Genomic DNA, 250,242 nt, shown 5'->3' with positions numbered 1-250,242 from the left:
AACACCCCCAGCTCTCTCAGCCGTTCCTCATAAGGCCTGTTCTCCAGCCCCCTCACCAGCATCATTGCTCTTCTCTGGACTTGCTCCAGAGTCTGTGGACGATCACTCCAGATCCTCTAGACAAGCTTATGGTCTGGCACACCACAGCATGCAGGAGTAGCTGACTGCTTTCTGATGCCTTAGCTGGCCCATTGCAATCCATCTCTGCACACCAGCTTTACACTTCCCACGGAACTCTTTGTGCATGTGAAAGAACAATATTTTGCCAAAAGAGCCTGCTTCGTCTTTTCTCAGAAGAGGAGGCTGTAGGAAGTTCTGCACAGGTCTTTGCTGGCAACATTCAGCTATGCTCTTGTGAAATCAACAAATGCAACAGAGCGATACCTGAAGAAGTAAGTGCTGACGCTACCGAATGACCCACTCAGCAGTTAAGGTAGAGAAAGAAAAGGTCACTGTTTTCAGCACCATTCCTGCCGACTCTCATGGTGAATGACTTGCCAAGGTCAGCATCACGATCTGCAGCAGAAATGAGCTCTTCAACATGTTTCTGAGGGAAGAGAACACATAGTTTTCCTGCCTACCATACAGTGAGGAGAAACGGCTTAAACTTTGTAAGCTATTGTCTTGTTCAGATGAGAGGTGTGACGTGAGCACAGGATTGTTTCCGTTCCATGGGCGAGTGCTGGAGTTCCTCACCTCCTTGAACAGGCAAAACCCAGGCTTTCACACACAACACGTGAAGTCAAAAGGCTAAAAGCATCTCAGGAAAGAAAGAAGAGGGTAGATAAACAAACACGGAATATTTCAACAATAACAGTGTTTGAAAACTGTCACTGTTGTTGTATACTGTGACATTTGAAGCTTGAAATGGGAAAGCGTACAATAATATAAAAATAAACTTTATTTCTACCATGCAAGGACTTGGGTCCTGAAAGTAATGGCATTGGCCATCTTGGGTCTCCCCTTGCCTTCACCTCTATAGAGAGTAACCGATGCAGGAAGAGGCAGAGACAGATTTGTTTGTAGGCAACTTAACGTACACCACTCATCAATCTTATCTTTCAAACAGGCTTAACCTGACTGCATTCTTCGTTGCATTCAATGAAAGGGGAAATCTGAGCCACTACCCATACACCCCTTGAATAACAAACCTCTGCCGTGGTAGACTGTACAAGGCAAACTTGCACAGCAAAGCATTTGCAATATAAATTACTTGGGAGAGATTACATTTTAAGCTCCAGCTCTGTACACTCCTGTGCAGAGGCAGATTCTGCTGCCTGCATAACTCCACCAAAGTTCATAGCATTCCAGTCCATCTAGAGCAAACTGCAAGATGGGAGCTCTAGTTCACAGCATATCAAATAAGTATACAATAGATTTCTTTACTGCAAGCAATTGTCTATTTGACACAATCAGAGAATCATTCCAGGAAAAGGCTGATACTCTTTTTTTATTGTCCAAGATAGTGTATACATTAATTCCATAGCTGAATATTTTATTTTGTATGGAATACAAGAGAAAAAGCACTGCACTTTATACAAAGACATTTATTTTTTCTTGTGTTTGTTGCCATGGCAATACTGTCTCCGGTAGAAAGCTACATTTACATTTAAAGATGCATTTTTAAAAAAGTAAAGGCAGATGGCTCCTAAGAGTAATTTATCTTGCTAAGAAGATTATGGTTTATATCACAGCATGTTTTGAGACTTAATTCGGTGCAAGAAGTTGGGTGGTGTTTGCTGGCCCCCAGCAGACAGACAGTTGCCAAATGTACTTCCCTATATTCCAGCTCACACAGAATGATAATCCACACTCCTGCATGGCAGAAACACAGGGAGAGACATGGCAATTAAATCCCTACCTTGTACTTATTCAAACATGGGGTGTCTTACTCATATGCCTCTCTATTTTTATGTAAGGAAGAGACTTAGAGCTACCTCATTACAGGCTATTTCTAAAACCCCTACAAAAACCACTTAGTATAGTTAAAAGTTGCTTTAAATAGTTTTAACAGCATTTGGAAAAATCGCTTGTAAAGGCCAACCACCCTCAATTTTCTTTGAGCTTCTTTAGTATAATACACTGTATGCATGCAAACATTAATGTTTAACCTCCTTTAAAGGTCAGCAATTTTAGGAAAATGCTAGTTTCTCACAGGGCTTTTGATGCTGACTGTGGGACTCGGTCCCCAGGACTAGGGGCCCGAGCTCCCAAAAATGCATTTATATTAATCACAATGCTAGATTTTTTCTTAACTTCGCTGGTTTGCATGAATATAGTCCAAGTTAGCCTCAAATACAGAGCCACTTAAAAAAATTAAATCAGTTTTCAGTTACTGAATCATACCAGACATTTGCAATTTTGGAGTCAGGATACGGAACACGTAGCAGTTTATTTGTTGAAAGACCAGAAGACAGAATGGGTGAAGATTACTGTTTCATAGAATGCTCTGTAGTGCAATTCCCACACCTGACTGTTAATCAACATGGTTGAAATTCATGGTTTGTGCTGCCTTTGGATATTTAACTCTACATATCTTTCCAATGCCTGAAGTGACAGTAAGGGCAGACTCCAATCACCAGAACAGGCCAGTGGTTCTGAAACCCTAGTGGGATTTCATCCAAGGATGACTGTTGGGCAACACTGGGGACTTGTTAGTGAAATCAAAGCAGCTGAAGATTTTACACAGAATTCTGGTCACGTCAATTCTTGCCCTGTGTGTTTTCCAGCCTCTCAGTACAGCCTCTCTCTGGGGAGCATGGCAAAGCCAGTTGGTGTCTAGCACAGCTGTGTCCTAAGTGATTTTTACAATAGAGACAGTCAGTATATCCCAAGAGGCCATAAGTTTGGGGTTTTTTTCCAGAAATTTTTATGCAAAATTTATTAACATTCCAAATTAGGAACATGACATATCTAAGTTAATGGAAAAAGAAAAAGTTGAAAATAGGCATTTCTGATTCAATCTGTTAGGTTTAACCGCTGTTGTTCTCAGTTTCATTAGAGTCTGACATTCCTTTTAAGGCTCTGAATTCAATATTTTTGACTAATTTCTTCCCCTTTCATTAGCAGGGATATCTACAAAGGCAAAGCCTAAAAGTTCAAATAGCAACATGATGTTAATTGTTGGGGGGGGGGTTGTTCAAGCTAGTTTCCTAACTTTAGGAGCCCTAACAACTTCAACTGTTATTAATTTCAAGCAATACAGAATTTAGAACTAAAAAAGGCACCTAACTGGGGGTGCAGGATAACCAAACTGCATGGTAGAAGGAAACTGTTCCAAGTAGAGTTCACAAATGCAAGAACAGGGCCAGAGTTCCCCCTCAAGAGAGCAAGAGTGATGTCTAGCACTTTTAATTCAGTGAGGTATAGGTTAGGGAAAGCAGATAAGGCTAAGAGCACACTGCAAGAAATCCAGAACAGCCCTCTAGTCAATACAAATGGCCAAAGATTTTTTCATCACCCCAGCCTGTTTTGAGTACAACATAGTAGAATATAACCAGGCAATTTGTGTGGAATCAGATTAATCTGGTAACAAGGATGAATACTAAAGATGTACTCTGCTTACTTTTCTTAAGAAAATACCATGTTTTCTGAAAGGCTTATCATACAGCTGTTAATTCTAGCAGTTTTTCAAGTCTCAGTGCAGTGGGTTAAATGTCTCTGGTTACTTGGTTCTTAGCAGAAACCTAAGAGCACCCCTCAGGATTTTTTCCTTGAGGGAAATGTGATCTAAAGAGGAAGGGGAAAGTTCAAAACATCTCCATTTGAGACTTGGTCTCCTGGCAGCAGTCCTGCATCCATCCTCTCTTATTGCTTCCATTTGGAGTTGAAGGCATGAGATGCAGCCCCATACAGGCCAGCAGCAGCAACAGAGGAGCCGATTTCCAGATTATCAAGAGTACCTGAGAAACTCTCAAAGCAACAGTGCTGTACCTATTGCTACCCTTCTCTATACTGAGAAGCTATAGACAGAAAGGTTTTTGACATGTATCACACACTGACCTGCAAACATCACTCTGTAGATAAGTGTAACCACACAGCAGGGTTATACAGCAGGGCATCACAGTAGGGCAGTCCACAGCACAGATTTGTAGAGTTTATTTTTCCTCTGTTCCCAAGTAGAGTGGCATTAAAGCTGTTAACTTGTTCAAAAGCCATAGCTAACTGTTATAGTGAATTTATACCTCTCATGAGAGCAAACTCCTTTTAAATGATGGGCTATGTATACTCCGGTATCTGATGACCCACCCCCAACCCTGTTCTGAAATCTGTATGCAGAGATACAGACCAAAGCCATATTATTGCTCCCTGTCTGGGTAACACCATATCACTATATTCCATTACTACTTATGATGCATCACATTTAATAATTATAGCAACCTGTTAGAGTGTTCCCTTTCTTTCTAAATTCACTTTCTGCTTTTGATGTTTCTGATTGCTATGGAAAGCTTATGCTATTTTATAGTTGGCTGACTAAGCTCATATGCACACCAGCTGCATTTTATCAGGAAACAGTGTTTGCCTTTTGAACTAGCTGATAGATTTTACTTAAAATGAAGATGTACATTCTTTGGCAACACTTAGAACCTTGTTCAGCATAAAACCCATTTGCTGAAAGTCACAGCCTCCAGCTAAACAGGCCAGCCCATGGCCATCAGCCCAACAAAGGCAGGGAAAAAAATTTTTAGAACCAGGAAGGACCGCAAGTTTATCTGCTGCATAACAAAACCAGGATCAGCCCATGACACTTGGGCAGATATTTTGTCCTACCTGTCCCTGAATCCTTTCAGAAACATAGATTGCATGTCTTCTCTAGGTTATTTATTTACTAGTCCTCCATTACCCTGCTCAGAAGCTTTTCCTATTATAAAAATTAAGACCAGTCAAGGGATATTCAGGACTTTTTATTCTGTCTCCCCCAAGCACACTAGGAAAATTGTTAATTTCCTTCTGCAGGAACTTTAAAATAGGAAACCAGTACTTAAACTATTACATCTTCCCATGAAGAAGGAATCTCAATTATTCAACCATTTTACAGCCTGTTTTCTAGACCTTTAGATTCCCTTTATCACATCCAACTCTTCATTGAAATGCAGAGCCTACACCTACACACTCAGCTCCAGAGGGGCCTAATCAGTACTGAGAACTGAAAGGCTGCATCATACATTATCCAGCGAGTCAAAAGGCTGCCAGCAAAGGACACCAAGCTATCAGGTTTCCCTTTCCTTCTCTCCCACCCTTCCCTGACAGCACAGCACGATTAGCCAGAACAGCAACTCAGCTGAACCACTGCTATGAGCCAGGAGAGCAATTCCTACATACAACTACGAGTCAGTCTTCAACCAGTTGACTTCATTATGCCTTCCCTGTTCATCTTGAAACAGAGCTAGTCAAAACTGCTGACCACCAAATGCATTTAAGAAAGCTTTTTATAATATAACATTCGCTTTCTGTCCTTTTCTCTCAGGAATTGTCCTTCTCCCTGCATTCTTCCCTAAATTGGAGATCTCTTTTTATAGATTTTAAAACTGGAAGGGAGTATCAAGTAATTTCATCTACTTAAACCCAAGACAGAAATCATTCATTCATTATGTCAGATAACCTTTGTTTTCTAGAAGAGGTGCTGCCAACAAAGATTATTGATTTGAAGGCATCAGAACATTGATTTTTCTTTTTAATTTTCATCAGTAAATTGTTTTTCCCTGCATGAAGCTAGGCACATGCTTTTAAACTTTGAATTTGCCTTTAGTTTCCAGTCACTGGTTCTTGCTATGCTCTAAGTGATAGATTAAAGAGCTCTTTCGCACTCATTATCTCTCCACGAGGATTTATGCATGCTTAAGTCACCTTTCAATCTCTTGACAAATTGAACTGCGAGCTTCCTTAAATGACTTTTTCTAGTCCCTAAATGCCTCATGGTAGATTTCTAGCTCTATTCCCGATTTTTTTTCCCAGTACTTTCATATGCTGACGTTGTAACTGGATTGCTGGTAACTCTATATGACTTTCAATGGCATAAGATAATAAATTTGCCACCTATCTTTTGTTGTCATTAATAGAGGTAACAAAATATTACACATTCAGCAACTCTGTCATATTGGGTGCACGCACCCAGTTGTTTGTCCTCTTTGATCCAGGCATCTTTGTGTGCTGCTTCTCAATTCCCTGGCTAGCAGTCTGTAGGCTTTGTTGATGTACTTGTTTAATATAGCAAAATCTGATTTACTTTGAAGAGCTCAGGCTATTAAGCACTTACACAAGGATACTCTTCCCCCTCACTGGAAGTTAAGAGGGTTAGCATGAGGCTCCCCAGGGACTCTTCAGTCACCTAGGAAAGAGGGAGCTGGAATGGATCCCAAAGGCACAGCTGGAAGGGAGCACCCTTGTGTCCTCACTCCTGCAAAAGACACAAGCTTTCAGCAGCCCACACTGTATGGACTGACTGACGTCTCTTTCTCCCCACCACTGATAAAGCCTCTCAGGCTTATCCCAGTGCCTGAAATCAAAGCTTCAGGTTTCTATGATATGTAGCACAATCATACACTGTGTGCCAGTAGATTGACAGTAACAGGATCATCAGCCCTTATGTAATATTCACTTGCAGAGTTCACAGAGCTTCTAGAAACAACATTCATCTCCACCCTGCAGGAAACAAGTATTTACTTCTTCCTATACAGAGAGTGGTTGGGGTCAGCCCTGAAAGAAAGATTATATGGGAAATTCTATGGAAAAAGTTTATTTGTTATTTTATAGCTTTATTTGCTTGCTTGTTTAGCATTACTAAAACTAGCAGACACGCACAGCAAAATACATCTGTTGATCCACAGTCCCATCCTTTAAATCACAGAATCGTAGAATAGCCAGGTTGGAAGGGACCCACCGGATCATCGAGTCCAACCATTCCTATGGAATGGAATGCCATTGGCCTCAAAGATCTTTACCATCCTCTGTGGCAAGGAAGTTGCCCTTTAGTCCTTTTCCTCTGTTATTTTACAGGACCTTACCAGCAAACGGGGTACATTTCTATGTAGACTTGTACTCTTAGAATACAAGTGCAAGCTGTTTAAGACATTAGCAATAATTGTCAAAGGCTTGAAGCCTCTCTGGGGATCAGGGGGAAGATTGCACAGGAATTTTGTGCACAGCTGGAAATCCCTACCAGGCTGTCTTACTCTGTACTTGCTTCAGAAGGTGGCCTGAAGATGTGACACGTACTAGGAACTCTGCCACCTTCTCTTTCCAAGTAGCCTCATTGTTCTTAAGAGAGTTGACTCTGAAAAAAAAAAAAAAATGCAGCAGAGTCTTTCAGCCTGTCTAGACATTCTGTATGCTGAATGTTTAATATCCTGGTATAACATAGCTGGACTATAGCTGTGGAAAGTGATGCAGGCAGGAAAAACAAGAGGCAGAACTTCTGGTTTAACAGGCATAAATACAGTGCTGCCTTAGCTGCTCTGAGCTGGAAGTCTGCAGGATGCTAGAGAACAATTGTGTACATTGTGTCAAGCAAGCTCTGTCTAGACAAAACCTCTTTGCACAGAGGTTTACCCTTTTTTGCATGTCCCTTATATGCCAGAAGTTGCTAGAATGAACTGTTAGCCATCAAAAATCAACATAAAGCCACTGTCCAGCAAGATGGAAATTGGGAGTTGGTTTGTAATAGCCCCCCTTCCCATCATATTCCTGCATGAGGACAGTTCAACATGCTCTTTTTTCATCCTCTCTCCCAAGTTTGAAAGACAATTCACCAAAATATATGAAACCAGAGTTAATATACCAAACCAAAATGCAATGCAAAACTCAAGAACCTCAGCAGCTCATCCCTGAGGTTACTTGGGACCACCAACTTGACAAGTGAGGGATGTTCAATGTTTAAGTGCGTTGATCAGTTGTATTAAGAAACATGAAGTCACCTTTATGTTCTGAATGGCTACAAAGTTAACGTTTGACTCACTTGGTTCTCAGAAACAAGTCAAGTACCCAAGTTCTATCAGCCTTAGCATAGAAGGAGTCTTGGAGCTAATGAAAACACTGGAGGGAAGATATTAATACCTTTACTCCCTTTATTTCCCCGTGGATGAGTTGCATAACTGTAACCACCTCCAAATCTCTTAGAGTAAGGACTTCAGTATTCAACTGGTTCAGCAGTTAACACAAAACATGTGTTCTCAGCTTCATTTCTGTATAAAAAAAGATGTCCAAGCCAACATGAAAATAAGTTTTAAATTGATGGGACATAACTTAGTTGGAGGGTTCAAAGCAGACCAAGATTTAAGAAAACTTGTCACCACAAGGCTCTGAGGCAGTGTTCATTATTATAAACTATTTCCTTCAACTTTCATTTTGCTTTCTGTTGCCACTAACTTCTGATGAGAAAGACAGTGGATTTGCATCACGTTCAGGCACATGAGAGTCTCTATGAGTTTAATAACAGCATTCGAGGCCTCTTCCTGCAACGGGAACGTCACCCTCTAGTCCAAGAAATCAGCACAGCCAAACAGGCTGGCTCACCACCCACCCACCTTGGACCTTGACCTTTCTGAATCATCTCAAGTAGAGCTCTGTGCAGCCACCTAAAGTCTACTTCAGGTAAAAAATATCACCAGGATTGCAAAGCCAGCAGCAGTTACTTCCTGGCCTCTTCCACAGTCCAGGTTACACCTAGTGCTTTTAGATACAGAGAAGCTTGGGCTGGGGAAGTTTCTGCACACTGCAATCTCTCATTGCAGTTACAATTGTAACTTGATGTTTTATGATTTGGAGTCATCTTTCTTTAAGTCTCTTTGAATAATGAGTATTCCCATATAGTTACTGCTGCAATTCAGTAATGCCAGAGCAAAGTTTTCTGGCAACAGCATTTTCATTAAAAGGAAAAAGATGACAAGGAGAGGGACCGAGACACAAATATCTTCACTTACTATTCTTCCTTTTCCCACCCTTCATCTACTTCTAATATTAGAGCTAACAAGTATTACTCTTCAAGCATGACCACTACCTAAATATAGAAAGGGTAGCACAGTCCTCCCTCTGACACCCATTAGGTTCTTGGATTTAAGACCTGATAGTGAGACCAAGCCCATCTTCAGACCATTCTCTGAAAGGAGGTAGGTCTCTGCAGACCTGTGCACTCTGTATTTGGGTCCATGTCCTGCACACATCTCACAGCACATGCTGAAAAAAATTTAGTATTAAAAGCTTTTTTTGAATGTTATAAATCTGCACAACCTAAAGCAGATTTTTCCTTAGGATTCCTGCATATTGTCCGATAAGATGGTACGGAACAGGACCAGATAAGTCCCTGTATAGAAAGAAGTTTTAAAGAGACTAATTTCTTAGAATTAATAGAAATTTCAGATCCAGAAGTCACATGCAGCATGAAAATAATCACACAAAAGCATGATCAAGTGGCAGTTACACTAGGAATAACAGCAGTAATGCAGATCCCTGCAACCACTGGGGACATCTTTCTTCACCAATCCTTCTTTCCAAGAAAGTTTTTCCCAATTTGGTCCTGCTTACTGTCAGTCAATGCTTCAGCTACACAGTACGTGCTTTAACTTTTAGACCTTTATCTGTATTTAGGATTTACCTCAGGGAGAGAAAGGCAACTCCCTGGTTTGAATGCTAGATCAGCTAGTCTGCACTTGCATCCACAAAGCTAATTTGCTGAAGGCAAGAGAGCTACCTGCTGGCTGAACTTCAGCAAACTACTGTGAGAGGCAACTTCTGTTTCTACCTTTTCCAGTCTGAGGTCATGAGGACTTTGGGAGCACAGAAGCAACCAGAGCAGCAACAATGACGCACCTGTAATGAGCAGGTAGCGCTGCTGGGATGGGAACTCAGGGAAGTGAAACTGGACAGAGAAGCAGATGCCTTTAGCACTACAAAAATCAATAATGAATATATAATATTGAGTTGTTAATAATTGGGGTGTTATTAATACAAGTAAGAGTGGTTGCTAAGATCTTTAAAGATGGAATAAAGGAGACAGCCTCTCTCAGTGGTGTCCAGTGAAAGGGGCAAGAGGTAAAGAACACAAACAGAAATACAGAAAATCCTATGTAAACTTAAGAAAATACTTTTTCCACTGTCATATTGAACACTGGAACAGGTTGCCCAGAGAATCTGTGAAGTCTCCAGTTGTGGAGATATTCAAAACTTGACTGAACGTGGCCCTGATCAGCCTGCTGTGGGTGGCCCTGCACTGAGCAGGGCAGCAGACTAAATCTCCAGAGGTCCCTTCCAGCCTCAACTCTTCATTCAATTAAGTGACACAGCAACAACGAAACACAATCTTCCACTCTTCACTCCAAGAAGATTAGCATGTCCCTTCCTATCTCTCTGCCTATGTAGGTCTGTGCCTTTTAAGATCATCATTATAAGATCTGTTTCATTACAGTTTGTACAGTAGAGACAGACATAAATCAATTCCCTTTCCAGGACCAAATTCAAGTATAGCCTGAACAAGTGTGAGAGACAGACCCTGGAACACCCCTAATGAGGACAGTAAACTAGTCAAAGTTGTTACTGGCTCAATAGAAATTTGTGATAGTTTTAATTGGGATAACATGGCAGGAAAAATAAGAGAGTTATGTTACTTGTTCATCATGGAATTAACATAATCTGTTTACATGTTATGCTTCACTATTAAATGTTAAGACTATCCTTAGTTAGAAAAGGGGTAAATATTGTTAAATAATAGCTATTACTGAGTTGCAGGACAATTAATACTAATTTGTCAGCCTTTCCTGACACAGAAACTCAAGACAGACGGCTGGAACACAAGAAAGGGTTGTATTGGGTTTAACCCACTTGGAAGCCAGTTTGCAGGAAAACTAACATCACATAGGAGAACCATCAAAAAAGTTTAAGGGTGTGTATATTATGTAGCATTATGCTAAGCTATTTCCTTACCTATGTTAGTTCTGTCAGCACAAGTAATAACATCTGTGTTGTTTCAGTCTAAAGCTGCTCTTGGCAAGAGCCTCTGCTTCTGAAGGGTCCACAACTCCAAGAAAATTCATACAGAACCTGGAAATACAGTACCAGACAGTTACCTGGATGACACCACCAGTATAGCTCTTAACAGTGATTTGTTTTAACATGTTTAAGAAGCTTCAAGATAAATATTGAGAAAGCTACATACTAAGTACAAATCAGATTAGAAAACTTCTGACTCTTGAATTACAATTGCTAAAAGTACTTGCAGCACCCTACCTATGGTAGATAGAAGCACATGGAATACAGGGTTCCAGCCAGTAATGGTTGCCTATTTTCCCTTTCTCATTTTTACTACACAACACAGAAATGATCTCCAGAGAGAATAAAAATCCTAAAATATCTCCTTGTGAACTTAAAGAAGATCCATACATTTATTTTAGTGCTAAATATATCCTCTTCTATTCATCAATAAAGATTATTTACTCATAAAGGGATCTGCTTAAACAACTTTCATCCAACACAAGGAAGTTCTCATACAGATGGTTGAAGAATTGGGCACATTCTAAAGCCAAGATAAGAATCCCTTAGAAAAGTAATCTCTGCTTTCAGGAGATTGTTTATGCTTGCAGAGATATGTTTGCTTATCTCAGCCACCTACTAACTGTAAAAAAAAGATAGCAGTAACCAGACATTTAGTTAGATTAAAAAAAAAACCTCATACACTGGATAACCTATAAAGCAGATACTCGATGAATCAAAAAAAAAAAAAAAAAAAAAAAAAAATGCTTCTATACACCCAACTACACTACTATCTCATTCTTCAAGAGCAGAAGCAAACCAGTTGCTGGCCTTTATACAGCTTAGTTGCGAGTGGGAGGAAGCATTTCTACAGGTGAAGGGTCCTACCAAGGTGATTAATTAATTTTCAAGGATGAGTGGTTTCAGGTTTTATATATGAGCAATTGACAGGAAAAGGGAACATCTTTGCTGGGAGTAGCCTGGCGAAAGGCAGGCTTTTGCAGGACGAACAGCAGTGCTGCTGAGGCTGCTTAGGCTCTGAGTGTGCCCCATCCCTACCAGAGTTTTGTTCTCCAGGCAGATGCTTGTGGCTAACTAATAAATTGTTCTGAGTTCTGACACTTTCTTTCAGACATTACAGTGTATGTTGTTCCAGGAGACCTTTGATAGACCCCTTCTGCACTGTGCCTAAAGCTCAGTCTGATTCCTGAGAAGTAACAAAGCCTCGAGCTGGCATCTACAGCTCACTGAAAAGTAAGGAAGAAACTTGAATGGAGATCTAACATTATTAGGATGGCCACAAAACATCCACAAAAATTGTCACAGTGTGCAATGCGGCCTGTGCATCGTCCTTAACTCTCAATGCTTGCACTGCATTGACTGACCATTAGCTGAGGAGATGGTATCTTCCATGTCCAGCTTGAAGAAGCTGAGAACATTATCCCCCAAATAAATTCAAAGAGCTTGTTTTAGATGGGGACATTCCCTGATAAGGCCAAAGCAGGGCCTTGATGTTTCACCTGAGGAATTAAGCCTGTAGGTATTCAGGGAATGATGGAGACTGACAGCTTTGTTACCTCCGCCCTCTGCTTTTTACCTCTCTAGGGGGTAAACTCATCAGGAGTGAGAAGCCTATTTCTTACCAAGGTGTAGTGCTGGTCTAATGATGCTCTGCCCTCAGGTTGTGGGTAAATGCTGCAGGAAGTGGTGGCAGCTGTTAAAGCTGGTGCCACCAGCATGTGGAGAGAGGTGGCCAGCCCCAAGGCAGAGGATGGGGTAGCTGCAGCTCAGTAGCTCCAGGGCAGAATTCTCAAGGTTCAAGAGAACCTGTCCCTACAGCTTTATTGGGCTGAGCCGACTCTGTATTTAAAGCAGATGTGGGACGCTTATGAGGTCTGTTTTGCTGGTTTGAATAAGAGACAATGACAAGTATTTGAGGGTGGCAAGAAGGAAGAGGGGAATGTGGATGGGTTGATATCTTAAGCTGTCAGCAAGGTTGTGAGAGAGCAGATGTATTGAAGGTCATACTTGCTTAACTTAATCAAGCATCTTTTGGTGATGTTTCATTAACCAGAACAGAAAGAAATGTTGCAATTGGAGTATAAGGCGAGTATTCATCTGTTCTAGGTTACAAATTGACTGTGAAACATCATGTGGAGGCTTAGGAGTGCTCCTTACTGTTGTCAACATTGATTGGGTGGCACCCTGTGAACTACAGTGTTTTCTACTGAAGATATGACTAGAGTGATTCACAAATGCAGTAAACTTAAATCTTCCTCCTTTGTGTGCTGTGGCAACAGCCAGGATGGTATTGAGGAAGTCCTGGAGGCGATACCTGGGCACGGTGGGGTGCTGCATTCACCTCGAGTGTAAACATAACAGTAAATTTGCAGCCTTTTTACAAGTGAGAAAGCCGAAACACAGGAAAAGATTGGAAGCTGTCAGTCAGCAGCCCAAGATGGAGTTGTGTCTGTAGACAGTCAGGGGTGCAGGTAGCAGTATAGCAAATCACCATACAGGATGTTAATGGTAGAGATGGAGAGGTAAGCCCATGAACTGCAGCTCTCACTGTCATAAACCTTTCCATCTATGAACCTGAACTCTTACTGTCATGCACCTTTGCACCCCCAGGTGATTAATGCAGCCTTTGTACCTCCATTAAGTAGCTGTCTTTAATTAATGATATTTTCCCACTGATCCTGCATCCCATTCAGTGCTCAAGGACTGCCTCACCACTCAAATAGTTACGTTTCCAAGGAAGATGTTTTTGGTAGGTTGCATTAAGAAAAGCCTTGGACTTTATGTAGAAGGTAAGGTGAGACAGTGGGAAATCAGAAGTTAACTTTGTAGTAGAAATGACTGATGTTTGAGGAAAATCTGCTTTCCTCTTGGCTATGAATGTTCAAGTCCAGAAAATTCTAAACCAAACAACACAAGTTGCTGTTAAGTACAAATTCTTTATTTTCTAATGCTGAACCCTGGAAAACATTAAATGTGACTTTCAAAATTTCTGAGAAATCATGGATTCAGAGGAAACTCATGTTTGCCCTATCCCAAGGAAAGGTAAAATAGAACTGAAAGGATAAGCACAGGACTTGAGGAAAAGCTAATTCAACATTCATTCTGCTTAAGGGTTGTGAGTGACAAGTTGTTTTGCTTTCCTCTCTCAATTTTCCTTCTTGCAGAGTGGAAATAACCATTTCTAAATGTAGTATTTATCTGTATGCAGAAGGTGCAATTACTGCCAACACAGCCCATGCTGCACTTCAACATGAAAGTTAGAAATAGCTTCCCATAGACCCTAATTTTTCAGCTGGCCAATGCATATACTTTCAGGGAAGTGGGACTGAAAATATTTAGGGGAAAAAGTACTCTCTTTAACAATCTGTACAACTTAAAGCACGTTGTTAATATTCTATATGCATACAGACTTTTCAGGTGATTAAATGCCCAGCTAAAGTGGGGCATGTAGCTACAGAAGCCAAGATATCAACAGCACAATCAATATTTTTCCAGTTATGGCAGAAGATGGAAGGTGCTGTGATTTCAAAATCATGGAAATTGCTTTTCTTGTTTCTTGAAAGGATAGAAAACAGCCTTGTCTCCTCCAACTTCCCATTCCCATCCCTCTGCAGCAGGACCAAGCTGCCCCTTCAGGTGGGCTCAGGTGATTAAGATGGGTCTGGTGTGCGGTTTGGGTGGGAGAGGATCAATCCAGCACGTCATACCTAGTGTCAGTGTTTTTGCTTTGTTGGGATGGCTGGATGTTTTTCCTGTGCTGTAAATCTTCATAACCAAATTGATCAGTCACCATATTTACTGCCAAAGCTGCACTGGGGCTATGAAAGATAGCAATGGGGGGCTTTTCCCCTGCTGTAGTTTCCCAAGAAAAGCCTCTTTCCCTGGGGCTCAGCCTAGAGGTGTTTTGCTTTGTTTTTTCTGGACTTCTCCAGCCAAGAAGTCAGGGCTCTATTTTGTTGTTGCCCACAGGCATCTAGCTCTGAGCATTGCTTCTGAGCTCTGACCTCCTCAGCTAGGAGAAGAGGCTTAATTACACCATTGTCTTCGGAAGATGCATCAACTCATACCATCCCTAATTCTTTCAGTCCTGCTGCTTTGGGTGCTTGGAATCTTCAGTTCAAGTATTACATAATAATTACCAAGGAAGTGGAGGAGCTGTTGCTTTGGAAGGGGAATTAATGTGATGCTTTAACACCTGCAGAGGCTTCAGAGAAACAAAGTTCTACTGAAGTGTGATAGAGCACAGACTTTCTGAAAGTTAGTTTCTAGGCTGATCTACCTGAATGCAGTTGTTTTGACCTTCCTAAAGCAGGTATGGGTAACTAAAGCTGTTCAAAGATGGATAACTGCTTGCAAATGAGGTAACAGCGGAGATGCAGGGATACTGGGTAGTGAAGCTGCCCTAATAATACGCCAAGGCTCTCCCTTAAACTCTGTTCTCCCTGTCTGTGTGAAAAACTGTTCAAGACCAGCGCTGTGGTGGGGAGCTGGGCAAAAGTCCTGCCCTTCTCATTTGGCATCTGGAGCTGACAGCTCACCGCGGGAATTAACATCTAAATGTTGATGCTACTTGATTTTGGTCATATTTTCAGGTGATAATAATTATAAAATGACACAGCATTGAACAATAGTCTTTGGTGAACTGCAGTCTATACTAGAACATAATTCTGGTGTTGGCACTTTGAGAGACATATTTTTGGAACAAACTAAAAATACTTGGTTATTAATATTTTGGTATGGTATGATAAATTCCCAAGTTCAGTCTCTTAGAATCATGTAACTTGGCTTTTTTGACCTTTTTTATGGTTTGTTGCACACTAATGTAATCTCCTTAAGTACATAATTCAGTTATAATCTCAGTTTACTCTTTGGCTAAACAAAAGGGAATCTAATAAAACTATGAAGAGCTTTGATATGATTAATATTTATTTAGTTGTCCTTGTAACATCTTTTTATACCCCTTATTCATACCTGTTCTGTACTTACACTATTTTTCCTCATCCTGCGAGGCTGCAGAACTAGAGCTGTTTTGTCAGGTGTAGCATCACCTTAAAATGTGGTTGAAGAACTCCTTTTGCTCAAATGCACTGTGTTTTGTTCTCCAGGTGCTAAGGAACACATCTCCAGCCATCCCTAGTCTACTGCCAATGGGATACCAGGCACCTATAGGTTCTTATACAAATATTATGTCTCCTAAGTTGTTATCATACTGTGAACGAACTTGTCATGGTGAATGATGATTTTTATTTTTTTTTGTTTACTTTCTCTTAATTAACTTCTCTTGCACCAAAAGTTATTTGTTCCACTGAAATATACAGGAATGCGCTAAGTTGGCACTCTTGATTTATTGCTTTTGCCTCATGATCTATTTTTCAAAAATGCACTATTCAAATTTGCTCTCAGCTGCTAGATGAGAGATCATTAACCTGCTCTCTGGAGAGCAAGGATACCAGTAGAGGCAGAAGTTCACAACAGCTACACCTTTAGATAACATGAAGGAAAACCTCTTGGAAAGCAAACATGGCATTACTACAGCGTGACTACAGGCTTCAGATGATCCGAGGGCTGGAGCACCTTCGCTGTGAGGACAGGATGAGAGAGTTGGGGTTGTTCAGCCTGGAGAGGAGATTCCAGGGAGACCTAAAGCAGCCTTCCAGCACTTAATGGGGACCTTGGGCAGCCTGATCTAGTGGAGGTGTCCCTGCCCATGGCAGGGGAGTTGGAACTGGATGATCTTTAAGGTCCCTTCCAACCCAAACTATTCTATGATTCAATGATTGTACAGGAAAGCTGGGGAGGGGCTCTATAGAATCACTAGTTTGGGAAGGACCCGCTGGATCATCAAGTCCAAGCATTCCCATCACTAAACCATGTCTCTGAGCACCTCATCCACCTGTCCTTTAAACACCTCCTGGGAAGGTGACTCAACCACCTCCCTGGGCAGCCTCTGCCAGTGCCCAATGACCCTTTCCATAAAATATTTTTTCCTGATGTCAAGCCTGACCCTCCCCTGGCGGAGCTTGAGGCCATTCCCTCTCGTCCTGTCTTCTGTCACTCGGGAGAAGAGCCCAGCTCCCTCCTCTCCACAACCTCCTTTCAGGTAGTTGTAGAGAGCAATGAGGTCTCCCCTCAGCTCCTCTTCTCCAGGCTAAACACCCCCATCTCTCCCAGCTGCTCCTCCTAAGACTTGTTCTCCAGGGGGGTGGAACGGGAGGGGCTTTGAGGCCCCTTGCAGCCCAAACCATTCGACGATTCATGAAAAAAAACCAATAAAGCGACGGCAGCTGCTGCCGCAATGGCTGAATGGGGGGTTACAGCCCAAGCCCTGGGTCGAAGCGCGGGGGCGTCCCAGCTCCCTGAGGCCACGCTGCACGCCCCGCGTTCCCCGCAGGGCTGGATGCGGGGATGCAGGGACCCCCCTCCCCTTCCTTCCCGCCCCCTCCTCGCGGGGTCCCGGGGCCGCCGCTGCCGGACTCTTTGCCGCGCGGCGACCGCTCGCTCCCTATCCCGCCCCCCCCCCCCCGGCGGAGGGAGACGCGGCGCGGCCGGTCTCCATGGCAGTGCGCCGCGTGGGCGGAGCGGCCGGGGCCGCAGCGCGGCGGGGAGGGGAGGGAGCGCGCGCCGCCGGCCCCTCCCCTCTCCACCTCCCGCCCCCCCTCCCCCCCGCCCCTCGGTGTTTGTGTCAGGCGGCCCCGGCCGAGGGGCGCGCGCCCGGCGGCGGAGGGAGCCGCGCGCCATGGGCCGCCCGTAGCGAGCGGCGCGCGCGGCGGCGGCGGCGGCGGAGCCCGCGCGGCGGCCATGGCGGGGGAGGCGCGGCCGGAGCTGGTGGGGAAGCGGTTCCTGTGCGAGGCGCGGCCGGACAGCGGGCGCTGGCGGGCGGGGGTCATCCGCGCCGTGTCCCAGCGCGACTCCCGCAGCCGCGACCTGGCGGTAAGAGAACGGGGCTGCGGCGGGGCCTGCGGGCCCGGCTGGGGCGGGGGGGGGGGGCGGCTGCGGCTCCTCGCCCCGCGGCCGTTCGCAGGGGCCGCGGGAGGGGGGCGAGCGCCCGGCCCCGGGGCTCGGGGACGCGTCGGTGCCGGGGGGGGATGCGGGGAGGTGCGAGCGGCTCTGCGGGCGGAGAGTCGGCGTCGTTCAGGCTAGAGGAGAGGAGGCTCCGGGGAGACCTTGGAGCCGCTGCCGGCGCTGAAAGGGGCTGCGGGGGAGCTGGGGAGGGACTTTTTACCAGGGTACGGAGTGATAGCATGAGGGGGAACGGCTTTAAATCGGAAGGGGGATGGTGTAGATTAGCCATTAGGAAGGAATCCTCCCCGACGAGGGTGGTGAGGCGCTGGCACAGGTTGCCCGGGGAAGTTGGGGATGTCCCCTCCCTGGAGGTGCTCAGGGCCAGGTTGCATGGAGCCTTAAGCAGCCTGATCCAGGGGGAGGTGTCCCTGCCCGTGGCAGGGGGGCTGGAACTGGATGATCGCCAAGGTCCTTTCCAACCCGAACCGTTCTGTGTTTCTATGACTGTCGTCATTGAAGGGGCTGGAGAACGGGTCTTGTGAGGAGCGTCTGAGGGAACTGGGGTTGTGTAGCCTGGAGAAAAGGAGGCTGAGCAGAAACCTCCGCGCTGTCTACAACTACCTGAAAGGAGGTTGTAGCAAGGTGGGTGTTGGTCTCATCTCCCAAGTGACAGGCCATAGGATGAGAGGGAACGGCCTCAAGCTGTGCCAGGGAACGTTCAGGTTGGACATCAGGAAAAATTTCTTTACCAAAAGGGTTATCGGGCCCTGGAACAGCTGCCTGGGGAGGTGGTGGAGTCACCATCCCTGGAGGTATTTAAAAGACGACTGCATGAAGTGCTCAGGGATATGACTTAGTTGTGGACAGGGACAGTTGGACTCGGTGATCTCAATGGTCTTTTCCAGCCTAGCGATTCTGTGATTCTGTGTATTGCTGACTGGCTGGCTTTAGTGTGCTAGACGCGGTAGTGAACGTTGTTATTAAAAGAATGTCATTGTTTCCCTTCCTTTTATGTCCGCTGTCACTGTTTTCCTAAGGGGTGTAGGAATGTGCGTGGAGGTTAAGCGAAGGAGCTAGGATGTGTTCTGTTGTGCTCAGGCACACTCTCGCTGGGGGGGAACCCAACCAGGATTTCCTTGGGTTAGCGTTCTGAATACATAATCTGTAAAATGGAGTTTTCTTGTGCTGCCTGGACTTGGTCCTGATTTTATTTGTGAATTCTGCGGTCTAACGAGAGTTGCGTTCGTGCTGTGGTTGTCTCCTTCCGTTTTTTTATGTTATTTGGTGCTTCTGAAAGCACATTTAAAAATATCACAACTATGTCAATGGACATTGTGTAGGCTGGAAAAAGGAATCGCCAAACTGTGCTGGGCAGCCTGTATTGCTGCTGGTAAGGGGAAAGCGTTCACAGCTGAATGCTGTTGGGGTGGAATGTTGCCATTCCTACAGGCTCATCAAGCAAACAATTGCCTGGTTTTAGAGATTATCGATTGCTTGGTGTGAGAAGTGTGATTCACAAAATTAAGAATTCTTGGTTTCATACGTCCTGGGCTTTAAGCTTTGTTTTAGAAACAGAATGTACATGGCACTTAAAATGCTACTTTCTTTTGCTATGTTGTGGCTTTTTTCCCCTCATTCTGCAGCTATAAATCAAGTAGCAATGCTGTTCATGCCCTTCTGTACGAAATGGCCTGTGTTTTCAACCTTTGGGTTATATATGAGAATTGTCTAGAATGCTTTATTTTTAGAATCTATTTTGGGTGTTATTCTTGCGTGGTGGTATTCTCTACAATCCATAGACAGTTATGGAAATACTGAGTAGTGTTTAAGGAGAAATTTACTAACATTTATAAGTCAGAGCCATAATTTGTAAACTCTAGGGGCAGAGCTGACATCAAGAGAGAAGGGGTGTTAAAACAAGGCGTTTCAGGGGTTGTATCTGTTATGTCAAATAGATAACATATTGTAAAGTACTTGCTCCTTTTCCTGACTTTGGTATCCGAGTGTTTTTCTCTTCAGATACTCTTCTGTTACAGTTCTTGGTTAAGTTAAGAAAGAACTGTAATGTTATGACTGGTTTCTGAGGCAGGATGACTAAGGATATGCTTTTGCGTGGCAGTGGAGTGCTCCAGCCCACACTTTAGCCTGGATGCAGTGCTAACATGGCCATATTCCTTCTGGTATTTTCAAGCTAGCTCCCCAGCACTGCATTATGCTATGTAGATGTACTCCTAGGCATCTCTGGGTGCTGGAAGCCTGAGAGGTTTTGGAAATCCTATCTAGGTCTAATGAGTGCTTGACTAGTACTTAACTACAGGAGCAGCATTGCCCCCTCTAAGTGCAATATTTGGTTTTTGTGTTACCTATTCTCTGTCCTCAAAGCGCAAACAAGTATGAATCACAAAGGGAGCAGGCAGAGGAAGGAATGATAAGGTTTCTGTGGGTTTGGTTCTCCTTTTGCATTTGTAATTAACACACACCTCTTGTCAGCTGATATTTGTTAATAAGAGTAGCCTCTTCCCCTGCCCCCAGTGATGGACAAGGGCATTTTTCTGTTAGCCCTGGTTCCACGTGTGCTATCCTAGCTGGAATGAGTGCTGCTTTTATCCTTCCATAGCTTTCATTTTGAGGTGGCCATCCCTATGAATAGCTCCAGACCCTTCTGCTACTCATCCGTGGAGTGAAATGGTAATTCTTGTTGACAGTTTCATTGCTACCCAGGGGATGCAGCATAAAATGTTGAAATTGACTTTTTTGTCAATTTTGGGTATTCCTGGGCCTTGGGAAGGACCTGGCAGAAGTACAGAAGATGCCCTCAGCCACAGAGAGGGAGGAGGGCAGCAGTGGGCATTTTCAAGATGCTTTGCAAACAACCTGAAGTGAGTTACCTTTTAATCCTGGCTTTGGAAGGAATGTATAGTTTACATTGCCTTTGTTTCTTTTCTTCCTTAATAAATGTGAAATCCTCAGTCAGTTTCAACCAATTTAAGAGCAGGGAGAGGTCTGAGAGATTACCTTCCACCAGTCTGTGAAAACTGACATCTGAGGGGCCCGAGAGTCCTCCTCCCAAAAAAAACATTAAGGCAAAGAGGTCACTGTGTTTTACATGCTCCTCCTGGAAGCGAAAAAGTGATCTCCAGCTGGCCAACCAGAATGCACTGAGCTTCAAACTGACTACAGCACAGTGCTGCCTCTTGCTTAGCACCTACAGAGATAGGTAGATGATGGGGGATGGAGCTGATGGTCTGTGAAGGTAGGTTTAAGGGCACACGAAAGAGCTGAGCATTGACGAAAGCCTGAGACCAAGTGTCAGTATTTGGACATGGGAATACAAGGACAAATGAAGAGTTTTATGAGGTGAAGGATCTTGGGGAGACATGGTCAAGCTTAGAGGCAACTGACATAATTAATGTTAAGTGGCCACAGGGCTTGTAGGAGCAAATCAGCAGGAAACGGAGCTTCATTAGTTCTGCTGTAAACAGAACTACTCATTAAGTCAGGGGCTCCAGACCCGAAGGCTGGACTTAGCTGCTTTTTGCTGGTGAGAGGGCAAATGAAGACTCCAGATGTCATATGCTGCTAAGTTTGTTTCATGATTGTGTTTTCCTAACTAAATGAATGAATGTTTTAAGTAGTTGAAATTATTGTCCTGGTAAGAAAATGAGGACAAGAACTTGGTTATCCAGTGTGTTCTTCCTGATAGGTCTCTTCTACTACCCTATTAAAGTATGTTAAATGACTCTTCCCTTATATTTTTCATGATGATGGCACAGCTGATAGGTAGTGTCTCTTTTCTCTTAAAATGTTTTTTTTTTTTTTTTTAATATAAAGAAAGAAAGTGGTATCCAAGTGCCTTTTCTCCCACTATTTTATGGAAGTTTTGCCTTCTGCAGCTTTTCTATTAATTTACCACTAGCAAGGAGTATGGCAAGAAGAACTGATGCTGGTTGCAAGTCCTGTTCATGTTCTGGAAGGTGAATGCTCTTGCCATTGCGTGCAGATCCCTATTGCCTGGTTTTGGAACCCATGCCTCTTTCTTCATGCCTCTTAACCATTTGTAATGGTTACGAATGTTTAAACGTGCCTTCTATACAGGTACAGTGTATGCAATTTATTCCAGGAGTTCTCTTGATCGTTGTCATAGTATGAGGCATAACTTTGTAGTTAGGCCTCTTGATCTTTCATTCTTGAACATCCCTGTTGCATGAAGAACGTTTACTTAAAAACAAAAATATAAGCAAAAAAAGTTTCATAGACACGTGTGTGTGTGTCACTGTCATTGTGAGAATTTGTAACTTATTTATCCGCTTAATTAACAGCGGGTGTTATTAGAGGAAGCTGGATACTCTTATTTTTCCTTACTGCTGACTGCTTGGAGAAGCCTGTGTGCTGCTCTGATTGCAGTGATAACTCTGGGCAAATAAAGAAATGGCCAGGAGGGAGGAGGTGGATTCCATGCCATATGATCTCCTCGGTCTTTGCTGTCTCATAAGAACTGCTTTCCGGGCCACAGGCTCCAAAATGTCTATTTAATCACTACTGCCAAGATTTGACATGGTGATGGCAGAGGTGTTTTCCTATGTTGTGCTTTAAAAAATGATTATTTATAGGCATAACTTTTAAAAAATATAAATAAAATTTTTAAATTATTTTGCTTACTGGAAGTGCTTCAGAGTTCTGTGACTCTTCATGGTCTGCAGTTTTATATTGAATATAATTATATATTGAACTGTAATTTTCTCTGCATGAAAGAGAAACTGGAAATAAGCTTTTAAACATGTAATGCGCGACCCTTAATAAAAAGCATAGCTATAAGTTGCGGTGATTTGTAATTGCATATTTATTGATGTGTGAATTTTGCTGCCAATGAAGTCTGTGGATCGGAATACAATATCAAGAATTGAGTACTTCGGTAGCCTTACATGGCTTATGATAGGCAGATGTAGCATTTAGTAATTGTGCATAAGGAAATATGTTGTGGTAATAAATCCCCATGTTAGATATTCTTCATAAAAGCCTAAATATTAATGATGGAATGAAGCTATTCTTTTATTTTTATTTACATTAAATTAGTAAGATACAGCATGGAATATAATACATGAGTAGTTTTGGTAAATTGCTTTTTTTTAGTACCTCATTTTTGGTAATTTGCAAAGAATTGTTAAGAATTCACTGTGTCTGGTAAAACCATTTGCAGAGAACAGCATCGGACTGTGTGTCTGTTTTAACTGAATTTGCCTTTGCTTAACAGTAAAATGGAAGTTCACAGAATGTAATGGAAACTTATCAGTACTGTATTACAGATATCAGAGATTATTTCTAATTATTTTCATGTTAATTTGAAAATAAGATGTTTTAGTGAAGTACTCCATGTGCTGAGAGTTTCTCACTGAAGAATGAAGTTAAATTTGCCTTCAGTCTGCGTGGAACTGGTCTTACCCTGTCTTTTTATGACCTGTAATTAGTTTTAATCTTCCTCCTTCTGCATACCCAGACTTTCTGAATGCGGTATGGCTTTGTCATAGAGGCACAAAATGACACTTCTGAAGGTTATGTTTGCTTTCTGCCGTATATTGATTTTTAGTTCAGTGTTTTGCTTTGTCCTCTGTTTCCCTTTCACTAAGCTAGTATTTAAGGAGAAAGTGTACGTATTAATTTTTTGAAGGTGTTTGAGCTAATCTGTTTAAAAATGAAATAGAATTTTTAATTTCTTATTTTAGAAGTACATGCTCTCTAGCTTTCACTTGTTAACCTTGAAATAAACTGGAAGATGCAGAAATGTCGTTTGAAGTAGTTGTGCATAGCTTGTTGGTGGTTAATGGAATTTTGTGTTAATGGTATTTTGTGTTTCTGTACCAGCATCCGGGTTAAAGATGAAGAACAAGTTATTGGTGAGCAGCCTGTCACGTTATTTACTTCAGCTAGTGGAGATGATGCTAAAAACATGCCAGAGCTAAACATGTCACTGCTGCCTCTAGATCCAGACAAAGGGTGTTGTTGTAGGATGCATTCTGTGTATGTTTTGAACTGGGTTTGAAAGGATTGGGAGAAGCTCAAAATGTAACTGGGATTTAGATCATTTTCAGTTGTTTCTATTGTTCCGTGTCAGTATTGAAGCCAAGGAGTCTTGTATGTTTTGGTGCCTATCAGCTGGGCCATCTTTTCTTGGCTCAGCAGTAAAGAAAACTTCCTATTTCCTTTCTTACTAATAAGATTGAGCTCATCATCCTGTGCCTGTGAATGTCACCTCATCTGTCTTCCAGAGTTAGTTCAGTTAGTGTACAGGAAGGAGTATCTCCTTCATAGTAATTTGACAAAAAGGTCAAAACCAGGAGTGTTCCTGTGCAGCTGACTGCAAGTTTTCAATGGTTTATACTCTGCCTTTCCCTTCTCTGTACTTTTGTACTAATGCAAACCTGAATATGATGTAGATCAACATGTAAATGTGCTTACACTGATGGATTTTGAGGAAGGTTTATTTGAATGTCAAATTGCAAACAGAATTTAGCTAGGGATTAACGAGTTTATTAATTTGCTGCATTGTTGCAAAGTGTGCAGCAGTGAATGAAATACGGAAAAAGGAAGGTTTGATTATATACCTCCTCTTTCAGGAGGTTTTAGGAAAGGAGGTTTAGGTTTATCAGGCATTTTCCTAGTTAAAAAAAAACCATTCACTTTTGCCTTTATATGCCATGTGTATGAATAATGTATTATTCCAAATTCACATTATATGAAATTTTTCTCACTCCAGAACTTCGTGTGAATCTTTGGAGGTGTCTCAAGAAAAGAGCACATAGCCATCTTAAAGAATGAGTAGTCATTTTACAGGAAGCCATTCATTCTGTGCACATGCCAAGGTCTCAACCTGTTTGAGAACAGCAGAACCATTCTTTAATGTCAAACAGGGAATTTTAAAAGTGATACTTTGAAAATTTGGCCAAAAATAAGCTCAACCTTCTTCTATTCCTACTGTCATTACATTGTAGAAATGGTTAGTTCCATTGGTCGTCTTGAGTTTCTGCTGCAATCAGGCTTGGCCTTCCCTTTCAGTAGGGTTCAGTAAGCTGCTTCTGCTTTTGCTGGAAGAAATTGATAATCTGAAAAGTTTACTTGAAGTTGGCAACAAGGTAGTTGTTTTGTTCTTTGAAGCTGGTGGAGAATTCTAAGCTAAGCTAATGCTATATTGCTTCATTTTATCGACTCATCCAGAAGGTTACTATCATTAGTTGATGTTATTCCCGTGTACCACTACCCTCATGTAAGACGGAATGAAGGTAAGGGAGCCAGAAGGAACTGGGTTTTCTTGTGTTTTGCTTTCTAGTAAATTTCTTGAAAATATTTTCATTGATTGCTTAAATTATTTTACTTTGAACAGCTGTTACCAATTCTAAGAATTAAACGGAATGGAGCAACTTAATCTGCTCACATAGAAGTTGTCTCTGTGTACATATGGAAACTGGGTTTGAACTAATTAATGCGGAGCTTCATGGGCACAAAAGACGCCAAGTAAGTGTTAAGGCTTTTAGCTCAAGAACATCCCAGGGCAACAGTTTTAGAAGTTTTGGAGACTGTGGTTCCACAGACATTTCTCTTGGTGGCAGTGCTGGCTTAATTTTTTTAACCCTGAGCAGCTTCCTGATCCATTCACCTTATGGCACTTCAGGCAGTTGTGCTGAGGCTGAGAAGGTTGTATGAGATTGATCCGTGGCAAATGGCTGTGAGGGTAGGAGCAGCTTAAGCTAGCTCAGCTTCCAGCAGGAATGTCTCTGGACCATGGCCGGAATGAAGTAGTTGAAAACTAGCTTAAATATCCTTGTGGAAGTTGCAGTCACTGTAACTAGTAAATGTGTCCTAACCTGTTCAGTTGTTAATGCTGGGATTTTGTGCTGAATTCATGAAATTTACTCTCTGTGAAGAATTTATGCTTTCACTTGAATAAGGACATATATGTTTGAAATAACCCATAACACGATTATTTGATGTCTGTTGATGCTATACTTACTTGCAAAGGCAGGTTTTGGAGGAGTAGATGTGAAATGAAATGCTTTGAGGGAAACTTGAGCATCTATGAAGATGCATACACCTCTGATGCCTTAGTGAAATATTGAGTATAATATTTCTGCGTGAATATGGTGATCTTACTGAGTGTTCTGATCAGCGTTGTGATTAATGTGGATGTTGGAATGCTTGCAGTTAGGCTATGCTGCAAGTAACTTACTGCTATGTATGACAACTCATGTAGGCACTGCTGGCTTATTAGTTGGAGTGACTCACCAGGGGTTTATTTTTTTGCTAAGGGAATGGGGATCTTTAATAAAATAACTGTTTAAAATCTGGAGTATGATCACTGTGAAAGAGAGAGCACTTGCTGAGTCATTGCCAGGTGGCTCGAATCAAATCTCTTTAGTCCTGCATGTCTGGCGAGGAGGGTTGGGAAAGCTGTATTTTTGGAGGAGTGTTGGTAAAGATGGTTCATTTTGAGACAGTACTCTGGCTTATTTCCTTATTTTTTTGCTGTTCTTGGCCTCTCTTCTTTTCTGAAACACAGGATGTAAATTTACTACCTCTCAAAAATAAACAAAAATACCCAAAAGCTAATACCAAACAGAGAAAGAAACTTGTTGGGGTAGTCATAGGAAATAGGTGAATTAAACTGTTCACTTCATATAGAAAATCTTGGAGAAACAGTGACAGGAAGTCAGTGGTGAATTCTTAGACTGGACTTTGTCCTTAATCTGTAGTTTTTCTTGCATCCTAATTCTTCCTAAAGCAAAGCTCTGAGACTTCATAGTTTTGCAGCCTTGGTGGTGATCAAAGACAGGAGTGAGCAAGGCATGGTGTGAGCAGTTTTTAGGGGAAAGGCTAATGACTCATGGCCTATAGACCCACGGTGATCTTTAAATAATCAGGAGGTAACAGTGATCCAGTGCCAACATTTCAGTCAAAAATGCAGAAGCTGATGTAGTTGAAGACCAAATGTTAATGAGGTACTGTGGTCTTGTGAGCTGTTGTTGGGACACTTACCTATCGTACCACTAAAATTATGGCATGTAATTGTACTTCCTCAGTATTTCTTTCTGGTGATTTGGAGCTTAGGGACTTTATCCAACAGAGGTCTAGGGGTTTTGAGGCCCTTGCTGGATTTTTCCTAAATGAATTTGTAGGAAACCTTTTTGAATCCCTTTCAACACCCTGTGACAACTGCACGTTCTACTCGGGGTGGCTTGCTGTTGTTTCAGACATGCTTTGGTTCTTATGTTATGAACTACAAGTCAATTGTCACCCCTTCTTTTCCATTTGCATGCCACTCATGATTTTATTAGCTCTGCTGTACTACTTCATGCTCCTCTCTGTGAGCGCATAAATGTGGCAATTTTCCTTTACTATTTCTTAACCCAGGAGACCAGAGATATCTGCTCTGTCTGTCAGGCTCTACCAGCCCTGTCCAAATAAATGTCTGTTTGAACCAGGTTATTCTAAAGACTTTGCTGTTTGTTTGCGTATCTTAAATGGCTATCTACACCTAGATGAGATGGCTATCTTCACGTTCTTTCTTTTCTGCAGGTTGTTCTGAATAGATTTAATTTGTCACTGTCGAGTTTAATTTTTTTTTTTTTCAAGAAAGAAAGTAACATTTCATACGAGTTTTAAATTGTGATGATTTAATTATCCATTGGAGTGTATTGGTTTATTTATTTATTTTTTTTAAGTTATGGTAACCAAATCATCTGTTGCAAGTCCGTTTATGTTTAGTAGACCCAGATGCTGTTCAGACCTTGGTGGTTATCTATTTAATAACAGTTAAGCAGTGAGTAAAGCTTTAAAAAGCCCCCAGAAAGGCAAGTAGGTAGTAATGAAATACTTCTAGCTCGCTCACTACTAATCCAGGTGGGCTGTTATAAATATACCTGCTTCTTCTGTATGCTGTCATATTTTAACACTTGTATATAGGTCAGAACATGATGTGAATATTTTAGGCAGTGTTCTGACCAGTTCTTAGTTTGATGAGTAGCTTTTCTGCATAAGGGGGCATTCATTTCCTTCTGCTTGACCTTTTAAAGGAGAAGAGTAAATTTTGACTCATTTATAGAAATTTCAGTATCTTTGTATAAATAGAAAATGTTTTAAGCATTTTGTTACTATGTACCAATTTCTTCCTTTAAAAATTTATTTGACATCAAATGGGTTTTCTGTTATATAATTTTGATTATTTTTTTATAGCTTTCAGATAGCTTTGAACATGGCTCACGTTTCAGTAACATGGCAAAGTTGATTGCTGCTCACTGACTGATTTCAAATGTGATAAACAGAATACGAGTGTTAGGTTTGTCCATGTTACTTTTCTGCTAAAATAAAGAGCTAAGTAATGGCAGAACTTAATAGGGCTCTTCAGACTTAATAGGGCTCTACAGACTCACCTGTAATGTAGCAGATGTGCTGCTCTTGCATGGGACTGCGTGTACGGGGCAGAGAGCCTGAGCTCCAGCCTTACTTCATAGCAAGGTAGATGGGATAGATGAATACAGGCTGGCAATCTGAGTACTGTGGAGAACAACCCAGTAGAATAGTTCTGGGGGCTGGAAAGTTAGGTCTTACAAAGTGCTTCCCTCATAGATATTGTGTTGGAGGGCAATGTTTGCTGATACTGCAGTAGCTTTGGGCTGCCTGTGGAACACATAAAAGTGGTTCTGAGCATGTCTCTGCTAATGCACTCAAGTTGTCTCTAAATTTGTGCTGCTTGGTTGGCTGCCCTTTCAGCTGATTTTTAACTAAGGCCACTGTTGAATTCTGTTAGTTACAAGAGCTCAAACAGGCAGGTAGCCTTGATGGGGATTAGTTTATCAGATGTCTAGTAAACTGCAAACTCTGGCTGCAGCTTTATCCACCCTCAGGCTATTCACATTCTCTCTACAGTGTGATCTTATTGTCTGAACCAGTGAAGCTACAGAATTAACCTTTTCTTTCAGTGGAGAGAATGTGCATCGGGGTTTTTTTTCTCCTTTGGAGCTTAGAAGGTGATGATGTCTAATTTAAATATGTGAGTGTTGCCATGAAAGCTACTTTTAATTAGTATCAGGTGCCTTCTTCAGTGCATAACTGTTGGCCTCACCCACATCCCATACCATTCTTCATCGGGCCTATCAGCTGGGCAGGGGCAGCACTAGGTTTGGAACTTCAGGCTTGCCAATTAGGCAAGCAGCTGACTCACTGTCAGTGAAGTGTATGGATTTGCAAGGCACTTGTTTTGCAAACCACTCATAAGAAATTTGTACGTGGACATAAACTTCCAGATCCTATTGAATTTGTCAGTAGCTTAATACAGAAGTCTTGACTGGAAAACATGCTTGGAAAAAAAAAGTGTCTGGAAGCAATAGTAGAAAGTAATTAGTAAAAAGTAGTGTTATTCAAACAATGTCTACTAGTATTGACCTTTATGGTGATAAAAGCTAGAGATATTTCGTAAGGAAATGACTATATCCACTTTGCTAAAGAACTTGAAAATTGCTGCTGTAGTATTTGTGCTGTGGAGCGTGCAGTTCACCAACAAAACATAGCAGAGGTGGTGTTGGTTGGGAGGAGAGAGCTGGGGTTGTGGGTTCTGTGGTGTGCAGCACTTGTAGCAGCGGTGAGGGCTGTTATGGTAAGTGGTAATGATGGACTGGGGGCATATGCTGTTAAGCTGTGCTTTGAAGTTTTTTCTTATTACTCTATTGGTTGCTTCTGTATAGTTCTTTGAACTGTTTCCTGACACTTCATTAACATTGTTTGAAAAGGAAAATGCTTGCTCAAATACTCTAATGAAAGATTTTACTAGCAATCTTCAAGAAAGTAAAGTCCTGCTTTAGCAGAGCTATGCCAGATGGGTTGGCAGTTTGAAGGGTGGTTAGACTGTGACATTGGATCAAACTTGCAGTGGTTTATAAATTAAAGTATGTGTTCCTTATGGGAAGTGCACACCTGGGAAAAAAGATAAAACAAATTTTTTTTTCTACAGTTAGTAATGTATAAAAATAAATTACAACAAAATCTTTAAACATTTTCACAGAGCAGTTAACAGTATGGCCATTCCAACTAAAAGGCATTGTGGAGGTGCTTTAAAATGAGTGCTGTAAAATAACATCCCCGTGCACCTTACTGCATCCTGAGATTTTTCTTACCTTTTAGTGTTAGGAATATCAAACCAGCAAGGTAGCCAGCGTGAGAAAATTGGCAATTCGAACTGTTATGCAGGAGATGTCTTGCTGTCATGCAAGTATAAATAGGAGATTAGGCTGTGTTCTTTCTGGATACATGAGTCAAAATTATTGACGCTGCATTTAATCTTGTCTCGTTCTGTGCAAAACACTCCACCTGGTGTTTTCCTAGTCCTGTTCCCTATCTACCCCACTGATGAGCTTTATTTTAATTTCTCCTTGGATCACGTTTCTTTATTGCATCTTTCTGTGGTCAAAGTACTTCAGGCTTCTCATAAGTATCTTGTCCTGTCCTCACAGTTGGAAGACTTCCAATTAACCTCCCTTCTCTCAGACAATAAGATATTCTTAGGTAAGTAATAACTTCCATTTTTAACATGAAGCTCAAACCTACTGAAACTGTTGATCACTCATGTTAAAAAAGACGTCAAGGCTGTTTCTGTAAGCAGTAGGTAGTTACACAGGTTCAGTCCTTTGACTAATAAGTGGAGCACAGATTTAATAGTGGTGTGTTTTTGCCAAAGGTGATCTGAAAGATTGAGGAGGGGTTAACTTCAAAAATGGGTTTGTTTGTAAGCGATTTTGTTTGTCTGAAGGTAAGACTGAGATATTCCAGAGTAAACAGTCTGTGAATTGCATGATAAACTTCTGCCAAATCTTAGTGCTAGAATTGCTGAGATTACCCTTTCTGTGTCCATGCAACTCTGTTTACTTTGTAGGACACTCTGACCAAGACCTCACTGTGGTAGGCGCTGTGCAAACGCAGAGCTAAAGTTATCTGTCTCAGAGTTCATGAAATGTGGAAGAAGGAGCTGAAATGAGATTATAATGATGTGGTGTTCGTATATAGCAGCCTAACCTTTGGGAAATCTTGTGACAGAGGAGGAGTGAGAGAGTTTGAGGTGTATAACAAAGTAGTTCTACTGGTGTTTCCTGGTTATGTCTGTGAAACATGAAGGATAGCCAGAGGTAACACCCAAAGGTTGCAGGCTGAAATGGTTTTTCTCTTTTTTTTTTTTAAGCTGTCAATGACAGATTTTGATTAAGTGTGAATCAGAAGCAGGACTTTGCATTTTGTAGACAAGTCTGAAGAGTTTGAAGACTTCAAAACCAATAAAGAAAGAAGGCAAAATGATGTAGAGAATACTGACGCAATTGCCAAGTATTAGAGCAATTACTGCGTAGCAGCATTGTGAGAAGATGTGTGTGGAGCAGAGTTCTGTGAAGTTCAAAGGAAAAAAATGATGTGATAAGTGAGGTAGTAACATGGGTAAGACTTCTATATAGGTGTGAGGGTAAGGACCTTGGAAGAGTTGATAGAAACAGTATTGGCACGGACACTTAATCTTAGCAGTATTATGCTTGAGGGTGCAAACTGTGCAAGTTAGTGTTGCTGAGTGAGTTGAAATGGTTTTTGTGACCCTAACCATAGGATTGTGCTGAGTAGTCTGATTCAGTGTCTATTTTAAGTGCATTCTGGATTTTTCTTTTCCCACCAGCACAGTGAATGTATTCTTCATTTCCATCACACATCTTCTGTTTCTGCGGTGTGAACTCGGGAAATAATTTTTGAAATGGATCTCACCAGTGACTTTTGAACTGCGTGCAGACCACTTGTGGTCTAGGGAACTAAGTGATAAGGGCAACCAGCGTGACTGTGTAGTATTTCTAGTGAAAGTTTAAATGAATACTGATCTCGGAAAGTTTTAATGCTAACAATAGCTTTTTAGTCCTAAAGGCTTTGGAACTGACATCTTGATGACAAGGGTTGGTGGCAACTTAAGTTGCCAGCAGGCTTTTTCATGTATCACTTGTGATGTCAGTTATGTTTGTGTTATAAATGTGGCAAAGACCTCTTGGTTTTCACTTTATTGCAGAGGTTTGAATAATTGTGAGTGACAGAGGAGTTAAGTAATAATGAAATTAACCTGGATTGCCTAAACAGGTAATAGTTGAGATCCTTTTTCTGTGAGGAACTGACTAATTTGTCAACATGTCAAATTGGTCACAAGCCAAGCTAATCATTTCTGTGGGCTGCATCAAGAAAGACAGAAGAAATGCTCCATATGTTCTGATTTGTATTCATTCAGTTTTGCCTAACAAAATTTTAGGTGTTAAGTAGGGTTTGTGACACCTTCTTGTTTTAACATCTCCAACCTGTGAAAGCAGTAAAACATGATGAGATCTGAACCACACTATCATTAAATGCCCTCATGATTTAGTTCTTGTTTCTTCCACAGGAGGACAACCTTAGAGTTGGCAGGGGAGGCAAAAGCATCCGTGTGCTTGCAGTCCTCTGAGGTTTTATGCCTCTTGGATTGTGAGGGAATAATTATAAAATTTGATAGATTTGAAGCTACTATGAATATTTTACATTGACCAAGTTATTGGAACGCTTAGCTGTGTGAACATATTGGTTTAGTTTAACAGGGAAGAGGAGGTGGAGGTGTCTGGGGAAAATAGGCAGGAACAGAAAGGATTTTGTGCCTTGGCAGAGAATTTGAGTGCTGTAAAGCCAGTGACTCTGTCATCCCTCTCCCCTCTTCCCCCCAGTCCCTTTGCTTTTTTTTTTTTTTCTTCTGCTTTGTTTTTAATTAAGCTTACAGGACTGGTGTTATTCAGAACCACTAAAGCTGGAAATGTGAAAGAATTTTTTTTTCTTTCCCCCCCTGCGTTTTTCAACTCCCACTCATAAGAGTGGGTTGTAATAATCCAAGGATTCAGACTGAGTTGTTGGAGTCCTGAAAATGACTGTGCCTGAAAAAATCAAGATAGCCTTAAGTATCATAAGATGTTAAAATAGATATTCTGTACACTTATTTCTCCAGTCTTTCTTCTCCATGCTTAAACAGGAAATCAGTTTGGACACAAGTTCCTAAAAAGATCCTCTAAATTATTCAAGTCAGTGAATGAGGTGAACCCACTAGATAATGAAGGGTACTAAGTATTGTTATGGCAGGGTTCTGCCAAAGAGCATAGTCAGAGAAACTTTGTCTGGGTAGGTTCTGATGCAGCATCTGGGTCCTGAGAGGTGGATTTGCTGAACTATGAGTAGGAGTGAAAGCTACCTCTGTAACTAAACCCAAATTCTACTTTTCTTCAGTTTACTTCTCAGGGAATTGGTGACATTTTTCTGCCTTATCCTGCTATGATGGGAGAGAATCTGCCTTTGTAAGGCAGTGTCTTTATGAACTGGATTGATGGCAGCTTTTGTATTCTCTGTTTTTGGAGTTTTGTGTATGTAGTAGGCTGCCTATTAAAAGGGCAAAGAACAGAGATCATCTAGATTTGGCAAATGTAGAAAAAAAATAGGAGCTCTTGAAAGATGAACGTTATTGTGTGACTGTAGTAAAAGGGAGGCAAAGCCAAGTTTCAAAAGTAGAGAACCTGTTATTGTTTTTTGGTGTATGGGTAGGAGAAATGGGACAAGTTTTTTGGTACCCAAATCTTTGTCAAGCAATGGGGACCAGGGGCTGGGAAGAGGCGATGAAAGAAGTGCTAAAGTAGGTTTGTCTTCCAGGCAAATAAAAATAAAGTAGTTTGTTTAGAACATGAAACAGTGAACGGAGTGGAGTAAAATTAGTGAATTTATGACACTTTGTATCTACTGAGTTTGTGGGTTTTGGTGTTCAGTTGAGTTTGTTCTCAGGCTCCCTTTTTTTTTTTTTTTGTAATAAGCTTTGTAATTTTTCTTGTGGATCAAGGCAGAGAGCACAGGGCTGATTATTTTCTGAGTGATGTCCCACTCTGGCAGTTGGACATTTTTGCCCTTTGTAAATGTCTATTTAACAAGCTCTACGATTACAGTGAGTGCGTAGCTTCCGTTAGGCGCGTAGTGCATTGGATGAGGAATGTTACGTTCTGGAAAGTGCAGGTGCAGGATCCCAGGATTTTGATGTCTGTGTTGCAGAATGTGTTTACTGTGGTGGCATTAGATATGCTGGCAAGTCATTGTCTGGCGCTAATGTAGCTGCTAAGCGTTGGGATAGGTGCCAGCTTAGTATTTTGTGCAAAAGAGAACCCTCAAACAAAAACAAAAACGTAAACTGATTTATGATCTTTTGTGCTAAGTAGTAATCTGTTTATTCGCCATCAGTCCTGCTCACAATTTAACCAGTTGTCATGTGTTGACTGAGAATTTTTACAAACTGTAGATTGCAGTAATTTGTGGGTTTGAATGCTCAGGTGCTGCTCGTATTTATCTTCACAGATCACTCTGTCCAACTCCTTTCTAATGTTTTCTTAGCTGGTCTTTGCCTACCTTTCTTCCAGGATTGCTAATAAATCTGTTGCCAGTTAAGTACCAAAATCCCTGAGTTTACTTAGGGAAATGAACTACTGCACTGCAGATGCAAGACAGCTGCAGGTCGTGTGTAAATGGCACTTGCTGGTGTATTCTGTTCAGGTTTATTGATGAAACTAGTAATAAAAAGGGACGTCTAGGTTTTCTTATGTTAGAAATGTCCATTGACTTTTCAGTGCAGTATATAGTAAGGTGAAATCCTGAGCCATAGCGTTCAGCACTGTTAGCAATACAAGTATTCCATTTAGGTGATCTAGTAATAATGGTCTGTTGAGGCTGTGAAGCTTTACTGTAGGTTGTCTTGTTGGGTTTTCAAAATACATTTAGTGCAAGCATATTTTCCAGAAAAGGCATTTAGGCTTTATTTGAAGGTTCTGAGCAGTAAATCTTTCTTTGTTAGTGATTAATATTTTTTTTTCTTAAATAGCATTATATTTCCTATTGAGAAGCACAACAGGGTGAATTTCAAGTCCTGTGATCCTCTCTCACTGCTTTGCTGCATGCTACCAAGTCTCTATAATGTTGTTGTGAGTCTCGCTTTTAGTACTTGAGCAGAAGCCTTGCCATTTATAGATGGAAAAGCCTGGAGATCTTGGAATCCTCCAGTGCTGTTCAGAGGCATACTTTCAGTACAGGAGAGATGTAGCTGAATTTTAAAATTAATAACCTTTTCGAAAGGTACAGAGCTTTTTAAAAGGAGCAAAGCATCAATAACCATTGCTAGTGCTTGGCTTGGTTTTCAGTGTCAGCTGGGCTTAGTGCAGCTGAGAACTACGGAAACGGGTTTACAGCCTATTAGAAAGAAGCTCTGTTCCTCAGTTCATTTGGTGGTCTTCTCCAAACTGGAGCTCATACTGGGGCAAAACATCTTTGTGAAAATTGAGTATACGTGTTTGCTGTGAGACATCCTGTTGCCCAGAGTCTTTCTAATTGCTTGAAGATATCAATTTATTAACATTCTGCTAATGAAAAGCTGTCTGATGTAGCATTGGGGTTTTTTCGTGCAAAGATGGTTTATGGTAAGTCTCAGATCCTGGTGGCTCAGACAGCATTATCACTTGTCTTCTCATCAGATGACTTGTTTGGATCATGCAGATATACACTGCCTTCTTAAACAGCAACGGGAAGAATCACATACCAGTCAGCGGTGTGTGCTTGTGTGTGTATATGTAAAACTTGAGGACTACTGACTGTGTAGAAATTTTAATGCTGATAAGAAATAAAGCTCGCTCATGGTTTTAGGCAGACAATAAAGATGAGTTTTAAAAAGAGTTAAAAATGAAAAAAAAAAATTTGGAAGGAGGCCTCAGTCGTGACTTTGCCATAGTATCTTATTGCTGTCTGGTGTTTTTCTGTGGAATATTTCCTGGTAATATTTGCAAGTTAGAGTCACGTTTCTCTCTCCTTGTTAGTAATCTGAGCATATGGCACCAAATGGATTTTCTTGCCTGCTTTCAGTAACTTTTCGGCACTCTTCTGCATCCTCCTCCATTTCTAGCATGTGTTTAAAAATGTGGATGTTGGAGATGGATGCAGCACTTTATCTTCAGGCTCAAAACATGTGTTCAATAAAATAATTCTGGTTTTTTTCTGTTTCTGATGTTCCCCAAGGTTTCATTAATTCATCACTGCGTTACTTGCAGGAGTGCTGCCCTGCTGCAGTCAGCTGTGTAGCTCATGATCAGTGCTGTTCATGATAGTAAACCATTTATCCACTCCCAGCAAAACGTTTTTCCTGTTTGTCTTTTTCTGTAATGATCTCCTGTACTCTAAATATAACCTTTCTTGTGTTTGGATGCTTAACTGTGCTTCTCCATAATGGATATTTAAAAATTTTGACAGTCCCTGAATATGAGACCCAAACATCATATTTGATCCCCTTGAAGGGAGCCTGCAACTTCTGACACGGCAAATTCAGCAAACATTGGCTTGTAAGCTTCTTTTTGTGGAGCTGGTAAGTAAGGTGACTGCAGGGGAACAGAACCATACAACTCCAGCTCTGTGAAGCAAGTGCAGCAAGGATGTGGTGAGGAGAGCCGGGGGCACTGTGGCACAGGAACAGCTGCAGGTCACCTTGCCAAAGACAGCGTCCCCACTTTGCTTCAGCACCGTGTTCTCATCCTCCTTTACTCATCTCACACCTGGCATTGCCCATCGTGTATACTGACAATAGCATCAGTGTGATCCTGCACTTCTCCCTACAGACAGTTTCCCCTGTTTTCCTTTAGCCCTTTGTCCTCCTGTTAGGCAGCAGCTACTCTCTATTTCACCATGGGAAAGTGCACCTGAAAAGGCAGATCAATACGCTTTGAAATGTCTGTCCAGGGAATGGGAAGAAAGTGGGATCAGCTAAATAGACTTTTAGATATGACCCCCACCTAGGCCACTAGTGTACTGACCTGAAAACAAAAAAACTCCAAACAGAAAAGCCAAAACACCCCTCCCTGTTTGGCACCCAGCAAAATTCTCAATCACATCTTGCTTATTAGTACAGTATTAATGGCTTACCAATTGCCAGTTTTCTGAAGGGAGATGGAAAGTAGTTGGAACTGCTGCCCTGGCATGAGAGCCTGGCTTTTACAGCACTCTTTCCAGAGGAAACTTTATTCATCATTTCTTCCTGGTGAAGAAACTGTCAGTTATATATGACTTGCATTTCCTCTCCACCCCTCATGCTGCTGCAGACTGAATAAGATCTGAACTTATGCTTTATTGAATACTCTGTAAATTGTTTGGCATAAAACATCCTGTTTCAGAAGGACCTACTTTTAAAATAGGTGTTTAACTAGAAGAAATCTTTCTGAATTTTCAAACAGCTCTCATCATAATAAGTCTTGTATTGCTGGAAAGATGTGCTGTTTGGTCTTCATATAAATGTATGTATTTCTTACTGGAAGTGAGGTTTCAAGGTAAGGATTCTGCACGGTGAAGCCATTACTGATATACTGTGGTACAGTGGCCTCATACGCAGTTGTGATTTACTAAGCTGTACCAGATTTCAAGCTGTCTGCATTGCAGCCTTTTTGTTATTAATAGTTAATGATATTCTTCTCTGGCTGTAAGCAGATCCTTGCTTTCAACCTTCCTTTCCCCTCCCCCCTCTGCCGTTAGGACCCTATGTTTTGTCCTCTTAACTGTGGGTGGGGGAATAGGTACAAATGCTTTCAGAGCTATCGGAACAGTTTTGTGGATGATCTGAACAGTTTTTGCTTGAGAACAATACGAGCTGCCCTCTCTCAGGTCTGTTAAGCTTGCCTTGGCTGCAGCGCTGCCCTGTAGGCATGCTTATCATCCAAACACCGATCGCCTTGCATGGCAGTGCAGTGCGCTGGCTTTAGCCTGCTGATGACCCTGGATTATGTTCTTGTTCATGACATGTCTGCAACGAGTGCAAGGTTCCAATTATATTTGCCTTCAGGCGGTTCTCAAGAGATGATGGGGGGAGGATAGGGCAGGGAAGAATAGAAATCATTTGTGTAACTTAGAAAAGTCTTTGGAATGACTATTTTAGGGAAGAACTCTGAATTTCTAGCATAATCCTTATCTCAGACTTGTAAATCGCAAATACAAATAAATATTTGAGCAAAAAAAAAGCAACATTGAGAACTTGGTCTGATTTTGTTTTAAAAGACAACACAGGGAAAGACTACATCCCTGAAAAAAAAGACAATTTTAATGTCTGTACTTCAGAAACAAACAAACAAGACAACAGAACCCTGAAGAGGAGCAGTGGAAAATTGTTTTGCCACAGATTTTTCTTTTTTGCTGATTAAATAATGTCACCAAAACTGCTTGGCCAATACATTCTTTTCCTTTACCTCTGTTGTTGCCTGTTATCTCTTCAGTTTCATTTAACTTCTACTTTGCTACTGCTTTTACTGGTAAGCAATCTCTTTCAAGGCCTGGGAGCAGAGAAGGGATGAACTCTACATAGCAGTGAATGAGTGATATTGTCCTGCCAAATGCATGACAACATGAACTATAATTGAACCATCAATAAGACTTTGGAAATGACTATACATAGCTTATCCTGCAAAAGATATCAAAGAAAACGAGACATTATGTTTTCAGTTACAGCAAGGGTCCCACAAATTTAATTTGTGTTTTCAGATAGAAGGTTTTCATGCTAAAAAATGCTAAAACATGTGAAGAGAAGGACTTTACAAAACTTTGTTCGGAACCAGTTGGTCATAACTTTGATGTCAGTGTTCAGGTGACCAGTGTAGTTCCTTATTTGCATTCTGAGAAGTAATTCAAGTGGAAAGATGTTTGCTTTGATTTTTTTTTTTCCAAAATGTTTATTTTCTTATACCTAGAAGCAATGCAAAGTTTAGACTTCTCAAAAGTAAAGTTATTGTCTTGCTATTACTGAATTAGCTGTGCAGTTTGTCTAAGTCAAGAGTTGTTATTGGCAGACATCCTTTGCATGGGAGTTCTGGCAAATTTTCCCCAACAATACACATGAAGGATTGTATGTGGAGTCATCTTGTCACTGTGCTGTTCACAAGGGCATGAAGGGCATCTTAAACTATCAGTATGCCCTACAATGCTCAGGCAAAGAGTTGAAGTGAACTCCTTGTACCTTGTATCAGGAAGATTTGTTCCTGTAAACAGCGTGTCTACAGTGAGTGTTGTTTCTTCATGTAGTTTTATATGAACTACTAGAAAGAAATAGCTTTCTTGTCTGGCAGTGTGCTGTTCTAACATACTCTGTCTAGGAGAGATCTCTGCATCACTGGTGTTCTCCAAGAAAGCAGCAAGATGTCTGCAAAACTTCACTGCCTCTCTGTTTGAAAAATAGCTTAAATTTGATTAAGGTGTTCTGTGGAAGATATACTGAATGTTGTCAGTGGCCAAGTACATTTGGGAGCCACTTGAAATAGATAATGAACAATCAGGCATAGCCAGTTCCTTCAGTGAGATTTTAGAGACTGTTCCTCTTAACTGAGCATGACTCCATCTCTCTATTAGGGCACTCAGAGTTTAGAGGCGGGTTTCTAGGGAAACACATGCAGAAGAGAAGGAAGCCTAGTGTGCTAAGGTACCTCAAAGGGGAACAGAAATGAAAGGATTCAGAGAGTCATAGAAAGCCAGCATGTCCATTCCAGCTCGGTGGATCAGAGGGTTTCTCAGGAGCTTCAAGATATTCTGTAGAAGAGGTGCTGTGACTGGTGATTTGATGGCTTTAATCGAAGCCATTCATGATAGGGTTTTTTTGTAATGAATTATTCTGTTTGCTTTAAGGAGAGACAATTGATCTTCAATGTTATGAATTTTATCCCAAGGACAAAGGAAGAAAAGAACTATTAGTTACAAGTCACATCTTGCATTGTCGAAGATAAAGAAAACCTGATCCTCTCATGAGCGTCTGCAGTGCTTTGATGTTACAGACATCAGTACCACAGTCATTGTATATTTGGAATCACCAGCAAAAGAATGCTTACTACTTGTTTGCAGTGCATTAACTTGTGATGTGCCCTAATCTAAGCCAATTTCATTCAGCAATGCGATGTGCAGATGCTTTTTACTTTGAGCTGCTTTAATTGGTACCACAGTTCTCAGTACCCCATTTTTGACATGTAACAAAAAAGTAGTCTGCTTTTCTGGCTTTGACTCTACCTATAGCAGTACTTTTGTTAGCTTTCAGGCACTGCAGAGCGTGAGGCTAGTGGTATTTGTGTTCTTGAGAGTTTGTGACTTGGGGGAAATGTCTGGCAGTAGAAAGTCTGGGAAAATTAATTAGTGTCATTGGGAAAGATGAGACAGGAAAGAACCTTTGTATCTCTGCACTGAAAACACTACAAAAAAAAAAAAGGGAGGAAGAAGCCGCTAACTTTAAAGGGTGTAGTGCTGTGCCTTGGTGTAAGAACTGTGCGTGCAGGTCAATGGCTCAACTTGGAATATACCTTACTTGGGATCTTTCTTCTCCTTGATGCTCTTTCAGGAGAGGAGGATCTTTAAATGCCTCTCTTTTTTTAAAGATGTCAAACCAGATATCTGGCTGTAGCTACCAAAGCCACAGCTACGACTTTTTCATGGTTCCCTCAAGGTTGACTGGTAAACCAAGACTTCATTTATTTGTTCTTAGTTGTGGCTACAGTAAGGAGTGATATCAGTGAAGTAAAGTGAGTGGTTCACCAAAGTTCTTTCTTAGCCTTGTACTGACAGGTCTCAATATGCAGATGACCTCTATGCTAGGTAGGTAGCTTTAATCAGAGGGCTTTCAAGAGCTATTAAAGAGTCAAGAGTCTTTTAAATTCTTTTAGAAATGGTGCAATCCTTCCCATATCAGTAGGCATCAGCCCAAATGCCTTATTAGTACTTTCAATCAGCTGCTTAAAATAGAGTAGTTTTACCATGAAAGATGATATATTAAAGCTTGCCAAAGATCTGTGGGCCACATTATCTTCTGTTTCCACATCATCACACCATGCTAACCACATAAACTGGATACTTTCCAAGGGGTTTGAGTATTTTTACAGTGCTCTGCAGTTCTTTCTAGCAGTCATGGCAATTAGAAATCAAAACAACGATGCATAAAAGAAGTTTTATCTCATAAGCAGATGGATGTCAATAAGCTTCTTCTCTTGTCTTTTACTCCCTCTTATTTTCTAGACAGAACAGTTTATTACTAAGCTGTACCATCAAAATTCACTGGGGAAACAATCACAGATTCCTCTGTCAAACCAATAGGGAGCTTGATAGCAAACTTTGTGAGATTGTTCTGTGTAACAGTTAATTGCCAGAGCAATGCTTCAGTCTCTTGGTGTAGCAGATACTGCTATTATTGCAAAGATAGATTCCTGATGAGCAGTATTTTTATATTCCCCGAGAGATACTAGGTGATAATGCAATAACTCTATTTTGAACAAATTTTTATGTAGTGCAAAGCCAGGTAGAACTTCTGTATTGTTTAAAGACTCAAATACTTTACTCACTGTGGGTCTTTCTGATTAAGCAGCCCACAAAATTTTATGAGCTGTGTGTTGATGGCAAAGTCTGTAGGTATTGTTACCTATTGGCATGAAGATGCCTGAATCATCCCTCATCAGGAAACAGTCTAATTGTGATTTGTTCTCCCTAGACACCTGCAGATCAGTGTCAGAAGTTCAGATCTGGCTGTCCCAGTCTGTGTAATTTTTACAGTGGTCTAGAAGTTCCAGAGTGTGAAAGATTTCCATAAAGACACGTTTCAAATGCAAAGCTGTTTGTTGTTAAGGTTACAGGTCACCCACAACTGGCAATGAATAGATGTCATTGCATGCAAACAAACACTTACATATGTGGTACTGCTTACAAGGGTTGCATTGGTGCATCAGCCATTTTTTATAGAAGTAAATGTGAGTTTGTTTTTAACAATGAACAAAGTGAGAAAAATTATGTTGGAAATGTATTCACTCTTATTGCCTGCCAGTCATTTGATCAACAGTTATTAAATTTCACATGAGTTTTTGTAGAAACAAAACAACCTGTCTCAAATATGAAGATCCTTCCATGTGATTCTGTGTGGAAAATGGAGATGTTCTGAGGAACAGCTGAGTAGGTCAGTGTTAAATGAATGGGGAGGTAAATAATTTGTCCAAAGCAATCCGCGTGTGGGAGTGATTGGTTGTAAATCTGAAACATTTCATGGCTGTGGAGAGATTGACAAATTAGCTGACCTTCTTTGTGGTAGAAACTCTGGTTCATGAAATAGTCTCCAAGATGGTCTATTCTGACCTGGTAGCCATTAAATGAGTAATCCCTCAAGTAGAGCTGCTTCTACAGAGGTCTGCATTCTGATGGGAGAAAAGGTCTGGCGTTGGGTGTGGGTCCTGCCCCAACTGGTGTGTTACTTCTCTACCTGGGCCTTTAATATTCCCATAAATCTCACTAGTTCTGGAACAGCCTCGCTGGTTCTGTTTATCAGACCTTGTACAGCAAGATATCTATGACTGTAGTGTTATTTGTTGACAGAGTAACACACTTAATATTTCACAAATTGTCTGAGAACCTCTCTGTTTTCAGTCCAGACATGCCTGTCTTGCTTTTCTGACTGAAGCGAAGTGATCTAGTCTGGTTATTTGAAATGCTGTATTTGTGTTTAACATTTGCTTAGATGTAGAATTTGCTTAATGCCTAGATAGTTTTGTTTCTTTTGATAGCAAGAGTAGATTTTGGCACATGCTACTGAAGTGGATTACAGATTGAGGCATAACAACTAATGCTGTCAACAAGTGCTGTACAGTATATTGGAAGCTGTTCAGCTCAGTCTCGGACTGTCTTCATAGCTTATTTCAGTGAGGTCCCTGTGGTGAGGGGTTGGAGAGTGGCTACGTGGTCTGTGTGTATGCGCTAACCAAACAATGTGCTGATGGAAGCACTGAGAACAGATGCGGTGAGTTAACTCTCTGATCTTTCAGCTGAATTTCTAGCTTCCATCTCCTACACTACCAAGCTGCTGAGTGAGAGTCACATGCGTGGATACTTGAGCAAAAAGCTGTTACTTAATATATCTATTGTAGTTAGAAATGTTCTGTACTTGTCGATCCAGCAACTTGCCCTCTGCTCATGCTGCTCGGTTTTATTTGCACTGGGGCCATGTGGCAGCGTGGTTGCCTTGACCCTCATGTGCTTGAGACTGGGAGTGTGAGGGCAGGGAGGGCACCCGTGTGGCCCCTAATGGAGGCTGCTGAAGGGAATTTCCTGAACTTGTGTTGAATGTGTCCATTCATTATGAAAGGATCCATATCTATAAAAACAACCTGAATTGTAGTTACTACTGTTGCTTAACTTAGAGGTAACTATACTGTGGTGCAGAGATGAAGCAGATACAAATGTTTATTTCAGTGTTTCAATAGATTTACTGAAAATGCAGAATTGCTGTTATGCTTTTATGTGTTTTTTTTTTAAAGTATAATCCTAGAATGTAAATTTAGTACTAGTGTACCTGAAGAAGCCTCTTGCAATTGATATTCTTTACCCCAATAAAATAATTATTGTACTTACTTTAACTTAAGTTATTTAAGAAGTTCAAGCAAATATGATTTGGTCCCTGGACCAAATTTAGTTATTTAGCCAAGTTATTTAGCAGATGTGGTAGACCACTCTGTTTACGAGTTTATATTGCAAAAAATTCGCCAATTTCTATTTGTATGGAATTAAACCCCAAATGAACCTTAAACTACAGTTGTTTTCTTGCTATCCACTTCTAAATTCCTATTTTCCCACATTCTCAATGTTAGCAAGCATTTTCCAAAGTAAGTACACCCCATGTGTGTTTATGCTTGCTTACTCTGTCTTCTAGCCTGCACTTTGCAAACTATGTTTAAATCTTTCCACTTAAAAGAAGAATTCACAGATATTTTTCTATCATGTAGGCATGTTTTTCTTCCTGTTGGTCGCTAGCCTGTATTGATTCCTAGCTGCAGGAAAGTCAGACTATGGGGGACGCTCTTTGTAAGCTTTGCTTTCAGCTCTCAAGTAAGGTAGCTTGCAGACTAATGCAGTAGTGATCTAACTTTAAAATGCTTCACCTAGTAATAAATTACATTTCTTCATCATAAACCTATTGCTGTTACGGATATTTTTGTTCTCTGGGAGAACGTTGATCGGCAGTTTGTCTTGACCCATTTAATTGTTGGAAGAAATCTGATGCCTGGCCTTTGCTGTTTTGGCAGTCTCACAAAAGGGCTAAATTATTCTGCGAGTCCTGACTTGCCAGATGTATGAAAATATCTCTGCACAGATAAATCAATAAGCTACTGCAGTATTTTTGGATTTAGTACTGCTTGGCAAGTACAATATTCCAAGGTAAAGAACCCCAAGTGTTCTCAGAAGGAAACTTGCCAGGCTGCTACCAGACTTGCTCTTTTTCCTTCCCTCCTGAGTTTCTGGCTTTCTCAGGCAACGTCCTACCTAACCCATTTCAAATTGTTGTAGGCCGCTCTGCCTGAAGAATGTGGTGACTTGTTTTGTGTGTGTAAATGAGGTGATCTGGTAGCAGCTGGCTGTGTGATGTTTTTCACAAGAGGCTTTTTTCCTGAGAAAGTGTTTAATTCCTTACTTCCGTTGTGCCCTATTTATTTTTTTTCTTGGCAGTATGTCAGAACAACTGACTGTGATTACTTAAAAATGCCTGGATCACTGTCGCCACGTCAGTGATAGTGCAGCACACAGGGGATGTTGATTCCAGCTGACCCCCAGCTGCTGTCAACTCAAGATGCTGTCCTTGCCTTGACGTATCACTCACATGCTTTGCAGAATGCTGGTTGACAAGCTTTTTTTGCCTGCTTGAAAGGTCGGACTTGAATTTTATGGGTTAGAGAAGCTTGTGAGAGATTGGGGAAGATGCTCTAAGTGCTGCTTAAATATATGTGTTTGTATATGTTTTGATGTTTTAAAGTGGTTTGATTATGCTTCAAAGGAGACTGTTTGAAGTGAGTTTGTGCCTTCCCTGCCAAGTACAGTCAACCACCCAGGAGCTTCTGATTCTGTTTTTCCAGTGTATTTTCTTGTATTACTGCTGCTTAGGCATTCCTCTTAAAATGATTGATTACGTGAACCATATCCACACTCTTTGGGAGAAGAAAAGTTAGGGGCTTCTTTTCCCCTCCTTCACTTGGCAGAAACATAATTTTAAAGGTCTGTTCTCTACAAGTATTTGGGTGTCTGGCCAAGAGTTTGTCAAGAATGCAGAGAAATTCTGTTCTTTCTGGCTCTATAAATGTTAACATAGGTGGGAGGCAGTCACTAGGTAGTAGATACACTGTCCTGGAAAATGGTTATACAGTAAAAGAAAGGATTTAGAATTATTAGGCTGGGTTTCTTTTCTGTTTGTCATCTTTATCCATTTTTACAGGCATTTGAATTAGTAGCAGTAGGGTTTGAAGTAAAGACAGCATAGTAGATATTGGATGTCTAAAAATGCTTAGTTGGGTATTGCTACTTTAAGTCTAGTAATTTTCATAACAACCCCTCCATCTCTTCATGATTAAACTAGAAAATTGGGGAAGTTTCTAGACTGTGTTGGAAAGAAAAAGCTGTATGTACTTGAAGAACCTTGTTTGCTGTGCATATCTGTCCTCCTAGAAAAGAATTTCTTTTTCTCCGTTACATTTAGGCTCACTTTTTCTGCCCCTTCTCCTTCAGCTCTGCCAGCTCGTTCTGCTGGCAGTTTTAGAGAACTGTACAGGTGAGCATGTCTCTGCATGTCATTAAAGGGCAAAGCAGTTGTTTCATTATGTTTATTTCAAGATTGTGTTCTTTTTTTTCCCTTCCAGCTTGTTAGGACAGATGCAAAGAAAATTGGGATGGTGATAGGGAAGCTTAAGCATTTCTATGGTTTTGTCTTGTCTGTCTGTCCCCCTTCAATGAGATTTGAATGTCTTGACTGTTTTCAGTAAAAGATGTAGTGCATGAAGCTGTAACTAAAGACAACTTTTTTTTTTTTAGACAATTCAGTGAAAAGTAATGTTTGGATACGTGGACGGCAGTCCAAATTAACGCTTGGCATACAAAGGCACAGGGAGCTCAGCAGGTGATGATTTAATTTGGTCACAAGCCAGTTGTGCAGAGTCATGCATGTGCTTGAGCCACAGCGTGTGCTGTCATATCCCCAGCAGTCCAGGAGCATTGAGGAGGTAAGCGCACAGGGTGAGAGAGGAAAAAGCTTTGGGATGCAGTGAGATTGATTGGAGTGTGTTATGAGAGGGAGCTCACTTTTGCAGCTCCATAGAGAATTCAGAGTAATATGATGAGAGTGTATTTGGGAACATAAGAAACCATGCACTTGTCTTCTGCTTCTGGGAAAAAAAGTTAGTTCTTTTTAAAAAAACCCAAACAAAAACCACAACCACCTAAAAAACCAACCTTTGTAAGAAAGCAGTGTGGTGTGGAAGGTGTGTCCTATGTAAGCCACTGTTATTTGGTGTAAACAGTGAAGCAAGGTCTAATCTCTAAAGCAGTTTATGTATGTGATACGGAAAATGTAACTGTTTTTTAAATACCTGCACCCAGGTAACATGGTTCAGAATTGCACTGCTACAAGTTTCCTCTGTACTAGCTTAAAAAAAACTTAGGTTTTACTGTTGAAATATTTTGAGAGGCTTAAGGATATATAATAGCACTTCAGAATTGCAGATTTTGTGAAATCTGTTCATCCTTCATAAAGTCTCAGCTGTCAGGTGATGATTAAATCACCTTTCAAATTAAAGCAGCATAAACTGAAATCAGAGACCAAACAATTATTAAATGTGCGCAGTCCTCCTATCTAGAGTATTGATTTTGTTAGTTCTTTAATGGTTCCTCTTGCAATTGGAAGGAAAATGTAAATATTTCATTTGATTTCTGGAAGAATTAATGACTTGGACTATGTCCATACTGCTTGCTGGGCAGCATTCTTTGTTGTCTGTGGTATACCTTTGTATTTCCATCTATGCCGTTATTTAAGTGCAGAACTGAAAATTTGAAGGTAGACACTGAAACTTGAGTGTAAAGCTTTCTGGAAAAAAAGCTTGAAGTAGTAACTTCTGGGACTTGTACCTTCGTTCCTTTGTTTTCCTGCAGACATGCAGATTTAGCTGGCTGTATGATACTATTTTGTCTCAGCTCATTTACTCTGTGAAGTTGTACTGGCAGACCAGCTGATAAATCAATTGACTAAGAAAAGTTGATGATTATAGTTTGTAGGTTTATGCAATGCTACTCTGAGAAATAATTGAATGCTCTATGAGTATTTAATGTAATATGGAAAGGTGCTGATTCTGGGAGGTAAAAATAAAGTGAGCGTTCTTGTCAGATTTGGTAATTACAATGCTCTTGTCTGTCGAGCAATCCTGAATATGCTTGTGTTTCTAGAATAAGGGAATTGTCACAGCACTAAAAGTGACAAGGTATTTCACAGGTACAAGATGAACAGAAGTGAATTGAGAACTTTTTCATATTAAGGAAAAAAAAAAGCAGAATACTTTGGGACTCTGAGTATTTTCCCTCCGTTTTCTGGGGCTGAAGTACTTTGAGTGGAAGATCTGTGTGGTTGTAGAAGTGGCACTTGCCATCTGTTTTATTAATCTGGGAGAATCTGGGTTTGGTGCTATTCAGTCCCTTCAGCTGCTGGGTTGCAAGGGACAGATCTCTCATTCTTAGAGCTGATCACTAATAATTTGAGTATAACTGGGTATAATAGTGATCGTACTCAGTCAAGAAATGTCTGGAAGATATTAATGTTCTTCAGTTTCACTGTAGCCATTGCTAGAGTGTATGTCAGCTGTGTTTAACCTCATAGATGCTGGTAGCTTGTCACCTGCATGAGGTATTCTGGTTTGTCCCTGCAGGATCTGTGAATTATTGGTAAGATGGTGATGCCAGAGCAGTGATGAGATCTGGCATTTGCAAGTGTGGCCTCGTTAAAATATTTTCCTTGCTTTTTGTGCGTTTATTCATTTGTGCATAAGAAAATATTCTCTGTACTGTATGAACTGTACAAAGTCATAATTTACTTTCCTGATCTGCGTAAGCACAAGATGTTGCATCAATCCGATTCAATCTGCAGTGAAAAAAGAGGCACGAGATGTATGACGGTGGGTTTGGCTCTACCTGTTGGTGTTAGCAGTGTAAACAAGTTTTCTGCTTCCTGGATTCTGCCCTGCTCTTGGACTTGCTGTGTGGGCTTCCTCGTAATTTTCATAGTAGTTTGGAGACTTTGGTGTAAGGTTTTTTCCTTCTTTCCTATTCTGCTTTTTTATCTTTTCAAGAAGTAAATTGATGTAATTGTTGCGTTATACGGCATGTTTAACTTTACAAACTGCTTTCTTTGCTGACAGTTTAGCTAGAAGTCTATTTGTATGCTCATGGATTACAGTGTAATTATGCTTCCTGAATTGGTATATTTTTAATACTTTAGTTAAATTTTCTTCTAACCAAGTGTCATGTCCTCGCAAGTGAGGTGAGGAGGGAATGTTGCAAGTGCTACATGCAAGAATCTTTAATGAAACAAACTCCATCAAGTTAGCTGGCTGTCTAGCATGCTTCTCAAAATGTTCAAAAAGCGATGCAACTGAAGTGCAAAAAACTGCAGTTATCTCTGAGATAAAAAACATCTTGGCAGCTCTAGTTAAGAAAATCATTTATGTCATTTCAGACTGTCTTGTAGTCTTTGTTTTTTTTCTAGTGCAAAATGTAATTAAAGATAAAGGGTGTGAACTGAGCAACCCTCTCTGCCACACTTTATAGTTTTAACGCATTGCAGCAAAAACCTGAAGGACTGCTAAGTTAGGGTAGAGAATTTGATCGGTGATTTAGGGTGGGAGACGAATGTAAACATCACCGAAACAGCTGAAGTAGTAAAACCATAAGCTTCAGAGTAGTATTTATAACAGACTATTGCACAGCAAATTTTAACAGGAAATTTCAAGGAAGATTGAATTGGCTGTGTCTGTGCTTAAAGCCTGCATTTACCTGACTTTGCTGTTAATTACAGTGAGCACAATTAATAACATATTTCAAACTTCTAAAGGTTGTTTTGTGTGTCTGCGATACCCACCCCCTAGTCTTCCCCAAGTAAAATGCTTCTTTGGGTCTAAATTAGTGACTTGTCTCAGCCTTTGTGTGGTTATCTTCCGACACTTTCTTTGGCTTGACCCGTCTTTCACACTCCATGTAGGCAGTGTTCTTACACAGCTCATTCAAAAGAAAATCCCAGAAGAGTGAATCTGTGTTAAATAAAGTATACTTTTAGCACCCCAGAGGGTCAGGTTGACTGGCATGTGATAGCTGCTTTGTGCATTCTGGAGCTACAAAGCAACTGGAGAATGCAGAGCCCGTTTAGACAGATTTACAGCTGCTGTGCCTCACTGACTCAGGGCAACAGGACCCATGGTTTATTTTCATTCTTGATGTTTTTGTGAACTCCTGAATTTTCTCATTTCCTTTTTTTCATGCTTCAATTACGTATCTGTTTCCTCCTTCTGTGTATCCGTCTTGTTGGCTAATTCAGATGCAGCAGGTTTGAGGATGTTTAGGACTGAGATTAATATTTAGGGAAAGGATCCTAAAAGCGTGTTTCCCTCCATTGTGCCTGCAACTTCTCATTTTTCAGTCTGATTGAAGCCACAACTGCCTGAACAAAGATGGCCACTACTTGCCTTCTGTTTTCAGTACTGGGAATGAAGCCAATTGCCCCCAGGGGAGAAAGTGGCTTCCTATCTGCAGGGATATAGATGATGACTTTGAGAAAGGATGAAAGCGAGGTAACAGTTATTCTTTGCTGAGAGGCAGCCTATGGCATCTGTCTTTCTGAGAGCATAAGTAAATGGCAGCTGTTGTGGAAAAAGGGCAATTGTTTTGAGAGGTTCTCTGGAGAACATTATTCTTCATTCTCTGAAAAGCCATGAGAGAAAATTGCTGCTAAATCTAAATTTCTTCTTATAGCCCCTCCATTGCACTACTTCAGCTGTGAGATTAGTCTTAAATGTACATGCATGGAGATGATTTGGGGAGCGATTCTGGTAGCACATATTTAAAGGTTTTACATCTTTTGAACTAGTGAAATGTTGAGAATTGTTTAAGAAAAAAACTCTTTCTGTACGGAATGGAAAGTGCTGTAATTATATATAGGGTGGCTATAGTTATGCATGACTAGGAGCTTTATGTTTTAGGTTCAAATACCGAACTTCTTCCCATCTATTTTAAGCCAGGATGGTGTCTGTCTATTGGTGACTGGCTTGGGCTTTCCTTGGGCAAGTCATTCTCTATGCAGCTCTTTTGGAAGCACTATTAGGCAGCTTTTTTTCCTTTCTTCTCTGCTTAATGAGTAAATTTGTGACTTCTCTAATACAGTTCTCTGTGGTACAAGGTGACATTGCAACTTGGATGTGTTACTGAGGGTTGTTACTGACAACTTCAACGATTTGCTTCTCAGTGGACTCTCTAAAAGCAGTGTGAGCGACCCATGTTAGAGCGTAAAGTGAAGCAAGATGACAAGTCTCTGAATGTGCCGTGCAGAGCAGATGTACTTGAGCTGGGTTTAAGCTGTTGGAGCCACAGTAACATGGAGCTCAAAGTAAATGCTTTGGTAGTTGGCCTGCACTTATAAAACTGATCTTTGCAGATGTTCTAGCTCGCTTCCTTGTTTGTTGGCTAATATCCAAGCTGTACACTAAATCAATAAAGGTGGTGTAGGTGCACTCTGCGTGTGCAGTTTACGTTTATGAGGTATTACAGGCACTTGCTTTCTTAAATTACTGCTCTATGGGGTTAATAATATGTCATGAAAAAAACCTCTGGAAACTGGCATTAATGACTTAGATCCACCTATGCTTTAGAGGTTTTATGTGTACTGGAAAGCTGGAGTAATGAGCCCTGTTTGGTATCTTTTCCAAAAGTAAATTCTGTTCACTGTGGTAATGCTGTTCTATTTCAGTACTGAGAGGGAGAGTGGAATGTGCCTTTGTCTTCCCTTCTGTAAAAAACTGAAAGTCAAAGGAGTGCCAGGCATACTCTCCCACACGCGTGCGTGGAGATGTGAACTCGTTTAAGTAATTTGGGCTCATATATGTCCTATATTCCCATCTGGCCAGGCTGCTTCTTGAGTATGATACTTGTTTAAATAAAAACTTTACTCAAATATGTTAATGCAATTGGTAATGTTTGCATATAAAAGCACCCAAACTCTGCAAGCCGTCACAGTTACAGGATATTGATCTATGATCCTTAGACTGAATTACTGTTGAAGCATATGTTGTTACGCTTCTTCCCTTATGGGCGATATGTTCTTTCCAAACATACATTGGAGAAACTCCTTTGTAATGGCAAGTTGTACAGACCTGCTGGAAGAAACATAAAGCGTGGTAGGAACTTCAGTTGATTATTGTACTCTTCCCTGAAGCATCTCATACAGATGTTTGCTCATTTTCTTGGCTTCTGTTGGATGGAGAGATGGTCAAAGGGCTGAAAGTCAGGAGACAGCTGGATATCGATGGGCCTCCCGGGGGCTGCCTTCTGTTGTTTTTAGGTGTGAATAAACCTGCATACTCCGAAGTGCACTGCAAAACTGGGATTAGCCAAAACACTGACAGCTAGATAAGGCAAGAAACAATGAAAAAAAGTTGGGCAAAGGAGCTGAAAGGATTTTTCAAGGATTGAGTGGAACTAATATGGAGAAATAACAGTCTCCTCAAAATATTCTGCAGTCATATCGCTATTCAGCCTTAATAAAATAATAATAAAAAATATTGTATTTAAGAGACATATTTCAGTTAAATGTTAGTAACTTCATTTTTGTCTGAGATGATTGCAAGATTTTTCATGCTTGGGAGGCACTTGGGAGGTATTTGTAGAAACAGCCTGTGTTTTTGTTGTTTTGCTGTTGCTGTCACAAAATACTACTTTGCAAGTGAGCATGATCTTGCTGGGGGCGTGCTGATCCCTTCTCCCATGCCCCTTTGCATAAGACTGCTGTGTAGTCCTTGCCTTTCACGTGGGATAATACCTCCTCTGCCCCACGGGTAGTACTGATTCCTGGGGTGGTGGATCTGCATGGATTTACCCAGGCAGTGTGCTTCACCTTGCACTGGAAAGGCCATTTGGTAGCTGTTTCCCAGCTGTGTTGAGGAGGACTGGGGATTGGGAGCCAAGCACTGCAGGGCTAGGACTGGCTTAAGCACCAGCCTGTTGACTGTGTGGCAACAGAATTACCTAATAAAACTGTTTTTTTTTTTTAGTTGGAGATTGCCTTCATTTCTGAAGGCCCTGTGACCACACCATTGCTGTATCAGCTATTGAGTTAGAAGGAATGAACTTTTCTACTGAATTTATTGGAATATCTACTGACTTCTGCTTCCCTTCTCTTAACCTTGTTGGCTCTGAAGTTAAAATGGATTTTGTTTAACAACAACAACAAATTGCAGTTTGAAGATCACTTAGTGACACACAATTAAGAAAGGAAATTCCGTGAATTCCGTCAGATTGGTTTGTTATTGGCCCTTCTCTCCTGTGCACTGAAGGCTTTTCTTGTAAATCAATACCAGATTATCCACATAGAAAATAATGTTTTATCTGTAAAAATGGAACAAGATTAGTTTTTCGGCAGCATTGTAATCGATCATTTGTTTCTTTTGTGTAGACTCTTGCTAGAGCACTGGTTTTATGACATGTCATAAGCTGTTGAAATATAGAGCATGTTGTTTTTAACAGGAGCCAACAATTCCCTAATCTGTTAGGATAATGGGATTATATTTCTGAGGTTGCTTAGTAAGGATTTTAGGGCAGAATTTTATTATATTAGGCTGGTTTTTAACTCTTAAGATCTGTTTTTTTAGAACTCAGTAGGGGTGGGGTGTTTTTTGAAGTTACTGAGTTGAAACAAAGGCAGAAAATGTGTGAATATTCAGTTTTCTGATATTTTGTTTTTTATGATGATTAACATTTAAATAACCCCTTCTTTTGTTTAAATAAATATATGGGGTTTTTTTTCCTCTGTAATGTTTCTCTGTCTGTGGTATCAGCTCTGCGCCAACAATGCAGAAAAATGGGTTAGCATTAAGTAACTGTGTTTCTGCTATAAAAAGCAAAACTAGAATAAATCTGAACAGCCAGTGCCAGGTAGACAACTACTGTGTGGTGATGGGAGCAAAGACTTTGCTGGTGGTGTTTTGGGAGGTTTCAGGCTGAGTTTCTTTGCTTATGTAAAACAGTGGTCTTTGTTTGGCACTTCCCATGGTGCTGGGGGTGTTGTGTAGCTTCATTGATTGGTTCCATGCAGTGGAAATCTGACCTTTAGCAGATGTTTGAGAAATTGCCAGCATTCAATGTGATCAGCAGACTAGACAGTTTTTTCCTTGTTATGTCGATGAGAACTTCCATGAGATTAGTAACGTGCGTGACAATGTTAAGCTTCTAAATTATTAGTAAACTTTCTGAAACAAGGCAGATTTTCCTGCAGTGTAGAGCTGCATCAACTAATTTATTGTCTTACACACGTAGTTTCGCTAGTTGGTTAGCTAATACAAATAGTTTAGTAATTAAAGTGGTGTAGTTTGTTTTTATTTGTAGTAAAGACATTTAGATTTTAAGTAACTTGATTTGTCTGTATTTTTTATAAAAGGCTGGTTTTAGCATGCTCTTACAGCATAATTTTGGGATAAATGCTTTCAAAGAAAGAACAAGCTTCAGTGGTCTGAGGAGGGGGCGGCAGCAGTGAAACAGATCCCATCTGGAGCATTTGGCTTGGAACAGGATGTTGCATGACTCCACGTGAAGTCTGCTCTCACGAACAGTATCCTAAGTAATGTGGGAGATTCAGCTGCTTAGTGGTGGGAGTTTAGTATGAAACGAGGTCTGTTTTCTCAAACTCCAACGGTTAGAACTACAGGAAAGAGGTGGGACTTAATAAGAGATTTATGTGATGAATAACTCAACAACACCAGCAGTTGCCAGATTAAACCCTTTCCTGCAGGTGCTGCCTTTCCTTAGAGCTCTACAATTGTTTTTCAGTGTGTTGCATGTGGGAAGAAAAATTACTTAGATTAGAGGTTTAATATGAAAAAAATATGACTAAGCTGCCTATTTCTGGTTTTAAATTTGAAAATGAAATTATTGCAAAAGGGTTGGTCTTGTTTTGCACTAGATATCTTGCATATTGGTGTGCTTTTGGGGAAGGGTGGGTGGTTTGTTTTGCTTTTTTTTTATTAACATCTTGGGTGAAGAAAACACGTTAAGAGTGCTAAGAAAGGAGGCTGTACTGAAAGCAAGTGGTAGTCTTAACTTCCAACCAGTCCTGCCATTGTGGGCTCTTGGACAAGGTGTATCCTGTGGATGTATGGGCTTTTTTTTAGATCAAAGTTAGAAAGGAAGGGATGTGATTGTAAGAGAAGCCACACACATTAGAAAGCCTGGAAATCTTTGCCCTTTGCTCTCTCTGCTCAAGAACACTTAATTTTTCCAGTGCTGTGGAACTTGTCAGGTATGTTTCTTTATTTTTATGATTCCCATGAATTTATGCCAAAATTCTTTGGCAGCTCGTCTTGGTATGTAGCAATCTATGCACCAAATCACACTAAGGTTGGGGTTTTGGTTTTGGTTGTTTTTTTTTTTTCTTTTGGATATATGCAGTATTCAGATCCCTTCTTGCTAGCAAAACCAGAAAATCTCTCCTTGCCTGTGTAGTGCATTTAATGTTATTTCTGAATCTTGTTTGTTCAGCCTTTATCTCCTGATCTAAACATGATGAATTGAGAGAGGAGCAACTCTTACTGATTCCCTGAGTGTGTTAGATGTTTGTTTCTGCCTGGTTCATCAGGGATCTCTTCTTTCCCATCCTAAGTGAGGGAGTTATGAATGGGTTTTATCTGTGGCATTCCCTCCTCTGTCTTTTTTTTTCCCATGCTGTGACTAGGGAATTAAAGCATCTTTGCTTTACTGGTTTTGTGGGAAGTGAAGTGCATAGGAGAAAAATGTGTTGGCTTTCTTCTTCCCCCATACGCTTAGATTTCATACATACACTGAATAAAAATGCTAGTATATGTATTTGCTTGCAACGTTTAGAATGTTATTTATTTCAAGTATATTGTAGTTGCATGATTGCAGGCCTCGATGGTGCTTAATACTCTTGATAGATTACAATATGCAAGGTGTTTCTATGACAGTTAAATAAATGTATCAAAGCTGTGAGGAATGAAAGTTAAAAGAATACGCAATAAATACTTTTGAAAGTAATTTATTGCAGTGTTAATATGTCTGTTGACAGTAGAAGGCAGACATCTCTCTTGCATTTTTGTCTGGAATGCTAAAGGACTCTTCAGATGAGTAAGAATTGTTCCTTTCTCATTCGCAGTAGGTTTACTGCAGCACTACGTATACTATACATACATTTTACAAGGAAATGAGACTGATTGTTAGAAATAACATTTGCATTTTAAGTAGTCCATGCAGTGAAGCAGAAGGCGTTCAGTAAAGCAAGGTAGAAACCTTAGTTGTCATTCCTTGATATGTTTTAAAACCAAATTCACTTTAGAGTCAGCACAGTAGGTACATCTATCGTACGTATCATTTCTAATTTCTAGCAGTAAAAGTTGCTGTGGACATAGGACATAGAGCAAACCCTTTTTTTTTTTTTTGTTCCAGAAACTTGCACAGATGGTGAGCAAATTACATACAGTTCTGAATGAATGTTTTTATTTTCTTCTCCACAGCGTGCATTTTGAATTGCAGGGACAATTTTTTTTTTATATCCAAGGCATAGCCCTTATAGTTGCAGCTCATAAAATCTTTGTGCATAAACTGACTTCCTTTTAATTTATCATCATGATCTTTAAAATGCCATTTAATAAAAAATATTGGATCTACTGATGTTACAGGGGATGTCTGTTTGAGTTTTTCACTACTAAATTACCCAGAGATAGCTAATGCAGTAATTAAGGTTATTAATTTGGTTCATTAGGCAGCTTTTTACTCATTGCCAGTGTTTTGTTCTTATGTCTTTACTTCTGAGCATAAGCATTAAGGGTTTGTTAGTGTTATCTGTTGCATCTATTGTTCTGTTGGTGTTACCAATGTATCTATTGTTCTTGGTTAGAAAGATCTTTGCAAGAAATTACTAGGAGAGCAGAAAATGCATAGCATTGAGTCATTTTCACTTTTTTTGTTTGAGTTGTATACTGGAGATTTCTAGGACCATTTCTAGTTAAAAAAAAGATAGGTATGCTGTAAGCTCTTTGAAAGAAAGGTTTATTGCTGTTAAGGTAAAAAATCCTAAACATTCCTCTCTAATTTGGATAATTGTGGTACTGAAATAAATTAGTTAATACTTATGATATAAAAGCTTGAATGACCTTCCTCACCTACTTGAGAAATGTTGTTGCAGAACAAAAAATACTGTTAGAAAATAATGTTAAATGAGAAAAAAACAGTTTATATTTAGAAAAACGCCATTGGACAAACATGGAGAGTTTTCATGTACGTATCAGGAATGATTTCTGTAACCTTAAGTGCTTTCTGCCCCTACATCCATGAAGTTTTTTATGCATCAATAATTCTGTTTATTTAAAGCAGTCTTTCCTGTGCTGTAGCCAGAGCAGCAGCAGAAACAAAGCGGGCACTTGTTCAGCGGAGCCGGTCATCTTTGTGTTTCTGAGAATCCGTGTAGTTTGTATTGTAACACCTCAGCTGCACCTGGAATCACACTGACGTGAGCTCTCCATTGTGTTTTGTATCATGTAAAGAGATAATCAAAGTCTCCAAGGAATTTGTGCTCAAAATGGACAACACTGGCTTGAGGTGGTTATATTCCTGTTCTAGAGCACAGGTACTATGGAGCAGAGATTGCAACTTGCCTACTGTCACTATCAATGTCTAAAGTTTGTTGTGGCTTGTTTGGGTTTTTTTTGTTTTTTTCTTTTTTTTTTTAAACACAAAAAATTATTGGAAGACTTTTGGAATTCATTGACAGAAGACGAGTATTTGGTTAAGTGAAATGGAAAAATGATTGCCTAAATTACTTACAGTGCTGCTGTATTTCTTTATAATTTACATATTATTTATAGAGTTGTTGGTTTTTTGGTCAGAAATTTCTGATACCTATGACCCAGGAGTGACTGTTAAGGCAAAGAGGAGGTTGATGACGTGTATTAAGATGGTCACAAAACCCAGGAAGCCATGGTTATGTCCCTCATTCTGCTCCCAAAATGCTGTTTAATTTTAGCAGAATGTTTCCTATGTCTTGTTTGCTCACATGTGCCACCACCTCTGGTCTTAATCTTCTCTGGCTTGTTTATACTTGGAGATATCTCAATTCAGAGTTAGAATGAACCTTGATCCCAGTTTAGAATGAACCTTGATCCTAGTTTGTGGGCATTTGTGCACTGGTGTACAATGAACTGCAGTGACCCAGTTCTTCTCTGTGCAGTCTAGCCTTGCAATTTGATATCTAACAGAAAAATAAAGGAAGATCATATATACCCAAGAACATCTAATCCTTTGAAGTTTCAGCCTGTGAGTACAGATTTTATTTTTTTTCTCTAATGCTGCTGTTAATCCAGACTTCTGTAAATTCTTTGTTTAGGAATCTTTTGTTAGCAGTTACCTTCAAGCTACCTACATGAGAAAGATTATGAGAATTTTTTTTGAATGAATGATAACTCTCCAGTGTGAAGGACTAGATGAAGATCAACAATTTGAAGGAAGGAGCAATGTAGTTTTGAAAGGTGACTTGCAGTGGAGATTGAAACCCAAAGGCTGGAGTGGGAACAGTAAACCATCTCTGACTAAAACAACAGAAGAGTAGTTTAGCTTGCTAAGTGGCCCAGAATGCAATCACAACACTGGAGGAGATGATTTTAAGAATTAACATTTCCAAAAACAAAACCAGAACAGAACATGGAAAGTGAAACACTTCTGCATCTTAGCTAGGAAGAGCTTAGACGCTGTTTGTCTCTGTTGTACTGTTAAGAGGTGATTGAGGCAGGATAAGAAAAATAGTTTGTAGACTGTGATTATAGATGGCATGTTAAGTGGAGGAAAGAGGGCAACAAAATGTTCTTCTCTGTTAAGAGATAAAGATTTGAAGTAATTGATATGATACACTCATTTCCCTACTCAAATATTCTCATCCTCTATGAAGGAAAAAAGATCTAGAAAATGGATTCCAACATTTAGTGGGTAATCAATGAAGTACATAAATATTTCACTAAATTTCTTTTACTTTTCAAGGTTCTTGTCTTGATGCTTGTGAAGATTTTTTTTTAAAAGAATAATTATTACTGTTTTCTCATGTACTTCATGAGATTTTGGTTGACTTGTTGCTTAAGGTTGTTAAACATTGTTGTAACAGCAAATACTATGTTGTTGTCAGAACCCAGAAAATTTCCACTTTTTAGTTGATAATGATTTATAACAAGTATAATATACTGTCTGGTTTTGGTAGATGAACTTTTCTCTTGATGTCCTGATGGCTCCTTTAGTATTTCTCTGTAGTTCTCTTAATTCCTGTAAGCTGACCAAGGAACAGCAGCGAGTTGGGTGAGGTTGTCTGGTTGTGTCCCTGCTGTTTGTACGAGCTAGTCCTTGAGAAGAGTCTTTGGTACAACCAAAATCTGTGGACCAGCATGCTCTGGTTTTGTCTGTCGCTGTTCCTAAAGCTTTGCTGGTGCCTTTTTGGTATCGCTGGCTTTATCTGACAAAAAGGGAATTGTGGGCCCGCCTCTGGTTCGTTTGTTCTGCTGCCTGGGGAACAATGTGGACACCCAGACAGCTGAGAGGCACATTTTCTTTTTTCCTAGTCTGCATTTCAAGGTACAGGTATCAAAAGTTCAACTCAAACCTTTGCTTTTCTTTTATGGTCTCTTTTTTGTTTTACCTCAAAGAAAGATTTGCTGTTGAGAAGTACAGTGTTTTTTCAGGCTCTGCACTGTGGTTTTGGGAGGACGTCACTCTTCATACCAACAAACAAGACAGATTGAGCCTAGATCTGGATAGATCGTGATAAGTGCTTCTAGGCCCAGGTCTAATCTGGGGGCTTGTCCTTTGAACTTTGGAATAGTTGGCTGTTTTGGCTCCTCACCTATTGAAGATAGCCAATTGGATTGTCGTGATAGAAATAGGGAAAGCCCTGTCCTTCTAGTACTTGCGTTGATTCCCTCTAGCAATGGTTCAGATTTGGGATGTCCAGCTGGAGTGATACATCCCTGAAAACTCATGTAATTACTGTGGTTCTGTACCTTATCCTGGCATGTGTATTTGTGTGTGTGTTCAGATCGTCCCAGCAAGACTGCAGTGTTGTTCTGTTTCCCTGTCAGTGGCTTTACAGCCGCACTTTGTTAGCTGGGGCTGCAGCCAGGTGAGTCAGTGAAGTTTCCTGCCTCAAGAGAGATAGATTTCTGTTTGTAGTTAACTTGGATGTGGGAGTTGAGGAAAAATAGCAAATCATGTATTCTAACTAGGAAGTAACCTTTTCCTTTTACCATGCATGTTAATTCTTCCTCCTGTAGTGCTTTATATCCACTGACAACCTGCTAGACAAACTTTATCTTCGTTAACAAGCCATTGCACTGTAACAATTGACTGAAAGCCATTAACATTTAACCATTTGTAATTAGTATGTTAAGTAGTCTTATCTCTGTTCTGTTACTTTTTAGTCAGATCTTCAAGTACGAGATTTATGAAGTTTAAAAACAGCATAATCTCTTTTTGAATTGAGACTTAGCGATAATGATTACTTGTTAAGTGACAGGTGTTGGTCTTTTTAGTCTGACACTAAAAATGGGCATTTATGTGCGTATGAATTGCTTGTAACTAGCCATTTGAATAGCTAAATAGTTAAGGTGAACAAAAATCCCAATTAAAATTATCTAAAATCACAAATGCCTGATCCCTCTGTTTTTAAATTGAATATGTAGGCTTTCTAGGGTTTTAGAAATGAGAGATGATAGTAAACAAAGTTTCCTATGTTATGTGATCGTAAGGAGAATTTAAAAGATTTTTTTCCAAGCATGAAGGACCAGGAGGGTTTTGTGTGATGTGTATATTTTAGATGTTGCTGTGCAACTAGTCGTTGCTGTGATTTAATAGTTTATGCTCTCTTAAGTCACTTCTGTTTCTCATTTTGGATGAGTAATTTGGTGTATTTTTGGCATCAAAAGCATTTTTAGAATGGAGCTTCTTGATTTTGGTTTCCTTGTAAGTCCAGTACAGCCATTGTTTAATTTCTGGTTTGCATTTCACTTCACTCTGCTGTTAAGATCTGAATTTGGAAAATTATTTGCAAAATAGGTGTGTCAGATATTTTAAATACCTGACTGATTCAAATAGCTTTTAAAATAAAATTTGGCCGCCTTGTGGATTACCAGGGACAAGTCTGTTTTGAGAAACTAGTTTCAAACTCTAAATGGTATATAGGAAAGTGTGGGGTTTTTTTCCTTACAGTTCGGTGTAGTTCATACTTCTTCCCTTCAACTTTCTGTTTAGAATATGCATTTTAAGTTGAGGAATGAAAGACACGTGCATGTCTTAAGTGTTTTTCTTTATTTTTCAAAGATGCTACTGGGGCATCCAAGCAGGATGCGTTTTTATTCTGTTGTCTTCACTGCAATCTTACTTTGCACTCTACGTGATGTGCTGGTTGCTTAGCAATCCAAGCTACAGACTGCAGCAGGCTGTTGAAATAGTGCTGGTATTTTTCTTCAGTTTTGCAGCCATTTTTTCCTGCATTTTTTTCTGCAAAAGCTATTTTATTATCAGTGTTCAATTATGCATTTCAGGGAATGCAGAATTAGGGTTTCAGAATTAAGCATAAGCTGTACATGTTGATCATATTTGTGTTTATTCTCCATAATGTGTCTTGAGACTGCTGTCTGCTTGAAATAAAGAATAGGAATTTTTTGAAGATGCCTCCGTGTTTGTAGGATTTCTGTGTTTTAAAGTTTTACATAAGGAAGCTACCTTGAAGGTTCATGTTTATTGAAGCATATATTTGCTACATCTGGTCCTGTTCCCTCCAGTACACTGCATGTATTTTGGGATGTCTTCCAATAAGCATGTATCTCTGCTTTATTCAGAAGCCTGTTGAGAGCAAGCAGGGTTGTCTTCCTTATTCTTCCATGTATGAAATGTATGAGCCATGTTGGCAGTTAAAAGTATGGCCTCAGCTTGGGTGTGCCTGTCACTGTGTGTCTCAAGCAAGGATATAGGCTCCTCTGTATCATAGTTTTATACATTTTGAGCAGATGATCCTGAGGCTGCAGACTGCATTTTTTCCTCAGTAATGAGAGCAGAGGTTTTGGAGGGCTTATCTGTCTGTATTTCAGAGGAGTTGTAGCTGGATATTGTTTTGCAGGGTCTTCCAGTGGCTCACAGGCAGTAAGTGTTGGTCCATTCCTGCTGGACAGACCCAGAAACATCGTGCTGTAAAAAAAGGAGATTTCCAGGCAGTTCAGAAACAACAGAGACTTAATGCGCTGCATATCATGAATGAGCCTCTTTTGTGTGCTTCCACTTCCTGGGTTATAAGCGGGGACTGCTTTTGGGATAATACCCCTATTCCATTTTCCTTTGAATGAGTGGAGAATTTAAGTCCTCATAATAATGAATGTGATGTTTTATGATAGTAGGATGTGTCAGAAGGGATTTAATCTTAAAGGAGTTGTCCTTTTGCTTTCCACAGCTCATTTAGAAGTAGCAGGACTTTTCTCTTTCCATTTAAGAGAAAATTAAATTTTCAACCATTAATTTCTTGTTACTACTTGCAAGCTTCAAAAATAATCGAAACAGATGTGCAGACGTGAATGTTTGTCCGAACAGTTTTATGTTTTTAAGTGCTGAAATAGTGTGAAATAACCACCCCTATTAATATGTCCCATCTTCTAAGGAGTTTGCAATCTTCTTTCCTGTAAAACGTGTATCTGCTTCAACAGCTTTTTTGGCCTGCTGCTCAGGAGTTTGATGCAGAGCTCTTACATTTTTGAGACAAATTTGAGTTCCTTATGTGTTGGGAGAATTGTAGAAGTCTGATTAACAAACGCAGACCAGTTTTGTCGAGAACATTTTCGGGTCTCCTAAGGATTTACTGTGCTATGGTGGGTGTCTGCTCACCCCTGATATAAAGGTACACAGTACATGTAGTACTTCTTTGTTGAGAGTAAGTACTTTCTTGTCTACAAATGTACAGGAAATTTTTGTACTTGGGGATATGTCTGTTTGTAGTAAAAATGTTGGCTATTTTTAAGGCTACATGGAGGCAATAAACCCAGTCTTTTAATCCTGAAGAATTTGATAGTTTTAAGACCAAACTATTGCCATTATTTCCACTGTTACAAGTGGTTTTGGGCTGTATGGACTGGTGTCAACGTGTTTTCAAAAATATGTGTTTTTCTGTGCTGTTCTGCTTGAAGAGTTTGTAAATGGAAATGTATAGCATTCCAATTTATAAAGGAAATCATAGGATGATTCTTCTGTGAGTTTTTTAAATGTAGACTGACTATGAAATGCTAATGGGTAGGACGGGGAAATTTGGTAACATAGAACGTTGCAAGCCCCTTATTAAACAAAAAAAACCCCTTACTGCTGTCTTTGGTTGCTATTTCACCACTTTTCCAGGCGGAAATGGGTAGCACTTGTATAACACAGTAATAATTTTACTGTGTTAAGCTGTTTTGCTTTATAGCAAATTATGCTTTGATTGCATTTGATTAGTTAAAGATATATTTAGAAAGACTTGACTGCTGGGTAATGCCATTTCCATCAAAGAAAAAAAACTGTAAAAACCTGAGGAGGCAAGGATATTTGGAACAGGATGGGAAGATTAAGTTTTATAAAAACACTCTTATTGGCTCTGTTCCCTGTGTACTTGCAACTTGTGTTAGTTTATACCAGTTAGATATTTGGCAGTCACATCCATCTCAATAAGTAGATGGAGAAGTTTTTTTGGAGCCTAGTGTACTTTGTTTTATTTTTTTACTACATACAATGTTACAAAAGCCCACGGGAGCCAAGCAAGCAGGAGGAGTTGTGTGGGGTTCAGACCTCCGGAAACCTTCCTACCAACTTCAAACCCACATTGCTGGTCGTGCTGATTTCATTTGGGACACCCAGGCTTGGTGCCTCCCAACTGTCTCCAGGGGCAGAGAGGAGGGAGGCACTGACTGCTCACTTGACTCCTTGGATTTTCTTTTCTGAAGGTAGATTTTTCTCTCAAACCCAGGAAACTCCCAGCACCCTCTTTACTGGGCCGAGAATAAGCCATTCTTAAACATCCTATAAAATGTTTGTGCCTCAGAATAAGCATTTAGATAGTGCAGTTAACACCGAAGAATATGGAGAGGGGAGAAAGATCTTGGACTTGCATTTTACTTGCCAATTTGGGAATTTTGGCCTGACATCTTGTAGTGTAGTTTCTGATTCTCCTAGTTACTCTGTGTAAGTTGGGGGCATCAAACAGGAAAATTTCTTTCCCTCTGGTACTATGGGTTTTAAAGACAAAACAAGCCTCCACAAAACTTGTGGATGGTTTTATTTATTGCAATTGAAACCTGGTTTTTTAATACTTTCTCATTTTCAAGTACATTTCTGTTAAATTGCTTAAGAGGATTTACATCCTCGTATTTAACAGATGGTACATCACAAGACTGGAAAATTGACAATGGTTTTTTCACACTTGATTACACACTCAGAGTTTTAGGCATATTTTTTTAAATTGTGTAACTGAGACTTTTGAATTCTAAAAAAAATGTTTTGCACCTGAGTTTTGAGGTAAATGGCATCTAAAGTATCTGTGCGTTCTAATACACATGGTGTAACAGTCTGTCTCTTAATTTAATGTTCTGAAACGCCATCAGATGTGCCCTGGCCCTGGCCTTCAAGTCAGTAGCCAAATTTATGTTGGTGAAAGACTATACTATGTGCTGCAAAAGTAGAATTGCTTTTCTTTGCTTTATTAAAAACACCTTCAGAAAGATTGCTTGTGTTTCTTTTCCCCCCAAGAAATAAATATTTTGCTAACACCTTTTAGGTGCTGACGAGGACACTGTGCGCTCCTCTCTTAGGAGAGAAAACAGAACTTGCTATTAATATGAATCATATGTACGGATCACTTTAGCACAACAGATTAGGAACATCATAACTCTATATATATATATATATATATTTGCTATATGGTACTCAGTTTCCTTCTTACAGAGGTCACTTTGCCTTGAAATTATACAAGTTCTTAATGGTTCTTGTAGCTATACTGCCTGGAGCTTTTGCCAGGTCAAGCCTAACCTGAAATCAGCCTTTGAATTATCAATGCTGCAGGTGTCTTCAACAGGGACCAGCCCATGAGCAGCTCTTCTGATGCTGTGGGTGGGGGAGTTAGAAACAGCATCCACCCGCTCAAGTGGTTTTGACAAAGCAGGTGGTGTGTGGACAATGCCTTTTTAGCTTTATTAGCCATATTTGCAAATTTCGTGACAGTTTAAAGGATTTCAGCATTTGAAGCAGAATTGTCTGGAAAATTGGATCACAGCACTGAATGTGGAGAACTTTGCCATGATTGTTGTGGTTTGGCTTAGAAACAGCAATATTTTGTTGCAATTGTTTGGCTGACTTTGTTGGAAATTAATTTGTTGCCTTGCTTTACTTGGAAAAGCATGCTAAAAGCTTGTGCTGCTTCCTGTTGGAAAATAGTAGTGAGTTACAAAATTAGCACATTAGTGCCAATTATAAATGTAATATCATCCCAGCGGGAATTTCTCCTTTTTACACAAGTGAATGCATACATGGTGAGAAGACTTAAGCCACTCTGGGAACACAAACCTCTGTAGAGCTGACGAGGCAAGGAAGCAAAATTTGGCTGAAAAATCTCAAAATCAACATTTACCCTTATAGGGAGGCAAACGTAGAGTTTCTTGCTGTACAGAGTTTCATCAGTGAAGCAAGAAAGATTAAATATTTTCAGCCTTTGTGTTCCTTAGGGGGTCTGACTTTGGCTCTGCATTTCATTTTGTTGGCGTACATTGCTGGATTGCTTCCTTTCCTCCTCCTCTCCCCTTTTTACTCCCTTTCATAAACTGTGCTGCTTGGGATACCACTCTTCTCTGTGCGGTAGGTCAGTGTGCAGAGAAAGCAGCGGCCTGTGTTCTTCAGAGGCTTTACTGTTGCATTAGAGAAATTCATAATGGATTTTCCTGATCTTAGTCTTTCTTAGCAAAAAAGGGAATTGTGAAGGATTGGGCTCTGTTTCATCTGTGTTGGTTTTGCCTTTCAAAACTGAACTTTGAGAAGCCAGCAGATAGTTAATAGTCTTGGCATGGAAGCCTGATTGTGGTGGAAGCTGGCAGAAGTAATTCCCAAGTAAGGTTGTGTGTGTATCGTACTGGGGGAGGAATATGGTGCCCTGGGCTATAGCAGCCTGGCTCTGCGCCACGCTCCATTCTCCACTTTTCTTGGAACTGCTCCTTTGAAGATCTAATTACACAGTGCCAGGAGACTCTGCAGATAGCTCAGCAATAGCTCCCACTGCCATTGAACCGGATTTCAGTTTATTTGGGGTACAAAACTTGCACACAAACACTAGATCGTGTCATAGTTATCCACAAGCTTTGGCTACTGTCCAGAAGATACAGTATGTTTCAGTGTGGTTGTTTCTAAACTGCCAACTCTGGCTTTGAAAAACACAGATAAGTATAAAACACATATTCACTTGATTCTCCTGGCCTCCTGTTTTTTTAATTCACTGCTGTGTGAGGTCTGGTCCTTAACCTCTGTTATAGACTCCCCAAATGAAATGTCTTTGCAGCTATTAAAACAAAACTATTTGACCAGTCCAGAATATTTGAGTGGAATTTGCTGGAGGAGGAGCCAGGAGAAGGGTGACTTCAGAGAATCATTTTTGACTGTACTGTCACTGAAGTTTGTCTTTAAATTTTGACATTTGATCAAGTGGAGAATTAAATTTCTCTTTAGAAGCGTTCAAAGTAGCTGCAAATACAAGATACTGCTAAGATGATTTGAGATACGATATGCTTCCTTGCCAATGCTTTAAAGCACTAATTGAGAAATTATTGTTCTAAAACTTTTAAGTATTTTAAAATTGATATATGGAAATAAAGTTATTAAAAAGTGCGTTTTAGTGAAAGATGTCAACTTACAATTTTTGGTTTTGAGGTTTTGCTTCTCTTTTCTACTTGCTTTGTTAGAATAATAGGCAATAGCTGTGATAATGAACAATTGAGGTGAGAGGATGGTTTTGTATAAAAACTTCTCCTGTAGGGCCAATTCTCATGCCACCGCAAAGACTGGCAGTAGTTTACTGATAGTTTCAGTGAGTGAAATGATCAAAGAGAAAAGGTAGGTGGGTAGTTGTGTTGATGAACAAGGCAGAGATTGAGGATGATGTGACCAGTCAGGGTAATGATGTGTGGGAGGAGTGGCAGCAGGTGAGCAGTGGAAATTCCAGATGTCGAGGTGGTGAATCCAGAGGGAAGGCTTGTCCTGGGGTAATAAAGAAGGAACAGTATGTAATGCAGTCAACTGCCTCGTGCACATACTACCTGGTTAAGATCAGGCAAGGAAGAAAATGAGCGGTACAATGAGACGTGACATAAGAGGCAGAAAGACCAGTTGGATGTGAATATTAAATTGGTGACAGTGATCGTGTGCACACTGACAGGGAGGACAGCCAGGTGTCAGTGTGTGGTTGAGGTGGATGAGGGAGTTCTGTGAGCAGTGAGTGATAGCTGCGGTTAGTTGGAGTCGTGAGCCGTTCATGGAGGTTGTGGGGAGGGGGAACAGTGAAATAAATGGATAGACTGAGCATAGCTTGACAGGAGAATCAGATATTTCTGCCTTTTTATTTGGACAGATTATAAGTGGAAATGGAATAATGGACTGTCATAGAGGAAAGTAACTGCAGAGAGTTATCTGCTTAATCTGATGCTTTAAAGAGGGAAGGGGGAAAGGTGGTGTGCAGAAACAGAATGCGAGTAATATGGGTTAAGAAAGGAGTATCTGGGGAGAAAATTGGGATGATGAATTTTGATACAGGAGTGAGAAGGGGCTTGGTGCAAATTGAAGTTCTGTACACAGAAGAGAGGAGGACAAGATGGGAAGGAGCCCTGTAGTACACATTTGGAAAGTGTGAGACAGAAAGTCTAGACAAGGAAGTATGTTGCAGGCCTAAAATTAACCAAAATTAAAAAGACAAGAATATTTCTGTGACAGTGATTTAAGTTCTCGGAAGCAGATAGAGGAAGAAATGCTGGTTTCAGAAGTTGCTGTGGGTGTGGCTGAGAGTTGAAATTCAGGAGGGTAGCAAAGCATCTTTCTTCTCCAGTTTGTGTGACAAGCAGTGACTTTTTAATAAAGCCAGCTGTTTTTTTCTTAAGAATTTTCCTATAATTTGGAAAAGAAAATAATTTATTATGTTGATTTTCTTTAAAAAAAAATTTAAATAAATGTAATGGTTTTAGAAGAGTTTGCGTTTACTAATGCAGGTAGTTTTTGGATAGCTTTTTGGCTCCAAGTTCCCTCTTCTCTTAACAGGACAAGACAAAAGGTTTGGCATATTCAGCTGAGGGAAAGGATGTTTTTTCTCTTCAGAATACGTTGGAGAACTGTATAACCTACAGAACACGGATGGCACAAGATCACATAGTTGCAGATTTGCTCCAAATTAATTTAGCTGTAAACAAAAAGCGTGGGATTGTTCCCCTCCTCCCCCAAGGAGTAAGATTCCAGAAGGATAGAAATGGAGAGAAACAGAGCTGCCTCTGTTAGGTGCTGTGTGTTGTGCTTGCTTGTATTACCAGGGTCTGATGGCTCCTGGTATCCTTTCTAATTCTGTTCCAAATGGCTTTTTTTTTTTCCTTGAAACAGTGTTTCTTTGGTTGGTTTGTAGTATATGACAAGTATTTGAGCTGAGAATGAGAATTATTCTTATATTTGCTGTTACGTAAAGAGCTGTATGAAGTTCTTGAACAATGCTAGTTAATGGCTAGTGTTATACTTCTCTTTTGGGAGATAAGGTACCCAGTGTTTAATGATAATGTTTTAGCAAAGGTAACCCTGCTCTCTTAGGCACAAATGCACTGCTGAGGAGAATTTCTCCTGTGGTGTAGGAACTGATTGTATAATTTTAATACCATAACAGTAAAATGGCTGATATTAAGCTCTTGCATTAAATTTTAAAGCAAATGCTTTCAGAAGTGCATTTAGGCGCACACATACTGCGTATATGTAATAATGTATGTCCTTTCCTCTTCTTAAATGTCTGCAGGTATATGTGGAATTTGATGACCTCGAATGGGAAAAGCGAGAATGGGTTAAAGTTTATGAAGATTTTGCAACCTTCTTGGTGGAGTACCAGCTGGTCTGGGCGAAAAGAAAGGACCCAAGCCAGACTCAGGGATCAAAGATCAAACAAGTTCAATGGCCTGCATTGGTGAGATACTTCAGCAATTGCATTTACAAAACTATTTTAATCTCTTTAATTCTGTCCTTCTTAGGAAACCGTCTAGGTTATTTGAGTGGTGGTGGAAAGTGGTGAGCATGAGTGGGAGGAAAGTAAGAAAAGGATAAGAAAATAGTAATAAAACATGCTCGTGTTGGAAGGATGGGAGTGATGTGATAAGTCACTCATCTTAATTTTTTAATCAGTTTAGAAGACTACAGACCGAGTCTCTGAGTAAAAGATGGGACTAATAGCACTTTACTTAGTCAAAATATATTACAAATATAAACTTAGCAGCAGCACATCTTGCTGCTCTGTGGAAGATTGAAACTATGGTGAAAAATAACCCCTTAAGCTTGTGATATCTTCTTTGTGTGAACTGAGTGTTTCTAGAATTCAGGTCAGAGTTCAGAAAGATGAAAAAAGTGAGCACAGATCAATAAAGTAAATAGTGATTGCTTGCCTGGCTTTTGAGATGATACTTGTGACTCTCATTCTGTCTGCACTGATGCCCAAACATTAAGGCTGCTGGGAGAACTGCTAGGAGGTTGTGTCCATTTTTGACATACTTTTAGATAAACTTGATGAATACTGAGGATCTGATGATATTATCTAATAAGCAATAAACACGAATTTGTTTTTTTCTCCAAAGAAACTAGTCGTGCTGTCAGTCTTCAGAAGAGCCAAATAGATGTGAGGTTCCAGGAACCTAGTCTATCAGATGTGTTTGTTTTGTAGAGAGTTGGGGAAGATTTCTCACAGACTGGCAAGAGGAAAGGAACTCAAGCAAACTTGTCAAAATGGTGAAGACGGGAAATCTTAGATATATTTGTTATTAAGTTCAGTGTCTGTAACTTCAGTCTTGGGGTTTTAGAAAATTTTATTTGTCATAAGTTGAGATGATGCTATTTTATTTCCTCTGGACTTCAGCTGTATCTATGTTTCATTGAAATGTTCCCTACGTGCTCTCATCTACTTGATGACTCATCTCACTTGATGAACTCTCTAAAATGCTGTTGCATGATTATTTTTCTGGAGCTGTGATTGGAACTGTTGTGCTGAAGGTCATGAAGCAGGCTGTTCAGGGAAGCTTAGCGGTGGCAAAGATGCATGGACAGTTCAGGATGGACTCCCCTCCTCTTCAGTTAATATTTCCACTTGACTCTCCTTGTATGTTTGTGCTAATGTGCTTCAGTAAAACAAACTTTCTGGGTATACAGGCTGTTTTGTATATTTGCTGGTGCAGGCAAATTTTCTGTTTCGTGTTAGTAGTATATCCTTGAGGAAGAATTTTTAGTTGTAGGGAGTCATGTCATTTGCTCTTTGAAGCCACCCATCTCATAGTTTGAGATAGGCATTTTAAAACCTGTTGGCCACTTAGAGTACTTGAATACCGAGTTCTGTTATTTTACATGCTTTTAATCTCACCCTCTAGAATAGAGGTCCTTCTTGGCTTTGCAAGAGGTGTATTTCAGCAGAGTATTCTAGTCCAGCTGTTGATCCTGCTCCCAAGTTAAGTGTCTTTGCTAATGTGAGATGTTTTAGTTGTACCTTTTTCTCGGTGTAGATGCTTTCAAACTTAAGCTGGTCCAGCAGAAGGCAGAGACATTTTCTCTTCAATCTTATCAATTTTTTAATTCTTGTTTTAATATTTAGGTTTTTGAAGTAGCCAATAGGCATGAGAAAGAAGGTTTGTAAAAGATATACCTCCTGCTTTTGCAATTAAAAAATTGAAATCATACGGTCCAAAGTGGGCTTGGATAGTTTGTTGAGTAATAGTTTCCTGGTGTTAAAGATGACAAGTTTTTAGAATTTGTACTTGGCCTGCCTACAGATGTTCTAGCAGTTGTCTTGAGTCAAACCCTCTGGTCACCCATTCCAGAAAGCCCAGCTTTGAGGGGCAGAGCAGTTATAGTTTATTAAATCTAGCTTGACCAGATTCCTTCCATAGAAACTTCCCAAAGTTCTGGTGTGTATCAATAGCTGAGCTTCACTTTGTATGTTGTAGGTTGTAGAGGTTGTGGAGAGAAGGGTGCTGGCCTCTTCTCCCAAGTGACAGGGGACAGGACAAGAGGGAATGGCCTCAAGCTCCACCAGGGGAGATTCAGGCTGTACATTAGGAAAAAATTTTTCACAGAAAGGATCATTGGGCACTGGAACAGGCTGCCCAGGGAGGTGGTTGATTCATCTTCCCTGGAGGTGTTTAAGGCACAGGTGGGCGAGGTGCTAAGGGGCATGGTTTAGTGTTTGATAGGAATGGTTGGACTCGATGATCCGGTGGGTCTCTTCCAACCTGGTTATTCTATGATTCTATGTTAATGTATACACAGCAAAGCGATATTTAAGTATGTTTTGTGTAGTAGTTCTACAGGGTCTTTGTCTTTTTTGTGTGTTGAATGGAAAGTGCTTGTTTATTTAGATGATCATCAGCTTCTGCTCTTCTGTTATTTGATCAACCTGCCCGATCTACTGTATGGTGTTCAAACCTGATCAGAAGACAAGGTCTGTAGTGGTGTGTGAGTGTACTGCACAACTACCGATTTCTTTTATTACTCAATTGTGTGATACAATGTAATTTCCACAGGTGAAATTGCTAGAATGCAGCTTGGTCACAAATGTTTTCTGTTTTTAATTATCTGAGGCGCAGCTGTTATTGAGGTCTGTTGACCTCACGTAACTGTCTTTTATGATGTTAGGTTCTTAGACCAGGTTCTTGAAAAGGGAGGAGATGAGAAGTACCGCCTCTTTCTTTTTGTTTAGAAACCAGCTAACAGAGGAGGGACAGTTTATCCCCTGAATAGTTTCTCTCATGATAAGATTGCAATTTCTTTTACTAGGGCTCCTGTCTCATTCGCTCCAGAGGTGAAAAGTTGACTGTAAAGAGCATGGAGTCCTTCCGGCAGCAAGATGCTTAATGGTGTTAGGGTCACTGTAATGACGTTGACCAGATACCTGTTAGTGGGTCACTTTGCGAGTATGTGAAAGAGCAGAAGTGCGGTGCCTTAGGTTGTTCATGTTGTCATCAAAGTGCTTTTCCTTCTTGTCAAATGATTTTCTGGAAAGAGTCAAGAATTTCTTGGCTGCCAGGCTGACTCATGTAATTGGAAGTTGTCTGACATGGAGGGTATTTACAGCATAGAAGAAAAGACTATCATGGAACAGTGAGAAATGGCAGTTGTGATAAATCATGTCAATATAAATGTATTTCAGATATTAGGGAAGAGAGTGTTTTTGGTAACACTTGTTGTTTACCTCAAGTATTGGAGATGTTTTACAGATGGCAATGCATCTTGGCCAAAGGGGTAGCCCACAAAAAAAATAAAAGCGTGGATTTTGGTACAGAGGTGGAAGTACATGGTGAGTCCACATTAAGGCATTAAGAAAAGTAGCATAGGTAAGATATTGAAATTGAAGGCATCTGCTTAGTTTGGTAAACAGTGGGGGTGTGCCACCAAGATAGAAAAAGAGGGATTGAAGGGCTAGGAGAATTAGCAGTGCTTCAAAAATGAGGCAAAATTGAGGAAACAACTTTAAGGCAATTGAGATGGTGGATACAAATATTTGATATTTGGGTGGATAAGAATAGTTGCATTATAGGGGAGTAAATCCATCTCCCTGATGTACAAATAGTTTGGGTACTAGGATCTTAGAGATCAGTGATAAAATCATGCCTGTAACACAGCTCAGCCTGAAGTCTTAGGAGTATGATGGTATCACCTCAGCAGCCAACAAGGGAGATGGGAGTAAGTGTGCAGGCAAGGTGTCAGATTGGAGACAAGGTTTGAAAGGGGACAGGGCAGAGCTGTGAGCTGTCAGTTTGGATTTAATTACTGTCTCTCTAATTGCATATTTAAATATCTAGAAATAATTTGTAGAGGGAGATAAAGGGGACTGAGGAGAGGTGCTAGAGACATTTTGGAGAACAATTTAATAACATGGAAGACAAGTTTAAAGTGAAACTAACTTTAAGAGGAGAACATGATAGGAAGCAATTCATGTTTTTTAGCATCAACTTTAGATGTTTAAGGCATAGGAAGGTGTGGACTCAGTGTCTTAATAATTTTGTTGGGAAGAGGGTTTTGGAAACTTCAGTAGTGTGAACTGAAGATTTATCACTGAAGGTCTGTACATAGGAATGACAGACAGACGTTTAAGACAGGCATTATAAGGGTTGTGCTCTGTCATCCTGCAAAGACAATAAGGGAAGAAGGGTAATTGAAAATGCAATTAAGATAAAAGGAGTTTAAGATTATGGGAAGTTCATACTTTTAGGAAAAGGAGCTAGGAGTATACAAGAGTTTGGAAGGAAAAGGACTGGAATTGGAGATAAGGAAAAGTGACTGCATTGAATGGGAGCGCACATGAGAAACTTCTGCACTTGCAACAAGAAAGGAAGAGAATACTGTAGAGGAGGGAAGAGTGTTGTGTTTTGACCTTTTCTTTTTTAAAAGAAACTGGCAGTTTGGTGGAGGGTAGATGTCAAGGAGGAAACAGTTTGAGTCAATCTAATATGATGAGAAATGGACCTGAGGTTCATTTAGCTGGCAGGGCAAAACTAGGTGCCTGGGTAGGTTGCATAGAGGCACAGGGCATGGATTAGGGGTTTCCTGTGTTATACTGGGTATAGTTTGTTCTGTAAAATATGTATTGCCTCTTATACCTATAATTAAAACAGTGCTGCTTGTGAATTCAGTATGAATTCGTATATAATAAATCAGAAGAATCTGTACTTCCCTGGCTTTACAGTATTGACCTTGTCAAACTAACAGATTTGCACCATGATCTCAGCTAATATAAGGTCCTACAATAACCGTACCACTCCCAGTTTCGGTACTAGCATGCAGCAAGAATGATTTCTCCTCCAGTTATATATTTCTGAAGAGCGTATATTTGTAAAAACTAAAACATGTTTCATGCAGAGATCCTGAATATGCTTATCTTCTAAGTAGGGTGTCTGCAGGGGCAACTTGACCTCCTCCCCTGCCCCTACCACAGTAAAAAAAAAAAAAAGTCCGTCTGTTTGCTTGTCTCTCTTTCTTGGAACAAGTGAAGTCATTGCTAAAGAGTGGCTTGAGAACAGTGTTTCCTGGGACTCTGTCCAGGACTCTGCAAGAATATAGAGCTTTAGCCAGGCTTATAACAAAACCAGGGACAAAGAGTGGATCTTCGTTGGCAATGACTAACTCTTCCACTGTGAGAATCTGGAGCAGATTTATGGTGGGCAGTGCCAGTGGCACCTGTGGGACTGTGGGCCTTCAGTCTGCCCATCATGCTAATGAGGAGGTTGTCTTGCAGAAGAATGAGAGGAGGTTTGTTCTGGGTGGTAGTGGATGTGTGTGTTCTGGTCAGATGTGAATGAGCGCATATGCTCATGTGCTGGCTGTTAGGGAACTTGGTGGTAAGAAGGGTTCATGGACACGTGGAGGACAAACTCATCCTCTGACCTTATGTAGCCTTTTCCTCCTCCCTCCCTGCCCCTGTGTCCCAGCTGTCAATTGTGGAGTCCTTTTACTTGACTGCGTTCTGCTTCGGCTGGATTGATTTTGTTGGATTATAAAGCAAATACTTATAAAGTGCCAGTTTATCGGCATTTGTGTCTCGATTAAAGAAGAAAGTGTACAGATTGAACAACAAGCTTCTACGGAGCTTCCAGAGATTCACAAGACAAATCAAATTATTTTTGGGATAACGATGGAAAGTAGAACAGGTCCCTGGTTCATTCCTGTTTATACTGTGATGCACTACCACTTTTTCACTCTTTCAGGGATTTGTTTTCTTCCTTGTCTTGATGGTGTAATTTTAGCATTTCTGAGTAAGTTTCTCTTTCACATGTTGGTCCCATGGATCAGATTGATCCTCTTCAAAGTCAGGAGTTTCTGTAGATACTGCTAACGTTCCCCCTGCACATTCAGTTACTTCACTGCAGCCTGTTCTTCTCCCTCTGCACAATGAAAAATAGAGGAATACGCTGCCAGGTACTGCGGTTAAACCCTCAGCAGACACTCAAAATGCTTCAGCAGTAAGATGTAAGTTCACAAAGGATTACTGTGTATATGGAAAGCAAAGCAGAGAGAAGACTTGGTCTCCTACATCCTAAAAATAAGTGAAAACTTAAAGGATGTTTCAAATTTGAGGAGAGGAAGTACTGTAGCTTCCAGAGAAAACAATCAAAACATGATAGTGGATTTTTTTCAGCTTCTCCATTCCCTGTATCAGAATTCTAGTGTTTGTATACCTGCTAACCTGGCGAAAAGATGAGATATATACAACAGAGGAGAAAATGCTTGGCAACTGTCAGCTTCTTGGAAAAAAATTAAGACACCTTAGAGCTTGAGGAAGAGGAAATGTAAGTAACTGACTCAGCAGAGCATAGATGACCTGATTTTTGTTGCATTGTGAAAGACAGTAACATGCAGAAACAGCACTTGGAGATGGTTCAAAGATTACTTTGCCGGAGAGTACATTACTGTAATATTCCCACAGAGCATAAACGTCTCGAGGAGTACCACATCCCGCCTGTGTACTTTGGCCCTTGCTTTTTTTAAATTACTGCTTACTAGGAGCCACTGCTCTTCATACAGGCTTCGAAGCAGAGGCCATTACCCTCCCAGAACGTGCTCCAGATGAACAGCAATAAACTGGAATCTGTCTCCCCAGATGCTTTGTTGTGAAATACGGGTGTTGTCCTGCAGCTGCCTGCTCTGGAACTGAGTGACGGGAGAGGAAAGCCTCACTGCAGTGCTGACTTGTATGTGGCTCTAATACTTTTTGTGCACTTCACACTATTGCATTGTTCGTTCCAAAGTTTTTTGTCTCAGGCTGTTGCCTAATGGCAAATTTGTACTTTATTTTTTTGGTTCTTTACTTTCTTCTTGTTCAACTTGCACTTCTACTTGTGACAGGAGTGACTTAGGGTACTCCAGAGGTTGATACAGGGCCCCACACTGTTTAATGTCTTCATAACTGAGCTGGATGGTGGGTCAGGGGCACTTGATAAAGTTTGCTGATATCAGAGTTTACTGAGAGGGGAAGTGGACACTTCAGAAGGGATAGCCACCCTGCTGGAAGACCTGGATAGGCTGGAAGACTGGGCTAATAAGAAGTGTATGAAGTTCAACAAGGACAAGTTCAAGGTCTTAGATCTGGGAAAACGTAATCCAGGGGTGCAGCAGGGGCTGGGATCTACCTGGCTGGGGGGAGCTCTGTGTAAAGGGATCTGAGGGTCTATCCTGGTGGACAACAAGCTCCATACAAGTGAACAGTGTGCTGCTATGGTGGAAAAAAAGCCAACGGGATGTTGGGCTGCATCAACAACGGCATCAGCAGGGGAGATCAAGAGGTCATTACCCTGTTCTACTCAGCACTTGTCAGGCCATCCCTGGAATACTGTATTCAATTTTGGTCCCTGCCAAACAAAAACTATGTAGACAGGCTGAAGAGGAGAGTGCAGGGAAGGGCCACAAAGATGATCAAAGGGCTGGGAAGCTTGCCTTATGAGGAAAGGCTGAGAGAACTGGATTTGTTTAGCCTTGAGAAAAGAAGGCTTAGGGGAAACCTCATCACCATGTTTCAGTATTTAAAGGGTGGCCACAAAGAGATGGAGACTCCCTTTTTACAGGGCGGCACATGGAAAAGATGAGGGGTAATAGGTACGAGTTAGTCCCAGGGAGATTCCATTTGGACACAAGAGTTAAATTTTTCACAAGAACAATTGGCCATTGGAAAACATCTCCCCAGGGAAGCGGTGGATTCCCCAGCACTGGATGCTTTAAGATTCAGCTGGACAGGGTTCTAGGCCATCTTGTCTAGACTGTGCTTTTGCCAAGAACAGCTGGACCAGATGATCATTGATGTTCCTTCCAACCTGGCATTCTATGATTTTAAGCAATGGAGATCCTTTTTATTTGAAAGGATTTAGTTTTGTAAAAGCATGCTTCCATATATAAAATACATAAACTGTTTTTTGTTGTTAAGGAGCACGCTAAGAGTTGGTTTTGATGTCACATTCATTCCAAACAAAATCAGAGTATTTTCTAGACTTCAGCCTCAAAGTAACAGTAAGCACAAGTCGTTTTGATCATATGGGCCTGGGAGTTGCCATTTTGGTGGCTCCTCTAGAGAAAGTTGGTTTGGTATGTCACAGTATCCTGGAGGTCTCTGTACTTGAGGTTCTTTTCTGCTGGTAAAGCACTTCTTGTTCTCCAAGGATCATGCAAATGAAGTAACTGGATATTGTTCAGCATCCTTCAGCGGCAGCATTAAATGGCGCTCCCAGCTGAGTGTGCCTCCGCTATTTGCACCTGTTCAAATGGCAAATAGCAATGAAATGCTAGTAATTGTGCATGTTTCTGTAAGACAGACATAAAGTTCCTCAAGGTTCCATGTTCAAGCTAGACAGTTGAAGAAGAATGGCCACAGTTTCAGGGAGCTCACTGCGGGATAACAGCTTGCATATCGATTTTGTAACTGTCGCTGAAACTATATTGCAGTGGTTATCAACTCCTGTTGATAGCCCTGTCAGCTAGCTCACAGTTTAGGTGTATCCGACCTGGGCTCACACTTCCAGCTTGAGTGTTGTTCTGCTCCACAGCTTTGTCAAGTGTAGAAGCTGAGAGCTATGCTGGGTCTTCTGGAACTGACTTGGGGGGGTCCCAAGTCTTTGATTTTGATTCATAGCAGTTATGAGAACAAAATTTCCATTTGTGCTGAAGAAAACAAGTTGCTTTGTAGCTCTTGAGATTATCTGAACTTCTTCAATGAACTAGAAGGATCAGCTCAACTTTGGAGCTGCAGTGGTGAGCAAAATATAGGTATGTCAATACAGTGGTTGTTTCAACACAGTATTTCAGAATTTCAACTTCCAGAGCCTGGGTTTTGGAAGAATGACTGAATGCCTGGAGTTTATTTGTTACTGTTTACTTAAATTATGACTTACACATTATAAATACATACGTTTTATATATGTGTGTGGGTATGTGTTTATAGATGTGTGTGTATAGAGATATGCACACATATGTAATATTTTTCTCTACATATAGAAACATTATTAAAAACATTTTAAAAACCCCTCCTTCTTTATGCCTGTTGAGAGGCTGTACTGTGAGGGAAGGATGTCAGTGTGGTGCTTGTCCTCCATCCAAATGGTGGCTCTCCAGAATGAGGAAAGCTATACCGGAAGACTTCCATCCCCAGGCAACTGCTTGGTGTTTTTCTTGTGATGGCAGAGAGGAGCAGCTGGGCTTTACACCTGTCAAATCCACTTGGCAGGTAATTTCGAAAGCCACCCACTGTTAAAATCTCCACTGCTGCTTCTGTGCATTAATGACTTGTCAGCTGTGCGATACTGGAGCACGGCTCTCGTCATGCTGACTTGAGTAAGATGAGTTATGAAAAGTATAATTAGAGTTTTATGAGTTCCTTTTTCTTCTTTCTCAGAATTCCAGCAGTTTCTTCTGGGTTTCATCATGAATCCTGTGATGCACTGTAGGAAGTCTCAATATCTATGTTAAATATATAGCAGCATGGAGAGCCCACCCAATGCACTTTCTGACAAAATGTTTTAGTAGCTTACATGTTACTCTTTGGACACATACGGTGTTGTGTGAATGGAGCCTGTTCTCCTGCACCTGAGGCAGGAGCTTCAGGTGAATGTCTGGACAAATTCAAAATGTTGCTGTCACGCCCCAGTGCTGGATTTTGATAGGTTAGGGTGAAAGTTCTGCGTTTTGTAAACTAATGAGAATCTAAGGGAAATTTTTTTGATTGTACTAAGAGAGCATATACTTCTGTTCCACCTGAAGTTTGGCTGTTGGCATGTAAACAAGGCAACTGCTTCTTCTAAGGTCTCTCTCTCTCTGGAGTGACTCAACAGACTATTTTTGTTAGGTCATGATCACATCACTTTATTTTACCTTCTCCACAGCCTACTGCAGCCTCAGAACAGACTCTCAGGAAACAATGTTCCCTTGATTTCTGGGAATTTCTTGTAGCACTTCTTTCAACAGCAGTAGCAGCAGGTATTGTCACTGGGTATGATCTTCCACACTTTTGAATAACTAGAATAAGTCATGATGGGCAATGTTGCATAGCTGTATTAAAAAGGGTAATTGACAATGTGGACTGGGGAGAAGACACACAGGAAGGATTTTTAGTCCTTAGAGCCCCTGTGGTTTGAAAAAGATGTTCGTATTTGGGATAATAAGGACGCTGAGTTCTTCACCTCTAGAGTGAATGTGATAGTCATGTTATTGGTTAGGCTGCTGGGAGGAAAAGGCTGTCTCCATTATATGATTTTGAGAGAGCCTGGGAAAAAAAACATGTTCTCTCTGCAGGCCAGAGCGGGAGCTCAATAGTGCTATGGTAGCGATTTTTAGAGTGCTTCAGCTTTACAAATAGATTCAAAACAATGCAAGACAAAAACATAACTGCCTTTCAGCTCCATTTGTTATGGATGTGGTTACAGTGGATTTAACTAGTCTCTCACTGATGCTGAAAGGGACAGTGCTACCACCTCGTCTGTTTTGGTATTTGGCTTAAAACCCTTAATTTTCAGTTAGATCTGCAAGCTCTTTCCCATAGGGTGTGTATACATGCTCATGCACACACACAGAGGAAAGCATTCTACACTGTTGGTTCCACTAAACTTTTGTGCAGTAAGCAGTGGTGTATGTGAGAATGAAGCGCCATTTCTTACTATTAATTTGTACTTGAATAGTATTGATCACTTCTGTTTTATTTTATATTTCATTCTACCATTCTGTGCTCTTAGGGCTCTGCATTCGAAAAAAAAATTTTTTTTAAATGGGGTGTTGGTCGTTAACTACCATTAACAGAAACTGCTTTTGCTGGCAGATATTGCAGACCTACAGTCACAGAAAAACAGACAAAATTGAGCACTTGCAGCAAAACGTTGTCTTTTTTAGTTTTCTTTGTCATAGGTGCTTAAGCATTATACTTTGGTTCTACGTGATACGTTTATCATGAACAGTCTGAGTTTTTGTAGATAACAGTTTTTTCTTAGACCACAAACAGTCAGACTTCCACAGCAACCTCATATACTGCTTACGTTGCTGTAGCCATGATTTGATGTTGCCAAGTTTACATTTTAAATTTATCCTGACCTTTAGGGAGAGAACTGAACATAGGAAAGGAGTTCAGGAACCAGCCTGTTAGCTTCAGGTGTTTCACCTTCATGAGGAAGCTAGGGTAGAATATGTATTTATATCTTTAGTGTACTAACATTCTGAACTCCATTTGTTTGGACAAAGTGACTATCATTGTTATTTTCTGGAAAACAAACTCTTAAGTAGTGAAACTACTGGTCTGTAGTAGTGAAACTAGTGCTTTTCTGTTCGTGGCTTCACTGGGATAACAGCAGGCTCCTGACATACTTGCCAGTTCCTTTCTGGTGGGTGTTTGTTTGGGAACACATGTTACTTTCTGGACTTCATGTTGCAACGCGGGGAGGATGTCTTCAGTGTTTGTGAAGCCCTTCTCAGATTGGTGGCTCTGCGTCTGTCCTGGCTGGGCAGGAGGGATGGAGATGTTGAGTATCTGCAGGTGGTGTCACTGGTGGGGAAGAGGACTACTGTGTGATTAAGCAGTAAGCGCTGGCTAATTGGAATTGTGAGGGAGTGCTCACGGAGAGAGAAGGACAGAGAAAGAGGTGGCTTGAAGGCACAGGTTTGTTTCTTCTACTGAGCAGTTTTCTTTTTCCTTTTGTTTTCTATTTAAAAGAAAAAAGTAGAGTTTTTATTTTACGTTCTGCATCCAATTGCCTGCAGTGGGTTGCAAATCCTTTCTCTCTGTGAGCAGGCAGAGGCCGCGGCTGGGAGCATATTGTTTTACCACTTCCTTTCTCGTACCCTCGGATTAACATCCTTCCAGCTGCCGGCCGAATCAGGAAGCTGAGTCAAGGGCCACAAATGGCAAATACACTCTCAGTGACTTCTTAAAAGAAAAACCAAGAACTTAAACTGAAGACGTTTGTTTCTCTTCTCAGTGTGTGTCCTGCTAGGATGATGTCAGTCGTAAATGGGTGGTGAACACACTGCAACCATTTGATTTTCTGAAATTCATCAGGGATTGAGAAACAACTGCTTTGTCATATCTGTAGTGTTACAACAGCGCTGCTCTTCACCCCTCTGCTGCACAGAATATTCGCGTAAATGGTAGAAGGACAAACTGGGAAGCTTGGGTTTACATTTGGATTTTTTTTTTCCCTATCTTATCTGCTCTTCTTTCAGTAAAGCTTGGGGTTACTTCAACAATAGTTAGTGGTAATTCTTTTAAGATATTTTATTTTCTTTTATTTAGCTTGCATTGCACATTTAAAGCGTTATTACATAGAATATCTTTCATACTGGAAAGCGAATCAGTGTGAAGAACTAAAAATTTAAGGCTGTATAAATTCTTTAGGGACCAAAACAATTTCAGAAAAATATTCATTAGACTGACTTTGTAAGCGATCGTAACAGTCTGCTAGTGATTCAGGAATAGGTCTGTCTTTGAAAATAATATTCTTTAGCAGTAATTAATATTTTACTAAAGAAACAGGGCTGACCTAATCTCACCCTGAGTAAGTCTGACTTCTTATTTACAGATAGGTGATTTATTAACACAATTAATGATATAATGTTTATTTTTTGTCTACCAACTGTCATAGGGTCCACACCAGTCATGGGTCGAAAAAAGTATTTTATTAAGCTTTTTGGTCTTCTGTTCGCTGCTTTTGTGTTCTGTTTTGATTGCTTTATGAGAAAGACTTGGTCCGTTAATTAAGAAATTGTTAGAAATTTGCGTGAAACCTGTCAATATTCAGTTTTTGAAGAGAATAGTTATTTTTTTTTTATTAAATAGTTCATACATGTAATGCATCGTTCTGAAAATCTCTTGACAGAGAACTTTAATTTGAAATTTCTCATCAATTTTGAGACTAAGACTTTAGGTAAGTACCTAATTTCTCTTAATAAGCGGTGCAGAATTTTATTTCCGTTCGTGCCTTTAGTTTTGGATGTCTTTAAAAAACGCTTACATATTTCACTTGTGGACTTTGCTGGGATTTTAAGAGCACATACTGAATTGTTACAAACAATATTAATACTGTCACAGTAGGACTAAAATACTGATTTGTGGGGTGACTGAGTGGATGCCTTTGGAACCACTGAAAGATTTAGCCGAGCCCTGAAATGAGTGGGATAGTGCTACTTATTGTTGGCTGATGAATTTAGGTATTTTGAAAGTATGGTAGTAAAGCTGTATATTAAACTGATTCTTGTTGTATTCGTATTATGTGCTTTATAGAAACTCTTTTACATTAAATTTGCATTTAAGAGTATAACTAACTTCTTAGAGAACAACGCTCCTATGTATTTTGGTCTGTTTGTCTGGAACAGGTGGTATATGTTGTAACCAGTATTCTAAGGAAGGCTCTGTTACCAAGCTAAAGCCTGTTCGTTTTGGTTCCAGTATTTCTATTTGTCCAGTTATGGTTTAACTGATAATACCTTTACTACTCTAAATGACAATGCTTTTAGTACTCTTGGTACTTCAATTATTTTAAGAGATTCGTAAAACTGCTTTATTGCTTTTGATTTTAAAGCCAGCTTCTCTTTCATATCATGGCTATTGAAAGTACTACAGAAATGCCGGGATATATATTTGTAGCTTACAGAAAGGATAGTTTGAAGATGCACCAGAACACTTTCCCTTTCAGGAATCTTATTAGTAGTGGATTGGGTACACAAAGAGGTCTTTTATACCTCTGTAAACTGCCAGGATCAGCTCTGTACTGAAGTGTGAGGCAAGGTGCTAATCATTTTAATCCTGAAGACTGGACAGCACCTCCAGCTTTCAGAGTGTCTCCTGTAGATTACTTAGGACAGACCTAATCAATACTGTTTTACTTTTTGGGCAAGAAGCATTTACAAGGTAATTTGAGAGGTGCTAAAGAATTGGCTATTGATCCTTAATTGGCAAGTTGAGTGATAGGTGTTCGTGCACAGTCATCTTATCTTCTAAGTGCAATTAATTTGTGTGAAGAGAATGAGAACTATTTAGGACAGTCTGTTGATGGTTGTGGGGGAATTAAGTCAGAGAAGCCATTTGGAACTTTGTCATGCTGGAAATAACAAGAATCAAAAACTGAATCGCTGTGTGAATTTATTTAAGTACATAGGCTTTATGGATGTTTTCCTACTTCCCAATAAGATACTAGCTTCTGTCCTGCGAGGGGCAGAAAGCAATTATGGGTTTGAGATGGCATCACAACTCATTTGTAGCAAACTGTGACTTCTGTCAGGCATCACCTAGGCATAGAGAGTTGTGTGAACCTCGACTGAGCACCATCCAGTTTGCTGGTGAAGGTGGCTGCAAACAGCAGCAGTATTTGATTAGTCAGTACTGGTGCAGTCCTGGCAGAATAATGTTTGACTTGATTTGCAGGCAAAGAGTTGGCAGATGATTTTTATAAGCCTGACCAGTATAGGCATCACATTGAGAACCTGCTGTGACTCCACTTCTTTTGCTCCCTCTCCAAAGCATGGTCAGGTAGAAATGCAGCTCTGCTGTCTGTCTGGACGTGTGGGGATTTGAGTTTCCTTTAGATGTGTGTGGTTTCGGATGAGCTCTTCTTAGGGAAGAATTTATGCACTTTCCATATGCTCTCTTATTAACAGTTTTGATCTTCTGTCCTTTATAACCTATATCTTGGCAGTTAATTGCCTATGTAAGCACTGTGGTATTCATTATACTATAAGGTTATGCTTATGAGGGGTTTGATGGTGTTCTTAATTAATCATATGTTTTTCTACAACAAGCTATTTTCCTGTGTTACTATCAAACTACCCATTGAATCGTGATTAATTGTATTTTGGCGTGTGGCTCTGAAATTGCTGCCACTGCCGTAGAATGTTGATTTCAACATCTTTGGCTGCTGCAATTGCACAATCTTTTAACGACAGTCGTACTTGGAGTTCCTTCAATTCGAATGACATTACTGGCATACGTGACATTGTATACTCAATTATTTATTAGAATAACTGCTGTACCTTTTATTTGGCCTTCTAAGCCCTCCTCTGAATATCTAACCCAAACTTCCTTTCAAAGTGGCAGGATGGCCAACGTCATCTCCTTAAATGTTACAAATGCACGTACAAAGTACAAATGGAAGCAGGAAGGGCAACGCTTCCAGACATCCAGGCAGGGGGGACATTAACGCTCTTGGATGTCATTTAACTTTCCTATATCTGCCTGCTTCTTGGTAATACAGCATATGACATCTTAGCTACTGAAAGAATTAGAAAACTGTAAGTTGTCCTGTGCCTGCCTGCCCCAGGTCTTTCTGTTTGTGTTATTTTAAGAAAATTTTGGATGGTAGGGGAGGCAGACTGCCCTTTTCCATGGTTTTACAGGATTCTGAACACTTCTTTTTGTATATTAATGGTATTTCAACATATGCTTTACTATATGTGTTTACACTGTGGCACTGTTTTTTGCTTCTTTTTTTTTTTAATTAAGTAATGGTGTAAAGAAAGTAGAGGTCTTTTACTTGGCTGTGGATGTTTTGGCACAGTGAGACTGAGAAAGGTAGTTAATAGCTAGTTACTTTTTGTTGGGGAAATGTTTTCCTTTAACGTATGTGGACCTCTTTCACTGGTTTTAACCACAGTCTTAGCATGTGCATTGGGAATTTAAAGCATTAGCTGGAGTTTGCTTTCTCAGTACAGTTTCAGTATAGTTCTTTTAACTAATGTAATCCAGATTTTTGCTATCTGCCTTTAGAGTTTGTCTTTGAAATGAACTAAACGATCTGTTTATTTTCATAAATGAGTGATGAAGATGGGAGATAATGGAGAAGTCGTTGCAAGATTTATAAAACACAGTAAATTCTGAATACTGTTGTTCTGTTGGCCAGCAATAACATTTTGACTATAAAAACAAAATGGAGAAAACTCAGTAACTGTTATTTTCCACAAGAAATTTGATATAAAGCCATTAGGCCAAAACAGATACTTGCTTCTCTTGAAATTCTGTTTTCAACTGTGATCCAAAACTGTGAGAAGTCAAAGCATGTTGGTAACTATGTATGCGGGTAAACCCAGTAATTTTAGTTTATCAAAAACTGAGACTTGTTTTCCATAACTAAAGCAGATCAGTGTTCTTTTTTTTCTCCCCTATCAGAATACAGGAAAAAATTTAAAAAATTCCACATGTAAAATGATTTCCAGTCCTGGATGTTTTCAGCTGTTGTAATTCTTGACCAGTGTCTTTATTGTGCTCTTCAAGCCGTTTATTCTGCATAGTTTTTTTTTTTTTTTCTGCAGTGTTTTGGGTGTCCTGTGTCAGACTGTAGCTTGGAACCTCCACTGAATCTCCTCCGCCCTCCCCCTTCCTCCGTGGCTTTAATCAGCTCACCAGGCCGTATTTCTGTCTCTTCTGCCATGGAGACAAAACCTGTGCTCTCTTTGTTCTTTATTTTATTGCTGATTGAAGTGTCTTGCAGGTTAATCACCTTCAGAGGGATGAGCTTGCAAATGAGAGCGGTTGTAAGAGTGGTGAAAATAGTGTAGTTCCTGACCACAACTGAGTGATGAAATTCCAGAGCAAAAATTTCCTCTCTATCCTGTACGTGGAGAAAGGCCAGAGTTTCCACCACGTGGACATGGACTCTGAAGTGCTCTGCTTTGAGATTATCAGGGCAGTTTACAGATCCAAGCTGTTTATCCAGACCCATGCAAGCAATGATTTGTAGCCTGTCAATAGCTTTAGGCTCAGCTTGCAACCATGAAGGCAGGAAATAAAATTTTATTACTGACAAGTCATTCTCTTGAGTACTCTTGTGGCAAGAGGTGAGTTCAGTTGTGCTTTCTTATGATCCCTAGGCACAGAAATAGTAAAGATTTCATCCCCTTCCCCCTTGCTCCTTTTGTCTGATTTCCAATTTTGATAGATCTGAGCAGTCATCCAAAAATTCGGTTAGACATTACTCTATAATTTCTTTTTTTGTCTGCTGGGATTGCTGCTGAGGTTGTGGCTCACTGTTGGAAAAGTGATACTCTCAGTAATGAGATAGGTGTGAAAGCAGTGGAGCTGTCTACTTGAACTGCTTGTATTTGGTTCTAAGCTATGACTGGTGCCTGATTTAATTTTCTGCTGCTGTTTGATAACAGTGCCAGCAATATTCCTGCTTCTAGAGCTGTCTGAGGGGTTTGTGTTGGGATGGAGCCTGCTGGCAGGGGGAAAAAAAGGGATTTCTCCCATTTCAGCATCAGCTTTTGTTTGTCTAGATGGAATTTGATAGCACGCAAGACTGAAGTCTCTGACAGTTGCTGCTTTACACGTTTCCTATGTGTAGCCAGAATGAGGTGTACACTAAAACGTAGTGTTTTTTCAGGCAAGTGGCTGACAGAATACAAGGTGATCATCTTCCAAATCCAGAGAACTGCTGCAGGAGCTCAGTGGTGTCAAAAGGGGGAGTCTTTGTTCTCCCTGTTGTCTTCTCTGCAAGAAGAGACTGAAGGCAATTGAAACAATCTGCTCTGTCGCCAGAGCACCTATATGGATCCTACCTGCTGAGCTGAAGAAGTTGTAGGATAACTGGTTGTAGCTATTGTCTCTATTATACTTTTGAAAGGAGGGTTACTGCTGCCACAGAAGATTGCAATCGGAATACAATGGAGTTCAGTGGGTTTTTCCTTTTGCTCCTTTGTGTTGGTATTTTCCTGCTGTCATTTATGCCATTCTTGGACAAAAGGATAGGAGAAGAGTTCCTTGCCTGGATTCCAAGTGGAGTGTTGAATAGAAGAGTGGCTACTGAAGGGAGTATGTTTGTTTGTGTAGAGTCCCATACTAGCAGTCATGTACAGCTCTCATCAGAGCTCTGGGAAGAAAAACTGAAAGCAGGAAACACCCCCTGATACTTCCGCAGAACAAAGGCTGAGGAACTGGGGTGATGGTCACAGGCAGAGCAATGCTATCCTTTCACAAATTCTTCACGGTATAATCTAGGTTTTGAGGTGTCACTGATCCTTTTCCTATGATGCCTACAAATTCCTCACTTCAGGCACATGATGCTGATGGGGTACACTGTTCATCTCCATTCTCCTTTTCATCCCCAGTTAGCTTCCTCATTTTGACAGGTCTTGTGCAAGAGTCTGTTTCACAAGACTTATGACTGTGTAGGGAGGTCATATCAGTCAGATTGGAGATGTTCTCCCTGGAATATAGAGAAAGCTTTTCATTCACAGATTTCCCAACCCTAGGAACTGCACAGCCTCTTCTTAAGTGGTTTTAGAAGAGGCTAACCAGATTTATGAGGAAATTCACAGTCATATGCGACAATCTTGTGATAGAGTTTCTTCCTGTGACCGTAACAGACAAAAGGTCAGCAACACTTTTGGGTTCTGTGCACATAGCGCGGTTTGCCAGGGGAATGTTCTTTAAGGTCAGGTTACATGGCTTACAGTGCAGACACCTCATCCTCTGCCACCTCCTGGTTGCTGGAGCTTTGTTTTAAAAACAGTGCTTCTTACAAGTTCTTCTCCCTAAAGGCCCCCCCACTAGCTTCAAATCTCTCTTCTCGACGTGCTTCCCTTGTAGGAACTCTGGTTCCACAACCTGCTGAATCTGCTGAGGATCCAGCTTCAGTAACCTTAATTTTGTAAAGCAGCTTGAGACCAGAATAGTCTGGACAAAAATAAAAAAGGCAGATGTTACAGATGTAGACAAAAAATATCAACGTACCATTTGTTCCTTCTCTCATCCACTTTATAGTTCCTGAGAGCCATTTGGCATTCATTCAGTGTCCTGGATCTCTGTTCCCTCTTGTGCTGTTCAGATGTGTTTTCATGATGCTGGTACCTGCCATGTGCGTGGGGTGCATGCTCCTCTTGTAGCTGCATTCCACATGAATCAGTCCAAGGACAGTGGAACCAGAGCTTTGCATTTTCTGTGGAGTACAGGATTGTTAACAGTGCATCTCTCCTTTAAGAAATCTTCTTTCTCCACAGAGGACATGATGTTTCCATTGTTCAGTGGCTCTCCACAGCTCCCTTTTCAAAGCCGAGAACCCTGCTCCAGTGCTGCCTGTATGTGGTTGGTCACAGCAGTTCACAGGACACACAGTGCACAGCTGCCTCCAGAAAATGCTCCACTAAAGCGATTTACATGAGACAACTTGTGTTCAGTCACCTGACAAGGGTGCAATCTCCATGGCCTTTGCAGCTTTGCTGTCTAGCTAGTAACAAAGCTGCTGGAAGGCATTCAGTGAAGGGAAGTGGGTTGTGGCTGCTTGAACAACTCTTCTATCTATAGCCCTGTCCCTGTGTGGCTGGAGAGGCTGGCAGAGACTCTCACTTGCTGTGAGTCATGGGCTGGCTGTTCCATGATCCTCTCAAGTATCCCAGGATGGGAGCTGACTCCTCACAAAATCCCCTTTGGGGGTTGGTGGTGCAATCCCCAGCATGCTGTGCTCTGACACGTCAGAGGAATTAATTACATCTCTGGTGGGAGCGTTTGCTGGAACTTCTAAGCACTTGAATATTACCACAAAGCCCATCATGCTTCTGTGATGCTGAACATGATGCGTAAGCCTCTTGTTCATCTTCATTTTAACAGAAGGAGGAGCATTTGCATGGGAGGGGAATCAATTACTTAGTGAGTGTAAGCCACTCTCAGCAATATGTTGCAAAGATTAGTAGGTTTTTGGGTGGTGTTTGTCCTATATATTAACAGTTTTTTCTGTGTGTTTTTAGTGGCAAACCTGTTGTACATTGGTATTTATTGCAGTGTGCAGGCTGTCTTAATTTGACAAAGTTCTTATTCATTGTAAGAACAGAAAGAGGCAAGAAAAGACTCAGCTAAACACCAAACCAGCATGGTGACTTACCATGTCTTGAATTGATGGAGGGCACGTTGGGGAAAGGGATTGAAAAAAATAGAGGTATACAGATAGATCTGTAATTATATGGATAGTTCTCTTTACCAGGGCATGGAGCTCTAAAGACCTGTATGTACAGGTCATGTAGTTGACATTGTCCTCTGATGTTAGCATTTTTTTTGGTGGGGAAATGAGTTCTAAATTTATATTCACGGGCTGTGGTACAGATCTCAAGTATTGCTGCAGAAAATTGTTGTAGCCATGTAAAATATATACACAATTATTGGCTGAGCTCCATATTAATACCAGTCTCAAAACATATTCTTTTTCCCCAGTTGTTTATTGCTTTACCGGAAAAAAACCTCCGCAACTTAGATCACTGAAACAGCAAGTTGAACTCCTTGCTAGTGAAACCCTTAAATTCTAGGCAGCACGATGGATTCTTGTTGTTTGAGTGGCACATTGTACCATAAGAAGGAATTAATTCATTGTATATAAAAATATCAGCAGATAAAAAGACTTCATTTAACTTAAGAGTTTGTTCTTTCTTTAAGAGAGAAAATACTACAGTTAGGGAATTGTGCTTTCTCTGGACAACAGTATTCTCTTGAAAAATACTGAAAGTGATAGGTAAGCACGTAGCAGCTATTTTGAGGGTGGTAATGAGCAGTGGAAATTAATACATTTTTCATGACTTGTTTCCAGGACTGTAGGTTAATGGAGTCGATAGTGTCTCTTTATTGTAGAACCACATCCTGTCTGGTTGAAAAGGATGGGATTATTAGCCAAGTCTGTCTGTCTCTGACTTTCTTGTCAAGGCAGGAACTGCTTCGTGCCAGGCCGTCTGACAGCGTTGCTCAAAAGCTCTTCTGTCACATGTTCTCCTTTCTACCAAAGGCACAAGCTCCCTTTCTGAGGGGTCAAAATGAATGTTAGAGTCTGTGAAATCGGAAGGTGTTTTTTGGACGTGGTTTTGATGACTTTTGATGTCAGTGCTTTCACCACAGTCTGCTAGGAACAAGCAGTTGATGCAAAACACTGGCATCTATTTACCTTCCTTTGTGTCAGGCATCTCTGATGTCTTTTTTTGGGTGCTTACATGGTCAAAGCGGATGTGTGTTCGCTGAAGGTGGTAAATTTGTAACATCCTTGCTGAGGTTGAAAGGCAAGTTGCTATACGCAGAATTATACTAGAGGTTATTTGCATGTAATATTCAAAGAAGAACAGGCTTAGAATTTACTGTCTGCTAATGTTGATCTGTTCTTTTGATTTTGGCAATGTGCTGCGTGTGAATCATATTTAATGGCACAGAGAAGGCACTGCGCTCTGTGAGGCAATGAGGCCGTGCATATTGCATCTGTTTGAGTCAGCAGCCAGCGTGTTCTGCTGCAGCTCTCGTCGGAACAGTCTGGAGGTTATTTGAGGGTACGGTGAGTCACAGTGGTGCCTTCTTCACTGATCATTAGCTTACAGGGTGACATGCGCCTGTAGCACAAACCTCTGTTCCTTTGGGTGTAAGAAAATTATATCAAATAAAAGGAGAAAGTGTGATTGCTTGAAAAGAAAAAGATTTCTGGTTTTGAAGGCGGGGAAAACCCCCTATAGTACAAGTACATCATATTTCTTGTTAGTGAGGGACTCATTTGCAGGTGGGAAGATTTCCTTAATGTGCCCAAGGTCAAGTCATTTCATTTCTGTAGGACTTGCACCTTCTTTAGAAACAAATGTAGCTGATGCATCCCTAATACTGTATGTGAGCTACCTGCTTGAGCTGAGGACAAATTTCTTAAAATGTAAGGCCAGAATATTGTAGGAAGCGTAAGGCTGATATTAATTATTTATTAACTCGGGTTGTGGCCACCTCTCCTGCACAATTCTGTGAAGAACAGTGAGAGTGTCAGTTCATCCCAGTTTCATACAACCATTAGGGGAAAACCTATGATCAGCTGAAGTGAGAAGTGCTGTCACTTCTCTTGCTGAAGTGGTAAGCGCAGTGAAAGCAGAGAGGCCAGCTGGGATTTACCGTAAGAAAAAACCAACTTCCTTTCAGAACAAAAAATAAAACCTGTGAATCCTGAGTACCAACGCTTGTCTACCAAATAATTATGATGCTCATCTACATAGTCTTTCATCTCCTCCTAGGGACTGGTCTGAACAGTCTTCTGCTAAAAACTGTTCCAGCTTCTGTGGTTGCCTTGCAGCACAGGTTTTTAGGCTCCTTAGCTCAAAAGGCATCCGAGGAGGTAGTTTGGTTTTGAGCAAGGTCTTCTCAGTTTGTGTTCCATGGCAGCCTGCCCGAGTTTCTGGTTTGTCAGTTAGCAGGAGGCTTGGCTTCTGAGCAGCAGCACACTTGATATTTGGCTTTGGAAGCTCAAGAAGATCCTCATCTCAGGCTATCATTTTGTTTTAGAAGAGGGATATTTTGGAGTAAGAGAATACACATGGCTCCAGACAGGAGCCCCCGAGCCTGCTGTTCTTCATTCACTTCATTTGGTTAGTATGTGAAATCATAGAAGTTCAGCATAGGCTTATGATCTCTGTGGGGTCAGTGTACTTGCCACATGATAGAGTTAATGTAATATCGGTTTCCATTCTGAGTTTAGGAGATCACAGACCAAACAACTCGTGCTTTTTAAGCCATTATTTAGATTGCAAACGCGGCCATTGAAAAATTCGAGAACATTTTGTTTTCCTGTGTGGTTGAGGCTGGAGGATTAAATCACCTATGCAGATTTTAAATCCTCTGTTCCTGAACTCTAGATTTTTATTTTTTTACTTTTAAATGAATAAAATTGTAATTAAAGTTGCACGTGTAATGGAAAGATGCCTAATATTCTTTCTCGGTCATCTCTCAAAATGTTGACATAAAAACTGGTGTAAGATGGTCCTTATCTGGAGCCCAGTGATACATTGTGCATTTTCCATCATTCTCGAAATCTTGAGTGTTTTAAAATTTTAAGTGATGCAAGTGATACATCTTTATTCTCTTTTCTGCCCATTGTCCTATGCTGAGTGCTGGGAATTATCCAGAACGTGCTTATTCCTAAAAACTGGGAAGTTAACTAAGGTAGGCAAAAGGTAGATGAAAAAGACACTTTCTGTGGAGTTGTACACAATACTGTGGTGGAATATAGCAGAGAGCACAGTAAGAGATGTAATTTAATAACTGTAGCTAAGATGTAGTTGATGAAATTCTATGTTATGTGAAATAGTCTGGAGTGTCTTTTAGTTACTCTGTATAAAAGTTCTTTAAATACAGAGAGCAGATTTTTACTGTATTTTTGTTGCACTTGGAAAAAAGAAGCTAAGCAGGTAGTATCATGGTACGTGGTACATTAGATGTTAATCAGGAATTGAGTTCTTCCTTTCTATCACTGGTGCTGTAAAAATAGAAATGATCAGATATTAATATTAGCATCACTTTTAAAAGTATTTACTTTAGGCCAAGAGTTACATAAGGCTTATTCCTAGTACTCCTCAAACATAATTTCTGCTCCACTTTTAATGCCCAAAATAGTTATCCGGTTAAAAAGCATTAATGATGAGGACAGCTATACCTTTATTTTCCAGCTTTATAAAAATTCCGATCAATAATGCTGTGTGTTCAGATGAAATTGCAGTTGGGTCAGTTGATTGTTTTACACCAGGACAGCACAGGATTCCAGTGTGCTTTTAAACTCTGAAAGAAAAAGAAAAATTACTTATACTAAAAGCCATTGTTGGAGAATAATGTCCCCCTTTCTGTCCAAAAGAGATTACTTGATAGATGCTTGATGGGATGTTGTTGCCATTCAGAATGCACTCTTACAATCTAGAACCTTATAAATGTTGTCTCTAAATGTTCAGGAAACATGAAGCAATTTTTTTCTTGTCTGAAGTGTGTAGGGGTCTTTTGTATGATCTTGAAAATAATATCAGTGTGTTTTTCTGCTCCTCAGTCTGCATTTTTATAAGCTGCTTTGTTGGCAAACATCCTTTTTGAACAGCCTCAGGAAGTATTTTCATGTGAAGTTCACCTAAGGCAATCAGTGATTCAAAATGCTGTTCTGGTGTTTGTGCAGGACACCAAGGTGAGATTTATCAACACACAAAGACTTTGTAAAAATGAAACTGGATAAAGTATGGCTTCTCTCTGGTAAGAGGTATGGATTTCTGATGGTCTAAAGATACTGCATGCTTGCAGATTTCCTCATTGCAAGCCAGTAATTGGTCTGCTGTCTTTTTATAATCATATCATTTGATACTCTCTCTCCCTATAAGCCTTGCCTTGCTAAGGTTTTCTTCTAATATTTTGTCTGCAAGACCTTGAAGATTTTACAGTAAATTTAAATAAAGCTTTTGTATGGCAAAAATTATCTCAAGGTTTTTAGAATGTGTAAAATAGATGCATCAAAATATTCATCTCAGCCATCTTTTTAACTACTGACAGTAACAAGGGAATCAAAACCTTTACTACAGCGTTTTTTCTCAAACAATACAGATCTTTGCAAATGCAAGCTTGTTTCAGGACCCTAGAGTAATACTGTCAACTTAAAATGTTTTGGTTTTTGGCTTGTACCCATCTCCCAAGCAAGGTGCACATTGATTTCATAGAAGTGTTGACAGTGTCAAGTACTAATGGAAACACAATGCTTTGGCAGATAGGCTGTTAATTTAAAATAACATTATTTCTAATCTCAAATGTTTATGAACTTGGAATTTGATAAAATGAAGAAATTAATTGGCCAAACTCTCCTCTGTGAAGTGCTGTCATCCAGAAAAGCATTGATGCCATTCTTAAAAATTTACTTTTGGTGCTGGAATATTACTGGCCCTCTGGAATAATTAAGTCTAAATGCGCACTTGATGTTTACCAAGCATTTTAGCATGATTTTAAAGAGCAGGTAGTGGTCCTGTGCCCTTAATTGACCTTAGCTGTGGCCTGCTGTTTCTGTCTTGGCTTTAGCCCTGAAGATCAGCTGCATAGCAGCAAGCAGTAGAAAAAGAGTGAGAATAAAGACAAAAGCAAACCAAATTCTGTCACTGTGGAAATGAACTGAACACGTCTACCTGGCACAGTGAATGCAGTCTGCTTACCTCAAGGATTGTATAGTAAAAGTAAAGTCAGTCAAAAGAAAATATTGAGAAAGCAGCAACTTCCCCTCAGGAGGCTCAAATGGGCTTGTGTTCTCCAGCTTGGAAGAGGGCTGACGGTAGGGGCAGAGTTTTGTGTGGCTCTGAATGCCACTGAGGTAGCACATCAAAAATTATGGCCTTGAGTACCAGTGGATGCCCAGCGAAACGCAGGAACAGCAGGTTAACAACAAGCCAAAGGAAGTACTTTATCCACAAAGGGAATAATGAAGTTATTGCCTCGTTCCCCTTGCCACTGTATGCTGTACTGTGGTGGTAAAAATTGGACGTGGATACAGCAAGCGGTTATGCTGACTCAGGGAGAGGACAATGAAATAGGATGCTGACTCCGGCTCAGGAGGTCAGTCTGTAAACTGCTGTTTGCCAGTAGCTGCTGGATCATTCTGTGGCCCCCTTACTGTTTGTGAGGAGGGGGGAGTGTGTGTGTGTGTGTCTGAACTGCTGAAACCAGGTAGTGATTCACTCTGACCTAGTGTCACTGCTCACATTCTTGTGAATGAAGAGATGGGAATAACAATAGTTAGCAGCTCCTTCTGCTGTTATACACTACTTAGACAAGATTTTGCCAGCGCCTTCTTTAGGAAATATTCTTCTGAATTAGTGTAGGGAGCTATGTATGTGGTCAGAGTGGGGATGATGCTGTTTTATTTCAGCATGTCTTCCTGGAAGTTTTTTTTATGCCACCTTGTGCCCCTGCATTAAGGTGAACAGCTTCTTCTGTAGTCATTTTGTCTTCCTCAATGAAGACAGGATAGATCATGTTAACAGCACACCGTAAAGTCGAATTTCAGTGCCTTCCCTAGTTTCTTTCCTTGTCTTTACTGGCACCAGAAGTTGAGCATTGCTTCAGAAGCCACATTGGTCATAAACTCCCATTGCCCTCTTCACTGTCCTCGTGACCATCCCAGCTTTAATTCTATAGCATTAGCTGCTATGCATGGCTGTGGGTATTTGTCAGCCTAAAGCGTTTCTTACCTAAGACTTCAAAGCGTCTCATGTATTGCAGTGGCTTTATTAAAGTTTCATCTGTGTCTTTGTGACCGGTTAGAAGTATATTTTACCAAGAAAAAAACCCAAATCTATACAGCAAGACCAAAATAATCAATAATTTTCAGCTTGTGATTTTCATGGTTTTGGCAGGAAATCTGTGTAATCCCTTCATTTGGACATGATTTATTTGGAGTTTTGGAAATGCAGGGTATCTTTTCTAGCCTGAATTAGTTTATGCAAGAACAAAACCCAGGCCCAAACAATAAAGCTGTTTCTGAGGTTTAGCTCCAAAGTCATTGTATGTCAGCCTGTGTTGAGGGTTGCCACTTGAATCTCTGTGAAGCATAGAGATAAGACCAGTATTTCATCAGTTCCCGGGTGGCCTTGTACACACAAAACCTCATCAGCCTTGGGCACTTTGTATGAAAGAATCCTCAGTTTGAATGTACAATTATTCAGAGCTGCTCTGTGCACCTTGAAGAGAAAAATAGAGCTACTTGTAGACAACTTTCAGCCATCAGTCCCTGTTTAATAGACGTGTGCAATCAGCTGCTTTGCAACCATCAGAAAAAGCAAAAGAATTAGTGAGTATGGCAGATAAAGAAGGTACTGGCTAACCTGATCGCCACATTAGCTGCAACAAAGCCCTGCCAAAAAGAGGCCTTGAAGTCTCAGGTACTGAGAGAATTGTGATTCAAGGAAGCAATTTTTACTTCTGTAAAAAAACCCAGAAGTTTGCTCTACTACAATAATCATTGCCACAAAGTTTCCTGAATCAAGTCTTTTATAAGCTGTTTCCAAGGAATGATAGTGTGTGATCTTCCTGTATGCACTTGTTGGCTGTTGTCTTCAGCCTTCACCTGCCCTCCTGAATGTTCTCAATTAACAGGAATGTGCATTTAGCTTTTATGTACAAGGTGCAAATCCAGAGACCTTTTGGTGGAGCTGTTCAGGTGAGCCCCGGGCTATCTCCTGTGCCAGAAGCCGGGCTGTGCAATTCTGCTGAGCATCTTCAGGCTGCTGCAGCGTGTGCGCTGAGGGCATCAGCACTGCATAAACTGTACCAGGCACTTAAAATTTCACAGGTACTATAAGTAAACATGCTTCCTGGCATGCTTTGTGTTTTCTGATAGTAGTGTGAATGTTTTGATAGCAACTCTGCATGTTGAGACCTGTGATTAAAAGCTGCTTTTTTCAGCCCCACCTTGGGTTGCTTTTGTCAGTCAGTGTTTCTCGTGTTTGAGGTTTCTCAGGTGGGGTGATGATCTCTGTGGGGCTGGAAGAGGTTTCTCCAAACATAGAGAAGCATGAAGGGGTGATGCAGATAGTGGTTTGGTCTGCTGCATCACATCTGCAGTTTTGAGGAACGCAGAATCCTTTTTTCTTTCCTTTAATAATTCTGAAAAAACCCCTCATATTTGGTAATGAAGTCCTGAAATGTGGTGTGAATGTAACAAATGCAGGGACATCTGCTTGCTTCTTGAGAGAAACAGAAGCAGTAGATTGGGAAGTTAGAAGAGGAACTATAGACTGCAATAAAAGAGTAAAGGCCAAAACACATGACTTCTCAGGGAGCCGTGCCAGCATCAGTCCAATAGAAGACTTCTTGTTGGGAAGAAGTGTGCAGTTGCTTACCACCCTAGCCCAGGACTTCCTGGCTTTTGCGATAAGATTAAGATTTCCTCACATCAAAAGCATGCTAGTAAAAAGGATGTGAATTTTTACTACTTGAAAACAGAGGAGGGCTGCTGATGTGTTTAACATAAGGGCCCTGTGATGCTATCAGCTTCTGTAGGACAGAAGGAAGCACTTACTAAGGCAGTTTTAGGGACATAGAGCAGCTTGTGACCCTGCAAGCAGCAGCATCAGAGCTTGGCTGTAACGCAGGCTGTGTCTGCTGGAGCAAATTATGTAGGGCAGCTGAGAAGATGGGCAAGAGTAGTGCTCTTGCCGCGCATGCTCTGAGCATTTTCTCTGGACCGTTCTCATCTCATCTTCCAGGTATGAGCTCCTAGTGGTGGTCAGAGCTCCTCAGGAGCACGCCTGGCATGCAATTTGCGTTCCCAGTGCCGCACGGGACTGAGTGTGAGGTTTTGTTCCACACCATGGTCTCACATAAAGCTAGTAGGGTCATGCAGGCACGAGTGCGGCTCCTGCACTCTAGTCTAAGGATGCGTGAATACTTTGGCTACATCAGCCAGCTGTTGCTGTTACTTTTGCAGTATGAATGACTCTAGTGGAAAAAGCTGAGTTTCATTGACAGACCCTTGCCAATGTAGCATAGTGGTTTTAAATCACTTCTGTTAAGAGTAGGAAGGTAGATAATCTACAGTTAAGGAAAATAATCTGAGGCAGAAGTTAGTTTCTTTTTAGTTGCATATTGTACAAATGGATTTCCAGGGTAAGCTAATTTATACAGTACATGGAAAAAAAATTAATCTGGTTATTTCATCCTAGACCTGTGCTAGTTCAGTTCTTAGTATAGGAACACATCTTTTTCCAGGCATGCTTTTCTGAGAAGCAGCTAATCATGCTTAATGCTCTTCAGTATAACCTGTCTTCTTTTTCTTAATCTGTTTTGAGGAAAAAGAGTCACTCATTCACAGATGTGAGTTTTAGCTGGCTAAATTGATGCTTAGCACAGTAGACCATTTATTTTAATAAGTGTAAGGCTCTTCTGCATAATTTTTTCTTACTTTAACCATGAAAAAGTTAACATTTACTCTAACTTGGTGGTGCCTACAAGAAAATACATGATGGGATCATTTTATTTGTAAAAACAAACCTAATGTTTAGTTTAGTAAGTTTTCATTGGTCCCATTTCACCCTTATTCTTTATAAATATGAGAACTGGACCATTTTAATTAACAAACGTAAATGTTTCTGAAACTGACGGTCATATGGGCTCCACTTTTAGTGTGGGAAAAACTGTAGTTACTTCAGATGTCCCAATGCGGTAACTGTTGTCAAAACAGACTGCCCATGGGAAATTGTTTTGCAAAACTTGGTACAAAATCTCTCCCCTCTGGATTAAATGCTGACCCTCACTGCAGACTGTACAAACTTCAGAGCTGGTGGCTGATACCCTCTAAAATTCAGTATTTGGTGCTGCGGAGAATAACACTCATTGTTCTAATGCACGTTTTTTTCCCCCAAATCAGCTGTAATAATATGGCTGAGGTAGAAATAGTTTAATTTCCAGCTGAGAAGTCTGTCTGTGTTGGTCTAATGCAGTTCAGTTTACTGTCGGCCATTGTTGGATATTCAGGTAGTCACAGAAGTGCGCTTCTTAGCAAAATAAACTCTTCCTAAAACACGGAGAAGTCTCACGGAAACCTTCCTGGAGAGGTTGCTTGGTCAATCAGTTCCTTTCCCCAGCAGAGTGTGGTTTTGCTGCAGACACAGGAGGTGGGAGACGGGTTCAGGTTCCGGGCTCAGGTTCCTGGTTCAGAGCGAGACATAATGAAAGCTGCTCTGAAACAGCAGGAAGAGGATCCTGAAACGGGGCTTCTCTTTTTAAACGTCAACACCGCTCCTCGCTTGCGCAACAGGCAGAGAAACTAACAAGTGATTTAGTAAACATTAGAGTGGCAGAAGTTGTCAGGGAACAGGACTGATTATCAGACAGAAACTGTGTAGTGTGTTAGCAGGTGTCTTCTGCTAATATGTAAAACCTGAAGGAACACAAACCCTGTAAGTGTTTGAGAATACACCACCCCCACTGGCATGGAGGGAAGCTCGTAATGCAGAATCTGGTTTGAGATTCAGTGTGTTGGATTCCCCTGTTGGCAAGCTAAAATTCAGTTCTTGCCCGTGCTTTTTCATTCATAAAGTGATAAGCAAAATACATTGAAGTATATTTATCCTTCCCATGGGATGCATTCATAGACATCAGTCTTTTGTATGGAGTGCCCTTCTTCTGATTGAGAGTTTAATTTAGAAAATGAATGGAGTAGAATAAAGTGAATTCCATGCATTTTCAGCACTGCGATGCATGCGGGCTGAGCACCCATGGCCTGCTCTGGTACGGAGCACGATGAACAAGGTGCTGGCACACCATGGTTTCTGCGGGCTGGCTGCCTTCTGCTTTCCAGCCGCATGGCTACAAAGCACTGTGTGGGGGAGCAGCTGTGCCTCTGCCCTCTGGTTCCTGCTCTGCTGCTAAAAATCAGGTTATGGTTTACCTTGTGCAGCACAACACCTCCCCAGTGAGGTCTGCGTGAATAGATATGTTAGGCTTATTTTTTTCTCTTTCCCATCCTTTTCAAGCTGTTTTGGTCCCTAAAATGTAATTTTTAGCCCAATGTTAAGAGTTCTCTGTTCAGAAAAGCTAGACTGTGCAGCAGAATGCCAGTGTCAATCAACTACGTGGTTTATATTATTGGAACTATTATAACCTAGTGTTCAGTGGGATGTGTCTGCATTACAGAGAAAGCATTTCTGTAAGAGATCTTAGTTTTTAGATGTGAGAAGTAGAGCTACAAGGTATTACCAGATGGGAGAACAAAAAGGATGAGCTTCGCCTTTTCTCTAAAATAATCGTGTCTGAAATAATGTGACTGAAGGTGGAGTTGGCAGGATGGCTTAGTGGGAAGGCAGACAAGTATTGCAGTAACCTGCCAATGTTCTGCTAAATGTTTAAACACCTCCTCATGGCTAGGTGGCCAAATGTTAAGATAACACGCATGGTATTGGGAATTACATTTTTCCAGCCTAATTAATTGTGATGTTCCAGTCTTGTGGCTAATTCAATATGTTAATCCTCTTTCTCTCTCCTGCTGCGTACGTATGAACCAAACTAGAATCTGAAGTGAAGTCCATCACGCGCTGCACAGCACAGCTCTTTGGGTACCACAGCTCTGCTCAGCAGGTTGCTTTTTTTCCTACTTATTTGTCTTAGAGGTTGTCTGGTTAAAATTGAAATGAAAAGTTGGATGTGTTAGGAATGGTACATCTGGAGTTGCTGGATGTTTTAGATACTAAATAAATGAGTTAGGGTCACCTTGACTATTTTTAATAAATGCGGACTGGGAACATTTCTGTGACAAAGAAAATGAGATCAAATGAAGGCAAAAATGAACTAAGAGAAATTTTCATTTATAGCATCTACTTTAAAATACCGTGTTTCACTTAGAGAGGGTCAGCGTTCTAAAGTCTGTGTCAGTGACCAAAAGTGAAGGAGTGGCTGAAGTGTAGTGGAAGAAAAATCCTCGATATTTTTGTGAAATAACAGGTGGAGTAATGCTTGTGGGAGAGCTCATGTGTTTTACTGGATTGACAGATAGAGAAGGAATTAAACTGCTAAGCTTTAATAATGCAAATTCTTCTCCAGTTCTGAAATAGAAGTGTCAGTCTTCATCCTTAGACCTTAATAACTCCAACACTACTACTATAACAGATATCTGGTGTCATTATAATGTTTTAATTTCATTTCTGTTTGATAGATCATAAATAAAAATGTGATAATGGAATGAATAGCTTTCTCCTTTTAATTTCTTCAAAGATCAAGAACTTAACTAGTTAAACTTCACTTTCCAATTTCATATGCCTCCCATCTACAAGATTAGTTTTAATTTTGATGTTATAATTAAATTCAACACTCATAGTCATTACATATAAATTTCTTTCACTTCACACTCTTTTCCACCCATACTCACATTCAGGAGCTTTGGTACCAACTTCGTATGAGTTCTTTTGCCCTTCAGCTGAAAGCACATTACTATCCTCAGAAGAAACGTGGTGCTTCTAAAAATAGAAACCTAATTTAGGTTCTGCTGTGACAACGAGTGGTCCATTTCTTTTTCATTACACTGATGGGGTATTTATTTCTGAAGTCCATTGTTACTTAAGTCATCTTTTAGCTTGAAGGCAGAGAAAAAGTTGCCAGTAGGGGGGAAAGTGCAATTCTCGTAAACATAACTTGATTTTGAGAGATTTTTCCATAGCCAGAATATCGCTGTTCCATCTCCCTAAACTGGAGATTGTATTCTATTATTGAAACCATTATTATAGCCACCTAATACAAAGTGTCTTTACTTCTGCTAAAATAAACTCAAAACTGTGGATGTATTTTTCTTTATGCCTTTTTTTTTTCAGGATTAGCAGATTTATGGAAAAACTGGTAGGTAAATTTTCAGAGGCTCAGTGTGACTGGGAGAGATAAGTGAAACATTTCTAGGCAGATAAGCTAGAGTGATTTTTTTTTTTTCCCCATAAGGGAAGGTAGAAGTAGCTCTCCTTCTTTCTCAAGAAGTTCTTAGTTTTTATATTGATAGCAAAACAGCCCCAGTTCTTTTTTGTACCAGAACAGGTTCTAGGGGGGAAAAAAGGCTGTATTTTATTTTTATAGGCCAAATGGCTCTGTGATTCACAGCTTCATTCATTTTATAGATTCTCCTGGAGCAATTCAATGTACGATGCTATAGCACTAAGAAATGGGAGAGGGAGTGTCCCAAAGATTTAGTGCTTGCCCTGTTGTCTGGCTCCATTTGTAGGTCTTGGTCTGAAAGAGCTCTCAGAGAAAAGTAAAAACCTGTCAGTGAGAATTACTCTTTTGTTCCCTCAACACCTTTCTAATGTAAAGTTTTTTCTTGTTGTTTTGGGGATGGGGAAGGGAGTTCAATTCTTCAAATCATTTTACAGAGATCAGACTCTAAAAACCAAAGGGAGGCTTTGTTTTAAACTTCCATGTGCTGCTTGTTTTATATCTTGAATTAGCACAGCTTGAGGATATCTTAAATAGGAGTCAAAAAACCCCCAAACTTTTGAATAGTCCTAGATTTGATGTCTGGTTTATTGATAGTTTTCTATCAGTTACACCTGGCTTGTTGGGACAAAAAAGAATAATTTAATTTCAAAAGTCAAATGAAATACTGTTACGAGAAATTGAACATGATTGGGAAAATTAAAAAAAAAAAAAAATTAAAGGAGCTGTACGAAGTTGGAAGGCCAAAAATACAGTGTTCTTCATCCTCACATAAGCGTGCTGCATCCTGCAAGTGGTACAAGTGCCCAGAAGTGACACGGGCCAGGGAAGAGAGGAAGGTGTCAAACAGTACAGCGTGTGGGGAAAATGCAGAGCGCACAGGGGGTTTCTGTTTTGATGCTGCTGAGAACAGGCAATACTTTTATAAATGAAGTACCACTCCTTCCAGTCATTTTGGGGAACAGGGGGTCCCCAAAGAAGATCTGTTTTCAGTGAGAGAGAGAAGGCAGGAAGGTAGAGAGAAATTTAACTCCTTAGTTTATTGTTTAGTACTTAAGCATTGTACAGAGTGAAACCGTTTTTATCACAACAGTTTGCAAGTTGGTTTGGTGGCCCAGGTAAAAAAAAAAAAGCATAAGTGGTCTTGGTAGAAAACAGAGATGTGTTCTCTGGTTTCTAGGTGTGTTTCCAGCTTCCAAGGGGGCTGTATGGTGGGAGAACACAGAGCTTTGCATTCCTTTTAATCCATTGCCAGCTGTTGTGCCTGTTCACTCTTCCTTGGTCTTCTGGTGGTTCTTCTCCTTCCCCCTGTGCCGCAGTTTACATCTTTCTTTTTCATTAGTGCTGGGTGCCAGCAGTGTGGGGGACACTTTATGTTCTAATCTTTGAGGCTATGGCCCTCGCTAGTGAAAAATGGTCATTGCCAGAAAAGGAAACAAACACTTGCTTGCAAGCATTTCTCAGTTCAACATCTGTGAATCTGGTTTTTGTTGTTTTTTTTTTTTTTTTGAGGCCTCTAGCAGTGCCAGATTTGGATAGACTTCCACAGGAGCAGCCAAAGTAGACATCTTTGACACGTCCAGTCTGTCATAAAGCATCGAGCTTTTAGCCGGCAAAGGACCCTTTCAGCAGGGGTTGGGAAGCAAACCTTGTTTCTTGAGGATCAGTGTTTGTTTTGAATGTAATTATGGACAGCATCTGAACTTGAGTGCGAGGCCAGTGCCTGTGGGTGACCACAGCTGAGCTAAATGAAGAGCCAAAGCTCCTTTAGACAGAAGATTTCAAAAGTCAAGGAGCTGATAAGTAGTTGCTGTGAACTGGTGAGTATATCAAGGGAGTTTACTGTGCGTCCTTTTTAAGGCAAGGACTTGAAAGAGATGAGAGTTAATGATCAAGGGACCAGTGGAGGGAACCTGGAAAATGGAAGATTTAATAAAGATGACTAAATATAGTATGCATGAAATCGCTAATACGTTTCAGAAGTGGAAGGGGGCTGGGGGAAGGAAAGGGGGCAGGCTCAAGATGCAGCTGGCAATGAGGCTGGAACTTAAACCAGATCTAAGAATGAAGAGAAGGCTCTGTTGGCTGAGGAATTGCAGACTTCTTGGTGGGACTTCCGATGTTGCTGAATGGGAAGATAAGGAAGAATGTGAAAGCTGAGAAAGATCCTGAAGGGATTTGAGTGGGAGTGGGAAGGAAAGACTCCCTCATTAGCCTTCACAACAGGATAGAGGACACCACATAGTGTACCATGGTGGATTACAGATGTGCATACCGGAGAGACAGAAAATAGATTGTCTGATAATCTGAACTGGAATTATGTTCCCTAGAAGAGACAGCCTTGAGGAGATCAGTCTTACAGCCAGGTGCTGCCCCCAAGGACCTAGAAAAATTGCCTTTAGAGAAGAAGGGTGGTGCAAGCTGGGAACTGCAGTGTAAGGAAACAAGTTTTGACCGACCTCTGCAACTTGCATTCAGGCTTTAGCTCTCAGCAGGCAGCTGTCGGGGAAAGCTTTGTCTCTGTCTCAGAGTATGGAGAAGTGCCAGAGTAGAAGACTGCTAAGGGAGAAGGAAAAGAGCTCCGAGATTAAGGAAAATGATAGTCAGGCATTGCAGTTAGGGAAGGGTTTTCACTGGATAATGGGATGTGGTTACTAAGAAACAACTGCAATGTTGTGTATACATATTGAGGGGCCGGACAACAAAATGGAGAAATCGGAGCTTCTGAGACAAGTTGGGATATAAAACGTCTGAGTATCAGAAGCATGGTAGCATGCTTTTAATAAATGGACTGGATGTATTTAAATTTCAGATATAACTGAACAAAAGCAAAAGTTGTGCAGTAGTAATTATATGGTAAGCTAGAAAAAATACCTTGGTGTACAAAGGACAATCTGAAATCAGTTTGGCTCAAAATCACCTTGGAGAAAGATGACAGGAGGAGTAAAGAATTTGTTGTTAGCCCCAGGGTTTGACTTGAATAGGGATAGGGATCTTTGTAGTGTTGGATAAATACTGCTTGCTATGAGATGGTTTACTTTCCCAGGTAGAGATGAGAGAAGAAATGATAGAGGCAGGGTATTCCTGGATGTAATTGCTGGCAAGTTTCTTCCTTAAACTAGTCACTGCACCACCAGGAAACCAGCATTGCTTCAGACTGCGTTTTGAAAAGTAGTGAGCCTATTCTAGAAAATAATTTTGCACTGAGGATTGTGTTTCATTTTATGCTTAATCAGCTGCAGAAAGAGCTGGCTTCACTCTTTCTGCCCCTGTCTAGCTGATCCTAGCAGTCATGCAGCCAAGGCATGAGTTACATCAGCAAGGTGACTTTAGAGAAAATGAGTCAGTCTGGGTGGGAGGTGACCTGCTGGATCAGCTGCCGGAGGGGGGAGAGCAAGTGCCTGGAGCTGGTGAGAGTCCAGTGGCAGTTTACAGTTAGTCAAGTTAAATGAAACTTAAAATTGCACCCTTTGTAATCACGAGTTGATTCAGTTTTAAATGCATGAAAAAATACAGGAAAGTTGGTTTGGAATTTAGGTTTTGAATCTTAGTGGCAAATTTAAATAAGCAAAACTGATCACGAGTGTAAGGAGCCTGCGATCTCATTTGTTTGAACTCACAGACACGTAAAATTTGTCTGGAAACTGAGTTCCAAGTAAGAATGAGTTCTCCTGGTCTGCAGACCAAAATGTAGGAACAGCCAGCCTAAAGAAATGCAGTAAGACTCATGCAAGAATCCTGTGAGCAGTGAGGAGGAAAGAGACTTAATTCAGATTTCTTCATTTTGAAAACTTGAATTTGGTCCTGCAAGTGATGCAAAAACAAATAAAAAGAATCTTTTGTATGGTGAGAAGGGTAGAGGATAACAATAGTATACAACTAAAACATTAAGTGTGTTTTACTTTATTTTCAGTAAGGATGATGATAACTATAGAGGAGGAAAAGGCGAGATGTATACTGAGAATAAGAGAATGGAAATTACTACAACTAGAAGGAGCTTAAGGATTGTAAAATGCTCAGACCGAGAGAAATTTCCATCTCAAAATTAGGAAAGAATTAGTGCTGATCGTAACTATTTTAGCTAATCTTTGCTTCGGGGAGGTACCAGTGATTGGAGAAAGTAGTGCCAACAAAAAGTGGGGGAAAGGAAGAACGATGTGAACATTTAAAACACCGTCAGTTTGCCCTCACAATGTGTAAAGCTTTGGAAGGCAATTTTGAGGGAGAGAAAAAAATAAAAGAAGAATCAAGGACATGAGAGATTAAAGGAAATGAAGTAAAATACAATGTACCTCCTTCAAAGAATGAGTTTTAGTGACCCAGTGCCTTTTTTTCAGAAGAATTAATTTGTAGACAAGAAAGGCCAGCGTGCGGCCTTCAGGTCAGGCATGATCTGCCAGAACCCTTCTCGGGGTCTGCAGGTAAATCTTCCTGTTCAGCCCCGTTGGTGGGAATACACAGACTGGGATTAGTGCGGGTGGGGGAGGCTGGTACCTCACAGCGGTGCCACAATATTGCTGCCGGGGAGCAAGAGACTCTTCCTTTTCCTTTGTGGCCCTAAAGGACCAGCCGTTTGCAGCTGTTGAAAGAAGCTAGGAAGGAGGCGATGTTGGTCAGAGAAGCTGTGTGGAGGTGCAGATGGCATAATAAAAGCAGACTTAAATATAGCATTATTTTGGGCATGTGTTTCTAAATGCTGTTTTATTTGGTAGAGGTAAATGACCCTGCAGATACTCTAGAATCATAAGACTGAAAAAGACCTTGAGATCATCTAATCTAAATTAAGGCCATTCAAAGTTGTTGTGTCTGCTGTAGAGATTAAGAAATTATTCCTTGCAGCATCCTGTTTTCAGAGCTGGAGGCACACCCAGCTCTATTTTCCCCTCCCAGTCTCTTCAGTCTGAATTAATCCATGGTGTTTTCCAAAACTGTGCTCATTGTATTGCTCTCTTTTGAGCACGTACCTGTCTTGAACAATATCCTAAACTCTGCTCACTTGGTAGTACTAAGTGAGGCTTTATGAATGCTGAACAGAGGCTGTACTAACATTTACATATCCCAGTATTGTGTTTGCATTTTTACAGCATGATACTGTTAACTCATAGCAGTACATAAGTGCAATCTAACTTCTCCCTTTTTCAGTAGATTTTCTCCTTAACCAGGTATTTGCCATTCACTCTTGCGGCTGTTGATGACTTCTGCCTACCTGCAGTGTTCCGAGGTCCATCTTTTTTTTCAGACCACTTGTGCAGTTTGTCTTTTTGCCCTCCAGTATAATTTGTAGTCCCACCAAGCTGGTTGTTTCTCAATTTAGCATTGGTCTCTTTTCTGTTGTCTGGGTCACTAGTGAAAAAGGCGAGAAAGAGCAGATCCAGTGTAGGTCACTTTGGGAACTGCATTCCATGTATGTATTTTGACATTCAGCTAGCTATGATTTCTGAATGTTTTGGGATTTTTTTGTTTGGTTTATTCCTTCTTTTTTTTTTTTTAAATACATCCACGTTAGTTTCATTACAGTCTAATCTGTTTAGCTTGTGTATGTGAGTATCATAAAAAGCAGCATCAAAAACCTTAAGCAGGGTATAGATCTGCTTCTCAAGTCTACTCTTCTGTTTGTAAAGGAAGCTTGCTTTGACATAATGTATTGGGTTTTAATTCATGCTGGCTTTTACTCATCACTTTGTTTTCTTTTAAGTGTTTACAAATAGACTGGTTATATCTGCTGTGTTTCCTTCCCTTCCCCTTAATTACGGGCTGCTCTTGTCATCAGCGCCTTGAAAAGCTGCATCATGGACCTGCTTGAACAAAAAGGTTGATCATCGTTGTTCTGAGGCAAGAAAATGCAATTAATATAATTCATCTGGACTTGTAATGCATTCCACAGTACATCAAGTGACGGACAAGCAGAGGAAGACAGGGATTAGCAGCGTGAACAGCAAATTAGATAGGGATTGGCTTATAAAATGTTAGCTATGTGGTGTTGAAATAGGTGGGGAGGCGTAGTGGTAAAATAGGTCTCCCTACTGATAGTTGTTCACACATTTTGGGAATGACTCGCTTAGTGTTTTCACTAAAATGTTTGGAAGAATTGATTAAATTTGATTAAATCTCTAGATGGTACAGAACAGGAAGAGCCCTTAACACAGAGGACGAGGGGGCTTTATGCAACTAAAACTGAATGTCCTTGAGAAACAGAGTAAGAGGAATGGAACACAATGTAGCTACATAAAACACAAAGTGGTGGATTTAGAAGCAGATGGCAAATGTAAAAGAGAGCTTATCCAGCAGAAGCACTGGCATGGGGAAGCTCTGGGCCTTCTGGCCAATCAGAGGACAACTGTGAACCTGCTGTGCGATGTTGAGGTGGTTGCAGGCGACTCTGAGACGCACGAGACACATCTTCCTTAAACAGAGGAATGCTAGCGTCCCCCCATAGCTGCCCCCAAGAGCGATTTTAAACTAACACACGTAATTCTGGTCAGCCATGCTGGAGAAAGATAAATTCAAACTAGAGAGGGTTCAGACTAGGTTGATGAGGATAACCAGGGTGCAGAAGTACGGTTTAACATGAGAGCCTAAGTGGGTGTAGATAATGTAGACTAGGAACATTGTCATGTATGCTGGTATGGGAGAAATGAAGGAATGTAATTAGTGCTATAAATAGATCTTGGAGGTAAATACTGTCTGATCTCTGATACAAACGGATCCAGGAGATCCTAAATTCACAATACAGGCCTGAGACATTAATTTGAAAAAAAGCACAAGGGTACCTCACCACTTTCTCACACAGCGCAGAGTTTGAACTTGGAAAATAAATGCATTTCGCATTTAGTGGGAAACTTACAAGTGAGACATATTTGTATGACCTTTCAGGGACCCTAGAGAAAGGAGATGAACAAGATCTGGATCATTTCGATTTTATCTTTAAACTCACAGCTGTCACAGTTTGAAGATGAGTGAATTTATAAAAAGCAGAAAACTTGTTATCTCAGAGAGAAATACTTTAAACACCATCTGTCCTGTGTTTTCCTGAAAGGAGAAAAAAAAGTGTTTGTCCGTCAAGGTTGCTGCTGGACAAGCATGTAGGAAGGCAGATGGGAGAATCTAAAAATAACACAAAGGGGGCAGAATCCATTATGATATCTAGGTTATTTTCTAATTTATTTACTAGATAGACTAATGGTGTCTTAACATTATTTCAGTATTATCCTGATGCTGGGATATATCGACTAAAACCTCGTCTGTTCCATCAGACTTTTTATTATCAAGCATAAACTTTTAACCTCAACTTCTTGGTGGTTTATGCCTATAAGGCTTTCTGTCTTTGAGAAGTTCTCCAAACCCTATTATTCTATAGAGTCAGGAATCAAACCAGCATATCAGCAAGGGGATCTCAGTGTAGGAATTCTGACAAAGGCACAATATGATTATAAAACAATCGTAGCTGGAAAAATACTGCCCAAGAAGGTTAAAAGATGTTTCTGTATATAGTCTGAAACTAGATTGTATCTCTCTGTCACACAGAGGTGAGGTGCAGAGCATCTTTGTTTTCAGTTGAGTATATACTAGCTGGTTGCCTCAGTAAGGTGGAGGCTTTTATGAAGATAATTAAAGCACAATGAATCAATGTTGCTTAATATTTAAGTCAGTGTTTGGAAATATGAAAATATTACTTTTAAGATAAGATACTCTTAGGCTTAAAGTGTACGTGTTTAGGATATAAAAAGGCTGTATTGCAAAACACAGAGAAATGTCCAAGTACGACCTTACTCCCAACAGGCTGGGACTAAGAACACAGAGGCACTGAATCCGAAAAAAGAGTCATCTCCTTGTGCCCCAAATGGCCTTTACCTGTTAGGGAATCCAGAGATGGCCACATAGAAGGCCTCCGCGACTTGCACATGGAGTTCCTGATCTTTTAGAGAGAGCGGAGTAGAGAAGGAGGAAGGAGGAACAGTTGTAGCCTTCTAACTATTCACCAAAAAAACCCCACACCCATTCCAGATGTATTGCTAATTGAAAGCACTTCTTGCACAGCTCTGATTCCACCTGACAAACGGTGAAACACACTGCTGTCGGTAAAGGGAGTAAATGTAAAGACTGGAGGGATGGTGTTGAGCAGTCTTTTGCTTCTCAGAAAGTGAATCCAAATTTATCTATAGCAGCTTCATTCCTATGATAATCTGAAGCAGGCATTTCCCTCTTTTAGCTTCTACAGGACATTTTCTTCTAAAATACTGCTCTCTATTCTTGATATTTTTTGCCAAGATTTTTGTACTTCACCTTTTGTGTATTCTTGAGGCTTTTGTTATTCCAGATAGCTAAAAAAAAGGGGGCTCCTAGTTAACATACCATTTTTTCATGATTCCAGCTCTGTTTCAGGAGCCAATTCCACTCCCTTTAGAGACTTTCTACTTAGCTGAGCTGTTACAGCCTATTCAAGTGACCATTTTATAGCATAATGTCAAGAGTATGTTGCATGTGAAGGGTGTGGCGTCAGGCATATGGGGAACATTTGATATTACACGAGTTGCTTGGATACTGTCATAGGGCTGTGGGAATGGAAAATACTGGCATGGGTGCATTCTCACCGCTGCCGTAACGGAGGAAGTGATGCCTGAAGTGAGGCTCCCTCACAACCGCGCCCTGTTTCGCTTCCAGTGGAGCCAGTGACTTGTTTCCAGGAGGCAGCCCTGGACCGCACTGTCTGCTGGCAGCCAGAGCAGGCAGGGAGCCTGAACTGCAGTGGGAAGCTGAGCCTTCTGTGGCGAGGATGCTCCTGAGTTGTTTTGGGGAAGAGCAAACAGAAAAAAATGCAAAATAAAATACAGTCCATTTAAGAGATAGGAAACTGACTAAGCTGGTGAATAAGATGCCTTAAGAGAAAGAAAGAGAGAGGGTGTGGCAGGGCAGAAGATATTAAAAAAATAGCAGAATCGGGGGAAGAGTAGAGCTCTGGGAATCAAGGATGCACGGGGTGAGAGGGGAAAAGGTGAGACGGGTATTTAAGCTCTGGGGAATAAAACCAGAAAGGGGCCTTATGTAAACAAAATCTGGGTGACTCTCAGGAAGTGAGATGTGCTCCAGAGAGGCAACTGGGAATGTAGTATGAGAGGGGCAGGAAATAGTGGGAGGGTGAAAGGTGGAATCCTGTGCTGTAATGGACTTCAGTTAGTGCGAAGTATGAGAGGGAGGCAGTGCCAGATGCTGAATCAGAAGAGCAGCAGTTGAGTGGATGTAAGTAGCCTGAAGCTGATGTTCTCGATCAGGTTGTTTTTCTGGAGATAAGGCTGGAAGGAGGCCGGATAAATGAGTGTTACATCCAGTAAGTTCACAGGGGAAGGGATGCAAGAATATTTTGAATGTTGGCGATAGGGCTTGAAGAAGAGCAGAAAGTGAAGAAACGGGGGGAGTTTGGCATCATTGTGAGGGAAGCAAGAAGGCTGAAGAAGTGTGAATACTGAAAAACATGGATGGCACCCAAGTTAAAAAGGGTATGATGAATATTGCAGGAGGAGTGTGGGTAAGAACATTATGATCTTGAAGCTGTTGTGCTTGCTTTGTGGAAGACGGAGTCCAGTTCCAAGGTTAATGACTTTTGTGGCACATTACCATGGCACTTGGAGATTCGTATGAAATTCCGGGATTTCACTGTGCAATGAGTTGTAGAACAAACATGGAATGAAAAGGGTTCCTTTCTCCACAGAATTAAAATTTGATAGTCAAGGGCAAATGACACACTGAGATGGGCAGATGGGAAACAGGAGGCATTGATTGTGGGGGAAGATGAGTCTTCCATAAGGCAGTGGCCAAGCTGATGTCGAAGTTTCAGAGGTCAGTACAGCAAAGCAGAGTTCTAAGGAGAAAACTGAAAGATATCGGTGAATCAGCTTTGCAGGTGTTGCCAGTAAGCTGTTCCTGAAACTGATAAATGAGCAAGAGTAGGATCGGGAGATGTTTCTGAAAGTGCAGTTTGATGTAATGGGGCTGCTGGGGGAAGGAGCGCAAAGAATGGACGTTGTGAGCTGGAGGTGTTTGTGACTGCATTGCGAGTGGCTCTGAATGTGTATACATTTATTAAGGCCAGAGCAAAGGAGGCTTCAGGAACCAATTGCAGGATGAGCATAGGCTGGGCTCTGCGCTGTGGGAATGGGTATAAACATGTATGTTTTATAAGCTTTATAAGAAAGATGTGCAAGGGTTTCATGTAGCCTGGACCCAGAAGTGAGAGCGAGCAGGTCACACATAAAGATGACAGTGATGTTACTGGATTTGAACAAGTGGCAGGGTCACAGCATTGTTGCTTAGTGAACGAAGGGAGAGGGTATGGGAAAATAAGTCTGTTAGAGCAATGCTGGGCTTGAGATGACAGGCATCCATGGGGGGATGCCCAAGAGATTGCTCAGTATTTTGACTTTGGACATATATCTGGAGTTAGAGCACTGTTCCGTGGGTTCTGGGCATAACAACTTCTGTGTAACTGGCACACTGCAGAGATCAGGTGGAGAGAAAAGTGTCAGTGTCGGCCTGCTAAGGGAAACGGAATTAGGGGCAGGTGTAGGATGGGCTCGGAAGAAATGAAACAAAGGACAGCAGTTGTAAGAAATACTATTTAGGTAGTTTAGACCTGAAAGAAAGAGTTGAATTTATACACAGGATTGGGGTTTTGTAATGGGAAAAAGGGGAGCAACTTAGTCTGAAATAATTTGTCAACATTCAAAACTTGTAGTTTCAGAGGTTTGCAGGTCATGTAAATGCTGGCAGCGAACTCCAGCAACTAAGAACACTTATGCAACACTGTTGCCTATGATGATGTTTACGGTTTTTTATTTAAATGCCAGGCTTCTGTTTTTTCTTTACCAAGAGAAGAATTGGTGTCCCTGTTGCAGCAGGGTCATGGATTCAGCTACAAAAATAGTGCAAATACCAGAGTTGTGATGATTGTGGGATGAAGTAATGGGGAAAATTGCACAGTCATGTTGATGCATGCAGCATTAAACCCCATGGTGCTTGCCCAGGGAAAGACAAAACTGATTTTAAAAGCTGATTGAAAATATTTCGGAGATACAAACCAAATTTTAGATTGGATTAACTTGACATACCCTGTGAAATCAGTTAGCACTGATACACAACTGAGTGTACTGTGCTGTTGCTCACATTCCTCCATGCGTCCTGTTGCCCTCAGCTTCTTAGTTTTGAAAAATGACTACTGGTGGCCTGGTGAAGTTTTTGCATGACTGTTTGTCTCCAAGTGAGATTTGCCCACCTCCAAACCCTAAAAGGAGGGTTTAAATGAAGAATTTGCAAAACGAACTAGCGCTTAAAAGCCATTTACTCTTTTACGTGTTGCAGATTGTTTCACGCACATTAATTCCTCTTTTGGACTTTGGTCCCTGCACTCAAGCCCGCTGTTTGAACTCAGTCGGTTTGCACATTGCACAAATACGTAATCAGAAAGGTAATTTCTCCACTGACGTGAGGCTGTGTTATTTCTTCAGGTGTAGAACACGAAACAGTTCTGCTTGCTAAGCAAATGTAGGGCAGCACCAGAGGAAGAAGATAAGCAGAAAAACGCTATTTTAAATGATGAAGACTGATTTAAATAGCTTTCATTTGTTTTATAGCTTAAATATTTGCAAGATTTAGGTGTGATCTTCCCTCAGCAGCAGCCCCGCACAGCTGCGTGGCTCGGGTGCAGTGCGGGGAAGGAGCGGGGTTTACAGCTGCAGGGTCTTGCTGCCTTCGGGAAATGAAAGGAGGAGGTTACGGCAGAATCCCTGACCTGTCTGTGCTGTAGCTCCCGGTGTCCTTGCGGTGTTCTGGCAGCACCGTGCCAGCAGCCTCCCAGCAGGGCAGTGACTCACGGCCCGGGCGCTGGCGGGTGGCCAGACTGCACAGACCGGGGTGGCAGCTGGCCTGGTCGCAGCCCCCGTCCGCACCGCCAGCCTTGCCCACGCACCAGCCGCCCGGTGATCCACGCTGTGCCGGGGCGCCCGAGTGAACACCCGGCCAGTGTTCCAAAGGGGAAAAAAGAAAAAGAAAATAAGAGCTGCTCTTGCAAAATCGTGCCAGGACAACCCGGCGTGCCTTCGCCTCAAAGCAAACAAAAACCAAATAAAAATCCTCCAGCAGAGGAAGGCAAAGCCATTTGCCACCTGGAATTTTTCGTGTGGTCCCTGCAAATACAAACCCTGCAGTGTTGCCACCCTGGCATGCATGGCCTGAGCCTGGGTGTGCTGCTGTGGCACGCTGGAGGAACGCACTATCGTAATCGAAGTTGCGACTGCGATTTTAGGAAGGGAATGTTTGCATTTTTCCATCGATTTTCATGATTATCTGTAGTTCTAGCGATTATCTGCAAAATAGGGCGCAGTGTGTTACCAGTCATACATGCATCCTGTGGCAGCGAGCCAAGACAGTAATTGAAGGTCAGGGATTGTTTGCCGAGTGCAGTTCAGTGTGCTGCCTGATTCCATAGGGGACTGGCAGTGCCAAAGAACAAAGGCAGCCCTGTTCTGCAAGCTTATAGAATGGCTTGTTTGACGGAGTTCAGGCCCAATTGTGAGACGAAGCAAACAGTAGTTGGAAGCAGCACTGAAATAATGCGACTATTAAATAAGCCATTCTAAAGTGTAGTATTTTGCAAATGCCATAACCACGCATGGATACAGTATTTTCCATAGGCTTTAGGACTCTTAAGACTCTGATTTTATAAAATTGTTATTTAAAAATTGTGTTTGTTCTTTTATGTGGCAAATCTGTGTTTTGTTAAGAATATAGGCATATATGTTGTGGTAAATTTAGTAAGCTGTAATGATGGAAAGGTTGACGTACTTGACATTAGGAATTGTACCAGCAGCAACTTCACTTTTTTTTGTACTGGTCTTTAAGTGAAACCCTTAGAAACAGAGTCGCTGGGTTAGTATTCCCCCCATAGCTGGTGCCCCTGGAGAGTTTTTAGCAAAGTCCCTCCATGGTAATGAATAGGTGCTGCTGCCTGGGTATTAATATTCTTTGTTACTAAGTTGCCATCTATTAATAAAGCTTTGTCCAAACCGGCAAACTTGCCTGTCCTCCAGACAGTCTTGTGATTTGTATTTTAACAGCGTCTGTCTTGGATGTTAAGGGTTGCCTGCTTTGACAGTTGCTGCATACCGCACAGCGATCACAGCCCCGCTGCCCGGCAGAACCAGGGGTGATGGGGAGCTCTGTGATAGGCGTGAGGCATTTGGTTGCCCTTCCTGAAATAACTCTTGGTGGTGTTGGGACTCTTCCTTGAGAGAAATGGTGAAACAACACCCTGAAACCTTATTAGATACGCAAACTTGGTGGTAGTAGTAAGCGTGGCTTTGGGATGTTCAGTATGTCTCGAAGGTGATCTTAAACGTGCTTTTAAAAGTTGATTTGAAGAACACACAAGTACAGAATTAAGTTTAGAAAAAATATTTCTTGGCTACTCGCCAAAGTCTGAGCTCAGGGTATTTTGTTGTGTCAGCTGTTACCGATAGGTTGAGTTTTACTTTCTAGAGGTGATGAGGCCTCTGAAGAACTGGGTCTGTGTGAGATTGCCCCGCTCGCTTGACAGGCAGAGGATGGGTGCCCTTCTGCACCAAAGGGGTAAAGGGCACGCAGGCTGCGGCCCCGAACATGGACTCGGGGGGCACTTTAGTCCCTGCTGCCGCATGGCCTGTCTCAGTACCAGCAAAACCAGCCAAGGCATAATTGAGGTGGGGCGGCAAAGAAAGAACTGGAAAGAAATCGGGTCAAAATGGTGTCACAAAGATGAAGAGGCGTGCAGCCCCGTGCTCTGCTGGCAGTACAGGCGAGTGGATCTGGTGAGGGGCGAGCTGGGCTGTGGGGTGAGCCTGGCTGGGGTGCCGCAGGCCAGGGGAGCAGCTGCCCGCTGCTCAGAAACAGATGGAGGCTGCTGAGGGCCTCCCCGCAGCCTCGCTGCCATATAAGGCTGCTCAGCCACCCAGGCTGCAAGGCCGCTTAAAAGGGAAAACCAACCCCCTGAGGTGCCTCTGCTCGTGTCCCTCCAAACCCAGGTCCAGCTGGGCCGCTGCGTGGTTCGCGCGTGGGCTGGGCAGCGTACGGAGCCCTCGTGCCGGTGTCCTGGCTCCTGGCCCGCTCGCCCGTGTGGTGTCGGGAGCGGCTGGGAGCAAATCCAGCTGCTGGAGAGAAGTTCATAGTGGGTAGAGAAACTTCCAGTTCGCCTTGAGTTTTTAACAGTACTTGAGTATTTTATTATTTCAGAGCTCAGTATTTTATAGCGTTCCAGCACACCGTGAGGCTTACATCATTCGGAGTCATCCAAGCTGAGAACAGAGGCAGGCAGGCATTGATTTCCCATTATTCCCATACTTTCCTGGCAAACTGTACGCTTAATATTTTTTCTATGTAGTAAAAAATGTACAGCTGTTTGTGTTTAAAGGGGTCGGAGGAAATAAATGCCCCTATAGCAACCTCCCCTGTGATTTTTTTCTCTTTTTTCCCCCCTTTTTTTTCGCTTTTGTCCACGCCGGTGCCTACGTGAGCCGGGCCGGGAGCGCCGCAGGCCCCGCGGCGGCTCGGAGGCCATTTTCTCCGTAGCCGCCGCTCCGGCTCCCCTCGGGCCGTCCCGGCGGGCGATGTTTTCTCGCCGGCTGCGGCCGGGCGAGCGCTTTTAGGTGGGAAAACACCTTTTCGGGCGTTTCGCCCTCGAGGCGAGGGGGGCCCCGGGCCGCGCTCCCGGGGCCGGCGCCGCCCTCGGGCCGCGCCGCACGTGGCCGCGGCCCCGCCCCGCGCGCCCCGACCCGGAAGCGGCGCGGCGAGAACCATTTTCCTGGCGGGTTCAAAGGCGGCGGCGCGGCCGCGGGGCGCCCGGCCAGGTGCGTACCGGGGGGGAGAGGGGGGAAAGGGGCTCCCGCCGGGCCCATCGCTGCGCCGGGAGGGGCGGGCGGCGCGGACGCCGGCGGCACAAAGCTCGCCCCCCGCCTCCCGCGGCCTTGGGAGCCTCGCGGTTCGCGGGGAACGGGAGGCGGCCCTGCCCGCGGGGGGAACGGGTCCGGCTGCAGGTCCTTCCAGCCCGAACCGTTCGGCCGTTCCGCGGTTCTGATCCTGCCTTGGGCGCTGGGGAAGCTCTGCGGCTCTTCGAGAGTTAAGGATTAAGGGTTTAAGCGCTGGCGGGGGCTGCCCGGGGCGCTGGGGGAGTCCACGGCCCGGGGGTGCTCAGAGGCGGGGAGGCGCGGGGCTCAGGGACGGGGGTTGGCGGCGGACGGGGACGGCTGGGAGCGGACGGGGAGCGGCCTTCTCCAACCTAGTGGTTCTAGGATAATGAAAAGCTGCCGGCGTTTGCGCTGTCGCAGGCCGAACAGCGAGGCTGAAGAACGGTCCGTGGAAAAGTTTGCCGAACGGCACGTTATAAATTAAGTTTACGTGATCTTTTCAACTCTCGCGGTTTAAAGAGGAAAGCGTTCAAACCGTCTCAGGTTTAGCTTAAGAACAGCTTTATTTGGATACATTTCTAGCTTCTTAAAAGGCCGTTCTCCTTACGGCAAAGATTCCTCTAGGTGGGTTTAAAGGAGCCGACCGCAGGCCGCTGCGGTCCATGTGCTCGGCGGGGGGAGGAGCGGGGCGGCCGGGCCGGCGGCCGGAGGAGCCCCGGGGGCTGCTGCTCACATGGCGCTGCGGGCCCGCTCCGCGCTGCCGCCTCGGGAAGCCGGCCCCGTGCTTGCCAGGGGGCTTTGGAAGCATAACTGAAGAGCTGCCTTGTGTTACTGGGCGGCAGAGACCTCTTCATGAGTAATCAGGCCGCTGGATTTGCAAGCAAACGAAGTCCAAAACTTTATTTCGATTTTGGGAGACCTAGAATAATTTAGGTTGGAAAAGGCTTTTAAGATTATCGAGTCCAACCGTGAACCTTCTAACCCAACTCTGCTCCTCAGTCTCGGAGCTGTGCCAGATCCTTTCTGTAGGTGTTTTTTCGGGGGTAAAATCAAGGGGCGGTGGGGGAGTTGTTGGGTGGGGGGGAAGGCGGAGTAAGAAATGTTTTATTCAGTATCAGGGAACTTGGCAGCAAAGCAGCCCAAGTGTCTGTGTGTGCTCATAGAGCTCCTTTTGGCCAAGCAGGGAAATTTGGTGGAAAAAAGTGGGATTTTTTTTTTTTTTCAAGCAGCTGCTTAGAAGAGCGCTGAAGTCAGATGTCACTTAAAGTTTAGCGTTTGAGTCTGTTGCTTAATTGTGGTTTTCAGAGAGTTGGATTAATGTAGATGGTAGGTCTAAGCAAGTTTGAAAGGGAGATTTTTGCTTGGAGGGGTTTGGTTTTTCCTTTTTCAGCCAGTATGCCTGATTTTTCCTGGAGTTGTCCTCCACTTTGGGAATGGAAAGAGGGAGCGTCTTTCTCTGAAAATCTGCAAGGAACTCGTTGGGCCTTCTTGCATTTATTTTCATGTTGTTACATGTCTCACATGCTTGCCTATAGTAGCTGACTCTTGACTGCTGTGTTTCTGGTCTTACTCTGTTTTCCTTTGTGCATATGCAATGCATGGTGTGAAGTTTGGTCATGTCTTCCGTCTTAAGGTTTTCAAAATCCCTAACACATCCTGGTTTGGAGACCTCCTTGGTTGCCTGCCTGTCTCCTGGAGCTGATGGAGTCTGGACTTTGCTTTCCCGAGAGGGCCTGCTCCTTCTGAAAGGGTGGGGGTTTGTTGATCTTTGATAGTGGAAACATTTTCCAATAGTGTCTGAAAATTGTCAAGTTTTCTGTGCCTGAACAGCCGTCCACGTATGAGGAGATATGTGTCATGGCGTAGTTTTGCTTTATTTATTTACATATTTTTCTTTTGTGCTTGTGGGACAGCCTGCATCCTCCACATGTGTATTTTGGGGGCGTTGGCCTGTCTAGAGGCTTAGATCTGTGAAAGCAAATGAGAAGGCATTACGTTTCTCTTTTCAGACTAATCACGCTCACAGATCTATATTTGGAACTGCTTCTTTTAATACCAGCAGTAAGATAAACCAGTGGTTCACACGTACCTTAATCTGTAGGGTTGTCTGAATCCTGAATGATAACTGCAAGCCTCGTTTGTTAATGATGTGGTATGTCCTGTTGTTTGTAGTCGAAGTGCATTTCTTGACCTAAATAATAGCGCAAAGTTAGGAAGAATCCAGTGTGGAAAAAGTAGAACGGTGGATGAGAAGACACAGGGGCCGAATTAAGAACTGAAAGACGACAACCTTGGCTCTTTTAAAGAAAAGTTTATCCACTTCTGAGTTCATACACTCAACACTTTGCAATTTTGCAATGTGAACTCCACCCTCTCTTAACTTGAACCATTAGCAATACGAGGTCCATTATGGAAAAGTGATGCAAGAGCAAAGGCCCTTTCTTAGCTATTAGAGATTAAATAATTATTTACTATTCAGATCTGTAGTTAGCATATTATCATATTTTCCTGCCCCTCCAGCCCTTTTGTCTAGTGACCCTGTCGTTAGATGGCTGTTGGGCTGATAGGGATTCCTTTTTTTCCTTGCTTGCATAAGAACGGGTAACAGCTGAAGTGAAACCTTAAACAAAATGGAAACAGGAATGCAGTGCATTAAATCTGAGCATTTGAAGGGTTGGATATATTCATGAGAAAGTGTTACGTTTCTCCAATGAGGCATTCTCTCATTTGTTTAGTAAGTGCCAAAGCTGAAGCTCCGGAGAGGCTTGAGTTATATTTAGCCTAATCGCCAGGCAACACCTCTGTAAAGTAGGTAATGAAGTCTGATAAAACCTCGAGTGCATCTCTTCCGAGCTGCCTGCAGACTGGCTGAGGGCAGGTCACTGACTGTGCTGCCCTGCTTAGGTGACTTCTGTCAAGTCAGGGGATCGCTTCGTGCCTCAGTTTCCCCATCAGGCAGCAGGCGCGGCGGTTCTGTCCCCCGTGTAAGTACTCGGGGCTGTTGCTGCGGGCGGTGCGTGTGCCAGTGGCATCCGAGCAGGTGCTGGGGTAGCACTTGCACAGGGCTTCCTGCGGTTTGGCCCTCGTTTCTCCTCTTTGTCTTCTCCTCCTGCACAGTAAATTTAGAATCGGTCTCAGAGGGCTTTCTTCTTTTCCTGTTTTCCCTCATTACTTTTTTTTTTTTTGTCCTGTAGGATAACTTTCCTCTCTATTTTTTTTCTGTCCCTGTACGTTGTTTTCCTTTGTATCCTGCATGTCCTTTCTGGTGGTCGTTTCTTTTGTTCCCCCGTGCCTTCCTCTCGCCGTTCCCGTCTGCATTCAGAGCAGCATCTTCTCTCCCCTCCATCCGCTGGGATTTCCTTTCCACCTGACTCATCCCCGCTCGGTCCCGCTCTCCTTGCGCTGCTGTTCCAGGAGAGCAGCCGGCGGGGCAGGGGCCGCGACGAGCTCCGGTTCCTCCGTGCCCGCTGTCCGCGGCGGGGCCGGGGGGTTCCAGCCGGGGCCCCTCGCCCTCTCGCAGCCCGAGGGAGGGAGGGAGGGAGAGCTGCCGCCCCCGGAGCCGGAGCAGCCGGTTGCTGCAGGGAGGAGCGACTGCGGGGGCGGCCGCGGAGCCGGAGCAGATGCAGAGCCGGGCAGGGAAATGAGATGGTTGACTTGAGGCAAGGTGAACGATTTCAGAACAGGAAGGGGGGGGAGCGTTTGCAGTCTGCAGTCCGTTTCCACTTCAGTGTCCTTAGTGTAATTACCACTGCGCTAGCTAGTCCTGCAGGCGGAGAGAGGATCTGCGTGCTAAGCTGCATGTTCGAGATATAATCGTGCTCCTGTACTTTGAGCTTCTGTGGTAAACACTCTTGCTCAAGCACGGTGAGGGAAAGGAAGAATGTGTGCTGTAGTTCCCTTTTCTAGCTGGTTTCCACCAACGGCACAAAGGAAAAATGGCAAAACACAAAATCCTTCTTTCTTGTATAATTAGTAATTGTTATTCTGTTTTAACTTGTTTTCATGGAAGAATTGCGTCGATGTTTATATGATGTGCTGAGCTTTTTTTGATTGGTTAGTTTTCTTTTCTTTTTTTTTTTTTCCAATAGACATTCAAGCCCCTGGTTGGAAAAAGTGTGTACAATTCAATTACTGCAGTAGAATTCCTTGTGGACAAACAGCTGGATTTTATAACTGAAGATAGTGCCTTTCAGCCCTATCAGGTAAGAAATGTGGTTAGTGTATAAGTACTGTCCGTTTAGCTTTGCTAAAATCCATGAATTTCTTATTTTTAACTGCATTTGACTGCGAGGTTCTGTGTTACAGGAACAGTTTCCTATTGATTATTGTCATAGATTGTTACTCATTTTGTGAACGATTATATCGGCTGCCGTACCTGATTTTAGCGAATCTGGTCATGTCAAGGAGTACAGTGCAACCAAATGTTATTGAACCACCTTTAAATAAAATACCTGACCCCTTTAAAGGTTAATCAGTACCATTAATTGTGGAGCAGGTAAAGCATAGTACCCATCCTTATGAAGATGGGCTTTCATTTCTAGGTCTTGGCACTACTACAATGATTACTGACTTACTGGATCTTTTTGGGAATAAATAGCAGAAAATTTTATTTTTTAAAAATGAAAAAACACTTTGTCTTGGTGTTGCTCATAAGCCTGCTAAAATTTCCAGTATCTTTGATTTTAATGCTGCCTCCATTAATTAGAAATATATGACTGTGTGGGTATATAAAGAACAAGAGAAACAGTGATTCCTGCCCCACTTTCAGTACGATCTAAAAATCTCTGTGACAAATAGAAAAATCATTTGATATTTCAGCTTCTGCTGAACTGATTGTGATTAGAATAGCCATAAATTCTTTTTTACAGCTGGGATGGTACATTGCAGTGATACAGAAATAGTACTTTGAGACTTGGAATAACAGATGGCCCTGAATAAATGCTATGTAATTTTGTCCTGACACCCCTTCTTCCCTCCTCCTTCACCAAGATGTTGTGGGTTTTTTTCCTCAATACCAAATATAGAGCTAGAAAAAGAGAAGCGACTGAGAGAGAATCCTGGGGAAAGGAGAGGGAGGTTCAGTTCGTGGAAGGGCTGATGCTTTTGTGCCTGTGTGGTGGGGAAGCCAAACGAATTAACACTGCTTGTCAGGCTGAGGTTACGTGTTATGACTCGAGCTGCTCGAACAGCTTGGCTTTGCTGCAGAGGACAATTCCCACCATCAGACCCCACACTGGTGCCTTCAGCCTTCTACAACTGCACAACCTTGATTTTCAAAACCGGGGACGGGGGCGAAGTCTGTGGTGTTAGTGAGCTGAGCCGGATTAGCCCAGTGTGCAGCGAGCGCTCTGGCTTCCTCTAGGGAGAGGGTCAGGATGACGCAACACAGAGTGGGATATCCTCCTTTGGCAGCAGCGACCTCTTAAATCAGCTGAGCTGTGAAGTGTAAATTCACCCTCAGAGTCCAGCCGCAATCTTCCAGATTCATTTTACAAAGCAAATACTTGTGCTAGCGTCTGTCCTTTGCCTGAGCTCTATCAAGATCACGTCTCTGATAATGTTCATTCCAGTAACAGTAATCAATCTCTTTTTGGCAATGAATCATTTCTTACAAGATGAGCTGAGCAAAACAAATTGAACATAGGAGGAGGACTGCCTTTTGTAAAGCAATCCTATTGCTAGGCTTGGCTGGCAGTGACATAGCAATGCTGTATGCATTTCATGTCCTTCACTTCAAGGAACATTTACTGATAGAGTATTGGACGCAGAAGCACCTTAGGTTGGGAAGGTGCATACAAGTCAAAGATGTTATTTCTTAACGTGTCATATGAACAGCAGCTTTTATAATATCTTGGTAGATAACACTGTAATTGGCGACTTCAGTTTTAAAAGAGGTGTTGACCAAAAACTTGTACAAAGCAGTGTGGCTTGTGAAAAATAGTTCCAGGTATCAGCTTGGTCTCCCTAATGCTTGTTTGTTTTAACATTTTAAGAAGATTGCTGATGGAGATTCCCATCCCCTTTAAAGTACTAAGGCATGCAGATTTTGCATCTTAACTGGGTATTGCTTAGGTTTTGAATGTAGCTGCATAAAATAACATTGAGCTTTGATGAAATAAAGATTTCTTTATTTGAACAATTCTAAGAATTTTTAGAAATTATTTTCATAAACATCTCTCTGCAGGGCTAGCAGTTTCTCATTGCTACATTTTAGGAGTTAATTTACAGATAAGAACTGTAGTGAGTGATAATATCTTAAAAATAACAGAAACTTCTTTAAAATAAGCTAACTGAATTCTGTACTAGCAGCGTGCGAGACAGAAGTATTGACATGATCATTATGAGACTATTTTCTCCTGAAAGATAACCTGAAGTGGGAGATTGTCTTTTAATTTGTTTTGCTTGCTGTTTTTTGTTAATGTTGGAGATTGCATTCCCAGCCTTAAGTCACTGAATAGGAGGTAGGTTTTACTTGTACCTTATTTTCTGGCCCTCCCTTTGTAAACTTAACGTGAAAGTCTGGTTTGCTAAAAGGAAGAAATCGCATTTTTGCTCCCTTGTTTGGGCTGGAATACTATTAACCTGCTTTTGAGCAGAAAACAAACCTAAGGCGTCTTTCTAAATGTATTTTTGATTTAAGGTCTCGTGACTGTACATTTTCAGTATGAAGTCCTTGGAGACCATGGTGATCTAAACACTTTTTATTTTATTTTGCTGTTAGTTTCTAAAATTCCAGTACCTTACTGCCAAGACAAACACAGTTTGAATCTGTGTGGGAAGAATCCATTTCACTTCAGATACAATTCCTAACTACTGAGTAACTTTTCCCGTGGTTTGTATACTGGTGGTACTGGTAATGGGCAGCAGAGGAGCATTTGGTATGAGTTCAGCTCAGCTGAGTTCTGAGAAACCGGTGCTGTTTAGCATAACTATGGGGCTGAAGGGCTTCATGAATACGGTGGTGTTGTCCAGTTTAAAGGTGACAACTGCCCAAGGCAAAGAAAACAGCACACTTGGCATCTTTATAGTCTTGGCAGGCAAAACAAAAGTTTGGGTAGGCAAAGAACTCAATTACTGTCGTTACCAGAAGTGGTTCTTCCAGAACAAGAGTAAAGAGACTTTGGCAGGACTGGCTGGGGGGAGTGATAAACCGTAGATTCCCATGCCATGTCTGCTCTTTGTATAAACAAGCATGCTTCAGTTGTTAAGAGATTCAGCAGCCTTGTAAGAGCTAGATGAAAACCATTATTAAAAGCAGGGTGTGCAGCTGTGCTATACAAGCCTTCTTCCATTTTTTGCATATCTTCACAGGGTTTTCTATAGGGGTTTTCTATAGCAAGTGTTACACTTGTGAGGGAATTTGGTGTTTACAGCTAAATGTGCTATGTGATTTTTCTTCTCCCTTAACGTTTTTAGTGCTTTGAATCCTACCCTTCTCCATAAAAAGCCCCTTGGATTCTGTACGTGCGGTGCCCTAAACACCAACCTACAACCTGTTTCCGGCTGCTTTTATCTCTCTTGCTTCATAGAGGATACAAACAGTATTATTGTCTACGTGAAACTTGTGTGGCTGAGAATGACTCATTCATTAATCTGGGATGGTCAGACCATTTAGTCATGTAGTTCTTTTTATTGCGGTGACAAGGGGATCTTGAGGAGAAAGCAGATATGAACGTTTGCCACGGTCCTCTGCTTAGCAGTGAAATGAAAATCATGTTCCTTTGCAGGAAGTGACAAGACATAAAATTTACAACATGCATTTTCTCTGTCAAACTAGAATCTGTAGGAAATGTAGTCTTGAAATGCAATGAGTAAGTAGAGTCTTTAATAGTATTTTTCTACTTTATGTTCACACAATACATAGTGTGTATTTTGTGAATAGGTAAAAACTGGCAAATGTATGTTTTAGAGCGGCTCGTGCTATAGATTGAAAATGAACACACTTTCAAATGTGTTAGTTATTAAACTATTTTAAGCAAAACAACAGTAAGCCTACACTGCTACAAGTGTGACCTAAATCAAATAATTAGAACTGAGATGGCTTTCTGTAATAATGAGTTCCTTGTACTCTTCTGTGACAGCTGTGTGTCTGTTCGTTATGATACATGCAGTAAGTTAAGCAGCAGCAAAGCTGATCATGCCTTAATTTGTTCAAGCATTGTACTTTACTTGAAGGACTATAGATGGGGATGTGAAGCATTAAAGCTCAGCATATGGTATGTGTGACCTCATCAGAGTGGTGTTTTTGTCTGGTGGTGTTTGGCAGTACCCGTCACGGGCACTACTGGGCTGAAGTGTGCGATTCTGCTGTTACTGGCTGAAGCAGCTGGAGTCAACTGCATTATACTTTAGACAAGCAAATAAAGAATAACAAAAAGTGGCTTATATTGTGCTTTTCTGTAATGAAATACACTTATGTAAAGACCTCAAAGGACTCGGCTTTGCCCAAGCAGCCAGTGCATTTCAGCTGTGTGTCTGGGTCAGGAAGAGCAGGATGCATGACAGGTTATGTATTTCCAGACATACACACATGTTTTGTGTGGAATATGTTTCCAAAGGACTTGTGAGCACACAGCACTGGAACAAATGTGCACAGCTGGGAGAGGGCAAAGAATTCAGATCAAGTTTCTTTGCAGTCATTAAACTTCCTGCAAAGAGGGTATTTCACCACTCAAGGAAGGAAGTGGAAGGGTGTGCGTGGTCTTCAAAAAGTCCTCCTGCATATCGGATTTTAAAAAAAAAGGGGGAAGAAAAAGCCCTGCTAAGAATGAATTAAGAGCACACTTCGCTTCTCTGTGGTGACATCTCTCTTCCCACCACACGGCTTACACCCTCCTTCAGAACAACTTCTCCTTTTTTAAGACAAGACTGGTTGCCTTAGTGTTTCAGACAGGTGAGATCTGCCTGTAGCTCTGTGCGGAAGGCTGCAGGTGTGGAGGTAGGGCACTGAGAAATCCACTGTGGGAGGCGTTAAACGTGCACAGAGCTAAGGGTGTGTACTTCGCTCTTTTTCTGAATGCGCACTGCACATCTGAGAGCTGTCAGGTCAAATGGAAGACACCTGAAAGATTGCTGAAGCAATGATAATCAACTTCCTCACTAATCATGAAAAAGCTACCTCAGATTTGGGATCTGTACTAATCTTAATTGAGTATATTAGAAGTTTAGGTTCTGTATGCTGTGAAGTAAGGCCTGAGGAAAGGACAACATGCAATTCTTGATGCTCGCCCTGTCTGTTTATCATGGGCAGAGACTAGGTATTTCAGGCCTGGATACTTTTGGGTTTTGTGACTTGCTTGCTCATAAGAGCAAGCCAGTCATGTAGGAAGGCTTGTGTAGTAATGACGTGCACGTAAAAAAATTCCTGAAACATCTTCAAACAGGGATAAAATAATATTTTTCTGTCTGTATTTTAAGCACCCCGTAATCATACGTGCACTCATCATTCAGACTTCTCTTACTCTAAACTTCAGGCTTAAAAATAGCTACTGCAGCTGAAAATTGTTTTTCCCATAAACTTGTGCCTCCACTGCTTCTGGGTTGGTTCAGGAGCTTTTTGGTTGGACCCACCCTTTGAGGTTGGCAGAAACAGCTTGGGAGCTCCTGGTGCCGGCCAGCTGGCAGCCGTCGCTGTCATGTGCTTGCCTCCTGCTTTCGTTTCCTCCACAGGCAACAGAGACACACACAACTTTCTGCATCTTTAACTCTTCTCAGCATCACCTTTAAGAACCATCTCTATTCCATCCCGTGTCTCTGATGTCTGGACCACCCAAAAGCAGTCCAGCTGGCTTTGTCTGGCAATGTTGTAAAGAGCAGTGGTCTAAACAGCTTGTTACTGACACAGCTATGTTTAAATGTGTGCTTCCAGCACGAGGGGAAGCAAGAGTCTGCTGCCTGCATCCAGCTAGAAGTGGGTCAGATGACTCATAGCAGCCCTCACTCCCAGTTGCACGTGTTGGACAGAAGATTTTCATCCAACCACTCGCAAAGAGGGGGTAATGAGGGAGGAGGATTCGGAACCTTCCATTTATATAGAGTCCAAGAGAGATGCATGCATCACCTCTAGGCCAGTATTTTTGCTTCTCTGAAAAAAACCCGCTTCCCTGAGGACTTCATCTATCTTTGTTCTCAAAATAGGTGGAACCAAAATTCTACCTTTTTGTTTTACTTCGATTTCTCAAGAAATAAGGATTTTAGTCACATTTTTTGTCTGTCTTAGCGAGGTTTGATGCAGATGGGACAAACCTTAGAGACCTGAGCAGCATGGAGGGGAGGCCATTAGTCAGGAGGCAGTGACGCTGTGCCTGCCACAAGTAGTGTGGCTCCTCAAGGTAGTAGGAGGGTCTTTACGTTGGAACTACTGAAGGCAGTGGGAAGGCATGCAAGGAGGAAGGAGAAAGAGCTGTGAGGTCTCTGGGGCAGGCTGAGGTTGCTACATTGCAAATAGGTCTCAAGTCCATGGGAAAACAGGTTTCCTTCCACTGTTGTAGAGAAACTTGTTTTACTATTCCTACAATTTTTTGGAAATCATGGTTAAATGGTTTTACTTTGGTCATCCTATTCCAGGAGACAGCATTGAAATCATTAGTTTAAAAGTTAGGAATTGAAAACAGAAAAGAAAAACAGCAAAACTTGCTTCCTACTTGAAGGTGAAGATCAAGTCCTTCCACTGAAGCGTCTTAGTACTTCTTAAATGCAGTCTTGGGATTGTGGAATTCACAAATCCGTTCTATATTTGATCACAGGTGTTTACTTTTTTCACTAGCAAAAGCCATGGGAAATACGGCTCATTAGTAAGAGATGGGCTCTTTACCCTCAGTTCCACGTCCTTCAGATTTCTAATCTTCACACTTCGTTAGATAAAAATGAAAATTTAAAATATTTCTCTTCGGTGATGTTCTTGACCAGCACTGTTTTCGTAGTCCAGATGCAAAGTAAGCTCCTAGAGAAGTCTCTTTCGCTGGATAACCAGATAGTGCTTTGCCAGTGTGTTGCTTTCTCCAGTAGTTGCTGTGTGTTGGGATTGGGGATCCTTAGTGCTTTGGAGAACTATGAAGCACGAATGAGGGTAAAATCCTGCAGTCATTGCATGCGAGAGCTTACCCAGGGAGGGAAAAGAGTAGGCCTTCCTGTATTTCAGGTAGGGAGGAAACCGAGTTTCATCGAAATGTGTTCTTACTAGAGTTAAGCTTTATCTTGAGGTGATAAACACAATAGCTCATTTGATTAAATGTTCATGGTTTTGTTTGCTCGTGTTCCTTCCTGTGACACAGCATTGCTTTGTTCAGGGCTGCCACTCTGTAAGGTTTCTTAGAAAATGTATTTTTGAAATTATAACCAATAGAAGTACTGATCTATAGCGAAGGGTTTAGTGCTTCACGAAAACTGTTGCACGGCCTTCAGCAAGCGGGGGCTGACAGCTATAGCAGAGCCGGGTATGTGCATGGAATTCCTTTTCCAGGCCAGACATCTGGGGAGAAACTCAAGTAATTTTATACAAACCTGAATATTTTTAAATGAAAACCAAGTATGAATCTTACTGTTTTCAAAGAGGTTGGAATAATTTTACTAATAAAACAAAAAGTGCAGTATTTGTTTTCACGTAGGGCACGTTCCCTGATCAAACTTCATTTTCCCTTAACAAAATACCATGTAATTAAGTAGATTTCTAAATTAATTTTTTTTTACTACCCGTGTTTGTAAATACTGGTCTGCCTGCTCTTTAATCTGGCAAACATTTCCCGTCTATTGAATGGAATTAAAATTAACTATTCCTGTTTTTTTCCCTGCATGCCTTGCTTCTTGTGTGTGTGTCTGCCAGCATTACTGGGAGTAGCATTTTAGTGTGCTTTTGCTGAGCAAGTGGGTTTGAAGCGCAGTAATTGCGCATCTCAAATCATTCTGCATTTTATGATTTTAGTAGTGAATTTTAAGCATAAGGTTTAGAAATTGTACGTCAACTACAGAGGCTGGATTTTAGGCAGACTGAATATTTTCTTCCCATTTGGTATCTTCTTTTCACTGCTCCATGCCACTTGGGCATAAAACAGATCAAATCAGGTTAAAGCAGATTTCAGGATGCATAAGACTTGGTGGCTGAAGAATGATACTTGACAGGCTTCCCTCCTCAGTGGGGTAGTTCAGTCTTGAATTACGTTTTTAACAGGAATTGTTGGGTTCTGTGTGCTAGTAGATCTATGGACAGAAAAATATAGTGAAATACACGAGCATTGTATCAATTTTAAACACTGAGTGACTTTTCCTCAGTCCTACCCCAAGGAGCTGATTGCAGCCCTAAATTGAAACATCCCTGTTTTCTGATGAGCGATTTAATCTTGGCTCTTAGCAAGACCATTATTCACCAGTTCTATAAAAGGCACGGGCGCTGCTTTCTTCAGAGTTGCAGAGAGCTGTAGTGTTAATCCAAACATGATATACATCCCAGCTGGTCAGAGCTCTGTTATTTATAGGGGAAATTCCTAAAATGGCTCCAGCAGGTCAGAATGGCGCTCTTAAGAGAAGAAAAAGTACACGTTGATGGCTGTGCTGCTTCTGATACTGTATTGGAAGAGCGGCAGTGTTTCCACATTTGCATAGCAATGGGTTTGCTGCTGTGTGCCCAGATGGATAGCTGGGGATTTTCTGCACCATATCCCTGAGACCAGAGAAGTTGCTGTTCTGGATGAAAAACTGCAAAATGATGTGCTGTTGTTTTCCCAGCCCAGGTGCATCGTTTCTGGGCAGTGCTGCTTTAAATCCTGTTAGAAATAAACTTTGAAGAGCTCTCCATAAAGACAGTGATACTTGTTTAAAATCTGAGAAATGTGTTTTATCCTGAACTACATTCATGTTACCAGCACATTAGCTACGAGTGTATCACTGTTCCTAGAAACATGTTTTTCAAACAAACACCAGAAAAAAACACTCGAAAGTAAAACATGGATAGTAATTGAGTGGACCAAACTCCCCTGAAGCTGGTTTTCAAGAACATTTTGAAGATGCTTGTGTAATATTGTCAAGCTTGGTGCCATGACTGTTTCTGTGGGGAGCTGTTCCAGTGCTCCACCACTTTCCCCAGGGGAAGAACCTTTACCTAATATCCAACCTAACCCTCCCTGGTATATCTTCCTGCCATTCCCTTGGGTCCTAGTCATTGATTGCCAGACAGTAGAGATCAGTGCCTGCTCCTCCTCATTCCCTTGTGAGGAAGAGTAACCTGCCATGTCTCCCCTCAGTCTCCTCTTTTCCAGGCTGAACAGACCAAGTGATTTGAGCTGCTCCTCATGTGGCTTCCCCTCTAAACTGTTCACCAACTTTGGGGCCTCCTCTGGCCACTCTCCAGTTGCTTGATAGCCTTTTTATACTGCGAGAGACTGGGTAGCCCTGTGACTGCTGGTAATCTAAGCTGGTGTTTGTCCAAGTTACAGAGCAGAGTGTCCTTCACAAGAGAGAGATCCTCTGATGCACAGTTCCAGGACGTGGTGGTGGTCTAGGAACTGCCCTCAGTCTGCCACGTATTGGATAGTGTTTTACAGTTTTCGTCTGTGGTTTTGAACTGAGAGACCTTTGCTCTTCAATACACTAAGCTCTTAGTTATCAGTAGTCTCGTCAAATAATACTGTGTTGCTGACTAATGCAACTGATAAAAGATTTGGCAGAGGTAACTACCACAAGATAAGAGGTGGACTGTCTGGCTTGCCATTATCTGTGGTGGCGGTATACAGCTTTCCAGCTCTGCTACTTCAGGCTGTTGCGAGTAACTTCTGCTGTCCCTGATACAAGGAAGATGTGTTTTCTGTAAAATGGTCACTCTCTGAGCTTATTGTTCTGATCTCGGGGGGCATCGGGCTGCCTTTCTAACAGCACGCTAGTTCAGGCAACTGGTGATCAACAGAATGCAATGTCTGTTTCGCTTAAATACATCTCCATCCATACAGCTTGTCTTTCAGCTGATAGGGTTTGGGGAGTTGTTAGATACCTTCTGAAAGCTGTTCACAATTAACAGGGTGTCTGGGGCTCAGTTTAGATTCTATTATCAACATACAAAAGATTTTTCTCTCGTTTGCTCACTTAGCTGCTCTCCTTGTTAGCATCAGCCTCACTCTGCTAATTGATTGCTTCAAGACTTTGAGGGTTTTTTTCTTAGAGTGGCATTGAGTCACTTGGTGAGCGACTGGAGGACTTGTCCCAGTATCACCACATGGCTTGGGACTTACTGGCTGGGTGGGGTAGGACCAGTACTCTCTCCCTGGTTTTCTTAGGAGCAGATTAGACAAAATGCAAAATTAGGGCAAAGTTGCATATTGCTGCAAGGATGGTGATGTATGTGTGGAGCCTGCAGTGAGGGAGGGGAAAGATGTGATTGGAAGGAAAACAAAAGAAAAGCAAATTATGGCTGTGTTGTCAAAATGTGGGAGAAGGTGGACATGGAGCAGCGCTATTCACCTAGTTGTTCGTTGGTTTCCATGTGGAGAGGAACGTAAGTAGCACGAATGACCACCGCAGCACTCCAGGTGGAAGCTGACAGCCCACCAGGCTTGTGGGTTGCAGCCGCTTTTTGGGAAGGTCTTAGATCAGATGCTAAAAGATCCGTCTGTCACTCCAGAAATTTTGCTTTTCTGACCCAGATTGTCCCAGCTGCTCAAAGAGAGGATGACACAACCCATGAACATAAGGGTCATTTTTCAATCTCTATTTTCAAATGCAAAACTATTGTAGAAGTCACTGGAGCTGCTTTGGGGTGGTTTTTGTGACAATATCTGCTTCGCCCAGATTTAGTTTTACCTATCCATTGGTGGATGCTTGCTTGCCTCCTGCATTCTCATTCCATATGCTGCTCTCGTTTCTGTTCTGCCTCTCCTTACTAGATTCCCATTTACACATACAGGAATAACGAGCTGACTTGTAAAAAGCAAGTTTTCCAGCCTGCCTATTTCACCTGTGACAGTGGTAGCCTTAAGGGAAGGGAAGCCTCTCTTTTTTATTTTTGTGTTAAAATCAGGGAAAATATTTGACTGAGTCAGATTTTCCCCCCCCCGCCCCTATTTATTTATATTCCTGATGTTTAATGTATTTTCCATAGGATAATGGTTTATATTTTTCCTAGAAATTTTCTGGTATTCTTAGGGGTGCGAGTTATTCTTCCAGACCTGAACTAATTGGTGCAATGATGCCTCTTCAAGCCTGAAATCATCACTTGGAGAAGCGTACGAAGCCCTGCTCTTATAATTCTCAAACCTGATAATTAAAATTTTGAAATTGGTGTCAACTCTTTAATTGTTAAATTGTAAATTGTTAACAGGTTAAATGAGGAAGGAAGTAGGAGTGTGTGAGGAGAAGTATTGGGCATAAGGAAGAGTGGGGAGCGAAAGAAAAATTGTTGGTAGCTTTTGCTTAGAGATGTGAAGTTTACTGATAGTCAGAAAATTACTGAATTTTTAGTCCTCATCTTTTTTCCCCCTGTGGTTTTAACTTCCTACTTACAGAAACATGGTTGTTGCTGTTAAACACTGAAAATAACCCCTAATCTTAAATGTTTGTGGTCTGAAATATCTGTAAACATTTGTCCTTTTCTGAACAAGGCATTCAGGGTCCCTTGTTGGGGAGGGATTAGTTATCCCTGTTCTCTGCCTGGCCTCTGCTCACAAGGAGAGTGTTGGTGCCCCCCACGCGGCGTGTCTCCACGCACGTGTACCCAGGGCTGACCTCAGCTCGACTTTGTTTCTGGTTTAGGGGTCAGGGTTGTGCCTTCAAGCTTGACTTAACTGGTTCAGATGTAGCCCAGCAGCTGCCGGGTTTGAATGAGGTAAATTGTGACCATGCACTCAGAACAGCAGAAAATAGGTCAAGTGTGGGTTGGGTTTACATAGAAAGCGCTAGCGTTGCCTGGTAAGCCTAAGCCTCTTCTCTCTGCTCAGACAAAGCTGTTTAAGGTAAACTGGGAAGTTATCATTTCCCCAAAAAACTTTCCAGCCTTCTGCAGCCTTGGTGTTTCTGGCTGGCGTTGCCCTTTGTGAGATGCCTGGCGTGGGAGGGAGGGAGGTTGCCCTAGTTGCAGGGGCATGTGGTGGGTCGGGTCGATGTGTTCCCCCTGGAGCGGTGCCCTCTGGAAAGACATTTCTTTGCTGGCTCGCGTGGAGCTGCACAGCCCGGCAGCCGCCAGCGCTCTCTGACCTCCAGCACACCAGCTGCAGCGGCGTGGCAGCTGGGGTAGCCTTTCACTTGCCAGAAAGGAATAAGGAATATACTGTTTACCAGTGGTTTATGTATGCCGATGTGTCTGGAAGGATGGATGAAGCAACAGAAGAACGGTATGTTTTAATCCCAGTTGAATTTTATCATTTCCCTGTAGGGTTTTGGTGTGGTCCCTGTGGCCTCAGCAGTGCCTGTACCTGCCCAGTGGTGCCCCCGGGGCTGGCAGTTGCTGCCAGTTCCTCTGTGTTAGAGTTAGATCCTCATCTTTTGCCTTTGCAAAAAAGGCTTGTGCCATGTCAGAGGGATACTGCCAGTTAATAGGTGACGTTCTTGGTAAGAGCTTTGCTATTCTGCCAATCCAGATTTTATGTCACTGTTTTGTGAGGTTTTTCCCCTGCTTACTCTGATGTCAGGCAGGAGAATGCCAAGATTGAAGGTTTGTTAAAAAGTTATAATCAGTGAAAGAGATTACAGGTGGTGATATACTCGTATTGTCAGGTGACGGAATCGGTGAAAGGTAAAAGAGGAAGGAAAAGGAAGACTGGTAAGCAATGAAAATAAGGAGAGAGGTTTTTTTATTGGAGAAGATCATCTTCCAAAAGATACAGTATTAGACAACGAGTATAAATTCTCAGCAATCTAGACCTAAAGCTCAGTACTTTTTGCTGCCACTGCTCTATGAAGGCTGTTGTGGCAATCAGTAGGCAGGTGTTGACTTATTTTGTTCCTTGATTTTCGGGCTGCAATCTCCAAATGTGCAGCTGAAGTTCCATGCAGTTATAAAAATGATTTGGTGCAAAGAGGAAAACAGAAACACAAAATCTGTGTTGGGAGCTCATGTTATAGAAACTCATGAAACAAGAAGAAAACTGAAGGTTCAAGCTATTGACACCTTGACCTCTGAATTTTTCATTTAAATTAAATGTGGTCCCTCTGCCACTAAGGTACCAACAGCATACTTAGTCCTGTGTGCAGTGCATACTGTGTAAACATTGTAAACAGGACTCTCAAGTTGGATGTGTACTAGTTCTCATTTAATTTGTGTCCTAAATTATCAGAAAACCTCTAAGCAGCCAGAGGAAGTTACAGTTAATTAAGCCACAGATGGTGAGGACTAATGTGGTGTTGACCTTTGCGAGGACTGCAAAATCTACTTAGTCTTTCTCTGTAAAACACTGGCTGAAATGAGTTTCTACTGATATTAAAAAGATGTTCTTGATGCATTGAAGCCAAATGCAGACATCGTGGCTGAGGAAGGTGCTTTCCCAAATAAATGTTTGCAGGTTTTAATGCATGGCATGTGTTGAGAGTTGATCTTCAGGGCTCTGGTTTAAGCCTTTTGAGTGCCAAAATCTGCTGTTTTTCCAGGACTGGTTTTCTTGGAATGCGTGTTGTCAGTTCTCCTTCACTGGAAATGGAGAGTTGACAGCTGACTGGGGTTCCTATACCTTCCTGTAAGCAGCATGCAAGCTGTGTGATTGGGGGTACGAGCAGCTACTTGAATCTGCCTTTTAGTTGTTTTGTGCTCCAGGGTTTCATCTCTTGATATAATGAACTCTCTCCTGCCCCTCAAGTTTGCGAAGAATGACTTGGAGTAGTATTCTAAAATGTCAAGGAAATGTCTTGATTCAGTAGTGCAAGTTTTATTGGGAAGGTGGAGAGTATGGAAATGTGCTGACATTCCCACCACAGGCTGCCCAAAATGGAAAAGGAGCTTGTGGTCATTTGAGCCTTTCAGAAGGTGCTTTGTATGGTCTTTGGGCAACGGGCAGGCTTGGCTCACCCAGGGATGCCTCTCAGTGTCTTGGACAGCATTCTGTTTGTGGGTGGGGCTTGAGTAGAATTCTGTATGTATTTGGATTTTGACTTCGTTTTCTGTGGGTACTGTCTTTGAAATTCCTGTTTGATCATGACTTTAAGGAATTTCAAAGCTTTGTAAGTGATCTGGACTTGTTCACCTGTGGCTTTGAATGATAAATTATGTTTGTCTGAATAAGCTCTCTGAAAATGCTTCTATGAACAAAAATTTCTACTTGCCAGTTAGAGTAATGTGGTATCTTAACCTGATGGTATGATGTATAGTTTCCAACTTGTTCCGTCATTTTCCACCAGAAGAAAGCACAGGTATACTCCCAAAAGCACTTCATCACTCTAGGAAAACGTTATTCTTTATTCTTCTTGGGGCTTCCTAGGAGTTGAGGACATCCTCAGCAGCTGAGAATTCTCACCTAGAGAGACGTGCAGCCAACTCAAGTATTCTTTGGATAATTAAGCAGAGAGTCTGCTCCACCAGAAGTGAATTCCTCTTTTAGTCTGGAAAGAAGAATAGCAAGGCTATAAAAAAACCTGACATAGATTGGCAAGCCTGTCATAGTCACATTGCTTCACGTGACTGTCTTCCAGAAGGGCAGGAAGGATTATCTCGACCATACCTTTCTAGCTTATGCGCCCTTTGTCTTCTTCCCAATGTTGCATATAGTCGTTTGTAGAGCAAGGGGCACTGCTGTATGAAGTACATAAAGAGCTTCCTACAGCAGATTTAAAGAAGAAACTGCTGGTCCTATCTATTTGATTTGCATTCTCATTTGCATTTCATAAGGATTTCTAACCAGAATTAACATCCTCCTGGAGGAGGTATTCCAGGACTTGTGGAAAAACTGGTCTTGGAGAGGGTACTGTACTTATTTTTGTGAGTGAAACCACTTTCAACTGAGGAAAAGTCTGGTGGAAAATCCTACAGGGCATTTAATTCTTTGGTGGGTTAGTCTGCCAAGCTTGCTACTTCAACCAAGGAGGAGAAAACCAAGTCATGACTGCCAAGGTTCAGATTTGTAGGCAGAGTTGTAGTTTCTTGAGCAATGTAAATACAGGGTAAGGGAAAAGACTGAGCGCTGCAAAGTCATCTGCTTATCTGTCGTGCTAAGACAGGGGAGAGACTGCAAGTCATCAGCCTTGCTTGTTAGCCTACCGACCTCCCTAGCTTTCCCCAAGTTTGTGATGTGCGCTAGAACAGTGTGCCTAAGGCTATCACCTTATAGTTTAACACATTGAGTAATTAATTTCCTGGTTTTTAGATGTTCACACTTAAGATTAACTTTGGAAAAAGGTCAATCATAGCACACACATTTTCATAGATATATGTTATGTATGTACAAAAGAACAGAGTTTTTGAGATTTCAGGAACTTCTGGGTTTAGTATCTTGACACTGAGCTTCTGTTGTCAGTTACAGCTTTGCTTTTCTGTACCAATTTCTGCTAATGCCAATGTCTAGAAGCAAAACACTTTTTGATGATTGATGCATTAAATGTGTATTTTGTGTGTGCACACTTAGAAACCCTGGTTTCTCATTGATGTCCTCTACATAATCCCAGTCAGACCTGTGTGCAGTTTGTGTGGTGGAGCTTTGACCTCACTTGTGCCTTTTGTTGTTCATCTTTGAGATGAGCTCATCTTTCTCCAAGAGTGAGGAAAGAAGTAAAAAGTAGACTTTGCTGTCTCCTTTTCTAAGTGTTCACGCCAAGCACTTTCAGTCAAAGGTACTGAGATGTCATGGTTCTGAATAGGAGATAAACAAAAAAAGGGTCAAGTAAGTGTCCAGTCTGCAGGATCACCAAGGTCTTCGGTGTCAAGTTCAAAGAAGGCAAAGATGCTTAGGAAGGATGTGAAATCTAAAAAAAGAAAAGCAGCAGTGTGTGTTGCCTTTAGAAACAAATGAGAAGTGGCTCAGGACTATATAGACACTCAAAAGCTTTGCATGAAGAGCTCATCAAAGTAGAATAACATTAAGAGTAACAGGTGTGACTTAATGGTACCTAATCAGTGTGTACAGTCTTGAAACAGATATTTCCATAGATGGGGCTGAAGGAATTATTCAAAATGTACAAGATCTGCATTTTTAAGTCAGTCAGACTTCAGTATTGCAGTGCCTCAGCCCACTGCTTAGGGCTAAAGCTTGTGGATCTGAGAGGGGAAGTCTTCGATACAGGAATCTCTTGCAGCTGCTATGGAAGAGGGCATGGGAAGGAGGACAGATAAGTGGTCGTCACACAGCTCCAGTGTCTGTTGGCTTCTCCTGTCAAATCTTTCCCTCTTTCCAGTGGTGATGTTGCTTCCGTATGTTGGATCAGTGCGAAAATGGGTTTGAACAGGAAAGTATAACAGCTTGATACCCTTTTTAGGTTGCCTCGGGAGAGGAAACGTTTCGCTAGTCTCCCATCCTTGAATACATTTTAGTGTTGGACCTCTTGCGCCTCTGGCAATACTAGCAATGTACTTCCCTGGTTGGTGGTTTTAACTTGGTGGTGGAGGCCTTGTTGATCTTCCACTTCACTTTTACTTTGTTCCACTTTACTTGTATTGAAACAATCATCTTGACCGTTCGTTTTCGATCTGAGGCTGTATCCTTTTCAAAATCACAAGGAGAGAGAGTAATTTTCACTAAGACCTAAAGCGTTACTGCCTTCTCCATAATGGAGCATAGCAAATCTTCAAGTGTCAGGAAGCAAGTTTTGAATTTGCAGTAGACATCCTGGGATCAGTGGGACAGCAGGAATAATCGCATCCAGATGAACAGAGAGAAATTGCTCGTGTCACTTGAGGGCCTGGCAGCAATGTGTGGTTCCCCGAGTGCTGCTTGTTTCTCTGTATTCTATGGCTGGAACTCTTCATAATGAATTGTGAAACATCAAGGAACTTGTTGGAGATCAAGCAAAGAAATTACTTGATCTCCACTGCAGCACTGATAAAACATTTTGCGTTTTTTGTGTGGAGAATCGCTCTGATTATTTTAGCCGTCTGAAGTTCTCTTGGCACAAATGAATGTTCCTGCAGCTGACGGATTTTGAAGGCAGCCTTCTGCATGAGGAGTCACCAGGCTGCAGTGTGGCTTTATTTCCCTGCCACAGCCTCAAAGACAGAAATAGCAAGTTTGCTCTGAAATAAAGAAATAGGTATTCTACAAGTCTAGAGATGGATGATGATTTAAGGGTACAAACCAGATTTTGTGCCTAGTTTTTCCTTGTTAGGACAGTGCTGCCAAATATGTCTTGATTCCCAGGTGATGTCCTACTCAGATGGTGAGAAAAAAAATCTTTTCCAGGAGAATCAAATATAATAAAAATTCAAGCATGTCTTACTGGAAATTACCTAATTGACAAAGGCCTATGTGTTTAAAAATCGGAAATGGCGTTTCTTTCAGAATGTTGGTTTCTCTAAAATACAGCTCTCTTATGCGTTATCTTTGTGGGTTTTTATGTGTGTTCATGCTTATTGTGTCCATATTAAATTTTACAGATATGGAAATGACCTTTTCTTTTAAATTAATCATTATTGAAATGATTCTTACTGCATACCTGTAAACACTGGAGTCTTTAGAGGGCAATTTTAGCTTGTAGTAAGACAGTATTTATGAAAATGTGATCCTATTAATAGCTTACAAGTCTGGCCACATGTGAGCTCTGACATACCACATTCCTGTGAAATAACTTCTAGCACTATGTTGCGCTTTTAAGATTTTTCTAAAAATAACACAGGGATTTGTAGGCAATCAGTAAAAGTAGCATCAAACTATTTAATATTGTACTCTAAAATACATCTAGGAAAATAAACAGAAATGCTGCAAGTAAACATAACATATGGTTCTTTTTTTAATCTCTACTTTAGGACGACGTAGACAGTCTAAACCCAGTTCTCAGGGATAACCCGCAGTTACATGAGGAGGTAAAAGCCTGGGTAAAGGAACAAAAGGTTCAGGAGATTTTTATGCAAGGTAATTATGTGGAAAATTGTGTTATTTTTTTTCTGTGTTAGCTAGTTTAAGGCCATTAGTTGCGTGGGGCTCGTCCCATGGCATTTGTGATATCATGGAGAATATATTTCTAATGTGGAAGTTATTTTTGGGAAGTATTTTTTAATTCCAGAAAACAAGACCATGTAAGAAGCTATGCATGACCTTCAGACTGTTCTTAACTTTGTTTGAAGTCTTAGTTGATTGCAGCAAAAGCTGAATGTCATTAACCTGAACATAGATATTTTGTAAAGTTTGTTGTGAAAATAAGTGTGTATGAATGGCAACCACACTGGTTTCAGCATGTTTAAAAATGTTCTGTGCTCTGTTAGTGTTACTATTATGTGTGATGCCTTCTCAGATATCTGTCTGTGCTTGTAGTTCTTCACAGCTCTGTCACGGATGTAGAATACGTTCAGATCCCCACCCCCTCACCCCTGATTGAGAAGAGCCTTTCGTATCAGTTACAAGTTTGTAACTTGATTCTAATGTTGAAAGGTTGCAGCAAATGCATACATCATTTTTAAACCGTAGATACAAGTTACATGAAAACTAGGGTGAAATAGAATAAATTATTTTGGCTCAATATTGCTGATGAAAAAAAAAAATCATATATTTCAAGTATGTTCTTAAACTTTCTGCAGAACTGAGGCAGCTCTACAGAGGCATTTCTAGCAAAGCGAGGCAGGAGCCAACCTCTGTTAGTCTGGGTTAAAATCCCCAGGCAATCAGGAAAGCAATTTCAGGACAAAAATGCTTAAGCAGTCATTTTGTAAATGAAGACTGGGAGGGGACCAGTAAATAACCTGGTATTTTAAGCATGGTGCTGAGGTTTGCTTGCTGTCTGGTTTCTCTGCTAAAACTAGGATTAGAAGACCAAAGGAATATGGTAAGTATAATATTGAGGTTACAGTAAGAAACTTTTGTCTTTCCTTCTCTGGAGTTGCTCATTTGTCTAGATATGATTATTCCTAAGGATCACAGAGAAAGGATGCTGGACAAAACTATGCGGAATTGTGTAGGTAGTAAGTTGGTGTGTCTCTGTTAGTCACTTTAGATTTTATCTTCATACCCTCTGATAAAACATGAGTTAATAGTCTGTTGATGAAATTTGCAGCCCAAACTGGATTGAGAGGTGATATGAAATCAAATTAGTTCTGTATGAAAAGGAAACTAAATTTGAGCTTGCTTATTATATTTCATTAGAGTAACAATAATAAGACAATTATAAAAGCCTCTGTGAACACTGGTGCAGAATCAGTACTTGAGCAAAGCCTCAGCAACGTTGAAATACCTTTAAGGAAACTATCAGCTCTTCATCCACACAACTCATTTGCATCCCATCATTCCAGGAACTGGATTTCTGTCTTATTTATAAATATGTAATTTTAAGTAATTTCTCAGACAGGTGTTTAGATGCTTAAAATGCCTAGATGAGCAGTGTTTTAGATGATGAGGTAAATCTAATCCAAAAGCCCTTGCAGACTGGCTCTCCTCGTTGAAGGAGAAGCTGCAGTTCAAATCTACTTGCTCACCTGATGTGAGAGACGCTTTCTTGGGTAGTGATGTGCCATCCACCACAAGGGCCTTTGCGATGCCACCACCTCTGCCCCGTGGGGTGGGGGTCAGCCAGCAGGGACTCCTGGGAGTCCTAGAATCTGCTACTGGTCACAGAGACTTTGCATTTGGCCCAGACCTTTCCGTGGCTTAAGGGCAGCCCTCCGGCTGTGGTAGCTGCTCTAATCTAGTCATGTTATCCTTCCTTTCTCCTCTCTGACCTTTTCTGGTTTTCTTCACCTTCTCCGTTATTACCGTTTTCCTGTTCCCTGCAATTTAAGCAACATTTTCTGTTCTACCTTGTGTAGACACATCTACTAAAGTTGTTACCATATTCTCTCACTTCATCCTATGCGGCATTGTTAGGATCCAGCCTTTTCCTTGTTCTTTATGATGCTGAAGCTGTCATCTCATATCTCAGTATTTCTGCTTTGACTTATCACCATTAAAATGTTGTTTATCTGAAGAAAGAGGAGAGTCGAGGAAAAAGCCTATTAAAATCGGGTTCCAAATGTTTAAAAAGAAACATGCCAATTCTAGGAGGGGGAATTTTAGTCAAAAGCAGGCTTATTATTTACAAGAATGAGAACAAAGAAAAAAAATTGGCCATTGTGACTTTTTCTTTGGGCTGCAGTCACAGCGTGCTTTTTGATTGTAGGTTTGGCAGGAAAGCAGTTTATTCCTTGTTTTAAAAAAAAACAAAACACCACAAACCCCTCCCACACTTGGCCAAGTTGAATGCTTTGGGGACAAATAAAACCAGTTCAAGGAACATAGTGAAGTGTCTTTTGATTTTTAACAATTAAAATATTTGGATTTTTGTCTTCCTATTAGATTTATTATCACTACAATCTTTGAGGCTGCGTGTGTAATAATGCTCTTGAAACACTAAGTGTGCTTCAGCCCTGAAGATATTTCCTGATAGTGGTGTGCACAGGCTGTTTGAACAATGTGTAGCTGAGCGCGATTCAGCCAGGGACTGAAGACAAAGCCAGGCTTTTCCTGTAATGGCTGCTTGTGGCTGGGCTGGAGCTCAGCTGGCCTGTGTTGCATGACCAGAGTTTAATCCTTCTCCTTCCTGACATCCCAGCAGCGTGTAAGAAAAAAATCCCAATGTTTTCAAAGGTAGATGAAGTTTCTCTTAAAAATAGGTAGGGTAACAGCTGGGGTGAAGAGCAGACAGATTAGAACAAGGAGTAAGAGGAAAGAAATTGGCACTGGGTCAGTGCAGAATAGTGTAAGAAAAGCTGGAAGCTGGTGGAGAAGGGATGATGGAGCTTGTAAGCTGAGAAGACTGGGAAAGGACTTGGAAACCAGTGACCTGTAATCGTAAATGCTAAAATGAGGCAAGAAGCAGGGCTGTGGAGGGGGGAGACTGGTACTGGTTATGCAAACGACTGAAAGTCATTGTGCAGAGAGGAGGAGCTGGGATAGGAAAGTAGGAATGATGAAATTTGCAGAGACAGACAAAATTGTACTGAGACTGTCTGAAGAAGGCCGAGGTTTGGGACAGCCGTGAAAAGTATGAGACATGTTGGGTTGGGTCAGTCAGCCAGAAGTGTGGGAGCTGAGCTGGAGGCGTTTAGCGGGGCATATGGAGTAAGGGTTGGAGAGAAGCCATCAGGAAATGTGTCCCCACGGGAACCCCGTCTGGTCCGAGACCAGGAATGTGAGACATAAGCTTCTAGATCCTTCCTCTTTTTCTGCCCGTATGTATCAGTGATCAGCACTGCCCATGCTCGTGCCCTTCTGACCCTTGTCCAGTGCAGCTGGAAATGTGCTCTGTGAGTCTCACAGATACAGTTGTGCAGTGAGTGATATGGCTATGAGTAAAAAAAAGGTACCATTGCATGCTGGTTTTGTTTCCCGGCTATTTTAAAGCCTAGATAATCACATGCAAAAGGTATTTCAAAAGGCCCGGCTCAGGTTCCAGAGCACTAAGACCCTAAGACCACTTGGAAATGTCTAAATTATTATTGCTTTTGCACTTCCCTTGGTCTCTTAAATGTTGACATTAGAAACAGTCATTATCACACACTTTCTCATGTAGTGAGCATAATGGACCCCGTTGTGTGAATACGAGTATTTTAGGAGGGAAAGCTGTGACCTCCAAAGTCCCTGGCCTTTTTTTCTGCAGATGTTTAAGCTTACTCAGTGTACTGTGCAGGGACTGGAAAAAAAGAAAGAGGGGAATTCTGGCCTTGCCTGTGTGGTTGAGCAACTAGGTGCCCTTCAGTCATTTAGGTTAGGCTGTTACTCACTGGTTTTACTTCCGTTCCTGTCTGCTCGACCAGGGGTTTGGTTGCGGAAGTAGTGAAACCCACACAATTGGAACTGAAATCAATGGCAGGGTTGCTTGGTCACACAAAATGCAATGTAAACACTAAGTGTGATGAGACTTAGGGTCCTGATGATAAAATGAAATGCTGAACTGTTCAATCTGAATTTCTAAGTCTGGAAATGAACTATAAAGTAAGTACTGTATCGTACTGTATCATACTCTGTCCACATCTCCATGGGCTCTTGGAGGTGAATTAAAGTGATCTTTGCAAAGGCACAACACGAAGGGTTTCTTTGCAGTTGAAAAATATAAAACCAGGAGCTCACATCTTCATAGCACATGTGGTTTTGAGTGTTCTGTGTGGCCATAGCAGGGGCGGGATCCCTCAGCTGCCTTTCCAATTGCTGTAATGGAGAGGAACTCTGTGGTCACTTATGGGAAAGACTTGGCAGATGCAGAGCCTAACTGCCAACATGTAAATCTTTTCACCAGCAAAGCATCTGGGCATGTGACTAGCCTGTTAAATAGCTTCGGTATAACCTGCTTCTGCCACTTTCTAGCCTTTCAGATTGCTTTTCTGTGGTTGCTGTTTGTAGGCAGGAATTTTCCCAGCGTTTGTCATCGTGATTGCAGATGTAGTTAGATAAGGAAATTGTATGTTGAAAACGTTAGCAGAATTAACCTTAAAGATTGCTTAAATGTACCATTTGCATTTCAAAATGTCTTCCTTAATAAAAGCAAAATCCAAAGGCGGTGTTGTGCCAGAATTGCCCATAGTGTGCTCTTTGTGCCATGTGGACTCTCTTTGCTGTGAAGCTTAAAAAACATGGAAAGCCTAGTTGTACTTTTTTTTCTTAATTTCTCAATGGCTTTTTCATTTCTTCCCCTTCCAAAGGTCCGTACTCCTTAAATGGTTATAGGGTGAGAGTGTACAGACAGGATTCTGCCACCCAGTGGTTTACTGGTATCATTACTCATCATGATCTCTTCACCCGCACTATGGTTGTTATGAATGACCAGGTGAGTTTGCTGTGCTGTACTCGGAAAACAAGCTTCAAGTAAACTACACGTTGGGAATCTTTACAGTCGTTTTGTAGCGCTCTGCAATAGATGGAGTTGTTCAGATCCAGTGAGGCGAGTCTGTTACTGTGCTGAAACCACAGCCTGACTTCGCCTTGGACTAGCAGTCAAAACCATCTTGAAGCTGAACGTTTGTCTAATATGATTAATACCAGTCCTACGGTTTTGCTTTTCTTCTGCTGTCGCTATTTGACTAGTGAAGTCTTTGAAGTGAAGCAATCCGGTTTTAGGAACTGGTCTTCCCTGTCAGCTCTTGAGAATTTCTTTTTTCAACGCTGAGATCTTTTAGCACTGCAGCAGCAATTACTACTTCCAAGAATTTGAAATACCCACTTTCCACAATTTATTGAATTAAGCATTTACTGCAGTCCTAATTCACGTTTGCTGTGGTGGGTTTCACTTGTATTTCTGAAGTTGATGTTACAAAAAGAATTAATACTGGTATTTTTAGTGGCAGTAATGAATTCTGTTTCAGGAGACCAGAGTGATGTACTCAACATTAATATAGTGAGTGACCCATCTGCCTTGAAATGTCTGACAAAGTCATGTGTGGCAGTAAAACTTTAAGACTAGTCTAATGCTTAAATACATTTTTTCCCTTGATTTGCTCTAATTAATACTCCTGAGTGCTATTTTTTTTCACTTTGTGACATGCTGATTAAAGATCTGCTTAGCTCACTGGCAATGCTCCATCAGTTTTAGAGTTGTTTTCTCCAATCGTTTTGGTTCCTTTCTTTTAGCAGTTTTGCTTCTGTTGAAAGCAATTCTGTGTTGTACTCATGCAGAATGTTTTATATTAAATAAATCTTATTAAATACTTGTATCTCGTAATCGCAACTCGAGGGTTACTCTGTGAAGAGCTCCATGTCTTTTAATTTCAAATTTGCAAGTCAGCAACAAGGGAGAAGGAAGTGGTGGTGAGCTACTTTTTCTTTTTAAAAAAGAAGTTATTCTGACAGTGATAATGTAAAGACACGTCTGCTTTGGGTTTACTCTATTCACAGCCTTTGTTCAGAGTCTCACGTCAGTTCTGCTTGTCAGGATTAAGTAGGCTTTTCTGTGATTAGTCTTCAGCTCACAAAATAGACTGTTGAGCACTGATACAGAAAATACAGATTGAGCAGTGTCTGCACATTTGCTGATTAATTATTATTTTTTCTGTTTTTAATAAACTAGGTGTTAGAACCTCAGAATGTTGATCCTTCTATGGTTCAGATGACCTTTCTAGATGATGTTGTTCACTCTTTGTTGAAAGGTGAAAATATTGGCATCACTTCACGCCGACGGTCTCGTTCCAACCAGAACAGCAACACAGTCCACGTAGATACATTTATCTTTTTACCTAAGTATTTTTGTATATTGTGGATGTTAAAAATACTTGTTTAAAGTTGCTAATTAAAATTACATTCAAGTCCATTAATTGCAAAATTATTTTTTTTAGGGTCATTATACGCGTGCGCAAGCAAATAGTCCCAGACCAGCAATGAATTCCCAAACTGCAGCACCGAAGCAGAATTCTCACCAACACCAGCAGCAGCGGAATACTCGGCCAAATAAGAGGAAGGGCTCTGATAGCAGCATGCCTGATGAAGAGAAGATGAAAGAAGAAAGATACGATTATATAGGTCGAGGAGGTAAAACAAGTTATTGGAAAGGGAAGGAGAGCCGCTTAAAACGTTGTTAGACTGCAAATGTGATAGATGTGTTTTTGTGTTTTACAGAAAACCCCAAAACCAAAAATAAACACTTCCTTAGTAAAAGAAGAAAACCTGAAGAGGATGAAAAAAAATTAAATATGAAGAGACTGCGGACAGACAATATCTCGGACTACTCTGAGAGCAGTGACTCTGAAATTTCAAATAAAAGGTTAACAGATTCGTCTTCGGAGCAAAATTCAGAAAACGAGTTAAAAAGCAAGAACACTTCAAAGGTAAATGGAGAAGAAGGAAAATCCCAAACTGTTGAGGGAGTAGAACAGACACTAACAGATAGGCCATCTCCATGGGATGAAATACAGGAGGATAAGAAACACGAAGAGACAGAAAGACTGAAATCGTCTGTCTTAGATCAGCAGGAAAAATCTTCTCTTCACGCAGCAGAGCAGCCAACACCTTATGAGCAGAACGCCAAGGATCCGCATGTTCAAGAGTGCAATGCAGAAAAACATACTGCGGAGTTAAAAAATGAGCAGTTTGTACCCAGACCACCTACTCCGAAATGTGTTGTTGACATCACTAATGAAAACAGCTCTGAAAAGGAGAGCCAGGATAACGCTGCAAGTACCTTTGGTTTGCAAACGGTTCAGAAAACAGAGTCTCACAGCAGTGATTTAAAACAGCAGTTTGCAAATGCAAATTTCCTTGAAGCAAGAAAACAAGAAGCTGATCAAAGTTGGGGTAGCAGTGTTGTTAACAAAACAGATTTGATACAACCTGGGGTTGTAAAAGCATTATCAGTAAATGAACATTTAAATCCTGAAAAGGAAAAAGTGCAGTATGGCTCGTTTATGTCTTCATTAAATGTAGCTTCTCTAGCAGAAGAGAGTAAACTGCATAAACAAAGTCCAGCCCCTGATTCTGTGAAGTCAAAACCTAGTGCTTCAGTTGATCATCCTAAAACAAAGTCACCTGATGTTAAGCCTAAATTCACCCAATCTTCTGATACTGTGAAGTCTAAGGTTAGTTCCCAAAACAGCCATGCTACTGGATTAACAAGGTCAGCCAATAAAACTGATCATGATTTGCCTAGGTCTAGTTTTCATCCAGTTCCAGCTAGAGTTAGTGCTCTAGAAGCTACTAAAAGTCCTCTTATCATTGACAAGAATGAACATTTCACGGTGTACAGGGATCCCACACTGATTGGACAAGAAACAGGAACTAATCACATTTCACCTTATTTGCATCAGCATAATTATCCTCTGCATTCCTCATCCCACCGAACCTGTTTAAATCCAAACGCTCATCATCCTGCATTAACTGGTTCATCCCATCTGCTCTCTGGGTCTTCAGCTCAGGCCCCTTTGTCTGCTATTAACACTCACCCCCTTAGTACCGCCCCTCACCACTCTGTTCATCACCCCCATCTACTTCCTGCAGTGTTACCCGGAGTGCCTGCTGCCTCCTTGCTGGGTGGCCACCCACGACTAGAGACTGCTCATGCTAGCAGCTTAAGCCATTTGGCATTAGCACACCAGCAGCAGCAACAGATGTTACAACACCAGTCTCCACATCTTCTTGGACAAGCTCATCCTTCTGCTTCCTATAATCAGCTAGGGCTTTATCCAATTATTTGGCAGTATCCAAATGGAACACATGCTTACTCAGGACTTGGTCTGCCCTCCTCCAAGTGGGTCCACCCAGAAACTCCTGTTAACGCAGAGGCTTCCTTGAGAAGGGTAAGTTATGCTTGTTTCTTAATGACATGTTTAGCTGGGGCTGGTGTCTCCCACTGGTAGTTTTCTAGGTATGGACTCGCTAGTTTGTGTTTCACCAAGTGTGCGGGGAGGGTGAGTTTTTTGAATAGACATAGAACTAACTAGGAGTGGAAATCCAGTAGGAACCGCTGTAGGGAGCTCTTCCAGACTTGGATTTTCTTTGTATTTTGAAGTAAGACAAAACGTTTGGTTTTAGTTCATGACCAGGTGAGGTTAACCAGCTGGTTTGGGACCTTGAGTCCACTGGCTGAATGGTTGTTACCTCAAACTATGGAAACCATTAGGTAAGTTAAATACTAGAGGAGGTAGGACAGTTGTCTTCATAACAGAATTTAAGATATGCTAGCTAAGTAATGAAAAAGGCTGAGACAGGAGGAGTGGGAAGTTTTGAAGAGAAATGATCTAGCATTCATAAGTCTTTCTTGCACTGTACACCCTTTTCTCTTGTCTTTACACCTATCTGTGTACCCTCTCTTGGCATATCTATCTTTTTCCTTCTGTTCCTGTTGACACACATCCCTGCCTTCCCATCTGGTTCCTCCTCCTCACTATTCAAGTCAGGGTGATTCCTCTGTCTCTGCTGTATGTAACCACTGAAGCTTCAGAAGAAATGGTTTGTATTTTTCAGCCTAGCGCCCGGTGCGGCGATGGCGTTTGGCAGGCAGACACGGCAATTATAGGAAAAGTTTTCTTAGTTCCTGTGTGCTTGGGATACAGCGTGCTCAGTGCAGGCACCTTAGAGGAACAGTGTAAGATGAAGCATGTGTAGTGCAGACAGATGCTTTGGGGAGCTTCGCTGCCAGCTTCAATCAGACCTCCACTGAGCATGTGCAGAGGGATTTTTTTTTAGAGGCTTACAACTTGGCCTAATTTGGGCAGACTTTCACAGGGACGACACGAGGCCTGACGCTGACAGTGGTCCCTCCGTCGAATCGTAAGCCTTTGCGTCAAAGCTTGGGCTTTCTGAATGATTATAGAGACTTTTTTTTTTTCATTATGGGGAAAGCTATTCTTCCTCAGCCTCATTCTTGAGGGAAGCCAAACCATTGTGGCTAAGTCTTTCCCAAACAGTCGGTTTGAGTTGGCCTTGTAACGTGCATCAGTTTGATCTAAAATGTGATAAAGTCAAAGGCAGCAGAGAAAAAAAAGCCTCAGAGAAAACCATAGGTGGATTTATCTGTTCATGTTGCTGCCTGCTGTGCCCCATGCTGAAGTCCATGGTGAAGAACTTACGATAGACTCTGTTTTCACTTTGGCTGCCTGAAATATGCAGCCCTGCATACCGAGGCACGTAGCTTTTTAATTATGTTGATATGTGGCAGTTGTCTTGTGGTGACTTGTCTTCTGGCTTTTGCACTGGAGGCCTTTTTAAAATGCGTATTAGAAACCCAGAATGGGCGTTTCCACACTCAGTTTGCGTGGATGCCACAATCTCAGAAATGGATCTGTGTTTCAGCTGTAACAGCAGCTGCAGCCGCCCTCGGCTCAGGGCTGAGCTGCGTCTGGGAGCTGGAGGAAGCACGTCCCTAAGCCCATCTTTTCATGCCCACATTTTCCTGCCTTCCACCAGTGGCTGTAGCAGCTCCCATCCTTGGGCTGGGCTGGAGATGTTTGCAGGTGGAATCACCAAGCTGTTTGGGCAGCGCTTGGTGCTCAAGCAGATGTTCCCCAGCTCTTCTAGGGAGAAGGTGACGGGCCTTTTTTGCATAATACTTTAATGCAGCTTATAAGCTCGTCGTGGGAACTTGCCACAGCGTGGGAACTCCCGGCCTGGGAAACGTGTGTGCTACAGCTCTTAGCGCAGACCCAAGCGGTTGCTTTAAATATTCAAAAGTATAGAAATCAGAACTTCAAAGTTGTAGTACCTGCACATCTATTCTGTGCTGCGTGTGTCTGTGTCATGAGAGCTCTTGGCTCCCCTTCTGCTGCAGCAGTTCTCGACTGGAAATCGCTACGGGGAGAAGGCAAAGGGTGGATTGTTGAGGAGCGGAGGAGGGGAAGAAGTTCTGGGCAGTGCGAGGAGTTAGGAGTGGAGCAGCATTGAGAGGCTTTGGGGTGTGCATGAGAGCTCACTCTTGTCCCAGTCCCTTCTCGGCTTGTCCCTGGCACTTGGGCGGCGCTTCAGCAGGGTGCTCTACCTTTCCACTCCTGCGCCCGTTTCTTGTAAGCAGGGCTCAGGAGGAGAGAGGGAAAGGGGAGAAAGACAAAGAGCTGCTCTTGGTCTTTTCTGCAGAGTTGTTACACGAGTTTCAGAGAGGATATTGAAATAGAAACTTACCCAAGTAGTCAATTGAAGAACAGATTCATAAATTAAGATTATCGTGGTGTGTTTAAGCAAGGAGGTTGCTATTGCCCACCTTAGGAGTATTTAGGTATTCAGCACAGTTTTGTGCGTACTGTGCATTTGCCATGCTGCACACTATGGCAGGCGTGTACATTTATGATTTTGTTAGTACGGTGCTGCTGACGTTATGCCAAATAAAAATGCCTGGCAAAACAAAGCAGATAAATTAGAATTGCCATACTTGATCATTTGGTTGGTAGGAGGAGAAGAACCAGCCAGGAAAGAGATACTTATATCCCTAATGTTGAGATTTGTTATAAAGCTAAGGAAGGATTTCTCTTCCAGAAATACTAAACTGTATTTATCTTTTGAAAGCAAAACTTACAATTCCTTGAAGAGCTAATGATCTGTTTACTAGGAACTGAAGTTAAGTGCTCTCAGACTACATTGGTTTGCTGATTTTGATGAGCTTGAGATGCCGTTCTAGAATTAAATATTCATGCTCAATACTTGAAAATTGAACAGTTCTACAAATGCCTCTGAAATGTGTGAACTATTTTGTGTGCCACAAGTCCTGGGGAAATACAATCAGATTTTCCAGTTGATCAAAAAGTGACTTAAATTGTTAAAATTCATTTACCGTGTGTGATTTGAAGCTGAAATGCATTACTTCGCTCTGATCATTGGGAAGACTTGATACAGTAACTTTTACGGTCTCATGATTAGTTTGGTATTTGATTTTATTTCTTTGTTTTGGTTGGCGTTAACAGAATACTCCCAGCCCGTGGCTGCACCAGCCCACCCCGGTGACCTCAGCTGACAGCCTTGGTTTACTGAGTCACATTCCTGTACGCCCGTCCAGTGCAGATCCCCTTCGGCCTCTCAAACTGACAACGCATTCCAGCCCACCATTGTCCAAAAGTATCGTAGACCATCACAAAGAGTAAGTTTGTTGCTCAGCTCTGTGTGAGAGGGTGCATTTTGGCAGCTGATATTGTCTTCTAGCTTCCTCTTAGTTTATTTGTAAACGCGGGTTGCTGTGATAGGGAAAAGCTTGTCAGCACGCTGCAAAACGGACTGTGCCCTGTTGAATTGGGATGGTGCTTGAGTTCTTGAGTCTTCTGAAGGCTTTTGAAAGTTGTACCCAGTATAAAGAAAAGTTTATTTTGCGTTAATAGATAACTTAGGTCACAGCACAGGAAGGGAAGGCTTTTGTTTAGCACATTGCGCTACATTCAGACTAACTTGTGTCTGCTTAACCTTTTCAAACAGAGAACTGGAGAGGAAAGCGTTTATTGAACCCTTACGTTCTGTTACAACTGCACCAGTAAAGACGGAGCTAGAGCAAAGCAGAACGCAGGCAGCAAAGGAGAGCCATATGCACAGACATTTTGCAGATCCAATGTTGAACCAGCTGCCAAGGCCACCACAGGAGGCTGGGGAGCGACTGAGCAAATACAAAGAAGAACACAGACGGATACTCCAAGAAAGTATTGAAGTTGCTCCTTTTACAGCTAAAATAAAGGCACTGGAAGGAGAGAGAGAGAACTATTCCAGGGTAGCGTCGTTATCTTCAAGTCCCAAAAGCCATTCAGTAAAATACGACAAAGATTCTGAACGCTCTGCGTCTGAACTGTATAAAATGAAACATTCGGTTCCACAGAGTTTGCCACAGAGTAACTATTTCACCACCTTGTCTAACAGTGTAGTGAATGAACCGCCAAGATCGTACCCATCAAAGGAAGCTTCAAGTGCATATGTTGATAAGCAACCTAATTGTCCTTCAACAGCAGCTAGTCCCCATTACATTTCTTCTCTTTCAAAACCTCCACCTTTAATTAAGCACCAACCAGACAGTGAAGGCTCTGTGAGCAAAATACCCGAGCAGCTTCCCCCGTCAGTGCAGTCTCACTCTGTAAATTCTTTTAGAAGTGACAGCAGGAGCCCTACTCAGTTGTCAGTCTCCTCTTCAAATACACTCCGGAGTATGCCTGCCTTGCATAGAGCCCCTGTGTTTCACCCTCCTGTGCACCAGAACCTGGAGAAGAAGGAAAGCAGCTATAGCAGCCTTTCACCTCCAACTCTAACCCCAGTTCAACCTGTTAATTCTGGTGGTGGCAAAATACAGGAGTTGCAGAAACCACCGACTTTAGTACCTGAGCCTAAGGAAGCTCAGACTGTTTACAAGGGCACTTCCGAACAGAATTTATCAGAAATGTGGAAGTCAAGTAATGCCCCACATAACGAAAAAGTGAATTGGCACGTTGAAAGAACAAGTGGAAAGTCACAGTCTGCTACAGCATCTGTTATTGTGCGTCCTCCTTCTAGCACGAAATACGATAGCGTCCCAGTAATGCAGTCTGCTTCCAAAGATCGAGTTAGCGAGAGATCTTCAGCTGTGACAAATCAAGCAGATTGCCTGAAAACAGCGGAAGCCAGGGAGACTGGAAGAATCATTCTGCCAAATATGAACTCAGACAGTGCTCACACACAGTATGAAAAGAAATTTCCAGCTGTCTCGCAAGGCAGCATTTCTCGTGCTGTCACCCCCACCACAACTATGATCTGCAGCACCAAAATGGATGTCACCGCATCAGCAGCCACGACGACCAGCGTGTCAAGCTGGGGCAGTTCAGAAGTGACTTACTCCTTATCGAACACGGTCTTGGCCTGCGCGCCGCTGGAGTGCAGCGCCTCGAGAGCGGCGAGTCAGACAGTGGCGCAGACCCAGGAATGCAAGGTCAGCGCTCCAGCTCTGGTTACACCCGCCGCTGGCAAGGCCGCCAGCGCTGCTCAGCCCAGCTCGGGATTCTCCACCTCCACCGACTTTGTCCATTTGAAAAAGCACAAGGCAGCGTTGGCTGCAGCTCAGTTTAAAAGTAGTAACACCAGTGAGACCGAGTCCAACTCTGTGAAAAATCAGACATTTTCAACCTCTCTCTCACTAGACAGTGCTATCGTCTCTAATACAATAAACAAAGCGAACTCTGTAGGCACTGGGCAAGTTTCCCAGACGAGTCAGCCAAACTACCACACTAAACTGAAAAAGGCTTGGCTAACAAGGCATTCGGAGGAAGATAAAAACACTAATAAAAAAGAAAATTCAGGGAACAGTGTTTCAGAAATTATTAAGCCATGTACTGTCAATTTAATAGCTTCTACATCAAATGATTTGCAAAATAACCTAGATAGTAAAATCTTGGCAGAAAAGTTTGCGAAGGAAGATAAGCACCCTAGGAGAAAAGCAAAACGAACTTACGAATCTGGTTCTGAAAGCGGAGAGTCTGATGAAAGCGAGAGCAAGTCAGAGCAAAGGACTAAACGGCAGCCCAAGCCAACTTACAAAAAGAAACAAAATGATTTGCAGAAAAAAAAGGGTGATGCAGAGGAAGAAGTAAAACCGAATGGTGTTCTTAGCAGGAGTGCCAAAGAAAAAAGCAAGCTGAAGTTACAGAGCGGCAGCAACAGCAGTGAGTATATTAATCTGTTCTGGAAGAGAGAGACTAATGTGAAGTCTTAAGTGTTAATCCTGAAGGGTTTGTCATGCGCAGTAGCTGGGAAAAGAGTTAAGATGGCATGCTAGTGTAAATGAGTAGGTCCAGGTTTATCTGTCTTTAGGCCATTTGAAACATCCTGATTTAAGAAATGGAGCATTTTGTATAGATGTGTTAACAAGCTGGTTCTTGGCCTAAAAATAAGCAGTAAACAAACTGGTTTGTGCTGTCCATCAGAACAGAACAGACTGGTGCACGTATATAGTTGTGCCACTCATATTGATATTTGGTTTTGCTATAAAGGAAGACCTAGTGCATTTATTTTTAGAGCATTACTGGAAAGAGAGACTCTCTATTGTTGAACTTCTAATTCATCCTTTGATCAGGAAGCCAGAGGCAGTTCCTTGAGAGCCTGATGCCACTGTTTTAATTTGGTTAATTTAATGAAAGGTTTGAGGGAAGAGTCATTTCACACTCCTAAGTAACATGTGCATTACGTGGTGCTTAAGGAATAAAGAACTTAAGGGAAATAAAAATTTCAATTTAAACGTAATGCTGTTGCACGTAGCAGATCGTAACTAGATTTATCTGAACAGAGAAGCTGGTCTGCCCACAGGGATTTTATTTAAGAACTTACCTTGGTTTTCACCCCAATTTATTCTTCTCTCAGGACCATTCTTTTGTCTTTGTTCTGGTTAAGGATGAGGAAGTCTACCATTAAATTACTTTTCACAAGAATTTTTAAGTACAGGTAGTCAGAAAATGAGTACTGCTCCCTGTAATTACATTCTCTGGCTTTTCACTGCCTGGTGTATGAAGTTACTTCTCTGTATGTGAGAGTGGTTGGTGTCTGGGTTGTACAGGGTGTTGGAAGTGTTAGAGTCTGTCTGAAGTGTTCTGGCTTGGGTCCAGCAATAGCAGCATTACCTCCTCCCCAACTAAGAGGAAGATCAAAGAGAATGTGCCTGTGAAAACTTTCTCAGTTTCGCTTCTTAAAGTGAACTGTAAATACATACGTGTAACATGTTGGGTCTTCACGACCTTCGTGGTGTTGTAAAAGATTGACTTTTTGTGGGTTTGTTGCAGCAGGATCGCTCACCTGAGTTAAGGGAAGGCAACAGTTCTTGTTTGGGCTGGTGGTACCTGAGTATAAAAGTGAAATACAATCATACATCGTGGAAGTGTTTTTTGGAACTTTGGTTGGGAAATGGGTAGGAGTTGGTACTGTTTTTCTGTTGCAAGTTGCACAGCCTGCGTCCTGCATGTTAATGGGTTAGGCCTATCTTGTGGCAGCAGCTTCTTGTGCTTGAAGTCCTAATAGACATGGGTCTTTCTACCAGTTTCTCTTGGCAAATTAAATAGATAAGTGTTTCTGATACTACTGTCAGTTTATCTTGGGGGAGCTTTGTTATCGTTTTTGAGCGTGCTGGTCAGAGATTTTCTTATGAAAGGACCTTTCCACAAAGACTTGTATTAAAACATGGGCAACCTCAAGGAGCTTTCAGGCAAGAACAGGCCCTTGTGGAGCAGCTGCCTTGGCTCCCCTAGGTTGCTGAAGATAACTGTGCTTCAGGAACTGAGGCTCAGTGCTAGTTTCACAACGTGGGTGGTATCTGGATGCTGCCAGGGTTGAGAACTGCTTTGTCCTGATGCCGTTTTGGAAAGCCCCAGGAGCCTGCGAGCTAGCCAGTGCGCTTAGAGCTCCAGGCTGCGTGGCTCCCTCCTGCAAAGCAAGGCATTTTACAGCCCTGCAAGCGTTGGGGGTCTTCCAAGTTCCTGCCCACAGAGCTTGAAGTCTAGCAGCTCCCAGATGACGCCCAGGATCTCTGGTTCCAAGGCAGAATACATTGTTTTGGACTGGCAGAGCTGTATTTTAGCCCTCTCTAGTCTCAAGTTTTAATCCAGTTACCCTCATGCTCCTTGAATGAGTTGGGAGTGCATTTTGTAGGCTGCGAACTGAGGCATAGGCAGTGTATGACTTGCAACGTTTGCACAAGTAGTCTCTGGCGAAACAGAGATCTGAACCCAGGTACCAAGTCCAAAGTTAGCGCCCTGACCTCTCTGTCATCCTCCCTTTTCAGAGGCCGTGAACTTTCAAGAGTAGTGGTAGATGAAACAGCAGATACCTCTGTCTGTCGGCAGATAAAACCGGTGCCACTTCTAGAAGTCATTAAAAGGAAAGCCTGGTTAAATAACAACAGGGTTCAGTTTCAAAATGTGTATGTGAAAATTGCAGATATTACTCAATAGATTTGCTCCTCGTGTTACTCAGTGTCAGATCTGCTGACTTTCCTGTTGGAAATAGAATTGTACTGCTTAGCCAACAAGCTTGACAGAGAATAAATGGATTCTGCTCTTCCTTCTGCCGGATATTTTACATTAAGTTCAGATGAGTTACATGTGAGTAGAGCTGTTCTTCTGTAATCTTATCCGTAACCCTCAGCAAAAATTTTTAAGGAGGAGGACGTTTTCTTTAAGCTGTGCTTTCATTCATTAAATTGTTGCCTTTTATGCATACATCTTTACTTGAAATAGAATTCAGACCTTCCTTTCCTGGGATGTTGTAATTCTTTGCCTCTTTTCTAAGAATGAAGATGTTTTTGGTGGAATATTTGGTGAACAATACACGTAGTATCAGAGAAAATGTAGTGTCCTAGGTCTTCCTGGTAGCTCAGCAGGCAGTTAATCGTGCTCCCGCTTGTAGAATCTAATTGGTGGTTACACATTTTAAACTTCAGTGCTAGCAAGTGGACAAATGGATGTAACATTGAAATATGTTCTGCCAGGTACAAATGTGCTTTTAGAAACGTTGAGCACTGCCTGATCTGACTAGGATCTGCGAATAAGGGCTGCCTCACTTGAAACGCTCCTTACTTTTGCAGCTGGAATACCTCGCTCGGTGTTAAAGGATTGGCGCAAAGTTAAGAAGCTGAAGCAAACAGGAGAGTCATTTTTGCAGGATGATTCTTGCTCTGAAATAGGACCAAATTTGCAAAAATGCCGAGAATGTAGGTTAATAAGAAGTAAGAAAGGAGAAGAACCGTCTCACTCACCAGTATTTTGTAGATTTTACTACTTTCGGCGGTAAGTACGGCTGTTTTCCTGATTATGTCAAGTTTTAAAAATAACACTAACAAAGGACTTGGTTCTTGAAAGCTTATCTGATTTTCTGGCTTGGTCAGTCTGCCTGATAAAAGACACCATCTAATTTAACAGTATTTACATTTGTATTTCTTCTTTCTTTTGTACACTGACTTCATTGCTGTTTAAAGCTTTATAACAAAGACATCAGAACAGCTGCCCCAGTGTACCTTAGGCAAGCAGAAAATAGAGCACATCACCATCACACAGGTGTCTGCCATTTGAAGTGGGATTTTCAAAAGACAGGCTTCGGTTATCCCAAACAAGTTATGCAACCACAGAGTTGCCCTTACCCGTCACTGTTCTGATGCCAGTGTGCGGTGGGAAAGCTGCTCAAGGTTTTCCAGGAGTTTTCTGAGGACAGAGCAGTTGTGTCCTCCTTTTTCACAATTTCTGGCCAATCAAGGCAAACACACCAGTCGAGAGGGAAGTTTCCCAGGATGCAGTGTAGCATGTGTTGCAGGCAGCAGAGTTATCGAAACGGAACAAAATATCTTGAATTTGTGCATGGGCTGTGTTGTCAGTGTCTATCCAGCTTCTGTGGGGCAAGAAATTGGGCTTAATTTTTTGTAATGAAGCTTTAGTTACAAGACTTCGTACTCCTACAGGAATCATTTCGAAGTTGAACTTGCAATAGCTTCTGTATAAGAATATTTGCTTCCTAGTGTGGCATTGTTGGAGTTTGGGATTTTTTTCTCCCCTGTACAAGGGAGAGAACATCAGTGCTAAAACCACTGTGTTTTAAAGATAGTTTTGGAATTTTAAAAATTGAATAGTTTTAATATATTGTGGTAGGTATTATAGCAGGTTAATTGTTTTCATTGTGTTTAGAGAGTAGGGCTGCAATTGTAAACAAAGTTTGCACTATCGGAAGCTTTTCCTGTAACTGAAAATTCATCATTTCTTGTTCATTGTATACATACTTAAATATGTATCATTTTTGTATTTAGTTCTGAATTCAGTATGGTTTTACTGGAGTTGCAGTAAAATTGAACTATTCACTAATCACATGTAGAATGAATTATCCGGCCTGTATTATGCAAGATGGAATACTTAATTGTTATTGCTAAAAAATAGGCTAAATACAGGCAGAGCAGATGGAATGGAATTGGGTAGGATAACAGGAGAGCCTTTATTTTTTTCAAGGGTCAGAAATTAGCAGATAGAGACACATTATCTTGTATTAGTGGTTTGTTCTGCCTAAAAAAGAACTTAAGTATAGTGTTCAAACTCCTGCATTCTGAGTATGAGAGTAGCAGAATAGAAAGATCTATAAAATATGGATCAGACTGAGTGATTGCTGTCATAGGTGCTCCAGAAATTAAATGTGAGGAATAGGTGGAACCAAACTTTGGTTACAAAAAAAAAGAAAAAGAAAAATAAGGTACTTTTCCTGCCTGCAATTTTAAGGCAGTAATAAATGTTACAGAAAGAGGATGATGAGTAAACTGAATGCTGAAAGTGCCTAGAAGGTTCGCTTTATTTTTCGTGCTTCCTTTCTGTTTGTTTTAAAACCGTTTTCAGCAGTGGGGTTTATTTTTGAATTAAAAAATACGGCAGGAGGCTAAAGAAGTTAAAGAAAACTTCCTTGTAAGACATAAGCAGCAAAGTAAACTAGCAAGTAGGCCATAAGTCACAGAACATAGTAATATATGCAGTTAAAGAATCTGTTTTCTTTTTTTTTAGGTTGTCTTTTAGTAAGAATGGAGTGGTTAGGATAGATGGTTTCTCCTCTCCTGATCAATATGATGATGAAGCACTGAGTTTATGGACACATGAAAACTATGAAGATGATGAACTGGACCTAGAAACTTCAAAATACATTCTAGATATCATAGGTGATAAGTTTTGTCAGTTAGTAACATCTGAGAAAATAGCCATGTCCTGGGTGAAAAAAGACGGTAAGGAAATCTCAGATGCTTTTAAGTGTCTTTTAAGTGTGTTGCAATTCTGCTGGAGTGTTTGCGTTCATCATGACCCATTGCTTCCTTTCGAGTGGCTCACGTCACTGGGCCGTCATGTTGGATTTTCCTAGGCTGTTTTGTAGGAGAGTGTATGTCAGGAAGGAGCAGGGACCTTCCCCAGTGGGTCCGGCCCGTTGCACTGGTGGCTGCACCAGGCCAAGGCTGGGGCCAGGGCCAAGTTGCTGTTGAGACTGGAGCAGCCTCACTTCCCACCTTGTCTCCAGCTCTCCAGCCAGAGTGGCCAGCTCTAAGCCAAGGCCCACAGTGAGCCAGGTACCGACTCCTGCCAACAGACGTGTTTCTGACGCATCTCCTTCCCAAGACAGAGGGGAATAATGTGACAGCGTGGGCCTTGCAGAATATGTGCTAACATTGTCAGCTCCTCCCCCCAGAGCCACAGAGAGTCCACCCTTCTGGCTCAAGGCAGATGGGCACAGACTGGAAACAGGCTGGTGGCTTCACTAGTTCAGGCTGTCCGAGGAGGAGCTGGGGCAGAAAGCAGAAGAGCTGGCCAGGTCACCAGGACAGGGCCTCCTGCTGACTTGACCGTCCAGCTCACCAGTTTGGCTGCCCTTGAGATCTAGCATGTGCCATGGTGGTGGAAAACCCAGCTCTCTTCATTGCATGGCATGGAAAGCACATGTGAAAGGTTTTTCACACTTGCAACCCACTCATTTTAAGCAGGAATGTTCTTCCTGTGTTGCTTTAGTCTGTGTTTTCTGGGTGCTTTAATTTTTGATGATGTATCGACTGGCTTGGATGGGGTGCTGCATCACGCAGCTGAGGGGTCGATGGTCTGGTTACGAAGGGTCGCTTTCCTCCCCCACACCCAGTTGCATCTGAGGGAGAAATTACAAATGCTTCTCTATAAAGACTGTTCATTCTCTGCTTTAAATTTAAACTTCAGTCCTTTTAATCTGCTTATTTTGTATTTCAGCCAAAATTGCATGGAAGAGAGCAGTGAGAGGAGTCCGTGAGATGTGTGATGCATGTGAAGCCACATTATTTAACATCCATTGGGTCTGCCAAAAATGTGGATTTGTGGTCTGCCTGGATTGTTACAAGGCAAAGGAAAGAAAAAGTTCTAGAGGTCAGTTCTTTATGAACTAGGGTATTGTATGGGCTGTTTATTCTCATTTGTTGTAGAACTGCTGATCTACCAGTGTAGCTGCCATTCTGTAAAGTGTTAAATTACTGTTTGTGTGTTGTGGTTTCTCTTAGACCTTTTTTGCCTCCTTTTAAGTCAGTAGATATAGAATCGATCATCCAGAAAGCCACCACTGTGGGGGCTGTTTTAGGTCTTTGTCCGCTTTTCAGTGTTTTCGTGTGGATTGTCTTGGGCTACTTGTGCCTTGCCCCTCAAGGTTAAATCTTGTTCTTCAGCTGTGAGCCTGCCACTCCGATACACCTCCCTGCGTTGTGGTAATTCAGTGCTGTGAAGACTTGCTTTGATTCGACTGCTTTCTGGAGTCCTCCCCTCAGAAGTACATGGTTTGGCATATTGACTGAGCCTGCTTTTTTAATTATAAAAGAGAAAGAGATGGAGAAAAATACTTCACGCAGTATTTAAAATGAGTATTTAATGGAGGTTTTGCAATCCAGCAGCCTTCACGCGTACTGGGTTTAATCTAATTCCTGTGCTTAAATGGAAATGTATACTTTAATCTGTAGTGAAGTGTAACAGGACTGACTTACAAACCTGTAATTTCTGAGTGACCCTGCCCTGTTGCAATTGAAAGAAGGAATGGCTTGGAAGATTGATCTGGTCGTTCAGCCCTCAGCTGTGACATTTGTGCTCAGGCTGCTTGTTGGAAAGGACTCTCTTCCCCTGGGTGGCAGGCATTGTGCCCTGGCACAGTCTTGCAGTCAAACACTGCGCCAGGAACTGATTCAGGACTAATGCTGTTTTGAAAACCATTTCCATGTTTGCTATAGCAGTGTAGTGTCACAGATGTGAAATGTTAGTAAAAATAAGGTTTAACTTTGTTTAGCAAAGATTTGCAGTCCGAGAGATTCATCCTCTTTGGCTTTGGCTTGCAGTGGGATATTTCCTGCGCTGCGGTTATAGGATATTCCCAAAGACTTCCAGCAAAACCTGAAGTCTGCAGGGAACTAATGTGGGTGTTTTCCAACACCAAGAACAGTCGTTAATGCTTTAACGCTGGAGGCTGCTTCAGCAGCTCGTAGCTGGCTTAAGCCTGTGTGTGCGCATGTGTGTGCCTCCGTTTGACGTGGCTGGGGATACACACTGAACGTTATTTACCCTAGTGGGGACATGCAGTCAGAGGCTTTTTATAGTCTGCCTGTTAACCAGCCAGGAAAAAGTCAGTAAAATGTCTTCAAAGCTTAAAAAAGCAGTGTACAGAAGCAGGCTTCTTTTCAGTCTTCTAACAGGGAAGGCTTTCTGCTTACTTCTCATCACAACGGTACGTGCAAAAGCAAAAGTACGATAACTTCCCTCTCTACAGCTTTATTTCTAGTGGTGCTGCAGGATTCATGTGAACTGTCTCTCTCCCTTGGCACTCTCTTACACAGTTCAGAGCCACCCACCCATCTCTATAAAATAGCACTTTATGTTACACCATTTTTCCTGGAACCGGTAGTTGTTTTTACAGTTGCTAAGTGTAACAGAGAATAGACTGGTTTCCCCCTGCTTCAGCAGGAATGTTAAAGGCTTAAATATTCTGTATACAGATATTTATCAATGACTTCTGTCATTACTTTACTACATGAATGAATGACTGTGCATCCTTTGTTCCCTTTCAGACAGTTCATGGCACCATCAAGTGGAATGCCATGTTATGGCATTTCAGTGATAAAGTACATGAAGTAGATATGTGCTGTTTTATTTGATTTATGTTTGTGACCAGTTAATATATTTCAATGTTTTAGGAGCTGGAAAAACTACAAACTGACTAACAAATCTGATATTTATCTGAAAGAAACATTTGCTGTGTTGAGTATCTATTACAGTGTAAGAAAATAATGCTTTAACTTTGCTGAATGTGGACTCCTCAGTTTACATTACTAGAGCTAGTTGAAAAAATTTCTTGATGAGTTGTAGAACTAGCAGTTCTGTGAATAGGGTACAAGACTAGGGGTTGAGAGAGAAACTGCATTCCTATTTCTGCCCCAAAATCACAGAGCAGGTTGGTGACCACTTGCATGGCCAGGTGTTCTTTGCTATTGTTCTTCTGCCTTGTCCTCACACGGTACGTTTTTCTGACAGTGACAGCCATCAGAGAATTGATTCTTCTACAAGTTCATCTTTTTGGCTTGTTTGGCGCTCTCTGGTTGAGGACAGCCACCTTCAGCTGGAGCGTGGATTGTGTCAAAATAAATTAACCGTGCAGTCACAGCATAGTTGAGTCTTTCCTGCTTAGAATTCATTAATAGCCTCAGTAGCAACTGTAAAGGATTTCAGCTTATATTAAACTGGCAACGCACTAAATGTAACAAAGGGAATGTACTTCAAAACTTTGAGGTTATTGGCAAGGATCTGTGTTACAGATATGCCTGTTTCAGATTTCTGTTTAGTTAAAACTCTTCATCCTTTTCCTTTTTGTGGAAAGTAGCTGTTTTGTGCAAGTCTTTGTCAGGCAGCATACCAGGACAGAAGAGTTAAGTTATGTGTAGAAAACTGTTTCTAACTAAAACAAATCTGAAAAATGTTAGGTAGCTTTGTGTTTGTGCCTCTGTAAGTAACATAAACCACTTGGCAATGTTATTTTGCAGATAAGGAGTTGTATGCCTGGATGAAGTGTGTGAAGGGACAGCCTCACGATCACAAACACCTGATGCCAACACAGATTATTCCAGGCTCTGGTAAGACCACCTGTGAACAAGCAGGGTGTGTTTTTGCCAAGTCTTTCTGTGAAGAGAGGCCAGAGTTGTGTCTTGAAACTTCTCATTTTCAATTTAAAAACCTGTGAATTGTGTCAAATCATCGCAGGAAGGCGAGTGGTTCTGGGCAGTTGACAGCAAGGGGCAAAGATGATGAAGAGAGCAAAGGGGAGTGCTAGCAGATGTCTGAGAGGCTTTGCGGGGCAGGCAGTGAAGAAATTCAAGGTGTTTGTTGTGGTCATTTTGTACCTTTTCAGAGCAGAATAAACCAGCCAGAATGTGCTTAATAAACCTGACCTTAGCTGTGAAAAGAAAATTTTACAGTAGAGCTGCAGAGGAACATTATGTAGCAACAGGACTAGGGGGGGGACTTTCGTTCACTGTTTTCTGTCCCACTCACACCTCCAAAAACCCAGAAAATATTAATTTGTGGTTTTGGTTGGATTGGGCATCCTAAAGCAAAGTGCATTGAAGGAGCCAGTGATAAATGAAAAACTAGGCAGTAATCCTAAGGCAGCTACATTTGGAATTTTTCTTACAGCCAAGTAAGTTTTATGAAGGAGTGCGCTCAGGTGTGGTGATGGTTGTTAGTGCAGATCACCTGTGATCTCTGGCAGCATTGATGCAGAGCAGAAAACTCAAATGTGCCCTTAAATTTGTAAAGTAAATTCCCAAGTTATTTTAAGCTGTGGAAATACAGCCCCAGTTCTTGTGTTACGGGTTGTTGCGTGTTAGCTCAGGTAGAAATGAAGGTTGGTTAGCTTCCATAATAAATTCAAATTGTGACATTCCCCAGAACAGGTTCCAGGCTGAAACTGGTTTTAATTTTAAATTGTGAAGTGAACCACTCATCTGGAAACAGCTCGGTGAAGGCTGCCTACGTAACCTCAGTTTTGTTCTGCTGTGCGTACCTGTTACCAAACAGCTTTAAATTACATGATCACATACTAATTTTTTTGTCAAGACGTGGCTCACTTCAGTCTGTAGTTTGACAGTTTTATTAAATGAAGCAATGATGCACTTGTTGAACGATGAGAAGTAATGAATGACTGGCTTGCTCGGTGTGCGCTGTGCGGTGGGAATGCAGAGTGAGGGTTAGATTATTCAGAGGAGTAGCATGCAATAATCTAAATAAGACCTTGTTGCTTTCTGCACGAGTTTTAAGGTAAACTGGACAGACTTTTAATAGTATTTTTGACTGTTCACTGTAGCATTCTTAGTAGTTTTAAATTTTAGAAATATTTGGAGATAGCATTTTAGCATCACGGGGTGTGTGTTGGAAAGAGGGTCACAAGATGAGTAAGAGCTGCTGATGGTTTTCTTAATTGTCTTCTAGTTCTGACGGATCTCCTAGATGCTATGCACACCATCAGAGAAAAATTTGAGATTAAGTCCCATTGCCAGTGCAGCAGCAAGCAGAGCACACAAGCTGGCAAGCTCCCTGCGATGAATGGTGTGTCTCAGGTGAGTCTGGAATGTGTATGCGCTTCGCAGTTTGTTCAGCTGTTCCAATTCCTGTGGATATTTCTATTTGAATAGTGCCAGTTATATTTTAATTTGTATATATGGTGGTTAAATGTTAGATTCATCTCTGGAATACCTTAAAGCAAAGTTAAATGCTTAAAAATATATTTGTTCTTTACAGGTTTTGCAGAATGTCCTTAACCACAGTAATAAAATTTCTCTGTGCATGCCTGAGTCTCAGCAGCAGAACACGCCTCCGAAGTCCGAGACAAACGGTAATACAAGTCCAAGGAGTGATGTAAGCACAGACAGCAAGTTAACACCACCTGAATCCCAGTCACCCCTGCACTGGTTGGCGGATCTGGCAGAGCAGAAAGCCAGAGAAGAAAAGAAAGGTACATGTTTGAAGTTGTAATATCACGTCCATGACTTCGGGGGCACCAATGGTGCATAATAGAATTAATTAGGAAAAATTCACAGAGTTTTCTGTTCAACAAAAAGAAATGATGTAGTTCTTTTCCCCCTGTATTTTAATCTTTGTACTGCAATGCCTTCTGGTGGCATCAGAACCTGTTACTAGAAATGCCACTGGTGGAACACGTGTGTAATGGGACAGTGCTTCCAGCTACAGCGTCTCTCATTTGTGCTGGGTACTCACTCAGCTGCATCTCTGCAATGCTGGGGAAGGCCTTTTCATGGGCATACTGACTGCATTTTGAGGGATCTAGTTCACCCTCTGATGTGTTTTCAGGTGAATAAAGCACTAGTGCCACAGTATGTTACCACCACTATAAAATGCAGGATGCAGGTGCTGTTCCGATATCTGCATCGTGAAATAACAGTGCATGTTTCCAATGATTATTTTTGTTTCAGAGAACAAAGAATGTCCTGGAAAACATGCAAAGGAAGAGAAAGACCAGGATAATTTGGAGTCCCCAAACTGTAAAAGCTCTCCTCCTGCCTCCCAGAACGAGCAGGGCTCAACCCTACGAGATTTATTAACTACAACAGCAGGCAAACTGCGTCTGGGTTCTACAGATGCTGGCATTGCTTTTGCTCCAGTTTACTCTACAGGAACAGCAGTAAGTGCTTACCAGATAAGTGTTTTTATATCGAGATCTGAAAATCTCTTATCTGTTTCATTACACAGTAGTTACAGCAGTCTGATAACTTCAAATACTCATTTATAATTAAAAATTTGTATGCATGCACACACTCACACTTGCATTAACGTGTTATTTTTATGCATGTATATAGTGATAATGGATACCCACCATGGTGAAAAAAGTCCATAAAGTTAGAGAAAGCCTTAATCTGACAAAGGGAATGAAGATTCCAATTCCAAATAACTGTTTATTTCTAACTTTTTCCTTATCAGAATGTAGACATTTTCTCCAAAGGAAGTAGATAACTGCAGGTTTCTAATTGGTAATGCAGTATTGCCATTATACTGCAAAAGGAATTGCATTCACTTTTGTTTGCTTTTACATTCTTTAAGCATGCATTTGTTTGTTTTCCAATAGAGTGGCAAGAGTGGAAGGACTATGCCAAACATTCTCGATGACATAATTGCTTCAGTAGTAGAAAACAAGATTCCACCAAACAGAGCACCAAAGATAAATATAAAATCAGAAATAAAAGATGAACCAAAGGATGATAAGAAGTGTGTTCAGGATGACGGCAGTAAACTGTACAGCGATATTCAGTATTCTTGGATCTGTGATAAGCATGTTTTGTGGCTCAGAGACCATAAAAACAGCAACAACTGGAAGCTTTTTAAAGAGTGCTGGAAACAAGGGAGGGTAGGTATTGAGCAGTTCCGTCTGTAACGTGGCCTCAGTGAACTCTGGGGGGTTGTGTTAAAGGACAGATTTGGCTAACGCCGTGTTTGAAAATGTATTGTGAGCAGAGAGCAAAAGTTTGTCAGGTTTCACCTACCTATGATCCTTGCTTAGTTTAAATGTCAGTTACCTGCTAATAATAAACAAGAAAATGCTGTTATAAAGATTCGAATCCCAGTAGGATGTGTGTGTGACAGCTTGGGTATGGCTGCTGTTGGAGGAGGTGTTAACAGCTCAGTAGGACCAAGTTCTTCAGCATTGTGTTTGGAAGCAATTGTGCTCCAGTTCTTGTGAAGAAGGTCTTTACTTCCAAAAGGATAAGTACTATTTTTAATTTTATTTTATTTTTTACAGCCTGTTTTAGTGTCTGGAATGCATAAGAAAATGAACTTCAGCCTGTGGAAAGCAGAGTCGATCAGTCTAGATTTTGGAAACCAGCAAGCTGATATCTTGAATTGCAAAGACAGCATTATTTCAAACACCAACGTCAAAGAGTTCTGGGATGGTTTTGAAGATGTTTCAAGTATGTTACTTAAAATGTATTATTCCATTGATTCTGAACATGGTTGATGTTAGAAATGGCAGTTAAAAATACTCTTTATGGATCGCGAGGCTTTGAAGAAATTTAATTTAAAAAGAAAGCCCTAGGGACTCTGTTTCCAAAGAATGTGATGGAAACTTGCATTTTGACCTTTTGCAGAATTAAAGGTACACTACATAGGTCTAAAAAACCAAATGTCATTCATTGGTCCTCAACTAGCTGAGTTTGGTTTGTATTCTTCTTGAGTCTTCAAATCCATTATCTCCTGTTTTATAGATGAAATATAGACAGGTTAAGAGTTCAGTTCTGTGTTCCAGTTGAATGAAGTAAAACGCATAGTGTATTAGTTTTTAGTAATTTTTATGTTAATTGCAGAACGGCAGAAAGTAAAAAATGGGGAAACTGCTTTGTTGAAACTGAAAGACTGGCCTTCTGGTGAAGATTTCAAGGCTATGATGCCAGCGAGGTATTTGTCTTTATTGTTGTATATTCTGAAGTCAGTCTCCCATATTGTTTTTTTCTATCTGTGCAATGAAACAAATTTAATTACATACTTCTTCCTTTTCCCTTCCAGATATGAGGACTTATTAAAAAGTTTACCCTTGCCTGAATATTGTAGTCCAGAAGGAAAACTGAACTTGGCTTCCCATCTGCCAGGATTTTTTGTCCGTCCAGATTTGGGACCCAGACTGTGCAGTGCGTATGGTGAGTGTGCCCTGGGACTCCTGCCCTTTAGAGTGTAGAATATCACATGCTGTAATGCTTGATGGAAAGCTGAGTGTGCTTGGAGGAGAATTGTTCAATCAGTGTAGGAAAAATACTTCACACTGACTTGCATATTAACAGGGCACGCACCTCAGGCATAAGAGTTTATTTGCTTCTGCATTTCTAGCTTTTCTTGAGCCGTTACAGTCTTTGGAAGCATATGAAGAGTTGGCTACTTGGGCAAGAAAGGAGTACTAATTTGTGGCACGATGGTTTTGTTTTAAGAAGTTCTCTAAATGTCTTTTCAAATAAACAGAACTATAGTGATCAAGGCATGGGCTGAAACTGCTGACTCATTAATGGCACTTCTGTGCAACAGCGCTGCAAGGTGGAGTGCTCTGCAATGTCCTTTTGACTTAAGCCTGTATATTTTCACCTCTTAAAATCAAATTTCCTCTCTGATCGGGGATTTCTTCAGGGTGAGAGCTCTGCTTCCAGCCAAGGACAGAAGTGACACATTTGATTTGATAACTCTGTGAGTTCTTTGTAATTAATACTCTGCCCTGAACAACCTGAGAAGTTGAAAGGTTGGAAAGGAAATGTAGTGATCAGGAAATGTCTTTGATTATTCTGCTAAAGTATATTTTGGTCTGATTCAGTTACCTGGGCTAAGAGATGTCTCAGGGTTTTTGTTAAAATGTAACTTCCTGTTGCTTAGCAGGTGCATCAAAAGGGGGGTTTATAGTTTGTGTATCTCAGTATTTTCACATTAAAGCCTGTGTGTACATAAAATGCTTCTCTGCTGTTACGCATTTCTGTTGGAAGGTGAATATGCAGTACAAGAAATCTTAATTTTATCTTGTAACGTAGGTGTGGCTGCTACTAAAGACCATGATATAGGAACCACAAATCTCCATATAGAAGTTTCTGATGTCGTGAACATCCTTGTTTATGTTGGCATAGCAAAAGGAAACGGAGTACTTTCCAAATCAGGTAAAGGGAATCTCGCTCTGGAAGGTGTACGTAGATGGGCTGAGAGATTTGCCACTTTTCAAACTGACACTGTTCTTTTGAAGTGGATGAAAGATGTTCATAAGTACTTGTTTAAACCTGGGAGAGTCTTTTTTTCAAGAATTTGCTCATACGTTGATTCTGCATGAGATACACTATAGTTCATGAATTATGAAATGGTATTTCAAACTCTTTTCACTTTTGGTCATTTCCTGTAACTGATGCACAATCCCTGTGCTGGGGCTGGCGGAGCCCATGCAAGCGCAGGATGAAGAGTTTTCTCTGGAAGCCGTAGTATTTCTAACAATTAAGTCAGGATGATGTATTTGCTGGACCTTCTGTTAATTTCTGCTCCCTCTGGATACACCGTGTTTGCTTTCTTGAATTTGGACCACAATGTAATTTTTCAGTACAGAGAGCTTAAATTGGTGTCTGTTAGTCCTCTGTGTGAGGTTTATTGCTCACGTGAAACAGTCTTTAAATGACTTAAATGGGTTTGTTTCTTCCCCTTGTTCTTTTGTCCTCTCATTCCTTATTCAGCAAATGTATATTTTGGGTGTGAGCAACAGAGCTGCAGTAAGGTTTGCTCTCTGTTTGCTTAGTTTTCATTTGCGTATGCACAGAGGCAATAGCAGCAAAACTTGAGCGCGCTGGGAGAGCTCTCCCTGCTTGACTTGCTGCTGCAGGACAGCACGCAGAACACAGCTTTTGCTGCCGGTAGGAAAACACCTTTTTCATCTTTTAATTTTTGATGCCAGCCCTGTTTGTTTATTTCTGATAGGAGAACATACTCTGTCAAATTGAGGAGGTTAAAAAATTTAAAAATCAAACATTATTTTTCAGGTATTTATGGTGTTCAGGGGTTCACGTGGCGGGGCTTCTGTTGTGTTCAGCAAACTTCTACCTGTTCAGTCACACCAAAAGTTTGAAAAGATGATGTTCGGTTTCAATTTTTTCTCTCACATAAAAAAAATAATTTTGTTGAATCTTAGGAGTTTTGAAGAAGTTTGAAGAGGAGGATTTGGATGACCTTTTAAGGAAGCGGTTGAAGGATTCAAGTGAATTACCTGGTGCTTTATGGCACATTTATGCTGGGAAGGACGCTGACAAGATAAGGGAGTTTCTGCAAAAGGTTAGATCATAGTTATAAAGTATTTATTATAAATATAAGTAACTGGTAAATTTGAGGGAGCTGTCAGAAACCACAAACTCCACCTCTGTGGGAAGGAGGGGAAGCAAAAGTACTTCCTTTATAGCCCATAAAATAAATTATAATTGACCTGATGCATCGAGCAACAAATAAAATATGGTATGTTCTTGCCTCTTCAGAGCTGCAGGTAGCCTGCAAACTCTGAACACTTAGGTGGGCATGTCCTTCTCTAATACAAAGGATAATTTTACTTTTGTAGTATTAGCATTTGTAGGACAGTGTTTTTCTGTCACTGATCTGTTCCTGCATTAGTAGATGCTGAAATTTCTGTGAACTGTCCCATGCAAAAACCCCCAACTTTGCAACCCAGCAGCCACTGATCTTCATAAGGACTCTTGTCACGTCAGTTAGCTCAAAGAACTTGCCTTGGATTTTAGCGATGATTAAAGGTGTAGGGGATAATGACACACCCAAGGGCAGCAAACTTCTTCAGCATTAGCTACAGCGCAGGTCTTCCTTCAGCAGTGTGTGATGGACAAGTTGAGAACTTTTCAGGTCGTTAATTACCACATAGGGTGGACATCAACCACTGGCCATTGATAGCTGTTAGTGGCTTTAAATTTAGAGACGCCAGCTTGCAAGAAATTTTCTGTGCCCTGTCTTTAGCGCGTTCTAGTGTTCTAGAAGGCGGTCTTGACGGATGACATAGAAATACCAGAATATCACTGAAGAGGTTGCTTGAGGAAGGGAAGTCTTCACTGTCTTCTTCTGTGGGGAGAAAAATCAGATGAGTGTTAAGTGGCCAAACCAAAGGGGTACGTCAGCAGGCTGGGGGCCAGGCTCTGCTGTAAGCAGGAAGAGCACAACAATTTTAGCTGTAGAGATTGTCTGGGACAGTAAGGCAGTGTTCCACTTCCCGGGCAGCTGTCCTCTGGGGACTCAAACATTTGCTTCTTGGCAAGTTGAACAGCAGAGAAGAACGAGCAATAGTAAACAAAATACAGCAAATTCCAGGAGGTTCTGAATTATACAGCTACGCTTTTCTGTCCATTCGAAAAGCAGATGCTCACAAAGTACATGGTGACTCTAGAGTTGGGAAAAAGGAATTGTGAACAAAGTCACGAATGCAAGAGAATAGGTGGACAATGGGTGCAATGGATTAAGGGAAATATTCATTCCCCTGTGGTTAACTTGATGAGAAATGATTGTTGCAGGTATAACTACTGCTGTTAGGTAGTTTTGGGGCAGGGGGTGGGGGTGGATTATGTCCTTCATTTTTTTGCTGAATTCCTTGATTTGGATGGTAAGAAAATAACTTCTTGTCACAGAGTGGTTGCGATTGGGAGGAGGCACCTCTTGAGGTCCTTTTATCCAGCCCCTGTGCTCAAGAGGCTTGCCCAGTGCAGGCCGCTCAGTACTGTAGGCCCCTCAGTTTCATCTGCTGCATTTTTTCTGAGCTGAGGTTGTGCTGTTGTGTGCCTGTGTCTAAGCTGGAGGGTGTAAGCTTGAGGAACTGGCAATGTAGACAAACTCCTGAGGTCAGATTTTTTCTTGATGAAAGAAGTCAAATAGAGAGACTGCTGCTTATCAATAGATTATTGTGCCAAGTTCTTTAAAGCTCCATATTTTGAGGAGGAACTTGTGCAGAGGTCTTTGGATCAGTGGGACTCCCCAGTTCCTTTGAGGCCCTTTTGAATCTCCAATTAAAATTCTCGTTTGGATATTGGGAACGCTGTGCTGCTGCTTTGTGAGTCAGGTATGCTTACAGCTTCCCAGACCAAGGTTCAGCTTCTTGCGAAGTCACTTGGGATCTTTTTGTACTTACAGATAGCGAAAGAGCAAGGCTTGGAAGTTTTACCAGAGCATGATCCAATACGTGATCAGAGTTGGTATGTGAACAAAAAGCTTCGCCAAAGACTGCTTGAAGAATACGGAGTAAAAACTTGCACGGTTATTCAGTTTCTTGGTGATGCTATCATTCTACCAGCAGGAGCACTTCATCAGGTAACGTACGTCTGTTTAAAGATGCACAGGATCAAAGAACATAAATATCATAAAATAGCTTGCAAAAATGTAGCTCTGTCTGTACTCACATCAGATTTGATCTTACTGGTAGCTATTAGTGCACAGGAATTTAGCATAAGGTGCATCTGCTTGTCTTGCCAGCTGTCAAGCACCACTAATTAGGTGGCTGAGTATCAAGGAACGAGGAGCATCCCCACCCTGCTCTAGAGGTTGTAAACCATCTTGCTGTTAAAAGATTTACCAGTCATCTCCACAGGGGTTCAAGTGAGGCCAGACCTTTCCGAAGAAGATGCTGTTTGGTTTCTGATCTGCAGATCAGCTTCCACCCACCGCCTCTCCTGGACAGAGATGAGAGGAAGCGGTGGCCTAACGTGTCACCAGGGCAGTGGGGTTATCTCTGTGAGAAAATTGGCTGGTTTGTAGCGGTTACAAGTGTTTTGACCCTTATCTGTCAGCTGGCTGTGTCATTGCTGGGACATTAAAAGCAGGAGGCATCATACCCAGACTGGGCTCCTTTGTCATTCCAGTGAGTCTTCCAATGGGTTTGGCACGGTGGTTTCTTAACCTGGATGATCTGTGTGGGTTTGTTTTCTGGCAAAAGAAAGGAAGGGAAAAAAAAAAAGAGACAAAACCCCAAACCAGACTCAGGTGACCAAATCTTGGATTGTTGTGAGTTTTCTTTCCCTGTACCATGTCTCCAGGGTTTGTTCTTGCTTCATGAGGGTGAAGGAACATCTAGCCTTGATGTTATTCGTAGCTCCTCTTAGGCTAAAGCAGTTGGGACTCTGAGAGTTGATACAGTTTGTATTGCATTGTCCAGTAACCTTCCTCTGATCTCTAGAAACAAGGGAGATGTCCCAGATACAAGAGTTAAAAGGGAACGGAAAATACCAGACATACTGGGGAATCAGTTTCCTGTAGCATGTGGCATTTTATATAGGCATGCATGTATAACTGTGAAATATATATGAAATGTGAAGTAGGAGGACTGTTCCAAGCTTCCCTGCAGTTCACAGGACTGAAAATAAGACCACTCTTATCTTCAGCTCCTTGGCTTTAAATTCTGGTTTTCTTTTGAAGTGGTAATGTTCTAGCTTCTGGCACCATGGGGTTAATAACATGATGTTTTTAAATCTTAGTGGGTGAAGCCAAGAACCTTTTTATCTTCAGTAAGAAGTTCCTGTGAATCTGCCACGTAGGAGGAAATGAAAGTGCAGTGATCTTCCCTGTGCGGGTCGAGTGCTCGCTGCGTGGAGGTGCCTGAACGCCGACCCTGGGGGTCAGCACCAGCCTCCATACGTACGCAGCACATTCAGCCTCTTGAGTCTGAACAGGAGGGCACACTGGGTTAAGTTTACATGTAAAATGTTCCAGATTTACGTGCACGTCATGAATCTTTGGTACTTAAAACTGGATAAGTGTTGATACTAAATTTAGTGGTAAATTATCATTTTTATTTGCTAATCGGTGATGTTGTAGAGCAGAGGAAATCAGGCTGAGGGATGGAGTTGGGGAGCCCAGCTGCCAGTGCTCTCTGCATAGTGTAGCTTAGACACTTCCATCCTGATGGGAACCAGTTAGGGCTGTTGTCACACTGCTACTTGTGATGTGCTGGTCTAGAATCTCCCTGCTCTGACATGGGGGAGGTTCTATATATTCTTTTTTTCTCGGCTTCTGTGTATCTAGGTCTGGCATTTAAAGTAACGAGTTCTTAATATTTTATGGTAGCATGAAGCTTTCCTCTTGCCTCCCAGGTTTCCCTCTTCTCCCTGTGTACTTGCAGACAGCATTCACACCCCCTGGTGAGCATTTCAGTAGGCAGAGTCAAACTCGCTGTGGTGGGGTGGGAGGGAGCACTCCTCCTGCGAGCTGTGACGGTTGGAGTAGCCTTGTCAGTGCCTCTTGTGAAGGGAATTGGTCTCCTGGGGGAAACCAGAAATAGAGCATTGGACTGATCTTCTCAGCAGATGTTTTCCTGGATGTTCCAGGAGCGATGCAATGTAGGATTAGATCTCTTTTCTTCTTGGCTGTACAAGTAGGATTGATCAGAAGCATCCCCTGCTTTGCTAACGCCTGGACCCTCTTCTCTCTCTGGCTCCTGCAACAACAATCCTTGGAAACTTCCCCAGCTGAAAAAGGGGCTTTTGCTGTTGTTTTGAATGATTCGCTCTTTCTGCTGCTCTGGAACGTCCTGTATCACAGTCATCGTGTACGGACGCTCTGCCTGCTTTTAATTTGGTGACTCGAAATTATTAAAATACTTCAACAATAAATTAAAAGCTACAAATACTCGAGTCAGTGGTTGAGGTATGTTGTTCAGGCTACAGGCAAAACCTGCACGTGGTAGAACTCATAGCGCATTGGCTTTTGTAGAGGCATTATCTTGATTTAACAGCAGGATTATATATTGTAAAATAACATGCTGGAGGTAACGCAACATCCTGGCGATGTTACGATAAGGATGTAGGATAAAGGTCTGGGAGTTGCATATTCAGGGCCGCTGGGCTGAGCGCTGGCCCTCAGGCTGAGCCGCGCAGGAAGTGACTCGGGGTAAGGACAAGGACAGGAGGGAGTTGCTGTGTGCGACGAGCTCAGCCGTGGGGGTGGACGGCCCTTTCCTCCCTCCCCAACTCACCTTTCCCCATCCCGGCCCAGGTCGGAAGCTTTTCCGGTGCTCCACCCATCTCGCAGGCCCTGCTGGAGCTCCCTGCTCTGCGTGGGCTGGGGGCGAAGCTCTTGTCTCGGTTCAGCTGCAGCTGCCACAGTCGCGGCTGCGCTGCTGTCCGCGAGCCTCGCGGGGAGCCGGAGCCGTTGCTGAGCGTGTTTACATGTGCACCTCGTTGTGTCAGCTTGTGTTAGAAATATTATGAGCAGAGGCTGCTGGGGGCTGTCAGCAGGGCGTTCCCACACCAAGTACAGGCCAGCCAGGTACGATCTGTCTTCCCCACGGGGACTCGCACAGCGATAAGACAGGCCCTGGAAGGGAAGGAGGTTTAAGGCACAGCAGAGTGAAAGGTCTGAGAGCAGCAAACACTGCCTGTTCTGCAACAGAGCGGTGAGGGAGTCAGTAAAACCTTGTGTCGCTGAGGAAAAAGTGAGTGCGGTGCGGGATGGAAAGGAAAACAAGGACAGGTAGAGACTTGAAACAGGTGAGAAGCCTGCAAGAAACAGCTGGAGGCAGCAGCCGCACAGCACAGAGGCAGCCAGCCAGAGCTCTAGGAAATTCCCCGAGCGCCGGTAGGAGCCTCGCGGTGGCACTTCTGCAGCTGTTCCCTTGCTCCTGGCTTGTGTGGCATCGACAAACCCTGTTTGTCTCTGGAAGGGTTTCTCTTGGGATTAATCTGTGGGAGGGAACGGCACCGCTTTGTCCTTGAGACTGCGGAAACCCCCCCGTACTGTGCTGGTGTTGAGCGAGGGTCTCCTGCTGGGATCTCACCTGTGAAGGGCCGGCTGACCACCTAACACTGGCTGGGGCTCAGAAGAAAAAATGAATTTTTAAATGAAATGCTATGTTCTCAGCTGTGCAGGCCCCAAAGGTTTTTTGAATGTCAGGTATCGCAATGGACGTTTTGAAGTATGCATTAAAAAACTGGATTTTGCTAGGCTTGAGCTTAAAATGTTCATCAGGACGGAGCAGGGTGGGACTGTGCTTGTGGGACGGCAAAGGGGCTGCTTCCCCACCCCCCCAGGCTCTGTACGTTTGTAGAACCGATGTTGCACGACAGTGTGAGCAGCTGTGGGAATCTGGGGAAATGAGGGGGTTGACGGGGTAAAGAAGCTGTGATTTGTCTGGTTAAGGGTGCGAGCCTGCTGCTTTGTGTTACTGGAGAGGACAAACAGGAGCCGGTAATCAGGTCGCCACCAGGTGTTTTTTCCTTTCCCCTGCCCTCCAGATACAGCCTGGGTGGCCAGAGATGGTGTCTGCTGTTATCTCTTATCAAGAAGTGTTCCGAACAAAAAGAGGGGTTTTTTCTTTCCTTCTGAACCTGTCTCTTTGTTCATGGTTTTTTTTTCTCCTTTTGAATATTTCCACTGGCAGTTTCAGGGAACGTGGGACATTGTGCCTGGCAGGGCACAAGCTTCCAGCGCATCTGTGGAGCCGGAGGAGCCGGGTCCTGCAGAGCAAGGCTGCTGCGGAGCGGCTCTGCAGCTTCAGTGCCCGCATGGTGCTGGCAGCGGGGTAGGATAGTGCAGCAGAGGGAGCTGAACAGTCAGAGCGACTCCAGGAGGCAGATGAGCTCTGTTCAAAGTACCAGAAGTGAACTTACCCAAGTCGAGTGCGCTAAATTGCTCTCTACTTATAAAGACGCCCTTTGGTCTGATAAGCCTGTGGCTGTAAAGCCCACTCTTTTCTCAGGTATCTCTGCCAAGGAGTAACCCCACACCACTAATTATCAGTCTCTTCTTGTTATTTTGGATAGGTGCAAAATTTTCACAGCTGCGTTCAAGTAACTGAAGACTTTGTGTCCCCAGAACACCTTGTACAGTCATTTCACTTAACGCAGGAGCTGAGGCTGTCAAAGGAAGAAATCAATTACGATGATAAACTGCAGGTAGGAAATGAATTCTGCTCTGGAAGCTGTTGAGAAGGCAGGGTGAGCTCAGGCTCATTGAAATGCGGAGCGATGCATGGAACTACTTCCTCGCTGCTGTTCACACAGAATGACAATGAGGCGCAGCGTGATGGCCAGGCTGTAGATGACTCCCCGGAGTGGCTGGTTTTATTTATTTCACATTAAGGTTTAAAATGTGTGAAAAGGTGTTTCCTTCTGTGCTGACTCGATGTAGCTTTCTTTTTTTGCATCCACTAGGGCTCAGTCTTAAAGACGGTTGATTTGAAGAGTTCCTTGGTCGTAGGCCTTACTAAAATGTGTCTGATGTTCTTGCAGGTTAAAAATATCCTGTACCACGCGGTTAAAGAAATGGTGAGAGCTTTGAAGATTCACGAAGGTGAAATGGAAGATATGGATGAAAACTAAGCGTGCTCTGCTTTCTGGGTTAACATCAGGTGGAGGTTATTTTTTCTAATACATGAACAGAATGCACACACTAATTTAAGCTTCACAAGCCATCCGTGCCAAGACAAAAGTAGTCATCGTATGTCCCTGTTACTGACACTGCGACAGTAGAGCTTCATGTCACAGCCACTGTGATTCCACGTTAGACTTGCAAACAATGAAGCAGCGTCTGCTGCCCTGTATTATAGTGTACATGAAGTTTGTGAAATGTCAAAAGATTTAAGATGATGTATTTATTTTTGGAAGAAAACCACAAAAAATTCTATGCTATATTGTTGATCAAATGTAAATGTGACCTGTACAGTTTGCTAAGATAATTCAGATATTTTTCACTACATTGAGACAGTTACTGTGAGAGTAGGACACAAACACCAGCTATGCCTGCATTTGGGATCTTGCTGAGTCCGCACAGCAGTCATGTCATAATCTGAAAATTACTGCCAAATACTTGTAAACTTTGTAAAATAGAAAGTATATAAAGTAGATATGAAATACAGACACTTCAGTATTTTATTGAAGCTATTCAGTGTATAATTAAACGTTTTCAAAAGGTGTAATTTATTTAAAAATTGTCTCATTTTGGTAAAATTTGTGAACTTTTAAAGCTAAATATTAAACTTAATATGCTATGTAAATATATACATATATACATTCAATGATGTATTTTTTTAAAACATTGGCTTGCTTTAATTTGTTAAAAGTGCAAGTGTTACACATGCTTTGTACATTGAAGTTGAAAGGGGTTTTACATTTTCCATTAAAATGACTTTATCAAATGTTGTCTTGTCACGTTGCTGACCAAGTGTGAGGGGTTCGCTGGCAGCAGCGGCGTCTCTGCCGTGTTCTGCGCCGCTCTGCCCTCTCTGGGTGTGAGACAAAACTGCTGGGGAAGAGCTGGAGCACAGCTCAGCCTGCGGAGCCAGAAAGAGCCGCTCCTTAAGAATAAAGCAATTTAAACATTGCCTATGTTCTGTCTCTAATAATCCAACGCTTACTTTGGGTGGAGGAGGAAAGGAATTTCTGTAAAGCATTTTTGGTAGCATCTTGGCTCTTCACAGTTGAAGCAATTCCACAAAATAACGGGTGTAAAAAATGCAATGTGTGTGTCTGGTTTTATTTAAGGATGGTAAATGTTAGGCAGTTGAGCAGAATTCCAGCTCCTGGAGTTAGATTGAAGAGTTGAAGTACACACGGGTTTAAATCATTAAAACCATTCCAGTGTTTAGGATTGGTGTCAGCTGCTGCGTGCAGCTCCCTGCAGGCTCATGGTGCATCCGAAGGGCTGGTACCTGCCTGGTTACTGCTCCCAGCCTGAGTGGATTTGGGGTCACCAAAAAAAACCCCAAACGAACCTAGTTATCCTAAGAAATAGTCACAAAAGCAATTTCTGATTCCAAAGGTACAGTTTTTCATTTACCTGCTTTGAATACTTTGAATTCATATGGAGATGCAAAGAAATATTTTGGGGTTAATGTTGCTGTGCCTGGCAGTTGGTTCTCGGCTTCGTACCAGGTCACGAGTGGTGCCTCCTTCATGCTGCGTGCAGCACGGAGCGAGAGCAGCGCCTGGAGATGCTGGTGTGTGTTTGCTTAGTGGGAAGTGGATTCAGTCGCACATCCTCCCTTTATTTTTTTTCAAGTTCAGGCTAGGAAATGAGTGAATTTTAATCAAGTCTGAGTATTCCCCCCACCCCACCCATTTGTATTTCCAAGTGTGAGTATTAAGATGCTTCCTTTCTGACCTTTTTCCTGGCACCTTTGTTGCTAAATCCTTAAGTGTGTGAGTTGTTAACCTGCAAAGGTGTGTGGTGAAACAGTTGGCAGAGCAGCAAGAACCTCCTCAAAGAAATGCCCGAGAGTGACAGGGTTTGAAGACAAGAGACTCGCTTTGGAGAGGCCCAGCTGACGGCCGGAGCTGCTGTGTTGCCCGAAGTGCTGTGCAGTCGCAGGGGTGAGTAGAGCTTCACTGCTTACACAGCAAAGACAAATTTACGAATCAGTTTGAACCGCATGGACAGGAGTTTGCCGTAGTCAGTGTGGAGTTAAACCAGCCGCATGGGCTGGGTAGGAGAGTTCGTTCCTGGTGGGTTGATGTGGCAGCTACCCCAGATGTGCAGTTCTAAAATCTGGTGGCCGAGGGTCTGTCTGATGGGTTTGCAAAGCGTAAAAACATCACCTGATGCATTTTGCAAATCGCTGTGGGTGGGACGGGCTCGACTGCCCCCACCCGTGTCTGTGTTTCCCAGTGATGGAGGGGAGGGGGGGAAGCCAAAAGCAAAGGAACAAGGAGAATGTGGCACAAGCTGAGCGCGATGGGGAGCACGGAACAGCTTTTGTTGCCGTTGAGCTGAAAAGACTGCGAGGCACAGCCTGGGTGCTCTGACAGACCATGGGAGATTGGTAAAGGTGACGGCTACTGCAGATGCCGCTAACAATGCCATCTTTTAGAAATGGTCTCCTATGTTCAGGTCATTCGGTTAAGATTTCTGGCTCTGTCACAATGAAGTAGAGCTCCCTGCTCCCGTACAGGAAATTGGAGTGGGAAGTTGGGCTGGCGTGTTCACTCTCAGTATGGCCTGAGGTTTTCATCACTAATGTCCAAGACTTAAAGAGTTTGTGGGAAGGTGTTTTATTAGCAGCTTCTTGACCATTTACATGTTCTGCAAGGCGTTACTGGGCACGTTTTTCCCATCTTCCTTTCTTAGAGGCTCTAGGAGGTTTTCTGGTCTACAATCTCAAGGACTGTAACAGCTAAAAGTGTTGGAGGACATCAGCCGAAGCTGAGTGCAGGAACAGGCAACTCCTAGAACAAGAGCATGAAGCACTGTGCCACCTTTGGCCACCTTCCTGTTGAGACCAAGTTCTCTCCGTGTGAAACAACCACGTCTCCTTTTTTCTTGTCATTTGAAAGCTCCCATCTCAGCCATCAAAACCACAAGCCTCGCTCTGTGCACACCCTCCCTCCCTCACCCCTTTCCAGCTTCATATCCTCGTCTCCATCCGCTGCACTGCCGTGCAGTAACCGACTACAGCAATTTTTTTCCTATTATAACTGCAGAGGTAACTAATGAAGAGTAAGTAATTATGAAGAGGGGCTGCTATGACCTGAAGTATTCCAGCATGTTTGGGTGGCTGTGCCCATGGTTTAGCTGAAACAAGAAGTTACCGGAGGGCTGGAATTGTGGCAGTGAAGCCGCGGTTCCCGTTAGGCAGGTCAGATGTCGGGGGTCACAACAAGCTGATTTTAAAATCTGTTTGTTCTGCTCTTTCAGCCCCGCGGAAGTTGCTCCAATCTGTATGTGCAGACCACCCCCGTCTGACCAGCGCCCCGTTCTCATGCTCTCTGACCCTGTCGGCAGGGGGTAGGTTTGTCCGTACCCTCTCCCGTGACATCCTTCAAGCCCTCTCCGGCTCTGGCAGCTGATGCCTTCCCTGCCCTGCACCTGGAACTGGGAATTTTCCTCCCTCCTTCTACAGACATATCGCTCATTCCCCACATCTCTGCTGGATGAGCTGCCTCTCCCTGTTGAAGCTCCCAGATGAAGGCTTTGCTGGGCTTTCCTGTCCTCTGCCCTCTTTGGTCTCATAGGTTCCGGAAGAGAAGTTACAGTCTAGTCACAGCTGGTAGGAAAATCTTGCCTCCCAGCAAACTGAAGACCTGCTTTACCTGTCACGTTCTATGCAAACGGTTGCGTTATAACCATGGGCTACTCTGAAGGGAAGTGTTGGGCTGAAAGATTTTTACTGTTGGGTTTCAAAGTGAGAATTTCTGGTACCTTCCAACCACACTGATACAATACGTTCTTCACACAGATGCCTGTTTCCTTTTCCAGTCCCTGGGCGTGTGGTTTTATCGTAGCTCTGTGCTTCCTTAGTGAAATTAAAGAGCAGAGTTAAGTAGCTTTGAGGCAGGAAATCCTGTATTTTCACAGCTCTGAGGATTTCACGTTGTTTGATATCAGTAACACCCCAGCTCCTGCAGCAAACGAGCCTGAGGGAGCACTTCAACTGATTACAAGACAAAAAGCCTGGGTAAGTTTAGATTACTTCTGGTAACAGAAAATTGGGAGAGAAAGGAGGTGGGTGAATAGATGGCTGTGGAGCAGAGTCTTTAGGGAAGCAATGAACTTCTTTTTACACAGTTGAACTCCCCAGGACACATAGTCAGGTGGAAAGGTCTGGCAAACAGCGTCCAGCCTGTAAGTGATTGGTGGCAGCCACACTGCCGCTCCGATTACTTCTGAACTGTTTGACAGATCTATTTTGTTTTCTACTGTATTTTCAGTCCAGTTCAGTGAGGGATTTTACCAGCTGCCGTGGCTGTACATGCTTTTCTCCATCTGTTTTGCTAGCGAGCCTGCAGCCCACGTTGGAAGGGACCTCGAAAGATCATCTGGCTCAGCCTTTTGTGGGAAAGGGGGCCCAGATGATGTGTAGCCCTCACTGCTGAAAGCAAGGCAACAGGAATTGCAGATGGCTAAAGAGCTGCTGCTGACAGGAGAGCAGGAAGGAGTTCAAAGCCAGAGTTCCTGAAAATTGAGACACTCTCTGAGGAAGAGGTCACAAGAGCCTCTTCTCCCTTTGTGTAAAACCAAACTACAAACCCCAACACATCTATGTTTTGGTTTTAGGTGTCGCTTTAAGTAGCAACTAGTGGTGTGGGCTGCAGAATTTATTCTTGGGAGACTCCACATTGCTCCCCAGCTGCCTGTCTTTGGTTCCTCCTCCTGAGGCGATACAGCCAGAGACTGAGTAATTACAGATTCTTTTTGCAGAGCACAGGGTGGCCGCAGGCAGCAGGGACAAAGCTTCTGTGTTCTGAGACAAGCGTGGTTTCTGCAGCAAAGTGAACTCTAAGATAGGAGTCAGTGTCTGGACACGTTTAAAACTGATTCTTGGGGAGCCACATTGGAACAAAGGCCCACAGACGTTTTACATTTTGAGTTCTGTCTGGCGTAAAACAAAACGGATCTTGCTTGCCACCCGTGAGGATCTCTCCACGCGGGAGAGATTTCTGTCTCTACAAACCCGTCCTCTAGCGGTGAGTGCTCGCTGCGCATCCCCTGCGTGCTCCACACGGGCTGTGCAACTGCTGACCTCCGGGTTCAGACTGAGGAGTTCCTCACTTGGGAAAATTAAAACATTTCATATACTTAGCTTCTTCCCTGGAATGTAAAGAATTTCTCAAGGAAAAGTCATTTATTCGATGGCTTCTTAGCTGTAGGATGTTTTATAAATGTTGTGTGCTGCAGGCCAAAGGGGTGACCGTCTACAGAAAGTAGAGCTTACAATTCCCCTGTCCCCTATGAATAATTCTGACTCTTCAGCAGAGGTAGCCAGGCTAAAAATTGCTTCCTTCTTCTCTAGCTGCTGTTCACCAAGGGTGCCAAAACACCTGCCTGTAGCTCGCAGCCCTGGGCTCCCACCCTGGCAATGACATGAGAAAGGTGCTTAAAGAATTTTACTTCCTTCTTGTGAGCATGTACCGTTTTCCTTGCTTTACTGACATGGATACAAATGCTCCGCTCCATCACCCATAACAGCCAGCCAGGCAGGTGACTGTAGAAAGAATAACTTGCCCTCACATGAGAGTGATGAGCTGGGGCTGGCCTGGAACAGGTAACTTTTTGTTTTCCTCCAGCAAGATCAGTTTCCTGCCACAATTCAGCACGAGGGACCTACTCTAATGAACTTCTCTTACCTTTGTTTCCATAGGCTTTTTCTAGCCTCCAGTCTCTACTCTCCTTCAAGCAACACAGGAGACACCAGGTAAATATAGGCAAGAGGAGAATTTGCACAGCAGTGAAGTGTTCTTGCTGCACTTCGGAGCCTATTCTGGAAGAAAGATGTACCCTCAGAAAGCAAACTTGCCTCGTAACACAAGAATAACTTTAAATGGGGTAGCTTGCAACACTTAATGCTTTTCATTAATCAGTAACAGCTAAAGTTAACCAATGTCTCCACTAACTGCACATTGCAGCACCTCAGTTCAGGCAGGAATCCAGCTCTGGAGCGGGCACAACACATGCTGAAAGGCGCCGAGTGTGACCAGGGCTGCACCACCCTCCTCAGAAACCAAAACCCTGAGGGGGTGTGTGCAGCTCTTGTGGCACAGTTCGTTCAGCTCCAGGTAACCCATCCCCAAGAACAAACACAGTGCTCCTTCCTCTGACACTCAGTGCTCTGGAGGTGTTAGAGACCAGTTATTGCCAAGTCACTTCACCTGTAGGCACAGCCCTATTCATTTATCCCGGCTTTCCTGCATCTGCGGGATGATGAATGCAGTTCAGCTGTACATGTGTACTAACACTGTTCGTATAAATCTTGATTTGTTCTTTATACTCTGCACCGTTTGTAGAGATTTAGCACACATTCAGTGTCAAAACACCTTAGTTTTTATTTTCATATCCTTTTTGAATCAGGTTAAGCTGTAAACAATTTCTTTTTCAATCAAATACTGCCAGCTAGAATTACTTCCATTCATGCACCACTGAAAACAAAAAGGGTATTTTTCCTTAAGTATAGATTTTTCTTTTTTAAACAATGTCACTTTATACAGAAACCAATAGCTAGAGTCGATGCACCCTGATTAGTTATGTAAACAGATAACCCAAAAAAACCTCGTCAACAGAACTAATAAATTGGTTCCTTCATAGAATGGAAATTAAAACCTGACCTGACTTGAGGTTAACATGGTCAGGAGCATAGAGCGTGGCACATAAATCCATCTAGGAGGTTTATAAATTGCACTGTATCTGAATTAACAAAGTTATGCATAATGAAATGCACAGTTTAAATTCATGCTAGAAAGCATTTTTCAATATGAAGTGGCAGCCAACTGGCAACCATAACAGTTAGGTTCTGCACCATCATTTATGGCATTATAGATAACTATTACATATAGCATACTTTAAAACCCTGAAGGATTGTGTTACTTGAAACATTCTCCAGGCAGTCATTTGGTTTGAACCATTAGGAGAAAGACTAAAGAGCTTGCAATCTTATACCGATTATGGTACCTTTAACTTTCATGAAGTAGATCAGATATGATGTGTTTTTCACAGTAGCAAAGTTGCTTTAATGCCTTTTCTCCAACAGTAGGATTGTGTTAGATGTTTCTGCCCTCAGATCACCATTGTCCTGGTGGCTTTCCCTTTTATTAAGTTTGGGTAACTACCTTGAGCACTTTTCCTGTTTTTTAACTGTTCATCAGTCCTTTCAGTATATCTTCAGAGAGTTCCATCAGAGGGAGTTCAGGGGACGGGATGTCCAGAGGGGGAAGGTTGGGTATCGGAATGTCCTTTGCCTTCCCAGCAGTTGTTGCAAACTTCTGCCAACTTGCAGCTGAAGAAGTAGATTCTGCATGTTGCTGCAGACCCCACAACTCTGACTTCTCGACAAAGTCAGCATCTACATCCAGCTCCTTGTCTACTGGGGATTTTTGGAGTCTAGCTCTTTCTGCTTTTAACTGCTTATTCTCTCTCTTTAATCTTTCATTTTCAGCTACAAGAAATTCTATGTGCCGTTTCAAATCTGCAATTTTGGTTGCCTGCTCTTCTATTATTGTTTTGTCATCTTTTGGAGCTTTACTCCCAATACATGTTTCTACTGGCTCCTTTTTTTTCTGAAGCAGAAATAACAGTGTATCTGGGTCCCTGTCGAAGATACCCTGAATATCCTGTGGGTGTTTCTCTGCGGCAGGGCTGTATTTCTGAGTAACAGGAACCAATACATTTTGATCATCAGAGTCTTCAGCAGATGGCTTGTAAGAAGTCTGAAGATGTGCAGCAATTTCTTTGTCAGCATTCTGCTGGGCTTTCAGCTTTTCCTCCCGCTTTGCCCTTTTCCACCTTTCCTGGATGAGCCGTAACTGTTTCATGTGACTATCCCTTTGTAATTCCAGTGATAGCTGAGCCTGAGTAAGAACAGATTGAACAATTTAAGTGGTGATCCCTAACCCCACCTGAATATTCACGTAAGTAAAGTTACATATATGTAAATACTTACATAAACAGCATCACAGCACGCCCAAGGGAGGGGGAGGAGCTTTTGTTATCAAGATACTAAATCCAACAAAAAGAGCTCTTGGCTTGTACAGTGCAGCAGATTCAGATATTTCACCCAGATTTAGCATAGATACTGGTATTGAGAAGGAATGACTTAACATCTGGTCTTTTTGTTTGTTTTCTGTTTTTACATCACTGACCAGGTTATGATAATATCTCTGAGCAGAGGCCAACAAGGAAGAGATTCACTTCGCATGCACAGCCACACTTTAGTTTAATCATACAAACTGTCTGTATGCTTCTGTGATGATATCTGTGTAGATATATTAATAACACCCAACACTAAGCATAAGGTACTGCAGGCCAAATATGATCCCAAATGATTCAGCCGTATTTATCGAAGGGCTGGCATGGTGGTTAATATCTCATAGAAACCACCTGGGTAAGAGGCTACCATTTTTCTACAGGAATTACCCTTGCGAAAAAAGACAGATGTTCCATCTCCAAGGGTTACTTGCTTTAACGATATTATACATTGAGTTTAGCCTGCTGCTGTAGAAGTGCTGAACAGACTATGCTACTACATTCACAGACAGATTTGTGCAATAAGGAAAGGTGCAGGGCTGTTGTTCTGGAGATCCCCAGCGAGGATGAATAAAGCCAAAATTATGGACTATAGATAAGACGCTCAGCTTTGTGTCTCAGCAAAACAGCCCAAGTACCTCACAGCAAAAGTTAAGTATGAAACTAGTTTTATTGACTACTTGAAGACATCTTGGCAGACTAGAAACCATTGTTGGAGAACGCTTAGATGGGTTAGTAATTCTCTTGTCCTTGCTCCATGTAAACTTGTAGCAACTCTCAAGGAAGACTAGCATCGCTGCATTTCTAAAACTCCTGGTTCAGAAAACTATGCAGAGGCTAATGCCCAAGAGGGGTATGATCAGTCGTGACATGATATGACACACAAGCACACAACGGAGCTATGGCTGATTGTGGCATCTGCTGCATTTTGGTCTCACCTGCTCTGACTGGGTCAGCTTCATGGCGTCCGTAAGGTACACTGCGGAAGAGAAAAGTGATACACACTTAGAACAGGGTTTCAGCACCTGAACATTTCCATAAAAGCTAAGAAAAGGCTTCAGACCTTCTGCATTCTGAATCCCCACATAAAAGCAGCAGTCCAGAGGCAAAGTATTTACCAAGCTATGGTGGCTGGAAGCATCTGCTGTTTTTCAAAAGTCTGAAAAAATTACTGTAAGATCATTTAGTACACGCTACACCTTTCCCGTGGCATCCTGCTGGCTCAGGTTGTTCCAATTTGTTTTTCAGAGGAGGACCAGAAAACATGCTGGCTTATAGTCAGAGCAGCACTTTAGAGGATATCTTGCTGGTGCTGAAAATGACAAGGTGTAAGAAATTCTTAACCAAATTCAGGAGGATGTAAGATAATGTCATAGAATCATCAGTCAAAGAAAAGCAAGAAACATTCAATGCATTTATGGGTTTTGGCTTGGTATATGAAATGAAGGAAACCAAAAAGAAAAGCCTGCATATTAAGATGTAAGTGCTATCCCTCACTGCTCTGAGTACTCATAAACACCACAGAAACTATATCAGTTTGTGTTTTTTTCTAGTATTTATGAATGGAAAGTGAGAATGCCTGGTATCTAGGTTACAATGTTCTGAGTAGCCACTTATTTTGTCTCCACACAAGCCCTGTCACTGGAAATGTCCTACTTGTTGCATCAATTAAGACTTCCTCTTTCTTCTTCTGCCAAGCAGTTGCCTCACAGTCAGTGAGCTGATGGACTCCAACACAAATAATGAAGCACAACCAGTTAAACAGACAGGTAGAAGGCCAAAGTCTAAAAGTTGGGCCCCTCACCACAAGAAGGATGTTGAGGCTCTGGAGAGAGTCCAGAGAAGAGCAACAAAGCTGGTGAGGGGGCTGGAGAACAGGTCTTACGAGGAGCGGCTGAGAGAGCTGGGGGTGTTTAGCCTGGAGAAGAGGAGGCTGAGGGGAGACCTCATTGCTCTCTACAACTACCTGAAAGGAGGTTGTAGAAAGGAGGGTGCTGGCCTCTTCTCCCAAGTGACAGGGAACAGGACAAGAGGGAATGGCCTCAAGCTCCGCTAGGGGAGATTTAGGCTGGACATTAGGAAAAATTCTTCACAGAAAGGGTCATTGGGCACTGGAACAGGCTGCCCAGGGAGGTGGTTGATTCACCTTCCCTGGAGGTGTTTAAGGCACGGTGGACAAGGTGCTGAGGGACACGGTTTAGTGTTTGATAGGAATGGTTGGACTCGATGATCCGGTGGGTCTCTTCCAACCTGGTTATTCTATGATTCTACAATTCTAATACAGGAGGGGCTGTCCATCCCAGCATCAAGGCCTGCAATGCAATCTACTGTTTTGCTTGATTTCTGGGAAAGCTGAGCTCATCACCTGTTCTTAGCTGTTTTGATTTAGACATTCGGAAAAGGAAGTGAGTATACTTCCGTAAGCAAACATTTGTCTAAGTATTTCCTTTATCAACAGAAAAAGCAGTCGATACAAGCCATGAAAGCAATAAAGAAAATATGAAGTGTAAAGTGAAATTGGCTTACAGCAGGTCCCCAACTGCAGTTTGCACCTGACAAAGTCTTGGCTACATCTTCAGTGAAGAACTTCCTTCACAGTGACAACTACCCCCAATTAAAGCAACTCTGGAAACACCTGAGTTTAGCTGCTCATATTAGAAAAAAAAAAGTTTCCAATAGAGGGCTTGATCTGGACTGGAAAACAAGTTCATATTTTAAGAATAAAAATTTCGCTAATCTAGAAACTGATTTTAAAACCTGGAACGTGAGAAATATCTACTCACCAGCAGCTTTTTTGTGACAAGAAATTGCTTCTTCATATTTCCCTGCTGCCAACAAACGATCTGCTTTTCTGCTCTGCTGGTGAGCCTTAAAATAAAAAGAGCGTTATATCAGTGAGGGTTAACTGACAAATAGGCATACGTGTTTTAAAAGAAATCAGTATATCTAAGAAACCTGCACTGATTCCAATTCCCAGACTTTTAGGCTCTTATCTCCCGCTCCTTTCCAAGCTTTATAATTTCTTTTTTAGTACTACTTTACAAGAATCTGTATGCAGGTAAGAACTGAAGTTTGTTAACACAGGAAAGATAGTGTATACACAACAAAATCCTTTTGTAGCTTTTCCTCAGAAAGTACATATTATTTTCTATAGGCAGGCATTCACTGTAATTGGGTAAAAAGACCAGTAAGGCCATAAGATATAAAGTATTTAGGATCGATTTACCTGGCAGAACACAAGATATTTGAATTATGTTAAGCTTAGAGCTGGTGTGACATTTTCTGCTGCCCCATGTCCAAAAGGCTTTGCCTTCTGGATGAAGCAATTGCATAAGACCTTTGTTTTTTTCATTTGTAGCTTACACCAATTAATGGAAGCAGCACAGCCACAGTTAAAAGTTATCAAAGTCACATTGATTCTGTACAACATTTAAGTCTATACTAGCATTTTAAGCCACTAATATAGACAACTAAGGTAGACTTAAGGATGTCACTGAAAGAAAGCAACTGATGCAAGTACTTGCATTTGTTCAGTGAGAAACAGTATTGCATAACCAGGACTGCAACTTTCATGAAAGCAAGTCCTTTTGCCATTACTACAAGACATGAATTTTACTGTCCTTCCTCCAAGGCGAGCTATGTAACGCAGGGTTCCCTGTTTCTTCTGCCCTGAGGTTTAACAATCTCAGAAGAGGAAGTATTTTTCTATTGGAAAATCATCTATTTTATGGCCTTCTTCTATGAACTCCTATTAATGACATATGTTGGAAAGATAAGTTTATCTCCCACGGAAATGAACAAACAGTATCAGCTCATATACAGCATCTCCTCAGTTATTCATAGCAACTCATCCAGTTACAAAGTAGCTATATCATGGACATAAAAACACCTGAGATAGTTCCTTGCAAAACAATTTTTCAATAAATTAGTATTGATACAGCTGCTTCTGTAAACTGCATGGGCAGGTCTGAAAAAAACAAGGAAAGAGAAAACAGGGCAGCTAGAGACAGAGCTAAGGAAGCAACTCAACCAGCCAGGGGCTGGTTCCTTTTATTAGTTTCTACATATAAGAATCTGAGTCTGATTGTTTTCAAATGTTATTTTCATATGTTTTAAACCGGAACATGGTCTTACTCACATCACTTACACACATAAAGAGCATTTGAGGACAGTCAGCTGTTATTTGATTGAGCAATTAAATTATTTCCATTCTTAATTAACTCCCAGTGAAGCTGAGGGGAGTCTGAAGAAGTTGGGCCAGACTGTGAATAAAATTAGGAAAACAAAAGTCCAGAGGTGCTAGCCAAAAAAGAAAAGCTAGGATCCTCCAATTACAAGGTCAAAATGGTTTTCTTGCTCTTACATCAAAATATATAGATGTCAGGCCATCTTACTCTGATGCAGAGCAACAGGCTACCTCAGTGGAAACAACAGGAACCCCAGCAGAGAAAAATCAGTTTCAACACAGCCCTGTGTGAGAAAGCTAGGTGTTTTGCAGTCAGACCTGGGGGAGGAATTCCTCATTTTGTATGTTTTCCTGCCAGCTTGACAAGGAAATACTTGTTCATTTATTCCACCCTGTGAGTGTTTCTTCCAATTAGTCGATTGTGGAGGAACGAGGAATTTCTTCCATTTTCATGGTAGATTATTTATCACCAGCAGTTTGAAGAAATTAGTGGTGCTGTTTCCTAGCAGCAAGTGATGAAGCTGCAACAGAAGTACTTGTATGCTTAATAGCCATGCATCATGGATGAGCTTCTGCATCTCATCTAGTCTGCTGGTTTATTCTTAGTGCTCAGTTACACTTGGCCACACAGCACCCACCAATGTTACCAAATCTATTTTGAACTCAGAGTGGCCTGTATCCCGCTATAAAACTGGCAATGGAAGAATTGGTCCTGTATCATGAAGCGATAAAAATGGTTCTGAAGTTTATCCCTGGTCTGATCTCATGCTAGAGGAAGGTGTTTGCATCAATGGTTCTGGAGCTGCTATGCTAGTTCTCAACAGATTCAGGCAGGGCTGCTTTGACTTTGGTCCTGCTGCTGTGGTGATTACAGAAACAGCTTCTGCATAACAGCCGTGTGTTTAAAGATCTGATTTTTCTCTTCCCTCTTCTAGTCACAGTGCTGGAAATAAATGTAGGATGTGATTTAAGAACAATTATAACTTATTAACAAACTATGGAATTGAAGGAGGGAGGCAGTTTAGCAACTACTTCCAGATGTCCCTCCCAATCCAGACGAGCTGGAATTCCCAGTAGGCAAATGGACAGGTGTAACAACTTGACTCTGGTAAGGGGAAGCAGGTGTGAGTGAAGGATGACCAACCCAAAAAGATTCCTCACCTTGCTCCAATATATTTGGTTCTTAAGGGCTTTGTTTGTGCCATGTATTGTCAGTTGAACCATCCTATCAACTAAAGAAGAGGTAAGCTAGGCAGATTTTCTCCGGTTTTCCAACTGTATCTGATATGCTATGGGATAATATATACATTTGTAAGTTTGTGCTGGTGTTCTAGAGAAATGCTCCTACTTTATTTTCTACCTAACTAGCCCAAATAATTGCCTATGTAATCTCTGTACAGCAGAATAAGAAAAAAAAATAAATCAAACCCTCTAAAATTGAGCCAACGTGGCTAGTAATCTTGGCTGAGCAGCCATAGTGGGTTCTGCCATATTTTATTTCTCCTTCAGTCAACTCTACTTTTCTCTATAGAATACAAGGAGTATTTTTAAGGGGGCTTGCTTCAATTGATAAAGCTATGCATTACCATTTCTTTAGGCTTAGTGGCAAACATATTCCCATTACTTAGCATAAGTTACAGTACAACTCTTTATTATTTTCACTTTTAGCATAACTTCTTATAATACAAGCATTTTCCATATGCGCCCCGAGTTTTATTCATCATAATTGCTTCTTCGGAAGCCTGTACTTCGCAAAGTTGACCGAACAATGACTCAATTGTACATCACAGGTTACTGTGACTACAGAGCAAAACAAGTACTTGAAGCTTTCATGAGGATGTATGCTCAACACTAACAGACTCCTCACTTTGTATTGAACTGTAAATATGTTGAAATTCAACTCATTTGTAAGCAATTGTATTAGAATATACAGGTAGACAAGCAACCAGTTGTTTAGCCAACCAATATTAATTTACTGTATGGTTCTAATTGACTATGTGTGTGTTACCAGTCTCTTTTAAGATAAAATGGTTAGTCTGAGTTCCTCATCATGCAAATGCAATTTAGAGATCTGGAGTGAAACCAACTTGCATTCATGCTGCTCAGATTAAGTGGAGTCTTGAAAACCCTATACAGGCACAGTTGCAGCTCTTTCCCTGATCACACACAACTTCATTAAGGTATGGTGTACTTACACCTACTGCATAGTCAAATAAACCTCATTCTCTTCCTTTTAATCCATTTAGTATGATAAAAGCATTAAATGCTTCAACTTGCTCGTCAGACCCATTTTGCATGCATACAGTTCTCAGCTGCTTGGGTAATCCTTTCTTGTCCCCATACAGAGCGCTGCAGCTGGTACTACACAAGTCTTGCTAACTGGAGGTTATAAGCTAAAGGAGAGTATCTCTCTTGCTCTGATATAAAACAAAAACAATCTAGGCTCCTATAAGTAACCCTAAACCACACGGCTCAAGCTGTTACAGCAACTGAGCTACTCCTCAGTAGGGGCAACTGAATCATCACAACAAATGATCCAGTAAAACTATTCCTGGAGCAGCTATTCCAAACAAAGTGGAGCAGAAATGCTTCAGCCATGACGACTTCAGTCTGCTGCCTCCCTGGGCCTCTATGAGACAACTTCATTTGGGTCTTTAAGTTGTTAGACACACTTACTCAGAGCTAATCCACATGGCTTGACAACACTCACATAATGCCAGCATGATGCAGCAAGAAGGCACTGCTGGTACACAAACTGCACGGGTACCAGTGAGGAAATAACGCTTCTGTCAATCACCAATAGCTTTGCTAATCATGTTCTTGACTGGGAGTTACTGCAAGCTGTTATAACTGCAACAGGCAGCAGCTTTGTGTTGTGCTTTAATAGTAGATATATGACTGAATACAAGGTTGTTGAGCCTTTCTAAGGAGGCCACTGCTGATCTGGCTGTTCTGCTGAGTATCTGCCACATCACCTCAGCAACTCCAGTCACTTTATTCAGACAGAAATGCTGCAGGCCTCTATGGGCTCAAACCTTACTGAAATGAGTGGCCTCATACAGATAATGTTGTTATTGGGAAAACCAAGACAGGCCTGTGGTAAAAAAAACCCAACTTTTCATTGGGCATATAATAATACTTCTACTTTTATCACCTAAAAGCTTGTTTTCTCTATCTTGAGTTCAGAATTGAGTGCATCTGCCTCTTTTTTTCAGTTCAGGTTGGAAGAGCAAGTTTAACAGCTTCCAATTTAAGCTTTACTTAAAAACAAAAATAAAACCACCTGGATTCAGTGGATGTTTCTGTAGATGAACATAATATTCCTGTTTTTCCAATCAAAATAACAGAGGTGCAGGTTGGCAGTAAGTCTCAAACACATGGGCCCATATGGCTTAAATCCTCTGTCCTCTGGTAAACTTTCACAGATGCTTAGAAAGCATTTTCTTCTCCTACTCTTGTATATCGCATATTTATTTTGCTTGTTATATACCTTTTGTGTGGATGTAGTACTCTCCTCTCTTCTGCACTGCACCAGTTCTTACCACAGACAATTGATGGGCTCACACTGGAACGGCTGCTACAAGGAGCTTACAGCATTAATATTAAAAGCTTCCATCATATAAGATTCTTGCAACTAATATCTTGATTTATTATTCTCACTCCAGCCACTGGTCTGTGCTTTCTCGTTTTTGTTAAAAGAACAGCTCTTCAAGCTGGGTCCCTTACACTTCAAGAAACTTAATGCAAATAGATATTCACCAGATTTTAGATTGTATTTTATTATAAACCATGCAAAATGCTATTATCTTGAAGGAGGAGTACAAGGTTGAGGTGGTATGGCTCCTTAGCAAATATTCTATAGGAAGATACTGAGGTATTAAAGTAGAATCCACAGTTACAAAGTCCTGAGTGTCAGACTGTTTAATAGGCCAGTTTCCTTTTTAGTCTCTTCTTGAGGTTGATAATATTTGCCTTATACTTTTACTGTACCATTTCAGGCTTCTGATGGTCAGTGTGCTGTTGTGCGTTTTAACCGATACCTTTTGCTCATATAGCTAAGGTTAAAACTATTACTGTATGTGAGATCAGAATTCCGTGCCTCATCCAGATGGCAGTAGGAATTGCTTCAACAGCAGGTACAACAGACAAATTCTTAACTGCTTGCTTTCCCATTTTTTTTACAAAGCTTCTTTTCTCATGAGACTTATCTTCATGCTTTTGCACTACAAGTTTTAATCTGTTAAAGAGTGCTGAGATGTCTTAGTTTATGGGACTGGATTATGTGCAAAACAAGTGTTCAGCTGGACTAGATATCCACTGTATTATAGAATCATAGAATAGTTTGGGTTGGAAGGGACCTTACAAATGATCTAATTCCACCCCTCCCTGTGATGGGCAGGGACACCTCCCACTAGATCAGGCTGCCCAAGGCCCATTCAACCTGTCCTTGAATGGTTGTCTGCAGGTACAGGGACTGCACTTAGTCCTTACCAGTTTTGAGTTCCACAGCGTAACCTAAATATTTTATTTGTAGGCTTCCTTATTAACAGAAGCATAAGGATTAGGGCTTTAACCCATTCTTTCAAGATTAGATAATATTTATCATCTGCAAAGCATATAGTTCACAAAGAGTGGAAAAGGAAGGAGGGAAAAAGGAAAAAGGATGAGACAAAATGAATGACCAGAGCTGCTCCAAAACACTTTCCCATGTCTCTAATAACTCTGATGGCAACACATTTTGGAAAAGTTGTTGCACTTTACTCCCAAATGAAGTATCACTGGATACAATGAATACCTTGAGGACGGCTCAGTGGAAAAATCAGATCAGCAGTTAGTACTGTAGCACAAGCCCGAGAAAGGTCAAAAGGAGGGAAGATGGGGTTATTTTTTAAGCATGCAACAATGGCAAAGAAGGTATACAAAAAGATAAGAATAACTTTCAATAAAAAAAAGGGAGGGTGGGGGTGGTCTGGAGAATTAAAGGCCAAATTCTAAAAAGATAAGCCAATGTCTCATTGAAACCATTAAACCTGAAGGTAAACAATTAAAACTTCCATTAAACCAAAAACACTGTAGTTACAGGTTTGGGCTTTGTGGGTTTTTTTTTTGTTTGTTTGGGTTTTTTTAAACAGATCTAGAAAGCAAATCAGTATCTCCCTAGTGCCATCTACAGAAGGCAAGCAGCATATAAGGGAAACCAAAATCTAACTAAACTTAAGATATATATCCTTGATAGTTTAAGGCATTGAGACCCAGATGCATAAAGTTAAAATATTATTTTGAGGTAAGCTAGTTTTACAGAAGGTAGAAAAAATGCAGCTGAAATCAGCAGAATCCAATAAGGTGTAGCATGCCACCTGTAATTAGGAAGGCTAAGAAAACAGTCAAATATATGAACAATAACTGAAATACATCAATAAATGATTAAATACAGCCAGTGTGCTAAGTGTTAAGAGAGAAATGGAGCCATTAGGATAGGCAAAAATACTAAGGATTTTTTTTTTTTTTGGTCAGATCAGCTGACAGTATCCATGCTTTCCAGTAACTAAGGCCAGATGCTCAAACACAGAATTAATGAGCAAGTTTTACAGGACAAAGCAACACCCTAAAAATATAGCCAATTCTAACAAAAGGCCTTACCTAAAGAAAAAACAATTTCACAAAAATTGGCCAGCCATTATATATGGAAAGAAGGAAAATGCCTTGTACTAAAGTCATTGACAGCAGATAAATAAGCCTAGCAATTAGCGTAGCTAAAACTTCTTTGTAGTTTAGGGTTTTTTTCCCCTCCTCTCTGATGGCTTGGCATCTTTTGGCAGAAGTTGCGCTTTTCCAATTCACAGAAACTAGACTTAGGCAAGAGAGGAGATTTACAGGAGAAGCAAGTGAAATACATGACACGGGGTAGTACTGAAAACTTAAATCAGTATTCTTATACTAAAGGTTAGCACTTTCCCTGGATGTTGTTACAAATCTGAGACTCTGCTAACAGAAAGGCTGTGAATAGTAAAGCTTTGCAAAACTCTGGTTACTCCTGTTAATGACCTTGTAAAAGGTAGGCATGTTCTAACCATGGCGCTGCACCCATTCAAGCTCTTGTCATTACGAATTTTCATGGTGTGTAACACAACCCAGAAGGACAAGCCAATTTTCCATATAAGATGATCCGTAACAATATTGAGCAGCAGTTTCCAGAAACATTTTTGTGTATCAGGGTACTTCTTAAAAGGGAATAGGAACATATGTGCCGGCAACTTCCTAATTTTCTGTACAAAACTATATAAAGCAACTTATTTTCGCTGTATCATCTGTTACACAGAAGTGTCTTGATCTTATTAGTCTGACACTAGACAGGTGCAGTAACTGCACATTCCTGCTGTGGTCAGAGCTTCATCAACCAGATTCTAGTCATGTTCTTGTCACTCTTGAAGTCCTCAGTATGTCGTCTCAGTAAGAAACACCAACTGGTGAGATCTGCAGTGCCAGAGTTGCCACTTTCAGCCATCTACTGGTGCACTAGATCTACTTTTAAAAAAGTTTTCACAGGGCCTGTGAAATAGCTACATTTTATCCCTCCTACGTTATTACTGTGTTGCAAGTTCGCCTGACTTCAAACCCATCATATCAACAAGTTATGACACCTTTCTACTTTGTGCTGTTCTTTATTTCAGTCAGGCTTCCAGTAAAGTCAGAGACAGCCTGATGCAGACATAACCAGAGCAGTTCGGCTAAATAAACTACCTTCCTGCTATGCTGGTAGCCCCAAATTCCATGGGTGGTGTGCAATGCCTTTCTGAAATTTGAAAGTGCAATCCAGAAATACCTAACTGACTCAATACAGAGCAGGTGAGGGTTTGTCAGGGCTGACATCAAGCTGGAGCAAATAAGCTTCAATTTAAAACTAAAGTGACACAAGTCTCCAAGGTCTGTATGACAATGTCTAAATTTCTAGATCAAACTCATTCTTGGAAGCAACATAGCTTTGTTCCTGTGTGCTGCTCCTGGCTAGTTGGAATGCTGGACCAAGGCGAGTTTTCTAAGGGAACACACTGCGCATCACCGCAAATGAAGGCAAAGTCCAGGCAGAGCTTTGATTAAACCCGTAAGGCAGCAGAGAATTAACTGTCCTTGATCCTAGATCTTGTCTATGTCACAAACCTGCTGCGTTTTTCTGTTTAAAATCTGACTAGCTTTTGTGAAGAAGTGTTTTTCAGACACCTGTGTTTCACATAAAGTTCCTTAGAGATTTAGTTTAAGCAGAGCAATTATTGATTTAAGGTCTTAAAGCATTTCACACCTTCTGAAATTAAAAGCAGCGTACAGTGAGCAGCGGGCCCCGATAAAGAGTCTGAGAGACTTAAACTCACGGAGGTGTGACCCCTGCCATCCAAACACCTCCTTTCGGGGCTTCCCTTGTGCCTTTGCCAGACCCCCCGGGCCCAGCCGTGCTCCCCGGACCCCGGTAAGCGAGCAGAACCATGGTTTGCGTTGGAAGGACCTTAAAGCCCCTCCAGATCAACCCCTGCCATGGGCAGGGACACCTCCCACTGGATCAGGCTGTTCAGAGCCCCATCCAACCTGGCCTTGAGCCCCTCCAGGGATGGAGCTGCCACAGCTTCCCTGGGCGACCTGGGCCAGCGTCTCCTCGCCCTCAGAGCGAAGAAATTCTTCGTAATGCCTAGGCTAAATATCCCCGTTCCACTTTAAAGCCGTTTCCCCCTCGTCCTATCATTACACGTCCTCGTAAACGGCTCCGGGGAAGCTGGGGAGGGGCCCCTTTTCCTACTGGAAGGTCGCTCTGAGGCCTCCTCGGAGCCTCCTCTTCTCCAGGCTCACAACCCGCCCCAGCTCCCGGCCTTGTCCCCGTCCAGGAGGTGCTCCGGCCCCGCTCCCTTTGCTCCGGGGGGGAGGCACGACCCGCCGGGCCCGCCTCACGCCGAGCTTCCCCCCCGCCTCACCCCGTCCCGCGCTCACCAGGTTGAGAGGCGCCTCCATCACCTCCATGGGCGGCGGGGGCCGCGGGCACATGAGGCGCTTGTGGGGGGGGAGCCGGGGGGGGCCGCGCCCCCGCCCCGCCGGGTTTGTAAACAGGGCGCGCGCTTCCGCCCGGCGCGGCCCCGGCGCCGCCTCGCGAGAGCCCGCCGCCCGCGCGAGACTCCGCGTCGCCATGGCAACGCGCCCCGCCCCGAGCCGGGGGGGTGGAGGGGGGGGGCTGCCCCTGGGCCGCGGGGATCCCCGGGTTGAGAACGCGGTGTGGGGCGGGGGGGGCGTGATGGGGAATCACAGAATCGCTAGGCTGGAAAGGGGCTGGAGAACAGGCCTTATGAGGAGCGGCTGAGAGTGCTGGGGGTGTTTAGCCTGGAGAAGAGGAGGCTGAGGGGAGACCTCATTGCTCTCTACAACTACCTGAAAGGAGGTTGTGGAGAGCAGGGAGCTGGGCTCTTCTCCCAAGTGACAGGGGACAGGACGAGAGGGAATGGCCTCAAGCTCCACCAAGGAAGGTTCAGGCTGGACATTAGGAAAAAAATTATTCACGGAAAGGGTCATTGGGCACTGGCAGAGGCTGCCCAGGGAGGTGGTTGAGTCACCTTCCCTGGAGGTGTTTAAGGCACAGGTGGACGAGGTGCTAAGTGACATGGGTTAGTGTTTGATAGGAATGGTTGGACTCGATGATCCGGTGGGTCTTTTCCAACCTGGTCATTCTATGATGTCAAGCCTGAACCTCCCCTGGGGGAGCTTGAGGCCAACCATTCCTATTTGCCACTAAATGATGCCCTTGAATACCTCATCCACCCATTTTTAAACACCTCCAGGGATGGGGACTCAACCACCTCCCTGGGCAGCCTGTTCTAGTGCCTGATGACCCTTTCTGTGAATTTTTTTTTTCCTGATGTCCAGTTTGAACCTTCCCTAGCACAGCTTGAGGCCATTCCCCATTGTCCTAGTGTGATCCTCTTACCTGAGTGGTGTCTGTGGTCTCCGAGGGAGCCTACACGGACTGATACGCCGTAGCTCCCAGCCGTCCCTATGCTATGGGGACTAGCTTGGCAACACACGAGCGCTGGGGGTAGTTTTCCTTCAACATATGTGATTAGATAAGTCTCTTCGGGCAAGGAGCTTCCCAAAAGTACTTTGATACTGTTTGTTTTCATTTGCAAGAAGTTATCTATCACTTGGTTTAATTATATACCCCTGAGTCCAATTTTATGGAGTCCAGATTGGCTTTGATCTAGAGCCCACTGACTGAACAGCCAGTAGATGCAGTTGTCCTTTACCAGTCATTGAAGAGGCAGGTCAGCCAGGGTGAAGAAAAAAAGCTACTAGGCTCTCTACTGCCACTACTTAGACATAGGAGATGATACAATTTAATTGTTTTGTTATACCAAACTGTTGTTTCCCTGCTTCCTCTTAGCTTGTGCACACCCATTCATGAAAAGGCAGTATTCGTTTGTCACCTGTTGAGGTACGGCTCCCATTTTTGTGATCCCATGTAGTCACTGTTCCTCTTCATAATGACTAAACCTTCACCAACCCTTAGCCCTGTGCTGCCCGGCTGCCCTCTCCCTCTCATCGGTACTGCTACAAGTAGAAAAAATCTGCCAAAAATGTTTATATCTGAGCACAAACCTTGATCCTTCACTTTTTAATGAAGTTATACTGAGTTAATGTGTCACAGCTTACTGATTCTCTTGCGTCTATACATGAGATCTTACACACTCAACTGGTTGATTATCCTTTGCCGTAGTGCATTAATCCAAACCCAAATGTTGATGTTCTTGCTAAATATTATGTTGGATGAGATTTTAGATAAACTGGCAGTTAAACTGCATATCGCTAAGTTGCTGTTTCTAGCCACTTTACTAGCTTTTTTTTTTATCATCTTTGGTGACTGAACCGCAGAGTTATTTATTTATTTAAATTACATTGCTGATCTGTTTGTGTATAACTTTTAATTTCACATAAAATGTTTGACTCCTGACAAGTAGCTGTGTATCTGGTCTTTACTATGCACTTATCAGTTCTCAATAAATCATACAAACTTGCTAAAATACATCGTTGGATCAAACATGTTTTTAGAAATGAAAAAAAAAGCCCTAGTTCTGAGAAATGTTTTCCATTGCTCCTGATACTGGCTCAGGAAAGGCAACTTCATTTACTCAGTTTTAAGTGACAGTCAATGTTCGTTTCAAGATATTTTATCTCTAGTGGAAAAAAAGAGTAAGATGCTGGGCCAATTCACCACTTGTGGAATAGGAGCTGAAGGAATGAAAGTTGCACGAACAAAATAAAGATTTTAGGAGTGGTGTTGCTGAGTCAAGTCAACATGTTACAGTGTGCCTGTTGCTCGGTAAGGTTACAGTTCCTCCAGCAAGGCTGGCAGTGATTGTAAGCACCTCTGGGGACTGTTAGCAGATGCTTAAATGGGACCTTTTCCTTGACTTCTGTGCCACTGTTTCGTTTCTTGTTCAGTTTCCAACAAGAAACCTGACAAGATTGGTTTTTAAAATCTTGTGCTATTGACATGCAGGATTTGCTTCAGAACCATCGGTGTCACCAATCGCAATGTTGTATTCAACTTATTTAGTTTTTAGTGTGATTTTTTTTTTTTCCTCATGATGGATAGGTAGTACTTTTCAGCTTTTGCAAAATGAAAATAGCTTTGTGTGCTGACACTTCAAGAAGCATCAGGTTGCCAGTTCCTGAAGCAGCTGTGGAAAGGTAGTAAAGCCTGTAACATTATCTGTGTAGCATTAGTTGCAAAGTGATATAGTGATGTTATTAGTGGTTCAAAATCTAAATCTGTATGGAAGTTCTCCTTTACTTAGAGAATAGTCTTAGGACATTTCATAGATTTTTGTGCAAAATTCCAGCATCCTGGAGTGGTGGATGTCATGTATTCAGCCCAGATGATGTGCTAACCTCCATTGCACTGAACTGAAAACGGCTACTAGTTTGTACCAGTTTGTACCACTTAGAACAGAGGTATTCTAAGAGACTTAAAGTCGCCCTCCAGAGAAAACTGAACCATAGTAAACAGTGTATTATATTATCTGCAAACTCATCAATGAGATCAGAATGATTATTTCTTTTCATTATCACCCTTTCTGTGGTTTTGCATGTTTTGCTTCTCCCTGGGGACTGCATGGGAATCACATGTTGTCCACAGGAGTATAAATTAAGCATTTGTGTCAAAGAACAACTATTAAAATGTGATTCTGGGCAGGATCTGCCTGTCAGCAGGAAGCTTCCTAAAATACCCTGTGTTTTAAGAGTGGAATTTCAGAGTAGGAGGAAAGTGTAGAATTGCTATTTACCTGTCTGGTGCTGCTTTTGACATAGATGATGAGCCAGCTTCATTTGACTGTCACCTCCTTAGGAGGCAGAATTCCTCAGCCCACACTTTGCTTAGCACTGACTACTTCTTTATTTACTCTTTGTGCCTTTGCATTTTATCTGGACTGTGCATTTTCAGTGAAGTTCCAGCTGAAGACAGGCTTCTCAGTCATGGCATTGTAGGAGGGCCCACAGAGCCTCCCACACAGTGCCTTCCTCAAAGAGAGATGGGGATGTCTGTTTCTTTGAAGAAGCACTTTTGAAACAAAAGGGATTCCCCTATGCCTCTGACAATTTATTTCCCAGTACACATGTATGGAGCCATCGGACTGATGGGCTTCCTTCCATTTGTCAGGTTTTTCAGAATAACCACATTTCAGGGTCTCTCCCCCTAGATGTGCCGCGTCTCTTTGTGTTGCCTCTGGCGAATGCCTGAGAGGAGCTGTGGGCAAGGCAGTGCACGAAGGAGAGCTTTGACAACTGTAGCTGAAGGAGCCTCATTCAGGGGGCTGGAAGCTTGAGGATAGTGAAATCTTGAGGAGGGTGTAGGCTAAATGAAAACCTTTCCCAGTCGCCTTTCCCGCTTCTTCTGTGCCTGTTTGGGTTTTGGCTTCTCAAGGTCCTCTGTGACCTTTCTCCTTATAATTACATGTGGTCAGCAATCAGAATCAAAAAAACCAAAAGACCAAGTCATTAAAATGGGCAGGGAACTTGCAATTAGAATGCCTTGACAGGCTAATTTTGTTTCTGAAAGAACTTCAGCACAGTTTAGAAATCGACAACCACAGTTTGGTGCTTTCCTTAGCTACCAGAGCAACTGATAGAATTAGAAACCAGTCCAATTTGCAGGGAAGAAGAATTGGTAAGTTGAAAAAACAAGAACACAACCAAGACCATGTCTGAATAAATTTCCAGTCACCCGTATATAGACCATTCATTGAAAAAGATAAGAAAAGAAAAACTAAATTTTCATAATCCTGATTACATGCAGAGGATTGACCCAGATGCATGATTTTAGCTGTATCTATTTTATTTAAACACAATGTATGCCTTCACGTGTGTTTACTGAGAACTGCAACCATTTAACTTAAAAGTGTTTTTAAATATTACTGCTTAAAAGAGAAACTATTAGATTCCTGCATGCTAAAAAGTAATGTGTATGACTGTGGTGCTCTAGAATTAATTAGATCTCTTATTTTAGTTTTAGAATCAAGATATTTTCTCATTGCTTGCAGAATAAAATAGCTAAATCCTCTGCTTAGATCTGAAAGTTTTGCCCACAGCAATCAAACTAATATTTTCTTTACAGCTCATTTTCTCTGTCAGCTTTCTGCTGATTTCATTAGGCTTTAGATCAGGTTCCAAGTAACTAATTATATTTATAGTGTGATTTCTTTCCTCAGTACAACTAATTTAGGTAAAAGAGTTGGTGGGAATGGTGAAAAGCTAAGCAATATTCCTTTGCATTACTTTGTCCAGGTGCAAAATACAAGGAAAACTCTTCCTTGTCTTTGTATTCATAAGTTCTCAGCATTATGCTGAGCACAAACCTCATTTTTACTGTTTTGTGAGGGCATAATGATAAATGGTTGCTATACTGAATTTTTCTTTTACATTGAATAGGGTTGACATATTTTCTGACAGCAAAAATGGGAGTCAGAAAGAGCTGCCATTTGAAAGTGGTGACGAGGAATCAAACTTGGGTATGCGAGTACGTCCACATTTTCTGCGCATGCTCCATTGCCCCAAGTATCTTTGTAACATTTCCTAATACATATTCACACCTACAATTCTACTGTAAAGCCACCATCCTTCCTTTCATCTCTTTTCCATCCTTGCAACAAATCCCCTCTCACTTATAACCCACAGACCTGCCCCTATTTTCCCAGTTTAGATCTGCTGCTCTACTCATGCTGAGCTTTGAGAGGGCCAGCTCTGCATCGTTGCCTCTGTTACTGCCTTCCTAAATGCTGCCACAGGCAGCTGAATAATGCTTCTGTCAGCTGGCCCTATCCACAAAAATAAAATACCTTTCAGCTTTGGTTTCTGGGGATTTAAAAAGCTTGGACAAAAGTAGGTTTGTTTAGAAGCTTTACTTTGCTAAAGGATATGAGGGTTCTGTTCTTGCATCCCTAGCACAGAATCCATTCTCTTTTTTCTAAACTGGCTGTCTTATTCTAACCCCACAGCTGTGTTTCTCTATCTGGACAGAAATTAATTCCCTTCCTTGCTCATACAAATTGCCTCTTTTTCAAAATCCAATGGATGTCACCTATCCTGAGTCATCAGTCAGAAATTTTCTAATTTGTTTTTTTTTCTCTCCCAGGCTGAAATGCAAAGAAATAGGCCCATTTCAGGTTGACTTTCTGAAAAGAGGTCTGGTATTTGGCACAGCCTTGTAGACTACAAGGCAATGTTGGATCTTTAAAAATTGGACCTTGATTTTAGCAGAGGATTTTGGCAGAGGCCAGCATTTGGTTTGAGGACTGTGCCTTAACATCACACTCTGATCTAAAGTTTACTGAGAACCTCAGGTTACCTCTCTTTAAAATTATTTTTTTCTGGTATGTTTTCATTCCTGAGAAAAGCAAGAGCTGCATAACTGACTTATAATATCCTCATTCAATTAATCAAGTGAGAGTGAATCAAACCTTTCCAGGCAATTTTGTTTGAAGTGTCTGCACTCTTCTCTGCATCGCATGAGGTGCCAACACCAGTGGGAGTTTGCCTGAGGTAAGAGCTGTGGGTTTGGATGTATTCTTCCATTTTCATTAGGTCTTACACTCACAGGGATTTTGTGCTTTTTAATCTTGTAACTGTACAAAACTTATCTGGGTATGGAGGAAGATAACTTAGTGATTTGCTTTAATTATTCTAATAACTGTTCACATTATATGAGCTAATCACACTTCAAAAATTCCAAACCCACTTTTACAGCAAGATGTTTAACAGAATTCCTGGTGCCACAGAGCTAACCAGTATGAAACCAGTTGCTCAGCTGAGCTACCAAGATGCATCAATACTCAGAGCACTTTCCCAGTTGATCCCAGTTGGTCTTTAATTTCAGCGTATCCATTTTAGCATTTTAATTTCCTTTTCTCTCTCCCATTATGATATGCATCCTTTCCCTTAAAATACTATCCTGTATATGCAATGACTTCTAGCAAAAAGCAAATTAAAAAAAAAACATTCCAGCTAAACTTGTTAAATATGTATTGCTCTTAATATTCAGAGTATAGCTGCAGAATTGAGTAGCATTTTTTTGGAGTGAACTAATACTGACATTTCCCTTGCTGGTAAGCATGTCCACATAATGCAAGGCAGATTTACACCCCTTATGATCTCTCAAGACAAGAATTGTGATTTAAAGTAAACCCAGGACTTGAAGAGGCAAACAGGCTTTGGAAAGGTCTCATGGCAAGTTCTATACAATACAGTATATTTTTTAATACAATTAAGCAGGTAAGCAGGGCTTGTACACTACTTCACACACTCAAAATAAGATCCTGTGGTGTCTATATCTTGGCATCTGAGTCTACCAAAAAGATGGTCACGTGACAAGACTGTTCTTGTTTCTGTTTTTAAGGTACAAACTAATAAGAGAAGATTGCTGTTAGTCTGTATTATGAGATTGAAATTCTAGGTAAGCATAGTCATGGATCATAACACTGAAAATGTAGTATTAACCCCTGAGAATATCTATTTCTAAGAACTCAATTCTTTGGAATAAGTTTGTTGGTTTTTTTTCCCCTCGTACAAGTTATTGCTTGAATTGTTTTGTTACAGTCGTCTTTTTGCTAGTAATCTTTCCAGTATTCATCATTTAGCTTCTAAAGGCTCATCTAACTCTCATAACATGGAGTTTATTCTCTGGGTATATAACCTTTTCATTATAAAAAAGCATAATGCTTCAAAACTGTAAGTTGAATCCTGGAGCGGAAAGAGAGAGAGATTGATGTCCAAGGCAGGCACAGGATAACATAAGCAAGTTCTATCTAGCTTCGCTAGAATAGGAGATGTAAGTAGGTAAATACAGGTAACTCTCTTTCAATTTTAAACTCAGCAGCAAAAAGCCGGTTCGGTGTTTTATTTTCTTGCTGCCAGTTAAACATACAATGTAGAATTATTGCCAAATACGGGTTCCAAATTTTCAAATGAATAAGTTCATTACTGACTTAAAGCTGAAAAGAAAGCTTCTGTCTGCAGCAGCAGAGACACGTTCTCTGATTTTCCAGGGATGAAACCATCCTACATTTGCAGATCTAGGCTATGAACGTTAACGCCCGTCTATCTTTCTGTCCAATTTCTTCAAAGTGACAATAGTGTAATTTGGGTTAAAATCAACAGACCAATTGTGTTCCATGTGCCCGAGACTCGGCTTCTTCGTTCATAGCAAGGTTTTGCATAAATGGGGTTATTTTTTCCCAACCACAGTGAGAAATAATTTGGGGTGGGGTTTTTTTCACTACAGAGGCCATTAGCTTTTGGAAAAGGCCCTTGTATAGAGTGTTTGTTAATCTGTGCTTTTGAAAGAATGAGACAACTTACAGCAGAAGAAAACAGAACATTCATATTAGTTACAGACACTGGAATACTTTTGATGGATCTAATATTCATCCTTTGGCTGGAAGGCAATTTTAAAAGAACCAACTAGTTAAACTTGAGCTACTTCTATTTCCTCATAAGATTTACTTCTCTTCCTTAATCTGTAACTCTCCATTGTAAGTTTTTCTAACCATCAATATGACAGTACAGCAATATTGCCTCATCAGTCACGATTTACTTAATGTTTTCTGAATTTAGTAATATTTGATTAAAATTTAATGTGAACATATCATATCATGCCACATATATTATTGCATCCATTAATCAGGTAACCATAATAATGAAGTGTCGGAAGATTGGATGAAAAAGGAGTTGAAGACTTTGATATATGTTTGGCATGGTTTTGTGAGTGATTAAAGCAAAGATATCCAGTCAATTGTGTGAAGCTTCATTAATATACATTTACAATCATCTATGTACTGTATCATCAGATATTTTTAACCTTAGTTAAACTTGATTTTTTAATTTACTGAATGACACAAAATATTAATAATCCTGAAAAATATATAGTATTCTATTAACTCTCATAATGCCAGAATGATTCATAATGTGTCTTAATGTTTTTGTAACAAAATATGTACTAAAAATATTGTCAAAGTTAATGGATCAGTTTTGTTATAGGTGGAATAACAAATGCTTTATGCATGGCTCTATAAACCTCAAATTACATAATTGTATTAAAATAAATGTAAGTCAGTATTTCCATCTATTTTTTTTGATATGCAAAGGCAACATATGACCTAATTTAGCAGAGCATCTAGTCCAATTTTTTAGAGGATGTATTGAAAACAGCAGAACTTGAGTTCGTACTTCTAAGTGCTTTGTTAAACATATAAAGACTTTCAGATTTCAAAAAGAAACTTTAAATCCATAGGCTTTTGGCTCATAAAGCAAGATAAGGACATGTTGTCCAGGTGACCTTGGGAGATGTGTCATTGTTTTCCTGACATTTGTGCCAAGAAGCAAATAAGACACTAATCCTACAGTCTGGATCTATGTAGGAAATTCCCTATTGTGCAGTGGATTTCAGTGCGGCTGTTTGTAGCGTCAGGAGTGCACACGTGGATCTTCAGCTGTGTGTGTTCTTGCAGTCAGAGCAGGATACAAAACCAGATCAGGACACGTGTTTTGTTTGTGAGATGCTGAACTTTCCCAGTGAGTTGCACATATATCAGAGGAAGCACATTTACAGTATGTTCTGGAGTCGCATGTTGAAGAGCTGCAGCTGTTGTACGTCTGTTATTTGCCTCACATCTCTCACTTTTTGTAAAAATTTAATTTATTTAGTATTTATTTTTTGGTTACTGTGAATCTTAGAGAACACTGTTTTTTTTTCTGCAGGTAGACAAGTAGACTTTTACACTACAACAACTTCAAAAAACTGACCACTTCAACATGTTTTCAGAACAGGGGTCCCATGTGTTTTTTAACATGATTTGTGTTTTTGAAGTGTGTTTTTTGGAGGCTGTACACTGATCTCTAAAATGAAATATTACAACTTTGGAAGGCTGCTTGGAGATCCTTGCTGTGTGGTGTTAATCTGGATAAGCACTGTGCAGTATATCAGCATCCAGTCCATATTTTTATCCCACGATGTTCTTGACTTCAGCTGATTCAAGGATGGTTTCTTTGGTAGTGTCTAGTGGGCAAAAGATGATGGCAGTCATAGACTACTTGGATAACAGCTTAGTTCTGAACATACTCATCAATCTATTGATAAAGGGCATAAAAACAAGGCAGGCCCAGATCTGTGAATCTTCTAAACTAAATTCAGCTAAAAATAAGCCCGTGCAACTCCATCTGGCACCTATTCTGTTAAGAAAGGTGAAGCTATGGATTGAAGGAAAAAATATGGCACTGGTTACTACCAGTTTGGTACAAATGTATTTGTAGACAATTTCACTGAACACTAGCCTCTTTTCCCCTCTAACGTGCTTACTTGGAGATTAACAGAGAAATAAGTAAAATAATTATTATTACACCTGTAAATAAAATTAGCCACCTGTGCCAACAATATTTTTAATACGTTCTTCATATAAAAAAAGAGTGAGTTCACAAGCTCTGTATAGTGTTGCATCACTTATTTCACACTGCTTAGTTTACATGCTGCCTTTAGCACCAATAGGTCTCAGCATGTGTCTCGGATGTGCAGAACCGGTGATGTAGAACAACAAGCTGTATGCTTTCTTTACCTAGCTGTGAGGAAGACTTAAGAAGACATAGGGTGCAGACTTCTTTCCTAGGCTTAGGTGGACTTCTGAAAATGAATTTGCCTCTGAGCTCCTGTCAGCTAATCTATCCATAACTCATTTTCTGTGGCTGTTAATCCTGCCTGTGAGGGGGTAGGGATAGTCATTTTCTTTGTAGCTGAAGGCAGGAACAGCATCATAACAAATAATGACTTTAGGATAAGCCTAAATGGATGAACTGCAATTGCAGTTGTCCTTCAAAATTAAGAACGAGAGGACAAAAAAATGCATAAAATAAGATCTAAACTAATATCACTTTCAGATTTTGTGAGTGCTCTCTAGCTTAGGACCTGTAGGGGCTTGCAAATGCAATGGGGCATTAGATGTTAAACGATGCAAAGGCAATCGATGTTGAAACATCTGGGTTAAGCAGTTATTTATCCACTTCTTACAGGTGGGGAAATTGGAAGCACCGCATACAAGCATCCCTTGTGCAGCTAGTGGGAATAGAACAGTGGGTTGCACCCCAGAGATCTGTGCTTTGACTTTAAGGCAATGCAATCCACCCCTACAATAGCACGTTGCACCCAACATGAATTTCCTGTCTTTTCCGTAAAGAAAACTCTTTCCCTTCATATTCACGGATCTTGAGAAAGTCCATCAGAGATTTGTTGACTTTAAACAGTGGTTCATATTTTCGTCTTTAATTGTAGCTGGACAAATGATGTCAAGCATAGGCATGGAAGGCCACGGACAGGAACTCCTAAAAGTCTATTGAAAGATTCTGTTTTCATGATTTTTTTGATGGAAGGGATGAGAAGTTGTCTTTGGGAATGTGGCAATTGCTGCAGAGCACTTGAAGTTATTTCCTCCCAGTAACATCTGTTTTCCAGGAGAGAAAATGCTGAGATTATGCTACAGCCTGGAGCGCTAGCATGTTGATGATGTAGAAGGACTACAAATAAATTAACTGTTGTCAGACTCTGATTCCAGTGACTTGGATTTTAAATAGTTAGGAAAAAAGGTGTCATGTACTTGGAAAACTGTAGCTTCTTTTGTCAAGAAGGAAAGTGAGCAGAGCCCGTTTCTCATGTTGTTGAAGGGTTTGAGAACTTACCTTCTGCTGGGATGGAAGGGTACTTTCTACAAAATTAGAAGTGTTTGTTACATCTCACTAAAATGAGTGGCCCTTTGCTTGAAGATTTGCACAGCTTTAGTCTGCACTTCCATGTTGGGGAAGTTTGCCTTTTAGCAGACAGAGAGAATTTCTTTCAGGGATGATTTCTGGTGGTTCCTTGGTTTTCTTTTGCTGGATTGTGTAAATAATGGTGTGGGGCTTGAGGAATAAGAGCGATTGGATTTCCCGGTGCTAATGTTCTTGTCCTTTCTCTGCAGCAGTCTCTGATATGATGAGGCCTTATGAGGAATGGCTGAGAGAGCTGGGGGTGTTTAGCCTGGAGAAGAGGAGGCTGAGGGGAGACCTCATTGCTCTCTCCAACTACCTGAAAGGAGGTTGTAGAGAGGAGGGTGGCCTCTTCTCCCAAGTGACAGGGGAGAGGACGAGAGGGAATGGCCTCAAGCTCCACCAGGGGAGGTTTAGGCTGAACATTAGGAAAAAAGGGTCATTGGGCACTGGCAGAGGCTGCCCAGGGAGGTGGTTGATTCACCTTCCCTGGAGGTGTTTAAGGGACGAGTGGATGAGGTGCTGAGGGACATGGCTTAGTGTTTGATAGGAATGGTTGGACTCGATGATCCGGTGGGTCTTTTCCAACCTGGTTATTCTATGATTCTATGATGAAGTGTTGTAAATACCTTTAGTTATTCCTTAATATTATGCAAAAAAAGTAGTGGTGAGGATCGCTTATGGCAGACTGTCGCTTGTAAGATGAGAATAATTTGCTCATGTTCATACTTCTACAATGTCTCTCTGGTGGGCCTATGAGAATGATGGGGAAAATGCCTCTTACACTGAACTTTGGATGTGAAGATGAACTTTATTCTGGTTTATTCCCTTCCATTTTTATAGACTTGTACATCACAGTTTTCAGTATGGTATTTGAGAATCTAATGGAACTTTAAGCACAGGTGGTTTTTTTCCCTTCTCACTCTTGCAACTAACTGGAAGAGGAACTGCATGCAGCGTCTGTTCTCGAGTACAGCATAAATAAGATTTTAGATGGCTGCTGTAGGCCTTTAGTTTGTTTATTTGGAAACGAGGGTGCTGCTGTGTATAAATTGGGAAGACCAAGGTGACAAAAGGTTACTTAGCAGAGCATGATTTATTTAGGATAACTTGTAGATAACAATTCGTGCTGCATGCTGAGAACCAGCCATTGAGAAATTTCTCTCTCTTCTGTACAAACACACAACCACTCAGCAGAGGACCCTTGTGCAGCATTGAGCTGGGTTACAGTACCTGAAATCTCAAATGACAAAGGAATCTTGCTGTCAGACTCTCTCTGCTGAGCTGCTGATACAAAGGGCTGTGGGAGGGGAGTAGGAACACCAAAGCATCTTCAATTGTTATCAGATAGCTGTTCACAGAAAGGTCTTCCCAGAGTTTGCTGCACAGAAAGCACAACCCACGCATCATTGTTATTCATTAGTTCAGTTTAAGAGGCTTGTTTTTCACCGATGCGCTCTTCCTGTTTGGCATTTGTAACTGAGGATTGTTGTTAGTTGAAGAAAAGTGTCATCCAACTATGAATTGAGATTTTCAGCTGATTCATGAAAACCTTTGTTAACTACAGCATAAAAAGGAGTATGGTTGAGTGTGAAATGTAAGTTAAGCTGTATTTCTACCTCGGTATATTATATTACCCTGGAAGGGTGAAAGAGAGACCTCAATTAAGAGGCAAAAATTTCCTGCTCATTTTTAGCTCAAATAAAATTAATAAAGCAATTAGAAAGTGGTGGTAATTGCTATGTATTAGCCTCTCTTATTCATATGGAGCATATATAGAGAGATGTATATATATAGATTTTGAAATAATTAACCACAATTGCTGTACATGGCAAGTAAAGTAAGCAATCAGTACGTTTTAGTAAGGCTTTCATGTTAGAAAATTGGCCAGACATGCTAAGAAAGGGTGGAAAACTTGAAAGAAGGCAAGGAAATTAATTATATCAGAATAATGGGACCAGAGCCATTCATGGGTGTATAACAGATAATTTGTGGAGACTACGTTGATGTGAATCTCGAAAGTTTTGATATCTAACTCAATGCTACAGCCCAGCAGCATGATCACAGATAAGCAGCTGTTTATTGTTGTTCCAGGGAATAATGATCAGATATGAGTTACGTATGCCTAAGTTTCCTTCAGCATACCTCAGATAGGTATCATCTCATTTCTATCTTTAGTAAAAGCAGCTAGATATTTTTTTTTTTAAGTAATAAGATTTCTTACAAAAGTAGCTTAAAAATAGTTATTCGTACCAAAGTATAACTGTGAAAACCGTTCTGAATTGTTAGGTCTGGTTTGACAAAGTAACTTCCTCTTGGCAGATGGATTAAATGTGCTCTCTGACAGTACCAGTCACATCTGTATCCGGCTGGATACTTCACCTCTAGGAATTCGCACTCTTCTGAAACAACATTAAACATGGAGCTGGCTGCTCCTCACAAGGCTATCCTTGCTTAGGCCTTGTTAGATCACAGTGACACATTAAATGGTAAGGATATCGTTTTAATCCATAAAAGTTGTCCTAAAAATTGACAGGCGCAGGGGCAGTGCTCATAATTAAAACAAAAAAGCTAAATGAGAGCGTTTGCAAATACAACAAACTGAGTGTAATTTTGTAACAATGTGCGAGCCCAGCATATATACTTCGAAAATCAGTTTACTGAATTAAGTGCAAAATAATTATTCTGAATTATTTAATGACCTTTCATACTCAGGGGCTTGCTTTGTTTTTGCAAGTTTCTTTTTAAACCTAATATCAAAGACCCGATTTCCTGTAACACAGCATTGTCAACACATTGGACAGAAATATTCAAATCAAGTGTATACATTGTAAATTGCTGCTGTATTTAATATTGAGTGTTCTGGTATTAGAAATTTTCAGTTTCAGTGAAGTTATGACTAGGAAGACAGCAAATTACTTAGTGTGGTATTGAGACGATACATCTTTAGTTGGAAAGAATGAGAGGAACAGGGAAGAGACATCTGGACAATGTTAGTTCTGCAAATAAAACATATACACTCCATTGTATGGTAGAATTAAGCAGTAAAATTAAGCACAGGACAAGAGGGAATGGCCTCAAGCTCCATCAGGGGAGGTTCAGGCTGGATGTTAGGAAAACATTTTTCATGGAAAGGGTCATTGGGCACTGGAACAGGCTGCCCAGGGAGGTGGTTGAGTCACCTTCCCTGGAGGTGTTCAAGGGACAGGTGGATGAGGTGCTGAGGGGCATGGGTTAGTGATTGAACGGTTGGACTCGATGATCCAGTGGGTCTTTTCAAACCTGGTGATTCTATGATTCTAAAATGAATTTTCTGGGGTTGTGCAAGTTGTTGTTGTTCCTCAGCACATCCAATTTCTGTTCCGAGACATGATTTTTAAGATCTCTCCACCACTAAATCCAGACATATCACAGAAGTTGCTCTCCTTCAAGACTTTAAAGATGGCTTGGCTCAGGCTAAAATTTACAGGGGCAGTGGCTGTAAGTCTCCTAGCAGCTGCCCCCAGCTAGTGACCTCCTGCCCGTGCTGGGGGAGAAGGGCACTGGTGGTGTGCCCTTCATTCCAGTCGGTCCTCCTGTCACCCAGCATGGGATCTACCTGCTGTGCTTCCTTCCCAAATGTCCACAGTATGTGTCAAGGTCTCATCCTGATGCCATGTGAGGGAACAGTCCAGGTGTTCTCTCATGCCTTCAGCCCTCAAGCCAGAATGATCATCACCCTCAGAACAAAACATGAGACCCCTCTTTGCATCAGGCTTTGTCACAAGGACTTTCTCAAATATGCAGAGCAACAGGGAGCCAAAAAGCAGCCTGTCTCCTCATCTCTTTCCAGAGTCACCTCCTTAAAGGATCATCTCATCATGGGGACTGATTGTCTGTTTGATCTTGGTGAGCCTCAGTTTCACGCTAAACCATGTAGATGACTCAGAACCACCACAGTAGCATTCATAGCTGGGGGTATTAGTGCATACCCAGATTCCTGCACAGTATCCATTCTGTAGTTAAACACCTTAAATAACCCTTAGAAATTATTCAGGCTGTATTCAGAAGCGGTAGCCTAGCAACTGCTTTTTTTTCTTTTTCTTTTTTTTTCTTTTTTCTTTTTTTTTTTTTAAACCAAACAGTGAAGGAAGTGAGTTCTAATCCTCTTGAGGGTGCTGTTTATTAAACTTTCTACCATGGAAATCACAGAGTATCTTCCTCTTTCCTTAAACAACTCTGAACTAATTGCAACAGAAACATTTCATTTGGTTGAAATGTTAGGAATGGGTGTTAGAGATAGAAAACAAAGCAAGCTTTCTAGAAAACTAGAAAATATGTAAACATGTGATTTGTTAGTGCATGAATTAAATAATAGCTTCATAAGATGACCTTAGGTAGGAGAGGATATAGGCTGTTTGAGTGCTCTGTGTAACAGGTCAGGAACCCGTAATGAGAACTAGAGGGTGTAAGTGTGTTGCAGTCACATTATCAACATTAAATATGATTGCCTGATCAGCAGTGTGGTGACAAGGATTTGATGTTCTTTGGCCCATTCTGGACTCCCCTTTCCTATGATTGGTGAGGGCTGCAGTCCATGGGAATGGATCTGCTTGTAGCCCCTGTTACTGGAACAGGGGATCTAGATGAAGGTTAATGGGCATTTTAAATGTGACCGTCTTAGATTCTTAACTTAGAAAAGGACAATTATACAGATTTCTTTTTTTTTCCCCATGCTGAAGATGTGTCCTCACTTGCTTTTTGTTAATATAAAATGTATTGTTAACATAAAGCAGCTCCACACAGTATAAGCATTTAAGTCTCAGTCCGTTAAGGGACTTCATCATGGTCATAGTATCCTTAACTTCAAAAATACTACTGGGTTCAGAGGGAGTTCACAAAAAACCTACAATTTAAACTGAGACTTTGTGCTTTACTCTACTGCTGCCTTAGAGGCTTCCTGTACAGAAAAAATTGTACTTAGAATCATTGAATGGTTGGGTTGGACACCTCCTACCAGACCAAGGCTGCACAAGGCCCATCCAACCTGGCCTTGAACACCTCCAAGGATGGAGCAGCCACAGCTTCCCTGGGCAGCTTGTGCCTGTGCCTCACCACCTTTATCATGAAGAGTCTGATCTAAATCTTCCGCACTTCAATTTAAAGCCGTTCCCCCCTCATCCTACCATGCCATGCCCTTATAAGAATTCCTTCTCCAGCTTTCTTGTAGCCTCCTTCAGGTACTGGAAGGCCACTACAAGGATTCCCTGGAGCCTTCTCTTTTCCAGGCTGAACAACCCCAACTCTCAGCCCGTCCTCACAGCAGAGGTACTCCAGCCCTCTGATCTACATATCTTGAAATTTATCATTTCACACCTGAATTGATGATATTGAATCGTTTTTGCTATATGTGCACTGTGTTTAGAACTGCATTCTGCTAATGATTCCTTTAATGTCCAAGACATGGAAGCCATTTAGAAGTCCTTGTATATATTTTTGCATATGTTTCAGACATTGGTGATCCTGGAATGTCACTATTTGATAAATTAATCACTGTTTTCCACATTTATCTTCATTTCTATAGAGTTTGATTGGTGTTCCCTATTGCAGATATTATCCATTGATGTTCAGTTTACTCACGATACAGTAACTGTTCTTCCTGTCCCTTGCATTGCACTCATTGACAACAGCTCATTCAGAGACTTCTTTAGGGAAGGAGATGCCAGAAAAAAGTAGGGAGAGAAAATTGTAGTGACAGTAGGAATTCAAATGCTCAGTGCCCCCTGTTGACCACTTTAAGTGGAGACAATTGCACTAATCCTATCTACAGTAAATATCAGGGGCAGGTTAATTTTATAGAATTGTAAAGATTATCTGTCTATAGTTGAGCCGTGTCTGAATACATAGTAATAATGTTGTTACTCTGAGAGCTTCTATTGTATCTAGGGTGCCTCTTTTTCCTACTACAATATGTACCCAACATGTCAACCCTGAAAGGCTTTGGATAATCATGTCAGCAAAGGTAAAACAGGCATAGCTGTGGCCCTGAAATAAATGTGCAGATGCACAGAGATATGTGGCTGTAACACGGGACATGGTAGCACACACAGCTTATTAGCTGCAAGATGGGACCACTCTAGGAATTTATAGAATCATAGAATAACCAGGTTGGAAGAGACCCACCGGATCATTGAGTCCAACCATTCCTATCAAACACTAAACCATGTCCCTTAGCACCTCATCCACCCGTCCCTTAAACACCTCCTGGGAAGGTGAACCAACCACCTCCCTGGGCAGCCTCTGCCAGGGACCAATGACCCTTTCTGTGAAAAATTTTTTCCTAATATCCAGCCTAAACCTCCCCTGATGAAGCTTGAGGCCATTCCCTCTTGTCCTGTTCCCTGTCACTTGGGAGAAGAGGCCAGCACCCTCCTCTCTACAACCTCCTTTCAGGTAGTTGTAGAGAGCAATGAGGTCTCTCCTCAGCCTCCTCTTCTCCAGGCTAAACACCCCCAGCTCTCTCAGCCGCTCCTCATAAGGCCTGTTCTCCAGCCCCCTCACCAGCTTCGTTGCTTTTCTCTGGACTCGCTCCAGAGCCTCAACATCCTTCTTGTGGTGAGGGGCCCAGAACTGAACACAGGATTCGAGGAGCGGTCTCACCAGTGTCGAGTCCAGAGGGAGAATAACCTCCCTGGACCTGCTGGTCACGCCGTTTCTGATACAAGCCAAGATGCCATTGGCCTTCTTGGCCACCTGGGCCACTGCTGGCTCATGTTCAGTCGATGTCAACTAACACCCCCAGGTCCCTCTCCTCCAGGCAGCTTTCTAGGCAGACTTCTCCTAGTCTGTAGCTGCACAGGGTTGTTGTGCCCCAAGTGCAGGACCTGGCACTTGGCCTTGTTAAACCTCATGCCATTTTGCACCAGACACTCTCTTCTGTGGTGGATCAAGGCACAAATTCAGTGTTTCATTGGAAAGACTTGGCACTTCCTGGGCTAGGAAATGAGGAAGGGCACCAGAGGGCTCCTGTAATGTTTCTCCCAGCTCTTGCTGAAATTTTTAGTCATGACACCACACTGGCATGTGTTTGCCTTAGACGTAGGGTGTACAGTATTGAAGGCTCTGGCCTTGCTGTGGCAAGACACCTATGCCAGTCTCACTGTATTTCATGCTGTGAGCCCAAACCCTCACGATGAACTCATGTCTCCAACTCTCCACCTGAATGTCTGTACTTGGTGGCACATAAATTCCTAGAGCAGTCCCATCTTTCAGCTCAGAATATAGAGCAGGAGAGGTGGTGTGGCGTAAAGCTATTGCTGAGGCCAGAGTGCAGTTCAGCTGGGTGCAGTATCCAAAGGAACCACGTGAGGGAATATACGTCCAGCTTCAGCTGAGTAAAGTTGTCCCTTTTATTGTGTGACCTGACAAATGACCGGCTGCAAGTCAGAGCAGAAGACACAGGAAAGGGTTTGTGTTAGCAAGTGCTTAACTCCAAGTGCTTATATAGTTACTAACGTTGCTATGAATACTTCAAAGTAGTGTTGAAGCTCCTTGGTGTTTCAAGCTCCCAGTGCTTCACCTGCAAGCCCGTGCTCAGGCAAAAAGTATTCTAAAACCACCTATATCCAAATTCTGGATTTAAGTGGAATTAATTAGAAAATTGCACACAAAGGTTTTCCAGGATTAAAATAGGTTTTTTTTTTTACAATGAAACCTTAAAGTTATTATAAAGTAACTATTATAAACTAACAAATTATGTTAAACTAGTTTGCAACATAAGAAATCCAGAAGTAATGCATTGGCTTATGCTTCAATATAAAAAAATGAATCAGATATCATAGTTTCCAACAGGCTTTGCTGTTCAAGAGCTGAAGGGACCACATTTCATTTGGAATGGGAAGAAGATGGTATCAGCATCACTTGAAAAGCAGGGTGAAAGACAGTCATTGAACCACTGGCTCATCAGTGAGCAGGACAGGGATGCTGGCTGTGTGTCGCAGGGAGGGAAGAAGAGCAATATCTCTTCTTTCCCTTGGCGGTAGTTCATGCTAGTTACCTGGAACAGGCCTTTCCTTCTGAACATCTCCATAGCCCCACACTAGATGAGAGCACAAGATTAAAGGAGAAATCTTGTTCTGCCGTCTCAAGAACAAATCTGTCATCTTCACAGCTTGTCTTCATAAGGCAAGCATAAGTGAAATTGTATAAATGCTTTTCATTTTAATAATTAGAAGTTTATCTAAGTGAAGAAAGGCATTTTTAATAGTGATTTTGCTTTTTAAAGCTGGGAAGGAGAAGAGAGCCATATGCCAAGGGCCTAAACAATGGAATTTTTATGAGAGGAAAAGAGGCATGAAGGGTTTGATGGTCTAGCCTTACCAATGTTACAAAACATGGGGCAGTAGAAGCGCACAGTACCAACTCAGTCTAAGACAAATCATATGTAAAAGGGAGGTGATGTAGTGTAAATGTGACAGAGAACCACATACTCCTCTAAAATGTTTGAACTTTATAAGAATCCATTAAGCTGTATTACATTTACAGAGCAGAGTGAACTCCATTCCTGAAAAGTAAGCTTTGCTGCCTACCCCTGTTATGACACAAGTCAGCCTCGGATTGATCTTGTAAATACTGCTTAGGAAAGATTTTAAAACCATGTGCAATTTAATAAAAATGTTTCATGTAAAACAACACACTGAATTATAAAAGGAAAGAATTTTGTCCTTGAAGAGGCTGTGAAGAACGGATAACTTCACAAATTCATGTGTTCAACATTACTTTTTAATATCCTTGCATTAAAAATGAATGATTACTTTTTAATATTACTTGTAACCAACTATCCCCTACCGTATAGATACATTTCTTGTATGATTTCATTATATGCTCAATAAGAGTACCTATAAGCTCAGATTTCCTTTGAATATAAATGATTGGAAACAATATCTACCCTAAAGCATCTTTAATGTCATTATAGATGGGTAGGAGTAAATTAAGCGGTATTTAGCCACCAAAGTCTTTAATTTCATTGCATTTGAGTAGGAGTTAGACATTATGAGGTCCAATTAAAAAAGTCACTAATGTTTTTACATCTGAGTAGGAGTAAATTAAACAAAATCACTCCTGAGCTGCTAATATCATTTTAATTGAATGTCATTCAGTTTCTAACTGCTGTTACAACACAGTAGATAATGAGTCAAGCTCAACAAATCATCTGAGCTCCAGGTACCATAGCTACTAGGAGTGATGGTAGAGTGTAGGGATGGAGAGGGAAAATGTTGGAAGTTAGAAAGCTGACAGGAGTGATAGCAGACCTGACATCTCTTGGTTGATGAGACCTATGTTCATCTAAAAATATCATCCTAACAAGAGCTAATCTAGCAAGGCTGCAAGCCAGGTCATTATTTCTAGCGTTCAGACACAAAAAGAAAGAAGAAAAAAAGCATTTATCCAGAAGATGTGATTTACAGAGTGAACACTAGAAAGGCTAATTCCATTTATTTGCACCTCATGAATAATTCATTGTTTGATTTAATGTTAATCTTGATGATGAGACAATGGTGAAACAATACTAGACGATATATAGACTTATGTGAAAAATAAAAAATCATATCCTATGACAAGCATTATTACTTTTTGATCTATAACAGATAATATTGCATTTTCCTCATACCTGGAAATCTTTTCACTTTGGTAAATAACAGGTTTAAGACAAGCTGTGGGATTTTGTATAGGGACTGTTAAAGAGACTAGAGTGAAAAATGCCTTTCATTGAAACTCAAATTACTATAAAACAGTAGATATCTTTCCCTAACAGCAGTTCAACCCATTACAGAATCCCAGACTTCCATCAGGAAAAACTGCAGGGTTTTAAACCTGTTACTAGTTTGCGAGCATAAGATCTGCTCTGCTGTCGCTGTATGTGTACAAGCCTGACTGCTAAGAGCAAGCTTTCCTTAAATTAAGAATTTCATGTAAGACCTGAGAGGCCAGCTTCTTCTGAGTGGAGCTCAACACCTTGTTGCAACTCAGGCTAGATGTTGGCTTTGTTTGTAGTCACACACTTTCATTTGGACTATGTGATCAAATGCTCATTTCTCTTTGCAGAAAACGGTGCGGGCAAGGATGTCATTATTGTCTACACGTGCGCATTTATCTGGAGCTGCTTCTTGCTCATGTTATCTGTTCAAAAAGTCGCATGAACCGTCTCTTGTCTGTGTAATCGAAGTCACATAGAAGGAAATTTGCAGTTCTGTCTGTTTCTTTCCTATATATGGGACAACTGGAGGAAGTCAGCTTTGCAGATACCATAGACCTGCCTTTCTTTTGCCTTTCCACAAAACTGAGGCACCTTCAAAAGTTCTGAGACATGCTGCTTGTTCTTCCTCAGTGTATAGGAAGAAAGTCGATGCTGCTGGACAGGGGAAGCAACTGCAGAACCGCAAAATGTGTTTCCATGGGCTTGAGGATACCCTGTTATAAAAGAAGGGGTTTCACGTAGCCGTAGCAGCCTCCTCTTCCATTGGGCTTCTCCTGCAGCCGAGGCACTACTGGGTAGATTTGGGGTGAATACCCTCAGTGTGCTTTTGGCCATAGATCATGCTCTGATTTTTGCAGGGAGCTGTCTGTGTGGTCATTATGGTGATGAAAACGTTGTGCTGGAACTGATCCTGTGCCCATGGAGGATTCTGAAAACTGTCCAGGCTCTGATAGCAGCATGGATCTGCAGAGAGGACTGCAGAATTTCAGTTGTAGGATAGAAAAGTTACAATTCCATCTTGGCAGAAAGGACAGAATTTCCCAGTGCCAAGGACGTTGTCTTTTCCACTCCTTAAAATATGATGCTTTGACAAAAATGACTGTTGTCAAATTCTGCTTCTTCCTAAGTATTTTTCTTATTTAATTGTGAGATTTTCCATTGACTCTTTCAATTACAACCCGGTATATGTCAGTCTGTAATTCTGGTATCTTTTACCTGTCTTTCAATAAAATCGATGTTTGACTAGACATTCTGCACAACTTGAAATAAGTGGATGAAGAAAAAGTAGCTGTCAGTGGATGTAAAGAGGGAGGCAATCCACTCAACTGGTGAACCTCTCAAATGAAATGCAGTAGTCTGGGTCAGTTAGAAAAAGAGGACGGGAGTTAGAATTGTTCTTTCAGGTAGGATTTGCTTTTAGAACTGATATTCAAATGAGAGAATATGAGCAGAAATTCCTGCTTGGGATTCAAGTCTGGCTACCTTTTTGCATTCGTCTACCCTGATATGGAACACCAAGGAGACCCAGTCCTGAATTTTGCTTCAGTATTCCCAGCAGGCGAGAAAGCAAGCTCTGTAAATTAAGACTTAAGGCTTTTATGCAGGGTGTGTGAAGAGAAGTTTGAGATTGAGCGTGGGCTTAGCTCTCTGTGTAGATGTATTGTTGCAAACACGCTCTGGGACATAGCGAATTATATTGTTACTTGGGGGAAGCAATGATGAAATGTTTTGATATAGCCTTTTGTCTTTTCTGTGTAGATTGTACTTGAACATGTTATAGCTTGTTTTAACTAATGTGTTACATATGGTGATTGTGTCTTGTGTCTGTGAAGTTCCAGTGATAGCAGTGCAGAAATAATTACTAAGAAAGCCCTTACAGCATCTACTTGGGGAACACTAATGACTTCTGAGGAACTTAATGACTTCTGCCATGTTAAGATTTACTAAGTGGGTAGGATTTTAGTTGTTGAAATGCAAGGATACAGATCTCGCTTTGGAATACTGCCTAGTGCCATGTCTGTGGCCAACTGGCAATTTGTGAAACATTTTGCTTCTGCACATGAAGCTGTTCTAGTTCCTCTGTCTCTGCTAACCCTAGAACAACAAAACTTTTTCAAAAGTCCTAAGATCTACTAACTCAGTATTAAAATATTTTCATTTTCCTGGAAAAAAAATCTCGTTACTGTCTTATATTGCCATTGTTCTAATTCTTCTAGAGTCCCAGGTAAAAAACACAGGTCTCTTACCCACACAAGAATTGCTAGGGTAGAAGACTACATGGCTCATACTTCTGCTTGCAAGGATAGCAGTTTTGTTCAATGAAGAAAATTGTCACAACGTAATAGAAAATACACATAATAAATAATGTCAATTTTTTTTTCTCACGTCTATCTTGATTGGAGCACTTGCTTCCCTGAATTGCTTTTGGTTGGCCAGGAGAAGTTCCTCAGCTGTTTGCATGTCCACACTCTCTGGTTTAGCAGTCCTTTTGAAAGCTTTTTTTAAGCTTAGAAAGATTGATCAAAACCATCTTTCCTTTCAAACAGGCCACTTTAAATCAAAATGTATATGTTCCTCAAAAATTTCTAGGTGTAGGTATGGTCAGGCACATCTTATGTAAATTTAGATTACTAATGAATCAGCCTTTTGCCTCATGTTGCTCTTACAGTCCAGCACTTAGTGTCCTATCTCAGAAATATTTATATCTTTCATAGCTGAAAAGTCAAGTTTTGCTTAGTGTCTTTTAGTTCAGAGCTGAGGACCTCTTCCCTCTATGACTGGAACATGTAAGCTATTTTCAGCATATAACACGCAGATACCTCTGAAGTGTGTGGGCACAAGATCAGGTAGAAGAGCTCTTGAAAATGCATCTGGTTTCAAACAAGGAACTTAATTTTTTTCTATAACCATAAGTTATGGACTCAGTTTGAGGGTAAGAGTTATGTTTACGGCGTGTTCTTAGTTCTTGCTTTGAAGTGTGGCAGTAAATGTGAAAATCAAACTACTTGTTGAATTAATCACAGGTGAATCTAGTTTGACCTTTTGCAAATGGCAGTACATTCAGTGCTAGCTGAAGGCAGGAAGGGTGATCTCGAGAGAGCTGGTTGTTCACAGAGTTAGAAGAAAATCACAGAACTGGTTCTTTACGCCCTCTGCCCAGTTGCAGCCTGTAGAAAGCTGGAACAAGGGGGTACAGGGGACTCTGTGCCTGAACCGTCTGCTTTACAGTCTGATGTGCTGGGATTGCTGAAGTTATTGCAGGTTTTGCACTACTCTGACAGGTGAAAGAAATCTTTACAGGTTACAATATCCATACCACCTGCTGCAGGTATTCACTCTGAATGTATTTCAGAGCACCTGGGCACTCTGAGCATCTATCTGCTTTTGAAGTATTTGGCCTGGAGAGAAATCTGGACCTTTAAAGGTCTTTATACGAAGGACCCACAGCTGGTACTTTTAAGGAGGGAAGAAGAAGGATGGGCTGCTAATCCCTTTTTCCCCATGCTCTGTAGTCCTTGTACCCTGCCTGCTTGGCCACGGCAGCGCTGGCTGTGGCCCCTTGTCCTGGCTGAGTCCAAAGAAGAAAAGATGATGTGACTTTGCCTGTGCAAGCCGCTAACAATTGTAAGTGAGATCTTGTCTTTCTTTAGGGGTACTCTGGGTAACACACATGCACCTCTTGTATCCTAGATTTGAGCCTAGACAGACAAATTCTCTGCATATTCAGTCGAAGAAAGATGCCCTCAGAGTACAATTTATGGCGTTTAAGTCAGATGCTTAAAATTAGACAGTCTGTATGCCTCTTGGTAGTCTTCCTCTGTCTGTATTTTGTATTCTAACCTGAAAACCTAGATGATAGGAATCTAGTGCTTCCTGAGCCTGTGGGTAAGACTGGCTAGATGATCCACTGCAGGGCTACTCACACACAAATGCACTGTGTTGTCTTTCATCAGCTCTGCCAGGGAACAAGGCTGAGACTTGTGAAGTCTGCTGCCCTTGCATCTTTGACTTTCCCAGGCATGCAGTCATCAAAAGTGCAGCTCAGGTAGCGCTGTTTTGCTTACCATCTCACAGGATTCAGAGAAGCAAAGTTTTGCCTATAATTTGCTACAGAATATTTTCTTAACAGTCAGGAGTCTGTGATCAGGTTAGAGAGTTTTACATGGTTTACTGGTGACTTTAGATTTAGAGATCCAAAAACACAGGAAAAGAAAAAAAGAAAAGAGGAGCTTTTTGTGCTTTTGTCCTGATGTACTTTAAAAAGTTGCTTCTTTGTACTTGTTTAGATAAAACTGCAAAATGACTTTCTAAGCTTGAACAAAGCAGAGTAGAGTGCATCCTGAGTACATGTTAGATTAAAACTGAAATTATATAATAAAAATCAATCACACATCAGATTTCAACAGAGCTCTTCAGAAAGCAGAACACAAGCTGCAGATCAGTTTAACAACTTGCATAGGAGAGTATGTACCTACACTTTTAGTTATTTTCTCTCTTAATATCTCAAATTTCACCATCGATGTACTTATGTGAGAAACATGGATAGACGCTGGCAAAGGGACGTCACACTGCAAATACTCCTTTCCTTTTTGTGAGATTTAAATAGATTCATTCTTGTTCAAACTGTTATAAGTTGAGTTCAGGCAGTCAACAACTCAAAAGCAATGTAGTTGTCAGAATCGGTTTCCAAATATAATCTTCCCATGTACAACACACGAGACTTCACTGTTCTGGCATCCAGGTGGAGTATGTCTGTGGTTCCCTGGTATAGACCGAGTACAATACATTGCTTTTTAACATCTTGTTCTGAGTATCCTGGATATGTTTAGAAAAAAGTTGGTGCCAGCTGGCAGATAGCTGGTGAGGCTGAATACATGAAGCTGACGTTCTTTCAGCGTTGTTACAGCCCCACCATCCCTTCATCCATTCTTCTTCTTCCTGTAATTCAAGAGAGATGCTTTGCCTGCACCATCTCATCTTGATTTTTTCAGGCCTGACATTCTTATCAATCCTCACTTTTGCTGTAAATTTTTGTTGTAGTTTTTTTTTTCTTTTTAAATCAAGTTCAGGCAATTAGTTTCTTTTTTTTTTTTTACTCTAGCTAATTGCTTTTATGTTAGTCTCACTAATCCATAAGTGCCAGTAGTCTCTGAGATATTGGATCTCATTTAATTTCCAAAGAAGCAGAAGAGAGCTAAAACAAGAAAATGTCACAGCATAAACAGACAACAGAAGGGAAGAAAAAACTAGATAAAGCAGTTTCTTATCCTCCTACTTTACATTCATTCACTCAGCCGTATCGTATGTAACATCAGAGCACTATCATCTCTTGAAACTTATATATGACAAGGATAGAGAAAAGTAGATCCCCCTTAATTTGCACAATTGCACAGTCACAGAGCCTGAGGAGAGGATTATCTTCCTGCCCAGTAACTATTACAGAGTTAAAGGTCCCACGGTTCGCTAGTAGAGGAAGTCAATATCATTTCAACCTTTTTCCCTAGAAAATGAGAGTATGAAGTCAAAGCTGGTTTAGCTTTCTTTTCAGAAAGTAAGACTTTTAACACAGTATTTGTTTTAAAAAATACAGAAAAGCTTTGAAACTACGGAAATGATTCTTTGGGCACTTCTTAATTTAAAAGTTATATTTTTACTCCAACTGACTTTTTACTTAAAAATCTAAATTGATTTTAAAAAATCAAAGCAAAATGTTTTAAAAATCTTGCAGGATTTTGATTGACTTAATCTATGTTGTATTTGGGTCTTCATTTGTGGAAAGTTTCATCGTTTTATTCAGATTCCATTATTTTCTAAAAATAGAGGGCATATTGAAGAAACTTAAGTATTATAATCTGAGCCATTGACAGAAGAGCTAATACTCAGACTTGAAATTATATTACCCCATTTACTTGAACAGGCAGGGAAAAAAAATAGGATTTTGCACAAGATCTAGTGCATAGGTCTGCTTGGCTGCAGGAATAAAAAAATCTCAGGTTACATATGTAGGGAGTTCCACTGAGAAAAGAAGAGATCAAAGAATCAGAAGATAATGTCTTTCTTCAGAGGCACAATCCCTTCAAGCCAGTGCTGCTTCAATTTTTTTGCTTTCTTTTTTTTTTTTTTGAAAGGTGCTTCCATTAACTTCCCAGATTAGCTCCAAATTTCTGAGCAGATTTGGGTTTGCGTTTGCTTTGAAGAAGTAGGATAAACTTAAATGTTTTCTACTGATTAGGTAAAACACTAACCTATTTTATCCAGCTCAATTGCAGTTAGCCCAACCCCAAAGTTATAAAATAGATTGAGGAAAAATATCTAAGAAAGTAGAATCAAAATTTTGGAGGATGACTTTTATTGTAATTTAACAGAAGCTCTGGAACTTCAGTTTTGATTCTTGCCTTTTATAAATTACTACCAGTACCAAATTCTTTACAGTAAAAAAAAGTTATTGCCAAATCATTGGTAATTGCAGCTGGAGAAATAACGTTTTACTTTCTTCTCTGTCAAAGACTGGGTAGGAAAATTTCCACTTAAAATAAAACAAAACTGACTGTAGTGGATCCTTATGCCTTGGAATACAGTGGAAGAAATGAAATAAAAAGGCTCACTGTAAAGGTCTGTATCACCACATTGACTTAAACAACAGAGGATTCTGTTTTCAAGTTATCACACAATTATAACTTAAGATAGATTTGAAACACAGGGTTTGGAAGTTGCACATATACTCTTGCAATTTATTCAGAAGATTTACATTGTATCATGCTATTTAGTTGTAAGTACCTGCATTAACCTGACATTCATAGGTTAATAATTTAAATATCATGACTTCAAGTGTTATATATAGTGTAATTGCTCCTCAGACTTATATAGGCCACATGAGCAACATCTACAATTGTTGAAAAAAATCTGAATACATAATTAGAAGAGCCAGTTATGAAGTTTTAACTAAAATATTTCCCTTTCAAAACCAAACCAGGTGAAATAGAAGCTATGTGATAGGTTGATTTGAATAAATTCCTCACTCTTAATGAATATCTTTTTATGTTCTGGGTCTACAACAACCTATTTTACAAGACAAAAAATTTATCTGTGGTGTTCAAAAAAATATTTCAATTCCAGAGTGAATGTGAAGTAAAAATGGAACAGCAAAGATGTTGTCTTTTTTTTGTTTAGAAATTAACGGAATATTACAAATGGAGTGATGGAAATTTTGTATTTTTTTTTTTTTCATTCAGAAAGTGTGTCAAGGTTCTGGCATTTTGCTTTTTTGAGGAACTATTTTGAGGCCTTATATTCTTACAAGATGGAGAAAGTATTTCATTCTGGGAAGAAATTATAAATGTAGTGAGGGTAGCCCTGTGATTTATCCTTCCCACAAGCATTAATCTGGTGAATGAGTCTAAGAGTGAAAACTTAAAAGATATCAGTGACAGCAAATGTAAAGACAGTTCTTTAGCCAGACATTAATCTCTGAACATTGGTGTAGTGGAGAAACTACTGTTGCTCTTGATGTCTTCTAAGCTATTGTTCCAAATGATGTTTGCATACTGAAGTATTCTGTTACCTGAGACTTTCTATGGTATGAGTCTCAGAGAAATGGCAAAATCAGCTGATACGCAGAATTTCAGAGGCAAAACCCAAGGACAGTTTCTGATAAATCAAAAAGCTAAATGCCATAGAATGAAAATAATATAATTCATAGTTTAATTTTGAAGGTAGCTATCTGATTGTGGATCTACATATTGAAGAGGTTTTGTGTGTTGTGGATATATTAATTGTAGCAGAAAATCTTTTTGTAGTCAAAGAGTTACTGCTATGCAGAACTGCTTGAAGAGTCATAACTGTAAGGGCATCCTGCGATGGCTACAGAATGAATGCAGCAGAGGGCGAGGCAATAAACGTGGGACAGATACCTTCAACGCTAGGGCAAAAAGATTGCTCCTCCAAAAAAACTGGGTATTTTTCTCCTGCTTGGGAGCAGTTCAAGTCATTTAGAACCTCACAGGAATTCTGCAAATCCAACCAGCTAGTTAATATTGCTAATGCTTCTGAGCAGGGCAGCTGAAAATGTTGATTATTTCTACAGTAAATGAATAACTGATAGGCTTGCTGTTTTTAGTTTAGGGCACGTTTTGTGGTTTAATGGTTTCTGACAAGCAATATGAACAAATGCTAAATTGACAAAGCCAATAATATATGGAAGCTCACAAATGTGAGTGTCAGTGGCAGCAATTTGTTCTTTCTTGTTTGCTACCCAGCCACCTCTCATTATGTTATTCTTCATGTCTTAAAGTCGACCAATTCCAGGAACAAATCAATACCAGGGAAATCCTTTTGTCTTCTTCTAAGGCACAACATGTAAAGAAAGCTCAGTTAATATGTCCTTTAATAACATCTCATGGAAACGCCTGGGTTTCCCTTCATGTTCTGTAATTAATTGAGATCCTTGCCACCCACAAAGTCCCCTCTGTAATTCTCTTTTGGCTTAATTGTCATTTGTTTTTCTGTTCTATTTGTCTTTGGCTGTTTCTTTTTTTCTTTTTCTTTTTTTTTTCTTTTCCTTTTTTTTTGTGGTGTTGGATGTGCTTTGTACTTAGTTTTATCTTTCTGTGCTTTTGCTTCTAAATGTCAGCATAATTTTTCTGCCTTATAATATCGGAGATGTTATAACCATCAATCAGTCCAATAGAAGAGCAGAAAAGATTAGATACCATTTATCTGTATTGGTTGCCCATTGTAATGACCCAGTGGACAACATGAACAGATAATCTGTTGCTTTGATGGAAACTAATTATTCTTAAGAGTGACAGCATCGAAATAGCTTTTGTGACATTGTTTTTAAAAATGATGACTACCTAGTCATTGCTAGTGTAAGACTGCAATTCTGTGCTGTTCCTCAATGATTTCCCTACATAAGCAGCAGGAAATATAGATTATTTTTTTTTTAATTTTATTTTTTTAAGGACAGAACCGTATTTGCAGAGATAAAAATATCTGACATCCTATGTAAAATGCCTATTAAATTTAATACAGAAAACACTGTGCTAGCTGCTGGAAAGTAAAAGTGCACTGCCATCTTATTTCTGTCGCATGTAGTTGATCTTGTTGTTCTGTGAATATGAAGCCTGTTTTATTTTGACAGCTAATGGTTCTGCTAGTGTACTGTGCTGGCATTTCACCTCTTGAAAAGAAACTTTCCTGAAGCTAACATATATGTCTAATTGAATGATGGAATTAAAAGCAAGCGATACAGTTAAAAATAGATGCTTCCATCCTTTCCAGGCACATGTAAATCACACAGCTTTTACTCTGTGTCAATTAAAAGACTGGGGGGGAGAAAAAGGCAAAAAATAACTGTGCCTTGCAAAAACTTTCAAGAACCTCCTTAAAAAGTGCCTGTGCAACGACTTGGTAAATGGCAGGATTCTTTAGTGTGTACTGAAACTCAGTACACTCGAGTTGTTGTTGACTAGGGATAGATGAGGGAAGAGTTTGGAGAATCATAGAATCACCAGGTTGGAAGAGACCCACTGGATCATCGAGTCCAACCGTTCCCATCAATCACTAAACCATGTCCCTCAGCACCTCGTCCACCCGTCCCTTAAACACCTCCAGGGAAGGGGACTCAACCACCTCCCTGGGCAGCCTCTGCCAGGGACCAATGACCCTTTCTGTGGAAAGTTTTTTCCTAATGTTCAGCCTAAACCTCCAAGAAGTGAGTCTTCTCACTGGTACAGATACTCTGTGACTGTAGATCCTAGTGCAGTTTTGGGGCTGCCTCTGCCACGTGACTGGGAGGGAGCTCTTGCACGGCGGGTGCCGTGGGCCTTGGCCAGAAGACAGTAGCTTCTTGGGTGTCCTACAGCCACTTCTAGGCTAGTGAGACTGGTGGCCTTTGGGGTTCCTTCTGTAGGTTTGCTTTCAGTGAGCACACTGAGTGAGAGCTGAGACAGCTGAAGGGCTGTTTTCATCCCTGCTGTCTGGCAAATTACTGGCACGTCTGGGAGGAAGCAGAAGGATATTCCTGTTTTCTTGAACAAACAAAGTGAGATGTTATGTTGAGAATGCTAAGCTGACTCCCTGTAGGTAAATGAACCCCCTCACCACAAGAAGGATGTTGAGGCTCTGGAGCGAGTCCAGAGAAGAGCAACAAAGCTGGTGAGGGGGCTGGAGAACAGGCCTTATGAGGAGCGGCTGAGAGAGCTGGGGGTGTTTAGCCTGGAGAAGAGGAGGCTGAGGGGAGACCTCATTGTTCTCTACAACTACCTGAAAGGAGGTTGTGGAGAGGAGGGTGCTGGGCTCTTCTCCCAAGTGACAGGGGACAGGACGAGGTGGAATGGCTTCAAGCTCTGCCAGGGGAGGTTTAGGCTGGACATTAGGAAAAAAAGGGTCATTGGGCACTGGCAGAGGCTGCCCAAGGAGGTGGTTGATTCCCCTTCCCTGGAGGTGTTTAAGGCACAGGTGGACAAGGTGCTGAGGGACATGGCTTAGTGATTGATAGGAATGGTTGGACTCGATGATCCGGTGGGTCTTTACCAACCTGGTGATTCTATGAGTGCTTTTTCAATGCTGTCGTTTGATTTCTCTGGTCAATAGGCGTGGGATGCTTGGAAATGCTACCAATGACCAAGCCTACTCAAAGCATCACATTGGTCGTTTTTATGGTCAGCTCTGACATGACTTAATCTCGCTTGGGCTGTTGTAAATCAAGATTTCAGTTCCACCATGTAGCAAGACCATGTAAATGGGATCGTGAAACCTGGTGTGTGCTCTTCTGTGGTCTGAGTGGGACTAACCACCAATTGAAATGACTGAAGAAATATGAAGGCTTTGTGACATTATCAAGGCTCGATTGCTCTGCCCTTCTTTGCAATGGTTTTTTGAAGGGATGGAAAAAGAAAGCTCAGAGGCCAGGAGAATAGGCTTACTATTTTAAACCGATGCATTTGTTGATAGCCAGCATTGGACTAAAGTTGTTTTCATGGGCACTAATGAAAATTTCTTACTTCTATAGTTATTTGGAGTCAGGAGAAAGGGTTAGGTATAAAAGTCTAGACTATTAACTGACTAATAACTTAAAATAACCTTAATGCATAACCTAAACTGATGAAGAAAATGAAAATACTCTATAGCAGAGCTCCTAGAAATCCTTCTGAAGCATCTGAGCATTAAATTGTGGTGATCTTTCAGGATGGAAAGAGTTAACAGTATAAAATATTTCTAGTGGCTTTGCAGTGAACGTAGCACAAGGGAAGTACGTATTTTAAGAAGCACATTTCAGTGTGGTCTCTGCAGCTAGTTCTCTGCTATTCAGACTGGCCTACCTCTACTTTTCCTTCCACAAGTCTTCCTTCTTCTCTAGGTAAAAGCAACATAAACCTGTTGAATTTTGCTGATTACTATTCTTTTTTTTTGGTGGGAGTTTTCAGCAAGGTATACTTTAATCCTGTATACATGTTTTATTAGAAATACATTCAGCAGATACATCTCTCTACATCTTTCAACTGTGCTTGTGTGTGTGTGTATGTATTTTTTAAGAAGTCTCATAGAAATTCCACCACCTCTTCCTGTGTTTTTCTCATTCTTAAATCACTGTGGTGATAGAGCCTGCTGCAATCAGCCCTTTTTAAAATGTACAAAGCAATCTGTCATCTTCTACACAGCATTTCAGATCTTTCCAAAGTGTCTGTCTTAGCATCACTGAGAGAAAAAAACTAATGTTAAGAACTGCAGAGTTAATGGTTAATCAACAATGTCTGGTCCCCATCCATGGGACACCTTGTAGAACAATCAAGCCCTGCTCTGTCATAGTCCCAAGCAGTGATTGCTTCTGCATCCTATGAGGCATGAGGCTCTAGAGATGAAGATGGAACACCTCAGTAGCTAATTAAACAAGGCAACTTACAACTAAAGTACATGCCTGGCTAAATAGGCTGGAGTGCAGAGTCTGTCAAGCTGATCTGTCTTTGAGTGCATCATTGCTTCCTTCACTGTACCTGGTTGAACATTAACATCTCAAATTTGCTGATTTTCACCAATATCCTGCCACATGCAGAGCACCAGCTGAAAGGAAGCTGGTATTTTTTGTAATGTAGTTCCTTGAAGCATTATCCTAAAAAAGACATCAATCTTCACTTTGCAAAGGAACAGCACAACATGTTTCAACATTTTGAAGGGAAAATGCACTGTCTGTACTTTCCTATTTCTCTTCTACCATTTCCTCACTCACTGGGATATATGTTTTTACAAGAATTCAGAAAAAAAGAATCTAAATAAAATGACTTACTTTGTTACTGTGCCTTATCTGCCTTTCCCTGCCTGTTCACAAACTTTCTAACCTTGTCTGTGACTGAGCTTTTAAAAATTATCTTGTCTGTACATCTCAAAGGTCACTAGAACTTCTCTCTGATGAACCAGTGAAGAGATCTATGTGAAATAAAAAGCAGGAATAAATACAGAGGGAATCTTTTCCTCAAGGCATTTTATCTTCATCTCCTGATCCTGCCTAGATCAAAAGAAACACATATGCGAAATTTAAAGGAAATACTCAAAATATTTGCTGGAAATAGACATTAAAAAAAGGACTGGGGGGGCTTGACCACAGAATACGGATATAGAAGCATGAATGTGAGACGGGAGGTGGGGAAAGCATCAAGATGCTTCGGCTAGGGTGGTTGTGAATAATGATCATCTCTGAGAGAGGACAGCAGATATAGAATGGTGGACCAAAGGCCTGTGGAAAAGTCTGGGCTGTGATAGAAAGATGTCAGTGTAGGGAAAAAATATTTAGCAAATATGCAATAGTTTCTAGTGTCTAGGCAGAGCTGAAAAAGATATTTCCCTTTTTGTAGGAAAGGCTGCACTTTTAACATGAAAAGAACTCCGTAAATTTATGCGTTGTCCTTGGACAAAAGACCCAATGCAGCTGGAAAGTATGACATTAGTGCTCAAGAGTCCCAGATGATTTTGACGAGGAGCTCAATTCTTATTAAGAGTTGAGACTCCTCAGAACAACTAGAGAGTTTGGAAGGTTTGAGGTGAGCACCCAAGTGACATGGGAGAACTTTGACGGGACTTAGCACGGACAGTGCCAATGGAAGAAAAGGAATGGTTCTGAGTGGAGGATATTGACCGTTTATCATCAGTGATGTGAATTCTAAGGAATGAAAACAGTGAAAGTGAAACATGAAGATGTTTGTGCAGATAGCTGGTGATAATGTGCAGGATTGCTATCGTGAGGAACTGTGTGACGTGGTGGAGGAGTGGAACAACAAGGGCACGATGGAAGAAAAAAAGATTGAAAATGTTCTCAGTTACAATCAGGTGCCCTTCCAGGGGATGTTGTAGTGTTTCTAGGAAATACCGTCACTCTTGTAACATCATAATTAAAGGCAGATAAATTTTCTGGCAATTAATGAGCAAGACTGGGAAGCAAACCCTGTCTTCAAAAAGGGGTCAGGCCACAGAGAGATCTGCAGTGTCTGAGCTGAAATCAGGCTGTCATATGCAGAATGTACAACTAGTTCTTGAGCGATGACTGGGCTCCAAGCTTTACTTTAAGTGCCACGCTACAGTTCATGCTCACACTTTTCTCTGCTGCTGTCGTGTAAAGCAGCTTAAACAGGAAAGCTGGAAAGTGCCCGTTCTACTGAGGAGGTGGAGGCTTCTCAGGCAGAGGTGAATACAGTTTCATGCTTATTGGATAGAAGTGCATGTTATTACGTGTAGTTAATCCACCTCCTGTGCTATGAAGGAGTATAGTACAGAAGTCTTAATGTTGCTTGTTACAGAAAGACACCTGAGCAAGTCCTCCTCTAGGCACTTCGACAAGTCCCTGACTTTGCAGTGATAAAAACTCCTGTTGTTTCTGCCCCTAAGAAATTACTTTGGGTTTGTATAAATGTCTCAGTCTTTGAGTGTCTATTTCTATTTATTTTTTTTCAAAGCTATGATATCTAAAGCTGCACTTGATGACAGAGACCTTTTACAGAGATGGTAGAGAAAGCTAAATTTTACTAAACCATTGGCCAAGGAAGTGCACTATAAAAATACTGACACAGGCTAAAGTCTGGAAGTGCAGATGCATCATTGCAGTAACTCTCATTTTAATTGTCTGTTTTCTGTTAAATTAGTGAGAAAATGCATACTGCCGTAATTGGAATGAGGTTGGTTTTAATTTACATTCTGCATAGCTGAAGTGGTTTGTGAATGTTTTCCCCTAAAAAAAAAAAGCCTTTTGAAATACAGAAAATATTCAGAACAGTTTTCAGATACATGGAGATATTTCTGCTTTCAGTGCAGTAATTCAAAATGGAAAATGCTCTAGCTGAACCTGAAGCTAAAATAAAAGCATCTGGGATTTGATTTGCCACAATGCATCCCTTTCTCCTCTTCTTTTTTTTTTTTCTTCTTATAGTAAGAGGGGGAAAAAAATACCAAATGCAGAAAAACAAACCATCAAAACTTTTTTTTTAATTTAGTTTGTTTCAAATCCTCTTTTGTACCTGTGCTATGTTCATAAGATCAAACAAAACTGATCATAAAATAAACAGAAAAGGATTTACTCCTATTGACACAATTTGATTTTTTTCTGCTTGTTTCATCCAGTGCAAAACTGGCACAAGACTGAGCTAGACAATCTTTCTTTGTTCAGTGAAAAGCACCTTTAAAATCAGGTGATCTATCAGTCATGTTTTCAGAGGCTGTAAGGTGCTTAATGCCTGCGTATCTCCTGGCAGGTGCGAAGATTTACCTAATCATTCTGCATTAGCGCAAATAACTGCCCAAACCATGATGTGTATTAAATTTGTCCCTAGGCTTTGTCTTATTCCACTTGCATTTCAACTTCAGGGAGAGCCTTGTGTGCGAAAGAAGAGAGGAAGTGATGCCCCAGTTGTTCACTGGAGCTCAATTTTAGTCTAAGTACCAACTATGCAGGGTTTGGCTAATAGCAGTCAAAGTTTTTTTGTTATGTTGATATTCACTGAAACACCCAATCTAACCCTGAACTGACAAAATTAGAAGTGGAATCAGCAGAATGCTCCAAGACAATATTTCATTTCCTGCAAATGTTTTTCTTCCTAATAAACATCTGCCAGAAAGAACTCCATGGGGGGAAGAATACATGAAAATACGGAAAATTTTAAAAAGTATTATTCCATATTGCTAATGACTTGGTCAACTGAGAGCGTGAAACACGGCTCATTTTTGTTTGTTGTTAGGTAAAACATGCTCGATTCCTAAGTGCAGAACATATGAGCTTTTGATATCACTACTTAGTCTAATTGACTCATCTGAGTCCTGTTTGAACCCTATGATTCATCATTTTTCAAATTAGTAGGGACATAGGTAGGATAATCTGTGGATATAATCAGTAAAACATTCACAATGCTTTCCACTGTAATGGATTATCCTGTCATTTACAGTATCTCTTATTTCTGTTATTATCAGGGCTTCACATCCCAATTAAAAGCCTCATTAGTTTGTTCCTGAGGAAGCTGCCCCTCTGCATTGCTGCTGACAGCTGAAGGAAGTATGTCAGCTCGTTGTGTTGAGCGTTATTTGCTTGAAGTTGGCAGCTCGCTTTAGCAGAGCCGTCCTCCTGCTACATGGGAGATACTTAAGTGTCAAGCGTTTTCAGGCCATCCATCTTCTTTGGCCATTCCACCCACCCATGCTCGAGCCACGTCCACCAGTGCTGGTGCCCCTCTCTGCCTTCCCTTTGTCATTATGTCATTGTCAGTTGTTCAGTTTATTCGGTGATTAATCATCATTTAGAAGGTTCTGCTGGGAGCAAACAGAAAAGGGGGTATTCCTGCAGGTGGTTTCTCTCTGATTAGTTAAAGCCACAAAGGCCGGCTGCTGAGCCTTTGTTTTGGTTTCTTCTGAAGATTGCATGGGCTTTTTCCTTACCAGAATTCAACTGAGCTGATAACAGTGGGTCTGCCTAGAGTATCCTACCGGTGCTAGCCAGAAATCAGACCAGCTCGGTGAATTTGAGCCAGTCTAATGCAGGAATAGGGTCTTTTGCAAAGATTGGTGGAGGGTTTTATTAAGGAGACCCTTGTTATAGTCCCTTGTGCACACTCATTGTGCTACAGGTTTAGCAACAGAGCTTTATGCTCTTCCCTCAGAAACACCCGCCTGGCTGCTATGTGTGTAAAAAAAAAAACAAAGATAAAGGTGGTTCAGCATCTTGTTTCTCCTTTGTCTTTGCACCAGTTATTTGATGAAGCCAAGTAATAGTAATTTTCAATGATCTCTGAGAAGGGGGAATGATCATACTCAGAACTGTGGGGCACAAGGGAGATCATCTAAGCTTTACCCGTGTCTACAAAACAATGGCTTAAATGCAGTTATTTCACTATCTGATAAGGCACGGTTAATTTTGCGCCTCTTTGGGTCTCATGAAAAGTCATCTAAGTATTCCACGTATTCTCTCTACTTTTATATTCCTTGAAAACCATAACTTACCAAAACTTGTGTTCAGTTTGAAAGCTGATGACAGTAACAGCGATGTCGTGGTTCCAGATCTGTTAGCTTGCCTGAGTATCAGGTTGCTCTTCGTATTTCTCTTGCAGATTAATATTTCTTTTTATGCTGCAGCAGCTTTTAATGTCATCAAAAGGAGACAAGATGAATAAGATATGTGTGGGAGGATGAAGCAGTGGTCACTCAAAGTATCCTGCTGTTTACTCTGGCTGGAGAGTTTATAGTCCCTCCCACAGGGCAGCTGGCACCGGGCTATGATTTTAGTACTTGCATTATTTGCAATTCACAGCCTTCAGTCATGAAATGACAAATTCTGAGCATTCAGGTAAGCTTGCAGCAGCTGTATCCTGACAGGCAGACACGTGAACGTGACAGGCTAACGCTGAGTGACATGGTGAAAGGATAATTTTTTTTGCACGATTACTGTTTGTTTTATTACATGTGTAAGAAAGGGCGTATGGGTCGGTAACTGGGTCTGAAAACAGTTCGAAGAGCAGCACAGCTCAGCTTACTGAAACCTGAAGATGCAGTTAGCGGCTTAGGTGCCCGTACGTTTAACTGAAAGCATTCTCAATTTTTGTGCAAAATGTCCTTTTTGGTGTTTTCTTTTTATACTGATTTGAAAGGGCTTTGCTCCGCATCTTCTCCACGTGTAGGAAGCAAAAGGCAAGAAACCCAAGGCAAGCAAATAGCCGTGGTGAATGGGATAGCTTTAAGAGTTTTGTCATGCAGACCTGCTATTCTGGCTTGGCTGGGTACGGCCATAGTGAGCATTCCTCTGCCTGGGAATGATTCTCCGGGGGTGTTTCAAAGAGTAAAAAAGCAGCCTGCATGCCCTTTATTGTCCCAAGGCCTAAGCTAGGGCATTTCGGGGGAGGGAGGAGAGATAAGACAGGCCAGCAGTTGCATGTATAAGTCTGTACACAGGCCCGTGTCCGCACCAAGTATGCGGGCATGGGTGGTAGGTGATGTGCCAACAACTGCTGTTCCGAGCCGCGCTAGCTTCTCCTCTGTTCTGCTGAAATCAAGAGTCAAATGAAGGGAAAGAAAGGAAAGAGCAACCTTAAAAATAATAAAGATTTTGAAAACAAGCTGTTTAAGGTGCTTTTGCCCATATTCCTCAGAGCTTTTGGAAAGTCTCTGCTTAACATATCTCACCAAGGCCAAATTTGCTGCTTAGCAGCATTTAAACAAAGGGATTTTTCCAGAACCACATGCCTCTAAGTGGAAGCAACACCTTGAGAAAAAGCACTGAAACCCACTAGGCTTTCAAAAACATTGCGAGATACGGTAATCATAGAATTAGAGAATAGAATAACCAGGTTGGAAGAGACCTGCCGGATCATCAAGTCCAACCATTCCCATCAATCACTAAACCATGTCCCTCAGCACCTCATCCACCCGTCCCTTAAACACCTCCAGGTGACTCAACCCCCTCCCTGGGCAGCCTGTTCCAGTGCCCAATGACCCTTTCTGTGAAATATTTTTTCGTAATGTTCAGCCTGAACCTCCCCTGGCGGAGCTTGAGGCCATTCCCTCTTGTCCTGTCCCCTGTCACTTGGGAGAAGAGGCCAGCACCCTCCTCTCCACAACCTCCTGTCACTGTGAGAGGTCTCACCCACCTGGTTGCAAATGCAGAATCCTCTTAGTGTTTATGTGAAGCCCCCTGTATCCTTGTGCCCCAGTGTACCCCACAGATGAGAGTTTGCGTATGCAAACAGGAGCCCTTTGGCTTTCGCAAACTTCATTAATTGTATGGTCCAAAATGGGAGGCTTAGGCTAAAAGTCTGGCAGGAGGAAGCCTTGAAAACCAGGTCTTGCCCATCAGCAAGACTTTCTTCCAGCAGTTGCTTGGGACTCACAAAGAGCTCCGACAGCTCTAGTCTCAGCTCTTCTTTGCATTTACTCTGCATTATCAGAAAAATCTGGCTGTAAAACATTTCTTACTTGTAGTTTCCATGTTTTGCCAATTAATATCTGATTCATGCTGTATCCCAGCTGCTTCAGAGACTTTTGCAGCTACTCATTTATTGGTATACATAGCATTAAAAAAAAGCTCAGTGAGGTGGCCTAGATAGTATATGAGCTTTATGGCGACTTATTCAGAACAAAGTCCTATGGGAAAGGACTGAATTGCATTTTTAGGGCTAGTGGGTGGATGCTTCAGATAAAGTTCACAAGGTTCGCTGCAGTTTGTTTGTCATAATAGATAAGAAAATGGCAAAGATGGTGCCACAGTGCAGCTATCGCAAGACCCCTTGCCCTCCTCGTCCTTCCCCTCCCTCATCAACCCACAGCCAGGACGGAGGAGCCGCAGTCAGCAAAGGGCAGGGGCCAGCAGCTCCTGGGGATACGAGGGACCTTTCCCCTTTGTAGCAGCAGGCATCTTCTTTTTTCTCCCCTCAAGGTAGAATCTTCCAGGAGCTGCAGCCAAAAGGCATCCTAGCTGTTGGGGTCACCATGGGGTGCATTTACTTTTACTACCCCCAGCCCTGTGTTTGGTGGAGCATTGGTGGCTCCCCAGGGCCATGAAGAGTCTCTCTACCCCAGGGCCAGGTGGCCCCGGCAGCCTCAGGAGGTGGGAAGACCACAATAGCTAATTAATGCTTTTGCATTGGATACTTTCTCACATTAAAGTTTTCCCTTCATTATTATTTTTGTGTACTTGAGCTCTACTTAGTGCATCATAAAACCAGGTTAATATGCCTTCAACACATTGTTGTGGGGATTGTTTTTTAACCAAACTACAATCACAGGCTTCACATTTTTCAGTGAAATGTAGGTGAATTTTTAAAGCACGGAAATTAAGTTGGTGTGCTGTCCATAAAAGATACCTAATTTGTCGAGAACTCTTTTGAAAAGTAACATAAGTATTTCAACTAAGGTTGTTATTGAGAATTTTTTAAAAGAAAAATACTTAAAACCAAAGAAATCAGGGAACAGAGAAGGGAAAATGAAACATTAAGAAATGAAATATTAAGAAATAGCAAATTATCATTACATTAGATACGCAAAATAAAATTCTTATGCTTTGGTTTATGCCAGAGAACTACACATGTTGAGGGATTTCAGAAGGTGAAATTTTTGTTAATTTGTTCATGTTGATAATAAGCCTTGTACTGTACAGGATGCTCTACTCTGTTGTTAATAGCACTGTCCCCTCAATATAAAGACCATACTAAATTAACATACAGCTGCAGGTGACATGGCATCCTATTTTTACAGAAATTAAATGTGCACTCCGCTCCGGCTCCTTGAAAACATTTAGATGCTTTTCCTCAGACCTCCTGTCACTGGAGCCATTTTGGGAATGGAGCACGATGCTGCGATTAATTCTAGTTCAAGCAGCTATTTTTAGCCTTTGCATATTTCCTATAGGGCAGAGCCCAAGACTTCACTCAGACAGATGAAATCTGAACTGACCTGGTCACGTGTGATCAGTATCTGAAGGATGCTGGAATAGTAAAGGAGTGTTACACTTCAAAATGGCAGAGACACCAGTGATCCTTGTCTCCTCTATTTTTAAACACAATTAAACAAAATATATATGTTTCTCTCTGTGTGCCTGTGTGTGTATATGCATGGACAAATAACACAGAAAGGTATCTTTGTGTGTTCTTGTCAGTTTGGGGTTTTGCTTTAGATCTTGGGAGCCAAAGAGTAACATCCAAATTATATCCTACTCCTCGTGTACTAGTGAGCTTTTTGGAAACAAGATTGAATTGATTTTGTCCACTTAAGTCTCATGAGGCGTTGACTTCGTGTGGAAGTGGCCAGCAGTGCAGCTACAATGACTGAAGAGCTGAGGGTCTAACTCTTTTTTGCTACTGATGCAGTCCTCTCGCTGCATACTTCAACCCAAACTGTATGTTATTAACGGCACTGAGTTTTTCACAAATAGGAACATCTTACTCAGTATACTGAAAAATTTCATTTATTATATTACTAGCTTCTTCATCAAGGATTTTTTTTTTCAGTTATTTGCATTGTTTCCAACAATGTCTTTTTTGATCATAGAATGGTACTGCATAAACCCTTGAGTAAACTCATTAATGTGTATTGAGTTCATCAATACATAAATAGCTTTCACTGTGTGTGGTAGGCAGACTATGTTTGTGTGCTGGAGCAGGCAAGTAATGTCAGTTGTCTTTATTCTTTCTCACACTTTCACTTCTTACTGCTCTAAAACTTTCTACTTACGCGTTCTCCACTGTTGATGCAGTTTTGACTGTAGTGAAAGGCGAACTCTGAAGAAAAAAAATTGATTCACTAAGCACTGTTACCCTTATGGTACATTAATTATTAAGGAAAAGATATTGTGGATCAAAAGCACAAAGGCTTCTTAATTAAGGGCAGTTAAAGGAGCAGTTGTCTGGGAACAAGAGAACAATGAAACATAAACGTGTGTACAAAAATATGCCCCAGAACAGATTTGCAAATGTGCTCATTGTGAAAAAAAAGTAGTGTATTTAGCTGAGAACATGGAACTCTTTGAACTGCATGAGGACTATCTCTGTATAAATACTTTGTATAATGATGAAAAGGGAAACAAACACTGACTGGCATCTCCTTTCTGTCCCACTGAAACTGATGAAAACTTCTCAGACAAAACCATATCCAACTGAACAAAATTTTGAACAAAATTTCAAACAAAATTCTATTTTCCTTGGGCAAAGGGTGCAGATTTTGATGGAAATTTTTTTATTGTCAAATCTAAGGATTTTGGTACCTTGCCTTTTTTTATCCAGAACCACTGACTACACGTCTACTTCTTAATTTTACACATGCAGGTCCTCTTCCTCTGTGGTGAGTTTTCAAGGCACTGACCTACTCAGGCTTCAGAAAAATAGCAGGGTAGCAGAAGGGAGCAAAATGAAATTAATTCTCTTTCTGCAAATCTTAGTAGCTGATAGTAGCAAAAAGGTGGTTTTGCTTTTGTAGGCCTCCAGGCAAACACAAACAGAGACTGGCCTGCCGTGGCTCAGAAGCTGCAATAAATAAAAAACTAGCAAAATTCAGAGAATTAACTGGTTAACTAAGAATTATTCATATGAAAATAGTATGGGGTACCGTCCCTCAGCTGATAAATTGTTTTGTAGCAATGATCGTAAAACCACAGGTCATTTCCTTTGTCTATATTCTTCTTGAGCTTTCAGAATATGCTCAAGAGATCTTGAATTCTGTCTCCTGAAATGACAAACCTACACAATTCAAGTGTTGTCATACGATAGGTGTATGAAAGAGCGGAAATCTTGCAGATCCCGCTGGCAACATCGATGCCAATAGCGTTGGCTGGAGGTGCAAATGTTCCTGCCGGAGCTGTTGTGGTGGAAATGTGCACCAGCCGAACAGCTGCCCTCCTGGCTCAGCAGGCGAATTCGATGTGCTGAAATAGCTGCTACATAAAGCACGAAGAGAAAGGAGCAGAGAAGCGCTGTTTCAGCTGTAAAGCACAGGAAGATGTGTTTCCCATTGTAGCTATAAAAAGTATTTTCATATTTACGTAGCATTTATTCTCATCTCTTGAGTGGGGGATTTATATAGATCACTTGTTGTACATAATGAAAGGAAAATGCCCCAAATATTCCATTATGTTATTTATTCCTCCACAAGCATCCATTACGCAGCTTATTTTCCAATTAATCCTTGCTATCAAACAAATGTTATTCTCCTTCTTCCCCAATTGTAACTTCCTTCTTCTGAAACAGTTTTTCAGTGGGTGAATTAACGAAATGAAACTTGATGATTTTGTTGCTGTTATAGGAGTAATCATATAACAGCAATTGGGAGCCATGATATTTAAGAAAGACCATTTAGAAAAGACAAAATGCTGTAGTCTTCAGAAAGATTATTTGCATGGCAGATTGTAGCTGAGATGCGTGTCTGAATGAGAGGAAAGTGGAAGTTAAAGATGTGGAAGTGATTTGTTTTTTCCCCTTTCTCCTCTTCCCCAGTTTTACACTTCTTTTCGTGTGGCCCTTCCCCAAAGCTTCCAAAAGAAACTGGATTGTGAAAGATGGGAATTCTTCACACAGATAAATTATTTGAAGATTAACTCAGATAAGTTATTTGAAGATAAATAACAAGGAGCAATTGGGTTGCTCAATGAGAAGATGTCAGAGGAGAGTCCTTTGGGAACTAGTGTGGTCCTGGGCTGTTCTACATATTTGCAGACAATCACTTGTAAAGTAAGTGATAGTGCAATGAGGGTGTTCACTGATGTGATGTCGTTTAGGATTGTCATAGAAAAATATTGAAAAGAAGAAAGCTTTAAAAGATGTACAGAACAGTTGCATGCTATAGGGTGTCTAGGAAATAAAAAATTACGAAATTCAGTACAGAATAAAGTAAATTAATGTACATAAAGAAAACATACCTGATACTGCATGCACAGTGATGGGCTCTGAACCAGTTACTGAAATTATGGCACTATCGCAGGTCTTGAAAACATTTAATCAGTGCTCAGTAGTGGGCAAAACCCAAACAAAATCAAGAAAAGAGAAGGAAACAGAAGATGGGAATAAACCGTGAGTGTGGTTGAAAAGCTAACACTTGTCTTTGTGGAACAGAGATAACAGAGAGATCTTAGAAAGCTGTAAAATCTTGATGGTGTGAATGAGGTGCAGAGGGAATTACTATTCCTTGTCTCCTTTTATACAACTACCAGGAGCCATCAAAGAAAAAAAATCAGATTGCAGACTGAAAATAAACAAAAGAAGTTACTTTTCCACAAAGCGTGCAGTTAAACTCTGACAGTCCCCACCACAGGATGCTGCAAAATGTAACAGGCTTACGCGGTTGAAAAAGCGGTTAAAAAAATCAATGGAAGAAAAATCCTCCTGCTACGTGCAAAGATGCCCTCTCTGGCTCACGAAGCTCCTAAGCTGCAAATTGCTGCAGAGTGAGCAAGTGTGTCACAGACATAGCACTAGACATCTACCCTGTTTTATCTTCTGTCTGATGACCTGCCAGTGGCTGTGGTTGGGACACGGGACGGTTAAACACCTGACTCGCAGTGGTTGTTGCTGTCAGGTGGTGGATGCAGTCAGGAAGGTGGAAGAAGCAGCTTGCCTTTCCTCAGAGCTGTGGAGATCTGATTACAATGGGTAGTAAAGGGCTAAATGGTAAGACAGCTGCTTGATGCGTTTTTGGAGAAGTAAGTAGTGGTTTTGGGAGAAGAAATGGAGAAAAATATGCTGAAATGGGAGGGACCAAGCCTCTTGGCAATCTAGAGAATCACTTTGGCTCTTAGTATTGGCTTCTTCAAGGAGAAGGTCAATGTTACTATGTTTTCAGAGAGTTATCTGAGGCATGTGAAAACTGTTTCTGCAAAGAGCTGAGGTAGGTCCTTACCTGCCACTGTGACTATGACATCGCTCAGAGCCAGGAGAGGCTCACCTTCCCCTATCCCACACAGACAACCTCACTAAAAAGCTGACTTGTCAGGGGTTTTTTGCATGGAGATAGGGTTTATGTCTCAGGACCTACTTCCACTGGCTATGAGACCTTGCTCAAGTGGAGATTTGCTAGGTTGGACCCACAAACAACCTCGCGGGTTTTGGTTATGTTCTTATCTGTCTAGGTAAAAGTGGCTGCATTTTATTCAATTTATTATTCAAGTTTATATATGCTTTGGGAGGAAGGCAAGTTTTATTTTACTGTCCAGAGAAGAATGCAAATAGATGGGGAGTATGTTTTTTGTATATTGAGTATCTGTTGGCTTAAAGATTGAGCTCAGATGCATGAACCAAGGGCTACATATCTTGCTGTATCGAACAATTACAAAGAAGTCATTGTTTTCTGATATTCTGAGTTTTTTAAGGAAAATTCACCTTCAAAATCTCTTTTGAACAACACTTTGAAGTAGAACGTAACCCCAAGAGGTGGGTAATCTTAGTGCTAATTTACTATACAACAATGTGCATTATTAAAGGACATTTGAATGATTCATCCAGTGAATGAAGAAAAATTATTACAAATGATTATTGATGAGTTAATCAAGATAGCCACGTCAACTTTCTTTTGTCCATTAGTGTGAACAGTATTTCACAATCATAATAATAAGAGCCAAATGTTAATGGCTGAGGTAATCAGACCCTAATGAAGAGCAGTGAAAAGTGCTTCTTTAAATAGTTTAGAGTTTTCATAATCACTGGAGTGGTCAGTTGGTCCCATGATTCTTCATATTTCATAATGTATGTTTACTATCAGCTTTTGTTTTTAATATCCTTTCTCTTTTTCCAGAAGGTGAGTGAACAGAGAAATTAAGAGGCATAAAGCTATCTAACAGCATACAAAATAAAACTCATTTTGTAACATGAATTCTTTCTAAGAGAAAAGGATTTTACACCTGGAATTGTAGGCAGCCAGGAGCATGCTTCTGCCTTTAATTTCTGTTCTTCATGCGATTCTTTTGTTGAAAATAATCACTATCATTTTTAAGAGCTCAGCACAGGCTTAAGCCTAATTGGGCTAACTAAGACCCTTGACTGCTTTGGTGTGGGAGCCTCTTGGGGAAGAAGATTTTAACTGCTGTCTTTCCCAAGTAGTATGCTTGTGATCCACAAATATGCAGCTCAGAAACTGGTTTGTGTGACTGATCCTGTGAATAAGTTTACTCAAATGGCTTTTCAGGATCAGTGCCCTTCTCCTCGCTTGTACACTTGACTTGCCTTTCTCTCCTTAGACTCACCATGTACCTGTAGTAGAGAACGATTCACAAAATATCCATCCAGCTTCCTTCCTCTCTTCCCAAGTAATGAAACTTTCTAGCACCCCCTAATAAAATCGAGACCATTAGTATAAAAGGTCAAACCCCACAAAATTAGAAAGTTCCACAGGAATGTCCTAGGTCACTGGGGTGGCAGCAATAAAGGGAAAAAAGCAATCTGGCCTGGAGGAAAATGCCCTTCGGACTCCAGTGGTCCTTTCCAGTTCTCTTTCCTGGATGAAAACCTTTCCACCTACAAATCCTGCATTTGATGGATTACTCTGAAGGCTTGAAGGGGTAACTTCTACAGTTCAGCTACTCACAGTTTGTAAGATAGGAAGAACAGTGTTATTTTTCTGCACCCTGGATCTGCACCGACTCTGATGTAATTTTGACCAGGAACATGGCATTATCAATCCTCAGTCTGCTAGGGGCAGTGCCTCAGGTGTAGAACTAGTCTACATCTTACATGCTACTCAAGCTCCATTAACTCAGCCTGACACCACTGTTGTCTGAACACCCTGTTGCAAGAGAAGTGAGATAGACCTGGCAGCTGAGATGCTGCTTTGCATGTAGTTCCTTAGAGACTTCTCTTAGAAACATCTCTTTTGCTTCTTTGCATGGCAGACCAAGTCAGTGGGAACCTAGGAACCTTGTGGGCTTGGCCCACTTGGCAAACTCTCAAAGCATTGTAGCATGTGCTCCACAGGGATTGCAACCACGGACCATGATGCATCTTCAAACACTGTCCCCCACACCAGCCGTAAACAGGATAATAGATGCAGATTGGTGTTTTAGCAGCTGCTGAATTTGTAGTGATGCTCACTGGAGAAGGATTCGGCACTGATGTCCCACTGAAGCTTGTGAGAAAGTTGTGAGTGATCTCTCAGTGTGCAAGTCTACAACAAGGAACAACCCTGATGTGGCAAGGAGTTGGGCTGACTGCAAGAGACCTTGAACAACATCTCCCACAGAACCGGTGCAGGCAGCAGCCCAAGGTCCTGGCTGTGTAGACAATGCGGTTCCTTCTCCCATGGTCTCTGATTTCTGCCTGGCGGTCCCAGACCTCATTGCCTCTTGATGTGTGTGTGGCAGCAGTTGATGCTCATCACACTCTGTCTTCCTTCTACCAAATTGGCTTCATTTGCTTGCTGGGAACCAAGTAACTTTCAGATTTGAAGTTAGGTACAAGGTTTCGGCAGGTTTTTTGGCTTGTCTTTACTTACCTGACCTTCCTTGACCTTCTCCAACCTTCCATGACTTTCTCCGACCTTCCTTGACATTGTGAGGAGAGGGGTGTGAGGCAGCCGTGAGGGTTGTGAGAGGGGATGCGAGGAGATGGATTGAGCGAGCAGTGCAGAAAGTGTCCGAGTCAGTCAGTTTCCCTGGGAAAGTTCCCAGTGCCGGTCAAAGTCCAACCATTTGGCCAGGGATGGCCACGCTTTGAGAGGACATCGATCATCTGCAGCCCAGGCTGTCACACAGCAAGGAAGGTTGGTGCAGGTGGGAGCTCAGACCCTGCAAGGGGCCAGCTGCCAGGTAGTGGAGGAGCGTGAAAGAAGAGGTTAAGAGAGGTTTTTGTCTCAGGTGTACAGTATCACATTTCTGTTAAGTAACCACCTTCAATCAGTGGCCTTGTGAGACCTTAGACATTTGATTTACAGGTTATAATCAAATTTCTGGCCCATTTCTGTGCAGCTGCTAATTTTACTTTTAAACCCTTGTTATCTTCTTGAGATGCTTGTTTGCCAACAGCCTGAGTTGTAACATGATGCTGAATTCTGCTGTATCTCTGAGTCATTAATTTCAACCTGTTCACATCCCCATCTCGTTGCCTCTGAGGCTGCTGCCTTTGATTGAACCAAAGCTTTGTGTTCACACAATATTTAATTTGTATAAATGTACGTATTGTTTAGATCTTATGCTCTTAGTAACCACTCTGTCTGTAACAAAAGCGTCTCTTCTGTCAGGAAAAGAGGTGGGGCAGCAGTGGTGTTCTTGGAAACAGCAATCTGTGACTGCTGATGGCTTAGAGCAGCAGCCTGATGTCCTACTCCTGCTGGAGGACCAACACCCTGAGCTGTAGGACTTAAAATCCAGACTCAACCTCTGTGAGAAACTGTGGTCCCTGAGATGAGGCACTCCAGGGCAAGGTATTTTAGCCTCCTCTTGCATCTTCACACCTGACTCCTCCTGTGTTTGGAACAAAGTCCTGTTCTCTTCCATATCTAATCAAGCAGCTGGCTGTAACCCAGCATGAGACGGAGAGTGCATGTGAGAAAGATGGAGGTAAAACAAGGTAGTTGAAAGTCCTCCCAAGGTTTTTGGACCACTCCAGTGTCTTCTAAAGACATCAACATTCCTGCTGACAAAGTGAGACAGCAATCGGCTTCTTCCCATCTTCGGGGCCTGCATCAGTGAGGTGCTTGTAATAAGACATACAAAATGCAAAAAGGGATTTTTACATTTTTCTCTTTCTCCTGTGCCTGGCTTGGCAGCTGTGCCTGTACCCATGCAGTCTGCTTCCAGGCATCTTCACAGATACCGATACGAACCATATAGTCCTTGCATTTATCTTGGCTCCCATTTACAGGTTGCTCTCAGTTCTTCAGCTCCCCTGCCTCAAAGCCCTTCCCAAACAGGGATCAGGCAGTGGCAGGTGTATCTCTGAACTCACAAAATCTGAAACTTCATGCTTAGAAGGTTGTCTTTGCTACAGCCAAACCCTTTGCCAATTTACTTCTGCTGTGATAAGAATTTTAGCTTTCTTCCTTTGAGAAACGCGATCTGTCAAATGATTCAGTGTGGTGTTCCCCTCCCCACCCCCAAAGGTTCCTCTTTTTTTTTCTCCTAAAACAAGAAAATAACTTACAATTTAGCTAGTCTGCATTTTTCCTGGATCTGACCACGAATTTTACTAAACAGAAGAAAAGTCCCGGGAGTACCACCAACCATACAAGGGCAGCTTTTGTGTTTCATGGACTTAGCTGGTGGTGGATGTTCAATTGGTGCTTCAGTTGAAGCAAATACTGGGACTGAATTTGGCAAATCAACATGCTGATGTCAAGATCCATTACAATAAAGAGAGACAGAGTTCTTATTTGCAATATCGTGTCTTCACGGCCGGTTGCAGAGGAACATATTCCCCTCTTGAATTGCGTTGTTTGTGTAAGACAATGGTGATTAATTAGTTTATTTATTTTATTACTGGTTTTTTGGGTTTTTTAAATCCTAAGAAGGCAATAGAAGTGTTGTCTGTTGTGCTCCCATCACAACCTTCTAGCGCAGGTTTTCAGAACCCAAGTAAGCCGTTTTTCATTCCTACAGTTTCGTTCAATGACTTCAGCTAAGGAAGAATGGCACCTGCTTGAAGTTGCAAATGGCAACCTCAATATTTTCTTTATTTTTCTTTTCATGAGAGGAGTGTGTGATTGTGTCTTCTGGAAGATCTCCCATCTGGCTCTCTGCAGATTTCAGCTGGCTCTGAGAGCCGCATCCCGCTCAGTGGTACCCGCACAAGGTTTCATTGTGCTCACTTTCATGTCAGAAAGATGGGTCTTCGAGGCCTCGTTTAACTATAACATTAAAATGGGTTCTTTCTCCTGACTGCGAGGACAGGAAAGTCTGAGTCCTGCAGTCCTTAATCTGGCAAATACCCTTGCACAATGAAAGGAGCAGCGACTGTGCTTAAACTAAGCGATGAAACCGGGCCCTCAGCATCAATACAGGTGATGTACCAGAACTGCTAACTGATGTTAGCCCTCTTCAGACTGATACTGGAAATTCTACTTTTTATACTGCTTGTGCTTAGCCAAAGAAGTTTCTAGGCGTAACTGTTGTTGGAGTAGCATCCAGGAGAAGTGTATTCAGGCAAAATTCCCTAATCTATGTCCTTGAATCCCCCCTGCCAGCACCTTGGATTTATGGAAGGTGAGAGTGTTCAGCGTGTTGCAGGATCTGATTAGTTGTTTTCACGCTGCTTGAATATAAAGCTTTTGTTCTCCCTTTGCTTTGCAGAAGGATCTTTTCCGTTTATTCATGACTACTAAATCCAAATGTAAATGCTGGTGGTTTACAGCACGGACGCTGCTGCGTGGAGATGTTGGTGGGGAAATTGTCAATGAATTCTCAGAAAACCTATGGATGAGCAGTGTTGGGAAACCTGAGCTGTCAGCTGTCTCCTCATTTAAGAAAATTGTTCAAAGTTTGTTGTAGTTCTCAGTGCAGAGAATTAATTAACTGTAAAATTAAATGCTTAAAAGAGTTATTTTGGGGCTTATAAAATGTAAATAAAGCCAAACAGGAATGATTCAATTGTTTACAGAAAGGACTTCTTCCAGATGTATCTGATTACTTGACTGCAGTCTGCACTAATTTATACCACTCTGCTCATGGAAACCAAACTCTTAAAATAGTAGTTTCGAATCCTCTTCACTATCCTTTGCTTTTGATTTCTTTTTGCTGTGATGCTACCTTTGCTGTACAGTCCCATTGACAGATCATGGTAATAATACAACACCATCTTTGAAATATAGCTTCACGGAGGGATGCCCTTTTCTGACAGTTAATATTTGGTTTTATTGCTCTTTTCACCCCTTTTTGGAGCTGCAGGGCTGCTCTGCCAGCTTTGGGTAAGACGAGTGTGTGTTTATATGTGTGCATATGTGTGTGTGTGAGGAGGGGGGTTGTTCTTTTTTGGTACCACTGTGTCACTACAATGGATGTTTTGTTGTGGGTTAAACTGATACAATAAATACCTCCCGCTAGATCACAAATACTCACAGTATTTTTTTAAACTTTATCTCGCAATTTAATGTGGTATGTTTCTGCAAGGAAAAAATATTTTTTTTCCAGTAATACCATTTTATATTCACTTCAAAGTGCTGTGGATTCAAATCCTGTAGTGTTGTTTTAATAAGATGACATGGCTTTTCTCTTCAATGACAAATGCTCTGTTTTATTGTGTTATTTACATTTTAAATCAAACTGAACACAACAGTTTTTAACAAGAATAAAATCGCAAGGTAGAGTGAAATATTTTAAATAATTTTTTTAATGAGATGACTTTTCAGAAAGCTGTATTCTGCAGTCTCCAAAAAGTTTAAGTTGCTGTCGTGTGAACTCATGTGAGAGGAAGAAGACAGAGAACTCAAGTGCCTCATTCTATAGTGTGAAATTAAGTTTGTGGGTGGACCTTTCAGAGGGCTGCATTATGCTTTGTCTCTATGTGACACGCTGGTTAAATGGACAGGACGAGCCTTTGTAGTTTTGCAATGTCCCATTGTGATTTAGCACATAAGAACAGAGCAGTATTGGTGCAGCTGCTCATAAACTGGTGATTGGAAAACCTTGTGCAGGGCAAGTCAGAAAATGCTATATCATAATTTTTAGTCTGAGTCTTAAAGATGCTTCTAGTAATGTGAAACACTCCCTTTCCTTAAAAACATAATTACCTCTAATTCTTGTTCTGTGATGCTGCAGATGGAGACAGTGCTGAGCATCTATTAGCAATTCAGATACACAGACCTGAGGTTGAAGTTTTGATCTTTTATGCTCTCCAAGGATCTCTGAAGAGTATATTTGGCCTGGGGGTTTTACACAGCCCTATTTTGTGAGAAATGCTGAGCTCCTGTTTCTTTTCTTTCTGCTTTGCTGAGGGTGGGGTTCTGAAAGCCACTGCTGAAAACTTCAGTTGTAGCCTGTCTTTTTGAAGTAGTTGCATTTTAAATACTTAAAGTATTCTAATTGCCCCTAGAATAACAAGCACCTTCCTCTAACGGTGGCCAAGAGGACAGTAGCTAGCAACGTTTTTCACACACACTCCCCAGCTCACGTGAAATCTCATGCCCCAAGGTACCAGACCAGTTTTGCACTGCTGACTTGGACAGTAACCATCACATTTAATTTCAACGAGGAAGGAAGGGCATGGCCTGAACTGTGGATTTGGGACGTTTGTTAGAAGGCTGGGGTGCATGAGCAAATAAATATGTGTTGTCACCTGTTACAGCTGCCACCTTGCAGTCAGGGTTCCTGGCAGACTTTGCTGTTTGTAGAGTTCCAAAGAGCCAGTGCAATGAGAGCAAACTGAAGGATCACGAGGATGTCAGGTACAAGCTCATCTGAGGTGTTTCAGATATCCTGGAAAAAGCCGTACAAAAATACTAGGATGCCTCCAACACCTTCCTACATTCCTTGCCCAGGCTGTGGATGGGGGCAGCACCACTTTCTGGCATGTTAGCATTGATGCTGAGAAGTCTAGATGTTTGTCTGGTAGGTCTGTGTTGGTGGTTTGGAAATTTAGTTTTCCTGTGTCCTGGAAGGCTTGTTTTCTGGATACTCCCAGGTTTTATCATGGTCATCGAAATTCAGTGTAAGAGAACGGGTCTGTCCTTGCAATTATTTACTCATAGGTACTTGGTTTAGGAAGCATCTCATGGAGCAAGGTGAAAATATCAATTAGTGTATCAATTACAGAGAATACGTCACACATATTTCTTCCGCTGGATTTGTACAAATATGGGATTCACGAGATGACACCCTGTGTTGCACTTGCTGCTGTGTAAAAGAATAAAGCTTGGAGCAGTTTGTTTAATTAATTCCAGTGCAGTGGAGTCCATTGCTAGTAGGTGACCAGAGGCACTGAGACAAAGGTTGGTCTTTAGAACATGTTAACTGTGGGGGAGAGGGTCTGACTTTCACAGAGGTCACAGAAATGGGTCCGTCCCAACTTGGTGGATAAACGATCTCCCTGCAGGAGGAGGCAAATGCTGATTTTACATACGTGAGGCTTTTATTTGTTCACAATGTGACTGTACAAAAGACAATCAAAATTAATTATTATATTAAATCTTTTCTTGTTTTCTCTTTCTTGATGAGTCATTGCAATTATTGAAAGCTAATATGTTTTCCAACATTAAAACATTGCACTGGGCTATCAATATTCTAGTGTACTCTTTCATGTTCAAAATGTAGAAGGGGATTGCTAGAAGATAACTTCCTGTATTTAATTAAGTAGCTTATATGTACATGGTACTTTTCAGAAGAATTAAATGAATAATCTCAGAAAGGGTAGTGTCAGGGTGCAGAGTATGAAATGATACATTGCACTGTCTTACCTTGCAATTATTTTCCACTAATGAAAATCTTAAATCTCCCCTAAAAAACCAAACCATGAAATGATTATTCAATAATTTTACTGGTAAATGTCCTCACATCTGTATATTTTTTTTTTTCTTACAGTCAGAAAATACTACTTACAAAAACTTTGTTGGTCCTTTTAACTCTGCACCTGGAATGATCTCAGCATATCCATACAAGCAGTGAAGAGCTGCTCTTTCCAGCGTCAGACTTGCTTTCTGGTCCAACAGGTATGGGAGTACATGCTGAGGTTCTATTATTGCGAAATACATATTTACAATTTTTAAAGCACCTCTTTTCAGAAGCAAATTAGATGAGATATTATGAAGGTTTTTTTTTCCTCTGATGGTGGTGAGGCACTGGCACAGGTTGTCCAGAGAAGCTGTGGCTGCCCCATCCCTCGAGGTGTTCAAGGCCAGGTTGGATGGGGCTTGGAGCAACCTGATCCAGTAGAAGGTGTCCCCGCCCATGGCAGGGGGTTGGAACTGGTTGGGCTTTAAGGTTCCTTCCAACCCAAACCATTCTATGATTCTGTGGTTCTGGGTTTTGTAAAGTTATTGAGGTTCTTAAAATGTAGGTAAACTCTAACTGGGACTTTGAAAATAAGAATTAGGACTCCAAGACACTTCCGAGAATCTAGATTAGTACATATTGCATACTTGACACAAATGTTACCCTAAGTCACTTTTTAAGGACAGGATTTGGGAAGCACTATCACAGGAAGATGAGTTTGAAAGCATGCAAATGTTCTGATGGAAAAGATCAGATTTTAAGAAGTGTTTGTTTCAAGGTTTTATGTTATTTGGCTGACAGACTTAGACTATGCTTTGAATGCAGTATGTGAATGTCTGGCTGAATTTCAGTACCACATTTCCCAGATATGCAAACTTTGTGCAGAAAATGGTGACTTCACCATTGCCACCAATGTGGAAACGAAATTTTCCTTAGAAGCTTCTTGACGTGTCACCTGAAGTCTCTTAAGGTAACTGCTCTGCTAGTAAGCCTGGGCTTGCCTCGACTCTTACGAGCAAGCATCTTTAGTCTCTCTGTGGCCATGATGTCCTAAACAGTGTGAAATATCTCAGGCTAGCATGTAAAGGCCTATATAGGTGTTAAATATTCCCAACAGTCTTTTTGTCTTTGTGGCTGTTCTTGTTCCTTGATCACAGAATCACAGAATCACCAGGTTAGAAAAGACCTATCAGATCATCGAGTCCAACAATTCCTATCAAATACTAAACCATGCCATGCAGCACCTCAAGAATGACAATGTATTTTGTAGAAAAATTGTCCTATACTTGCTTTTTCTCACCCGTTTTCTTCTCAGATAGGAGAAAAAAGTTAATCTTTTGATGACCAAGGCGCTGGGTACATTCACAGCTTGTACATGTCATGTTTTTGATGTTCTTGGCATCACCAGGACAAGAGGTGCAGGATTTTGAACAGCTTTAAGGTCAGCTCTTTAGCAACAAGGCTGTCAGCAAAGTTGTTGAAGAATCTTTAAGCAAACCAAACCCTTCCAACCTGATGGTTGGGTTAGGAATACGTTTTTCTGAGTTTCTCTCATTTTGATATGATTTGGAAATATTTAGGGCTGAATTTATTATATAGTCGGAGCTTTGCAGCCTCTGTGTTTCACTGCAAGTATATATACTAATTATTAAAAGACAACCTAGATCTGGTTGAGAAACACTTTACATCTGCTGAAGTAACTGCGTATTTCTCAGAATGAGTTTTAATGTTAAATCCCCAACACAAGCAGATCTGCAGCTTGGTGGCTGAGACTCATTCAGTGCCCCAGTGCAGGTGTGGGCAGCATCCACTCTTCAGCATCTTTCGCGTACAGGTGATCATCCCACAGCTGCTCTGACGTGCAGGTGAGGATGCAACGTGGGAGAGAATCTTTGCTGCTACGCAGCAGCCAGGAGCATCCTTCATCGGGCAGGTTCACCCTCTCCCTCGACTGAAGGAGCCCTGCCTGAGAGCATACACTTTGACAACACAAAATTTATATAATACAGAAACAGAGAGCGCATCTTATATTATCACGACTAATTGGATGAGGGTATAACTATTGAAACACTGAACTGGGAGTTCTGATTTACTTACATGAAGATAGGTTTTACTCGAGACCAGCACAAGACCTAGATGCATGCTTAACTGTAACTCCGTGAGCCTTATAGAAGAAATATCATGTGCAGTACTTAAAGAAACGAGTATAAGATCATGATTTTACTGATGAGAGATGAGGAAGCATCCTTGTGGATGAA

At 41.5% G+C, this 250,242-nt stretch overlaps 2 protein-coding genes across 6 annotated transcripts; one reads left to right on the top strand and one right to left on the bottom strand.

Annotated features, from left to right (window-relative positions):
- Positions 1-17,702: 17,702 nt before the first annotated feature.
- JMJD1C (jumonji domain containing 1C) lies at positions 17,703-175,091 on the top strand. 5 transcript variants are annotated; one of them, XM_069864052.1, is made up of 27 exons: positions 17,706-17,910; positions 68,198-68,362; positions 119,592-119,705; positions 137,360-137,465; positions 142,217-142,341; positions 143,578-143,721; positions 143,843-144,035; positions 144,123-145,078; positions 145,697-145,795; positions 148,889-149,061; positions 149,391-151,588; positions 154,495-154,696; positions 156,440-156,654; positions 157,655-157,807; positions 160,453-160,542; positions 161,897-162,024; positions 162,206-162,419; positions 162,898-163,106; positions 163,548-163,826; positions 164,220-164,388; positions 164,782-164,872; positions 164,981-165,111; positions 165,982-166,104; positions 167,115-167,254; positions 169,100-169,276; positions 173,719-173,850; positions 174,187-175,091. In XM_069864052.1, exons 1-27 carry the CDS (start codon positions 17,779-17,781, stop codon positions 174,274-174,276), a joined length of 6,948 nt encoding a protein of 2,315 aa, XP_069720153.1. In that variant the 5' UTR covers positions 17,706-17,778; the 3' UTR covers positions 174,277-175,091. The 5 variants fall into 5 exon arrangements, with proteins under 5 accessions (XP_069720151.1, XP_069720149.1, XP_069720153.1 ...); XM_069864048.1 differs by having other exon boundaries at positions 17,704-17,910; positions 144,123-145,795; XM_069864050.1 differs by lacking the exon at positions 160,453-160,542 and having other exon boundaries at positions 17,703-17,910; positions 144,123-145,795.
- A 5,595-nt stretch (positions 175,092-180,686) lies between these two features.
- NRBF2 (nuclear receptor binding factor 2) lies at positions 180,687-194,707 on the bottom strand. Its single transcript, XM_069864056.1, has 4 exons — positions 194,565-194,707; positions 185,188-185,272; positions 183,343-183,383; positions 180,687-182,229 (listed from the first exon to the last, which is right to left on the bottom strand). The coding sequence occupies exons 1-4, from the start codon at positions 194,616-194,618 to the stop codon at positions 181,513-181,515; spliced, it is 897 nt and encodes a 298-aa protein (XP_069720157.1). The 5' UTR covers positions 194,619-194,707; the 3' UTR covers positions 180,687-181,512.
- Positions 194,708-250,242: the final 55,535 nt, after the last annotated feature.

Source organism: Phaenicophaeus curvirostris, chromosome 9, assembly GCF_032191515.1.
Source record: "Phaenicophaeus curvirostris isolate KB17595 chromosome 9, BPBGC_Pcur_1.0, whole genome shotgun sequence".
NCBI lineage: Eukaryota > Metazoa > Chordata > Aves > Cuculiformes > Cuculidae > Phaenicophaeus > Phaenicophaeus curvirostris.
The sequence above is the reverse complement of the archived record's forward strand: the minus strand, read 5'-3'. Positions and strand labels throughout refer to the sequence as shown.

Bases quoted from the DNA above. Each gene is read 5' to 3' on its own strand.
- JMJD1C (XM_069864048.1), top strand. From the start codon at position 17,779: ATGGCGGGGGAGGCGCGGCCGGAGCTGGTGGGGAAGCGGTTCCTGTGC. The intron at 151,589-154,494 runs GTGAGTATATTA...TTACTTTTGCAG, and splicing joins ACAGAGCGGCAGCAACAGCA to CTGGAATACCTCGCTCGGTG. The intron at 162,025-162,205 runs GTGAGTCTGGAA...TGTTCTTTACAG, and splicing joins CGATGAATGGTGTGTCTCAG to GTTTTGCAGAATGTCCTTAA.
- NRBF2 (XM_069864056.1), bottom strand. From the start codon at position 194,618: ATGTGCCCGCGGCCCCCGCCGCCCATGGAGGTGATGGAGGCGCCTCTC. The intron at 183,384-185,187 runs GTGAGTAGATAT...TCTCTTCCGCAG, and splicing joins TTGTCACAAAAAAGCTGCTG to TGTACCTTACGGACGCCATG. The intron at 182,230-183,342 runs GTGAGACCAAAA...GTTCTTACTCAG, and splicing joins AGCTGACCCAGTCAGAGCAG to GCTCAGCTATCACTGGAATT.